This window comes from Aulonocara sp. 'chitande type north' Nkhata Bay, linkage group LG23 (genome assembly GCF_057382095.1).
Source record: "Aulonocara sp. 'chitande type north' Nkhata Bay isolate Kocher_YH1m ecotype deep benthic linkage group LG23, A_spYH_male_GT1.1, whole genome shotgun sequence".
Lineage (NCBI taxonomy): Eukaryota > Metazoa > Chordata > Actinopteri > Cichliformes > Cichlidae > Aulonocara > Aulonocara sp. 'chitande type north' Nkhata Bay.
The window spans coordinates 23,461,373-23,718,367 of NC_141365.1; the positions used below are offsets into that span (position 1 = coordinate 23,461,373).

Here is a 256,995-nt window from a genome sequence, read left to right on the forward strand (position 1 = left end):
TGGCCGCTAACTTTCTGCTTCTTAATTCAGATAAAACTGAGGTTATTGTACTCGGCCCTGAAAATCTTAGAAATATGGTATCTAACCAGATTCTTACTCTGGATGGCATTACCTTGGCCTCCAGTAACGCGGTGAGGAACCTTGGAGTCATTTTTGACCAGGACATGTCCTTCAACGCACATATTAAACAAATATGTAAGACTGCTTTCTTCCATTTGCGGAACATCTCTAAAATTAGAAATATCCTGTCTCAGAGTAACGCTGAAAAACTAGTTCATGCTTTTATTACTTCCAGGCTGGACTGCTGTAATTCTTTATTATCAGGATGTCCAAAAAACTCACTGAAAAGCCTTCAACTAATCCAAAATGCTGCAGCAAGAGTCCTGACAGGGACTAGAAAGAGAGAGCAGATTTCTCCTGTTTTGGCTTCCCTTCACTGGCTTCCTGTTAAATCCAGAATTGAATTCAAAACCCTGCTCCTCACATACAAGGTCTTAAATAATCAGGCCCCATCTTATCTTAATGACCTTGTAGTACCATATCACCCTATTAGAGCGCTTTGCTCTCGCTCTGCAGGCCTACTTGTTGTTCCTAGAGTATTTAAAAGTAGAATGGGAGGCAGAGCCTTCAGTTTTCAGGCCCCTCTTCTGTGGAACCAGCTTCCAGTTTGGATTCGGGAGACAGACACTATCTCTACTTTCAAGATTAGGCTTAAAACTTTCCTTTTTGCTAAAGCATATAGTTAGGGCTGGACCAGGTGACCCTGAATCCTCCCTTAGTTATGCTGCAATAGATGTAGGCTGCCGGGGGATTCCCATGATGCATTGAGTTTTTCCTTTCCAGTCACCTTTCTCACTCACTATGTATTAATAGACCTCTCTGCATTGAATCATATCTGTTATTAACCTCTGTCTCTCTTCCACAGCATGTCTTTATCCTGTCTTCCTTCTCTCACCCCAACCGGTCGCAGCAGATGGCCGCCCCTCCCTGAGCCTGGTTCTGCCGGAGGTTTCTTCCTGTTAAAAGGGAGTTTTTCCTTCCCACTGTCGCCAAAGTGCTTGCTCATAGGGGGTCATATGATTGTTGGGTTTTTCTCTGTATCTATGAAGCGCCTTGAGGCGACTTTTGTTGTGATTTGGCGCTATATAAATAAAATTGAATTGAATTGAATTAAGTCATCTCCAACACCCTGGAGAACAACTGGGAGAGTTTAGAGGCTCTCCAAGATTACATTGATCGGTGCTTCCAGAATCTTGTGATGAAGAAGGCCCAGAATGCAGCTTCCCCGGCCAAATCTGACACGCCGTCATCGAAAAGACTTCGCCCGGCAGATTCCCCCGGCACAACATCGCCAGCCGGCAAAGATATTGTTGACATACTGGAGTCAATCAACCAATGATTGTCCAGTTTTGATGCAAGGCTGTCCTTGGTGGAGATTCTTCACCGAGAATTTAAATCCTTGCGAGAATCCCTGGAGTTCAGCCAGCAGCAGGTGGAAACACTCGCTGCTGAAAATGCCACGCTAAGGGAGTCTGTGAAATGTCTCACAGACAATGTTACCCAGCTAAATAGAGAAAATAAAAAAATAAAAGAAACAGTTATTTATCTACAAGCTCGTGGCATGCGTGATAATCTTGTATTTTCTGGTATTCCAGAAGATGCGGAGACTACAGTGAAAAGCTTCATCAAAACCCACCTGAAGCTGCCAGAGGACACGGTGAAGAACATCGCCTTTGATAGAGTGCATCGCATCGGCCACATGCGGGCTGCAACCGGGAGACCATGTCCTATTGTGGCCAGATTCGGTCACTTCAAACAAAAGGAACAGGTGAAAAGCCGCGAACGACCAGTTCCCCAAAGAGATCCTGGAACAACGCAGGGTCCTCTTCCCAATCCGATGCGGCTTCATCCAGAAGGGCTCCCGCGCTGTCATCGCTGTGGACCGGCTGTACGTGGATGGACAGCTCCACCGCGACCCCGACATCACTCCGTGGCTGTATTAACTTCACACCAGATAAGAATCCGCTACACCCTTTTCATATCTACTCACACTAACTTGCATTAACATCTGTTTAACTTACCGGTATCAAATCGCATCTTAAGTGTGACATCATAGCAGAATTAACACCGTCACTCTCCGTCAACGGTTTGATTGGAATGTTTCCGGTTTTTTTCCTTCTCATTTTTTTCCCCCTCTTGTTTTTATGCTGCTCACCCTTGTCCTTGGTTTCTTTCTTTTTTGTTTTTCTTTCACTGCTTCGATCACCTGCTTCCACATTCATCCACAAACAACATCCTTTATTTCGACATACTGTGCACAATCATGCGCTCAATGGCACATTTACATCAGTCAGACAGCGCACACAGACGAATAGGATACACACACTTAAGCCAAGCGTACTCATATTAGTAAATATGCACACACATAGTCAAACTCAGGGAGCATCTCGCCACACATTTTTTTCTCTCTCTCCTTCTCTTTATTTACGAACAAGTGATGTATTCTCTCCACCTGTCTAAGCGACACACACAGCGCACACCCCTAGTTATACACAGACACTAAGGTTTGTTACATGGAATATAAATGGAGCTGGCTCCAGAGAAAAGAGGTTAAAAATATGTAACCAACTCAAAAAACTACAGGCAGATGTTGTCCTTTTACAAGAGACCCACAGACCTCTTAGAGGTTTGAATGAACTTGAAACACCTGAGTTTCCTAATGTGTTCTCAGTTTGTTATAATTCTAGACAAAGGCGAGTAGCAATTTTAATACATAAAAATATTAATTTCACAGCACTCCATACAGTTATAGATCCAGAGGGCAGATTCTTAATCATTAAACTATCTATACTTGATAAAAAGCTATGTATTGCAAGTGTATATGGTCCAAATGTTGATGATCCCTCATTCTTTCACGCTTGTTTCAGTGCACTCTCTGAGCACTTAGATGGCACACTTATTCTTGGAGGCGACCTCAACCTTGGACTAAATGAAGAAATGGATAGGCTCAATACAGCAGGAACTCAGCGTAATTGGCAATCCACAAATATAATCAAACAGTATATGAGCGACTTTGGTCTTTGCGATGCATGGCGCTCCCTACACCCCAACAGTAAGTCTTGTCTAGATTATTTTTTGGTCAGCAGCTCACTGCTGAGCGACATTTCAGACACTAAGATTCACCCTATAGCTGTCAGCAATCATGCTCCTGTACCTTTAACACTAATGCACAAGAATAAGACTACGCCAAGTAAAAACTGGAGATTTAATACATCACTTCTTAAAGATGAGGACTTTACCTCGCGACTTTACTTATTAAATATTTTAAAAAAGAGTAGACTTCATATTTAGACTTCAATGACACTGCCGGAACATCAGCTTCTGTTCTATGGGAAGCAGGGAAAGCTGTGATGAGAGGTAAAATCATTTCTTTCTCATCACATAAAAAGAAAGAAGAAAACAAAAATATTCAGGAATTAGAAAAAATCATCAAATCCCTAGAAGAAGCCTATGCATCCCACCAAGATCAGGAAACATTGAACAAAATACGCAAAACAAAACTAGAATTAAATGAGATAATTGATATTTTTAAAAAAAAAAGAAAGAAAGAAATTCTTAGTACAAAGACTACGCTTACAAAATTATGAACATGGTAATAAATCCGGTCAATTTCTAACAAACCAGCTAAAAATAAATAAAGAAAAAACAACTATATGTGCTGTTCAAGATTCATCTAGGACCACAGTATATGACCCAAAACAAATAAACAACATTTTCAGGGATTTCTATAAAAGGTTGTATTCACCACAAATAAACCCGTCTAAAAAGGAAATTGATCAGTTTTTAGACAACATAACTCTTCCAAAATTATTAGACACTCAAGTAATGGCACTGGATTCGCCACTGACATCAGGTGAACTCCAAGAAGCCCTGATAAGTATGCCCAATAATAAGTCTCCAGGTCCAGACGGCTTTCCTGCAGAAAGAATTCTGGTCGATTCTAGCACCAGTTTTCTACAGAACGTTGTTGGAAATCAAAGAAAAGGGCAGACTTCCATCAAATATGAATTCTGCAAACATTAATCTCCTGCTAAAACCAGGCAAAGACCCTGTATATCCCTCAAGCTATCGTCCAATATCCCTTATAAATGTAGACCTTAAAATAATCTGCAAAGCTCTCTCAAAGAGACTGGAGAAAATAACCCCCCTCTTAATTCATCCTGACCAAACTGGTTTCATAAAAGGTAGGCACTCATCAACAAATACACGTAGATTACTTAATTTGATAGACTACTCATACAGTAAAAACCTAGAAACTACAATATTCTCTTTAGATGCAGAAAAAGCATTTGACAGAGTTAACTGGAAATTTCTATTTGCAACTTTACACAAATTTGGTTTTGGATCCTCTTTCATAAACTGGTTAAAAATATTATATAATTCCCCAACAGCTTGTGTCAGAACAAATTACCAAACATCTTCCAGCTTCTGTCTCCTGAGGGGCACCAGGCAGGGATGCCCACTTTCCCCTTCACTGTTTGCAATTTTTATTGAACCACTAGCAGCAGCAATTAGACAGAATTCAGTAATTAAGGGCATAAAATGCAAGAACGTGGAACATAAAATCAGCCTTTATGCCATAGGTGTCAAACTCTGGCCCGCAGGCCAAATTTGGCCCGCAGCCTAATTACATTTGGCCCGCGAAGCCACACCAAATTACTATCAGAGCTGGCCTACTGGTATTATACAGCTAATATATATATTGTTTAGTATTAAGCTTTGCTTGTTCCATATTCAGTTTTTCAGCTAAACTTGTTTGAGTCCATAAGAAAAGATTCATATATCTGGAGGAAGATTTTTTTTTTCAATAAATATTAATGTTAGGATAAGAAGAGATGCACAAGAAAACAGCCAGATTGCACCTTCTGCGTTTCCCCACGGAAATTATTCATTTTTTAAAATATTATAATTATTATAATGCACCAGGGTGCAGGGTGTTCCATTTTGAATTTTGGCCCACTGTGTATTTGAGTTTGACACCCCTGCTTTATGCGGATGATGTGTTACTTTTTCTCCAAAACTCACAAACTAATATCTCTGGAGTGATTGAATTGATAAACTCTTTTGCAAGAATATCAGATTACTCAGTTAACTGGCCAAAATCTACAGTCCTTCCAATTAATTGCTCCTTCTATAATTCTACTTCTACACCACTGCAATCAGGAAATATAAAATATTTAGGTATTAATTTTTCTCCCAAGCTTGCAGCTCTTACTAAATTAAACCATATCCCACTTTTAAAGAAAGTAGAAGGTGATCTGGCTAGGTGGAAATGTTTACCCATATCACTCATGGGAAGGGTTGCCGCTATAAAAATGATGGTCTTACCAAAAATAAATTATTTATTCTCAATGATCCCAACTAAACCGCCACAAGATTGGTTCAAATCTCTAGATTCATATATGTCCAAATTCCTTTGGAAAAATAACCCCCCACGAATCAGCTTAAAAACACTACAAAAGACCAAGGATAAAGGAGGACTAGAACTGCCTAACTTTCAGCACTACTTCTTAGCCAACAGGCTTCAGTTTATCTCAGGATGGCTAAAACATACCCTCTTAAACGAACCTTGGCTAGCTGTAGAACAAGCACTTTGCAATAATCTAGAGATTTCAGACCTACCATTTATCAGCTCAAATATCCAATGACATGAATGCTTTAAAAGCGTGAACATCAGCTCTTCTCTGACAGCATGGTGGGAGTTTCTAAAATTGACGGAGTCTTCATTAATCCCATGCAAACGTACACCTATCTGGAACAACCCTGACATATTACAAAACAATAATATGATAAACTTTTCAGATTGGAGTGGTAAAGGAATCAAATACACTGAACAAAAATATAAACGCAACACTTTTGTTTTTGCTCCCATTCCCCATGGGATGGACGTAGAGACCTAAAATTCATTCCAGATACACAATATAACCATCCCTCCCAAACAGTGGTCACAAATCAGTCCAAATGTGTAGTAGTGGGCACATCTGCTATATTGAGATAATCCATCCCACCTCACAGGTGTGCCACATCAGGATGCTGATCTGACATCATGAGTAGTGCACAGGTGTACCTCAGACTGCCCACAACAAAAGGCCACCCTGGAATGTGCAGTTTTTTGCGCTATTGGGGGTCTGGGGACCCAGAACCGGTCAGTATCTGGTGTGACCACCATTTGCCTCATGCAGTGCAACACATCGTCGCATGGAGTCTATCAGATTGTCAATTGTGGCCTGTGGAATGTTGGTCCACTCCACTTCAATGGCTGTGCGAGGTTGTTGGATATTCGTGGGAACTGGTACACGCTGTCGTATACGCCGGTCAAGCACATCCCGAACATGCTCAATGGGTGACATGTCCGGTGAGTATGCTGGCCATGCAAGAACTGGGACATTCTCAGCTGCCATCTGCCCTGAACAATGTGAACCACGATTCATCCGTGAAGCGCACACCTCTCCAACGTGCCAGACGCCATCGAATGTGAGCATTTGCCCACACAAGTCTGTTACGGCGATGAGCTGGAGTCAGGTCAAGACCCCGATGAGGACGACGGGCATGCAGTTGAGTGTCCCTGAGACGGTTTCTGACAGTTTGTGCAGAAATTGTTTGGTTGTGCAAACCAATCGTTCCAGCAGCTGTCTGGGTGGCTGGTCTCAGACGATCTTGGAGGTGAACCTGCTGGATGTGGAGGTCCTGGGCTGGTGTGGTTACACGAGGTCTGCGGTGGTGAGGCCGGTTGGATGTGCTGCCATATTCTCTGAAACGCCTGTGGAGACGGCTTATGGTTGAGAAATGAACATTCAATGCACGGGCGACAGATCTGGTTGACATTCCTGCTGTCAGCATGCCAGTTGCACGCTCCCTCATTGCTTGTGGCATCTGTGGCATTTTGCTGTGAGACAAAACTGCACATTCCAGGGTGGCCTTTTGTTGTGGGCAGTCTGAGGTACACCTGTGCACTACTCATGATGTCAGATCAGCATCCTGATGTGGCACACCTGTGAGGTGGGATGGATTATCTCAATATAGCAGATGTGCCCACTACCACACATTTGGACTGATTTGTGACCACTGTTTGGGAGGGATGGTTATATTGTGTATCTGGAATGAATTTTAGGTCTCTACGTCCATCCCATGGGGAATGGGAGCAGTAACAAAGGTGTTGCGTTTATATTTTTGTTCAGTGTATTTAGAACATATACTAGAAGGAACAGAATTTATCTCATTTGACAGCCTAGTTACACAATATGGGATGAACATGAAAAGATTTTTAGAATATCAACAAATTAAATCCATAGTAAAAAAGAAAATTAAACCGGGTCAATTTGAACTACAAACACCACCAAGTGTGGTTCAATTTCTTACTCTTAAAACCCCCCAAATTACTTTCCAAAAAATACAGAATGCTTTCTAAAACAGATGAATCAATATCACTTCCTATTGCAAAATGGGAAGCGGATTTATCAGTTAACTTAGACCAAAACTTCTGGTCTCAGATTTGCTTAAAAACCTTTCATCTAATTAGAAATCCCAGTCTTCAATTAATTCAATACAAAATACTACATAGAGTGCACTATACAGGTCATCGGATGTTCAAGATGGGCTTTACGTCTACCAACAACTGCTCACACTGCCAAACCAATTCACCGGACAATTATATCCACGCTCTTTGGTTCTGTCCACCAGTTCAGAAGTTTGGGCGCGAGATATGTGAAGACTTATCGAAGTGTCTGAAATGTAACATTCCAACTTCCCCTTTAGTGTGTTTGTTGGCAGCTTAGATAATGTCACTTCAGAAAAGAATATCGCCCATATGGTTTTCACTGCCCTATGCATAGCATAAGGAAAAATAAAGATAATCTTAATTCTAACCAATATAAACTATCTATTAGATTACATTAGTCTTGATACAGCCTCTGCCACCACATCAGATCAATTGCTCTGGGCTCCTTTGATCAGCTCCATCACCTAATGGGGGTGAGAGGTCATAATTTGGTCCTGCCTTCGCTGTTGTGATTGGTGTGGGGGTAGGGACAGGCTTGGGGCGTCGGGGGGTTCCCAAGGAGCATCTTCCTTGGAGGGCTGAACCTGGGGTAGCGGTCACGGCCTATTAAGGGTTCTGTTGGCTCTTAAGTGACGGTTTCCTCGTGGCTGCGTGCAGCGGGGCTAAGGGAGGGTCTGTGCTGACGGACGTGGGTTACTGACCTGGTAGCCTGGCTGCCCCTGGGTGGGTCCGGGACGGGCGTGAAGTTCTGGGGGCGCTCTGTCTCTGGGCTGGGGCCCTGGCTGGGCCTCGGGGGGGTTGTGGGCGGGTGGGTGTTTGGGGGCCCAGCCCTGGCGCAGGGTGCCGCCAGTGCATCAAGCCACCTGGGGGGCTCTTCAACTGGTGGGGAAGGTTGTTACATCTTGCAGGAGGTCTCCTCTCTTCAGGAACTCTCTGCAGGAGGGGGAGATACAGGAGAGGTGGAGGAAGATCTCAGCCTGGGCGTCTATTGTCTTGTGTACTCTGGAAGATGAGTGGATGACGGGGTGGGTGGTTGGGTCGGGTGGGCTGTCCCGGGCTCTGCGGGGTCAGGCGGCGCTGCTGTACTGGCCCCCGGTCCGGATGGGCCAGGACCCCCTTTCCCTGGCGGGTTGCGGAGTATGGGGGTGCCTACTGGGGTCAGCGGGGGAACTGGATCCAGGGAGGGGTCACTTGCCCCTCCCTTCCTTCCCTCCCCATCTTCAGCTGCCTCCCTCTTCCCGCTCCACCACAATCACCCACACATGTAGGGCCTTGGGGTAAGGGTGTGTCACCAGGGTGCAGGGGAGGCATCCCCCCCCCCCCCCCCCTCTGTCCCCTTCTGGCTGCCTCTGCCTCAATTTTATCCCACAACTTAGACATTCACATTACTCACACTCTCATTACACATACATATAGGATCTTGGGGGTGAGCACACTACACGGAATCCAAAAGACCATGAGGGTGTACAACCTCACCCCTGGCGTCGTTGCCCACCTCTCAATTTTAAATACATGTAGACATTGAGGGCTATCAGGAGGGGCTATGCGCTTACCTGCTGCTCTCTGGCAGGTAGCTCCATGCCCTCCTGGGTTTATATGCACCTTAGAACACACATGCATCAACACTACAAATGAGCGGGCGGAGGGAGGTTTGGAGTCTTCACACACCCCCGTTCTCTGCGGCCTGCTGGAGCAGGAGGGCTAGGAGGAGCAGTTGGCCGTCCGACTGGGGTCTGGAATGTGGGGCCTCCCTGCTGCTGCGGAGTCAGGGCGGTCTGCTTCTCCCCACCCCAGGGAAAAGGGTAACACCACCCGGGTCTGGGTGCAGTTTCCCCCTCCAGGGGCAAGGGTACCTAGGCGCTTAGAATACGCTTGGGGAGTGTGATTGTGTGTACAGTGTCTCTCTATGTCTGTCTCCACGTTGGGTGAGTGTGGAGTAAGTGCATATGAGAGCATGAGGGTGGGAATGGATGTTTGTATCTGTGTGTGCCTGCTTGTTTGTGTCCATATGTCAGGTCGGGTATCAGATGTCACCTCTCTAGGGACATCTCAGGCCCTCCAAGGTATGGAGGCCTATCTCCCCCCACCACTTCCCCTTCCAGTGGCAGACGCCCTCAGACATCGGTGCATTGGTGGTTCTTTGTGTCCGGGGATGGGACAGGCACACACCAGCTCACTCCTTGGTGGCTGCTTATTCGGGCCTGGGGCTCGCTCGGGCCACTTCGGGGGTGGGGTGCCCCCAGCCTCAGTCACTCTGGCACAGCTGGCTGCCGGCGGAGCTCACGGGCACGTCACCGCAACCCCCCCCTGGCTTCTGCTCCACGGCTGCTGAGTGACCCCTCATCTGGGACTCTCCTCGGCTCTTTCTGGGATAGTGGCGCGGCTGCCCCTCTGTTGGTCTTCCTTGGTCTCTTGTGCTCTGAGGGCCTCTGGATGTCTGGAGTTTTAATCGCTTCCATACCTGCTTCATGCCCTGGAGGACGGGGCTGTGGCTGTGGCTTACGTGCTGCACAATAATGTTTAATATTTAGTATTTACTGTTATATTCCAATATATCATCATGATGTTGTTTATTCTATTGCTCTCTTTTTCTTCTGCTTGTTTTCTTTTTTCTTTCTCAACAGGTGATCCAGGTGATTGATATATGTATTTTTTGTCTGCTTATTTTGTTGGTTTTTGTTTTTTGCCCTTTATCCCCGTCCCTCTTCTCCGCTGTTTTTCCTTTCCCTCTTTCTTTCTCCCCTGTCTTTTCCTCAGTCTGTCCCGTATCTAGCAAGTGAAAATAAAAAATAAAATAAACAATAAAAGGTGAATCAAATAGACCATTACGGCAAGGCTGGGATGGTCCATTTAGTAAAGTAAATCCGTTGTGCATCTTTCTTCGCCTTTAGACAATAATTCTGATGGCAAAAGAACCGAACGGCACAGGCAAGAAAAAAAAAAGAAAAAGAGGGGGACAGACTGACTACTGATGCCTTAAAGCTCTATAGCTCTATAAGTCTGCCTATAGCCAGTTGTTTCGATTATTTGTTGGCTGTGTCAACAACATTATTTGTTTCCTTTTTAATGTCTGCTCCTGATGAAACAACTACTGACTTGTTGAACTGAGGCAACAAACACTTTGGCTGTTTGCAGTGTTCCTGTATAATACCCTTTTGTATAATCTTTACTTCCTGTACTTTTGTATAATCTTTAGTTCTTGGTAAAGCCACAAAAGCTATCCCCACATAATTGTGTGAAGGTTCCAGTACACATATGATGTCTTACAAAGATATGTCTTGGCTCCTACCTCAAAGCACACTGTGCGCTGTCGATCTTACGTGCTTCACAATAATGTTTAATATTTAGTATTTACTGTCATATTCCAATATATCATCATGATGTTGTTTATTCTATTGCTCTCTTTTTCTTCTGCTTGTTTTCTTTTTTCTTTCTCAACAGGTGATCCAGGTGATTGATATATGTATTTTTTGTCTGCTTATTTTGTTGGTTTTTGTTTTTTGCCCTTTATCCCTGTCCCTCTTCTCCGCTGTTTTTCCTTTCCCTCTTTCTTTCTCCCCTGTCTTTTCCTCAGTCTGTCCCGTATTTAGCAAGTGAAAATAAAAAATAAAATAAACAATAAAAGGTGAATCAAATAGACCATTACGGCAAGGCTGGGATGGTCCATTTAGTAAAGTAAATCCGTTGTGCATCTTTCTTCGCCTTTAGACAACAATTCTGATGGCAAAAGAACCGAACGGCACAGGCAAGAAAAAAAAAGAAAAAGAGGGGGACAGACTGACTACTGATGCCTTAAAGCTCTATAGCTCTATAAGTCTGCCTATAGCCAGTTGTTTCGATTATTTGTTGGCTGTGTCAACAACATTATTTGTTTCCTTTTTAATATCTGCTCCTGATGAAACAACTACTGACTTGTTGAACTGAGGCAACAAACACTTTGGCTGTTTGCAGTGCCCCTGTATAATACCCTTTTGTATAATCTTTACTTCCTGTACTTTTGTATAATCTTTAGTTCTTGGTAAAGCCACAAAAGCTATCCCCACATAATTGTGTGAAGGTTCCAGTACACATATGATGTCTTACAAAGATATGTCTCAAATGAAAGCAGCCGGAGGCATTTTGTAAAAAAAAAAAAAAAAACTCTGATCTGACTTTGTCGTCCTGGCAGAGTTCACCCGATGACTTGTTATTTAAAGACTGCACTCCCTTTCACCAGAACATGAGATGACACTTCTGGTAAGAGTTAATCTTTATTTTGTGGCCTTTTTTAATGTTTCAAGAAGAAACGTTTTCTCTATTAGAAGAAAAGATTTCGTCTATTTTCACTTGTTTTGAATCTTGTTTCTGTTTTCTTTCTTTCTGGTGAAGCTATTTATATATTCTACACATGCCAAGGAAGGTGGCCAGTCTATCCTCTGAACCTCATCAACCGTGCATCTATACAGATAATCATCTAGCACAGTAATTCATTGAAACTTCAGCAGCATGATCACCATTTTCTTCCTCATCGAAATGGTCAGCATCATCCCCATCACTGCCATCCTCCTCTTCATCTATTCCAAGCTTATTTCCATCTACCGCTCCAACCATGTGTTGGACAGCTGTGGCCATGCTGTGCTGATAACAGGCTGTGACAGTGGCTTCGGGCACCACCTGGCTCGCTGTTTGGACCAAAAGGGGTTTGTGGTCTTTGCTGGGTGTTTGTCTCCAGGAGGAGCTGGAGCCCAGAGCCTGGTCAGACAGAGTTCCAGTAATCTAAAAATCCTCAAGTTGGATGTCACAAGGGATGAAGACTTGCAGCAGGCAAAGAAAATGGTGCAGGAGAACCTGCCAGAGAAAGGTAGGAGTTTAGCTCAATGGAAAAAATGTATCAAAGATTAGCCATGGCAAAAAGGAGAAAATTGTATTTTATTGTTTGCTTATTTCCATAGATAAAGAAAAGACAAACTTTTGACTTTTCTTTATCTCTTTATCTTTATCTCTTGACTTGTTTGTATTTGTTAAATATGTAAGGATAAAATCTCAATGATAGTTACAGATTAAAAGGCAAAGGTGAATAATGAAAAGTCTTGAATCCACAGTAAATCCAGTCTTTTAATTTTTTTAGCTTGTGAGGTCAACTTTCCAAAGGCCAGTTCAGTTTCTGTTTTTGCAAGAAATAAAACTTTTACAAATTTGACAAATAGTGTGGGAAAAAAATAACTTTCTAGTCTATTTGGTCTATCCATGACATGTTGCATGTTTTTTATTTCACATTTAAAACTACATTTCCCTAAAGAAAAAAGTAGGGTCAGTGGGATTTTATTGTTTGTCAGGTCTGTGGGCAGTTGTGAACAATGCTGGGATCTCAGACTGGGCCGAGATCGAATGGAACACTATTGAAGATTTCCAAAACATGGTGGATGTTAACCTGTTTGGATCCATTAGGACATCTATCGCTTTCCTACCGCTGGTTCGTGCCAGCAAAGGTGAGTTCCATGTGTAGCTACATTACTGTCCTCACATTTATACTGTAGTGGCGTTATGGATAATAAAGGCTTGTGTAATGTTTTCAGGTCGGATGGTTTTTGTGTCAAGTATCTTTTCCTTCTTCTACTGCTTGAACATGGGAGCATACAGTGTGTCAAAGAGAGGACTGGAGGCATTTGCTGACTGCTTAAGAGTGGAAATGGCTAGTTTTGGCGTGAAGGTACCGAATGGGTGAAAAGATACACAAAAACATCCCATGACACTGTAAAGCATGAAGTAGAAAATTTAGTAATTCTGTGGTACATAAAATGTTATGCCTGTGAGGGGAATGGGAACGAAGTCTTTCTATGAATACGGTTCATTGAGTAAGTGAAGTTGAATTTTTTTTTATTTTAATTACACTGTACAGAGTTGTTTTTGCCAGTGCTGTGGGACACCACATTCTAATGAAAAACCATGGTATGTTTTCATTGGATTTTCCAAGACATTCCAATGCTTATTTATTTTGCTTTTAGGAACAGGATTCAGAGAAACATCTGGTTCTCACACTTGTATAACACACAGAACAATTTGGCTGCTTTGATTCTGTTCATAATTCTATTAATTTACACCAGTGGTTCAAATGCAGCCCCAAACCATGACAGAGCCCCCACCGTGTTTTACAGATGGCTGTAGACACTCACTGTTGTATCCAAAAAAAATGATTCTGTTCATCTAGACGTAACATTTTCAGTGTGAGAAACATTTTTTCACTTATCCAAGTGACTTCTTCAGTCCCAGCTGACTGCAGGTTTCAGAATCAATTATTTGGGATTTGCTTACCTGGATGATTGAGCATGCATCAAGAAAGTCACTGTTGTACCACTCTCCTGACCTTTTGTAAAAATGATGGCCATTTGAACCAAAAATGTCAAATATGGATTCATCACTCCATCAGAACAGTTGTCAAAGCTTTTTAGTCCAGTTCTTGTGTAATTTTCACACCTCAGCCTTTCAGCCTTTTCTCCCTCTTTCCATTCAATAAGAATGGCTTCTTGACAGCCAGCCTTCCACTGAGAACGTTTCTGATTAGGTGGGTTTTTTTGTTTTTGTTTTTTCCCTATTTCTTAAGATGCTTTTCATCTGCTGTAGGATTTTTAAAGGCCTCCCACTTCTCCTTTTGTCCTTAAATGTGTTTTTGCAATGGGCAGCTATTAACATAGTGCCTCTAAATGCAATTTAAACCTGGTTCTTTACTAAGTTACCTGTTACGTATAGACCACAGATGACTAAAATAGCAACCAATGCCCCCCCCCCAAAAAACTTTGAAAGACCTTTAGAAAGTCCAGCAAGCTATTGATCAAGACCACTTTGAAAAAAATACAGAAAATTTTGGCTTCTTGGAAACAAAATATAAACAAATGAGGGGTGGCTCAAGACTGTTTGTCTGTTAATGTGTATTTCATTAACAGACATGAAGCTCTAAGTGACCATGTGTTTACCAGTTACATTGTGACCATTTGAACGAGTCCAGGGCAGAAACCTTGAACATTGTGCAAGCTTTGCCATTTTTCAAAACCACATTGTTTCTCTTGAAACCTAAATCTTTACTTAAAAATGTAAAAATATTAGCTCTGTGTCCTTAATTTTGAGATTATTGTGATCAAACATGACATCATAGTATATATCATAGAAAATTAATTAGAGTATATCTAAAGTTTGCCTAATCCATTTCTTCTTTTTGGTCTAACCCAACAAAAATAGAAGTGAGAAAACAAGTTATGGGTTTACAGGAATCCATGAGTTGGAGTAATTGATACTGATGTGAACACCCATCAAGATTTAATAATACCTGATAGAAGACTCTTTCCTCCTAGTTGAGTCTTTATGCTAAGCTAGCTCAAGTTTCATCAGGAACGCAAATAACCTTTCATAAATGTCATGGATTTGTTGTTTAAGTTAAAACACACACAGAAACACAGATACACACAAAAACGCTGTAAATGGACTAACTGAACATAAACTCCCTTTCAGGTCAGCATCATTCAGCCAGGTAATTTTGGCCAAGCCACTAACATCCTGAAGAGGAAAACTGCTTTGGACATCTGGAACAAACTGGATGATGAGAAAAAACGAATCTTTGGCAGAGAGTACATTGATCTGGCCAATGACTACTTCACGTCAACATGTAGGGTGGGATTCAAGGACGCCGATCCGGTCATCGCAGCAATGCTGCACGCGGTCACATCTGCTCGGCCGAAACACAGATACCTGCTGGTCTCCACCATGGAGATGTTTTTCTTCAGCATCTTCCCATTTCTGCCAACCCTCCTGGCTGATGCTGTGTTTTCTCTCAGCTCAATGTACACATGCAGAAAAGAAATGCTTTATGCTAAGCGAGACCCACAAAATAGCTATCTGTAATACTAAGCTCTTCCTATTGTCTTTAAAAATGTTAAGGACTTAATACACAACATTTATGGCTTTATAATTAATAATACTACTAATAACAATAATAAAAGGTATGAAACAAATATAGCCTCATGAAACAGACTGATCTTGAGACATTTGAAACCCAGTATTCAGCTTAATGCCAGACTACAGATTTAGTGATCACAGGTAGATTTATTCCTAACTTTGAAAGTATTTCCAATTTACTTCCTGTCATTTCAAAATGTATTACTGCTTTTGTGTGTGTGTGTGGGGGGGGGGGCGTAAATGTTAATTAGCAGGATTATGAGTACGAGTTGTAGCTTGATTTCTGGAGTCTTGCCTGGCTGTTTACCTTCAGGATTTTCTTTTTTTACTTTTTTGGACAATAATTTTAGTATATTAAAGTAAACCATGCAAAACATAACCGTCATAATATGAATATTTTCCTAGTCCGCTTATTTACACAGAATGAACCTGCAATCGAACTGTAGGTTAAAAAAGAGGGACATTCCACATGCTATAACATATTTTGAACTTTGCCACATGGTTGGTATGAGCCTTTACTTAAGTTTACTGACTTTTGGGGGGGGTTGTTAGTGAATTATCAGAAAGAGGTCCTCCAAGGTAACGGTGCAAAATTATGTTCCTCTGGGTCATAGATATAAAAACTGATATTCATGCTGTTATAGCAAAAAAATGTGCCACAAAGTTTTTATTTTTTCTGCTTTGAAAATTTCATGTGGATTAAGTAATTACAAGAGCTTGAAAATGCTGGGGGTAAAAAATATATAGCCCCAATTCACATCAAGTTTCCTCAAGATGCGTTTATTTGTAAGGTAAAGACTCTACAATAATAAATATTCATATAACACACAAATGTTTATAATAGTGCAAGGTAAAGAGTTCAGTTTGAGCAACACTGCTGCACAACATGTTTTAATGAATCCAAGCCTAATTGGTGGTTTCTCTACATATGAATGTAGAGAAACTGAAAGAAGTAGAACAGATTTTTGATGCCAGAAGCTTTCTGTTTTCCAATGCCTGTAGTCTGTGTTCTTTAGACCAATATTGTTTTTGTTTTCATTGGTTCCTGTCTCTCATTACGGTTCCCTCTTTTCCTCATCTTTCTATCTGATCTTCAGTGTAGGTGTGGCAACTTTTTCCTGCTTAGATGAGTGGCAGTGATTATTTGGTAACTTAGCAGTATTATAACACCAGGGCTACATCAAAGGCCCAAATCTTGTCAATGCAGATATGCCAATACTTTGAAAGATCTTGTAGCCACACATTTTAAAAGCCTTCTCACACTTTTTGTATTTATTATTCCTCACATTTTAATGTCCCTTCTTGGATTAAAGGTGTAGAGAAGAGAAAATGTGGACAGCTATGAAGCGGATGAAGAGTGTACAGATGACATACCTGTGGAGAGAGGGTAGTGGAGTTTTTGGCCAGGTGGTTGAACACAATCTTGGAGAGGGAGAATGTCTGAGAAAAGGAGATGAAGTGTACTGGTACTGATTTGCAGCAAGTGTAATATGCAGAACTGTAGTAACTATAGAGGGATAAAGGATATTGAAGATGGCGCTGCCAGGCAGGAAGAAAAGACAAAGATCACAGAGTACATTCCTGGATACCGGACATGCAGAGAGTTGGTGTGACAGAAGAGGATGCTAGGTTTAGGACTTCTTTTATGCCTGAGAACGATAGTGCAACCTCTAATTAATTAATGGCTATTAAGTAAACATAATTATGCTTTTCATACATAATGTTTCAGTAGAAAAAGTCAAAAGGTTACAGTGGTTATATTAAGAAAAACTTAACATAAAATTCCCCCCATTCTTTACTTATCCCAGCTGACTCAGCAATACAACAATAGCTGTATAAGTATACCATTCTCAATTGTTTCATCCACATTACTCGTTGAATGAACTACACAGCTATCTTCTGATTAGTAGGCAAAATGGAGCATCCAAGATTTGGGTTTATCCATTTAATGGTTGTTTTCATTGGTACCAACTGAAATATTTCTGGATAAGCACACATTTTTCTCAAGTTGAAAAAAGTAATCCCAGTATGCCACTAAGCTCAGATTGTTATCATATGGTGTTAACAGGGCATGAGTTCAATGCCCATACTAGGGTTTGTTTTTTTTAATGAAGTAATGTGTTTCATACCACCACCTTTTGAAACACAGAATATGTTCATGTTGTATAACTGCATATCTTATTAATGCTAAATCATAGGTTCTGTCTCCATGTTGGCCGTCAATGCTTTCATTCACAGACAAATTCATTATCAGCTGAGAGTCAGCCACTACTCTTTCATTACTAACAGACACACAAAGAAACGTTTATTTGTTTTTTTTAACAAACACTTGCTGATGAGTCTTGACGTCACATGTTAACAAATCAGTGTGTAAGTGCCAAAGCAAATTGGAAAGAATAAGTGTTCAGAAACCAAGAGAAGCAAATGAAGTTTTTTGTTTTTTGTACTGTGAACACGAGATTCAAGATTACCAAAAAAAATCTGTCTCTCTCTCTCTCTCGCTCTCTCTCTCTCTATATATGTATATATATGTATGTGCATATATATACATATGTATGTATGTATCAAATATCTTTTTTCTTCTTCTTTCTTTTATCTTTTTGTTGTATTAAAAAATAATTAAATGAAGGAAACAGTAGATAATAAAAGTAATTGTTCATTTCAGCTCTATCTTTAATTTATAACTGTTAAAATTATGGAGCTCAAACTGCCAATGTAAACTAACACTACTGAATAAATGAATATTCTCTTAAATACATCCAAATATTTCCTACCATCTTCTGCTGCAAAAACTGAAAGTTAAGCTTTGATTAATCTCTCCTTACATACTCTTGAGCATGTGACAAATGTTTTTAACATCCAGTCTGGTTTTATATCATCCCAGAGAGTCTCAGAGGCAGGAACAATCTGAAGGTCCCACATATATCTAGTCCTTCACCTGAAAGAAGACAGAAAACCAAAGTTGAGCTTCTAAACCTGGAAAAATCTGCTAAATCAAGGCTGTCCTTTCCTTCTATGTTTTGTGACTACATCGTAATGTTGATGTCAAAGTGCCCATTTATGTTCACCTTTATGACCATCAGCAAGTGTGAGCTCCTCTATAAAAGCAGACATTTTGACAGCTCCCTGTTGTGGAACATTCAAGCGTGTGTTAAGACAATGCTACAATCTTCAACTCAAATCAGCAGATAGACAGTTGAAACTTGGAAATATTTGAGTGTGGACAATGATCCCAAAAACACATAGAAGCTGATTTTCAAACGGATAAAGCAGTGGGAAAAGTTTGATCCTTTTTATACCCACCTAGCAATGCACTATGTCAGATATCTGCCATTTCTGCAAGACTTTGTGGAAAACTCTTTTCTTGAATTTTCCCTTATTGCTTATTTTAAAAGTTTGTTGAAAAAACATCTCTCCTGCTTCAGGATTAAGTCCACGAGTTTGAGGTGCACTACTCTTAAAGCTCCTCGGTGGGCTAGGATGGGTTTTCATTCTATTCATCATTTCACGGATTTGGTTGTACTTTCACATCTTAACATTTGCTCAAAATAAAAGCTTTACTGATTGAAAATATGCCTATTTTATTTATTTAATTTTTATTTATTTATTTTATTTATTTAATTTTTATTTATTTATTTTATTTATCTATTTTTTCCGCCTGTCCTGTTTGGTTCTTTTGCCATCAGAATTATTGTCTAAAGGCAAAGAAAGATGCCTAATGGAATTACTTTACCAAATGGACCATCCCGGCCTTGCCGTATTGGTCTATTTGATTCACCTTCGCGTTTATTGTTTATTTTATTTTCACTTACTACACACGGGACAGACTTGACTGGGGGAAAGAAAAGGGAGAAAGAAAGAGGGAAAGAAAAACTGCGGGGAAGAGGGACGGTGACAAAGGGCAAAAAAAGAAAAACCAACAAAACAAACAGACAAAAAATGCATATATCAATCGCCTGGATCATATATGATCAAATATGCCTATTTTAAAAGAAAACTACTGTGAAAATGTGCTTTTAGGCCTGTTTAAAGGTTATACAGTGGGGCAAAAAAGTATTTAGTCAGCCACCGATTGTGCAAGTTCCCCCACTTAAAATGATGACAGAGGTCAGTAATTTGCACCAGAGGTACACTTCAACTGTGAGAGACAGAATGTGAAAAAAAACATCCATGAATTCACATGGTAGGATTTGTAAAGAATTTATTCATAAATCAGGGTGGAAAATAAGTATTTGGTCACCTCAAACATGGAAAATCTCTGGCTCTCACAGACCTGTAACGTCTTCTGTAAGAAACTTTTCTGTCCCCCACTCGTTACCTGTATGAATGGCACCTGTTTGAACTCATCATCTGTATAAAAGACACCTGTCCACAGCCTCAAACAGTCAGACTCCAAACTCCGCCATGGCCAAGACCAAAGAGCTTTCGAAGGACACCAGGAAAAGTATTGTAGACCTGCACCAGACTGGGAAGAGTGAATCTACAATAGGCAAGCAGCTTGGTGTGAAAAAAATCAACTGTGGGAGCAATCATCAGAAAATGGAAGACATACAAGACCACTGATAATCTCCCTCGATCTGGGGCTCCACGCAAGATCTCATCCCGTGGGGTCAAAATGATCATGAGAACGGTGAGCAAAGATCCCAGGACCACACGGGGGGACCTGGTGAATGACCTGCAGAGAGCTGGGACCACAGTAACAAAGGTCACCATCAGTAACACACTACAACGGCAGGGAATCAAATCCCGCAGTGCCAGACGTGTTCCGCTGCTGAAGCCAGTGCATGTCCAGGCCCGTCTGAAGTTTGCCAGAGAGCACATGGATGATACAGCAGAGGATTGGGAGAATGTCATGTGGTCAGATGAAACCAAAGTAGAACTTTTTGGTATAAACTCAACTCGTTGTGTTTGGAGGAAGAAGAATACTGAGTTGCATCCCAAGAACACCATACCTACTGTGAAGCATGGGGGTGGAAACATCATGCTATGGGGCTGTTTTTCTGCCAAGGGGACAGGACGACTGATCCGTGTTAAGGACAGAATGAATGGGGCCATGTATCGTGAGATTTTGAGCCAAAACCTCCTTCCATCAGTGAGAACTTTGAAGATGAAACGAGGCTGGGTCTTCCAACATGACAATGATCCAAAACACACCGCCCGGGCAACAAAGGAGTGGCTCCGTAAGAAGCATTTGAAAGTCCTGGAGTGGCCTAGCCAGTCTCCAGACCTCAACCCCATAGAAAATCTGTGGCGGGAGTTGAAAGTCCGTGTTGCTCGGCGACAGCCCCAAAACATCACTGCTCTCGAGAAGATCTGCATGGAGGAATGGGCCAAAATACCAGCTACTGTGTGTGCAAACCTGGTAAAGACCTATAGTAAACGTTTGACCTCTGTTATTGCCAACAAAGGTTATGTTACAAAGTATTGAGTTGTATTTTTGTTATTGACCAAATACTTATTTTCCACCCTGATTTACGAATAAATTCTTTACAAATCCTACCATGTGGATTCATGGATTTTTTTTTTTCACATTCTGTCTCTCACAGTTGAAGTGTACCTCTGGTGCAAATTACTGACCTCTGTCATCATTTTAGGTGGGGGAACTTGCACAATCGGTGGCTGACTAAATACTTTTTTGCCCCACTGTAAATTCTCCTCAAACCTAAACCACGGAAAACATTTTCCCAGACAGGGATTCAAGGTCAGTCAGATAAAGAGGCGCAGACAAAGGCATTTTGTTTTTGACAGCTGTGTGTGTTCAGCTTAATGCCAGACTACAGATTTAGTGATCACAGGTAGATTTATTCCTAATTTTGAAAGGATTTCCAATTTCCTTCCTATCATTTCAAAATGTATTACTGCTTTTGTGTGTGTGTGTGTGTGTGTGTGTGTGTGTGTGTGTGTGTAAGAGTGTGCAACATGGAAGCATACAGAAATCTGAGAGGAGGAATGTCTTGACAGATGCCTAAATTTAATTCACATCAAATAAAAAAGGAGAAGTTTATATATTTGTGGCATTTATATGTTTTTATCTGTATGCTGAAGATTAAAGTAAACCAATCTACCCAGAAACAACTGAGTAGGACAAAGAAGCAGACAGAGACACATTCCCCTGTTACTGTGTGTAACATCCAATCCGTCAAGGTCACTCTTTATCTTCCATTTGTTTCACCAGCAGAATGCCTTACTTCACAGACTTCCCTCAGAGGCAGATAGCACGCAGAGACAAAACAAATATGTTAGAAAACAGGGAAAGCAACAGGAGGGAATCCATTTTCTAGAGGTAACCAGACAAACAAGGCAGACTCTGAAGCTGTAAAAATTGTTGCGCCTACTTTAAGGATTTTTTTCCCCCCTCTCATCAAGAGTTTCAAGATATATAGTCATGGTGTCCTGTACTGTCCTCATCCTGGGTCCTCTTTGCATCCATGGTATAATTCAAGCTTGCATGGGTGAGGAGCTGTCCCGTGGGGCTGTGCTATCCTGGTTCAAAGTACGGGTTCTGGAAGGTCTCGGGCTCGAAGAACCCCCTCTGAGCACGCTGCAAGGTCCCGATGCAGACAGGGTACCTCCTGATACGAGGCACCTGCACCAGAGGGCCCACAGGACAAGCAGAACATCATGGGTTAATCCTCAAACCCGTCCGAACCAGGAATCATCGCAAATAATTCTGTTCCCGGGTTCAGGTGAGAAATTCTTTTGCACTTATCTGTTTGAGTGGAGTGAGTCTAAAACTCCACACGGGTCTTTAAATCGATCAACAGGTCAAATGTCCTCTTACTCTTACAAATAAAACAGTATACGGATACATTTTGACTTTAAGTTTTAATAGATCTTATTCTAAATGAAAACCATAAGGATGCCATTATTTGCAAAATTTTTCTGCAAAATTTCCTTGCAAAGTTTATTATTTGTATATTATAGATGGTTATACATATTTTTACTTCTTTTAACATCCATTAATATACATTTGTATTAGTAGTAAAAACAAAATGATGCGCAGCAGAATTGCATCTATCCAAATGCCAGGTAGTAAGATAATAAGATACACTGAATAATCAAAATTATGTAATAGTATTAAGGGTGGTGGGATCAAATAAGTGTAAACTTCATCCTACTCCTTTCCAAGCATCTAAATTGTGTAAAATATAGAGACATTCACAACAACTCAGCATATTAACTTTGTTTTATTTTCCTATTTACAATGTATTCTGCTCTCTAAGGAGCTTGGAAAGAAAAGCATCTGGACATCTTTAAGTTATTTGAAGACGTTTCACCTCTCATCCGAGAAGCTTCTTCAGTTCTGAGGAGAACTGAAGAAGCTTCTCAGACAATGTATTCTGCTATTTTAGGTATATTTACATGTTCCAAATAAAACAATTAATAGTTAGGTAGACAGATATGTGATTTAGTCTTTATGTCCTTAGACAGGGCGATGTCCAAAGTCTGTCCCGGGCCAATCATGGCACTAAATCAGATTTTATATGTCCCCTCGCTCCTTCCTTAAAACGTATTAGTTCTGGCCCGCTGCCACAAACAGAATCAATAATGTGTAATGTTCTCTTTTCACCCCATGGTGGCAGCACCATCTGTCTTTTATACACTCTCTGTTACAACCAACATAGAGTGTATAAAAGTTTCAAAAACTCACAAAATACACACAAAAGTAAGTTGTTTAAAATTAACCTGATCTACTGATAGTCATCACCTTCACTGAAGTTCCTCAAGCTTTATGTTATATCACTCTTTGTATGTGAATTAAAAGTCGATTTATTTTGGTAACCTTTGAACACACCTGATCACCTTTAATGATAATTCTTGTCTAATTGAAAATAAAATAGAACACCTCAAAAAAAGGGTGAAACGGATTGTTGGCTCTAAAGTTTCCATTAATAAATATGGGATTTTTGGGGGGGAAAAAAGTTTGCCAGTGCTGTTTATCCATCACTGTTATAGTGTGAGTTGCAACCTCAGAGACATTAGTTTTAAATATATTTGCCTTCTCTAAAATGTAATGGAACTAATGGCACTCGCCCTGAAGTGCTGTCTGCCGAGGTGGCTCACTCCCTGGACGGTATTTCTTACAGTACTTACCATAGTATCATATCAGTAAGTGTGGTCAGAGTGAAAACCTCTTGTCATTTTAAATGGTTCTTGTTAGCATTATTAACACTTTGACCTTCAGATCAATCAAACTTGACCTTAAAGGAGAGGTCTATGAGAGGTATGTGTTGACACACCACACTTGTAAGAATCATAGTTATCAAGTCATAAGGCTTTTTATCAATTTTCAACCAATAAATCATTAAGCTGACCTTGAAGACAATGGTGCATTTAAGCCAAATTTTAATGGATTGTTAATATGATCCCACTTTACACTTCTGCAAAGTTTTATCAGAATTCATTCAACTGTTTGAGCCATTGTTTTTACAAACATAATGGCATGCATGCACACAAACACTACTAAAAACACAACCTCCTAGGTGGTGACAATGCTTAAATTTCAGTGCTGCATATTGTAATGCAGCCTTACTTATACAGTGGGGCAAAAAAGTATTTAGTCAGCCACCGATTGTGCAAGTTCCCCCACCTAAAATGATGACAGAGGTCAGTAATTTGCACCAGAGGTACACTTCAACTGTGAGAGACAGAATGTGAAAAAAAAAAAATCCATGAATCCACATGGTAGGATTTGTAAAGAATTTATTCGTAAATCAGGGTGGAAAATAAGTATTTGGTCAATAACAAAAATACAACTCAATACTTTGTAACATAACCTTTGTTGGCAATAACAGAGGTCAAACGTTTACTATAGGTCTTTACCAGGTTTGCACACACAGTAGCTGGTATTTTGGCCCATTCCTCCATGCAGATCTTCTCGAGAGCAGTGATGTTTTGGGGCTGTCGCCGAGCAACACGGACTTTCAACTCCCGCCACAGATTTTCTATGGGGTTGAGGTCTGGAGACTGGCTAGGCCACTCCAGGACTTTCAAATGCTTCTTACGGAGCCACTCCTTTGTTGCCCGGGCGGTGTGTTTTGGATCATTGTCATGTTGGAAGACCCAGCCTCGTTTCATCTTCAAAGTTCTCACTGATGGAAGGAGGTTTTGGCTCAAAATCTCACGATACATGGCCCCATTCATTCTGTCCTTAACACGGATCAGTCGTCCTGTCCCCTTGGCAGAAAAACAGCCCCATAGCATGATGTTTCCACCCCCATGCTTCACAGTAGGTATGGTGTTCTTGGGATGCAACTCAGTATTCTTCTTCCTCCAAACACGACGAGTTGAGTTTATACCAAAAAGTTCTACTTTGGTTTCATCTGACCACATGACATTCTCCCAATCCTCTGCTGTATCATCCATGTGCTCTCTGGCAAACTTCAGACGGGCCTGGACGTGCACTGGCTTCAGCAGCGGAACACGTCTGGCACTGCGGGATTTGATTCCCTGCCGTTGTAGTGTGTTACTGATGGTGACCTTTGTTACTTTGGTCCCAGCTCTCTGCAGGTCATTCACCAGGTCCCCCCGTGTGGTCCTGGGATCTTTGCTCACCGTTCTCATGATCATTTTGACCCCACGGGATGAGATCTTGCGTGGAGCCCCAGATCGAGGGAGATTATCAGTGGTCTTGTATGTCTTCCATTTTCTGATGATTGCTCCCACAGTTGATTTTTTTCACACCAAGCTGCTTGCCTATTGTAGATTCACTCTTCCCAGTCTGGTGCAGGTCTACGATACTTTTCCTGGTGTCCTTCAAAAGCTCTTTGGTCTCGGCCATGGCGGAGTTTGGAGTCTGACTGTTTGAGGCTGTGGACAGGTGTCTTTTATACAGATGATGAGTTCAAACAGGTGCCATTCATACAGGTAACGAGTGGGGGACAGAAAAGCTTCTTACAGAAGACGTTACAGGTCTGTGAGAGCCAGAGATTTTCCTTGTTTGAGGTGACCAAATACTTATTTTCCACCCTAATTTACGAATAAATTCTTTACAAATCCTACCATGTGGATTCATGGATTTTTTTTTCACATTCTGTCTCTCACAGTTGAAGTGTACCTCTGGTGCAAATTACTGACCTCTGTCATCATTTTAAGTGGGGGAACTTGCACAATCGGTGGCTGACTAAATACTTTTTTGCCCCACTGTAGTTATGTTGCAGTAAACTGGCAGAGATGTGTACTTTATCTGCAACACTTAATTTTTATAAACTTAACTCATGTTTAGACACATTAACTACATGTAGGAAAGAAACAAAGCCAACACAATGCAGTTTTTTAAATAATAAAAGGCAAGTAGAAAACAATTTTTTAAATAAATGTGTGTAGATGGGGCATGTGTAATTTGGGGTTTAACTTAACTGTCAAAGAATAACCTTATACTGGGCTGAAATAAACTTGTTAGTGTCCTCTCAGGTTGAAAGAAGTTCATGCTGGATCCAAATTAGTAATCATACCTGTCAGTGTCCTGATGCATGCTCAGTCATCCAGGTAAGTAAATCACCAAAAGTTGGTTCTGTTCATCTGGACGTAGCGTTTTCAGTGGGAGAAACGTTTCGTCACTCAGCCAAGTGCCTTCTTAAGTGACTGTGCTGTGATGTACACATCTTCATCACCGCTGTTCACTGTGAAGAATTTCACTTTGTGCTTAGAGATGAAAGAAAGTGTTAAGTAGGCTAACAGATGTTTGTTTGTTTTTTTAATCTGATGTCTCCCTGTAGACTGCACCAAATCGGACTCAGCTCAGGGAGAAACTGCAAACAGACATATGACATATTACTTCCAGCCCTCCATCAACAGCCAGGACACTGTAGTCACATCAGCCCACTTCTGGTTCTTTGCAGGCGAAGCAGTCACAGCTAACTCCTCCGCCCAGCTTTTCATTGTAACCACAGCACTAGAACGACTCCAGGCAGCGGAGGCTCCATCAAATTCAAGCTCTGATGGATGGACCACCTACCATCTGGATCAGAACCTGCTGGCCCTTGTCGCCGAAGGCCCCTTTCTTCTTCAGGTCCACTGTCCAGCCTGTCAGTGCCACGCAGGAGAACCAGACAAGATGCCCTTTCTTCACCTCCATGTTCAACCTCGTGGACCTTCCCGGTCACCCCGCAATGCAGCAGTGACCATTCCTTGGTCTCCCTCTGCCATCTATCTTCTGCAGCGGCCCTCTCAGGAAAGGCCTCTACACAGCGACTGCCACCGAGCAGAGATCGACATCAGCTTTGAGGAGCTAGGGTGGGACAACTGGATCGTCCATCCGAAAGTGCTGACGTTTTACTACTGTCACGGAAACTGCTCGGGTGGGGATCTAACCACTGCAATGTTGGGGATCACTCAGTGTTGCGCTCCTGTCCCGGGGACCATGAGGTCCCTGAGGATCACCACGACATCTGATGGTGGATACTCATTCAAGTATGAGACCTTGCCTAACATTATACCTGAAGAGTGTACATGTATCTGAACATCAGACCTTAAAGGCCAGTTCACCCAAATAAAAGATTTCAGTTTACTTACAAGTCACAGTTGAAATTTGATTACTGCTCTTATTAAACTTGATTTTGTCTTATTCACTTACAATTCTGTCCTGATTGTTCTCTAGTTTGGGTGTGTGCTACATAAGCCTCAAAACAGATTGTACTTTATATGTTAACCTTGATTAAAGTGTTATTTAGCGGGTTTTGTTTGTTTAATGTGTTGTTTTCACCCTTTCACTGGTACTGCTTAGTGTACCTCACATCAATATTCAACACACAGTCATACAAGGAAGTTTAAGATATAGTTCTACATGTGCTAAAAATTAAAGTCAATAAAATTTAAGATACTTTTTCTAGGAACACTTTAACCATCAATTAAAGTCCTTACTGCCGTAAATTAAATAAATTGAACATTGTAAAAATGGCCAATGACACGATCAACTTAAAATTACAATTTCTGTTAAAATTTCCTTGTTTAATTTATCTATTGAGTTCTATACATCTGTTCCTTTCCACATAACTTAGTCGCATATTTGCTATACCAATTTTTTTGGATATGTATGCATAAATTTGGCATTTTAGATACATTGCTTAAAACTCAATTCATACCTGATGAGGACTTGGTCGATATGTTTGCTTTGCTTGCTGAATTAATCCAGAACCCCCAATTGACCAATTTAACGACTAAATCAAGGGGAAAATTGGGTTCTTCCCTTATTGGGCCACTGAAAGATTATTATTATTATTATTATTATTATAATAAACCAAAGTGACATAGTGAAATAGTTTGAGCTCATTTAAACCCCTTTTAACCATTACTTGATTATTCCTCTGGAGGGCATAGTAGGCCTACTTTAAAACCCATCATTTTACCTTAAACAGTATGACTGACCCTGTAGATGTCAGGGTAACTAACAGATGTCACTCGTTTTTACAATCCAATAAATTTTCATTTTAATTGATAAATTAACATGTTAATACATATTGAGCAGACTGCAATTCAACCACAGGTTTAAACAATTATTTAAAATAAATAAATCAAATCAAGGACAGGAGTAAACGATTTCAAATATATTTATTTACTCTGAAGACAAAATAATCTCTACAGTTACAATAACTACAAAACTTGCAATAGAAAAAAAAAAGTACTATACTCAAAAATTGAATGTCGTACCTCGAAATAAGTAGCAAAACTGGAAGTGAGATGATTATAAGAATACAGCAACAGTTCTTTGGCGATCCGCACTTTGTTCTCCAGGATATAAAACCAACTATGAAAACGTTTCAACTGTATGAATACTGAAAGCTACTGAACACAAGAAAAAAAAAAAAAAAAAAAAAAAAAGAAGGAAGGAATCTCACGGTGAGTTGAAGATTACATGTTTACATGGCACCAGGCTGTGCGTCAGCAAACTGTCATCCTTTCCTCAGCTTGGCTTTTCTTCCTCCTTCTTTCCCGGGATGCACAAAGGTATCCGTGTTTCAGCACAAAGGAGAAAGAGGTTGCATGTCAAGGACGGAAAATATGTCTCACTAAAGAAGAATGTAAATTTGTAAAGACAAGGGTGGAATTACATGTTTGACAGTGCCCCAGAAAACAGATGTTTCTAGCCAGTTAGCATGAAAAACCACAAAAAGTGAATTTATTTTCCAACTTTCTGCCCCAACGAACACTAAATATTTGTTTTAGAACATAATTTAGGAAAGGATTAACATTGAAATGCTGAGGTGGTATTTGCATGACAACACTTCCTTCTACACAAATGTCACTAGCCTACAACGTTTGGTCAAAAAAAACAAAAAAAAAAACTTAAATAAAGGCCGGTAAAATGATTGTACAAAGATGATTGTTGGAAATGTGTGGAACGGTTCCTGTTGATTAAAGAATTCAAGCATTTCCCAGGTAAATATTTTTGGCTGATTTGGGTAAATAGGCTTCGAAAAGAAATAGAAAAAAAAAAAAAAAATCTTTCTGTCAAACATTTCTGAAGTGGAATTATCTGGCTAATACACCAATAATTCCCAACATTTAAATTAAAGATGACTCATCCAGTTACAGGTTTAGCCCCACTTAACAAGCTTCTGCACATACTCAAAAACATTACATAACGCAAGGTCATGTTTAAGATTTGAGACCAATAAGCTTCAACCAAGTGAGACATCAACATTCAGAAACATTAATAAAAAATAAAAGCCTCTCTTGTGAACCAAACAAAAAAAAATAAAAAAAATACACTCAGCTGAAGCTTACAATAATCCTTGCGTGGTCTTATAATGGACAGGTTATTGCAATGCAACAAAACACAGAGATGACGAAAGAACATGGGGTAGACGAGGTCTAGCCAAAGGCACAGTCAAAGTTTGGATGTAGGTCGGCAAGCTTTCAAGTTTAGAGTCGTGGAAATTAACCATTTGTCACAACACCGCTCAGTCAGCATTTCTTTGTTTTCAACTGACCTCTAATACTGAAAGGCACATTTCTCTCATCCCCACACACAAACACACGCACACATATTACACACACTTTGGTCTCCCTCAGTGGTCTGACTGCATTCCCATATGTGCTTCCCCCATGTGTTTAAGGCCAGTAGGAATGAAAGGACAGACATTTGAGGCAGGAAGCACGCTCAGGCATGTATCCCTAGAAGATAAAGAGACCAGAGATTATTAAGCATGCATGTTCACTTAAAACTGAGATTTTTTCTGATGTTTTTAGGTCAAACCAAAGTAAGAAATAAACCACAAAAAATAAATAAAAATCTGACATAAAGTCCAAAGTTAAGCCTGTATTTACATAATCGGCTGGAAGTAGAAAGATTCAATATTCTTCTCTGGTTTCCATGTGCCAAATATTAAGGTTAGTGCCATCCTTGAATTTTAGAGTGCTGACTGGACAAAATTTCAAACAACTAAATGATGGAAAGCCAACAATGAAGGGTTGGATCTCTATAACTGCAGTTCCTCTAATGGCCACTTGAGGCCCATTTAAAAAAAAAAAAACCCCACACACTATTCCAAGTCATGATAGGACTACTTAATTGTTTTAATACCACTTTGGTGGAAGAAGACGGCTGTAGTCGGCAGCCATCATCATCATAATGATGCAATCACCTGGTAAATAATTACTTTGTACAGTTAACTGTACTCACAACCTGTTATAATCTGTGCTTCAGTCTGCCAAGTTAAAATCTAATATTGTATCTCTAGGTCACTTAGAAGCTAACCCGGACTGGGCAATGCACCACTGGATTCCATGTGCAGCTTTCCAACCAAACTCTCTAGCATTAGCTAATACCTTAGCACTCCACCATCTTGCCCAAATATGGTCACTTCAGTCTTAAGACAAGCAAGATGGCAGCAGCCATAAAGCTAAAGTTGAGGCTTCAAAATGCAAACCCACAAACCAGTGGGTGAGGTCACTGTGGCTACATGTTTCACAGAGTCTATGATTTTAGCTGATTAATCACATCTTCCAGCCCTAATTTATTTATAGAAAAAGTACTTTTATATGCTGGCAATACTCCTCTTCTAAATATTTTCTCCATGGTTTAGAGCTGCAAATAATTTTCTTCAATTTTTAACAGTCCAAAACCCAAATGATGTTAATTTACAGTTATACAAAACAGAAGAGTGGCAAACTCTTACTTTTGAGAAACCTGAACCACATTTAGCTGAATGTTTGGCTTTTTATATAAATAAATGATTTGGTTTTGATTATTGAAGGCTGAACTCTACCTCCTGGTTCATCTGTGTCAAATTCAGTGTGTCGAATGGAGGTCCGAGCGTCTTCTTTACCTTTCTCGCTCGCCTCTCCTTGCTTCTCCTGGGCAAAATTGAGACGGTTCTGCTCTGCAGCAGTCTGTGCAGCTGTGTTAACCTCTGGGCTGCTGCTGCGTGAAGGACTTCCTTCATCCACCTGGTAGGCGAGGTCCAGGTGCTGCTGGGCCAGCCTCAGGTGTCTTCTCAACCGCTCGAGCTCCCTGGACGAGGGACCCTCATCCCCAATACTCTCTCGCCCAGAATCACCCATTGGCAAGTCCCTCAGCTCTTTCATTTTCTCCTTTTTCATGGTGGCGTGGTATCCTGGTGGAGCTGTAGGCATGGAGCGTGAGGCCGGTGGACGGGAGGTGCGTGTGTTGAGGGTGGCCCGCCTGCGGAAAGTGTCACGGATGCTGCCGATACCCAAATGGATGATTTCCAGGATGGTGAGGAGAAGGCAGAGAAAGGACACAACGTACATCACCAGAAGGAAGATTGTCTTCTCCGTGGGACGGGAAACAAAGCAGTCCACCGTGTGCGGGCACGGAGAACGAGTGCAGACATAGGAGGGAATCACCTCGAAGCCGTAAAGAATATACTGCCCAAAAAGGAAGGCCACCTCAAAGGCAGAGCGCCACAGCAGTTGGCACACATAGACTTTCATCAGGCCGTCACGCAAGATCCGCCGGCGACCATCATGTTTTTTCTCTGAGCCTTGAAAACAGAAACATTAGAAGCCAACTTAGTATCAAGTAGGGGTTGTAATCTATTAGAACATTAAAGATGCTTTGTGAAAGACGTACTGCTGCCCTACTTTGTTCTGCTTTGTCTGTCTTTTCTGGTTCAATCTCTTCAGCAATCATTGGGTCTTCTTCTCCGTTGTCCTCTACCTCTTCATAGTCCCTCGCAGCCCCACGTTTGATGATTGGTATTCTCTTCTTCCGCTTTGGGCCCGGCCGAAAGTCCGTCTCTTCCATGCGGGCGATCTTGTGCATGGCAAATCCAAGGTACATTATGGTTGGGGTGGTGATCATGATCACCTGGAGGTAAATGTATGCATGTTGACATTAACAGTACTGTTTTGTGTGAGTAAAATAAACACCGACAGCCTTCTTTTGCTAGAGCTCACCTGGAAGATCCAGAATCTGACATGTGAGAGCGGCGCAAATGCATCATAGCACACGTTCTCACAACCAGGCTGCTGTGTGTTGCAGACAAATTTGCTCTGTTCATCATAGTAGATGGTTTCGCCGCCAACGGCCGTCAGCACAATGCGGAAGATGATGAGCACAGTCAGCCAGACCTTCCCCACGAAGGTGGAGTGGTTGGATATCTCATCCAGCAGACGGGTTAGAAAGCTCCAACTCATGGTGCCAAGGTGATCGGACCACTAAGTTAGCTCTGGGTTCAAAACAAAAGCATGAGACTGAGAAGTGATGGGAAAACTTCGTTTTGCATTCATAAAAATCAAAGTGAGCAAGAACAGCAGCCTGTGAATCTGTGAGGTTTATGCATGTCTTATTTTAGGATCACAGCAACTAAAAGAAGCCTTTGTGGACAGATGGTCATACAGCAGATGTTTATCATTAAGTATGAAACAATTAGCTGAATAATTATAGGCTGATCCACAGAAATGTAATCCCCACACACACACACACACACACACACACACACACACGCACGCACGCACGCCTTGTTGAGTGCCCACAGCAGATGTTTTGTATGCTGGGGGGGGACAAAAACAAAACATTCAATCAGTGTGATGACTTTGAACAACCTTGTTAAAGGACCTCTGTATGTACAGAAAATAAACATTTCGAGCTCTTATTCAATTAAGTTAAATATTGAAGCATTACTTCAACCGAAAGTCACTAGAAGAAACCAAATGATAAGCTTTCACACCCAAAAGAAGATTAAAACCATGCATTTGGAAATGCAGGTATTCCAAGAAAGTCTCCACAACAAATCTTAAAAAATAAATAGATAAACAAAAGCCACACATTTGGTATCAAGTAACACGAGGCCCATACAGGTGGTTTAAACCCAGGTCAGACATACAGGTCTTTAAATGCGAATCAGTCTTGTTGGTCAGAGTGCACTAGTCCCTAGCAGCATTTTCGAGAACCAACATTCCTACACCTCACTGCCACGCCAAGCTAGAGATGCCTAATCAGAATCAAAGAGGCAACTGGCAAGTTGCAGCTAGCTCTGAGGAGACCTGCTGTGGCTCCAGGCTGCAGGAATTATGATATTATAGCAGTGACTAGATCTAGGAATTTGCTCTCCAACTCTGCACCAGAAACTATTCTTTTAAATTCCTTCAAGTGTGGCAAATACTCAAAAAGTAATGTGCAAAAAGTCTTACAGCAGTGGCTGTAAGCTTTAGCAGCCAGCTGGAAATAACATTTAGAGTTGATGTAGCAGTTTAATAACTGATCAAGATAAGATTAGCTTTGTGCTTTTCCCCTCCAATTCTGGCTAAAGCCTGACTGAACTCAGTTTCAAAACACATCCTGGATCAGTCTAGTCTGTGATGAGGGTATTCTTTAACCAAACAGGGCACCAGACACACTGTAAAAGAGAAATGCCACCATAACTTTATTTCAAAACACATTTGATTGAAACCAACACAGAGGGGGAGGAGGATGAGAAAAAGGGACTCTATGAACTGCTCATCTTTACAATTACGCTTTTAGACCACAGGGTGTAGCAAAGAAAATAAGCAGCATTTCATGACTCATTGCAACAGCATCAGCCTTTAGCCATTACAGGCATCTGTAGGCTTGTCTCCTCAGATTAGCATTTGACACTCAGACGCATTGTTCATCATCCAGTCCTCTGAAATTCTTCTTTTCCAACCCTGGCACCTTCTGATGCTGAAAAATGGTTAGAGTGACTTGCCCGAGCCTGACCTGCGTAATGGAAAAATATCCCACAAAAAAAAAAAAAAAAAAAAAAAAAATTAACAAGGCCTTAGTCTCACGAGACTAAGCCACACCAAAGCTATGAAAACTTCCAGACAGTAGGTCCCTGAAATCATCCCCTCAGATTTCGAACTGCAACAGCGTCGCCCTGAATCTAGAATTACATTTTGAAAACAAAAAATTACAAGCTTCATCTACTAAAGAAGGGGCATCACACTCACATCCCTGGGAAATGTACACTTGGTTTTCTAAAGCTGACAAAAGAGACAAAAAACAAAACAAAACAAGAGACAAGTCCAGTTGCCTGGTGATATCCATTTTACCCTCAACGCAGTGTTACAAAATCCACCTTTAGATGGCACATTAGCCAAGAGGTCTCAGAGGACGAGAGAAAAGGCTGCTGCTAAAATTTAAAAGCCTCTTTCTGGCATTCATTCAGCAAGGCAGACTTATCCCTTTAAACCTCCGCCCCCAGGGCAGCACTGCCTTTGGTTTCCTCCACTGAAACTTGTTCTTGCATTGCAACAGTTTGGCCTAAGTGTGTATTGAGGACATGACCTGATATAAAGAATACCGCACACAGACCAAAAGCATCTCTCAAGCAATGAAAGGCACGAGCAGGCTGACCAATAATGGACATCTAATCTCAGTGTAATTAGGAAAAACCTTTAATTAGAAGAAGAAAAGACAAAACAAGAAGCCAGAAGCCGAGATTTCAGTTTGACCTCACTGAATTCCTGCTATCAGTTTCTAACCAAGCTTATCAGTCACCTGAACAAGCACCTGGAAAAAGCCAGTGACCTAGCCAGCAGAATTTACGAAGGCGAAGCAGACATGCCAAACAAGTGCGCACATTTAAAAACTTTTTTTTTTATAAATATGCTTTGCGTGCTCTTGCACCATCTCCTAACATCCCATACTCCCCCTCAAGAAAAATAAGCTGCAGAAAACAAATGTGTGAGTTTTGCTGAGTGTTTGGTGAATGACAAGAAAAATTTACTGTGTCATCACAGCTATGGTGACATTAAAAAAAAAAAAAAAAAAGACGAAAAGAAAAACAACAAAGAAGAGAAAAAAAAGGAGGAATGCAATTTTGTGCCACGGGCTCAGAATAGTTTTGAGTTTCCAGCTGTTGTTCACTTTGCACAGGACTGCTCCAGAAGGGAGTTCAGCTCGTGCTAATGCTCAGGGTCCATTAAGAGTTTCTAGAGGTGCTGAGCTAAAAGAAGCAGGGAGGGGGAAAAAAAAAATAAGTTGAGACAGCAGCAAACGCACAGAATTTACTCATCTCAGGGGGCTTTACAGCACCCCTTGTTAACACACTGTAAAACTGCCCTCCCCTCCAGATAAAGACACCAAGGAAACCAAACATTTGCCTTTCAGCTATACATTTGACTAAGACAAACATGCATCTGGCTCAAGTAAATTTGAGCATTTTGTGCAGACTCACAAATGCACTGAAGTCGGCTTTAAAACAAAAAAAAAAAAAAATACAAACAACAACAAAAACAGTAGCTTATTTGCTCATGTGGTTTAAACCCTTTTCTGCTTCAGGAGTCACTATGCTCTCCAGGAGTTATGAGTGGGGTGGGTTGTGGAGAGTTTTTTTGGGGAAGGGATCTGGACAAAGGGAAAGTTAACATTCCTGCCTAACCAAAAGCAGAAAGCTGGGATTCTTAGGGTTCAGGGAGCAGACAGAGGGCACATGGACTCCCGATACAATCAGAGCAGCAGGAGGAGAACCATCCAGCATCTGCAAATGCAAATCACATCTTTTTTTTTTTTTGCTGTCTACAATAGTTTGACTTTGAGGAGAGCAGGGACAAAAATTAAATCTAAAGTGGAAAATGGAGTCAATGCACATGATTGATGTCGGTTTGTGTAGCTGGAAGGAAGTTTAAAAGCTCCTTGGTGGAGCTGTTGAAGGCTTCGAATACGCTTTGCTGAGTCAGACTGAATTGTTTTGGAAATTGTGGCATTCCTGGAGGAAAACTAAGTCCTGCCAAGCTTCAGTGGGGAAACAAGAATCCTCTTCTTCTTAGAAGATGAAGCCATCAAGTTCAGAGTCTGACTTCTGAAAGTTCAAAACAGCCATTAGCACATGAACTGCTCCCTTAAAAAAACTTCTATTTACATATAAGAACTTTTTTCCTTGCACTGTGTGATCTCACAATGTTGCGAGCCGCACTAATGGTGACGTTATTCAAAGTCTCCATGTGTTAAATTTTTCCCCTTAGTTTAAAAACTGACGAATATAGGAAGACTCACCACTGACACTCCGGCACGCACAGCTTCAGAACTCGCCACGCGGACCTACTCAGTATATTTAGACTAAACCCTGCTCTTTAAAATAAATAATAAACAAACTTCTCGGGTACCAAAAACAAAAACAAACAAACCACAGTCGGCTTCAGCTAAACTCCAAAAGGAAAACCAAACGACACTAACTAACTTTTCTCGAGACCAAACACTCACCTTCTGCACTACAATCGGCGCGCTGCTTCTCTCCTCGCGCTTAATTGCTTCACCACGTTTTTCTAATTAGCGCGCGCGCGCTCGCTCTCTCACGCCGACCGTCTGCGTCCGAGGCAGCTTTCACTATGAAGCCATTCAGCCCGCGTTGACCCCATGTGTTGGGGTCCCGAACGAGAGCACAAAAGAAAGAGAGGTCTGCGACTCCTGCAGGCTCCTGCTTCCCTCCTCCTCCTCCTGCTGCTGCACCTCCTCCACGTAACTCGGCCCCATTCAAGAACAAGAGGAGGCCCCTGAAACCTGAGCTGCCCGACTACCGTTCTGCCCTCACGGTGAAGAACCAGGGGAATCCTATAGGTCTTTGCAATGTCCCGGATAAACTGCTGTCTGGACACGAAAGGTATGTCACAACAGGGCAGCCACTTAGTATGGAGGCCGAAAAATGCCAAAAATTCTGTTTATAAAAAAAGTAATTACAAGAAAAGAATTTCTCTGGAAAGGCTGTGCAAATATTTCGTGCATTAAAAATATTTTTTGGACTTGCCTATTCTTAATGCAAAATGTCAACAAGAGTTGCCTCAATGTAAAGGTAAAGGCCTTACAGTAATACAGCAATACTTTTTTTTTTTTTTTTTAAACCAAGCTAAATTGTTCTGATTTTCTGACCAATCAGATTGATGTATTTTGTAACAAGCGTGCTCATAGCTCAAAGTGTGCACAGGACTATGCGATGATGCAGAGATATAGAAATGGTAAAATAATACAGTTTTACCTCAGGCACAAAGCTAGATGCTGCTCCAGGTCAATCGGCTCTCTGAAATCATTTCTCTGCCTCTCAGGTGTGGTCCCAGCTCTGCGAACAAGATTTCAAACTGCCTCACTGACATCATGAAATATGTCCAAAAGCAGCCATGATACATCTTCAACTCCTGGATCAAACTATGAAATTCTCCCGGCTGCTGCTTTGGCTGAATTCATAATCTCAGGTTTTGTCTTTTCTTGTTTAGAGACATCACTTGATTTCAACTTTGTTTTTCTGTTTTACTTTGTTTTTTGGGGGGGGGGTTAGGACAAATTTTACAAGTCCAGCTGAGGAAGTGACAAGCTAACAGTACAGAGCAAATAGCAAACATGTATCTACAGTATTACATGGATCATGGGTTTAAAACACACTTTACCTTCATCTTTTTCTTTCTCACCACATCAATGAACGATTCATTTCTTTTAAGCGTGTCCTTCACATGTTTTGGTTTCTGTCTGGTCCTGGTCATGCAGTTGTGTCCCCAGAAACACTTAATTTTTTTCTATATTATTATTATTATTATCATTATTTTTATTGTTATTAAGCTTTTGCAAAAAAAAAAAAATCCTATTTCTTTTGTGTTTTATGTGCATTGGCAGCATTTTTCCTCTCTGAGCCACCATAGAATCACCGTAATTATTTATCTTTGTAATTAAGTTACATAGGTATTTGGCATAAGTTAAAATTATGACATAGTTTACTTTTTTTTTCTTTTTGTAAAGCAGCTGTCAAAAATAAAATGATTAATAAAGCAATCCTTTTAATCGGAACATTATAATCTTTATGGACCTTCATAAAGGCGTTTCTAATTACCTGGCACACATTTAAAGGACTCACGTGAGACAGATTAGCACAGGTCAGAACTGGGGCAGAGATATGTTGGATGCTGGATCCAACCCTTCCCATAACACAGTTTGATAGCATCTCTCATCAGACCCTCATTTCCTGATAAGTGCCCCACGTCTTTAAAGCTTCACGTCCAGTTCGAAGATCAGTATCTGCGGTTTCTAAACTCTCGTCTGAGATGACATCACTTCGAGAAGCCTTCAAAGCTCGCCGAGAGTCACGGAAGATTAGACAACTGTTACTGATTTTTGCTGTTTAAAATCATGGAAGGTCCCCTTTAAGTAAGGCCAAAGACACACCACTTGAGACATTTCTTCAGTTCGATTCTTGCTTATCTCTAAACGTTCTTGTTTGTTTTATGCAAAAACAAAAGCACACAGAGTGTAACACCACCATAATGTAATAGTTTGTCTTTCTGCTGAGGACCCCTGTATTATCCTCCTCCTGGACCACAGTTTGGCCTGACAGAGCACTGCGTGACTGCAGCTTTTACACGAGGAGGCCCACCATCCAAGAATTTAGTTGACTCGAGCATTCAGCAAAACAACAGATTTCTTGCTGTCATGCACAGTGCAGCTGTAGTGCTCCTGATTTACCAGAGGACCTGAAATGTTTGGAGGAGCCTGTGGGAAGTCGAGTCCAGCCAGATGTCTGCGCCGTGGCTCCATCCCAGCTCCCTTTCATACTAACTATCCTGTCCCTGCTTTCATCTGCTGATCAAATATGGTGTTAGGGAGGCATGAACTCATTCGCCTGCATGGGATATATGCAAGATATATGCAAGATCGCAGAAAATATGACAAGAGACGTGCAGAAAATGACACTGGAGTTAGCCAGTTTCCGAAAAACTCATCACAGGGGTTGGCAACGTCTTTGTCGGGACTCAAAATTCCTGCTGACACCCCTGCAGAGAATATATTAACAGCTTTATTAAGGGAGGGACTCAGTACTAATAAAGAGCACTTTTAATTTCAGCCCACCTGCGTAGTTGTGGCAGTGATTAAGTATCCGCCTCAGATGCTTTGTTGCCTCCCCAAAATATAAACCTTTCTGACATAAATTCATAGCATGCAATCATTATGACTCATGGGTTAGTCAAGGCTGACTTTCTGGGATCATTAATTTCACCACATTGTCAGCCAAAAACAGAAAACAGAAAGAAAAAAGAAGCAGAAGGGTCTTCAGTATTTCCTTGCAAAGAAGATGGAGGAGGCTCCGATCCTCAGGAAGAAAATGAACTGTAAAGGAGTTTACAGAGAAACAGAGACAGAAAACGGTTACCACATGGAGAAAGATAATAAAAATGTGAAATGCATGGCTTATTATGGGAATGTGAGTGTGGGCAAAATGCTCCCAGATGCCATATCAGAACCATAAAGTGGAATTAATGATGTACAGTATAACTTCACCATAAATGTTTTATGTGCCTCTCTTCTTTGCTTCCTTCTAGGCTATTTTTTCTTTAATAAGCCATTAAGAAGCTGCTTAAGAACTAGAAAACTCATTACTATAATCAAACTAACAACACCTCCTTAGTATAAGCTCACAAGTTGTTTCAGTACAGTTCAAATGCTAACATTGTTAGTGCTATTTGAAATCCGCAGATTCCATCTGTACCAAAGCTGCAGTCCTAATGAGCTTTAATTGCTTTGCTTCTTTTTAATTTGTGGACTGGGAAAGGAGGAGCTGTAACCTTTCTATATATCAGCTGGGAACACATTTTAACATCTTAAGCTGCAAGCATCTCTGCTGGTATGCAGCCTCTGCAATTGCACCTGAAATTACAAAAGTAAATAAAAGGAATCAACCACAAAATATGTTGGTGTTTATTGTTTGAATCAGATCAGACTTATAGGAGGAACGCTAAACCTGCTGCTCTTCACTGGTTTTGGATGGATTGGGGGGGAGAGAGAGAGAGAGATGGGTTCCTCGGCCACGTGGCTGCAACTGAAGCTTGTCCAGTGCTTCAACAAGCATGTGCACAGCACATGTAAAACACCAAAAAAAAAAATTGTACCTTGAAGGTGGTTAACTTTCACAGAGCTGAACCTGAACCAGTGGTGATTCCACAGTCTGCTGGGGCCCAGGGCACATACTAACAGGGGACCCCTCCAAACTCCGACTTTATCGTCTTTATGTTAGAAATGTTTAAATAAATAAATAATATCAATTTTTTTGACTGAACTGAAACGAAAAAAGAAACATGGATAACAACATAAGGAGGAGTCTTTGGAGTAGAGTGCACTTACGATATAATACATTAAATGTGGAACAATACTGTGGCATTATCAGCCTTTGGAGTAAGCACTTTATCTTTCTCTTTTGCTACTGGTGCCAGAAAAATAAGTCAGTGATATAGTAAGGGATATAGTATAAGGTACTCATAACAACATGTTAATAACATTAAAACGTTTTACAGAATTCCTCAAATTCAACTTCTGAACGGTCTTCTTGGGTGTTTACCATCTGCCCATTTATCCACTTCTTCTGCCACTTATTTAAGTCTAGCTTGTGAGTGTGGCAGTCTAAGCAAAAAGGTCCTCCTTCTCCCCAGCCACCTCCTTCAGCTTTTCCAAGGGGACATTGAAGAGTTCCCAAGCCAGCTAAGAGATTTAATCTCTCCATGTCCTGGGTCCTGTGGCCTCCTTCTCATGCGACATGGCCAGGACGACTTGCCTAGGAGGTGTTCAAGTTAAATTATATCTCAACTCCCTCGACTGACTCCTTTCAGTGTGGAAGGATAGCAGCTCTACGTTGAGCTCCTGCCTACAGACAGCATTCAATCTATAGTGTTTACTGTTTTCTTTTGATAGCTGCGATGTAATAGTTCCAATACAGATGATTAAACTAATGTGCACTGTGGCTGCACTGTCCATTTAGTTTTACATGATGAAAAAAAATACAGATTTTAGCACCATGAAACCACAAAGTCTGCATTAACAATACAGAAAATACAATAGGTGCACCAGACTGCACATCCAGCACAATAATGTACAGTTCAGTACAACTTAGCGTAACTTCTAGTGCCCCGTCCAAATTTCTTTGAATCTAAATTTCATAACTTTCCTCAGTTAATTATAAAAATGTGTTGTCTGCTGGGCCAAGGGCCCCCAGCAGTTGCCTACCTTGCCTGGTGGCCTCTGGTTTGGACTCACAGTAAGCTTCGCTTTGCAGGAACAAGCTCGACAGTTTGGCTTCAACTGACTAACGGGAAACATAACATAAACATCCTTAAACAATCAAGACTTGAAGACTTGACTTGAAGCAGAATATTATGTGCTGTCTTTTCTTCTCTAAATTAAAGTTTGTAGTTTCAAATAACGAGGTCACCATATGTGCAAGTTAATCCCTTCAAAGGCTTCAGTGAGTTGTAAACACTCAGTTTCAGATGGTTGTTTTCTACTCCCAGATCTATACGATGTCATCTCAGCCACACATCAACCATCCCTAGTTTAAGACTGTGTGGCGGCAGAAGTCACTGGGACGTTTGTATCATGAAGGACATGTGTAACTGCACTCTGCAGGAGGCAGCCAACCGTAAGTGGGAGGGTCCTTTCACACCATTGCACTGGCTCACATTAACTTCAGGACACATTTTCAGATTCTGGTTGTGACTTTTACATCCATACACCCCAGCACGTCCCTGAGGTCATGTGACCAGAGCCTGCTGATGCTCAGAACTAAAGACTCCCACACTCTGGAGCTCTCTCGCTCGGAACTTCAGCTCCGTGGACTCAGTGACCTATGAGCTCAGAACTAATCTTTTTAAACTTCTCGCTCATATGTTTTTGGCATTTTGGTTGTGAAGAATTTTGAGATATTTTTTTTGAAAGATGCTATATAAATTAAATCTTACTCCATTTACTTTAAAATTACTTGTTTCAGACAGTATACATTTATCAGGTCACAGTTCGAGAAAAATAAGCACTACTTACGAACTCTGATTAGTACATCGCTACACTATTTAACTGCCTGGATAACACTGGTCTGGTAATGCTAGTAAACAGAATAGATTCCCTTCAAACTTAAGTTAGCAAATGTTTTAAAGTAAGATTTTAGTAAAACACATTCAATACACTTCACATTTACAGTGCTGCTCCCTTATTTCAGTCTTTGAATATTGGTCACACTTGCATGTTTCAGATCATCAAAGACATTTAAAGGTTAGATAACCTGAGTGAATACTAAGTGCAGTTTTTAAATGATAAGTTCATTTGTTGAGGGGACACAGTTATCCAGACCTACCTGTGAAAAAGCAACTGTCCCCTAAACTCAATAACTAACTGTGCCACTCTTGGCAGCAAGAACGGCAGTCAAGTGTTTGTGATAACTGGTAATGAGTCTTTTGCATCACTGCTGTGGAACTTTGTCCCACTCTTCTTTGGAGAATTGATTTAGCCACATGCCAAAGCATCTCAATCAGACTTAAGTCTGGACTGATTAGGCCACTCCAAAGCCTTAATTTCATTTTTTGAGGCATGCAGAGGTGGATTTGCTGGTGTGTTTTGGTTGATTGTCCTGCTTCATAATCCAAGTGTCCCTGGAGCAGAATTCATGGTTCCATCAATTACAGCAGGTCGTCCTGAAGCAGCAAAGCAACCCCAGACCACCACACTACCACCACCACGTTTGACTGTTGGTATGATGATCTTTTTATGAAATTCTGTTAGTTTATGTCGGATGTGAGACGAGCCTTTGGGATCTTTTTGGTCAGCAGTGGTTTTCTACTTGAAATCTGAACTTAACTGAGACAAGTGAGGCCTGCAATTCTTTAGATGTTGTTCTGGGTTCCTACGTGGCCTACTAACGATGAGTCGTTGATGCGCTCTCGGAGTAATTTCTGTAGGATGCATGTCTCAAAGCCTTAGAAATTACTTTGCAACCCTTTCCAGACTCATAGCTGTCAATGTCTTTGCTGTTTCTTTAGATTGTGGCACAATGTGTTGCTTTTTGAGATCTTTTAGCCTGCTTCACTTATCAGACCGGTTCTATTAGGTGATTTCTTCATTCAGCAAGTTTGGCAGTAATCACACCTTGGTGTGGCTACAAAAAATGAACTTCACTTCCAAACACATCACTTTCTTTAGTCACGTATATGCATGATTGGCATCACATTGATATAAAAATAAAACACAGTCTTCTGCATAAACCTGTTATGAAAAAAAAAGCACAGAAATAAATAAATTACTAATGACCTAATTAGTAGACCTAAATTAACTGCTGACCTTTGCGGTAACTGATATGTACAGTTTCCCATTACAGTGGTTACATATGAACACAGCTGTAGACGTTCTGTCTTATAGCTTTAACCGATGTACAAACTAAATAAACAAGGATTCAGTTGAGATAATGTTTATCCATCACATTTACTGAATGATGACAGTGCCTGATGTCAAAACAGATTTTTCTCCCTGCCCTTGATAAATGCTCTGAAAACAAACCAATCAACCAAACCCGAATTACAAATTAAAATAAACATCTTTTTCAAAATGTTTAAACACGAGAAGTGCTACTGTTCACCGAACGTCTGAAACATCACAAGACCTTAATTAGGTGAAAACTGCGTGCAAATTCTTTGACGACAATGTCTTGAACCTTGGCCTTTCAGAGGCTCCCCCAGCCTCGTGTTGACCGCGTGATGCAAAGCACCCTAAGACGATGAGAGAGAGAGAAAAAAAAAAAAACTGACAAAGGCGGTTGACATATTCTAGGCTCAGCCTCTTGCATTACTTCCCTACAAATCCTAAGACAGAACATTTGTTTCACTCCCTTGACTTAATGCTTGTAACTCCAAACCTTCCCCCAAAATCTGCTCCATATTAGCTTGATGCTACAGACGATCAAAGAACAGCATGTGATGCATTAAGGTGCATTTCATTAGGACAACACAGCATCAACAAAAGAAACAAGGCACACTCCATTCCAGCTGTAGAAAAGTTCAGTGGGATGGTATCTGGAGGAAACATTATGCAACCAGTGCTTTTACAGGCTTGTGTGCCACATGAATGAGTGCAATCATTTCCAAGTTCTTGGCTTAAAGCAACAAGCGTAATGGGACCAGACTGAGTGCAGAGTGCGTAGAGAGAAAACAAAGACACACTCGGTCATGCTCACCAAACTTTACCCGGTACCATACAACTTTATAACTTTTTCTCTCTTTGCACCCCTCCACACACACACACACACACACACACACACACACACACACACTACGCCGCTTTGTCTTGCAGACTTGTGTGCAGTTTTACTCCAAACATGGCTTCCCACTGTGTTTTGACCCAGGCCAGCAGACCCTGGAGGAGCTCGCCACTCTCTGAGCGCACACACCACGTCCTCTCCTGTTTCACAGTCTGCAGGAAACACACACGGGAAAGTATGAAAATTAAAGCAGTTAATCACATGCGAGTTAAACTTGGCAGGGCCACAATCTATAACATGCTGCTGCACAAACAGAAGGAGAACGGCAGCAGAACTTTGTTATCAGATCTGATGTTGTCAAAGTAGCAAACATTAGAAAACAGCACTGCATTTTAGCCACTTACTGAACAGCAGTATGGTTAATTCACCGGTACGTACTCTGTTGGTAACAATAAACATCAAACACAATGAGATTGTGTTCATCTTCAGTGAAAGTCTTGTGCGTGATATGGTCGTCACAAAATACTGGGATGGATGATATCTGTGGCATTTAATAAGTCCTCCACATAGACTTAAATGTATAATGGTTCTTTTTTATGCTTTTCTACGATTAATATTTATTTATCTCCACATCCCTACACTTACACTGAGTGTAATTAGTTTATAAATAATAATAATAAAAAACAAATAAGGGCAAAGACTAAAGTAAGCACATGAACAATTAAACAGTGACTGATGTTTTTTACAGGTATTTTTACCACTATAGTAAAAAATAAATAAATAAAGATTTCAATTTTCACATGTAGTAATTAAACTTTGGTGGCCTTTTATGTAACACAGATACAACTCTGATTAAAGTCAGAAACTGCATAAAAAAAGTTGGTTAAGTGGTGGGTTGCAAAGTGGCTTGCAGTGGTAATAGGCTACATAATAGATCCTGATATTTCGGGATTTAAAAATCTGATATATTGCCCAATGGTTGTTTTTCTTAAACAAACAAACAAACAAACAAACAAAACACATCCATCACGCCGCTTTGCCTTACTGACTTGTGTGCAGTTCTACTCTGAACATGACCTTCAACGACCTTTCTCCCATCTCTTTTTTAATTTTTAAAATTCAATAATGTTGAAGTCCAGGCTCTGGGGAAGCCAATCCATGACAAAATCTCCAACACCACTGACTGCAATGCAGCTCAAACCATGACAGAGCCTCCAACATGTTACACAGATGCCTGCAGACACTCACTGTTTTACTTCTCTCCAGACCACTTCAGGAAATACTGATGATGATTTGAACAAAAAGCGTAAAATTTGCATCCATCACTTCATCAGACCCGTTGCCACTGATGTTCGGTCTAGTTCTTGTGTACTTTGGCGTACGTCGGACTTCTCTCCCCATTTCCCTTCCTTACAAACTGCTACTTCATAGACGTCTTTAACAAATTACAAGACAGTTTACAGCTCATTGGAAGCAAAATATAAGGAAACAAAGGTTGGCCCAGGATTTCTGCACAGTACTTTATGTCAAACCCCAATTTGACATAAAGTACCTGAGGGAACCTTCCAGATCCCTCAGGTCATCTGGATCCGGTCTTTTATCAGTTCCCAGAGTCAGAACCAGACACGGAGAAGCTGCATTCAGCTTTTATGCTCCTTATATCTGGAACAAACTCCCAGAAAGCCTCAGATCAGCTGAAACACTCAGTTTATTTAAATCCAGGTTGAAGACTCACCTGTTCTCAGCTGCATTTGAATAAAGCACCAAATCCACACTTTTAAGCTTAAATTTCAAAACTTACATTTAACTACTGATTTTATCTACTGTTCTGATTTTATCTGTTTTGATTTTATATACTGTTTTGTTTGTTTGTTAATTAGTTTGTTTGTTTTCTTGTTTTAATCAATTTTAAATCGTGCTTTTTATTTGTTTTTGTTTCTAATGTCTCTGTAAAGCACTTTGAATCACCTTGTTGTTGAATTGTGCTATACAAATAAACTTGCCTTGCCTTGCCTTTAATGTAAACTGAGTGATAACATCTACCTGTTTAAGTATATCTTTACTTTATCTCCATGTCCAATGAAAATTAATTTCCATTGCTTCTACATACTGCTGTAAGAGTTTCAACTTTGCCTCATAATCACTGACACAACCGCAGATTGCAGGTCTCATTTGTGCAGCATGAAAATATTTCTTAAGGTCTGGCAATGCCATATCTCATTTATGTTTTCCTAGCTGTTTTCAGATTTGATTCTCAGCCTTTGACCAGCCCGTATGAACTTGGAGAAAACTTTATCCCCGGTTCTAAATCCCACAACGTTTTCTGACTTTATATTTCACTGTTGGAACACAACAAAATTTTTCCACAGTCAGACAGGCCTGCCAAAGTACCCGAAACAGACAGACACACACACCCACACATGCGATCACAAGATTAAATCAATACTAACTTTGCAATTGTAGTTGATAATAAAGACGAAGGAATGACACAAACATCCCCAACCGCCACGGCCAATTTAAAACCTCGAAATACTTCATATGCAAATACGCGACTGTTTTTGTAAGTCATTTTTGTTACCTATTTGTTGCTTTATCAGCCTGTTATTATTATACAGTTTAGGATCTGCCAAAACACCAACGAGCCATTCATTTGTTTCCCTGAATCTGTATGCGAGTTTCATATGAGGAAAAACTAAATGTATGCCAGAACATGTTCCTGTGAACTACAATTTCTGCCAAGATACATAACTAATAGAGTGGTATTACATTCATTACTGCTTTCTACCAAAGAGTGTTTGCATTTTCTCATGCCTAATTATTCCTCATCTCCCCGGTGTTTTTAATCAGCTGCATGCAAAAGAAACAAAAAAGGAAGCTTGTCTGGAATCAAACCAAAGATATATTTAGTCTTCATTTCTGTGTAGTTTTGAGTGGCAGCTGTCTTCATGACAAGAAGCAGAAGCACATAAAGTTACTATAAGACTTTCTCATGACATTTCTGGGCTTTGTTTAAACTTCTGAGATCACACGCACCTCATCGTAAAGCTTTATATCCATCCTGCACTGGTCCACAGGCCACAGGAGAACTGAGCTCACACAGCTGATTGGCAGAGTTTCTAACACAGTGACGCTCCCGCTGCACGGTTCTTTGTTTTCATTCGCCGACGGGCTGTTTTTCCTCCACTGGTGATCCTCTCTGAGCAGATAGAGGGTTTCTCTAGTCGCCAGAACCGTCAACGGCATCCAGATATCCTCTGAAAGAAAGCCAGAAAAGTTTCACGTTTTTTAAATAACTCCAAAAGTGCCATTATAACATATTCACACAGAGCTAAATCATATCTTAAGTCATCTCAGGTCATTCTATAAAGAACTGCAGTATTTTCTCCCTCGAGCAAGAGCAACACATTTAAACTTTACTGTTTTGAGCTTTGAGATTTTAACCTCTGATCTTGTCATATAAGCTGCCTTTAGAGGTCACTGATGTTAAAAGCTTTACAAAGTACTTTTGAACTACAAAGAAAAGTTATGGTGTTACATTTCATGCCAGAAAGCTGCATCTTCTGTGGGACACATGGAGGAAGAAAAAAAAAAAAAACAGAGAGAAGTCAGATCCAGACATGTTAAAATTATAGTACTTGAAATTCCAGAGACCTACACAGCTCTGTGCAGCCTGCAGCTACCCCTGCTTTAAATGTGCCTGCTTTAGCAGAGCCAGTTAGGAGTCCTGCAGGGTCAGTATCTACCAAACTCACGCCAAAGCAGTCACCTGCCATCGCTGAGTAAAAACAAAAGATGTCTGCCTCATTTAAGGGCACAGGTTTGATTGTCGATAGGCATCTCACGTCAGCTACTCCCCACGGGTGTGGGGGTTGGGGGGGTTTGAGGTGGGGGGCTCTTCCTGCCATAATCTACTTTTATCTTCAAGGAAATAAAACCTTGTTGCCATTTCATTTGTAATTCTCCCCTTTAGCACATTATCCTGGCATTTATTCCTGCAGTAATTCTGGGGGTGCAGAAGTAGCGTCAGGGATTTAATTGGGCCAAGATTCCTTACTTCTGGCTAAAACCAACAGTTAGGATTTAGCTTTTTCTCCAGCTTGTAAACTAAATTACCTCAATACAAAAACCTCACGACAAACAACACTAACATAAAGAGATACACTCACCAGCCACTTTATTAGATAAACCTGTTCAACTCCTCATTAACACAAACATCTAATCAGCCAATCACATGGCAGCAACTGAGTGTATTTAACCATGAAGAAATGGTCAAGACGGCCGCCGCAGTTCAAACTGAGCAGAACTGTCAGATCACCTTTTTCAGCAGAATGGTCAAAAGGTGATTTAAGTGACTTTGAACGTGTCTTGGTTCTTGGTGCCAGACAGGCTGGTCTGAGTATTTCAGAAACTTCTGCTCTGCTGGGATTTTCCCATACAACCGTGTCTAAGGTTTACAGAGAATGGTCTGAAAAAGAGAAAATGCCTAGTGAGCAGCAGTTCTGTGGGTGAAAGCGCCTTGTTAATGCCAGAGGAGAATAGCCAAACTGTTTCAAGCTGCTAGGAAGGCAATAGTAACTCGAATAACTACTACTTGTTACAACCAACGTATGCAGAAGAGCATACCTTGAAGCAGATGGGCTAAAGCAGCAGAAGACCACACCCATTATGGTCTCCTGCTCCTGAAGACCATAATGGGTGTGGTCTCCTGCCATCAGCTAGAACAGGAAACTGAGGCAACAATTCGCAGACTCACCAAAATTGGTCAATTCAACACTGGAAAAATGTTGCCTGGTTTGATGAGTATCGATTTCTACAGCGATACTGAAATGGTAGGGTGAGAATTTGGAGTAAGCATGCACGGAATCGTCCTGCCTCGTATCGACTATTCAGGCTCGTGGTGGTGTGGAGGATATTTTCTTGGTACACTTTGACCACCTAGTACCAAATGAAGATTGTTAAAACACCTTACCCTGCCTGAGTATTGTTGCTGACCATGTCCATCCCTTTATGACCACAGTGTACCATCTTCTGATGGCTGCTTCCAGCAGGATAACACACCATGAAACCTCAAACTGGTTTCTTTAACATGACAATGAATTCGCTCTACTCAAATGGTCAGTCACCAGATCTCAATACGATCGAGCACCTTTTGGATGTGTTGGCAGTGAGAGAATGTTCCCTGGAACACTCTCTCACAGTCTGTTCTCTAAAACCTAAAAGAGGAATTATGGATTTGATCAACTGGTCTCTGAATGCAATTGACACCCCTTCTCAACGAGAAGTCTGGGCTCGGGTGAGCCTGACTGCTGAAGATATCTACCTATTCGGAACCATGATAACAGGGTTCCTGCTGATCGGAGCTGGCTTGGCCCTGGCTTATCGAAGAATTAAGGAAGCGGAACCGGCTGTTCAAACCCCCACAAGGCTGCCCGCTGGGATTGAAATGATGGGACGAGGCGTGAGTTTCTCAAAACGGGCTCATTGAGTGCAGCATGGAGAAGATCTTGGAGAACGCACGGCTGCTGTGAATACTCAGAACAAGACCTCTGAGTGAAAAACTGGATTACCGGTACATTTGGAGGGGCTCGCTCGAATAACACCTTTGAGCGCAAATTGGATCAAATCTTGGGGAAGCGCATTGCGGTCGTGAGTTCTCAGGACCTGCTCTTTGAGCAAAAAGAATGACAACATCATGGAACGTAAGTTTGGATAATATCATAGAAAGCTCACGGCTCTCCAACGGGAGATTGAGAGACCAGTGTTGGACTGTTAGAGCAGCTTAGAAATTCATATGACCTGTTCGCACTAAAGTAAAAAGCACCATCACTTCATGCGGATACCCTCTCGGTGCCAGCTGCGGTCGCAAGGCTGGAGCCGATCAAAAATACCCTGATAACGACTGTGTTTAGTCTGTTCCTTCCCATTCCATGCAAGACCACCTGGGTTGGCTGGAAGACTGTTTACTTAGCCTAGCAGGGCGAAGGACACTGTCTCAGCTGAACTGTGGACACGCACACACATACATATACACTGATATGCACACACTCATCCCCCCTCCCTTTCCAAACGCCTTCGACGCTTATTCCCTTTCAATGCTGACGGTGGATCAAGGAGACCAGCGCATGCAGGCCGGGATGTACTGTCTAAATCGGCTGTCTCTCACCCCTTTACCCACCCCTGTTGCTTGTAATGTGTTTCTTTGCTGTATTAAGATTTTTTCATGTGCTATGTGCAGAGGTGTTTTTTTTCTGTTCTCAAACTGATCTCCCTGTTGGAGCTCAGTCTGGGGGGAGTTATTTTTTTCTCCTCATCTTTCCTCGTGTGGTGCATTTTCCATTGTTATACCTCTCTGACCTGTCTTCCCCATGTGATGTTTTGTGTCATGTATGAATGGTCGGAGGGTAAGATGGCGCCGCCATTGCGTGCAATAGGTCGGCAGCCTTATGAAATTTCCCCTTGTGGGACTAATAAAGGTATATCAAAATCAAATCAAATCAAATCAAACTGTCTAAAGCTATCATGTCAATATGGGCCAAAATCTCTGAGGAATTTTCCAGCTTGTTGAATCTATGCCATGATGAGTTAAAGCAGCGCTGAAGATAAAGGAGGGTCTAACTAGGTACTAGCAAGGTACCGTTATCTAGTGATAACTGATAGAAATCTAACAAAAAAAAGAAACAAACAGAAAAATAGAGTAATAAAAACTCAAGTCAGCAAAAAAACAACAACTTATGAACAAGTGGATGTGTCACCTTGTAGGACAAAAGCCAGAACATAGAAGAACTGCAGCTGTCCGTCCTCCACATCTGCCTGGATGTCTTCGCACACTAAAGGCCTGACAGATCAGACAAAGTCCAGTGTTAACATGACATACAAACACAAACAAAAATCTCCTTCAGTTAAAGATACAATGGCATAAACACCGATTTGTATAAAATAACAGGGCGGTTTGGAGCCTTGTGGCTGATAGGTGTGAGATTGAAGGGCTTCAACATCCCAGCGTAAAGTTTACAGTGACTCTGAAGCAAAGGGGATAATTAACATAATGACAGCTGACAGGAGTAGTGTTGTGCAAACACTGGAAGTGAGACTGTGGTTTGCTGCCTCAGAACACATGAAGGTTTGTTTGTATTTTTTGATTTTGTGTTGTGAAGCCTGGAGGAAAAATGACAAATTGGGAGATTTAAGGCCTTATTGTGTTGGCACCTGAATGAATTTGCTAATCTACTTAACAGGCACTTAACAGGCTTGGTTTCTGTCACTGTCAATGTATTTTTTTAAGCTAAAGAGAAAAGAAAGTATTTATTTATGTTCTCTAACTTGGGAAAAAAAAAAATTCTTCCAGGATGTCTAAACTGCCTCATATACTTACACAGTTTGTGTGTATGATTGAAAAGTTGGATTATTCACAGCACGTGTTTTTTTTTTTGCAGGTTTATGGGAGGTTTTTTTTTGTTTTGCATGTTTCTTCCCTGAAATCATACTTTCATGAGCTAAACCACATTCCTTTTCAGTGAGCACCCAGGAAAAGCGTCTATCTTCTGAGTGAGAAAGGAAAACATACAAATAAAGGTGCAGAAACACTACTGGCACTGTTAACAAACTACACGGGGGACATGCATGCTCTAGGACTTGCAGAGCAAAACACATGTTACAAATTAAGATGTGGTTTACCAGCTAATTTAGTGGAGCCATTTTACAAAATGGAGTCTAAAAAAAGCTGATTGTAATCAACTAAAGATGTGTCAGAAATGTGCATTAGAACTTCTACTGCCGTAACTCCCTTTAACCTACACGGCCCAACCACATACAAATGTGCATAACACTATTCAGACCACATCTTTCAGCATCTACGCAAATAAAATCAAAGACGCCTGCTGTTTTCTCACTGCATCCAGCGGGTCCTCCCTCAGCAAAAGTAGGCGTGCAGATGCAGTGTGGGTGCGTACCAGAGATGGTGCTCAGGGGTGAGCCTTGTGGTGGAGATCGACTTCAGCTTGCTCTCTGATTTGTGAGCCATCTCACGCACAACTCCTGAAGAAACAGCAAGAAAACAGTTAGTAGTGGTCAAAGAATTACCCGTGAATATTCCCTCTCACCCAGGTTTTTACTAGAGTTGGCTTGCATGATTCACTGTTAATTATTTTATGCTGCATCTCGGTGAGCTCCCTCAGTTCATCCTACCTGAAACAAGCCATTTTAGCACTTCTCCCTTTAACTCTTTAGCCCCCGAAAGCCTCCTAAGAGTAACCCTTGAAGCTCTTTTATGAACAGTTGTTTCAGTTATTTCAGACCTCCTCATAGAACAGAATTACTGGGTGTGCCTGAGAAGATAGTGAGGGTGGTCTCTGCCTATGCAGCCATCCTTGGATAAGTCCACATGCTATTCCAACAGTCATCAAACCACATGTTTATTGTTATATACTGAGGTGTTAAAACTTGTCATTAAGGGTACAGGGGCAGGTTGCCAAATATCATCTTTATGTGGGAAAGTTAAAACCTTTCAATAGTTCTGCATTTGTTCAGGTATTTGAATATGCAGAGCTTAGGCAGAGGGGTATGCAACCTACGCAAATGTGGTTATATGCGGTGTTCCAAAAAAAACCCCAAAGCATGTAGCTTAGTATCGATGATGCGATGCATGGGTACATGCTTATTGGTTGGAAGGCAACAGGATGAAAAGAACGGATGAAAGGGAGTTCACCATGAATGGGAGAAGCATGAAAAAACACCAAAGATTACAAAAAAATTGCATGAGAAGCATCAAGAGTGGCCGCAGTCATTTCATTGTTTTTAGCATTCAGTTTCACTTCATTTCAAATGTATTTAAATAGAAACAAACAACAACAGTCACCTCAAGGTGCTTTATCTTGGGAAGTAAAGACCCTACAAAACAGAGAAAACCCCCAACAATCAGATGAACCTTGCGAGGAAGCACTTTGCGACAGTGTGAAGGAGAAACTCCTCTTTACCAGGAAGAAACCTACGGCAGAACCAGGGTCAGGGAGGGGCGGCCATTTGTGTGCTCCCTCTGTGACTGACCAACAAAAGTACAAACTGAGGTTTTTTCAGCATTCTGAATATGTAATCTGTTAAGATTTGGGTTTATATTTGTGGAAATTTTTAAGATGTCAATTTTCATTGTGGGATATGATGCATTAGGGTCATTTTAGGTGACATTTGCAAAATAATTCCAGAGGTGGAAGAGCTCTAGTATTCCAAAAGAAACCACAGAATTTCTGAGATGAAACTTCCACATATAAAGCGTGTCACTCAGTGTCCATCGATCTATCGCAGAGTTCATCATTAATGGACAATCCAGGCCCCAGTTGCCTAGATAATCCTCTAATTTATTGATAAGTCAATATTGACAGTATCCTTTGTTCGCACTGGTAGTTGCTTCATTTGGTTATCTTAAGTTTCAGGAGGTGTATTTGTCATTTGTCTGACATGTTCCATTTAGCACATTAAGGAATATCCAACCACCAAAAATTCAAAAATGGTTCCTATACTCAAAAAATGTAATGAAGGTTGAATGAAGATTAAGAGTCTGAAACCTCAACCTTCCCAATCAAAAATCTATTAGTTCACCGCTGAAATTTACTTAAAATTTCTTAGATTCCTTCTGAACATGACATGTGACCATTTCAGCAGTTTACAGCTGGCTGGTTTACAGCTTGTTGAATCAGCTGAGAGGGTAGCACTCCTCTGTTCTCACTTTCCTGAGGCATTTTAGATGAAGTTGACAGATTTGGGGGTTTAGGAACATTTAACAGGAGAAAGCAATCAGGTGAAAGGATACAAATATTACTTCTAAACTTGTAAACGTGTACTATCCTAGAAATGTCACACCCAAACTTTCATGGAAAGAAGTCTAAAGACAAAAGTGGAACCCAAGCCGAAACTTCTTCTGGTAACTGTCATAAGGTGCAGGTGTTAAATATCAGCACCATTGAATCAGTGGTTGAGAAAATGCTGGGAACACAATCTGCCGGGTCACGCCAACAGTTGTGAATTGTGGCGTATCATTGAGTGTGACTACAACAAAGGGAAGAAATGATAACTGGGGTCAAGTTTGAATAGATGAGATTTCAAAGATTTAAAGAGACACTGAGGAGGAGACAGAAAGAAAGGACAAGGCTCAGTTACAGCCGAAGGAACATAAAATGAGGGCAAAACATGCTTTCCTTTATTAAAAATGTGAAAATCAGAAAAAAAAAGTCTTATCTAATTTTCACCTATGTTACAAAATGACACCGTATCCCCAAAAGTTCATCGACAGTTTGGTTCCTTAATTTAATAAAATGATTCTAAAAATATACACCAGCTTCTAAAAGGTGTGTATCAATCTATAATGTTTGATGTAATGAAATGTTTATTCATACTGACATTTCAGTAACCATGAAGAAAGATTTAGGGTTCAGAAACCAGTCGTGACATTGGCCACACACACAGTTTTTACATTCCTGATAAATTTCAAAGTTAAACAATCATTTTGAACTAATCAGTGCTTATAAACACATAATTCACCTCTCAGGATTAAGTGCCACAAAATTAGATCAGCATTTTATTTTTTGTTCTCATATATTTGTAACCACTACCTTTTTTTTAAATCCAAAAGTTAGTGGTTACCACTTTGCACGAGAACCCATTTTCATTTCTTAAAAAAAATTAAAAAAAAAATAAGAAAAGAAAAATCATATTTTGTCATTAAATCTAATTGTCGAATTGTTTAAAATCTTGTGGTTTATCAAACTCCGTTGCCTTTGGATAAAAAAGGTAAGGTTCTTGCCCCGCTTTGTGTCACGTGTCTGATGTTTTTCAAGACTGTGCATAGTTTTATTCATATTCATTTATTTTAATAATTTCCTTAAAAAAAAGTTTCAAAATATTTTGGACAAAACTGACAGATTGCTCAGTTGCTTTCACGAAAATCTGCACTGGCCCCGGGTCAAAGTTTCCCCACACTCCTGGCAGTGTTTAGCATGTCTGAGGGGAAGCAGTGAGCGTTAAGACTAACAACGAGATTAAATAACGTGTTAACGTGGACAGTTTAGCAAGGTGCCATCCAAGACCGCAATCAGGAGTAAGTAAAGGTGACAAGCAGAGCGTGTTAAGAACCAAATCTGAAACAAACAGACTTTCACTAGAGCTCTGCTCTGTGTCAATATTGCTGTGTGGCTGCTTCCAACAACAACACCCCTGATCATTTTCACATGATATCAAATACCAAACCACTGTCTGATACGTTAGACACCCGGGACAGGAAATGGGTAAAGATTTGATTTTCTAATTCCAGTTTCCAAAGCAACATCTCTCTCTGTTGATACCGACAACTCGCACCAAATCTTCTACAACACGGTTTGATTGCAACAGTGAACATTAATAGAGTCCTTCAAGCATGAGAAAAGACCTGGCAGACCCCCCCACCCAAAAAAAACACCCCAAAAAACACTGGGCCGTAGATTCCAGAGGTCTTGTGTTATCTCTCCTGTTTCAATAAAGCTGTGTCAGACTAGGTTGGAGAAAGAAGCTCTAAGCTCCAGAAAACTGTCCCTGTTATAACCACATCCTTCCTCTGTCTTCCAGGCAGCGAGTCCATCGTCATTCCAGTTGTGGTTTCGAAAAAACTTTGTCCACATGAAAGGAGCCAGCTTGGACAACAGTCAGACTTTGTTATGGTTAAGCTTTTCCGTATTTCTCCTGACAAAATATTGCAACAGCTGTTTTCGGGGTTAATTTGGCAGTGGCATCAGAGAGTTTGTCATATTAGCCACTTTGTTTTCAGGACAGAAATAAGTACAGCCTTCGTATAATTCACATGTAGGTGTCTAAAGCAATGAGAAACATCGGGATTCATTTGTCTTCTGAGCACCTGGAAGGATACAAAAAGATCTTATTTGTGGGTTGTTGTTTTTTTTTTCTCTACTCCGTCTGCTTTGTTTTGGAGACATTCTGGTCTTGCTGAAAGCAATCTGGAATTATTTTCACCCACAAAGAATACAATGCAGTAAATGAGCGGTTTATGGACTTAAAAAGAAAATGCTGTTAGTGGAGAGACAAAACTTCAAGGAAGAGGGAGAAGAAAGAAGCAAGTGGGATGCCTAAAATGTTCCTTGATCCTGGTCAGTGAGAGGATCAAATAAGTTCATAAATACTCTCATATATGTGGGTGAGGCTCGAATTTAGCTTTGGAAACATTCGTCAGACAAACATATTTAGATAATGAACTGCCTTTTTGTTTCAGTACATTACATTGAAATGTTTCTTCTGTTTTTTTGTTGTTGTATTTTTTACTGAAAGATGAAACCAGAGTGAAAATTATATTAAAATAATTTATCTTCAATGACCAACCACTAAATGCAACTCTTACAAAAGCGCGTTGGTAAATGAAACCAAATTGTGGTAGCGACTCTCAGCAGAGATTCAGGACTATTTTGGCTAAAATATATACCCACTACTGTGGCAGGAAGCCTTCAGAGAATTACTTGCAAAAGGGAAAATCTGCCCACTTTTGATAATTGGCAGTTGTTTCAGACCCTTTCTATAAGCGATGCGTGCAAAATGTCAATTTTTTTTAAAGGTTTTTGCCTTTTTAAACATTCCTTTGAAAAGGAAAAATAGAGCATTTATAAAAACAGATTACCCCTTCCTCTTAAAACAATATGTAAAAAGATTTGATATGATCTGAAATAATTACACTTGTAGCCTCAAAATTATGTTGCAATGTTTGTAAATAAGTAAATAAGTCAGCAAAACTCACTTCTCTCTGATGATAGCGATACTGAGGTGACATCTTGAGGATATCATGGACTTTTCTGTCAGCAAATGCCAATGTTTTTGCCCCTGTGAGCTGCTGTAGGCCTATGTTAGCTGCTGTTAGTAAAACTTTGTTTTTGGATCTAACATTATTGGACTTGGACAGTTAGTGAATAAACTCGATACTCGACAGACACTCCAGCCTAACATTAGGCAGGCTAACAATGAGCATATTTATGCATGTTTATGTGTTAGAGCCCTGAATTCAGTTCAAGAAATGAGGCTTGAGGTGAGAATGAAACACGAGCCACATATTTGACCGGTCTCTAGCCACAGACATGCGGTAGATTACGTAGAACGGTGATGTCCATCTTGGCCACTATATTCAAGATGGTGGGACAGCTTTGCAGCTTCAACAAAGCAGCGCCTATAACCGTGTCAACCAGCTGGCAGCCAGTTGAGTTGTGCTCATTGACAAAGACTCATTCAGATTGATTGCAACATGTTGGCAATCTGTCTGTATTTATAAACTACACACCAATTATTTGAACTTGAACAATCTCTTTGAGAGTGATTGCAGTTAACAAAAGTGGTCGTCAGTGTTGAATACCCTCCAGCTCTGTGTAACCATTTAGTCACCACACGTGGTAATCGGTCACAGAATGTGAAAAAATTCAACACAATTAAAAGGCAGCCATCGGTTTTGTTTGTAGTTGTAAGGAGAATGCTGTCCTACTTTTACTTGTGACTGAGCCATTAGCTTGGTCTGAATTAGGAGGTAGCTTTGCTATGCTAACTGTATCCTGTCCCAGGTTGTTGTTCAGTTAAGACTTCTACGTGAACAGAAATCAAAACAAGTAAATAAACTGAGCAAGATCCTTAAAAAGTCCATATACAAAACACATCTCGTGCTTTTTTTTCCACATCCATCAGGCTTGATCTGTACAAACATCAGGGACCATCCCTCTCTGTGCTGTTTTAATTGTAATTTTTGTTCGCATGGGTTCAATATCAAAACGTTACATGTGCTAAAACTAAGCGTCGATCCTATTCCACACATGCCAAAATGTTTTTCTGTTTTTCTCCAAATGTTTAGGGGCTGGTAACTGTCAAATTGATTTTCCATATTTCTCCAGACATTCCAAAGCCCAGGAAGAAGTTCCTGTATAATAAAAGGTTTTCCTCTCAGCCTCTGGTCCTCTCAGTCAGACAAGTTGGTGTGGTGATGTGCTCAGTCTGTGGAAACCCAATACTGAGGGGGACGGGTAGAAATTTGCGTCACAAAGCACACATATGGTATAGTATTACTTTGTGGCGGCGAGTGGGTCTGTGACAGGGAACATGTTGTTCAAATGTCTGCCTCAGGGACGTAACACAGCCCTCCAACTTTTAAAATTAGGTTAACTGTGTTTAATCTTCCCTCACTGTGCCCTGAGGTTAATCCTGAACCCAGTGTAACCAGTAAACACAGCGAGAACGGGACAGTCACATTGTCTTTCTGACTATATTAACAAAATAAAAACTTCCATACAGTTTCCTTTTATTCTGTGGGGTTTCTTTTTTACCTGTTAAACGGCCAAAGAAGCGTTTGCACCGCACGCTGTCCCTCACGAGTAGCGTGTAGGCCACGCCCACATCTTCAAACTCCATGTGGATGCTCTGAGAGCCCAGCCCCACCTCCAGGTAGCTCAGCTCCATGATTGGGTAGCTGTCCCTTTTCTGCAGCCAATTGGTGAGCTGGCCTCTGCTGGGAGGAAACAACATGAGGCATCAGGAGGTAAAGAAAATGTCCTGCCTCGCTGACCTCGATTAAACAGTTTACGTGATGTCTGACACTTGTAATCCGTTTGTAAAAGTCAGAGTTTTGTTAGTACAAATCACATCAGTAACTTATGTAATGCCTCATTTTTCAGGGATTAGGACACCGGGTCAAATCCATATTAACAGTCTGGTTTCCGAGACAGTGCCAAGAACAAGAGAATTCAGCACCTGCAACATGCAGTACATAGCAACTTTTGACGCCACCTTGGAAGAGCATCAGAGGAAAAGCTGATGTGTGAGGGAAGTCGACCTATTATGGCCAACAAATTTCTCACAGAGGGGAGAAAAACAGAAAAGAGCCCAGGGACTGCAGACGCTTTGAGATCAATGTGTTTTCAAGATGTGACCTAGAAACAGGTTATTCTGCTCGGCAGGTTGTGCAATATTAACCAGATCCTAATCAGAGGGTGCTGAGTTTTTCACCACCATCACAAGACATAATTGTTATCTGCCACGTGGTTGCATGGAAAAGTCAGCTTTGAGGACGCTGCTTAAACTTGTCCTTAAGTGGCTTTGATTTAATCATCTTTTTATCTGTTTCGGGTTTATGGTCGGCATACCCCTGCTCTTGGGGAAAGTCTTCACACTTGATTCAACGTAAATCAATCACCGAGGCACTGGAGATACCACAAAGCTAGAAAAAGTGCTGAGATCGTTTTTGTCATTAAGGTCTACATAAAGTACTAAAATAAAACTGCAAAACTCATAGTATTGCCATCACAGTTCAAACAAGATACAATAAATGTAAGAAAGCAAACAAATATGCATCATACAGTGTCTTGAAAATGTACTTGCCCCGTCCTGATTTTTTGCTGCTTACCAAGCAAATTATAATATTAGACAACAATAATCCAAATAAGTACTAAATGCAGTTGGTAACTGACAGTTTCATTCATTAAAGGAAAAGAGTTATCCAAACCTACCTCGCTCTGTGTTACAAGCAATTGCCTTGCATTGTAAAATCATGAATAAAGTGGGATTCACCACATTTTTAGAAAGCTGAGTTCAGTTTCACTCCCCAATCTCAGGTCTGATTACTGACAGACCTGTTGAATCAATAAATCACTTAAATAGAGCCTGTCTGTCAAGCGAAGTAGGTGAAATGATTTCAGAACCAACACGTGATGCCACAATCTAAAGAAAGAGCTGAGAAACAAAGTTACTGACATCTTTCAGTTTTTACAAAGCCATTTACAAGGCTTTGAGACTCCAGTGAGAACCATTATACACAAAAGGAGAAAACTTGGAACAGGCGTGAACCGTACCAGGAGTCACCAACCCCCAACAGCACATCAACGACTCATCCAGGAGGTCACCAAAGAACCAGAACAACATCTAAAGAACTGCAGGCCTCACTTGTTAAGGTCAGAGTTCATGATTCAACAATAAGACAAATACTGGGTAAAAATGGCATCCATGGGAGAGTTCAAGGAGAAAACCACTGCTGACCAAAAAGATCACAAAGACAACGTCTCACATTTACCAAAAACATCTTGATGATTCCCAAGACTTTTGGAAAATATCCTGTGGACTCATGAGACAAAAGCTGCACTTTTTGGAAGGTCTGAGTCCCGTTACATCTGACATAAAACTAACAGCATTTCGTAAAATGGACATCATAGCAACAGTCCAGTCAAACATGGTGGTGGTAGTGTGACGGTCTGGGGCTGCTTTGCTCAAGTAAGGAAAATCCTGAAAGAGGATGACTATCAGTTCAGTTCCTGAAGCACCTCTGAATGACTCAAAAATTTTTTTTTAAAAATCCCAAAATGAGGATTTTAGGGTGGCCTAATCAAAGTTTGGATTCAAATCCTGAACTTAAGATGCTTTGGCATTGACCTTAAACAGCATGTCCAATGTGGCTGAATTGAAACAATTCTGCAAAGAAGAGAGGGCCAAAATTCCCCCACAGTGACGTGCCAGTTATTGCAAACTCTTGATTCCCCCCCAGGTCTAAATAGTTTTTTTCCCTTAAATGAAATCATCATTTACAAAGAGCATTTTGTATTTACTCAAGTTATATTTATATTATATAAATAAGACCATAAGACTTTGTGGACTGGTGCCAGCTGAACTACCTCCAGATCAACGCCAGTAAAACCAAGGAACTGGTGGTAGACTTCCGCAGGCACAAGCATTCTCCACTGCAACCACTGAACATCCAAGGTATGGACATTGAGGCTGTGGACAGCTACAGGTACCTTGGTGTTCATCTGAACAATAGACTGGACTGGACTCATAACTCAGACGCCCTCTACAGGAAAGGGCAGAGCAGGCTGTACCTGCTGCGGAGACTCAGGTCGTTTGGAGTGGAGGGCCCACTCCTGAAGAAATTCTATGACTCTGTTGTGGCTTCTGCTATCTTTTATGGCGTGGTCTGCTGGGGCGGCAGCATCTCTGCTGGGGACAGGAAGAGACTGAACAGGGTGATCCGAAGGGCCAGCTCTGTTCTAGGATGCCCTCTGGACCCAGTGGAGGTGGTGAGTGACAGGAGAACGACGGCTAAGCTGTCATCCCTGATGGACAACATCTCCCACCCCATGCAGCAGACTGTGACAGCACTGAGCAGCTCCTTCAGTGGGAGACTGCGGCACCCACGGTGTGGGACGGAGAGATTTCGCAGGTCTTTCCTCCCCACTGCTGTCAGACTCCATAATAAAGACTTTAACTGATCAAGCACACACATCCACACATGTGCAATAACACTAAGTGCAATAATCCTTTCTGTCATCGTTGTATTTTTACTCAGTTGTATATAGTATTTGTATTTGTATTCTATTTTTATCTTATTGTATATTTATTTTATTTTATTCTACTGTATATAGTATTTTATTTTATTCTATTCTGTACAGTTGTGTACTGTATTTATTCTTATTGTATTCTAATTTTTGCCTCATAACTTTTGCACTGTCCACTCCTGCTGTGACAAAACAAATTTCCCACGTGTGGGACTAATAAAGGTTATCTTATCTTATCTTATCTTATCTTATATTAAAATTGGTTTATGATCTGACTCTACTGACCAATCATACTGGAGCAAGCTTCGGTTGCAGAAGGAAAGGTAAGACTACAGTTACTGAAATACAATCTTGAAATGATTGCCAATCATCTGATGATGATTTAATGTTTTGTTAGCTTTTTAAGATGCTTTTTGCATCAGAAGCAGAGTAGTTGATGGGTTCCAAGACGGCACTGACGGTCATTCATGTTTGCCTTCTCTGTAGTGTTGTTTTTTGTTTGAACAAAAACTTTGTGATTTATCTGGAGCTTTAGAAACTCTTGTCCCCAATTCTGTCACTACAGTTCGTCCCCTCTTCACCGCTAACAAACTAATCACTACTGGCTGAAGTGAAACACATGTGGGTAAAGGATGCTACAAAACTCCATTATGCTGGGAAACACAGAGATTTACTTGGGAAAGACTGGCTTAATCAGCTTTGTGTGAACAAAATTGCTCTACTTACTGCAAATCTGATGTCATTTCCAGGAAATAAATACGTCGATTTGAGACAACCAGCAGCGAGGGAACCTCCCCAGGTTCTCCAAATTTGACAGCTGACATCTGAAAGTCCAGAGAAAAACAAGCAAACAGAAGGGGGTAAATGACAAAAAGCTGGAAAACACTGACTGTCTTAGCAGAAGAACAGAGAGGCTCTCCTGTGCTGATAAACTCTTTTACAACATTGTAATGAGCACCATAAAGTCAACAATAAACTATTAAACAACCACATTATCAGATGAAACCAAGCTCTGTAAGTTTTCTTGTATCATTTCCTCCAATATAACGCAAGAAGTAAGAGAACAAGTGAAAAATGGAGCAGCCCCTGTCACTGGGTAAATAAACATAACCAAGATGAATGGTGTGTGACTTCCTGTTTCCAGCTGCTTGGTCCTTTTTGCTCTTTGTACAAGTGTCTCATAGAGACAAGCAACAGCCTGGTGATTCGAAGAAGTCTCAAACAACATTTAATGACGACAGCAGTGCACAAGCTACACAAAGGAGCCAAAGAAGAGGAAGAAGAAAAAGAAGAAGAAGAAGAGTGGGGCTTCAATGGGATCCTGGGAGATTTACTGTCAGAGTTCGTCTTGGCTGACTGAGATGAAACCGCAGATGAAGGGTAATAGGTCTTAAAGTTGTCACCAGCTATTAAGTTGGAATTTTTTTCACCCCACTGGGGAGATAATCTAAAGTTTTTTGTTGTTTTTTTCCTTTAAAACCACAGTCACAAAAGAAACAATAACACCGACATATAAAAACGCTGCACTGCCAAAATTGAGCGATCAGTCATAGGCTGCCATTGCCGGCAAACTTGTGCTTTAACATAGAGTCTGGAAACAATAGTGTTTGATTTAAAGACCCTGAAAACATATTTTCTCAATCTTCTCTTTACTGTGAATTATGAAACCATACAATAATACATTTTTTTCTTTGGTTTTTAAGCTCTAAGCTCTGTGTGAGGCTCACAAACCTTAAGGAAAGAATGAAGTTCTTCTTCTTCCTCAAAGACTTCTACATCCAGGAAAAGCTTGAGCCGATGGTCCACCACCTCGTAATCCTCAGACAGAAGATCCAAATCATCTAAAAAATATATATGAGAAAAAAAAACTAAGTCATGATAAGTTACAAAGTAACTAAAATCAGCTTTGTATTTATGCTTTCAGATGATTCTACATTAATATCGTTATAGCGTAGCTTCCTGGAAACACTGGGAAGCCTTGCATACAGTATTTCTTGGTTTTTATGAAACCATATTCAGAGTTTACTGTAGCAGACTGCAGCGCTGGCCAACAGCCCTCATGCAGAAAGGCATTTAAGAGCAATAAATCCACCAAAGAACAGCAACAGAAGTTATTAGAACTGTGATGGATGGTTGTAGCTGATCAAAAACAACAGGGCACAGATCTGCAGAGACCAAAGCTGAGGCCTTTGATTTGAGAAGAGTGCAAACAGAGATCTGATTAAAACAGCCTTTGAACTTTCAGATAACTGCTTTTAAATGGGGAGAGGTGCATGCACACACAAGCATACGCACAGGTTGACGAGTCTTTAGAGACCGGTTGAAGAGGTGCTCTGGAACAATGGATGCACTGTGTCGCTAAAAAACCCCCCAAACAAACCCCATATTCAATGTGCGTCAGTGTTTTGGGATGAGTTCTCCAGAACAAAACTGCCATTTCAGAAGGACAGATTACATGGCTCTGCAACTGCAATCTCACAATTGGAAAAAACACAGAGGAAAAAAGATACAGAAAGCTATCATTACGACTCGGCCTTCCCTCTCTGAGGCTTTCATTCCTCTCCCATCACTTCCAGCAATGACTCCAATCTGTCTTGTTGCACATTTACCATGTGGTTCATCTAAAAATGGCAGCCAGATGTGGGGGGGGGAGTCAGATGCTGTCACAGAGATACAGAGCAGCTCAGAGGATTTCTGTGCCACACAATATTCATAAATATTTCTCAGTCTGCGCTCACTTTCAATTAGGACTTACATCTGTCTTTAGCAAAGGCAGTAAAGCCGATGTAAACAGTTTAAACCACATGCCACTGCTGATGTGTTTTACAATGACCACGCGAAGTGCAGAATTTGAGTTTGAAGCAATAAAACCACTTATATTTTACTGCTGTTTGGCTTGTTCTTCAATAAACAGTGCTGCCAACAACGTTATTTTAGATGTAAAAATGTATGTATGTGTATGTTGGGTATGCATGTCAGAATTTCACTTGGGTGCGGTTAAAAGGTGCATGTTTAGCTGTATTGTTTTTAAAACTATACTACCGGCTAACAGCCGAAAGGTTTAAAGCATGACTCGAAAGAGTTCAACCACTACTCTTTATGACAAGCGCTCGCTTATCCGTCCAAAGATGTGCACTGTGCCTGCAGTTAACTGATAAGAAGAGTTGACATTTGAGGTGAAGTGATGCTTTCATTACCAAGCTCTTCATTTCTCTTTTACGACAACAGAGTGTTGGAATAGTGACTATAAAATGCTCTACAAGCCTAAGATACAGTGCTGTGAAAAAGCCTTTGCCCCCTTTTTGATTTCTTAGTTTTTTGCATGTGACGCTTATATGTTTCAGATCAAATAAATTCTAAGTTTAAGGTTTTTTATTTACTTGGGTAATCTTTGTCAAGAATTAAAACTTGTTTAATGATTGGAAACATGACAAATATCCAAAAAATTGCTAAATAAGGAAGGGGACAAATACTTTTTCATAGCAGTGTATACAAAAGCCACAGTGTAACATCTGCTGTGCATTGTGCCCGCTGCCACAACAAAAGAAAAACGAAAAGAAAAAAAAGAATAAGGAAACAGTTCAGTCGAGGGTACAACAGTTATTCTGTCTTCCTGCCTTTTGTCACTGCAGAGTTGCTCCAAAAAGTAAACGGTAAACGTCCTGTATTTGTATAGCGCTTTCCCTATGGACCCCAAAGCGCTTTACACTACATTCAGTCATCCACCCATTCACACACACATTCACACACTGGTGATGGCAAGCTACATTGTAGCCACAGCTGGGGCGCACTGACAGAGGCGAGGCTGCCGGACACTGGCGCCACTGGGCCCTCTGACCACCACCAGTAGGTAACGGGTGAAGTGTCTTGCCCAAGGACACAACGACCGAGACTGTTGGAGCCGGGGCTCGAACCGGCAACCTACCGATTACAAGACGAACTCTAGAGCCACAATCGCCCTTTATCGTAATAAAGGTAACAAGCTAACAGCTAGACAAAAGAAACAACAGCATGCTCAATTCAAAATGATTAAACAGTCTAATGGGTGCTAAACCACTTAAATCCAAAGTATTAATAAGAACTTCGGCATTCACATTTACAAATATTATAAGAGGAAAGCTTGTAAGAGGAAACGGAGAAGCCTTTTAGCCTGTGGCCACCCTCAGCCTTTCCACATTTGGGTGTGACTCTCAATAAACCACCACCTGGTCGTAGTCCATGGCCAGGTGATAGCAAACATTTAAACATTAGTAAGTACAAAGTTAATGAAGTTGTTCATCCACAAACACAGACTGTCTAAAAGCCCCCCCCTCCCACGACATAAATAACAGACATTTATAAAATCCTAAATCACATGAGTTTGTGATACAATAAAGAAATAAAGAATACATCTCAAAGTCCATGAATATCTTTAAAAAAAACAACATATGTGAATTCATTATATATACATTTTATGACTATAGTTTTATCTATGCACCCAATGAACTAATCATAAAAACAACAACAACACCAATTGCTTATTTAATCTTCCAGGATACCCTGTTGACAGATAATTTATCCAATCAGCTTCGCTTTGGAGGTCTAGATGACTGTGAATGTCAGGCTATAGGGAACGTCTCGTTGTAGTATCTGATTATATCTAATTCTCAGCTCCTCTTACCTTCCCCACACAGCAAAATCCACAAGGCCACTTTAATTAGTGTGCCACATGTGTGGTCCTAAAGTGATTCTGTCACTCAATCTGTCTTTTTTTTTTTACCTGTATGTGGGTGTAATAAATGATTCCCTTTAATCATCCCATTACAGACCACACAATTCAAATGGCCATTGTGAAGTACAGTACACACCGAAACCAGTAGTTAGGGTACTGTAATAAACAATAACATGTGAGCATATACAAATGTCACAGTGTAACATGTATCCAAATATTGTGCCATGAGCCAAAGAAAACAAAAAACAAAGAGAAAACAAAGGCCTGAACATTTAATTTTATGCTTTAGTTATTTTTGTGTTTATATGATGTTTGAAAGTGAGGAGGAGGAAGGGAGGCTAAGACAGTTTGATCTGAAGAGAAAAACACATGAACTGGTTCCTAAATTTAAATCCATATGGTTAAAAAAGATTAGTGGTGATGCAATCTGCTGAACCCTATTCAAGTGAAAACCTACTACTTACATGCAACTTTCATTAGTAGTCTGAATTGTTGTATTGAATTTATTTTATTTGTTCTAAATGTTTTGTTAAAATTCCTATTTTAAGACCTTAGTGTATTTCCATTTTGTGTATGTAGTTAAATGTCAGGTTAGTATTGTCTTTCTGTCACAGTAAGTCCTGTCCTGGGTTGAAATCTACTGGCTGAACAGCTCAAACGACATAGACGCGGATTTAATGTATGAACCTGGACCCTCATTACTTGCATTGTCTTCAAAGGGCAGACTCACCATTAGGGGTGGACCTTTCTGCAGGCTGTGCTTGCACTTGAGGTGGTGTAGCACCAGTAGTGGTGTAGTGGTAGCTGCCTGCTAGGTCCTCTCTACTTTGGCACACTGAGTTGCAGGAAAGGTGACTGGTCTGACTTGGACTATCTCCAATGAAGAAAGAGCTTCCTTGGGCAGTGACAAACATGGACTCTTCTGCTGCGGTAACAGCTTCTGGGATGGGACTGCTGCTGCTACTAGCATCTGTGTAATCATCCTGATGTAGAACAAAGAAAACATTAACAATTCTGAAAATCAATTACCGCAGGAGACATGGCAAAAGACAGTGAATAATTTAACATATGGGAAATACCTTATTAGCACTTTGCATGCTCACAGTTATGTCCCGATGGTCATCGTCACTGTCGGTCCTGAATGAACGCTGGATGGGTGTACTGCTGTAGGGAGACGTTTGAACAGCCACTTGGACAACATGGTCACTGCCACATTCTGGACAAATCTGACTTTTTCCTGTAAATACACACAAAAAGTATATAGTAAAGGGGACCTGTAAGGTTTTTCCTTATTTTATGTCATAAAAACACTATTACAATGATGCAATCTCATATTAAACGTTGCTAAAAAAATATTCAAATAATGAGGTCAGTATATCTGGATCATGAGAAACTGGGACTGTTGCAGATAGCGGCACATCTTTATAAGATTAATGGTGTGGGCCTCCAAAACAGGCCACACCTATTCTTACATTTCTTGGTGTACCCCTCCACAATAGGCTGTACTTCTTTTAAAGATTACTGGTGAGGCCCTCCACAACAGGCTGTACCTCTATATAAGCTTATTGGTGAGGCTCTCCAAAACAGGCTAAAGAAGCCCCGGCAACCTGCTGTTCAAACCTTCTGTTTGCGAGGGGCAGCAAATTTGAGAAAAAGAGTAGGCTTAATGGGAGGGTGGCCTTGAAGAGAAAGGAACTAAAAGGCCTTTCTTCATTCAGTAGATGAATGGAGTAGCTACACCAAGACGCGGTAAAAGATACGACTTTTCTAACCTGTGACTCATGCAGAGCTTCTCTTGTAATATCCAAGAGATAGAAATAGGTCCAGTTTAACAAAGTTACTGTAACAACTGTATGGAAATCAAGATGTATTGTTTTTTAATCAAGATATGTTGTTACATATTTTTCATGTCAAGATACAAAAAGACAAGGGTTGTATAATAAACCTGTTTGAACTTAGGTTTTGTACTCAAGAATAACAGGATGTTTAAAAGAAATCTGAAAACAACAGAGGAGAGTGACAGAAAACATGCATGGATATGTTTCAGGTCAAAGGAGATTATATTTTATCTACAAGGAGTGTATTCTGTAACCCACAGGCAAACAACTGTCTACGTCCAGACACGTGCAACGTGAAAAAATCTTTTGTTGCCCAAAATGTCAGCAGAACCACAGACTAAGCACACTAACAAAAGGTGTATGGTTCCAAAAAAAACTCTCCAAACATTTGTTGAACACAGTCTGTACAAGCCCGTGCAGGTCTTAATGTCAGGTTTGGTTGGATTGCGGGTAGGAGGCTGCTGGAATGATGACTATTATCTGCATCCTGCTGAAGTGGGAACTCTTGGCTATGGAATCCACGAGATAACGTGTTTGACGCTTCGAGAGAGGCTGTCTAAAACTAACATTTTGTCTTGTGAAATCATGGGAAACTGATAGTTGGCAAGTACTCTGAAATCAAATGAATTTGGTACTCGCAATGTGTGACCTTGTGTCATTTCTGCTTTGGTTTTTATGGTAGCACAAAACCTGCAGACCCACATATATTAATCATTAAAAAAATCTGCCTCTTACTATTATAGCATTATTCATTATCTTACTGCATTATTCACCATTTTTATCTTGATAAACAAGATAAAAATGGTGGACATTTTTGGCTTAGTTTCCTCCTGACTCACAGACCTTCTGTTTGCAGGGTATAGAAATGTATATGAAAGTTGGCTTAAAGCAGTGATTCTGAGACATTTTGGCCATCCCCTAGATCAGAGTCCAAAAAGTAAAGCTTCACACCCACCACCGGATTATTGAATTATTATCATTTATTTATGTTTAAACTGCTCATTTTAGTTTAAACTGCCCTTTATTATATCTTTTTATTGGCCATTATGACCAAAATGGCATCTTTTTGTTCACAGTGCTTTGTGCCTGTTTGCCTGTGAAAATAAGTAAACCTATAATTTACTCACCACCCATTTTCATTAATAATAAAGAACCAGCCCAGCTGAACTTTAATAACCTGAGGTTAGCAAGACAGCAGCAGCAAACTCTTCACCGTTTATTTTTATCATTCAATTTATTGTGTATTTTGACCCTGGTCTTCCACCGACGACGTGCTGTAGCTATGTATCCCACCACTATTGCTTGACCCACAGTTTGAAAAGCACTGGCTAAAAAAAGAAAGCTTAGGGCTCAAAGAGAACTAAGGGTTATTTTGTTAATCATGCAAAGCTACTCTAGGAGAGTCTAAGAAAAAACATATGGAGCTGGAAATGAGCACAAGATTGTTTTACCTCTTTATAGACCTGTCTGTGCTTTTTTTGGAACGATTTATTTCTCTGTGCAAGACATTTAATCTCTCTTTGTATACAAAAGGTGCTTTATAAATAAAATCTCCTCATCTAGAAACATCTAGTACTTGGCTATTTAAGGATAGTTTAGTTCGTGAGAGTGACCATGATTCATCAGGGATGACTCAGTTTCATGGATGAATCAGAATGAGTGTTGTAGTGTGCATGTCTGTGCACATGTGTGTGTGGGCTCCTCTCACATGTGACGATGACAGATTCAGCTATAAACTAAAGCCAGATATCACCTTGGTTTGGCAGTTTTCTATTTTTTTTTGTTGTATTTTTTTAACAAAAGTGCATTTTGTTGCCTTAAGTGCATTTTTCCCCATTTCAAAACAGCTCCAAACATCTGGCTAGTGCAAACAGATCAAAAGGTTTTTCTTAAACTCTTTTTGCTGTTTGTACATTTTTTCCTCTGCACATTTTAACTTTATGGATGCCAATTTAAAGAGAAAACATGCAAAAATACTTAAAGAAAGAATAATATTGATTTTATCTGCCTGGAGTGTTATATACATATAACACTCACTTTACTGAGTGCCTCTTCCTGTGTCTGTTTATCAACTGTTGACGATGAACGCTGCAGGAACTCACTCTCACCTTTGCTGGCCCACTGTGCCTCTATCAGCTCCTCCCCGTCCTGTTCCTGCACACCTTCTGATAGCATCACAGCTCCTCTCCTCTTCGTTGTTCGTTCACCGGCTTCCTCTTCATCGTCCCCTCCCTGAAGAATGAATTCTGACCTGCAGCGAAGGCACTGCAGGCGAATGCAGCTGTGACAGAGCTCAGAAACCCGGCGTTGGTTTTCCTCCACCACATTAGACAGTATGTCAGTCAGAGCCTGGTCAGCAAAAAAAAAAAAATGTTTGTTAACAAGCAGGAAAACCAAGACATTTCTGCTCACTAAACAGTTCTGCAGGAGTCAAAGGTGGTAATAATACATTTTTTACAGCAGTTCAGAGATATACAAGCATTCTCCACACATTCCAGACAATATTAACTTTTTCCTGTAACTACACAAAAAAATTATATAGAAAATTAAAGGGTACCTATAATGCTTTGTGTTATTTTATGTCACAGATATACTGTTACAATAGAGGATTCTCATATCAAACATGGGCAGGCAATTTTCCCACGAGGCCGCATGAGAAACTGGGACTGTCATGGAGAGCTACATCTTAAGTTTGTGCGGTGCTCCACAACAGGCTGCACCTTATTATTAGACAATATGTCAGTCAGAACCTGATCAGCAAAATAAAAAATAAGAAATAATTCTGGAGGAGAGAAAGGTGGTAATAATACATTTCTGCCTGCAGCCCATGAGATATACAAGCATTCTCTTTGCTTTTCTCTCTGACAGGCGACTGCAAGCTAAAAACTGAAGTATTTATATAAAATGTCTTAACACATAGGCGTCAAACTCTGGCCCGCAGCCTAATTACATTTGGCCCGCGAAGCCATACCAAATTACTATCAGAGCTGGCCTACTGGTATTATACAGCTAATATATATATTGTTTAGTATTAAGCTTTGCTTGTTCCATATTCAGTTTTTCAGCAAAACGTTTTTGAGTCCATTAGAAAAGATTCATTCTTATATCTGGAGGAATAAATATATTTCAATAAATATTAACGTTAGCCCGCGACTTTGTTCCAGTTTTGAGTTTTGGCCCACTGTGTATTTGAGTTTGACACCCCTGTCTTAACAGGATAGGAGAACTCGAGAAAATATTAGAATGGGTTTCCATAAACTACTACGTTTGACAAATTTCTGAAACTAGCAGTCATTCTTAGTTCTTTCCTTAAGTAGAACCTCAAGGTGCTCGTTTGGTTTTACACGTAATTCAGTTATGTGTGTATTTAAACATACATTACATATTAACTGAACAGCTTTCTGCTTTTAACATTTCATCTGACACAGGTTTTAGATTGTACTGCTGTTGATTGTCGTCAGGTACACAAAGGTAACATGGACTGAGCAGAGGACAGCCTGTGAACATGCCCAGACAACTACAGCATGTCCAAGAAGTCAGTGGGTGGGTGTTCTTATTTACGTACACTGCTTCATTGTACGCACCTTGCACGTCATCTGCATTGATGTGTGGGAAAATTGACAGCACAAACAACCACTCCTGGCAACAGAAGTTTGTGTGCATGAATTTAAATGTGTGAGAGTTTTTCAGCTAACCTGCAGTGCTTGCTGAGGGTCATCATCTAACAGGACGTAGCGTCTCCTTCGTTTGTCCTTGCTGATGTAGTCAAAGTAAAGTTCTACAGCTGGAAACTGATTTTCTAAATCCTGAAAGATAGTCAAAGTCATTTATCAAGTTGATAAAAACATTATATTTTCCTTTATAGACGTAAAGATGTTAGAGATGAAGATGAAGAATCTCCTTTCATACCCCTCGGGTCCACGCAGCCTCAGTTGTTTCCACCTTAGCCAGGCTATCCAGCTCCAGACGGCATCTCTCCTGGCCACACTGCATGTCCATCTCAAGCACTAAGCCCTTTTTGATGCACAAGAACACCTCCCTTCTTCCCTTCCTCTGCCACTGACCTTCACCAAGCCCCTCCTCTTTGTCAGATAAGACACCAACAAGCAGAGGGTGACAAAGGTCCACTAAGAGAAAAGAAAAGTAGTAGTCAGAGAAAGCAGATCATAACTGGAGGAGATTTGTGCTGATTATCCTTCAGAATAACTGCATTTTGTTAAGTCGAGCACATATTGAGTTAGATACTGTTTAAAATGTTTCTCAATTTTCAACCTCCCTACCTCCTAAATCCTCTTCTTCTTCATGATTGGTCTCGCCACTCGCTGCTCTAGCAGACCTGTGGCTCTCTGGACTTGGCTGAGGTGAACTCACTACTCCCTGGCTCATCACCAGCCCATCTACCATGCTGTTATCCAAGGTGGACTCTGTCAGCTGAGGGGTCTGACCACCTTGCAAGGTGGACTCCATTTCCAGGTCTGCATCCACGTCAGAGGCCTCATTTCTGGGTTCAGAGGAAAGAATAGGTGGTGGGAGGACTTCCGGGACCTTGTGGGAAGACGGCGGCAATGGCTGCTGCTGTGGGATAGATGTAGTGGTAGTAGCGATGGTGGTGGTGAGGCCGTTGGAGAGGGTTTGAGAGCAGGAGGTTTGCTGGTTAACAGTGGTGGTGAGCGTTAAGGGTGAAGCTCCATCTAGATGGTGTTCATATCTTAGCCAGTCTTCTCCGAGTTGTTCCCTGAAGCTGGACATGCGTTCAATCTCCTGCTGGTGCTGAAGGACGATGCCTAGAAGAGGAAAAAGAACAGAAAAAACAAAACAAAAAAAAAAAACAAACATTCATGCTCGTATCCACCTCTATACTTTTAGTCTTGGACTTTGCATGACTTTTCTTAGTTGAGCATATGATAAGGTTATTTGATACTTTAGCAATATTTAACAAGAGCATACTCCATTACTACAGTACAAGGTAAATCATAATTTTTGCCTTTATGTTGAAACTTTAGACGGCAAACATGTTTTGACAACAAACCCTGTGTGGAGGACAAGGGTCTGGACTCATAATCAGTATCACTGGGTTCGGATATACTGGCCCTCCGCACTTTCACCTTACTCTGAAACAAAAATTGACAATTTTTCATTAAATATCAGAGAAAAGCACTAAAAAAAGCATATCAACACCCAAAAGAGCATCACTCCCACCCTATTTTTCCTTCTGCGAAGGTTTGAGACAACCGCTTCGCCGACGGACAGGCTGTCACTCAGCTCCCCCATCCCACTAGATGCTTCCTGGTAACTGCGTTCTGCAGGCATGGTGTAACCTGAAGGCAAAGTCTGCACCTGGACCATCAGCGGCCCTGGTTTTGGCAGAACCTGCAGAGAAGAGTACTCCAACTTTACTACCACAAATGATTTTAAGTATTAATTCCACATTTTCTTTTCCAAATACAGTGCAAATAAATGTAGATTATACCTTGCTACAAAGTAGGGCTGCTCGATTATGGCAAAAATGATAATCACGATTATTTTCACTGAAATTGAGATCTCGATTATTTGACGATATTTATTTAACAATAACAATGTATTGAATGATGGCTTTAAAGATTGTCAAAAAATAATATAAAATAGTGTGCAAATACTGATAACAGTGCAAATATTTGCAATATAAAAAATAAATGAAAAATGTAAACATCTATGTTTAGTGAACTTTGCAGTGTTGCTCTGTGGTGCAGCTACGACACTGTAGCAAAGTTTACGCACTATGTCTACTTGATCCACGTCTGACTCCGCGAACCCATAATGTTTCCACACCACTGAAGTTTTTTTTACCTCTCTTTTCAACCAATGGCAGTCACTCTCCTCTCCAAATAACTTCTGCTTAGAGTTGGGGGACCTCTTAATCAGCGGTCCCCAACCCCCGGGTCCCCAACCCCCGGGCCTCGGACCGGTAGCGGGCCGCGAGAGTAGAGGCTCAGGTGTGAAATGTATAGTTTTCAGGGTTTTTAATCGGCTTTCAACGTTATTTTGTTATCGTTTTTATTGTTTACTCTGTTTTCCTGGGTCTTTTCACGTGTGCTATGAATAAATTTTCTTTTTTTTGGTACCGGTACTAGTTTTATTTTGTTGTATTTATCCGCGACACCTTAAAGGCCGGTCCATGAAAATATTGTCGGGAATAAACCGGTCCGTGGCGCAAAAAAGGTTGGGGACCGCTGCTCTCAGTGTTGTGACGCGTGTTCGAAATGCAGAGAGGTGCGCTCGATTTGCCACACGGAGCAGCGCGAGAGTAAAGCACGAGGGAGGGGCTAATAATTGGCTCAGTCATTTTTAATGATCGTTGAAAGCCCAGATCGTAATCGTGATTACAATTCGATTAATTGGTATCAGCTCAGACGGCACTTTAAACAGACTGAACTCTCTCTTAATGCACCACCGCATAGACATTGCATGTTCTCCCCATCCTTAACGGACAAGGCATTTAACATATGGACAAAGCTTGGAATAACATCAATGACTGCTCTTTTCACGGACAATATCTTTTCCTCATTTGAACAGCTGGTGAACAAGTTCAAGATCCCTCAGTCACACTTTTTCAGGTATCTACAACTCAGGAATTTTGTTGCTTCTAATACTGACTGCTTTCCGTCCTGTCCATGTCCATCCCTTTTGGATGATATTTTTGATTTTAAACCAAATGCTAAGCGGGTTATAAGTGATGTTTATGAGCTGTTAAGTGATTTTAGGCTGTCCACATTGCAATCACTTAGGGAACGATGGGGAAGTGATCTTGGCCAACGGATTGCAGATGAGACTTGGCATAAGATAATCAATAGAATTTCTTCGTCATCTATTTGCCTTAAACATGTGGTGATTCAGTTCAAAGTTGTTCACCGTCTCCATTGGTCTAAAACTAGACTGAGCAAAATCAAGGATGGGTTTGACCCCACATGTAACCGGTGCAAACGAGAGCCTGCTTCCCTATTTCACATGTTCTGGGCATGTCCAAAACTGGGTAGCTTTTGGAAAAGCATATTTGAAACCATGTCCAACATATTTGATGTTCCAATTGCACCCTGCCCGTTTATAGCTATTTTTGGGGTGGCGCCTTGTGATGCTAGTCTTTCCAAATCACACTCTGATCTTCTGGCCTTCTGCACTCTTTTGGCCCGTAGAATGATATTATTGAAATGGAAAGAGCCACTTCCACCTGTATATGGGCAATGGGTTAAGGATGTCATGTACTATACTCAGCTGGAAAAGATCCGCTACACTGTAAAAGGTTCGGTTCAGAGGTTTTATGACACATGGCAACCTTTTCTTACTTACTTTGAAAGATTAAGTCTGGATACTATTGCTTAATGTGCGTGTGAGTGGGGTTTTTTTGGGTTTTTTTTGTTGTTTTGGTTTTTTTGTTGTTGTTTTTTTTTTCCCTTGCTGTTGTTCATTTATTTTATTATTTACTTTGTATCTGTAATTTTATTTTATTTTATCTCTTCTTTCCTCTCTGGCTGGGTTTTAGTTACACAGTTCTGGATTGGGGGGGGGGGGGGGGGGCAGGACTGTTTGTTAATATTGCCATAATTGTTGTTGGAAGCAATTCTTTGTTCAATAAAAAGACCTTGATCAAAAAAAAAAACAATTCGATTAATTGAGCAGCCCTAATACAAAGTAAATAAATGTAGCAAGTAGCAACAATTTACACCGCATGAATTTTTGAGTCACTCTGAAGAGAATCTGCTTTAGTATCAAGCTTTTAAACTGTGAGATGATGAAGTGATGTTAAGAGTGAGACTCACTGATATTTCAGATGAGGACAGTAGGGTGCCATCAAGTTTGAGCTATAAAGAAAGAAAAAAGGGAATGCCTGAAATTTTGGGTGAAAACAAGAAAGGCAAAGCTCAAACCTTTGTGTGAATAGCAAAGCTGCACTTTGTGACAAATTGGAGAACAGATGACCCAGAGGCTACTAGAACTTAAAAACAATACTTTCACATCACATTTCCATCCTTCTTTGGAAATGTAAGGTAAACTTTAAAAGTATATATATGCATAATACATTCAGTTACAATTCTTATCACTCACTCTGGTGTTGGCAGCTTTTGGCGAGAGGTGTCTGACTGTGGAGGTGCGGTGGGTCTTCTGGAAGTACAGTGGGTTTCCTTCCAGATTCAACTGAAAAAAGACAGTAGAGTTTGCATTCTTAGCTACTCACCTATGGAAAAAAAAAACCTCCCAGTTTGAGACAAGGAGGCAGAAAATCTTAGGCTAGATTACATGACTTTAAAGTTTTTTGTGTAAAACCTCACCATTAGATGTCAGTAGACTGCTGATTGAAGTTAACTGAATTCAACTCTTTTATTAGCATTAGCTAACTTCCTGGCTAATGTTAGCTAAGTGCTCAGATGCCACTGGTCAGCTGCGACGTTAATGCTGGACCACTATTGTTATGATGATGATGTAGGACCAACACAGGGATATCAAATCGTAAAGATTGTCAGTCTACACTTTACCTCAGCTGTCAATATATGTACATGCCTATTTACTGTGGGTGAGGCTATAAATCTTTGTGAAAAGAGTCTGATACAAGTCGATGAGTCAATGAAGTTTACTTCTATTTGATTAGCGCGATACTGAGGTGAGTTGTTCAAGATATCCTGAACGTTTCTGTCAGTGTTTTTGCTGCTGTTAGCTTCGGTTATCCTTTGTTAGCTGCTGTTAGTGAAACTTAGTGAATAAACTGCCATACAATGTGGGAATGTAATCAAACTGTGTCACAGGGCTAAAGCCTAACATTAGCTGGCATAACATTAGCTTATAACCAGCTGTCATTGTTCATCCAGCTTTCATCAGCTGTACAGAAATGGGGGGATTTTGCATCTAATCTGTTGCCAGGTTTTTTGTGTTAGGGCCCTGACTTCAGTTCTGCAGGGGCTTGAGGTGAGGAAGAAGAGGATGATATTCTATTAAGATACTGGTGGTGTTGCCTCCTTCCTTCCTGTTTTCAGTTTGTCAGTGGAGGGGACCCCTTCTTAGACGATAAAACACAAAGTATGAACCTTCATATCTAGAGTCTGAAGGTGCATATACAAATTCAAATTTGCCTGAACAGCATGGGAATGGCTACGAGTTCTCTCCTTCTTTGGGATGTATGTGGCCAGTCTCTAACCACGTAGATAAAATATGATTAGGCAGAACAGTGACGTCCACTGTATTCAAGATGTTTGTGGCACAAACCAGTGCCGGCGCCTGTGCATTTTTAATGGGTTAAATCTAAGTTTATAAGAACACATCAGTTTGTTGGAAGATGTAATTACACACTAATCTGTGTATATTGATGAGTACAACTTTATTTTTCTATAACATAAACTCAGAAAATGGCTATTGCACCTTTAAACCATTGTTTAGTTATGCCGCTATAAGCTCAGGCAGCTGGGGGACCTCAAAGTCAACCTCATTAGTATTTTCTAGAGATGTGAGGTAAAATGCTTCCTCTGTATCGCAATGTTACAGACTCTTTCAAAAAACAAAAAACAAATACTGGATCCTGGTGAATTCCAACAGTTTAGCCCAGCCCCACTTTTGTAACGTTTTCATGCAAATCCATCCAAAATGGTTGAAGAAACCTGCTAACAAGCAGATTTAAAAACAATGAGCCCTAATCGCTTGACCTCACTGGGAGCAGTAACAAAGTGTCATGTAAATTTGATCATCTAAGGATAAATGTGTGCATGTGTGCATCTTTACTGTGTTGAGGCAGTGCAGCAGGGAGAGAGGAGCCAGCTGGGAATGCTCCAGCAGGATGTTGTAGGCCAGGTCTAAATGCTGGAGAGAAGACAACTGTTCCACGCCTGTTTTGATGAGAGATGCCAATGATGCAAGTGAATTCAAACTCATGCACAAGTTCAAGAGCACTGGTTTTAAAGGAAAAAATGACCAAACATTAAGTTGTGTAATTAAATTCTCATGTTCTTTTCCCTTATTAAAAATGTCTCTGTGTGATGAAGAAAACTATCTTACAAAACAGTGGCAATAAAGTTTGTATATCTTCACGCTGCTTCCTCATCTACCAGCTTCATCACTATTTGGTCTCTTTGCTGAGAAGGTAAATTGGGCTTTAAGAAGAGTACGGGAAGCCTGCGACTGATAACAGTTGTTCCTACCGTTGATGGTTTCCAGTTCGTTGTTCCTGAGGATGAGTGTGACCAGCTTGGCCCTAGCACTCATACCGAGTGTTGGCGCCCTCTGCAGGCAGTTGTAGCCCAGGTTCAAGTGTTCCAGCTCAGTCAGAGCCTGGGCGAAAGCAAAAATAAAGTAAAACAAGATTACTGTAAATTGCAGAATAAACAAATAAAGCTTAGATTCTATGTAACCAAATGCTGATAGCAATCCAACCTTTAGGAATTCAGCACACTCCTGAATCTTGTTATGGCTTAGATCCAAAGATTTCAGGACATTCAGTAAACTCTGTAAGATTTGAAGAAGTTGAGGTTGGATAGAAACCTTATGCTTATGAATCAGTAATGACACATCTGTGTATTTGCTTTTCTCACCAGTGACTGGTCAAGGCAAACTATGGAGTTGTAGCTGAAGTTCAGGGTGTGAAGTTCAAGCCACGGTAGTGCTGAGCTCAGATCACCTCCACACAGAGAGAGCAGCTCCTAAAAATGCACATCATATAAATCACTGAGCTTTTTGGTCCTCTCATGAAACCTGCTCATGCTACCGGCTGGGAGTACCTCCAAGGAACTGAGGCTTTTTGAGCAGGTAAAAACCTCCAGCTGGGAGTAAATTCCTCTGAGGCCCTCGAGACAGTGAGGGGGGATTCTCTTCAGCTGGTGAGGAAGAACAAGCAGGGACGAGTTATAATGTAAAAGACCTGTGACCTTAAACAACAAGAAGTGAAAGTAGGAAGTATTCACACATTACCTCCAAACACTTCAGAGACTTGAAAGGGAAAATTTTTAACACAGACTTGAGCCTCACACCCAGCGGGTTGATGAGCTGCAAACACACAGCGAGTCAGAAATTAGTTGGCAGGGCCAACTTTTTGGGACTCAATGTGAAAGAACCAAGTTCTGGGTTAAAACCAACCTTGAGGGAAACTGTCTTCTGCAGGATGTCAAACAGGAACTGCAGCTGCAGCAGCGAAGCGGTGTCAGCTGGGTGGGAGGGCAGTGCGAGGAACCCGTGTTGCTGGCTCCGGGATAGCAAGTACTGCTCAAACAGCCTTGTGAGCTGCTGCAAGGTGGCAGCAGGCAGGGTCAGCGTGCTGCTGCCGTCCAGCACCATGTCACCTGAAGGGTGAAAGCGAGCTTTCATCCTTAAAGTAATCAGCCAGATTTGACTCACAAGTGACAAGTTAGTAGGGGTGGGGGAAAAAATCGATACTGTGTAGTATCGTGATATTTTGTTTGCTAATAATGTATCGATACAGGGACAGCAGAAATCGATATTTTGTTACAAAAAAGGTTTTTGTGGACTGGAACTCTGACTTCAGAGCATGTTGATCCTTTTTCTGAGCAAGAATCCTGTCACTGTCCAAATGTGTTTAACTGTTTTTTTGGCAGCAATAAACATGACAGTTTACTTATTTTAATTTAAGACATGTTTTATTTTAATTAAGTTTAAAACTTTTTTTTATTTAATGTAAAATTATATTTTGTTTTAATTTATTGTCAAATTCTTCAGTTGCTGAATGGGCTGCATAGTTTTTATAAATAGCTATAATTGTACCAGATGGTTGCATTCAGTTCAGTTGGACTAGACTATAATACAAGCCGTTCAGTTTTTCAACAATAAAACTGACTGAAATGAGAGAAAGACTGAGTGCGAGACTTTGATATTAGATAAAATGAATATTGATAAAGTTTACCTTTATGTACAGAATCTGAATATCGCAAAATATTTTTAAAAATTGCAATAATATCATATCGTGCGTTAAGTATCGTGATAATATCGTATCGTGGGATGTATGGTGATTCCCACCTCTGCAAGTTAGTCAGCTACAGAATGAATGAGTAGCTCCAATGCAGTGCTACAGATTTGGAAGCATCCACCTGAATATTATTGTTGTTGGATGTCAGTAGAGCTCAGTAATTTAGGTAGCTATGCCTCTTTTTCATCAACTTCTACTCAGCGCGACTCAGTTTTTAAGGTTTTCCATTAGGTGGTAGTAGCTGGTACCACATACTTTTTAGTATCACTTTGGCCCCGGTTCTAAGCGAGCCAATCTGAGCCAAAAATGTGACGTCAATGGACGGCATGCCGCTAATCGGCCAGGCAGCGACTACACTGAAAGAGACACGAGTGCGACTCCTTCCCAAGACTCAAACCTGCCATTTTTTAAACCTGGTAACAAGGGAAGTGTTTACACACGCCTCCCACCAAAACCTTCACTTGATGTGTTGTGTTTGTGGCGCATACTACTGAGGTCTTGAGATGTTTGGGCAGCCTTGCTGTAACGACCCCACCCACATTGAGATGGTACTTGTAACTGAAAAATGCAGAAACTGTGCAGAGTAGGTGCCAGTGGAAAAAAGGCTTTAGTGATCACAAACTTGGCAAATGGCTGAGTGTGTTAGACACACAAAAAATCATAATCAAACTACCGTATTATACTGTTGTTAGTGGTCTGATGTCGGCTAAATAATTTGCATTTCTGAAAATGAATCATTATCAGTGAACTATTAACACCACTCTCATTCATGTATTTAGTTCATATTGGAGAGTTCTGTGGACAGGAGGAACCTCAGAATAGCATCCCTGCTGTTTGGTGATGATGTGGTTCTGTTGGCTTCATCAGTGCATGACCATCAGCATGCACTGGAGCGGTTTGCAGCCGAGCATGAAAGCCAGCGACTCTGAGTCTGACGAAGTGGTTCACTGCTGGGAAAACAGTGCAATGCTCTATTTGGGTTGGGAAAGAGAGGCAGCCTCAAGGCGAGTGAGTTCAAATATCATGGGATCTCATTCACGAGTGTTGGGAAGCTCGACGGACGGTTTAGCGCGGCGTCAGCAGAAACCCGGCTGTTGAACCAGGCCGTTGTGGTGAAGACAGTTTCGATTTACTGATCCATCTACGTCCACAACCTTCACCTGTGGTCATGACTTCTGAGTAACAACCAAAAGAGTAAGGCAGTGAATACACCCTTTACCTGGACTGTGCCTTAGAGGTGAGGTAATTACTTAAGGCCCGGGCACAGAATCGTTACAACAGAGGCTCCACTGGACAGTTTCGAAAAATGTGAAGGAGGGCATAAATTTTGGACTTTTTATCAATTTTTTTAATAAGTTTATAAGTTTTTGTTCTAGTGATAAAAACCTCCCACATGGACATTCAGAAATTAAGTAATAGATAAACATTTAAATGACAGAAAAGGTTGTTTAAATTTAGCACTATCTGCTCCAGGAACTTCTTTTTACAGCGGGCCCATAGTAAAAATTACCTTGATGCCATTTTTACTGAAAATCACAGAAAATGATTTCCTATTTTCTATAAATTAACGAAAACTTAGTTTTATAATTACAGGACAGTCTCAGCGATGAGCAACTAAATCTTGTTCTGAAACTTTACACATGTATTTCTTACAATTTAAGCACACAATGCTTATTGACAGATTTCTTTCATTTAAAACAACAGCATTTCTTTATCGTGCATGGTTAAATCTAGGAACGCCTCTGGATCCCCCAGGAGGGACTCGAAAGTATGGCTGCTGTGAATGTGACCCAGCATCAGATAAGTGGAAGACAATAGATGGATGGTTGATTTCTCTCAATAATATAACACCCCCTTTCAAATAACTCCTCAGACAAATTAAAAGGAAAACATTATCTGTAAACAGACTGTAAAACCCCTACATTATTAATGAATAGGGGATTAGGCTGGCTCAGTTATTATCTCATACATCGTCTGTTGAAATAGCTTAAAGCGCAATCAGCTTTTGGGGTGGGGGGAAGGGTTGAAGGCTCTTAGATTATTATGTTTCCTCACAGAGCGAACCTGGATGGTCCTGAACCTGTCAACATGAGTTAGCCGCCTCATGATCCTGTGTCATGCTGCTGTTTTTGGACGGATCTTGTACGGAAAGGGAACAGTGTCACACTGGCACATACCGTTATTTCGGAGAAGCGTGGCCAAGCTATGTACGAGAGGAGAGTGGCCCGTCTGAAGTGCAGCCATCCTGTAAGAATTCAAGAAATAGTCCTGAGTACACAACTCACGGAAATTAAAAACAGAAAAGCTTGTCTTGCACGCGTTCAGTACGTTTCGTGCTGTTGTTTCAGCGGATTTGATAAAAACAAAAGACGACTACAGACAACTATACCACAGCCTCGGGCTAATAAGCACTTTTTCCGTGTTAATGTAGTTAGCGTTCAAAGCTTTAGAGACACGCTAACTGACATAGGCATCCAAAACTCTGCTATTGCTAGCAGTTAGCTCGGCTAAAGTATCCCGATAAGTAAGCAAAACGACATACCTGTGCAATGACAGCCGACAGCCGGATTGCTAACATCAAGGTGTTAGTTATAGTAGAGCATATTAATTTTGGCGCACAAAGAAACGCCACGTTATGGTGCTCATTTGTTATTGTGGCAATCAAGCGCAGAGTGATGTTGACATTTTTTACCTCCGTCACATGACGGAACTGAAAGCGTGTACGGTAGCCTCGTTATACCAAAAGGTATGACTCTTACGCGCCCATTGTTTCTTCTTTTTTAAAATCCTTCTTCTTCTTCTTCTTCTTCTTCTTCTTCTTCTTCTTCTTCTTCTTCTTAATATTATTATTATTCATAATAATAGTAAAAATCCTCACAGTTTGAATAAAGGCACACATTAAAGATAAATATAAATGTCACTGCATATAGTCAAAAGGTCAAACGTTCAGTTCAAGGTTATTATACTAAAATTAAACAAACATAAACTAAAACTAGATGTGCAAAAATTGTTGTTAACTGAAATAAGAATAAAAAGTGGCCCTTAAAAATAATAAAAATTAACTGAGATGATTTTTGTAAAATGTGGAAATTTACTAAAACGTTAAAAATCTATTTAGAGAAAATAAATATCATTAGTTTTCCTCTTTGTCAGTTTGGTAAAGTTTGTTATTACAGCTTGCCTGATGAGGCTTTGATGACCTGATACTTATGTCTGCAAGACTTAAAGTACTGGCTTCAAAAAGTGGTGCTTTTTTATTTTAATACCTATGCAGATTTTCCTGAATCTTGACTTCAGCATATGTCCTCTATATAGTATTACAATTTTTAAACAAAAAATTTTAAACAATAAAAACTAAACTAAAATGAGCAAACCCGATCAGGAAACTGACTGAATCTGAATTTTAAAAACAAGAAAACAGAAACAAAAATAAAACTGATTTAAGAAAATACAAAAGTATAATAGCTCTGTTATGATCTTACAATAATTCTAAACTACATATTTTTATACATATATAAGATGTAAACTATGGCCAAAAAATACTGAAAGAACGATTAAGACAGAGCAAGCCTATAAAAGCAGTTCTTTTCGTTCTACTTAAAAGGCACAAAAATAGAAACAGACGTGTAGAAATGCATAAGAACTTTTTTTAAAAAGAGATTTTCTACTTTTTCATCAATAAAAAGTTCTGTCATGTGCTAAAACATTTCTCGACATGATGTATAGTTGAAATTTAAACGTCTGTGGCCACTGGGTGGAGCACTTGCAGCAAAGAGGCTAGATTCCATATAATGGTCTGTATTAAATAGAAATAAATACAAAACTGCAAACAGCGAGGATATATACAACTTTCAGATGTCAAAACCATAGAAAATGAGCATCTGTGCATAAGTAGCAGTATATACTATATGTGTTTTAACTTTGTGCTTGAAAACCAAAAGCAAATAAAATAAAAAAATATATATATACATAAAGTTAAGATGAAGTCAGGCAGAAGTGTTGCAAATCTTACATGGACCCTTCAAAGGTCATGCACTAAAGACTTTTTCTGGCTTCTTCCCTTTAAAAGCCCATATAATAGGACACAGACCCTGTGGTAGCTGTGGTTTTACAGCTGCTGGCGGGTGTTGGTCCAATCAGATTCCAGCCATGGCAACCAATAAAAAACAGAGTTCGATGGGTGTCCAAGAGGCATCATTGGAGCTTGCACCGCATCTACTCATATCAAAACAGACCAGATTAAACTGAATTGAATTTGTGGTGAACCAACATGAGCTTGATTTTAGCAGGTAGGTCAACTATAATAGAAAGCAGAATATAAATCTGAATATAATCAAGAATACTGTGAAGGTTTACAAGACAATCACGTCCATGTACAGTGATTACATAGCATGTAACCAGGTGACAAGCTTTAACCTCTGTACACTTAACTGATCTAAACCAGGAAAGCAGTTTTCAGCAGCCCTTTTGTTTTATTGGGTAACACTTTTGGCTTCATAACAGATACTTTACAATGATTTGCATGAGCAAATAAAGCAGGAACTTTCCTAATTTGCACATGCATCACTTGTTGCTAGGCAGCAAACAAACATACTCTCTCGCACACACACACAAACACACAAGCATTTTTCCATTTGGGACTTGTGAAGCGAACATTTCCATGTAAGGATTTATGCTCTGTAATTTGGTAAACATTTCCATTCAGTAAGATGCTGTGCGTTTTACCCGCTTAAGAGACCTGAGTGCATATTCAGTTAACCCCTTAGTCCCAAAGTTTTATTTATTTAATTTTACATTTTTCTTTTCACCTAAAAAAAAATAGAATCCAAAGTGAGATTTGCACAAATGCTAATAATTTTACTTTGGCCAAATAAAAAAAAAACCTGTACCGCAGACAATAAATGAAAGCCTCATGGCCGTGATTCAGTGACACTGATGTTATCAAACATGTTTTCAAACCTCCAGGTGGTAACCCTTCTAAATTTCATACAGCAGAAATGAAGTACAATACATTCCACATGCAGTTTAGTCATAGTGCTACTAGAGGTCAGCATCAGCAAACCTTTGAACCTTTACATAATGTATGAAGTGGATCACCTTCATCTGGGAGGAAGAGGTTACCCATGCATGCATGTCTACTAGTTTTGACAGTTAATTACAATATGAAGTCATAATCCAGCTGCGTATCTGCTGTTCGTGTGACCTTGGTAACTCCCACTAACCCCACTAACAGGATGATATATTATTTTCCTAACTCCCTGCTCATTGCTTTTACTTATCCAATCAGTAATCCAAGTAAAGGGAAACTGTATTTAAGTCAGTAATCAAAGCCAGACTTTAAACAGTGCACTCATTCATTGTCAAAGTGTAAAAAATGGACTTGTTTTCACTGATAAGATGCCAGGAGAGTCCAATAACCTTAGTAAACTCGGTTTTATTCTTATTTGTTTTAAATGACAATGCATTTTGAAATTAGAGATGACTGTAAAGTAACAGGCTTGCAGTGAGGCCTAGCAGTGTAAAATTAACTAAATACATCATATTAATCGGTAAGATAGTGATTCATCTCTCCACTGGCTAGATAGGAGTTTGAATAATTCATCAACAATGAGAGATTCTTTTCAAGATAGATGGAACTCTATTGGCTTATTCAAATTAGGAATTTTTAGTTTTAATTAGGTATTTATGTGCTTTAAGTGCTATTGAAGCATATGCATTTCCTATCTAATATATCGGCAATGACCTCACCGATAGATTCACGAGCCTTGTCATCAGCAACACCTCTCATGTTGATCTGATCTCAATGTGATCTGAACTACTTCCAGATTACTGTTTTCTCAAACAAAAATTCTGCTAACAGTTTGAACTGTTCAGCTATGTTTACTGGCTTACTCTTTCAGTAATTCATGTACTATTTTTATCTGCAACTCTGTTCAGTTTATTCATGATTTGACTAAATCTAGTCATTAATTAATATTTTTTTCTTTTTGGCTTATGTGAGAGTTTAGTTAGACTTTTCTAACGTTTTGGCCATAATTCTAGCCAGCTGTTTATCAGGGCTAATCATTTAATTTCTTTATATTGTTTGCAAATTCTATTAGAAACATTTTTTAAACACATTTGCCTATTGCGTACTTACCTATTACTTACTTAGCTACTGCTGGCATATTATTTACCTACGTATTACTTACCTAGTACTTTCTTATCTAGTATTTACTTACCTATTATTGGCCTAGAACAGTCTTACCTATTATTTACCTGTTCCTTACTTACCTATTATTTTCCCATGTATTCGAATAATAATGTTTTGCTGTATAACTATTATTTATTTATTATTCAAGTGCCCCCTGGGGTGATTGTATCCATTTCCGGGATGGGCTCTTACATAAAGAACTCCCTCTGTATACAGACTGAAGCACATAGCACATCAGTGATCCCATATTTGTCTCTATAAATGTAGAATTTATCCAGAGTTTGTGTTTTTTTTTAATAAGTCCATGGGGAGGAATTTACGTAACTGACCTTGGTGGGGATCACTTTGCACACAGGGGCAGATACTGTGGCGTGTTAGGCCTATAAGCTGGTGACCATCCCAGACACATTACCGGCTTTCTCCCCACTGCTTTTCCATCCATGGTTTTTGTAAAATGACATATGAGGTTCTATGTGCAAACAGCCTTTTATGCATCCCCCTAACTCACACCCCCGAGATATAAAGCAGCTTCAAATGTGCCCTTTCTCCCTCCCCATACCTCCAAGGTGAGCCAGGGATGCCGATCTTGAATGGGGCTAAATAGCATGAAATCAGTGGGTACCCACAAAACAAAATAATCTGCATTTATATCTGCGGAGTAAGGTTACACATGGCGTTCCTATTTCTGGGCCCTTGGATAAACACCTATTAGTCTGGTGCACTGGACGGGGTTAATATGGCGCTTGTTTAGCGGGCGAGCGCGACACCTCAAGGCTTGGCCTCGCCAATCAATAGGAAACACTGCTGTGTAACACACACAGTAGCATCACTGTACACAGGTATATAGGCTGGTAGCAGCTGGCAAATTTTAATTGAGTGTCAATTGACATGTCAGCCACTGTGGGGATGTCTTTCCATGTAAGGAATACTCTGCACATAGTCCTTTTGTTTGTTTGTTTGTTTGTTTGTTTATACATTCTTGGGAGTTGAGGGGAGAAGGTGCTGATTGAAACAAACAGGCTAATGTAAAGTAGTCTTTGAATATGCAAGCTGTCTTTTTCTCTCTCTTTTTTGAGCTCAACTTCAAGCCTCACATCGCTTTTGGTAAAAAACAAACAAACCTGTTTTTCATTTGTGAATAGTTTGCCAGTAATCGCCTATAAGAGGTTAATTTTGCCTTGATACGGCCATAAAAAAGGTCTGATGTAACTGGTTCAGCTGGGGAGCAGCAGTGCAGGTCATTTAAAGATAATGATGATGATTTGATCTTTCCAATAAAACACGCCATCGAGAAATATAATGAGAAAGTGTCACAACTGCTCTTCCCCGTGAAGGAAATCCTATAATCTTCCTATTTCCCCCCTAATGAACACAAGTTTTCTTTGGCCCCGAGAGCAAACCTGGGAATGTGTAGGACCCAGCAGACCTCCCAGCCCCCCGGCTTCACCTGTTCGCGTGCACATTTCTGCTCCTTCTCTCCCCCCCACACACACCCCCACACTTGTGATTGCCTTCCACTGCCCCATGATAATTCCCCCAAACCTCATGTCTGTAACGATGCTGTTGTACGCGGGCTGCAGCTTGCTGATCCTCTCCGTGTCTCTGGCCGGTGCCTCTCTGACCGAGATGGTGTTCCGCTGCCCGGGCTGTACCGCGGAGCGCCAGGCGCTGTGCCCAAAGCTCACCGAGACATGCGCGGAGATAGTGCGCGAACCGGGCTGCGGGTGCTGCCCCGTGTGCGCCCGGCAAGAGGGCGAGCTGTGTGGCGTGTACGCCCCGAGGTGCTCCACCGGTCTGCGATGCTACCCGACGCCCGACTCGGAGCTTCCCCTGGAGCAACTGGTGCAGGGCCAGGGGCAATGTCGGCGCAAAGTGGACACCGAGGCAAGCGCCCACAGCCAGGAGCAGCGGGAGCAAACCAGCGGTCAGTCAGTTTACCGGAAACCTGCTTTTCTTCTATCAATTTTTAATGACACTGTCTAGACTGCAGGCTGAGAAACAGTGCAGAAATATTGCATTGTCATGAAGGCTAAGCCCTAATCTGGCTGAAAAGGGGACTCAGCAGGGAAGTTGTCCATATTCCTCTTCACTGCATATTTATGATACTAAACCATGTTTCCCCTCTTTTAAACACCTTTAAATAAACTGCGAGTTTGTATTTCACGCAGATTTCAGCATCTCATAGTTGCTAGATTGCTACATTCATACATGGCCTTTGCATTGCCACGCATTTGAGGGGTGTCATTTTATAATTTGTGCTACAGCAAATGACTAGTTTTTAAAGCATTTTGCAAGGCGGGGGATGTAATGTGCATTGGGTCATTCTAGTGTGCACGCAGAGAAATAAACACAAGAGATAAAGGAACAGCCACTCTGCACAGCTCATCTCAGCTGTGCACCACACAGCTGGCCCTCCTGAAAAAGCTGCCTTTAAAACACTGCAGCAGAGTTAGTCACCTGCAAAAGCCCCAGAAGTTGTACTCAGTGGGATGGACACAGAAAACAGTGTAGTATTGATGTTGACATTTCCCCCAGGGGAGTGGAGAGAAAGAAATATATAAGTAGAGAGGGAGAACGCTGAAGGAATGCCACGTTGATTGGAAAAGTGGACTTTAGGCTTTGACTAGACCTAACTATAGACTGGCTTTGACACTGACTCCATTAACTGTAGGCTGCCTACCTGGATGTATACGCTGGAGGATCACAATGAAGCCTGGAGCCAGCGAGGCTTATGTGGTTTGTGTTTGAACAAGGGCAGGTCACAGTGAGGAAGAAAAGCAAACAGCCTCATTAACTGGCTGAATTTGAGGCCGCAAAACACAGTCAATGAATGTAGAGTGGGGCCAACCGGGGTGTGATTTTTACTCATTTCCAAAATCCATGCTTTGTCAGAGTTTACCTTCAGACTGACACATGTTTACTTTGGGCACTGGAGTCCTGGAACATAGAGAAACTACCAAAAACAGGACCCATGTGTAACCCCCACTCCCTGAACACAAGAGGTCAAAAAAAGCTTTGTGATGCATTTTGTGATTTAATCATCAGCCTCAATAATTGCTTGGTTATGCTCACGTGAATAGTGCATGTAAAGGAATGAACTGAGAGTTACACAAGAGCAAAACCAGAGAGCAGACTACATGGGCACATCGTGTAAAGGCTTGTTAGACATCACTATTTCTTTGCGTTCTCTGAGGTTTTTGGCGCCTGGTTCCCCGGGTTGAAGGTTTCAAGATTTAGTTTGACGTGTCCAAAAAAACTGGTAAAAGCTTAGAAATAAGCCCTAAAAGCTGAACCTGGAGATGTTGTGGATAAAAGCTTTGGTGCTAATGCTGCTGCAGATGGAAGAGTGAAGTCTGAAACTCATGCAGCATTACAGTGAGTGGTCTAAGTGACATGCAGAGCTTTCTTGGGGCCAGAAGATGAAAGAAAGTTAGAATTTTTTTATTTTTATTTTTTTTACCGAAGTGAGGCTGGAAACACTTTCCTGAGGCTAATTTCAAGAGTCACAAAAGAATAAATTGCTGCTCATCCCATCATTTTTTCAAAGATACTACACTAATAGGTGCTAGGTTGATTTGTCGTGGAGTCTGAGCTTTTGCGATACGTAAGTCATCTGCAAAAAGCAAAAACACAAAGCAGCTCACAGAGGTCTCTGGATGATGAAGAGCAGCCTTTAAATGTTCTGGTTAATACCCATTGCATTCACTTTATTCCAGGAATTAATCTGGGGGGAAAAAGATTAATTTAATAATTAAGTAGTTTTATTTATTTGATCCCTGAGGAGGTGATTCTTGAGCTGATTTGGCATCTGGGCAAGGAATCAAATGACGAAATAGTACAGCTGCTTTATTTGGATGTTTATATAAATACACATCATCCTGACATCATCTTCTTCTTTGTCCATTTAGCATGTCAGCTTTTAAAAAGGAACAAAGACAAGGAACAGCAAGCTGTGTCTACTTAGAGGTGGCATTTTTACAGTTTTTTTTCTTCAAAAGAATTTATCTGATCATAGGTATACAAGAGTGCACCGAGAGCAGCTGCAGAGTCCCTATAATCTCTCTAATCAACACTACAAGTGACCCGCAGCAAAGAGGCCAAAGGTCAGAGCACCTATTTCTTTGATCCAAGAATAATCATGTAGGGAAAAAAGGAAAGAAAAGAAAAGAAGAAAAAAAGTAATGCACAGCTTTTTGTTAAAAGTTAGAATAGGAAGATATAGAAGATTGGGTGATATTAAATTATTGTTTGCAATCAAAACCAAAAGTCTGATTAGGCTTATGACAAGAGACGAATGAAAAATATCAGTGAAAATACTCAAAACAAGATAGCAAATAGGAAAGGAACACATTACTGTGAGATAAAGACTGCAGTGATGCTTTCGGCATATGTGTCTGTGGTTGAGGTTACAGTGCTTTGTTCTGACTAAAGCACCTAATTAATAGCATAACTTGGTAACAGATATTGCTTCATCACTGAAAATTCCTTTCAGTGTCATGTTAGATTCGTATTAAAACTCTTTGTACAAATAATGAAGGTTTTTGACTGGGAGTGAAAGAAAACTGACTCATTTATAATTAGGTGTGTAAAGAATACGTTTGTCTACAGCCTGATCGAGATAGGATTTCTAAGATTAAGCTCATGCATGTTGGTCAGATCTACTGCACAAACTACACAATTCAGCTCTGTTCGCGGGATCATTGAGTTCCTGGTTTAAATGATAGTTGTCTGCATCAGTGTATTATTATAACCATCTCATGATAAGTAAAGTATAATACACTGAAAGTGTATGTGCTAATTGTACATTCAAAGACATATAGCTTTTGCTTTAACCCCCCCCCCCCCCCCCAAAAAAAAAAAAAAAAAGAAATCGTCTAGCATATGCTAGTAAAAAGGCTGCCCTTTATGAGATGAAATACATAAAGGAAATACAAATTTTCAAGTTCTTGAGTTGCGTTAGTCAATTCACTTGAAGTCAAAATCTGATTTAAAATCTGCTATATGTATGCTATATATATATATATATATGACAGTGTGGATATGCTTTTAGACAATATTTAGATCTCAGACTTTATACTGAAACCATTCAGATCAACATGTTGGTGCATCTTTCCCACTCTGGTTTTCATATAAGAAATTTATATACTGTAATGACATTTCTTTGAAGCCTACTTTGATAAACCTAATATCCAACTGTTTTTGTGGAGTCTTGAATATCCTGGATTGGATTCAACAGGATCAAACTGTTAGGATAGAGATCCTGAGATGATTGCTGGCACTTGACACAGACCGTGAAGATTAACAGATCTGAAATGTCAAAGTGGTCACTGTAATGTGGTGAAAAAGGGAGAAAGAAATGGGATACTCCCTTGCAAAATAATGTTCCATAAATGAACCCGTGACCTGGTTAGAAAATTGGATTCTAAGAATATAATGATATAAAATATCAGAGCGTACGTTTTTTCAGACACAACAAAATGGCAACAAAGTTATCCTATTTACTTGATTTTGAGCTGAAATGTCTTCCTATTTAAAATTAACACCCACATTTTTCCCACTACCCTGTGTTTATGCACAGTATCACTTGATATTCCATTCCCACAGAAACCTGGATCCAAATAAAGGTTCCTTTAAACAGATTGGATGGGCGTTTAATTGTTTTGACTGGAATCATACAGATACAACCTCGAAAGAGAACATGTTGATAAAAAAAAGCTCCAAATAGAGCCAGTTCCTGCACACAAGATTTCAAAAGAGTGAAGCAAATGCTGTTGTCCCCTTAACAACACCTCACTAAACGTACTGTTAATCAACCAACCACTCAAAACAACCGTCTTCCAGTGTTACTTTTGCTGTTATGGAGATGGGAAATGAGGTGGAAAGAACGGGGGGGACTCCTGTGACATCTGGTTGCTGAAATAACACTGTTAGCTGACAGGGGGCATTCCTGTGTACCTGCAGGGGCATTCAGACGGAGCCTGCAGGACTGAAATAGCTCCGAGATAATCTTGCCCAAAATGGGTATTTATGCCATCTCCCCCTGAGGCGTCAACTTCACGCATATCCGTGCCAAGAATCTCCTCTTGCCTATTGAGAACCAGAATAACTTCCCAGCCTCCAGATTGGTCAAGGGTGATTTAAGACAATACAAACACTGTCTGAAATGCAACTGAAACTGGGAGTGTAAATGGGGGCAGTTTCTGAGCTTGTTTTAATAAAGGACAAATTCTTAAAAAGTATGAGAAAGACCTACAGTTGTCGTAAGAAGATCATCAGCTCAAAGGCACAAGTTTGGTCTTTTAATGCTTTCTTTGATCTGTTCTTTTTCCAGAGTGTAAGTTTTTATTTGACCACTCTTCCTGGTAGAATTGATTGAGTTCATTTAAATTGGCATCCAACCTTTAAGCATAGTCTACAAACTTTCAATAGGGTTGATGTTGGGGCTTTGTGAAGGCTATTCCAGAAACTTAATGTTAGCCTGCTTTCCATTCCAAAGCCAGTTTTGATGTGTGCTTGGGATTATTGTCCTGTTAGAGCACCCAGATGTGTCCAAGTTTCAACCATATGGCTCATGATTTGAGGTGAAGTTGAAGGATTTGAAGGTACTTCTTCTTCACTCAATTATATCCAATGTACCAGTACCAGTGGTAGCAAAACAGCTCCAAGAACATGATACTACCACAGCCATTCTTGACAGTTGGTATAGTCTTCTTTGGTTTGAAAGTCTTACTTTGACGGCTCCAAAAACACTTCTTACCACTGTGGCCAGATAGCTCAATCTTTGTCTCATCTGACCATAAAACTTTCCTAGAAGACATTTGACCTGTCAATATGGGGAACTGCAAATTTCAGCCAAGTTGGAAGGTGCCAATTTTTAAGCAGGGGCTTTTTTCTTGTTCAGCACCCTCTAACTGTCAACACTGATGTAGTTTCCAGGTCATGGTAGACCTGACCCTACACATCCAAACCAATTTCCTCTCACCTAAGGGTCTTCTTTCAGACCATTACAAAGCGGTGACACGTTCAAATAAGTTGTAGTTAGGTACAATTGTTTGAATGGGTGATCTTGGAATCTGTAACTGTTAATCTTCTATAATCTCTTCTGGAGCTCCAAAGCTTAGAACTCAATCCTATTGAAAATTTGTTGACTACATTTTAATATCAGGTCCATTCCAGGAAACCAACGAAATTAATGAACACCGATAGTTTTGCCAAGAAGAGTGGTCAAATATCCACCCAGAATTATGGCAGAAGCTTGTTGATGAGCACCAAAATATGTGCAACCTTTATTTTATTAAAAAAATGGTACAATGATAGATAATTAGAAGTTTGTGAACTGACACTTTTGATTAACATCTAACTCTGTAGTGTAGTGGTTAACACATGCATTATACATGGAAGGTTGATGGCTAGTGTACTCCCAAGCACAAATAAGTGGGAGGATTTTTAGAAAAAGGGGAAAAGGGAGCAGCTGAAAGTACCAACCCTAGTAACTTGTAGTTAGCAAACAGTGAAAACTAAATATTGTTTAAAAACAAATTAATGATTAACTCATGTTTCTAAATAATAGATAAACAATAGCTAATTCTGATAAAACTGTGTAGAGAATCGGGGAAGATTCTTTGATTTACAAGCCTAATCTATTATAGTCTAGTGGCAGTAGTTAATAGTACAAGTCTAATAATATTTTTGTTATAATCGAAGTCATGTCCTAGCCAAAGAAAAAACTGTTTTTGTTGTCATTGTTTAAAGAAATCTATTTAATGGTGCCTTATTTAGTTTTTTTCTAAACAGATAAAAGTCAAGTTTACAATCATTGTTACTGACCAAAACACACAGAGTGTATTTCAGGGCTTGCAAACATCATGACTCTATCTAAATGTTTGTCAAAAAGTACAAAATGTGCATTCTTTTAGATTTTTTTGTACCATCCCACAGCCTTTTTTTATTCCTTTGCTTGTTTCAGTCCATAAACATTATAGTTAAAAAATGCTAAAAAGTTATTATAATGTAATTGTTTATTGTGACTTTAGTTGAAAGATTAATAGGATAAGAATGACATCACCACGAAAACCATGATCAGTTCCTAAAAAGTAGACCTTTGAGGTACAAGGTTTGTAGCAGAGTATTATTGCCAGCGTGATGCACTCTAAGCGTTGTCGTGTTACAGCTTGCCTCTGTTTAGGCCGTGTAAAATCTGCCCAAAGTTCACCCAGGGCTGCCGGTAGTGATGCCTAGTCTTGGATACCACAGAGCATACATACATGCTGGAGCCTGTGCAACAGCCTGCTTTCAGATGGCTGTTGCAGGCCAAAAAGCCTGCAAGGTAAACATATCTAAACTCTGCTGAGTTTGTGTTTCCAGAAAACAGCTCCACTAGGTCTTGTAATGGATTATAGTCTGTAATAAATCTACTCATTGACATATGACCTATTTATTTCACACCTTAGAGCGATGTTTAAGAAGTTAACAGAGAAAAGCTGTGCCTTTTAAAGCCTCTAAAATTTAAAGAGATCATTTTTAGGTAACTGTTGTTTCCACTTACTGAGAGTCAGAGAGATGCTTCATTTGTTCTTAATTTTTTCCCCTTTTACCTTTGTGTGCAAACACACAAAATATGCAAACTTCTAATTGAGTAAGTGGTAGCCAAAAGTAACGCATATAGTATATCTGTGTATGAAGCTTGACCTAGTTAGCGGATGTCTCTGGAGTTACACTTCAGCAAAGATTTAAACAGACAGAAATAATTGTCAGAGAAGATTGTTTGAGTTAATTACAGTGATTTCCAGTCTTGGAACCTTTCAAAACTTACTTGATTTAAAGTTCAAGGTGGGCATTTCTAGTACAACTTTCAGAAAGGTTGCTTGTATTGAGTCAGTCCTTGGAAGTCTCAATTTTGACCACGGGCACTGTCCTGACATGACTTGATGGGGAGTCATTTGTTGGAAATTACATTAACCACTGCTCATGCCATTGTGATTGTTATTTTGCCACATGGTCACATTCTGTGCTTAATACCAACCCAAACCTACTTGCCAGATTTGGATCCCTCAGACTTTTCTGAAATTGAAATCAACAAGGCGTGCGATTTTGAAAATTGAAGGAGCCTTCAAGAACCTAGAGTTGCAAAAGCAGAAGTGCAAGATCTGCCAAATATAAATCAAATATTGTTTTTGACCGCTCGTATCTTCATACTGGGCTTAGGTTAGGCTAGCAGTTAATCAGTTAGAAGTTCAATATAGATGTCTGCAGCTCCCTAACATTATTATAAGTTTAGAGCCCCATTTTTAATGGACAGTAGCTGTACCTCCAGTAGTCCAAAAGTCTCGAGCCACCCCTCATTTCCTTATATTTTGTAAGGAGCCAGACTTTGTTGTTATTTTTTCTTGAGCAATATTTCTCCAGGCTTTCTGGAAGTCTTTCAAAGCCACTTAACACTAACATATGAATCATTCAAGCATGAGAAAAGACATCTAATTCAAAAAATGGTTAGTGTTGTGTCGATATGTAGCAGACAACTTAGCAAAGAACCTATTTTAAATTGTATCTTTAGACATTTTGTTACTGTTGGCCTGTTGGAAAAACCCTGAATTTGTTCCAGTTTCTTTAATCAACAAAATCTGCCAAACATAGAGCAGTTTGACTGACAAAAAAATAGCATTTTTGCACTAACATGGTGCTCCCTAAAAAGCTGTTAGCTGAACATTTGGTTTTTCTCAGCATGGTGTGCAATGTGTTATTACAAAAAATGAGGAAACTGGACAACTGGCGGACAAACGAAGAAGTGTCAGTCGTGACAAAATAGCTACAGCAGATGAACAATACCTAAAATCCATGTTTTAAGAAATAGAAAAAAATCCTGAAAGGCCCTGAAAGATACATCTGGCCAATATACTTTTCATTAAAGCTTATTAGAAATGTTCTGTCAAGAAGCCATTCATAAGGAAGGGAAACAGGGAGAAAAGGCTGACGTCTGAAAATTACACAAGAACTCAACTGAAAATCAGTGGCAACAGGTCAGATGGAGGTATGAGGCATTTGAATGTCCTTCAAGAAGCCTGGAGAACTATTCCTGAAGACTACTTAAAGAAAGGACAAGAAAGCTGCCTGAGAGAGTTTGGACTGTGTTTGAAGAGTAAAGGTGGTCTCACCAAATATTTACCTCCAAGCTGGAAAGAATGGCACAAACTCTGTTCGTGGTTTATATACTGCATTTCCATGTATGTTTGCATATTTTATTGAATTGTTGCGCCTATTTCCAAATTTTCCCAGCAAAACGTAAACAAATGAAGGGTGCCACAAGACTTTTGCACAGTACTCAGTTATAATATGTATACGATGGAGCAAGAATGCTTGGTGCTTGGAGATTTCCTTTCTGAACCTTTCCATTCTCTATGGCTTGGCCAAGTCTGTCATTTGCTCACTTGACCAAAATCTGGACAATCAGACATGACACTTCTGGCCTACGTGCCACCTGGGAATTCAACATGGATCAGATATAGAAAGGAAGCCTCTCAGGCTATTGTGTAGGGATTAATTCAAGCAGTAGACTGGACAGTAGGCCTGCTGCTCTGTTGATGCTGCTGATCTCCAGCCCACTGCTATGGAGTGGTTTATACTGCAGAGGCCTAGTGCCCCCTAAAAGTGGGGTCCTGACCCTTTGTATTTGTGTGTGCGTATGTGCGTTGAAGAGGAAGCGTACTGCTATAGATTGTGTATTCATGTGTGTGTCTGTGCCTGCCCAGACTTTTAGTGAACATCTCATCTGAACATCTGACTTTTGCCCCTTTTAGGAAAGAAATGCTTTCCTCAAAGAAAATCCAGAGAGAGCACAGTGCAGCATCGTAGGGGGAACTCAAGTCCAACAACACTAGATCTATCTGATGGCAACGGGCGCCAGCACCTTGTTATTGTTTCGTTTGAAATTTCCTTTCTCCTGCTCTTTCTTAGGCCTTTTGTAATCATATTCTATAACCGGATGTCAAATTTACCTCTTGCAGGGTACAGGGAATGCCTCCTCAGTCCACCATCGCCGCTTTCATTTAAATACATTTCCACAAGTCTGCATTGTAAAGCTTGGTCTGCATAGCTGCGAACTATCCACTTGATTGGCCAACTATTTGACCTTCTTTACTGTCTCTGCTTATTTCCCTTCTTTCGTTCAGGTGTCAAGTGAAACCCTGCATAAGCGAAATACACGATTTCCACCAAAAGTTCAGCAAAAAGACACAGTGTCCTGACTCATAAATTCACCTTGTGAAATATTACTTGTAGCAGCAAGAATGCGCATCATGTAACATCTTTTCATCGAAAATCTGCTGGTTTGGAAAGACGCTCCTCTTCCACTCCCTGCCAACCCTCAACTCCAAAGTATGTTCTGTTGTCAGAGACAACAAGTTGGGCTGGACCTGATGGCCTCTTTCTTTGTTTGCTCCATCTGTCTGGAGAGCTTTTTTGTGCTTTTAGGTTAATGTTTAACAAGACTCCAAGCCGAGGAGAGACGGGTGAAGTAAATGAAAGCTGCCTGGAGGAATTTCTACAGGGACTTGAAGAGGCAGTTGTCCCTAAATTTAAATTTAAGGTTCCTGTTTTAACGCCAGTGTCACTGAGGGCATTGTTTGCTCCTCTGGGAATGTGTATTTCTGCTTTAAAAGGATTAAAATCGACACACAGGATTAATCCTACCGAATTTGGTGATTTTTCTTTTGATCCTTTTTTTTTTCATATGATTCGTCCACACAGCTTTTCTCATGTTTATTTGTGTTCATTTGGGCACAATGGAAGAATTCTCACCTGCCACACAGGGGGCCTGGGTTTAATTCCTCGCCAATGTAGAGTTTTTATGGATTGGAACATAACTACTGGGCTCCTTTCTTAAGATGGCCTTCAAAGAAACTTTGGCCAAGTTGCCCCTGATTAGTGTGTACTTAAAATGTTAGACAAGGTGCTAACATGATAGGTAAAAGAGGACTTCTATGGAAGTGTGTGCAATACGCTGAGGCTTGTAGTAAGAAAGTGCTTTGAGTTCACAGTTAGAGTAGAAGAGTGTTATATAAGTACCAGTCCATATACATTTTAAATGGGATCTGATCTATTTTTAGCTTACCATTTATTAGCTAGTGTTAGTAATTTTACGTGCTACTCCATTTATTCTACTTTATTTAATGACCCACTTTCTCATTTACTTGGATATTTAAATGTTCATCAGTAAACACTATTAGCTAAGCACTTAACTACTAGTCATATATTTGGACTGGTACTTACATAGAACTTTTCAACTCTATTTGTGCACTGAAAGTGCTCTCTTACTACAAGCCCATTCATACGAGCACTTTTAGGTTAACTTTCACTTCAATGGGCAAAACTCAGGTTTTAGTACCTTGCCCACAGATACTTCAACATGCGGACTAGAGGAGCTGGGCATTAAACCACCAACTTTTCAGTTGGCAGCTGATTTGCTCTGCCTCCTGAGCAACAGTCACTCCAAATTAAAAACAAAAGAAAAAAACGTTGTTGAACTTTGGCTTGATTCTTCTCAGGAATTAAGCCACTCATTTTCTTTGGGAGGGAAAAGCCAACAGCAGTTCCTCCTGTAGATGATCACATTTTTATTCAAGTAGCATGCTTGGTGATTTCATTTAGGAAGAAAACTGAAAATCTGTATTTTGGAGTTCATTTTAAAGACACCACAATTAAATCAATGTAGTGGCATAAAATAGACTTCTATGTATTATATGTTTGGGCTGCCAACTCAAATCAAGGCTTTAAAAAACATATGTATTTACCGATTAGCTCCACTGTTAAACTCACCTGCTTAATATTGTGTAGGTCTCTTGTGCACAACCAAAAAAAAAAAAGCTTGATGTGTATGGACGCAGGGGTAAGTGGTTTTACTAGGATCTTCTAATTTCAGTCAAAATCACCATGATAAATCCTTGGCAAAGTAGAAGTAATACAAGTAGCACCAGTACAACTAGTAGCATTAGTAGTAGAATATCAAGGGTGTCAAATCCATTTAAATCACTGGCCATGTACAGCCCACTTGAATCCTAAGTGGGCTGGAGCAGTAAAGCTTAAAAAATGTTTCCCTTACTTTACGTAAGGGAAATCCCTGAGATGTCTAAACCTCTGAACGCTTCGTGAATCACATTTGATACATGCGTTTTTGTGAGTTTTCGAGACTTCTCAAACATCAATGTGATTTTTTTCATAGAAAAACCTAAAAAGAAAATTGCACAATAAAATGTTTTTAAGCAATAAAAGTTTTAAAAAAATGAATGTGGGAGATGTGACGCAAACAAAAACTCAGGTATTTGATTTAATATTTAATTAGTTATTTTTTAATTTGCTAGAACACCTGATTAAAAAACATTTTAAGAAAGAATTTTCTGTCAATTATTTCACCGTTCAGCCTTTAAATGGGTTAGAAACAAATATTGCAGTTCTGGCGATACATTTCAGTTTTTCCAAATTGAAAAAAGAAATGCTGCTGCAGTAAGTCAAAGACCCATCGGCAAGACTCTCTGGGCTTACACTGTCATGGAAATGAAAAAAAAATTTATTGTGTAAATTAAATGTACTTAATGCACAGAAAATATTCCATTTTCAATAAAAAAAAAAGAAAATGATATTGTAAAGATTAAAAAAAAAGAAACATTTCAGTCTTAAATTGAACACTAACAATAAAAAAAAAAGTTTTCACTCTGCTGTATGACAGGCTGTAGGTTAAATCTTTGTCAGCAAGAAAACAGTTAAACTCGTGAAAATACTGTTAGAGGTCCAATTTTTATGGTGTCCTTCTTTAAAATTTCCACATTTTTCCAAAGCCACCCACTGGGCCACTTTTGGCCAATGGGCCATATGTTTGACACCCCTTCACTACATGGACAAAAGCACTGGTTTTCGTACACATCACACCTACAGGAAGCTGCTCAGCCATGGAAACCCTGCCATGAAGCTGTCCGCTCACAGTTTTTGTGCTGATGTTAATGTCAGTGGAGGTTTGAAGCCATGCAGTTACTGACAGAAAAGAGTGTTGTTGATTTTTACGCACTCAGTGACCCCGCTCTGTAACTTTGCTTGGTCTGCTACTTCATGACTGAGTTGCTATGTGTCCCAAATGCTTCCTCTTTGCAGTAATACCACTAACAGCTGATCTTGGAATAACAAGGAGGGAAAAACTTTCATAGTATCACACTCGAATTCAGTGAGATCTTTAGAACGACCCATTCTGTCACAAATGTATACTGCATGGTTGATTTTATGCACCTGTGACAAGTGCGGCCCATCTCTTTTGTCCATACAGTGTAACTTTACATATTTGATTATATCCATTGTATTTTTTTATCAGCATCATTAACATTTGCTCGTGGGACTGATTCACACTGTAAAGCCACCATGGAAACTTCATCATGACGCAAGTTCAGTAGTAGCCAACATTTCTCAGCTCATAAGCTGGTCAAGAATGTGGGGTTTCTTCTCTCTTAAGAGAAAGGAAATATTTCCAGTGACTCACTGATTGTGCTGATACATTTCACAGTGGTTTGGACACATTTTGTGGAAAAGTCAAATGCGTTAAATAAACTATCACAAGCTCAGGAGACGTGCTTGTAAAAATGCAACAAAAAGTAAAACAAACAATAAAAAAACAGCCACAAACACAGATGTGTTACATACAGTATGTTCTGTGTTTATATCAAAATTAAGTGGAAAAAATGCATTTAAAACATTTTAATGCTTTTAAACACCAAACAGATTATGTTGAACCTTGTGCTTCATAGTTTCATGATTTATACAAGGGTAGATTTGCATGAGTCACACTTTACAGTTTTTTATCATATATCGTCTGAAACAAGCTGTTTTACATCTTCAACATTGCCAACCTACCTTTAAGAGCATTTCTTTCCCTGATTGGCTCAACTGAGCCGTGTGCTTGAGATGACCATATTATGCACTGAAGAAAACAGTGAAAGATTTGGAGGAGTCTGAAGCTTTAACTCCACAATGATACATTGTGTTTATTGTCTATCTAACTATGTCTTACATACACAATGAAAAATGTTTTTTGCGAATATATGTCTTTTATTTCCTATTTAGTCTATAAATTCTGAAATTAGTTACTTTACATGGATATTAGGCTGATTTATGTCACCAAGACACTGTTTGAGATGACATTGTATCTTACAACCGTTTTTAGCTTTGAAGTCTTGTTTCAACACGTCCTAGTAACAATTCACAATTTAGACTTTTGTTAATACATGGGTCCTGGGTGTAACTCCACCATCTGGCTAGGAATTATTGCTGTTACTCCAAAGGACATGCTGTTATTATTTATTCCTGATGGAGCTCAGTCTCGGAGGTCAATCTCACCTCTGCCCTGTAAAAAGGCTATCAGTGGTTTTCTAAGCACCTCTTTTGTTGCTCTGAAAAATGATCTGTGCAATCTGGAGTGTGTCTCCTGTCACTTCCAGCAGCTGAAAATTCCGTTTCATTACCAAGAGAATGACAGTTAATGGGAAACAGAGTGGTTGAAAGTGCAAAGACACTCTAGGTTGTCAGCAACGTGTCCCCGAACAATAGCCATAAGAACTTTCCTGGCTAAACCGCACAATGTTACTGAGCCGTTAAAAAACAAACAACCAAAAAAACAAAACAAAATTCTTTATAGCTTTTTGATCTTTTTAGCATTAGAATGAAATCTTAATCTGCTGCTTTTGTGTCATTACCCATCATCCACAGGAGAGGCTGTGGAGCTGCAGCCGGAGCATGGCGCGAGCGAGATTCCCGGTATCCGAAAGCCCAATAAAGAGGCCGCCTGGCTGGGGCCCAAGGAAAGCGCCGTACGCCAACACAGACAGGAGATGAAGACCAAGATGAAAACCAATAAGGTGGAAGAGGTGAAACCTACTCGGCCCAAACAGGCAAGGCGAAGTGGCGTGTCTGTTTAATTTCTGTAGAGGTTTAACAAAGTCACACTCATGTGATTTTAGCAGCTGTATTTACACTGATGTGTTACATTTTAATAACACATGGGATCATTACAATAATCGGTTATTTTAAAGTCTGGTAAGATTTTGCTTTGAGACACTGGGATCACATGAAGCTTGCGCCACATATCAGATGTAGACGCTGAGGTGAAATCGCCTGAATTATGCCCTGCAACAGAGCTTAGTGTTGATATAAGATTGTATAAACTGAGTACATCTACTGTAGTCCCTTTGAGTGTGGAGGAACAGCTGCACTCAGACTTCACAGACATGTGCTGCCCCCCTCTGGTGCTGCAGGTTCTTTTAGACGGCATTGAAGATATTTAAATGGACGAACCCTCAACCTTTAATACCCCTGACCTGCTCTGAGTGAGATTTTTGAGAAAACCTCATAATTTTTATCCATCATCTGTCCACTAAAACAATCAGGTAAAGGTTAAATTGCTTTGCTGGGAACTTTAGAACTTCTCAACAAGATTTCTGGGGGTTACCGATGAGTCATTATTCACAAGTGACTTTCATAAACAGAAAGACCTTTAGCTGTAGCTAAACCGAGTCAAAAATGTGCCAATAGCTTTGCAAACCTGCTGTTGATGTGCATTGGAGAAATTGGTTTTAATTGATTTTAAAATAAATTTTTAAAATGTGAAAATTAAGAAGACACATGAATGAACAGATGTTTGATTTTCAGAGGGAGCCTTGAAGCTCCAGCACACCTAAATGCCACTATGGATGCCCATGGGTTACACTTGCTACAGCTTTGCAGTTGAATTGAATTAAATTCCTTTCTTTCCAGTACAACAAGAGTCAAGGTCAACTTCTCCTTTCATACAGTAAAACTGAAAACAAAACTCCCTAACGGTAAAAAGCGATTGAATAATATTATAAAAGACAATACAAATATACGATGTAAGTATAAAAGTATGAATACAACTCAAGTCTCTTCAAGTCATTGTTTGTATTGTTTGTACATGTATTACTTGTACTGTCTCTCTAGTGTTTTCGAATCCTGGTTTTATTTATTAGTTTTATTTTATTTCTTCTTCTTATTATTATTATTATTTGTATTATTTAACTTTATTTATAATAATTTAGTATTTTTATTTATTTATTGTATTCAAATCTTTCTATGACTGCTATCTGAAACGAGTCTAAGAAAATAAGGATTGCACTCTACAGAATAAACACCCTGTCTATATTAATGTGTGCATATAACAATAAACTACTCTTACTTCTATATAAATGAAACAAGGTGCAGTATTCATATAGTGCAAATTGTTTAAAATATGTCTGTAGAGCCAATTTTGCAGTAGCGAGCTGTACATTTTTGTGATTTGGCTTCACAGTTTCAGTTTTGTTTGGTTATTTTATTTGAAAATTAAATTTTACTGATACACTGTCAAATCCTAACAACAGTCACCTCATCGCCATCTAAAGCACACGTACACACCGCAATAGTTTATTTTCACATCCTCGAGAGACAAAATAACAAAGTGCAGTATGACAAGAGGGACACCTCAATGTCAACCATATGTATTTAATTTGTGTAACATACTGGGATATTTATAATTTGAGCTATTTTGTTGTGTTTTGTAACTTTGCAATATATTGTATTATTTAATTTAGTTTATCTACTTACTGTTCTTACTGTCTCAGAGCAACTGTGACCACATAATTTCCTCAGATATTAATAAAGTATTCTGATTTTGATTCTCAAGGTGCTTTTTATTGCAGGGTATAAGGTAAAGACCTTACAATAACACAAAAATGTTAGTTTCAGTTTTTCTGAATATTATTCTGTGAATAGCCAAGATTTAGGAAAATCCAAATTGTTATTACGAGAAGAAAGAGAAAAAAACAGCCCTTTGTAAACGCAGGTGACTCACATGTAGTTATAGTTAATTATAACAGCCTTGCTGTGGACGTGACAGGCTTGTTGTTCTTATGTTTGCTTTTTTCCAAAGACTCAGTGTCAGCAGGAACTCGACCAGGTCCTCGAGCGGATATCCAAGATGCCCTTCAGAGATAACAGAGGTCCTCTGGAAGACCTGTATGCCCTGCATATCCCCAACTGCGACAAGAGGGGGCAGTATAACTTAAAACAGGTGACTCTGGGCTTTTTGGGAAAGAGGGCGGTAAGCCCAGAGGTTATACCCAACTGATAATATGCAGGTATGGAGAGGGGAGGTGGGCATCGCAACCACCATCTCTAACAAAATAATCCGTTGCACTGACATATCAAATCCTACAGTCATTTTCTCATCATAATACTGATAATAATAATAGTAATAATAATAACAGTATTAATAATTATTATAATGATAATAACAATTCAACTAATTGAACACGAATTACTAAAAAGGGGGGACTGCACATTGTGACCTGATAAGCTTCTTTTTGTGCATGCACTTTATAAAACATGTATAGTAAGACTGCTAGCTTAGCATGAAACGTGCAGGTAACAAAACTACAACATAAATTCTGTTTTTCAGTGCAAGATGTCTCTCCATGGTCAGAGGGGGGAGTGCTGGTGTGTCGACCCACACACTGGCCGACCCATCCCATCAGCTCCGACCGTGAGGGGTGACCTCAACTGCAGCCAGTACCTCACAGAGCTGGAGCTCCCTGACATGGCCCAGATCTAAAGTGGCATCAAACATCCCAAAACATAAAAGGAAAAAGAAAAACTGTAAAGAGGTTGGGAACAAAGAACATCAGAGTAAGCTATGTATTATCTGTCTGTGCGTATGTGTCTTTAGTTCGTACAATGACACTGACATTTGAAGTCTTAACCACCAAAAAGGATTAAATGATAGAATCCAGCTTGCTGCGTAAGATGTAGCTGCAGATTACTTTTAGAGGGGAGTGAGTGGAGATAAGACTCCCTTTTCCCACTTAGATATTCAGTAGGCGTCATCTGGAGCGTCGGTGACTATGCTTTAGTGATTTTGACTTTGCTCGGATTGCTTTGTTATCAGTGTTTTGTACTGTATGCATTGAAAAATGAAAAGCCTTCAACATATGTGATGTTTCGAGGTGTGTTTTAATGCTCTAGCTTATAGACTACTGTTGGTTTAATACTATACACTAGGCTTTGAGTACACCTGGCTATTAATACAAAGTATTAAAGATGAAATGTAGTACCTGTTGGAAGTAGCGTGCATTAAATGTTCAGCCGAAGGACATGACCGTAAGTGATAAACAGATAATGCCATTAAAACTACGATACAATCAATCTGTGCACGTCATCATTCATGTGATGTGAATGACTTGAAAGCTTTTCAGAATGAATGAGTGAACTTGACAATGTTCAAACCTTGGAGATTTAGACTGTCTTTGCAAAAGTCTCAAGCCATCCCTCATTTCTTTATGTTTTTCTTCATAGAAGCCAGATTTTTCTAGCTTCTAAAGTTTTAACCCACTTAACAATGACCTATGAAATGATGGGTCAAGACTTTTGCACATTACTGTATGAATAGACAGTTTTATAATATCATAGCCTGCATTTCCCCAAGTGAAAACATTAAATATAGTCATACCGTTTTGAATTGAAATAATCTATATTTTGGTGCATACTTTATTGACTTTGCAGTTGTAGCTTGTTCATACTGACCCCAGCAAGCAAAACTGCAGGTCTGAAAGTGTGAAGAAAACATGGTCTTTGGATTTTATCACATTCTGCAGAAAACCTGATTTACCCTGTCCTCTATTATCAAATCTCACAATAACAGTGATCTCCAAGCATTTTATTTTTTAAGGTCAAGACCCAGCAACAGGGAAAAATCACTTGTGGGCAAGCGCAAAGCAACAATGAGAAGGAGAAAAAGTCCTTCCTATAAAAAAATGAAATTGGGTGGTTGTTACATGTACAAGATTCAAACTTGTAATTTGAACTAAATAATTTCATGTTTCTATGGTGAACGTAATTAAAACATGTAGCATCTGCATGAAATTCAGCAACATAATTTGTTATTCTTGAGATGACATGATACAATCTAGTAAGAGTGGTTAGTTGCCTGGACTCGAGAAATTCACAAGATCACATTAGATGTCAAACTACAGGAAAATCGCTGGAGTTTTAAGAGGCAGACAGCTACACCCACACCACGTGTATGCTATTGCTATTTATTGTGGTTTAACCTGTCAAGGACAAAAACGTACAGAAAATTCTGCATCAAGCCTTGTAATCATAGCTTTCCTACTTTTGTTAAGCCTGGTTTGACAGCTTGGTGGTGTGATGGTTAGTGCTGTTGCCTCACAGCCAGAAGGGCCTGCGTTCAAATCCACAATCTGGCTGGTTTGCAGTGTGTATTTAGAGTTAGGTTAACTGGTGATTATAAATTACCCATGAATGTAAGTGCAAATGGTTGTTTGTCTCTATGAAATCAACAACCCCATATTGGTTCATTAAGCAAGACTAGCAGTAATTGCCTTGATTAACAAAGTAGTTGTTCAAACAACAAGTTTTCATTGTGTTTTCCTAAAGTTTTTCACTTGTGTAGAATGAATTAAAACAAATTTCACTTTACGTACTTCAATAAATCACTTCAAGTCAATGTAAGTATACTACGTTGATACGTAATCTGGTTACATTAAACCACCAAATGCCAAATGTGTTGGTTTGACATGGTCAAAAATGGGTTATTGTACTTGGTTAAATCACGTGGAAAAAGGTGCCATGATTAAATTGTGTTCATCCAACAACAGAGTGTAGGAAGAAGAAATGTTAGGACAGGCAGGCGTTCACTCTGAGTGGTTGGGGAATGAAGGTAATAAGATGAATGGGGAGTGAAAGACAGGGGAGTGAAGAAAGGGTCCTAATGGCATCATGTGAGGTCCTCTAGCTGCCAAAAAGAAAAAATAACGAAAGGTTGGCTTAGGGTTATGTGATCCAGCCCTAACTATATGATTGATCAAAAAGGAAAGTTTTAAGCTTAATCTTAAAAGTAGAGAGGGTGTCTGTCTCCTGACAGGAGAGGGGCCTAATAGCTGAAGTCTTAAACGCCCATCCTACTTTTGGAACCACGAGTAAGCCTGCAGTCTAAGAGTGAAGTACTTTATTGGGATAAAATGTTAGCGTGAGGTCTTTAAGACATGACAGAGAATAATTGTTCAGGGTCTCAGAATTCTAGATCTCGCAGAGAGCCGATGAAGACAAGCTAACTTCTCTTTGTCATCTCATAAGTGCTCTCGCTGCAACAGATAGCAGCCAAAACCACTCAGTGATGTCACAGAGAGCCGTTCTGCTTTGACAGCAGATGGAAGCCACCTGCGTGAAGACTCACGGGCTGTCTTTAACAGCATCAAGGTCACAGAGATAGCAAATCGCAAAACACACAACTACTGACTCAACATGTTAACCATGGAGGCCCCTCATTAAATACTCGTGACAAAAGTGCAGACGTACAGTTTTTGTGAGTACATGAACTTTATTTAAATAGTGATTAGCCTTTACAAAAAACAAAAAAACGAGTACATCAATTACACACCTGATAAATATTTCACCATAATGTTCACATTAAAGTGTTCAGAGTGTTACTGTGTTGTTGTGTTTACACGTGTGCCTGAATCAACAGCATGACAGAGGCTTGCACTGAGAAAAACAGGCTGATGTGCCGCTGTCAGTGTTCCCCAACCATCGTGATAAAGCGAGGAGACATTTCTATATTTCATTGACTGAATATTAGGATTACACAACAAAATAAACAGCAAATTAGGCAAATGCTTGACAATAGAATAAATCTTTTCCTCTGTCGTCATAGCAGCACTTTGACTGGAAGATCACGATAGTCTTTGTCAGCAACCGACTGAAGAGTGAAAACCACATCCACACCTAAAATTGTTTTCCTCTTTTGGGCTTGATCTGTCCCTCATCCAACAGCTCTGTGGAGCCACATGCAAATCAAAATTCAAACTGGCGTGGGGCAGAAGGCACTTGAATTTACATAAAAACTCAGCGACCTTGCTCTTCGCAAAATGAAGTACTCGATGAACCCTGAGAGCAAGTCACCATTGGCCAGCACATTTGCCTGTGTGGTGGCAGTGAAGACCCTTCACATGGAAAAAATAATCAATGCGGGGCCTTTGCATATGATTTGTGTGCGAGCTGTGAAGGGAAATGCACAGCACCGAGTCTGGCAGACAGTAGTTTGAGCAGACTGCTCATGTGAACTGAAATCAGAGCTTTTGAGAAGCTGAGAACTACAAGGGTATGGTACGCTTAGCACACACACACATACACACACACGTACAGTCACACTCAGGAACATGCACACATACTTTATACATACATTTACAAACAGTGGAAACAGCTGTCTGGAAAGTGAAAGTTCTATGGGTCTGTCTCAGCTTACACCAACATCAATAACAGAAAATTAAGAATGTGCATAAATCTGACAATAAGAAAACTCACGGGTTAAGATGGCAGGACCTAATGTCCTTCCTCATAAGGGCTTATTTATCAAAAATGCAACCTGCTTGGAACATCCTGTTTCACAAGCATACAAAGCTCGGCTGAGAATAGCACCAGCCACAAATAAGTTTAGTCCAAGTGCACTGGAGGACAAAAAAAAAGATAGACTTAGCTGACTAGGATGGAATTTTATAGGTTTCTTTTTCTTAGCTTGAGACAACCAGTTGAGATGAGGAAATTACTAGTCCCAGCGCAATAACAATCTGGCACATAACCTACCTCTGCTAAATTGCAAACTCTTGTTTTTGTACAAATTAAGCAATCAACAAACATAACTTGTTTAATTAGAAAGCGTTGGAGACACAGGTTTACTTCCTTTTTTTTTCTTTTTTCGATCCGCCAAGCTAACCAGCTGCTACCTCTAGCATCATATACAAAACAATGATCCGAGTCTATGCTACTAATCTTCTCATATAACTTTCATTGTCTCAGCCAAATAAATGTGCTGTGTTACTAAAATGCCAAACTTCATTAATGCTTGTCAGCTTCTCATAGCAAACCTTTTCATTTCTGAATCTATGTTGATCATAAAATTAGCTGCATGACTATAATGAAAAAAGTCGCTGTTAGCTTATTTTGAGCTACAAAAATGCCTAACAAGTACCAGTAGACTGAAGAAGTTACTTGGAAGTGATGAAACGTTTCTCCCACTGAAAACGCTACGTCCAGATGAACAGAATCAACCACTGTCACCTTTTAAGTGACAGTGGACACCTACAGCCAACTTAGTCACTGTGTCACAATGTGTATACATCCTTTAAGACACTTCCATGTTGTACATTATCTGCACTTACACTCTGCATTCATTTACACAGTGTAGAATTTGTGAAAATGTACAAGTTATCAGTCATTAGACCACAAAATAATACATTTTTCAACACTGAAGATATTCTTCTACATTAAATGCAGATAAATTAGTGCGTGGCGGATATAAGAGTCTTAAGACTGATCTCCATACCAATATTTGGCCAACGTATAGGGTGATATTTTCTTTACATTCAGATTCTCCCATCTCTGCTTCACCTATTTAAATTTAAATGTATTTTTATGCCATAAATTTTGATTTTATCCGGTCATTAAGTGATGACGTGACGAATCCTACTTCCGGGTCTAAAGTAGTCTGCGTTTAATATGGCTTTTGTGTTTTTAACATGTTTAATGTTATGTATTTTCTTCTATTTAATCTCAAAAAGCTCCTAAAACAGTCAGTGATCACTGTTGACCTCCCTCGGCTTTTATTACCGCTAATCATTTATTTACGCTCAGTTTTTAAAACCTTAGGATGTAACTACAGCCCAGCCAATGCAGCAATATATGAATGACTAACCTTGTATTGTGGATGGATTATCCCAGTTGTTCTCCTGGCTGAAGTTTGGTCCTTTTACAGCATCCTGCCATGCGATTACATTTGTTCCTGACCACCGAGAAGACTCACATTAACTTTTATCGAGTGGAAAAAAAGTTAGCCTGTTTATATTATGCTAACATAGCTATGTCGCTAGCGGTCACGTAGCACATCATTATATACCAGCTAGCCAAACTTCAGTAACCCTACAAACGTCACTGCTGTTTAGTTTTCTGTCTTCATTTATGTTGGAAGTGATAACAGAGCTGTACGTTTTAATTTGTTTCCAAAACCCCGCAGTCAGGACATGCTATATTGTATTTAGATCGAAGCTAGCAAGCTAACTTCCTGCTAACTTCTAACTCCGTTAAATGTCATAAATTCCGTTTTCATGGATGCCTGGATGTTAAACTGAATTGTTACACCTGGTAGAGCAGAACGCTGATCATTTTATTAAAGATGAAAGACTTTAGACAGTTTTTCAACTCTCAGTAATGCCATAGTGATCGTTTGATATATGGACCTGCAGCGGAGTTTAGGCCCAGACACGGCTAGTGACGTCAGACTTAACGACCGGATAGGCAAATAGCTCATATAAATTAGTACCTGAAAAAAAAGCAAAAAAATTACCTGTGTTAGCAACCTAACTAGCATTAGTTATTTGTATTTCCCCCTGTATGCTCAAATTTTTAAGCATGATCAGACATTAACCATTGGGTACTTATAGAACCCTTAATTTAGCACTCAAAATAACAATGGAAGTTATGGAAGTACTTGATTTGTGACACAGTGAGTACTAGACGATATTCCCACTTAGCCACCTAGCATATTTATCATCACCATTGCAAATATATAGATATAAAAAAATATTGATATTTAGCCACATTTAAAATATGTCTTGTCTTTTTTTGGAATAAATTCTATAATAGTCGTAGCACACAACATACTGTCTCTATATGATCTATGGTTATGAAGAGATGAGGTGTTAGCTAACCTCAAAAATAGTACACAGTCAGTGGGAAGCCAGAATAGAGCTTTACATGTGCAGATTCACTTAAGCAAGCTTTTTGATTTGGCTCCCTTTACAAAATTACAAAAAAAATAATAAAAAAAAAATAAAAAATTAAAGATGATAGAATCCATCACACCTGAACATATACAGTATAAAACCATTTGTGCCATATTTTCCTGATTGTCAGTCATAAAGTGTGCTAGCTTGATTGGCAGGCTTTACGAAAAAAAAATAGGGCTCAATGAGTACAACCGGTTTGCCCTCATTCATTGCTGTTGTTGTCGAGATCTTTGCACTGCAGTTCTCCTCCAGCGTAGTTGATGCCGGGGATCTTGACGCCAAACCGGTCTACGCACCAGCAGATCCCCCTTTTGCGACCGCGAGATGGCTTGCACTGTGGGTAAAGAAAGCAAGACTGGAATAAAGAACTTGTTTTCCAATCATTTGTTGTGGCATTTTGACTTTGTTAGACTGTCAGATATCAAAGTAGCAGTGCACTCTAACTTTTTGATACATTTGTACCTGTTTGCGCTTGAAGAAGCCCTTCTTGTCACAGTTGGGAACATACAGTGAGAGAGCAAAGACCTGAGACGTGTCCTTCATGGCCTGGATGAGATTATCTAGTTTTCTTCTGCAGGGGCCCTAGAGTCACACAGAACATAAATCTAAATGTCTGCTTGATTACAATGCATATACATGCAAAATATTTCAATTCTGGTTAAAAATTATCTGGAAAATTTAAGAAGCCACATGCAGTGGTATGCAATATCTGATTTTGTAGAGCCAAAGTTTGTTCATTCAGAGGGAAAAAAAACTAAAAATAAAAAATTGCTCAAAATCTTGCAAAAAACCAACAGTCAGTGTTTTTTTTTTCTTTTCTAATTTTATTTACCTTGGTATGCATCTTTGTAATCTCTACATCACTTACAAAATGAGGATCCAGTTTATCTATGCTGAGTGGAGCCAAGTTGCTGGCAGGCCCAAGCTTGGCCAGCTGCTTCTTACGGTCCTTGGCCTGCTTCATGGCCTGGGCCTTGCGACTGCTAATGTGATCTCCATATAAGGGCACCTTTGTTTGTGGTGGGACTGGGACACGTAGCATGTCATCATGAGGCTGTCCACCTATTTGGGAGGCAACAAGACACAAAAGAGGTAGATCGTTTTAGTCGGCCCATAGGTATTAGTTTTCTGGGGGGAAAAAGTGTTATTTACACCAAAATGCATTGCGGCTATGGCCCCATGTGTTCCTTTGGTATAAAACATTTGCTATTTTTGGAAAATTTCGAAAGCCTTAAAAACCTGTTGTTGCTGGATTTCAGAGTCTGTTGGAGCATTATTACTGCCAACAACATAACACTGAAGAATGTAATTTAGCACAATAAAACTAACAGTTTTTGCACTGAACCAAAAAGTGTATTGCACCATGCTTGGGCATGTACAGATGCGTGTTTCTCCAAGGGCTAATAAAGCAGAAATACTCAATCTTTTTCTGGCATGTCCTGCTTTAGGAGCTGAAAAAAGTTCTGAGTTTCCCAACTCACTTTTAGTATAGTAACTGGTAGAGTCCCACCAGTATACAGGATTTTAAGACAGGTAACAATATCAATATTTGGTGATGTAAATATCCTATATGTCGGCCAATATTTTTTTTCTTTCAGGTACAGAAAGCATGCACAATTTCCCTATAGAAATGCTAAGTGAGTCATTAATAAGATAATGACACAATGTAGTTTAAAAATAATCTTATCATGGCAAGTTGAGGATGACTGTTTTTAGACTTTGTTCTACTCAGATCAGCTGGTTGTGTGTTTCAAAAACACGTTATGCCAATCGGGAAGTTGCATAGTGCCCTCTGGTGGACACACTGCACAACATCAACACTCATAACATAGTTGAAGGGTATTTCTTCCATCTTTTCTTTACTTTCATCAATCTACTTTTATAAATACAGATATAGTTAGATTGGCAAAGAGTGAATATATATCACAAACATCAAACAATGTTCTTACACATGTAACATATCTGCCTGTGTCAGAAACCTAGCAAGCATTAATCATTTGTGTTTGCTCTTGATGTTCAAATTTTTCACCATGAGCAGACATTAATCATTTGGTTACTCATTGAACCCTTGAGTATGAACACATTTATGCACTCAAAATAAAAAGTCTTTTTATGATTTATTGGTATGAATAGATGAGGTGTTAGCTAACCTGAAAAACAGTACACAGTCAGTGGAAAGTGACTTATGAAGTGGTTGAATGGCAATTCTCGTGTTTCTTCTTTACATTTTAATTTTTAATTTTATCAGCTGTTATAAATGTCAGTAAGTGTCAAATAAATGCCAGCATGATGCTTTCAATAACAAAAAGTTTAGCTAAATCTTTTTAATGCTGATCCTTTACACTAGGGCTGCACGATTTTGCATAAAATGAGAATCACGATTTTTTTGCTTAGAATTGAGATCACGATTCTCTCACTTCGTAACAGTTGAGACTGAACATAAAAACAATAAATAAACATAAAAACAACAAATGTCTCACATTTTGTTGTTGCCGCAAAATGTTGTACTGCTTGAAATTCCGTCTCCACCGTTGCTCGACACTGCGTGTATAGAGCAGGTAGTGCAACAATAGAAAAATAGTTGCGGGACGGCACTGTGTAGCGTTTGTCTAGGGTGTTGATCATTTTCCTAAATCCCTCGTTTTGCACAGTGTTGATGGGAGCCATATCTTTGGTCAGGTGATAAGTAATAGCCTCCGTAATGTCTCTGCCAATTTTAGCAGCCAGCTTCTGTATCACGTGGTATAAGGCTCCGCCCTTGTCATTTGTTGAGCAGGAAGAGTGAGCGCTTGTTTTCATGCAGATTACGTCCCGGATCAAAATGCGGTACAATCGTCGTCATCTTTTTTTTTTTTTTTTTTAAATCATTGTCATTTGGAAATGAGATCGCACATAAATATGAATTGAGATCGCGATTTTCTAACGATTAATCGTGCAGCCCTACTCTACACCCCACAGTTTGGGAACCAAACAAACAGATTTGCAGCCCAACAACTGTAAAGCATGTCTCTGTTAAACATGGCTTCCTTTACTGCAAAAATTTGAGTCACACAGGACTACTGTTCAACATTTCATCTGCAGTCAGTAATGGTGGGCCATTTCCACTGGATGCTTACACGTTAAAGATGAAAAACAAAACAAAAACAGCAGTAGTAATCATTCCAACAAGTCAACAGCTGTAATATTAGTCCTGTGTGAACATGGCTCGACATGATGGGTCAAAATTAAGAGCACCATGACTTCCAACCTGGATTTGCAACTTCTTGAACTGCCAAATTAAAAAGCTCAAGAGGGCACAAGGCAGCAGTTTCCAATTTGGAAATGTCACAACACAATGTGATGATTTCACTTGCCCCAGCTAAATGCTTATTTAGCACAGTTAGTGGCTACAAGCCAGATTCAGATTGGATGTGTTGACATACGGGACAACATAAGCTACATTTATGGCAAGTCAGGCTGCCAGTTTGGGGTATATGTAGACCAGGGGTTTTAAAACTTTTATAGCAAGTGACCTAAATGAGATATTTAGTCTCACCCTGGCACCCATGGCCATGAAAACATGCTATTACCCTTGTCATGTGGCAAGCCACCAAAAAACAGCCGCAACCCATTTTGGGTACCAACCCCCACAGAAAGCTTCATGTACAAGTATCTTTCATCTGTGCAAAAACACTGCTCTGTGCTAAATTTTGGGGAGTCGCACAAACCTCAGCACTCGCCCCTCTCCCTTGTCCCCACCCTCAGCCGCAGTGACTGCACTGAGGCCAGAGTGAGTGACTGTGGCTATTTTCCCCCCCAAACAGCACTATAAACTGATATTTCATCGGGTTTCTATCCTGAAACATGCATTAACTTTGCATGTGTCCTAAGCCCTCGTTGGCCCATTTCCACTGCTGTGTCACGCACTTGTTTCCGCTTTCGTTTTGGCAGATTGAAAACTCCACATATAAACCTCTGTAGTTCTGCCAGTGACATGGTCGCTAAGCTACTAAGCTAACTGCGTGGTGAACTGAGGTCACTGTGTAGTTGCAAATGATGCTTAAAACCTCGATGACTGACGATGATGAAGCTCATGATGATGATGTCATCCATCCATTCCCCTTAATGACAGGTTCTTGGAAAAAAGAGATTCCCCCTAGTTTCCTGCTGACAATGTTTTTTTTCTCTCTCTTTCCCCAGGGAAATCTGAGGCAGCTCAGCGCCAGTATGTCCAATCAAGTCTTCACTTGCTAATCCCCAAGCTTGTCTAATCTGACGTGTGCTGACTGATCACATCTTTCACTTTTTTCCCCTTTCTTCCTGCCTCTTTTCCTCTTCGTGATCCTGGAGAGCTATGCAGCTCCCTGCAGGAATTAATGACTTAAAAAAATATTTTCTTCATCTTCATCTATCTAATCTTTCCATGTATTCTCCCTTGCCACATCTGTCCAGATGTTACTGTTAGACATCCTTTCAAATGTAAAAACTAGATTCTACCTATTTTTAGCTGTTGTTACAACTTAAATGCCAGCTTATGTCACAGGTTTTCTGCTCTCTGACAAACAGCAAATATGGAAAATATGGTCAGACTGCACACACGAACACTTGTGCATTAATATAGCTGTACATGCCTATTATGAATGCATATATGTACGCATATCCACAGCCCAGGGTTGTCAGGTGTCTGCAAAGCGTTTTTACTCTATGGGGCATGTGCTCATGGGTGTGCATGTGGGTTTTTTTGTTTAATTTATGTGTCAACAGAACGCCCAGCAGGAGATGGGGAGTTCATGATGAAGCTGACTGCCGGACAGACAGACGGGGGATCAGAAACCCACGCTCAGCCTGCATTCTGCTGAATCACTGCACAGCCGGGGCCTGCCTGCAGCGCCGAGCCGGAGAGAGGGGGAGGGAGTGGAGGGAGAAGACTGTGTATAGACGTGAAGAAGAGGAGATCAGGACGGGACTAACAAAGACTGACGAGAGGGAGCAAATAAGTAAAGGTGAACGGATCAATCCAGATATCCATAGTATCGATACCAACGCTGGTATTGGTATTGGATTGATACTAGTGATAGGATCGATGCTTTGCTTCTATCCTCTATCTTCAGTATGTCTTTCACTGAATTGTATTAAATTAATTATTGACAAATGTCACATGTATTTTATTTATAGCTTATGACACATTTAAAATAACAGGCAGATTTAGATTAAAAAAAAAAAACAGTATCAAGATACATAAAAAGCTGAAAGGTGTGTTTTATTGTGGGAAGTAAAAATCACAGCTCTCTCTCTCAATGCACTCTTCTACATAAGCTGCTATTACAAATTAAATGTATCGGTATTAGTATCAGCAATATTGGCCCAGTCTTTGCTTGGTATCGATCGTATATCATACTGCACAACAGCACTGTAAGCAAATAATACATTTCTGGCTGAGGATCAAAGCTGACCTTCTGTTCAAAAGTAAGATTTTGATTCACGCTCTTTTCCCATTTTCCACCTCTTGTTACTGGACTTTATGCCAATATCACAGAGCAAGAAAATAGTTCAAGTTCTTTTTTTTTTCCTTGCTCAGCCCGCTGGCGTTTAAAACAGAGTAGGAATATTTATGTTTCCATTGAAACTCTGCAGGAAAAACGGAGCAAGAGATAGAATGGAAACGGTGAATCGTGGAGATGGTGGGATAGTGAATGAGGTGGCGGAGAGAAGGAGAAGAAGAAGAATAGGTTGGAAAAGATGTAGAGGGACAGCAGCCAGGCAGGGAAAGAGGAGAAGAAGGCTGTGTGTTGGGACAAAAACAAAGGTGGGTCAGGTGTGTGAGAAAAGGCACAGGTGGTAGACGAACTGACAAAAGAAAGGAAGAAAGGTCTAAAGACAAAAAAAAAAAAAAAGAGACAGGTAACCATAGAGGAAGGTATGTGGGCAAAACATGATTTCACACCTTGAAGACAATGAGTGCAAGCTAAGGCAGCTCTGCTGGAGCCACAGAGGAGCCCCGCTGAGAACCACCTGTAATCTTCTCCCTTTTTATTTCGTCTGACTGGAAGAGGGAGGGGAGGAGAAACGGGACGCCGCTGATTTAAGACTTGCAGACCCACAAGGGCCCTATAGTTGATCACCACGGGACACACCAACTGCTCAAAGAGTTCACGGGGGTCAGCTCAAGTGCTGAGGAGACTCCCATCAACCCCTCAGAAGCAAACTGAGTAGAAACAAAGTTGCAGGAGAGCGGAAAGCGCAGTGAGATTATTCATCCTTCTCGCTCTCTGAAAGGGAGTTTGTGCATCTCTTGTGGGCTTCATCAAAATTCCTGCACTGACAAGGGAGGAGTAACATCTCTCTCCAGCTGTTTACTATTTCTTTGCACCGTCAGATCTTTGGGTGAAGCAGGAATTCGCGCGATGACACTATCAGAGCTGTCACGGAGAACATGGAAGTGTTACTGCTGCGTAACCCACATTTCCCATTTGTCCCTTTATCTTTAAACTAACACACACAGCTCTAAGAGTAACCGCCTCTCCATGTTCCCTTCACAGGTAACCCTTCACAAGCCTACCTTTTGACGGATGCAGCAGTTTGTACAACTTCTCGTTCCTGCACACCCCGCGGCCGTGCAGGAGCGCGTGCAGCGGCTTCTCCTCTCCGTTCTTGGGCAGGCAGCGGAGCCCGCGCGTGCATGGCCCTGTGTACACACCGCACGGCTGGCCCTCTTCGAGCGCGCAAGTCATGCAGCACCCGCAGCCGGGCTCCTTCACCGGCTGACAGCCCACAGGCACCGGCGGGCACATGGACAGCACCTTCTGATCGCATGGCTCGCACGGCACGTAGGACGAGTCGCAGCCGGCGATGGTCAGCAGCGGAACCAGCAGGAGGGAGAGGCGCATAGGCATGGTGGGTGCGGGTCTGGAGTGAAACTGCGTGGATTGGAATGGAGTGGAGTGGTGACGAGTCGGTGGAGAGGAGTATCAGCTAAGCGTTGCGGAGAATCCTTTCTATGTCTCTGGTCTCAGTCCGAACATCAGGCGGGTGCGAGTCGCATCCACAGGTGCCTCTGCGCGCTCACTTGTGAGTGGCAGCGTATCCGATACTCGCGTGCTCTCTCACTCTGCCGTCCTCCTTAAAACCCCGCAGAGTTACCAAGAGTTGAAAAAAGAGCCAAACAAACAAATGAAATTATCCAGACACCACGTAAATCTCCCTTAAGTGATGCCCGGTTCCGTTTACGCGCAGGCTGCTCCTCTTCAAATAAAAAAAGGAAAAAAAGAAAGCCCGCTGATTCTCTCTCTCTCTCTCTCTCTCTCTCTCTCTCTCTGTGTGTGTCTCTCTCTCACTGTAGGTTACTTCGCCCGCGCAGATTGCGAGCAGAATGTATAATCTGCGGCTTTGAGCTTGCCTTTTAAAAAAGAAACTGCCAGAGGCGAAGCCTGTAACGACGGGCATGTCAAACAACGCGTGGAGGGGAGGAGGAAGGGGGGGGGGGGGAATCAGAGGGAGGCGCACTTGTCAAGTCCGTGCGCTGAGATGCTGATTTCACAGGGCGGGTGCTGGCATGTCTCCAGATCTGCCAGACACTAGACGATGCTCCCGTAGGCGATTGAATGAGACCTTATCTTTCTCACTGCACAGTTGCCATTTAGGTATGGTCAGTTTGAAAAAATGAATAAGTCCGTTTAAAATCTAAAGCAGAGGTGTTAAACATAAGGCCTGGGGGCCTGAAGCAGCCTGGCAAAGACTTGACAGGTTTAGTGGACCCATTTTGAACTTTTAACTCTATTTTCAGTCACGGTCAAGTGTGTGGAAAACAGAGAGATAGGATCCAAAAGCAGGACTCAGCAGGCCATCTTGGAATATGCACAGTTTTGTTGCTCGAGCTCCTTGGCATGAAGGCAAATGACTGAATAGACAGGGTGCGTGTACACACAGGAGGAGATGATGACGATGACATGACAGAGACAAACTGAGGGCTTAAATAGACAGGATAGTGGAAGGAGAGGAAACAGGCAGGAATAACTCTAACTAATAAAATGGAGGAAGTAAACTACACATAATGGATATGTGACAGAAGACTATCACAATAAAACAGGAAACATACACGGGAAAACTAAACACTGACAAAAAGTCCATACTCAAAACGTTGGGTCAACAACAGCTCTGACCCGACTGCCACCCACACTACATCAAAGCAAGACATTTTCTCTAATGAAAGCTTTCTGTTCTAAAATTTTAAAATTAGAGGACAGTCTGTGCAACGATCTACCAGAACCTTATGTGTAACCTTTTCTATAGGTTTATCGTGTAGTTTCACCAGTCTGGCCCGGTCCACATCAAAGTGGGCTGTGTGTGTCATGAATTTGACATCCCTGATCTAAAGGAATTTCTCTGTTTTAGCATTTTACACCTGCTTTGCTTTCATAAACTGGTGAATTTGGCCTTTGAAGGATCCCAAACACTCTTCTATTCTCAGAGAAAACTCAGACTCGTCCAAAAGTTGCATGTGAAACGGGAACACATTTATAATTCCCCTCAGATATCGAGTCGGCCTCTGTTTTTGTGGCCAAGGCACTGTAGCTTTAAATATTTGCGAGATGCCTGTCTTAACAATAACAGACGAATTCTCCAGCAATGTGTGCTGCAAAGTGTCCAGATCAAGGCGAGCTGCACTCACGGTGACCTTATTTTATGTCTCAGCGAGGTCAGTGTCCACAGTGAGATAAGTAGTCAGCTCTCGCGGAGTGCAGAACGGTCGTAATTCACTGGATGTTTTGGCAGATAGCAATATATGCCTGAGGATTTCAGATGATGAGCATGTTTGTGTTGTAAGTAAACAGATTATCTGCACACACCAAGATGAATTCATTTAATGCTTCTGACCCCGGTCATGTTCTTCCTCTTGTTCCTCTTCTTATTACTGCATGTACTTTCTGGATTATTTAGCTTTATTTTTCCTCTTTGTTAACATCCTGTTAGATCTTAGTGTTTAAACTGAGGTTATGTGTCCCATAGCTGTATTAATCCAGATGTTTTTAGCTGAAACTGCCCTTTGAAACACCTTTATTCTTCCTCTTTCCCCCTCCTCCCGTTACCCCTCTTTGTGAAACTTTGTCTGCAAATTCTGCTCAGGTCTCCAGACCCCCTGTTTGTCTTTTCCCTTGACCTTTATGCTGTATCGGGTGACGAATGGCGTCACCTGTGGCGAAAAGTCATCTTGGTGTTGCCCACACCGTCTACCTGTGCAGACATGGAAAGAAAGAGCACCATTCAGATTGTGAAGCTTTAAAGGCACGTCTGTGGTTCGCAGGTTCCAACTGCAAAGATCTTCCTCACAAAGCTCACTCTCAGACTCAGCTGCACATCTATGATTCATAAATTGATGATTTATGACCCAGAGACACATTGGCAGAGCTAATATGTCTGCACTACTTTTTCTTTTGTTTCCAGATGTGAGATGGAGAGGATTTGTGGTCCAAGTGCATCTAGGGTTTGTGAACCAGAGTGCAGTGTCTGTTAAGGTTAGTCTTTCTATATAAATTAGCTCTGAGTCAGCTGATGTATATTGGCCATGTGATGCACAGATGGTGACTTTAGCTGCTCTGCATAGAAGGGCAAGGTTTAGATTTCCAGTGCTGTTAATGTTTAGGCCAAATTGCTGTATGTGCTGAGGATTCAGTCCCAAATCTTTAGGAGCCTAAGTTCCGTTAGCTACATGCTTTGCTTGTGGGGGTTAATTGGCACAGATAAGCCATGCTTTAGTACTTACAACTTTAGTCTTAATTCAGTTTGGTATGCTCGGTTCTGACTTAGTGAAATTTTTATCCACACCGGCACTCTTAGGGCAGGCACACACAGGAAGAGACTGGCAGGATTGTGGAAATCAGAAAACAGTGAAATTTAACAACTTGTGGCTGTAACAGGCAAAATAACTTCTGGTCAGTAAGTTGGTGGGTGCAGAGTTACAGTAAACAGCTCTCAACTTTGAGGTAGGGTGATTTAGGAGCAAAGAATTCAAAAACATAAACAAAAAAGACACCATTTATCCACGTGGACTCAATGCTTGACCCACTAAACATACTGCACTGTTTAGTTGTGTATTGTGCAGTCCAATAGATTGTGGACAGCTATCCAAACAACAGAAAAGTCATGCTAGGGAAAAGCATGGCTGCAGACCACAGTGTGACCAAAATTAATTTTACTGTGTGCAATAATCTACCAATCTCTTTCCCTTTGAAATGGTCTCTTTGAATTCGAGGATCAGATCTGCAATCAATCAAGGTCAGCTGTCATTTTCAAAGCAACTTTGGTGCATCAAGACATCAATGAAAAAAGGAGGTAAAATAGAGTCAGCTTACTATCGGTCAATCATTTTACAATTGTATGGTATCAAGCTGGCAATTGCATTCAATCTGTTTGTGATATAACGGCATTTAACTGTGATAAATTTGAAAAAAATCACAAATCTATTCCTAATCTGTTGCCATTTACACAGAAATGCACATCACAAGCTTACATTCAGGGTCCAACTTAGACTCAGAGATAGTTAAGACATTAAAACAAGAGTAACCAAGTGTAAGACCATGAAAATAATGAGAGTATAACCAGTTTACTGGAGAGAGACATGTTGCAGAGTTGAGCTCAGCTGAACATGCTTCTGTATTGGCAGTATTTTGGTAGACCTTGTGGAGTTATGGAGCTTTGTCCGTTGACAGATGGAGGTAGTGCCCAAAGTAAATGGTACACCTGGTCTGCATATTCCCTTCTCTGTTCTGGCTCACTTGTCAGCCCATCAGTATTTGACATATGCTTAGTTGAGCTTTGAAAACCCCTATCTGTAGACTCTCTGTAGGCAAATAACTATGCAAAAAGAAACACTCATGACAGCGCAAAAAAAGCAAGACCCAGACTGACTGCAGTGTGTTTGTAATTGTGCAACTAGTTGCAAATCTTCCCAATCTGTCTGAGAAGAACTGCACTCCTTCCAAGATGGTTGACTGGTTGCCTCTCAGACCTTTGCTGTAAACTTGTCACGGCTCAGCAGCCCAAGATGAGAGATTCAACCAGAGACTCAGGAAGTGATGAAAAAATAACTTTATTTATGACGAGGTTCACAAGGTAAACAGAGCTAAGGCTATGAAGTGAGCAGGGACTATAAACATGAACTATGAGAGGCTACATGTGGTTTAGCCCAGGAAACAAACAGCTGATCCGTCCTCCTGAAAGCCTTTGTTCTCTCTATATAGGTACATAAAGTCCTAACTGGACAGAGAGTATGTAGCCACTCCTTTTCAGAGGAGGAGAAAGGAGGAGGGGAAAAAAGCTTCTAGTTCAAATGGGGTGCATTGGAGATAAGGATTTTTGGGCACAAAGGCCAGATTTGGCCAGAGTGTGACTCTAGAGTTATCCCGCGTGAATTGGGTGCACTGTTTGTATATTGACAGTGCATAAATATCGCTGACACACTTCGCAGATCTAGTGGCAACCGATTTATATGCCTTGTTAGCCAGGGAGGACTGCAGATGACCAGATGACAGGGAAAGTTTCTGGTTTGGGTGGAGATGAGAAGCCACCAGATTCTTCATTGTGGGAATTTGGTAGAGGCCCTTCTTCTATATTCCAGCGCAGTCAAACGCCGCCGCTTCCTGCACAGGGTTGGGTGACGAAAATGGCTTTGCCCAGCAGCATGTGACCTCGTCCACGCATTCGGAGAAAAGCGGCAGTACCTGCTTAGTAACAAGCACTTTGCTTTGGGGAGCCTTTTACCCTGGTATCGTGAGGTGGAGGTCTCCGTTGTCACCATGGTCCATGGGATTGCCAGCTTTTCAGCTGCTCGTTTTGCAATGTCAAATAGCTCCATGCTGCGGGACTGTGTCCCAGGGTTATCACAATCGGCCCCTTGTGTCGCAGAATTCCAAGCAGAGGGGGCAAAGAAAACGTCACCATCCTTGTCCGAAACGTGATGTTCCGACGCTCCCTCAGAGGATTCGCTGAGTAGCTCGTCATTAACCTCGAGGGAATCAGGCAGCTTCGCCTCAAGGCTTCGCAGCTGACCTCGGCATTGTCCACCAACAGGAGGACGATATCCATCTCGCCCCAGCTGGTGCCTGGTGTGGCTGACAGGCTAGCCTTCGACGAAGGCTTTTCAGGGTAAAGCCTTCGCACACCGGGTTCACATGAATCCGGTGTGGAAATAGCCGCATGGGTGTGTTTCAGCCCGAGGCCCATCACACAAGCATCATGTGTATCTGAAGCTGAAATTTTGTAACTGCATGGGCAAATTCTGGGCAGTGGTTTGCAGTCTGCCATATTAAGGAAGCTTGGTGTAGGTAGCTTGGAATGGCTGGACAGCTAATGCTGATTTTATTTTATTTTATTTTTTTAAATCGGTCAGTTAGCTATGGTGAGCTAGTATGACCTAGCTAGTGTGGTGACTAGCGCTTGTGCTACTTGGCTTGGTGACCGTGTGAAGCAAAGACAGTTAGCTTGGTCAGCTAGCTGTTGTGCTAGGTGTGTGGTGCCAGCTAACACACTCTCCACTCTGTGGTGAAGAGCAGGCGACTGGAAACCGATAGCCGTGCTAGCGACCAAGGTGTTAGCTTGCTCACGTGGACAGTTAAGCTAGCACTCACGTTGACAGTCAGGAGAGATGAGGTTTCTGAGAAGTGAGAAGAGGAAATTGAATGACCGGTGACGCTGCGTCACAACCATTTATAGGGAGGAGGGTGGTCCCTCTCTGACGCAAGCATTACGACTGCCAGCCAATGCTGGCTGGAGTAATGACATAGAGGCTTCTGAGGACAACGCTGAGAGAGTGTTCCCCATAGTGAAAAACCGAAACAAATGTTTGAAAGACAAATATGAGACTCAGAGCTAAGAGGGAAGTGACAAATAACATGTGATGGGACACTATGATGGCTCGTTGCAGGAACTTGATGGGGGAAACTATGGCAGGTCAAGGGCATCGTTCGCAGGTGGAGAAGCAGGAGGGGAAGGCGAGAGACTGAGGTCTGGGTGAGTCCAAGGTTCCTAGCAGTTGGACAGGTAGGCAGGCAGGTGAGAGTGGTAGTAACTGAGAGGATTTTACCGGCAGCAGCAGGATGAAGGAGACCAGCGTCTAGGTGAGCAAGGCTATGGCGAGGTTGCAAGATGGCTTCCGTGAAGCGACTAGGAGACAGGAGAATGAGGTAAGTACAAACAGCATGAATAGCAAGGTTAACAAGAAGCCACACACTAACATGGGAACACAAGGAACACAAACTGAAGAAGATGTACAGGAGTGACAGCAGACACAAAATTTTTGTTATTTTTTTACTATAATATTGTACTGCCAAATTGCCTTACATTTTGATGATCCTTTAAATCAGGGGTCTCAAACTTGCGGCCCGCGGATTGATGTGAAGAAATATTTTTAAAAAATTATTATACAAAAAATTATTTAATACTACGGCAGAATGTTACAGGCATGGCCCTTTAAGACTGTAGCCTCATGGGCGGTGTAGTTCTTGCTGCAGGGAGAACGCGTGGGACCTCCCCTCCCGCTGTGTGTGTGTGAGCGTGAGGGAGGGAGAAAAAGGAAAGTGAAAAGTACAAGGTGGTACCGAGCAGAAACGGGAGATGGAAGCATGTAAATATAAAAATAACCACTGCAGCCAAAAAGAGTGCCTGACGAGCCCAGTAAGCTATTAAGACTCGATTTTACACTGTGTTCGTGTTTTCCTACAAAACAATAAAGTTCTGCTGGAGCAGCCTTTCAATGCCTCTTTCTGTCTCTCGCTAGCAAAGTTGACCCAGACAGTAAAGCTAGTTCCCGGCTACGAGCCCGATACGGAACCCAAAGTATTAGCCAGAGGTCTCCTTACCACGGTTCGGAGCCGAGAGTGCAAACATGTTGAGGGATTGGCTGTGTTAGTTCAGTGAGAGATTTATTTGGAAAGAAAAAAATTTCACTTGGAGTCAAAAACTAATGTGTACGCTTATGCCTGCATTTTTATTTTGTTAAATACAAACAAAATTGTAGCAAAGGTGCTGCCACGTGTCTGGCCAGAAAGAGCTGTTTATTTGGTAGTTCAATGAAACTACTGTACTATACTGCTGAGTGACTGTCTTCTGCTCATCAAAGACATTTCATTGCAATGTTGACCCTGCACTAACTTGCGGATGACAAATGAAACTGAAAGGCTTCAGATAGTTAAGAGTGAGAAATAAATTGCCTTCATGTTTGCAATTTTGTCTTGTTACACAATATTTCGAATTAAATAAAAAAAGAAAAACACCACATTTTAGGAAATATTAGTGGGTGTTTTCGTGTTTGTTTTTTTGTACTATTTGGACACTAAAGTGGCCCTACAATGAGATGACGGTGCCAGAAGTGGCCCACGGCTCATTTGAGTTTGAGACCCCTGCTTTAAATGAAAGCAGGGGTGTATAGGGGTGTGGAGGTGTCATGATTTGGGCTTGTTTTACTGCCATAGGACCTGGACACCTTGCAGCCATTGAGTCGACCATGAGCTCCTCTATATATCAATGTATCATGAAGTCAAATATGAGGCCATCTGTCTGACAGCTAAAGTCTGGATTAAACCGGGTCATGTAAGAGGACAATGGTCCCAAGCACAGCAGCAAATCTACAGCATACTGAATCTGATTGAAATATTCTGGCAGGGCCTAAAGAAACCTGTGCATAAATGAATGCCTGCTTACTTCATTGAACCAAAGTTGTTTAAAATTATTGCTGCTCAAGGTTGTTCTACAAGCTACTGAATTGTTTTTATATGAGAACATAGAGTCCTGTGGAAACTTTCTTTTTCTCATGAGTGTTTATGGACGGCCAAATTGCTGTCAAAAACCAGCTGGGTAAACTACATGATTGTCTGATGTAATGATGTAACACACTGAATTGTCATTTTTGAGGTCAAGAGTTGACTTTGACCCTCTTTTGATAGAGTTTGGTATTGCCATGCACGTTTCCAGAGGCTACTAGACAAAAAAAATGAAACTTATTTCCCTATAAGCTGATGCAAATTATTCCAGGTTGCCATTATTTTATCTAGACTCGAAGTTTAGCCTTATTTCTACTTTGTCTTTGATTTTAGGCCAACCTATAGCAATAAATATGTTTGACCTCAAATGCATTTAGTTTAGTTCAAGTCTCTGTGAGTCCAGATCATGTCATTTTGTGTGGAAGTAACGATTCATTTCCTGCTGCTCTGTTGTCTGAACTGGCTGCTATAACTGCACCAGTACTTTGACTTCCCTGAGAAAAAAATTTCCAACATTGGAAACTAATTTTAATAATTTGTTTGATTTAAACTTGTAGTCTCAGTTTCTGTGAATCAAGGGAATGTGTCATAACCTGAGGAGATGCTCGCTTGAATCACAGTCAGGAACAGAAAGGTAGTGTGCATTAAAAACACAACCTCCAGCCAAATGATGTCACCCTCCACATGCTTGGACACTCCCAACTCTGCAGTGCTGGTTTGCATCCAACTCCTATAGCAGCAGTAAGAGAGAAAAATAGGTCATGTGTGCAGTAGAGAAAGAGATGTATGTACATGTCATACTCTTAAGAAACTCATGGCAGAACAACCGCCCACTACAGCCTGGGCCTCAGAACCTCCACCACTCACTTTTGCTTTTTTATGTCTTCATTTCTCAGACTTTTATTTCCCAATGGAAGAAGATTTTAGAGCATCAAAACATCCTTGCACTGAGCTTAGCATATTTATTTTGCATTCAATAATGTTTTTGTTATAAATGTGTCACTTCCCTGTGACATCATCAGGTTTGGTTGTCTTGTGAAAAAGATTAGAGCAGTTACTAAAACTAACTTCCAGGTCTGTCACATCGATGCTAAATCACTGTGACAAATTATGTCATAGCTGAACAGCCATTGCTAATGATGATGATGTTTACAGTGACAGGCTCTGTCACTGATTGTTGAGCAAAACGGACAAATCTGAACTACAATGTGTAAAATTTGCCACTGCAGACCTGGGGGGGTGAGAGGGTGTGGGGGTAGTCTATGACAGGGATCTCTGTGGATTCCCGAAAACTTTGAAAGGTTTCTTTACCATTGTTCGTCTTCTGTCTGCAGTTTGGCTTTCATAGTCTGACCTAGTTTATTATCTGTTAAAAGACACTGCATGCACTTGTTCTGCACTAGACAATGGATCTTGAGCCAGCTTGAGCGACGTCTGAAGAGAGGAAATGATCAAAAGCAGAGAAAAGAAGCAACCTCAGCACAAAATAGTTTGGAGAGGCGATACAATCTATGGCTAAGTGTCTGATTTCTTTCTATCCCCAGGGAGAAACAAATATGCCAAAGAATCTTTGTGAAAGTGATACTTTCAGAGTCTGCACTGTAAGATATTTTGTGGTGCCAAAGCACAGACTGACATCAAGTCAATCATTTTTACATAAATGTATTAACCACAGACTGTACAAAGAAGATGTGCCATTCTGTGTTGTTATACAAGCATCAATGAAGTTTATTTGCAAAGCCTAAAGCTTAGCAGTTTTGAAACACAACATTACAAACATGTGAAACTAAAGGTCACTGCATGCTCGCCCCCTGGTTTGTCCTGTTTTGAGACTCAAATGAGAACATCAATTCAAAGAATGAACTTCTTGTTGGATTCAGAATGATATGGAATTATTAGCTGAGCTCATAAAGTCCTAAGGAAAGTGTTTAATGAAGTCTCACAGATTAGAACTTTTTGCAATCAGAGTTACACCCTGCTGGCCATTAGAAAAAATGCCAATTTAAGGCAATTCCAGATTTTTTTTTTTTTTTTTTTTTTCTAGCTCTGGAAGCAACTTTCATCTGTTATATACAGTCATATTAACATTAAAAAATTATTGGACCTGGATGATTTTTTCTCTCGAATCCATAGACAGTAAATAAGGCAGATGTATTTACTGTCATCTAATGCTTTTGGACTTTTGGTGGTGTTTTGGCTGCTTCCATGTTTGTTTTTAGCTTACATGGCGTATATGGATGAAAGGGTTGCATGCTGAGTTAGAAGGTAATACTAGCAAACTTGGTTAGCTAGATGAGATGCAGGGATCCAACCTACAGACTCATATTGACTAATTAGTGCCAAATGATAAACTTATAAAACAGCAAAAACTGAAGCAAAAACTCATGAGACACAGCAAGCCCAAATTAGTTTTTGCACCAATCTCTAAATATGCTTTCTAATCCTGTAAAGTTGGCCATTTTAACAAGAGGATCTGTTATTGTCTCATGTCCTTAGCTACTCATGTTAAAATATCTAATGTGACAGCACAATTGTTTTTTGTCACTATAGCTAGTGTCCATCTAGCTCAAAAACAACTTCAGGAGAATTTTTATTCATATTATTTACTTGATTAAATTTATTTAAGTCTACACTTTGCAGTATTATCATTAGGAGGCTGGCTGCTTTAACACATGATTGTTTGACAGCTATCTACTAGGCATGTACAATTCTAGCATTCGTGTGTTAATATTTGTTTGGATTTAGCAGGTATATGTGTCTGTCCTGTGTGCATATATAGTCAGTGGATAAAGCCAGGGCAGCTAGCATTAGCAAAAAACTTAGCACTCAGCTTCTTGACTAAATATTGTCACTTTTGGCTTCAGAAAAACCCAAGATGCCAAACTTGAACCAAAACATACAATTTATAAATATTTTGAACTTTCACAGTCAAATTGTGAAACTGAACAAGGAGCACACGATAATCCGTGAAACTGACAGCAGGAATTGGTAGGGTTAATTATTTAATTACTAATTGTTGTTGTTCAAACATCTTTACCAATGAAAAGATGAAAACTATGCAGTGTAAAACAAATATACATACCGGTACAAACTTTTTGGATGCATTTAAGTGAAACTCCCCTATGTATGAAACCCATCTATAATCAATGCAAGACTAAAAAGCTTCTGCTGGTGTTAATCTGTATGGAGCTGACTGTGGCTTGAAAGATGACTAATATCCATGACTTATGCATGCCACACCACACAGTCAGAGCTTACTGTAAGCGACAAAACCGAGTAAACAGCTGCAAATGTGCTGAGGCAGCTTGTAATCCAGAATCATTTCCCAGAAGAATTAAAAGAGTCAGAGTTAGATACACAAGGGCTAAATTTCCAAGAAATGCAAGTGCGTTTGAGTGGATTGAAGATGAAGTACAGGTTGAGCTGATGGATGCCACAGTAATCCAGATATACTTTATACCTTCAATATCCCTCATGGCTCTTTGATGACAAACAGATGAAACATTATTTAGTCTCTACTCATCTCTTCCTGTTGACCAGGAAGTGTTTAGCAGCGGCTGTTTTTAATTAATGGGCAAGTACCTTGAGCGGTGATTAAGCTCAGTGTTACCTACAGAAGTTCAAGCATCACTGAATGAAATTCCCAGCAAAACCTGAGCCACACCACATCAATGGCTATGCAGCACTGGTGACAGTATCTGGACTGAAGAAAAAACAGCATAAAGTGCTGTTTACAGCCTACAGTAACGATAAAAGGAAAACAATTCTTCTGCCAATCCATATTTTTTTCTGCCTTTTACCGTAATGAGTCTGGCTGCGGTTTCTCTGATTCACAAACTTGTTAAGATGACAGTGCACTTCTTTGCCCCCATGACACGGCAATTACAGTTGCCAATGCCAAATTACATGGCGCATATAGAGTGTGTTTGGGAAATGTAAGCCGCATAATCGGCAGGGTGCTGTGATCTGCATGGAGAACTATAGAGCAAGGCAAAAGGTGGAAAAACAAGCACAAGTGAGACGTTTAAAGAGCTCCGTAGGCTGCAGGGTTTGGTGAGGGAGGATTATAGAAAGCAGTACGTGAGATGGAAGATTGGGTAAAACCCTGTCAGCACATCTGTGTGGCCCTGGCAACTGTGGATGGGACAAAGGAAGCTCATTGGATCCAGATGTTGGAAAAGCTTTGGTTCTCCTGTGCCCTGGCGACTCTGCTTAAAGAACAAGTGCCTTTTTTTTTTTTGTGAATTCATGGAACCCGAATATTCAGATCTGGCGGAAGATTGTTTCTTTTGTAACACGAGCTGCATCTAAACGGCTTGCAGCGAAGACAAATTGTGTCAGGTTGTCTTTCACTCAGAGGGAGGTAACTTGGATTTGGCTCACAACAACCAATGCTGACATGCCATAAGAGAATTTATACCAAACTCTCTTTAGGAATTTCTGCGTTTCCAGTATCCCGCGATGAAAAACTCCTAAATCTAATGTGTTTTCTCTGAAAGTGCACATTCTTATCAGTGTAATTTACAGCTAAATTCAGGGCTGGGTCACAATGCTCTGCAATTCTGCCCTAGCACCTGTTAAATCAGAAAATATAAAAACATTTCTTGGAATAAAACGATTTTTGGACCCCTTGTTAGAATTATTATTGAAATGAAAATGCTTTCTCAGAATTTGCGGCTTCTATTTGTCTGCAGTTTGGTATGCAGAAGTTGTCCCAGAAAAATATCGATGAGTTTGGCTGGAAGATGCTCTCCGAGGAACTGTTTTGATTTACAGCGCTGAGGTTTTAGCCCTTGTTGTGGGCCTGCACAGTTTGAAGCTGCGGTCACGCTGGCCTTTCCCACAGGCGTCCATGTACAACGCAATGAGTGATGGTTACGTTTTAGCAAAGGGTCTTTCCCAGAATAAGTCCCGCTGTGGTTTTCATGGTCAGTGTGATTTGGCGAGCCCAGGCTAACTCCTTCTGGTGTTGCTCACGTTTTGTACTTCATTTGAGTCAGTGTGTGCACATAATGAAGTGCTTCCTCCAGATGACCTCTTCATTTTAAGATGGCTTGTTTGCAGAAACAAATAAGTCTGTAGAGTGGCACACTGATAAAGCAGTCATCCATAGCTGTGGGGCCAATACTAAATTGCAATGAGCAACATGCAACTGCAACATCGATTTGCTGTATTGGAGGAATGTAAATTAAAACATAGTCCAAGTTTCAGTAATTATTGAAATCAATCAATTAAAGTCTCTGTCTGTCTGTCTAAAAAAAAATCAAAATATCACATCCCAAGTCCCACATGGCCTTTACATACTGAATTCAGGACAGACACTGGATAATGAAAAACTACCATTTAACAGAAGGAAACCTTAAGCATAATGAGTGAGACTCGTGTAGCCTTCCCGACACAACGATCTCTAGGGTTTTCAGAGGATGGTTCTCTGAGTAAAAATGTCCTCTGAGTGAAAATGTTATGTTGATGAAAGAGGGCAATGGCTAGCCTGCTTGACATAATAGAAAGGAAATAGTAACTCAAACTCATTATGGAGAACTCGATTTCCGCTGAAATATTTGGTTGAATCTGATTTAAACAACATGAACGCATGGATCCATTCTGTGTTGGATCAAGAGTTCAGGTGTAAGCTTTACATGTAATGTGCTAATTCATTTATAATCAGATACTGGGGAAAGGCTGGTCATGGTCAATGCTAGGTTACATCTAGTGTACCAGTAACTGGTTGCATTTTACTTGGACTTTGCTATGCTGCCCAGCGTCTGTTTTGTACATGTTCCCATGTATAAAATTGTAAAATACCATATTGGTGAATTTAGATTACACTCACATAATCTTACTTGGACTTATAATAACTGCCTGTTTGTCTCTTCAACTAAAAACAACTAAAGCGCCTTGGACAATCTCCTTGTGTGCTTCATATCCTGTGTTCTACCTCCTCAGAGTCTCAGTTTTTGCACCAATAAAAACATAAATAACCCGAGGCTGTGTCTTCACAATGCAGGACTTTGTGTCTTCAAACTGGGGCAATAAAGCAACTGTGTAATCAGGTTAATCAGGTTGATTCCTGTCTCAATTAGGCCTGGGTAATTGCGAAAAAGTCAAAATAGTTGAATCACCCTTTGAAACTTGCTGACGCGGGAATGGCAACACACCTAACTGCAACCTTCAATCAAGCAGTAAATATGTCAGATTAGAACGCTCATAAAGCAACACCCTTCATTTAATCTACTTTGACTATAGTATAATATTATATAGGCGGCGTAGTCTTAAGTTTGAGTCAAAGGAAAAAATGCGCCGCATGCTTTGGGGCAGATGTGAAATGAAGCCCTGATTTTGCTTTGACGCACAATTTACCTTTTACATAAACTTTTTTTGCTGTTTTTTTTAATCCTGCGTACACACAAAACTGCAGAACACTGCAAAACGATTTCTTAGAAAACCATTATTTTTCTATGTAGTTTCACGCTTTTTAAGGCTTGATATAAGATAATTTTTTCAGTCTTTCAAACTCAGCAATGTTCTATCAGCTCTCCTGTGAGTGCGGGCTTTCATAAACACTGGTACACTTGTTTTACACCCTCCGAGGTAAATTATCTCCAGCAATGTTGACTTGTGTATAATTATGTGTGGAGCACAATCTAGTGGTTTATTTTACAACCCTGGCACAGTTTGCGTCAGGTAAGTCATGTCAGCAATACAAGAAATCCTGCTTTTGCCAGTGTCCTTAGGAATCATGCACATAATGTCAAGGTGAGCGGCCAAGGAGACCAGCATGGCAATTGGCAAGAGGGAAAAAAACGTTTTCCGTGAGCGTTGCAGATTTCTATCAGAGGTGCTGAGCTTGTCAGCTCAACATTTTGGGCTCCAAGGTATTGAGATAGTACACTGATGAGAATCATGGAAATGTGCATGATGAACACTGTCGCCCTGCACCGTCAAGTATCAGATATGTGCACTGCACCCGCTTCCAAAAATCATCAGGACTGAAACTCTTCTTCTCATGTCTTCTCTATGAGCTGCTGCCAAAGCCATATCTATTCCAGGATACATGATACTGTAACAGACTTTGTTAGACTTGAATGAGGGAGTTGTATTATCTAGACAGAAAGAGATGAATAACAAGGGAATGAATTTCTTTAAATGAACATCTTAAAGAGCACGCTTTCAAGAAAGGTGACTGCAGAATCTTGCCAAATCTATCTTGAACATGGAGTTGAAAAATTATCTCTCGAAGCGTTGTGTGCAAAATAGAGAGAGTTCTCAAAGTTCTTTGCTACAAGTTTTAGTCACAGTCATCGTACAGGTACAATGAATGGAGTGAAAGAGCGGGGCCCTGATGATTCTGTGTTAAGGTTTGGTTGAATTTTTGCATCAATTTTAGAATGATGCAAAGATTTGTACAGATGTGAAAGTGCAATAAAACCATATTATCTCTAAAATCAATGAACAATTGTTACTGAACAAATAACGGCGATTTCAATATTGATTAAAAATAACTGTGATAATTATTTTGGCCATAAACATACAGTCCTGATAGACAGATTTTAACAGATGTATGTTGGCTCTGAGAGATCACAATGCTGTGCAACCTAAGAAAACACCAGAAAATAAGAAATTGCTGAAAAAGCTCACAAAACAGAAGGGAAGTGATTTAGGGGAGACAATAACGTAGCGAAACAGCTGTGGACTGCACCGGGACATGCTGAAAAGAAGGGCAGGATTCATCAAAGTTGCGAAGGAGAAAAACTTTATGTAATACTGTAGATAGATGCTTGCTATTAGTCACTTCTGCAGCTTGTTAATTCACATTTTTGTCTGTCCTAAATCACTTTGTTTTGTTTTGTGAGCCGTTTTCTTTTTAGTTCTGTTGAGTTTTATTAAACCTATGTTGAGATTTTTCTACTTCTGTTGTGTTTTGTGTGCCATATAGATGAGTATATGGCATTGTTTGTAAATGGTGTTTACAATCTACTAGTGCTAGTGTTACATGACATTGTTAGGCATAAGCTGATGAGAACTCAATTTTTAGTGGTGTTAATGTCTTAACCAAACTGATAAAATGATTTCTGATCTTTTTTGTGGATTTAACAACAGGGACACACGGTTTCACACTTTCTTCTTGTGCACTTTTAAGTCGTAAATTTCTCTGGTCAACCTCTTTTTGTTTTTCTTCCTCAGTCAAGTGCTGACCTACAGCATGCTTCACTCGTCTGAAAAGAAAAACAATGCTAAACAAACCTTTCACTAAGCTGTCACTGACACGTCTTAATACCCTCTACAGCCGTGATTTAATGACATGTCATGAGAGCAGCCCGAGTCACTCTTCTTGGCCGAGACGAGCTTCTTACAATCACACTCTGGAGTTGATAGAAATGTGTCAGAGGGATGTGCCTTTTTCCTCGCTGCACACACAGAGCTGCTCTTGTTTTTTGCTGAAGCCGGATGTGTGTTGTCTGCAGGTTGATAGCTTTGTGTTGCGTAAAGGAGTTACATGGGTGCCATCTCCAACAACGATGAGGCGGCCTCCATGGATGAAGTGAAGAATCTGGCATCATGGTGCCAGGACAACCACCTCCAGCTGAACGTCGGCAAGACCAAGGAGCTGGTGGTGGACTTCAGAAGGGGTCAGCACAGAGACTACAAGCCCATTATCATCAATGGAGCTCCAGTGGAGAGGGTGCAGTCCTTCAAGTATCTTGGTGTCCACATCTCCTCAGACCTGACATGGGCTGCCCACATTCAGGTCCAGACCAAAAAGGCTAGGCAGCGCCTGTATCACCTACGACAACTGAGGAAGTTCAGGGTCTCTCCAAAGATCCTCAGGATTTTCTATACAGGCGCTGTGGAGAGCATCCTCACACAGAACATCACATCGTGGTTTGGGAACAGCTGTGTGAAGGACCAAAAAGCTCTCCAGAGAGTGATCCGTACAGCAGAACGCTGCTGCAGGATTGCTCTCCCCCCGCTTCAGGACACCTACACCAGGAGATGCCGGACTAGAGCAGCGCAGATACTGAAGGACCCGTCCCATCCTGGCAACAAACTGTTCCAACTTCTGCAATCTGGTAGAAGGTTCCGCATCTTCCGGGCAAGGACAGAGAGACTCAAGAGGAGCTTCTATCCCCAAGCCATCCGTGCCCTAAACACACACACCCGCCCTCTCACATCATCTATAATTGACTGAGACAGGACTCTTCCAGACACTAAACCAAGGCACAATGTACATTCCAAATTCCTTTCATTTTAAATATGTCTATATTGTCTATCCTGTAAAATAGTCAGATGTCTATTCTTATTAATGTACAGAACTCACCTGCTTGCTGCTACTACTGCACATTCACCCAATGTATATACTACATATATCTATATATCTATATCTATATATATATAGATAGATAGATAGATAGATAGATAGATATATATATATATATATATATATATATATATATATATATATATATATAAAAAAACACCCAGCACGCCCCTGCGGGCGGTTTATCCTTCAAGCTCGGGTCCTCTACCAGAGGCCTGGGAGCTTGAGGGTCCTGCGCAGTATCTTAGCTGTTCCCAGGACTGCGCTCTTCTGGACAGAGATCTCCGATGTTGTTCCCGGGATCTGCTGGAGCCACTCGCCTAGCTTGGGAGTCACCGCACCTAGTGCTCCGATTACCACGGGGACCACCGTTACCTTCACCCTCCACATCCTCTCGAGCTCTTCTCTGAGCCCTTGGTATTTCTCCAGCTTCTCGTGTTCCTTCTTCCTGATATTGCTGTCATTCGGAACCGCTACATCGATCACTACGGCCGTCTTCTTCTGTTTGTCTACCACCACTATGTCCGGTTGGTTAGCCACCACCATTTTGTCCGTCTGTATCTGGAAGTCCCACAGGATCTTAGCTCGGTCATTCTCCACCACCCTTGGGGGCATCTCCCATTTTGACCTCGGGACTTCTAGGTTATACTCGGCACAGATGTTCCTGTACACTATGCCGGCCACTTGGTTATGGCGTTCCATGTATGCCTTGCCTGCTAGCATCTTGCACCCTGCTGTTATGTGCTGGATTGTCTCTGGGGCATCTTTACACAGCCTGCACCTGGGGTCTTGCCTGGTGTGATAGACCCCAGCCTCTATGGATCTTGTACTCAGAGCTTGTTCTTGTGCTGCCATGATTAGTGCCTCTGTGCTGTCTTTCAGTCCAGCTTTGTCCAGCCACTGGTAGGATTTCTGGATATCAGCCACCTCCTCTATCTGCCGGTGGTACATACCATTTTTGCACATGTCGAGGAGCGTGTCAGGCTACATTTCACTGTGTGTTATACTTGTATAACTATGCATGTGACAAATAAAGAACCTTGAACCTTGAACATGTAAGCTTTAAATAGGTTTAAATCTGTATTCTGCACTAGTAAAGCCATACATCGATAAAATGTATGAAACAGCTTCAAATGAGCCTGCAAATGCTTGTGAGATGTAGGCATTTAGGGCTAAACTTGAATCTTTTTGTTTTAGTGTATTTGCAAGTCGAGAGCCTTAAAGCCTTCCAGGATTATGGCATTTCACAGAGATTAGGCTGCATCTACAGCTTCTTGATGCCAATTTATGTTGCACTCAAGCCAAGTCTGTGAACCCGATGACATTAGATAAGACTGCAGACATGAATGCAAGAGTCATTTCCCATTCTTAACACTCTTTAAGCCTAAATCAGAATTCTTTTTTCACAGAGACTTTCTTCAATTAACCACATGAACCAAATTGGGCTTTACTTTTAAGGCCTTTTAGCTGCCAGGATCTGGACACTCTGTATAACAGTTTAGTAAAATTGAGAGCTGGTTTCCAAAGGATTACTGGAATTCATTATGTTTCCCTACAGGTAAGTGAGATTGCAGATCAGTCTTTTGCACAAGGGTATTCCAGCAGAACAAATCTTCACAACCAGTTCTTGCAGTCGAGAGAAGCTCTTCCATCCAGCTGATCCAAATCAACCACGACCGGCAAAGAAGCAAAGTTTCCGTCTCTCTCTGTTTGCAAACCAGCTTCCTTCCTCTGCCAAAAGACAGAACAGGCTGCTATTAATTACAAAGAAATATTATCCTCTTGCGGGAGGTTTGCAACAACACCAGTATCCAAAGCAAACAGATACGGTGTGCTTGGAAGCTTGGTGCCTTGTACAGTTGCCATGCCATATCCAGGCCCGCAGATCCTCTTACAGCAGATCAGAGGGATGGGGGGTGGGGGTGTTGTTATCATGCCTGCTGCAGCATCATAATGCCCATTTGAGCGTCAGTCCTTGAATTCTGAACCGATACGAAAGCAGGATGTAAAAGGGATTTTGCTGTTTTCCCTGTTGTAGCTTACAACTTTCACAGTCTGCTAAAATAAAAGTTATCAGAACAAACTTCTGCCGGATCAGAGGAATCTGATTGCAAAAGTGCGTGATAAATACTTTCCAACACACAGCGTGATAGCAGATGGTTGTGTGGGAGGGCTGCGAGTTTCTTAACATGCATAACACCATCTCAACCCTGCAAAACAGCGCGGGAGGACGAGGGAAATTGCATTCATTACACTCAAGATGTTACATTTTGTTGTAGGAAGCCCTTCCAAGGTCAAGAACCACAGAGATGTGATGATAAAATCTCAGGGGCTCCTTTGCTAATACTTGCTGAGAATATGATGCATGATTCGTGGTAGCAGAAGCATATTTTTGTGCTGAACAATAAAAGCTTTCAGACAGGTATTTAGTTCCTGAAGCCCTTCAAAACTGTCAGTTTACAACTGAACCTTGAAAGCTGGGGCCCCTGACAACATCCCATCGTATTGTACATAAATGCATCATAAATAGCCATTATTCCCTTGACACTACCCCCAAACTGTGAGGAAAGGACATTCTGTGCAGTCAAAAGGAGAACACTCAGTGTCACAGTGATGGATGAGGCTAGACCGTGTTGTTTTGGTGGAAAGCTGTGGAGGCAGGTCTGCCTGCAGAGGTGTGTGAGAGAGATGTTACTCAGGGGTCTGCTTCAATGACAGCTACACACTGCTGCTGGTTTTGTCTGAATGTGTACTTCACAAAAGAGGTCAGGAGAAGCTGGTGGCTTGCTATTCAGTGAACTGAAATTCAGTAGTTTGATATTTTAGGTGACATTATAGTATATTTAATGTACAGTACTCCGAAAAAGTCTGAGTTGGATCTATTTTCTTGATATTTTCTGGGAAGATGCAAAATAAGCACAGCAGTATATTGGAACATGCAAGCACACTGGAAATACAGTACCTAAGGTAAAATCAGAGTCTGTACAATTCTAACAAGTCTGAAAGTCAACACTTGGTATGTCCACCCTTTTTCTTCAGCTTAGCCTGAATGCTCAGCTTTCTTGTTTTTTCTTTAAGTAGTCTTTTGAAATAAGAGTTTGAAAAAAGAAAGAAAAACACAAGTTTGTGAAGATGTCTCACCCAAGAGGTTTTTTTCAAAGTTTTGGTGGCCTGAAGTCTGGTTGCCTTCTTTATTCAAGCTCTTAAGGGTACCATGACATGGTTGACTGAGAACCTACACAGACAGACATTAGGAATAGTTCTCCAGGCTTCTTGAAGGAAATTTAAAGTTTCTCTTTGGATGTTTCTGCACTTTGTTCTGTTCTCTGTCAAGATAATCCCACACTGCTTCAATAATCTTGAGGTTTACTCTGGGGAGGCCAATCCATGACTGATAGTGCCCACTGTGTCTTTTTCTATCCAGGTGTGCTTTTATTGGCAGTGTGTTTGAAATCGTTGTCATGCTGAAAAATGCGTGGTGGATCATGTTGTTTATAATTCACCAATTTTGACAAGATCTCCAATGCCACTGACTGAAATGCAGCCCAATCCATGACAGAGCCTCCACAGTACTTTACAGATGGCTGTAGCCACTCACAGCTGTACCTCTCTTATGACGTCCTCTGTACATACTGACAATGATTTGAACCAGAAATGTCTAATGTAGATTCATCACCCCATCAGGCCTGTTGTCACAGGTTTCCTGTCCAGTTCTTGGGTAATTTAGCATACCTCTGCCTTTTTCACTCACTATGTGTTAATAGACCTCTTTGCATTGAATCATACTTTTTATTTTTCTCTGTCTCTCTTCCACAGCATATCTTTATCCTGTTTTCCTTCTCTCACCCCAACCGGTCGCAGCAGATGGCCAACCCTCCCTGAGCCTAGTTCTGCCGGTTTGTTCCTGTTAAAAGGGAGTTTTTCCTCCCTACTGTCACCAAAGTGCTTGCTCATAGGGGGTCATATGATTGTTGGGTTTTTCTCTGTATCTATTACTGTAGGTCTACCTTACAATATGAAGCGCCTTGAGGCGACTGTTGTGATTTGTGATTTTCTTTCAAGAAAAAAAACCACACTTGTGGCTGTTGAAAACCACTAACCTTCTCTTAACAGCATGGCTTTCTCTCATTGCCTGGACAACATCTACCCCTCATCATCATCAAATCATAAAATCTGAGGAGATTCAGTGTTCGAATAGAATACCTTTATTGTCACTATACAGTTGTACAATGAGATACAGACACAGATTCATGCATTCACACAAAAGCCTAAACTTAAATAACTTACTAAAATCACTAAAAGGCTCCCTCCAAAGTGTGTGTGTGTATGTGTGCGCACTGCCGCTGTCATCAAAAACTCATTCAACAGCTTCTTCATGCTAAAAGCTCAAGTGAAAACAAAACAGTAAAAACGTGCTTATATCGTCAGGGAGTTAAGTCGAAGCCTGTGTGTTTCTGCCTTCGTTCACCTCACATGATGCTCAATAAGGAGACTGGTGACATTCCTCTTCAGTTCTTCACATTGGTTAAAAAATTGTAGTATCGGTACTGATAACAACAACAGATGACTTCCAAAACTGGAACTCTGAGATGCTCATGGTTTATGACCACCAGGTTTTTTACTATGAGGCATATCTAATTCCTCTATTTACACCGGAACCCTTTTTTTTACACTGCAAATAGCCTGCATACAGAACTGACTTCACAGATGTGGTCATAAACAGATATATAACTAACAGGGAGAAAGATCTGCGGGCCTCACAGCTAAACCAACAGTTACAATAAACAAGGAAGAAATAATCAGTCAAGCGTGTGATTTGCGGATACAGAAACCTGAAAGAATTATACAAAATCAGCATGCCGTTTTGTTTTAAGGTGAAATCGAAGAGGAGAGGTCTGACTGTGGTCTTTGCTTGTGTTCAGATTGTTTAGTGACATGCAGAGCCAGATACTCTGTACCTCAGCATCCAGGTTCTAGTATTTCTTTATTAACTTGACCAGAAATTGATCAGAAAACCAGTCCCAAAACCCCAAAATGTATCATGAATAACATACAGAATACAAAAATAAACACACACAAAAAGAAAAAAAAAGAGAAGGTGCAGCCTGAGGTCATACGTGGAGGAATTAAGAATAAATACCAAAAGGAGGCTGGAATGGAACAACAGGTGGTACTCACCAGCAACTATATTAGGTACACGTGTTTAACTGTTAATGCAAATATCCAATCAGCCAGACTAACCAAGTCATGGCAGCAAGTCATCACATGTAGTCATGTTCAGTGATGGGAATAACGGCGTTACAAGTAACGGCGATACTAACGGTGTTACTTTTTTCAGTAACGAGTAATCTAACTAATTACTATTTCTATCGTTACAACGCCGTTACCGTTACTAACAAGAAAATGCGGTGTGGTCGCGTTACTATTTTTCAACAAACAGACGGCTGAAGCTGTGTTCAGTTGCTTATATCAGTTGCACGGAAGTAGCTGTAAGTAATCTGCAGAGGTGCACATAAGTGGTCCACAGGTGCGCATCCCACTTGGAAAAGTGGGAAAAGTGAGCTGGCATTTGTATGAAGCCAGCTCACCTCCTGCAACCACTTTTCCAAGAATACGCGCTTCTTTTGCGGTTCGGACTCCTTCTGACATTTGTTTGGAGGTGGAGGAACACCAAAGTAATTGCTTAAAGGAGCTTGCTTCTTCTACATCTTTAAGAGTTCTAAACAAATGTCTGTCCTCCTAAGGAAACGTGCGTTGCAACTTCTTATCTGGTGCGCATCTTTTATTTTGACAGCGCCTGTGTACCTGCTGACCACTTACGTGCACCCCTGGTAATCTGGGCGCTAGCTTTAAGCACCTGCGCACGCTCCCACGGGCGGCAATGACTTTCTAGCAGACAATCAGTTTTTGGCACAACACCTGCAGCTAGGGGGGCAAAACAATCGCATGAGTGCTGCTGTTTGACTGAGGAGGAAGAATAAAGTAGTCGTGGTAAGCCAATCACATGACTCCTTCAAGATGACAAACCAACAAGGTGATATTTACCAGTTTTTAAATTGTGTTGATAGGCCGTGTAAAACCAGAGCCATGATAAACAATATATACGTGGTGTTTTTTCCTGAATAGTTTTGTCACGTTTACTGTCTAAGGACAGCACTAGCAAGCACTCTCTGCTTATGACCAAAAAAAAGAAAAAACTAAACAAAAAAACACCTCTTTCGTGTTGGTGGAAAAATGCACCATGTCGACCAATCAAAAATGATATGACAACATGACATTTGGATGTTTAGGAAAAGGGGGGAGTTTTAGAGAGAGAGAGAGAGAGAGAGAGAGAGAGAGAGAGCAGAAAAAGAGAGAGAGCAGAAAAAGAGAGAGAGCGAGAGAGAGAGCAGAAAAAGAGAGAGAGAGAGAGAGCAGAAAAAGAGAGAGAGAGAGAGCAGAAAAAGAGAGAGAGCAGAAAAAGAGAGAGAGCGAGAGAGAGAGCAGAAAAAGAGAGAGAGCGAGAGAGAGAGAGGGAGCAGAAAAAGAGAGAGAGCGAGAGAGAGAGAGAGGGAGCAGAAAAAGAGAGAGAGAGAGAGAGAGAGCAGAAAAGGAGAGAGAGCGAGTTTTGAGATGTGAGAGATTTGTGACGTTTAGCGTGTTTGGAGTGTGTAGTTAGTGTGTAGTGTTGTGGATAGTTTTATGTTGTGTGTAAGAACAATGAGGTGACTGCTGTCTCCGGGTAGAGAACAGGAGTCAGAGCTGCAGGTATCAGGCTGTGATGTTCTCCTTTATAGTGGACAGAAATATTTGGAGTGGCCCAAATAATTTGTGTGGCATCTTATTGAATGCAGAACAGCTGATTGTTATGTAAACAGTTTGAAATGGTTATTAAAAAAGGGGTAAAAAGGAAATGGCTGAAAACAACTTTGTTTGCAAAACCTGTGCATATGATTTTAAAATTGGCAATTTATATTTGTATTTAAAGTTATGAAATATGGTTAATTAATGTTTGTGGTTGTTACAGTAAAATATATAACTTTTTCTACTCGGATTTTAAGTTTTTTGTCTAATTTTAGATCAATTGTGTAAATACAGTATGTCAAAATGAAAACATAACTGTAAATTCAGACATGTGAGGTTGTGCTGAAAAGAATGATACCAAACAAAGCAAACAAACAGTTTTTAAAGGTGAAATGTAGAGGAAACATCAAAAGTAGTTAAAAATGGCCAATAATACCCTGGACCCCAGAGGGTTAAACTTTTTTTTTTTTAAAGTAACGCAATAGTCACTTTTCAAGTAACTAATTACTTTTAGAATCTTGTAACTCAGTTACTAACTCAGTTACTTTTTTGAAGTAGTAACTAGTAACTATAATTAGTTACTTTTTCAAAATAACTTGCCCAACACTGGTCATAATCAAGACGACCTGCTGAAGTTCAAACTGAGCATCAGAATCGTGAAAAAAGGCAATTTAAGTCACTTTGAATGTGGTAATATTATTGGCCCCAGACAGGCTGGTCTGAGTATTTCAAAAGCTGCTGATGTATTGCGCTACACATAACCATCTCTAGGCTTTACAGGTGATGATCTGAAAAGGACAGAATGCCTTGTTGATGCCCGAGGTCAGAGGAGAACAGCTTTGAGCTGAAAGAAAGGCAATAGTAACTTAAACAGCTGCTCAATGCAATTAAGTTATGCAGAATGTATCTCTGAACAAGCAAATGGGCTACAGCAGCAGAAGATGACAATATGTGCCAGTCCTGCTGGCCAAAAACAATAAACTGAGGCTACAATTCACACTGGCTCACCAAAATTGGACAAAAGAAAACTGAAAAAAATCTCAATTTTTGCTAGAATCTTTGGATAGTAGAGTCAGAATTTGGGGTAAACAAAATGAAAGCATGGAATTATCTCGCCTCATATCAAAAGTTCAGACTAGTGATGCTGGTTTTCTCACTTCGGACCCTTAGCACCAGGGAACCACCGTTTGAACACTACCACCTACCTCAGTATTGTTCTTGACCATGTCCAACCCTTTATGGCAGCATCGCATCATAAATGAGCAGCCAAGAAACCTGCAGCAACTGTGTGATGCTGTCATGTGAATAATGACAAAAATCTGGAATCGTTCTAGCAATCTTTTCAGCACTTTGCTGAATCTGTGCCATGAAGAGTTAACGCAGTTGCAGAAGCTAAAGGGGGTCCAACTTAGTACTCGAAATGTGTAACTAATGAAATGGACAATGGGCATACATACTGGTGCGTGACTGGCCAATTTAACATAGTGGGTGAATAAAAAAGGGCAAAAAACCCCAAAAAAACCCCAAACGAAGACAGAGGGAAGTAAAATTAATTAAGGGAAAAATAAAGTTTCTGTTGGTAGTTACTTTTTACTCTCCCTTTAATTGTCAGTTGTCTGCTTTGCCCTCGTTAGTGCAGACTGTGTTGTGATCTGACAGTTGCTCTCCTGTGTGTAACCTGAGTAACACTCACCCCATTACATATACTCTTCCAGGTTAGATATGTGATGTCGGGAACATGAATTTTTACTCACATGTTTTACAATAACAACTTCAAAACAGCTACCACTATTATTGATTTTTTTCACCTGACTGCAAGTGGCTAAAACATGCATTAGTTTGGCAGGTTCCTTCATTGTCATATGAGCCTGAATGCGGTGTGCACGCACTGATTCAAACAAAGCACACGAGAAGCATAAATATCCAAATTCAGGTCTTACGAAGCTATGGTCAAACACATGATGATGAGCAAGGGGCAAGCACAAAGGGGAAAAAAATCTCAAGGCCATTCAAGAGGGCAGCTGACAAAAATTCACGAAGAAAACAGAAACTAGAAACAAAAGAACACAAGTGAAACACTCACAGCTGGAATGCTTGACTAGACAGAGTAAACAGATAATTGGGCAGAGAACAAAAGGACGCAGAGGAGTACATAAACAAAAGAGACTGAACTGCTGAACAAAGAAGATTCTAGTTGGAGTACGGCAAATAATTATAAAAAAAGAGGGAAAGCAAACAAACAGTGGAAGCAAAACTGAGAAAAAGTTGAGCATTTTCAAAAAAAACCCAAAACAGGACGAATTCAAGAGGTGGCAGGCATGAATGGATTCAAGCTCCTGACTTAAATCACAGATCTTGACCACTTGACCTTGATTGCTTGATTCAAAGTAACTTTACACAAAAACATCATCACATCTGGGAGCAGTGGCTAACATACTTGTCCAGTGATGGCCTCTTAACTGTTTTACTCAAAGGTAGAGAGAGAAAGAGAGAAAGACAATTATACTTTTTCACTTCCACTGCGCAGTTTTTCAGGAAGACTTGGGATCTGAAGTTGCTGAACCTAGCTGATGCAAGCCATGTGTGTTGTTTTTCCGTGCTCCAGTAGGAGTTTGTATCATACATCTTGAAAGAGACAGTCAGTGCCAGTGGTTTATCACTCACTCTGCCAGATGCTGAAATCATTGCCTTGCATAACCTGTGCAAGTGCTCTTTTCTGGAAACAAGCTAATTGCTCGAATCCAATTTGAATTTGCATGAAGAAATATTATCTCTTCATATTGCATCTCCATAATAAATTCAATATTCAAGATTGTTATTTCTATAAAAAGGATAGACAGAGAATAGAAGTGAGTCATGTTGTGTTTTCCAAAACAAGCAAATCAATGAATAAAACAAGATTCTATTGAAAAGGTTTATTACAACAGATAGCAAACCCTCTGTAACTATGAAAGCCAAAAACAAGAGAACGGAGGCAGCAAATCTTAAATGGTGGTGAAATTGAAATAAAAACAGCTGAACTAGAGCATCACCCAACGAAAACACTTCTCACTTGCAGTAGAAGGCAGCTACTTCCTGGTAACTCACTATACTTCTGAAGTTGGCCTAGCAGGGCTGGCCAGCACCTCTTCCCAACTTTTATAGCTATTGCTGATTGCTGAATGGAGTTAACTGCACATTGGCTCCATAGGAGAAAGTGGGTGGCACCTTAGCCAGCGAGAGAACAGCAGGAAACCACCCACGCAGCACCACAAAGTAGGCCTGTTGGGTCACACACTATAAAAATCCATAATTTAGCAGTGTTTTTCTGATTAATTTGATAGAATTTTCCTTTTATTTAAAATACATGAATATAATTAATTTACAAACAGACTGAATTAACATGTCTAATGTAAAATATGATGAAAACCTTGTATCTGTGAGTAGCCACAATTTTCCTTTTGTTGTGAAAATGTCTTTTTTTTTCACATAAAAGACTAAAAAATACTATTGCAGATTTAACATAACTTTTGCAATGTTTATTTAACAGTTAAAAACTATTGAGTTCTATCAATGAAAATTAGTATCGGTTAGAGGTTAGTAAAATAGAGCTCTTATCATTAAAAGCAGGTGTTCAGCATGTTTACATCCACCTATTTTCTTCCACTTAGTCAATTCAGAGTCGCTGTTGAGCTGGAGTATATGCCCAAGGAGGCACAAAGAGAACATGCAAACTTCAGGTAAAGAGACAGGCCCCAGTCTGTGGATTCTTGCTGTGACATCACTGTGGCAGTTAGCACACCCTTTTTCTAATTTTTTGTTTTCCAATTTTGGTGAACCAGTGAGCCAGGTGAGCCTCCTGTTCTTAGCTGACAGGAGTGGCACCTGCTGCTGAAGATCATCTGCTTCAAGGGTCCTTGTGCTGCGTTTTTAGTGATGCTCTTATGCATACCTTGGCTGTAATGAGTGGTTGAGTTTTACCTTCATGTCAGTTCAAAGTAGTTGGGCGATAGTGGTGGAAGTCAGTGGAATCTGCCAGTTTCTACAATGTACTTCACTGACACTACACGCCACAGTTGTTGACATTCCTGATCCCAGAAGTCTGCCTCGGGCTCCTTGCGCTTAATCACCTTTCCGCCTCATGTGCATCATGACGTCAAGACAGAAATCTAATATTGTTCTGCGTTCAGCGTGTACTGTAATCTGTCTTTTCAGGTTATGGCAGGAATTAATTTGCAACTGACATATCAAAACAATGTTCACAAGAGATAAAGGCAACAGTAGTAACAGGATCCAACTTCTATACATACTCCCTCAACTACTCAGATGATATTCACTGACCACTGATATTTGTAATATCAGACAGTAGTTCGAGGTACATATGAGGATGTGCACATATGCAGATCTGCATATGTGCAGTACTGACTCAGTACACAGCAAAAAATGAGACACATACATCTTGCCATGTACAGTTTAAAAGTGAGGAAATTCACAAACTGTGAAAGGAAACATATAATCCAAAAATGTAACCCCCCCAAAAAACATGCATGCCGCACTAAATATATCCATAATAATCTGCTCGATAGCCTATTAAAAGCAGAACTTCTACTGCACAGAAAGAATTCTTGCCATGTTGAACTAAAAGAGATTTACAAGGTGGTTGATATTTGTGGTTTACAGATTAAGGACTTTACAACACATGCATGCATACTTGTCTCTCCAAACAAATCAATTTGAGATGGGAGGAAAAAATGTTAAATATGCTCAAAGAGGAGAGTGTGTGCTCATAGAGACACTTTTTGCAGTTTTGCCGTTTTCTGGCAGCCTCATCTCTGAATGAATGTGTTGAGGGGTGTAAGTTCCATCGTGGAGGAGATCGTCTCGATTTTTATTGCCATTGGCAAAATTCATAGACTAAATAATGGTTGTGTAATGGAATCGGTGCTCCGTCAAACACAGGAAATAAATGGTGGTGGTCATGTTCATTCACGGTGGTAATTATCATTGCCATTTTGAGAAAAAAAAAGGTAAAACGCCCTCAAAGGAAAGAAATTATTAACTTTGGAAAGACACTGACTGCTTCACATTGATCCAGAATTTAAAACCGCCCATGTTTTCTGTCTGGTGCACTCAACATTTTGATACTGGGCAACGTTTGAGGAGAAATCAGTCCTGCTCTGCGAGGATGTGTTTGCCTCAAAAGACGTTTTCCAGCCAGCTGAATCTTCAAGCAAAAGGTTTCCTTTTCTTCTCTGTGCATTGGAAAGATTTAAGAAACATGATCTAAAAAAAAGAAGGAAAAAAAAGATCTGAACGCCTTATATACATTTCATATTAATAACATCACTTCTGATTCTTTTTTTATAAGAAAAATAATCTTTTTAATAAGTTCATCTGAAACTAATTATGCTGGCACAACTCCATACATAGTAAACTGGAAGAGCTTGGGTCCCAGGCGTTTTCCAAAGCCTCGAGGCTTCTCAGGGGCCACATCATAAAAAGAAACACTTACGCCCGAACATGACTCAAGTTTGGGAGTATTCACATATATGACACTGTGTGTTGTTTCTCTCTGTAATCATTTGGAGATGGTGCCCACCCCCACGCTGTCCTGTTTCTAGACTATCGGGCATTGTTCCTGCAATGGTTCCAATACTTTATCTTCTCAGTGTAAACATGGACAGGTTTTTAAAATTATTTTTCCATCCATCTTTTCTGAGTAGCACCAGTAGTCAGTAGTTCCAGTGGTAGCATGCTATCTAGTGTAATCTAGACATACTACAGCAACAACAACATTGACCAGTTTTTTTCTAATAAATCCTCAGATGATCCATAAGCCAGGTGAGAAATATTAACCCTTTAGCAAATTTAGGGTATAATTTCAGCGAGGTATGCCTAAAAAAAAGTTTTTAAACCCCCCCAACAATCTGAAGACATCCTGATTTGAAGCCAGAACCACCTCAAATGCCTTCTTCATTACAAATGGCTTTACCCAGATATCAGAGCTGCTCATGCTGTCTCAAAGACTACATTCAGCCATCTGAAGGCAGAAGCTCATTCTTGCTGTAATTTCATCTTTTGGTCACTAGACTCAAACTCCACCTTTGTGCCCTAAATTATTGGTAATAGATCTGCAAAATAGGTTGATAGACAATTAGAAAACCAATACTGTAAGCTTAGTCTGATATTTGTACCCTAAAAGCCATGTTAGACTGAACTGCTGCTGCGACTGTGAAAGGCTCAAAAAAGACTGATTTTAAAATAAAGGTTAAGACGTTGTATTTTCAGCAGAATACTTCATGATGTTATATGAGAATTGCAGGCTACATGGAACATTCTACAGAATTTCTTCAATGTTAAAAGATCATTATGCAAGCCAGGAGGTGAACAATCTAGTCTGGTTCTAACCCACTAGCATCCAAATCCTAGAAGATGCTAAGACAGCATCTTCAATTTATGTATTAACTGAAACATTATTTCAATTTCTGATCAATTTCTGACAAGTATGGTTAACACTTTGGAGGTAGACAAGATAGCTGATACCATCTTCGTAGCTATACAATTGACACGATGCTGGAGTCAGAAGGCTTTTTGCTATAAAACAGTATTGTTGTTATCTTCACAAAATGTCTATCAGTCTTACAAAGTTACAAGTCTCCATGCCTTGTTGAAACTCAAAGATTTAAAGCACAAAGTACTGCAAATAGTGCATGGACCTTTTCCTGATTCCTTATTTTCTTTCAAATCTAAATCTGTGCATGACTGAGGTCAGTAGTCTCATAAAACGACCCTTTATCAGCTGAACTGGCTATGAACACTGATGTTCCCCCTGATACATAGTCATTGTTCCAGAGAGCTTCACACAAACGTGAAGCTAAAAGGGAGTGAGCTGTTGCGAGGGCATGACAAGAGCCCAGGCCTGTTCTGCTGCTTTGGCTCGAGAACAGCTGGCCTGTTTCAGAGCTGAGTGCTTGACGGCCTCTTCCTGACCAACATGTGGATGTAAGATGAAGCCCAGTGTAGGAGAAGCCCAGTTTCCACCCTTAATAAGCCTGAACCCAGTGCTGTTATCTTAAGGAAACCCTCAGGAGCTGTGAATCGGTCAAACTGCGGATATGACATGAGTTAGGAGTGTTTTTCTTTGCAAATGAGCTAAATCGAGGCTTCTCCAGAGAAGACTATCACTGGCATGAGCAGCTCACAAGCATCACTGATGAGCTTTTAATAATCTCTTGTAAGGCTGTGCATTAAGGATGACTAGCAGTTACCACCTGCCTCTCAAGTACGTGAACACCTCCTATCACTGTCATTTTCATTTAATCTCTTTTTGATTCAATAAACAATCAGACTCAATTCTCTATGCCAGGTTAAAACATGAAGGAGGTGGAGTGCAAACCAAAACAAGCAGGTTGATTTTTCCATATGATAAGACTGGAGAGGGAATTTTCCTTTGTTTGAATATTTACAGTTCAGTGATATCTGCATGTTCAGGGGTCAGATTTTTCCAAAACGACAGAGTTTCTTTGTGGGAAGGTCATACATGGTTGAGATGCCTCTCACAGGCTGTGCAGACTTCCATGCATATGCATGCATATTTTAGGCTCAGATTACCAGGGAGCGGAGTTGGTGTCATTACTCAAAAAAAGTGTTACGCTTTACTTGCTACATTTTTTTTTTTAAGTAATGAAGTAGGTTAATCTCCCCGGGCACCTGCTTAGTGGGCTGCCCACTGCTTCACTGAGTGAATGGGTCAAATGCAGAGAAAAACAAGTAATTTCCCCATGGGGATCAATAAAGTATCCATTATTATTATTATTATTATTATTATTTAATTACTTGCCACAGAAGGTAATTTGTTACACTACTTAAAAAATAAATTTTGTGTTACTCTGTAAAATGATCTAAAAACAGATTACCAGATATCAGTATAAGCCTGATGCTCCAGTTCTACAAAGCAACACAAATCACATTTTTTTCTATGTATGAAAACAAAATGAGCAACACAGAGCAAAGCTAAAAATCAGCCCATAAGGTGTTACAAGTGTTTCCTGCAGTGATTCTATGGTAGAAACAGGCAGAAATGGAGGCTACAATGGTGCCAGACTGACTGAAACTGACTACTTATCACTACCTTTGTTACCTTTTGAAGCTTAGGCTCTGGCTGCTGGACTGAGGTTAGCATGCACTCAACTTCAAAATCACTCTGGGTTCTTGGCTAGCTTTGCATTAGCATGCTATCTGTGCAGATGTTTGCAAAGAGCTGAAGTTGCAAAAGAAACATGCATCCAGGACAGCATGTTTCTGTAGTGTGCATTTCACATGTTACTTTAACACGTTACTTTGGAATGCATTACAACCAACACTGCTGGTGAGAGGCTGAGAAGTTCATGTTCATATTTTAGTTAGGCATGAAATTGTGTGCTTTGCATTTTCTTACCTGAGAATACTTTGCCATACAGAGTGGAAGAGCCAGGGATTGAACCACCAACTTTTTTGATTAGTAGAAAAAGAGCTACAGCTGGGCCCCAACATAGTTTCCAGATAAGATTCAATCACTAGTTCAGTCATGACCCTTTAAAACAGGACATCAGGGTGGCTACACGTCTTCTATTCATTCTGTAGAAAAATATCTTGGCCTGATGAATTGGTACAAAATTGTATGTATTGTGTTTCAGAGATGATGTAATGGGTGCATCAACCTGCTGCTTAGGGGATCCAGTGCTGCCATCTGGTTAAAAATGGCTTTGTCCGCATTACTGCACAATATAAATGTTAAGCCCTGAACTGGATTACACTTACCTTCAAAATTCAGCCTTGGTTTCAAGATAATTGTTTAATTCAATCAATCTTTAAAGGTAAATTTAATAAACCACCACTCTAGTATATGCCAAGACCTAATCTATATTCAATTTCTTAAAACTGGAGGTTTTATCACTCAAACCCCAAGGAGATGGAGAAATGCTTACACTAAATGCTTTAATAATGCTTTGTCAGATGTGTTTGATGTGAAACATGGTGAGTCCCAGGCCAAAAACCTTTAACAGATCTTTGTCTTAATCTTTGATCTTTGGCATAGAAAACCTTCATTGTAATAACCTTGAAATATCTTTCCTCAACAGCGGTTTACCTCCCAGCTTTCAAAGTCGCTTCTAAAGACCTAACAGAAAAGCATTTGGTTTTGATTTTAAGTCAATGACTTGGTCATTGATCAAACCCAGATCAATAGTATCAAAGTGGAAGCTGAACACGGAGCAATTGATCTGCTGTCTGAACTCAAATAGAGTTTTATTGCCTTGATTTCAGTTGTGTTTGTTTTGTGTCTGTTACAATTGACTGAAACGCAAAACTCTTCTGTTGCTCAGGGGAGCTCTTTAAAAAGGAGACATTGCTGTCAGTGGAAGTTTCCCTGTTCAAATAAATGTGTCAAATCAAATCAATTATGTGAACAGGACTAAGAACAGGATTACTATCTGCAGCCTGTTACCTTAACCTCTGTCCGCATTAAGACTGAATGGAAAGTGTATATGAACTCAGCCAGAACCCAGCCAAGAGTCCCACGATTTACTCAGTGGGAGTGTGTGCTTTACTTCCAGCTCATAATGCGCTGTGGTGAAGCATGGAGTGACACTGCCTATGTAATTTGTCAGGGGGGAATGTGTCATGCATATTTTTGAGTTTGAACACCGTCTGAAGCCATGAGAACCTCACAGGGTTCTGATCACGTTACTTCATTGCTCGCCTTCGTTTCTCATGCCTCTAACTCTAGTTAGTGAGGTGGGGCCTTAGACTTGTGGCAAACAAACAGACTGGGCTACTGCTCAGAGCTGCATCACTGACTCTTTAGAATTACCCTGGTAATACAGCTGCTGGTGCCCAGTCCATGTGCTCACTCGAGATAATGTTTGTGATTCCACCAGATGTGCCAAGGTGTGCTTGAGAGGCACCCCAGAAATGTAGAAGCAGCTCCACAATAAAAACTAGAGTAAGGTGTATTTTCTTATGGCACAGGGAGGCGGTAAGTCAGATGCTAGAATGGCCAAATTTCAAAGACCCTGTTGGTTTCAGAACGAGAAAATGACTATATTTGCACATTATTTGTTAGATAATTGCAGTAAAGGTCCTTCAAAAATAAAACTAACAGCACTAATAGCACTAACACCACAAAGTGAATTAAAAAGGCCAATTCAGTGACTTCTAGAAGCAATAGTAACCAGTAATGATGTATAACTTTAAGCCTTTTTAAAATTTAACAAAGCCCTAAAATTCACCTGTCACTGTTATTGTGACTTATATATTATAGTCTTCTAAACAGAGCAAAACTTTTATTTTGTGAACATTAATATTTCTGCTGTAAAGCTGCTGAATAACTCACTTTTAGACCTTTTTCAACTATCTGTTGGAAAAACTGCAGATTTTAACATTCACAATTTAATTTTTGACAGCAAACATGTTGCAGTATGAAACACACATGTGTAACAAACCAACTATGACTCTAGCACAAATAGGACAGCACAGCCATTGCCAGCAAGTTTGAGGTTTATAATGTTGCTCTTTTAACTCAACTTGTTGCACTCGATCACCTCTGTTCTTACCTTGTCACCAGCCTCTCTGCTCAATAAGTAATATGCGGTAAAATGCAAATAATTATCAAGAATGGAGAGAGATAGATGACTGTCCCTGTCACAAAAGGAATAAAGTGAGGCAACAGTAAAATTACGTAGCAGGAACTAAAGGTGACGAGGGCCTTCAAATCTTAAACACTTATTAAAAGAGGTTACATGTGAGTGTACATGTTTTGACAGGTTATCAAATTTAACTATGACCTAAAGTTTTCTTTGTTATCTTGATCCAACAGCCTCAAAGAATAACGCCCACAAGTTATCTGTACCCAGTCTGCACCCATTTATCAGATAACAATCACAAAATAAACACCCACGCAGCTTTTTTCCTCTTTAGGTGCAATGGAGCCACCACAGTACAATATTAATGATGAGTACAAACAAAACTGATAATCGTTTGACAACACACAGCACATTCATTCACCATACAAGCCTGTTGGTCAGAGAATATTGTTTTTTCATGGAAACAGAGCTAACAGGTAAATAAACACTCACTGGCTGTTGAATTCGGCACACCAGTTCAGTTTCTCATTAGCATAATTCTCTAACCAGGCAGCCTTTGCCACCAAATCAGTGTATTTAGGTGTTCAAAGTTCAAACTGAGCATCAGAAAGGTCACTGATGGTGGTGTGGTATGGTTGTTGGTGCTGGATGGGCTGGTTCAGAAACAGATTTACTGGGATATTCTCTCACAACTATCTCTAGAGTTTACAGAGAATGGTCTAAAAAAGACGAGATATCCAGTAAGCATTCGTTTTCTGAACACCTCTGAAAACACATCAACCCTTCGAGCAGATGGGGTGTAGAAGCAGAAGACCACAACTGTCAAATAAGAACAGGAAGTTTACGCTCGCAATAGAAGATTGGAAAAATGTTGCCTGCTCTGATCTTGATTGGTGCTGCCACATTCAGATGATAGGGTCAGAATTTGGAATAAAAAACATGAAAGCATAGAATCATCCTACCTGATTTCAACAGTTTAGGCTGCTGGTGGTGTGATGGTGTCTTGGATATTTTCTTGGTACACTCTGGGCTACTTAGTACCAAATGCGCAGTCTTTGAATGCTTACCCAAGTATTGTTGCTCACCATGTTCATCCCTTCATTAGTCTACCTATTAGTCTACCAGTCTACCTATCTTCCGATGGCTGCCTCCAGCAAGATAATGCATCATGTCACAAAGCTAAAAAAAAACTCGAACAGTTTTTTGAACATAACAAGGAGCTCTTTGTACTCAAATGGCCTCCACTGTCACCAGATCTCAAGGCAATAAAGCACCTTTGGGAGATTCACGTCATGGATGTGATGCTATCCCGCCAATATAAATCAAAATCCCTGAGGAATGATTTCAGCACCTTGTGGAATGTGTGCCAGGAGGAATTAAGGCAGTTCTGAAGGTAAAAGGAGGTCCAACCCAATTCTAGCAAGGCTTACTGCGTGGGCAGTGAGTGCAAAATTTTATTTCAGAAACAGAGTACTTTAATAATCCCTAAGGAAATTATGTATTTAGACAATCTTTCATTTTCTTTTTGTAGCACTTTAGAATAGAGCCACATATTGTTTATGTATAAAGTAGTAACTATAAATACTTGTTATACTTCATGGTTCCCATTATGGTAGTATGAAGTGGTCCCTATTTTCCTCTCCAAATAACATCAACATACTGTAAGTGCACTGTACCTATTTGCTTTAAATAAAGCTTCAATGCACAGTCTGTATAAATTGCAATAATGTGACAATGAAATATGGAAATTTGTAAAGAAATGACAGAATAAATAAGAACAAATAAATCACTGACTCTCAAGGAGGAGCTGAGGAGTCTTGGCAGTCTGACAAACCTGCAGCTGTAGAGCATTAGCATCACATGTCTGCTTTTATTTACCTCCAGGGTTGACACACATACAGGGAGTGCAGAATTATTAGGCAAGTTGTATTTTTGAGGAATAATTTTATTATTGAACAACAACCATGTTCTCAATGAACCCAAAAAACTCATTAATATCAAAGCTGAATGTTTTTGGAAGTAGTTTTTAGTTTGTTTTTAGTTTTAGCTATTTTAGGGGGATATCTGTGTGTGCAGGTGACTATTACTGTGCATAATTATTAGGCAACTTAACAAAAAACAAATATATACCCATTTCAATTATTTATTTTTACCAGTGACACCAATATAACATCTCCACATTCACAAATGTACATTTCTGACATTCAAAAGCAAAACAAAAACAAATCAGCGACCAATATAGCCACCTTTCTTTGCAAGGACACTCAAAAGCCTGCCATCCATGGATTCTGTCAGTGTTTTGATCTGTTCACCATCAACATTGCGTGCAGCAGCAACCACAGCCTCCCAGACACTGTTCAGAGAGGTGTACTGTTTTCCCTCCTTGTAAATCTCACATTTGATGATGGACCACAGGTTCTCAATGGGGTTCAGATCAGGTGAACAAGGTGGCCATGTCATTAGTTTTTCTTCTTTTATACCCTTTCTTGCCAGCCACGCTGTGGAGTACTTGGACGCGTGTGATGGAGCATTGTCCTGCATGAAAATCATGTTTTTCTTGAAGGATGCAGACTTCTTCCTGTACCACTGCTTGAAGAAGGTGTCTTCCAGAAATTGGCAGTAGGACTGGGAGTTGAGCTTGACTCCATCCTCAACCCGAAAAGGCCCCACAAGCTCATCTTTGATGATACCAGCCCAAACCAGTACTCCACCTCCACCTTGCTGGCGTCTGAGTCGGACTGGAGCTCTCTGCCCTTTACCAATCCAGCCGCGGGCCCATCCATCTGGCCCATCAAGACTCACTCTCATTTCATCAGTCCATAAAACCTTAGAAAAACCAGTCTTGAGATATTTCTTGGCCCAGTCTTGACGTTTCAGCTCGTGCGTCTTGTTCAGTGGTGGTCGTCTTTCAGCCTTTCTTACCTTGGCCATGTCTCTGAGTATTGCACACCTTGTGCTTTTGGGCACTCCAGTGATGTTGCAGCTCTGAAATATGGCCAAACTGGTGGCAAGTGGCATCTTGGCAGCTGCATGCTTGACTTTTCTCAGTTCATGGGCAGTTATTTTGCGCCTTGGTTTTTCCACACGCTTCTTGCGACCCTGTTGACTATTTTGAATGAAACGCTTGATTGTTCGATGATCACGCTTCAGAAGCTTTGCAATTTTGAGACTGCTGCATCCCTCTGCAAGATATCTCACTATTTTTGACTTTTCTGAGCCTGTCAAGTCCTTCTTTTGACCCATTTTGCCAAAGGAAAGGACGTTGCCTAATAATTATGCACACCTGATATAGGGTGTTGATGTCATTAGACCACACCCCTTCTCATTACAGAGATGCACATCACCTAATATGCTTAATTGGTAGTAGGCTTTCGAGCCTATACAGCTTGGAGTAAGACAACATGCATGAAGAGGATGATGTGGACAAAATACTCATTTGCCTAATAATTCTGCACTCCCTGTATGAAATATATGTCAATCATATTTCTGCAATGTGAATATACCTCCTTTGTTTACTTGGTTTTCTTGGTACCGTGGATCTGCTCACTCTTGAACAGACCCTGGGGTTGGACACATTTGTGGACAACTGAGACAGCAGTAAAAGCAAAGAAACATGTCTGTCTTCTGAAGCTCAGTGTCTCACTGTGCAAATTCAAGTGCTGCTTGGTTATGCATACGTGTATCCTGCAATAAGCCCTAAGGTAAAAAAAATAGCTGCTAAAGCTGGACTAGACTGTTTAACACACAAAAATGGGAGCTGAAAAGCAACATTTGGCACAAATGTTTTGAATCTTTGACAAAATTGGATTCATAACCTTCATAAACAGTTTCCTTGCGAATGCATGAGCCCAGCTACTCATTTTGGGTTGTATTGAACAAATCATTGAGCTGCATTCTTAGCATCAGAAAGGAAGAGTATCCAGGATGTGCTTGCTGACTAATGACTTGACAATGAGCTTGAGGTTTTACAGTCGGGTGCACCCCTCACTTTTCACAGCTGCTTGGGTCTTCACAACAGGACTTCACATAAAAGCAAGCAAACCCAGTAAATGGCAGGCAGGAGGCAGAGTCCATACATGAGAAAGTTGAACAGGAAAAAGACTGGCCAGTGGGCAGTCACCAACTGGAGGTACATGCACACAGAGGAGACTCACTGACAGGAAAAAAGAAAATCGGCTGAAAGCACAACTAACTGGCGTGTAAGAAGTAAGGCAGGTGGTGACTAGACAGAAACCAAACATTGTAATGCTATGGTCCAAAATAAAATACATAACAAAGGAAAAAGAGAAACATAAATAAATAGAAACACCAGACAAACCAACAAAAACAAAACTTCACAAATCCAATGGGTTGGTCAGCAATAGGACTCAGCATGAAATTAGAGGAAGTAGGTGCATTTTGGGACATCGTGCATGCAACAGTGCATAGGTCCAGGTCACTGGGAAAGTGCTTGCTCATTTCCAGTGTGTTATCAACAGATACATTACTGAGAACAGATGCTGATAAGGAAATCCATGTGACTCCTTGAAGAAAGAGTCCCAGCATGAATCAGTGTCTCCATCTTGTGGGCAAAGTCTCTCTCTCTCTCTCTCTCTCTCTCTCTCTCTCTCTCTCTCTCTCTAGCTTTCAAAATAAATAAATTAATAATAATAATAAAATAAAATAAAAGATTATCTGCCCAAAATACTGACTTTAATTTCTAATTTAATTTCAAATTTCCATGACATTTTCTTACACAAGTACAATGTAAAGTGTTACATTTAGTGGAATCTGGTCAAATGAAATTTGAAGAGAATGGAAGAAGAGAGTGGAGGCAGGGTGGAGTGGGTGGAGACAAGTGCCAGGAATAATTTGTGACAGAAGAACAGTGGCAAGAGTGAAGGCAAAGGTCCACAAGATAATAGTGAAACCTGCATTTTAGCAGGTTTCACTAAAGGTTCAGTAAAGGTTCAATAGCTGCTATTTAACTAGGATATGTTTAGGCATGGTGGTTAGCGCTGTTACCTCATAGCAAGAAGGTCCTGAGTTCAATTCCACTATCAGGCTGGGGACTTTCTGTGTGGAGTTTGCATGTTCTCCCTGTGTTTGCGTGGGTTCACTTCAGGTACTCTAGCTTTCTCCCACAGTCCAAAGACATGCAGTTAGTGGGGATAGGTTAATTGGAAACTCTGCCCATAGGTATCAATGTGTGCGAATGGTTGTCTGTGTCTATGTGCTAGCCCTGCGACAAACTGGCGAACCGTCCAGGGTGTACCCTGCCTCTCATCCTAAAACACCTGGGATAGGCTCCAGCCTCCCCGTGAACCTGAAAAGGATAAGTGGCAGAGAATGAATGAACATTTAAAGCTTTTTAAAATAATCTACTTATGAATGATTTGAAATCTTTAATCCTGAAATGTCTTTTCACTTCTTTAAACCGATATGGAATAAATTAAGCTGAGGATATCTGATGCTGGTAAACTTACCCAATCCTCCTGATGAGGTTTCAGTTCCAACACTGACAAAGGAGTCTTGCCCAGTCCTGGAGGAGAGCGAGATTCAGAAATACAAGCATGCACCTTAGAACACACATGCATCAACACTACAATGAGCGGGTTGAGGGAGGTTTGGAGTCTTCTCTCACCCCCATTCTCTGCGACCTGCTGGAGCAGGGGGGCTAGGAGGAGGAGTTGGCCGTCCGACTGCAGTCTGGAGTGTGGGGCCTCCCTGCTGCTGCGGTGTCGGGGCGGTCTGCCTCCCCCCACCGCAGGGAAAAGGGTAACACCACCTGGGTCTGGGTGCAGTTCCCCCCTCCAGGGGCAAGGGTACCTAGACCCGGTTTGTAGAGTAAGCTTGGGGAGTGTGATCGTGTGTACAGCGTCTCTTTATGTCTGTCTCCACGTTGGTTGAGTGTGGAGTAAGTGCATATGAGAGCATGAGGGTGGGAATGGATGTTTGTATATGTGTGTGCCTGTATGTCTGTGTCTATATGTCAGGTTGGGTGTCAGGCGCCATCTCTCTAGGGACATCTCAGGCCCTCCAAGGTTTGGAGGCCTATTTCTCCCTACCACCACTTCCCCTGCCAGTGGTGGACCCCCTCAGGTGTCGGTGCGCTGGTGGTTCTTTGTGTCTGGGGATGGGCGTCCAGGTACACACCGGCTCACTCCTTGGCGGCCGCTTATCGGGCCCTGGAGCCTGGGGCTCGCTCGGGCCACTTCGGAGGTGGGGTGCCCTCGGCCTCTCGGCCTGGGGCTCGGTCACTCAGGTGCGGCTGGCTGCCGGCGGAGCTCACGGGCGCATCACTGCAACCCCCCCTGGCTTCTGCTCCGCGGCTGCTGAGTGAGCCCTCATCTGGGACTCTCCTCAGCTCTTTCTGGGACAGTGGCGCGGCTGCCCCTCTGTTGGTCTTCCTTGGTCTGTTGTGTTCTGGGGGCCTCTGGATGTCTGGAGTTTTGATCTCCTCCATACCTGCTTCATGCCCTGGAGGACGGGGCTGTGGCCCCCCCACACCCTCTAGCAGATTATTACATGAAGGAACCTTTTAAAAAACAAAAAACAAGCGCGTCCATGCTCACAGGTGTACACACGGGTGATCACACCCACAAACTACACCCTTTTTGGCTCCTACCTCAAAGCACACTGTGTTCTGTTGATCTTATGTGCTGCATAATAATGTTTAATATTTAGTATTTACTGTCATATTCCCATATATCATTGTGATGTTGTTTATTCTATTACTCTTGTTCTCTTCTGCTTGTTTTCTTTTTTCTTTCTCAGCAGGTGATCCAGGTGATTGATATATGCATTTTTTTTTCTCTGCCCGTTCTGTTGGTTCTTGTTTTTTGCCCTTCTCCCCCGTCCCTCTTCTCAGCTGTTTCTCTTTCCCTCTTTCTTTCTCCCCTTCTTTCCCCCAGTCAAGTCTGTCCCGTATTCAGTAAGTGAAAATAAAATAAACAATAAAAGGTGAATCAAATGGACCATTACGGCAAGGCTGGGATGGTCAGTTTGGTAAAGTAAATCCGTTGGGCATCTTTCTTTGCCTTTAGACAACAATTCTGATGGCAAAAGAGCCAAACGGGACAGGCAAAAAAAAAAAAAAGAAAAAAAAAAAGAAATACAAGCATAAAGAGAGATTTACCTAATATGTACCTAACAAGTAAAGTCTTCAACTTCCTCTTCCGCTGTCATTAGAAGAACACCAAAGATAAGCTGACGGACATAAAATAATATTTTTGCGTGTTTTCTTAGTGGAAGGGTGGCTATCAAGAGGGCATTGGTGAAGATGAGGAACATGAAGGAAAGACTGGGGTATCACAAATTACACAAGAGGTCAACTGAAAATCAGTAATTAAAACATTTCCTATCAAGGGGAATATGTTTTCCAAGCAAGAGACTGACCTGAGTGGACAGGAGGAGCCAGGCGGGGTTCGGTCATGTTATTATTAAATCACAAGTTTCAGTGCATAACCAGAAATCACATAAATCTCTGCACTACACAATTATACAATTGTACAATTTTGTGCTATTAACCCTCAAAGTACAATAAAAAATACATTTAAAAAATAAAATTAACTCAATATTTCAATGTGTGAAAATCTAATTACAAGCAAGTATTATGAAGTGCTCTAAATTTTGTTTCCTCTAGTTTATTCAATACATCCCAAAATCTAATTTGTTTGTTCCATGTAGAGCCAAACAAAACCTGTTTTGCCTCAAAATCTATTTAGAGTGGTGTAACAACTTCCCCAAATAAGTGTCTCAACAGTACCTTTAATGAAATTAATGAAGAGACAATATCCACTTGAAATACTTCATGGTGACAGATGTGAGGGCTACAGGTGTGTAGTCATTGAGGCTGTCTCCACTAGTCTTTTTGGAGATACGAATGATGGTGGAGGCCTTCAGACAGGTGGGAACTGTGGCATGAGTCAGGGAGAAGTTGAACAGCCTTGTGAGGATCCCTGCCTGTGGTGCACACAAGCTTTGACCATAGCCCTGGGATCCACTGCTGATGCACATGAATCCTTACTTAAAGTTGAGATTTTGTATCCTTTGGCAACAACTGATCGCATTCCTGTTTATATGGAACTAAATTCTGAGAATGTAGAAATAAAGGCAAGTTTGCTTCGACAGTTTCTGACATCTATCCGTCAGTAAGTTGTACTGCCTGAAATCTAAGTTTGAGCAATATTAATGTTTTTTTGTGTGATAATGCTAATTTTGATCATATAGAGCACAGTAATGAAGTATTTATGATGTACCAGAAGATCGTGAGCTGCTTGAATAATGACTAATAATAATAATAAAAAAGGTCAGTGAGTCATGTGTCACTGCCAGGTTGGTCAGAATATGCCTCTGAATTACGTACTGAGTGCAGGGAAGATGGGTTGCTGCTGGAAATCCAAGATTTGGTATGAAATTTGAGCATAAGAAACTTCGAGTCCTGTGTTTTGGTCCTTCATCCTGGCTGCCACAGCACACCTTGACAGCTCTGTTCTGTCATTCATCCAAACACACCCAGGCAGTGACTTTACATTTTGATCTGCAAACATTTTCCTACAAATGCCAAGTAATGGACCTTCTAATTCTATCTTTTATATTATTATTTTAAGAAATCATGTTAATCATTCATAGTCAAATTTATAGAGTGTCTGTAATACAGTGAAGACAATGGGAACCCCAGGATAGTACTGTAAATGTATTATTAGAATTATGTAATTCTAAAGTGCTGATTTATGCTGATTTGGTTAACAAAAACACAAATGAGCAGAAATTGCAGGTTTTCACATAGTTCCTGTAAGCTCATCACACCAGATGACGAAAGGGAAATCCCATGCAAATGATTTTTTTTTTTTTTTTCTTTTTTTGCGGTAAATTGACTATATCTAGCTCGTCTCTACATTTACATGGATAAAGTGAGGGAAAATTTTTTTTTATTTCCTTCTAAATTTGTAAGTCTGCCCCTCTATTGCACAAACATTATAAATAAAGTTCTAAATTGATTTGCATTGGATGAATGCACTGGGGGCAAGGAGTAGCTCAGTGTATTTCTCAAATGAGAATGTGTTGAAGTTTTTTCAAGTATGTTTATACTGAGGACAAAAAGACTTGGGGTGAAGTTTTGAGTTGCCGTGTTAGATAGACCTCACCTAATGACGGTATCTGGTCAGGACTGGAAAGGAATTACTTAGACTAAGACCAGTGTATATGGTTGTGTGGGTGTGATTCAGAGAATGAAAGAGCCGCTCTATGCAAATATTTTCTCATGAGCGAGCATAAAAAGTCAATTCACGCACATACATTTTCAAAACCCGTTTGAAATCAAGAGAGCGATGCATCCAATCTGCACCTGCATCCTGCTCCTGCTAAGCTCATCTGGAACTTTGAGCAAGTATGTTCACGTTGACAAGATGTGGTATCGGGATGCATCTTTATCTTACTGCCGGCAGTACTACACAGACCTGGCCCCTGTCAATAACGAACGTGATATTGCACAACTTAGGAACATTGGCTACATCCTAATTGGACTGGAAAGGAGCTCCACATACACAAACAAGTGGATGTGGTCAGGAGGAGGGGAGGTGACCAGGTTTTCCTGGGCATCAGGTGAACCACGAAATGAAACAGGCAGAAATTATGGCAGTATTGACAATAATGGATGGCACAGTGTATATAGCTATCCAAGAACCTTCTTCTGCTACAGAGCAATAGTGGTCGGGGAGGAAAAGACTTGGGAGGAAGCTCTGGAGTACTGCAGGGAGCACCACAATGACCTGGCCAGTGTGGCATCAGAGACTGAGACGATGCTGATCCAAAGAGAGCTGAGGAAACATAACACAACTAATAACGTCTGGATTGGCTTGCGCTTCTTGTCCAGAGACTGGCTGTGGGTGGACGGACAGGAGATCGTATGAGGCCTGGAGTGAAGAGGGGAAACCACTGTGCCCGCACCCCAAGATGAAGTGTGGAGCCCTACAGGTGAGAGGAGGGAGTCTGAGTGTCCGGGAGGCACATGATTGCGCGGAGAGACACAATTTTATTTGCTACTAAAGTAGTGTGTTTATTGTGCTTACCGGAGTTTGGTTGTTTCCTACTTATTTTGTGTCTTGTAAAAACGTAAAATTAATCCCTAAATGATAAGAAACTACAATATTGATAAAACTGATAAAGATGCAAAATAAAAACACACCTTACTAATTATACTCATCTCTTTTCAGCAACACTAACAAAGTTCATTTCGACTCAGTTGTTGTTTTTTGTTTTGTTTTGACATGATGATATTTGTGTGCACATGTATCTGTTTAAATGTTGGCTAGGCAGAAGAAGTGTAGGACGTTCAGTTAGGTCCATAAGTATTTGGGCCACTTTAGTTTGCTTGAATTTTACTCTCTGGTGTGTATTTGTATTTTTATTTCTTTCGTATGTGGCTGGTGAAACAATGTAAACAACAACAACAACAATAATAATGAAAGTGTTAAAAATGAGTTTGAATCAAATTCTTTTTTCTCTTTTGCCTCAGAAATTAAATAGAAAAAAGTATTTAAGTAATGAGTCTTCAAGGACACAGGGAAGCCTTGGTTTGAGAAGGGTGGGACTGCTGGCAAATCTTGTGCCTTGTAAGCATGTTTTATTACCTTTATGCACCCAGGAACTTATTCAAAACAGCAGTTACTGTAGTAGTGTCCTTGAAAGTGTCCTGAAGGTCTTACTCCTTGCAAGCAAAAGAAATGATTGGTGGTTTAAGACTTTTGCAAAGTGCTGTACTTATCATCTAATAAAATGCAAATTTAGACGAGAACCCAGATGAGCTGTAGAATTTAAATATTAACCAATTCAGCATTGAGAACCAATATTAAATTGGTTCTCAATGCTGAAAAGACAAAGCTAATGTTGTTTTCAAACATGAAGAGATTTCCTCAAACTGTCCCCTTGGTGTCCACTCTTGAGGGAAACCTCATAGAAGTGGTGCATACGTATAAATATCTTGGCTTTTTAATTGATGATTCTCTGACCTTTAAACCTCATATAGACAATCTTGTGAAAAAACTCAAACTAAAATTGGGATTTTTCTTTCGAAACAAATTTTGCTTTTCTTTTGAGACAAAAAAGCGTCTTGTAAATGCTACATTTTTATCTGTTTTAGATTATGGTGATCTGCTGTACATGAATGCTTCCGCCCAGTGTCTTCATAAGATTGACTCAGTATATCATGCCTCTTTACGGTTTATTACAAACTGTAGGGCCTTGACCCATTGTTGTGATCTGTACGCTCGAGTGGGATGGCCTTCGTTGTCCTCCAGGAGGTTTGTTCACTGGTGCATCTTTATTTATAAGGCCCTACTTGGACAAATGCCCACCTACATTTGCGATCTGCTCACACGGAGGAGTACTGTTTCTTACAGCCTGCGTTCAAGCGATCTTTTTTTGCTCAATGTTCCATTTGCCAGAACTGAACTGGGAAAGAGGGCTTTTACTTATGCTGCCCCTTTCACATGGAACATGATACAAAAAGACTGGAAGATAGCAGATCTTATTTCATTAAATGCTTTTAAGTCCAGATTGAGAGAGCCAGAGAAAAATGTTTTTAAATGTAATTGTTACTTATAATATGTATGTAACTTTGTAATTTTAACATGTTGTCGCCTCTTGGCCAGGACTCCCTTGAAAAAGAGGTTTTTAATCTCAATGGGACTTTTCCTGGTTAAATAAAGGTTAATAATGACAAAACAAATTTCCCACGTGTGGGACTAATAAAGGTTATCTTATCTTATCTTATCTTATCTTATCTTATCTTATAATAATAAAACCAAAGGTGCCTTGATGGTCAAGGGACTTAATTTTGTGACCAGGTTCTTTAGAAGATATGACTTAAAATTCAGTTTTGTCTGATATGAACAAATGAGTGCAGATATTTTATTTACATTTTAATATGGTTCCAGTGATGATGACAGTACATGAACATGATGTGGAGATGACTGAGGCACGGTCAAAGCCCTTAATGCAAGTAGATGAAATTCACCAAAGTGCCCGTGTTTTAGGTTTGTCCGTGTTATTTTCACAGATCCATGCACACATAGAAAAACAATTGTACAGTAATTGAGTGGTTTATTTACAGACTCACTCAGTTTTTGTTGCATAAAACAGTGAAGCCTAGAATCAAACTCTGTGAAGTCGGACACAGACACACGTACAGACCAAGGCAAATGATGTGGTGACACACCTGTGAGCATGAGCGCGCTTGTATTTAAAAGGTTCCTTCATGTAATGATCTGCTAGAGGGTGTGGGGGGCCACAGCCCCGTCCTCCAGGGCATGAAGCAGGTATGGAGGAGATCCAGGCTGCAGACATCCAGAGGCCCTCAGAGCACAAGAGACCAAGGAAGACTAACAGAGGGGCAGCCGCGCCACTGTCCCAGAAAGAGCTGAGGAGAGCCCCAGATGAGGGGTCACTCAGCAGCCGCGGAGCAGAAGCCAGGGGGGGGGGGGGGGGGGGGGGGGGGGGGGGTTGCAGTGACGTGCCCGTGAGCCAGCTGTGCCAGAGTGACCGAGCCCCAGGTCGAGAGGCCGAGGGCACCCCACCCCCGAAGTGGCCCGAGCGAGCCCCAGGCCCCGACAAGCAGCCACCAGGAGTGAGCTGGTGTGTACCTGGATGCCCATCCCCGGACACAAAGAACCACCAATGCACCGATGTCTGAGGGCGTCTGCCACAGGCAGGGGGAGTGGTCGGGGAGATAGGCCTCCATACCTTGGAGGGCCTGAGATGTCCCCAGAGAGGTGGTGTCTGATACCCGACCTGACATATAGACACAAACAAACAGGCACACACAGATACAAACATCCATCCCCACCCTCATGCTCTCATATGCAAGTCCAAAGTAGCTAAGTTTGCTAATACTGAGCCTCTGATAAATCTTTCATGTCTAATGTCCAAAATCACTTGTTTTGTTTGAATTTGTATTTAAGGCACTTCCAAGCTAACCATTAAAGCAAAATTCTACTCTAATTTGTTTGTCCAATGTGACATTGAGCAAGACCTATGCTTTGCTTTATGCAAATTCTCTTCTTACACTTCTCCTACTACAGCACAGTAGTGGTGGAGGAGAAAAAGCATACTGCAGGGAGCAGCAATCTTACCAGAAGCATTTGTTGCTGCCCATCAATCTGAGATGGGATGTAAGGAAATTTTGAAACAATTTGAAGTCCATCATCCTGATGTGAGAAAGATTATTCAGAAGTGGAAGTACATGACATTACTTGTTTGGAAACCACTCATCCAGTCCAAGCCTGAACCTGTGGCTCCATCTTGTGGACAAATTGTTCCATACTATCAGGACCTGCTGATTTCAGGTGCTCCATCTAAGAAGCAGGTTTTTGAGAGGGAAATGATGAGACAATGGGTACATTCCAAAAGTCCCTCCTAGTCCCTATTCCTAACCTCTTTTCCTAGATGAAAACTTCATTGAGATCAAGGCAAAGTGGGTGGGGGATTACCAGGTAAATGCGCTACACCTAGTCCTAATCCTCAGAACCCTTTGCACCGTGCTCAGCAAGTTATTTATTATATCAAAAGCACACTCATTCTCTTCTCAACTATCTGAGAGGAAAACTTGCGTGAAACCTGAGCTCACACTGCATTATTTTGGTTAGTAGGCCTGCAGTGCTCTACCTCACACTCCCTCCTCGCGATTATTGAGCCACTAATTTGCATTCTCTCTGCACAATGCTGTTTTATACTGAAGTGAACTGGCTGTATCTCATTATATAAATTACAGACCACTATTAGTAGACCATGTCTGCGATTGTGTCATTACAGGATTTTGCCTCACTTAGTAAACCGGTCACATAGCATTAAAAAAACATGTCATCTTTTTTTATTTTACTGTTGTGGTAAAGTGGAACTAGTTTGCTCCTCCTTGATGACAGAGTAAAATCCCCTCCATTATCACTCGTCTCAGCTGAACTGATTACACAAAACCTTAATCACACATTTATCAGGTAACATAGATCGCCTTGTAATCGGAAGGTTGCCGGTTCGAGCCCCGGCTTGGACAGTCTCGGTCGTTGTGTCCTTGGGCAAGACACTTCACCCGTTGCCTACTGGTGGTGGTCAGAGGGCCCGGTGGCGCCAGTGTCCGGCAGCCTCGCCTCTGTCAGTGCGCCCCAGGGTGGCTGTGGCTACAATGTAGCTTGCCATCACCTGTGTGTGAATGTGTGTGTGAATGGGTGGATGACTGGATATGTAAAGCGCTTTGGGGTCCTTAGGGACTAGTAAAGCGCTATATAAATACAGGCCATTTACCATTTACCATCATAATCTTGAGCTTGTACAGCATTCTGCTTTCTTCATGAACAACAAGGGCGACCGTGGCTCAGGGGGTTGGGAAGCGTATCTGTAACCGGAACGTCGCCGGTTCGATCCCCGGGCTCTGTGTCCTGGTCGTTGTGTCCTTGGGCAAAGCACTTTACCCTACTGGTGTTGGCCAGAGGGGCCGATGGCGCGATATGGCAGCCTCGCTTCTGTCAATCTGCCCCAGGGCAGCTGTGGCTACAACTGTAGCTTGCCTCCACCAGTGTGTGAATGAAGAGTGGCATTGTAAAGCGCGTTAGGTGCCTTGAAAAGCACTATATAAATCCAATCCATTATTATTATAATAAGTACTTTTTAATCCTCAGTCTCCAAAAGTTGATTTTGTTTATCTGGACGTAGTGTTTTCAGTGGGAGGACTGTTTCGTCACTCATCCAAGTGACTTCTTCAGTCTCAGCTCAGTGCAGGCTTCCAACCTTATAAACCATAGGTGTCAAACTCTGGCCCGCGGGCCAAATTTGGCCCGCAGCCTAATTACATTTGGCCCGCGAAGCCATACCAAATTACTATTAGAGCTGGCCTACTGGTATTATACAGCTAATATATATATTGTTTAGTATTAAGCTTTGCTTGTTCCATATTCAGTTTTCCAGCTAAACTTATTTGAGTCCATAAGAAAAGATTCATTCTTATATCTGGAGGAAGGTTTTTTTTTCAATAAATATTAATGTTAGCCCGCGACTTTGTTCCAGTTTTGAATTTTGGCCCACTGTGTATTTGAGTTTGACACCCCTGTTATAAACAGTACATTTGCATAATGACTGAAACCAGCCCACTGAGGGAACAATGGGCTGGGAGGTCAGTTCCTTCATCATAATTATGCAAATTCTCATGACCATTAATCAAAGCCCACTGATCAATGGCCATGAGTACCGTTCACAGAGAGAGTTGGGCAATGGCTGCAATCACAGCATTGTAAGATGTTGAAAAATGTACCCTTAGGCCCACTCCTTTAATCCATTGATCTTGCTGTTAACTGGCTAGGCTATGATTTGAGCATATTTTACCATCAAATCATGGAAGATTTTTGTGCCTTTTAAAGAGGACTGGAATCTTCTCTTGTTTTAGCCTTGTTTGCATGTTTCTTCTGTTTGATTTCTGTTTAGTTTATGCCTCACGGCACTTTGCATCTCATTGTGTTCACACCCAGCTGTGTGCACTCTCGCTCTGGTTTAGAGCCACACCAATACCTTCAAAGAGAACTTCAACAGACTACTACTGTTCAGTCACCTTTAACAGGCTTTGCTATGCGTAGTTTATATTCTGTGGACATTGCATGACTGCATACGCAACTGCACTTAAGTAACACTATGAATGCACTCACACTTTTCAAAAAATCTTAGTTATTATTTTATTTTATTCATAGCAAAATGACTTGAGCTAAATGACACAAAGTGCAATTACCTTGTCATGGTATTACTCTTTTATATACTTTTGCTTTTTTGTTTTTAATCAGAGCTTCTACTCAGAGTTTGAAACAATCACAATGTCAGTCCAGAGTTCTTTACAATGTAAAATGCTGTGAAAGAGTATCGTCAAACCAATGTTAATATCAGGCAACAACCAAATTAAGTACAAAATGCTGGTCAAGTCATCGTGTTTAGCAGTAGACTTACCCATACCTGTCAATGCTTTGCATAGCTTGAGTAGAGAGAGAAGCATTCAAGGGTTATAACATAGAATCTACAAAACTATGTTTGAGGAACTTAAAAATTCAGAGGGAAACTGCATGCCAAATTAAAAAGGTTGCAGTGAAGTACAGAAAGGTTAAACAATGTTGAGGTCGGGTGTTTCGTCTCCACCACTGGAATTAGAATCTAATTCCAAGGATAAAGATGGCAAAGAAGAAATAAAAGATGTTGAAACCATCTTTGACATTGAGGGCAAAGAAAAAAAACTGGAGGTGCAACCTTAACTGTTTGCATTTAGTGGAAGCACTTGCAGGAACCTATCAGGGCGTCACAGTGTGGAAGGAAGGAAGAGAGGACCCAAACGCTGGACTCGTGGCTTGGTGAAGGCTGGTGTTTATTATGTGGGCAGGATGAACAGAACATGAGATGGACAACTAACTTACTGGGTGAACTGAAAGACTGACTGAACTGTATTGGAACACAGATGCAAAACTGTCGACAACAATGACAAGACAATGAACTGAGGGAACTGAGGGTTTAAATACGATGATGATTAGAGACCAGTGAGTAGACAGCTGAACTAATCTAACTAATGATCCACGGGAAGTGGAAGAGAACATAACGCACACAGACAGATGGCTAACATAATAAAACAGAAACTGTGAACATGTGGAAAATAAACAGAGAACATGAACAAACTGAAAACACTGGGTCAAGCACCCAGGAACCCTGACAGAACCATTCTGAACACTTACTGTAGAGGGCAGCAGAGACACTTTCTGCTGTCATTTACAGTTTGCTATCATACAATGATCACGTGCACTGAAAGTCAACTGTTAAACTCTCTCAAAGTTTGCTCATACAATCTAATTATTATCTGAGGCTGTGAAATATTTTTAACAGGCACATAATAAATGAAGCTGCTCATGAGGTTTCAGTTGCAAAAGCTGACAGAGGACTTTTGCTCCAACATGCTACAGGGATACAAATGGAGAGATGGCCAGTGCTCGCTATTCTTAAAGTGCTTTGTAAACAAAGTTGGCTTGGCAGTAGGTGGGCTGCAAAAATTTCCCAACAAAGATTATGATGAGTGATGATCACCAGATGTGTAACAATGTGCAAAAATTGCAAGGGATTCAAAGACTCTACAATAAGGAACAATGTGTTACCTTATCAAAGAATGTGGAAGGTAGATCTAAGTGTTTGTAGAATACTTGGTTAATGTATGGTCAAAGTGTTTTTGTAAATAGTGAAAAAGTCTTGTTACTGATAAACACAACAAAAACAATATATACAGCTCAATCAATGCTCCAGTTCAAATTGTGTCATTAGAATAGTTATGCACTGACCAGATTTACAGAACATCTTTATAATAATGATTTCAGTGTTGCTTAAATGACACTACATTGAAATGCCATTGATAAAGTACAGATGTGTTACACCATGCCCACTCAATATCCCCAGAGAGGTATACAACTCCACCCTAATGGTCAACAAATCATGTTCCCCTCCAACCCATAGGAAGAATCATAATTTCCTTTGAGATTAATAAAGTGTTCTGATTCTGATAAGGTAAAAGAATAGCGTCTCTAACTACTATTTTATATGTTTAACATTTCACGATATTAATGCTTCCTGGTTGTTTTGAATGTTGGTTATTTGCGATAGATCAGTCTTACAGGCATAGAAAAAAACAGATTCCATCTTCAAAAGTTCAAAACAGGTAGAATGTCTCTTTTCAAGTGTTTTCTTTTAAAGCCACATTTATCCTAGCGTCATGGTCTATCATTGAGGAATAATAATGATAATAATAATAATGGATTGGATTTATATAGCGCTTTTCAAGGCGCCCAAAGCGCTTTACAATTCCACTATTCATTCACTCTCACATTCACACACTGGTGGAGGCAAGCTGCAGTTGTAGCCACAGCTGCCCTGGGGCAGATTGACAGAAGCGAGGCTGCCATATCGCACCATTGGCCCCTCTGGCCAACACCAATAGAATAGAAAAAGAAAAACAGTGTCGGCAAAAAGTACTGCTTCTTGATTTTTGACATATTTCCCCACTCAAACCACTCCGAACTCCCTGGCTTTCCTGAATGCTGTGAATAAATGATGGCACCAAATAAAATTTCTCAATATAACCCAGATCCTGATATGTAGATCTAAATCCCATGACTGAACTCACTCATTCTGGAGGAACTTTGAGCACTTGCAGAGTTATACAGTCACAGATCACTCTTGTTTAACTGTCTTGTATTTTTCTTTTTTTCGGTTGTAGGTCCTACTAGTGCAGAAATCTAGAAAAATCTGAAGGATAAACAAATTATTGATACCTTAAGCAAATCAAAGGAACGCCCTATGCAAATAAATCCTGATAAATAGCTCAGAGCTCCAGCAAATATTTTTCAAACATCTCACCGCTCCCCAGAACTCTTTCCAACAAGACAGCAACGAATCAGATCGTTACCTGCATCCTGCTCCTGCTGAGCTTATTTGGAACTTTTAGCAAGTATGTTTACATTAAGAAACACAAGTCCTGGAATGAAGCTCAGAGTTTCTGTCGGGAGCATCACACAGGCTTGGCCTCTGTCAGTAATGAACAGGATAATCTCAAACTTGGGAAACCTGGCAATTCCAATGACCATATCTGGATAGGATTGAAGAATTCCTCAGAAAGTCAAAAATGGATGTGGTCCGGAGGCACGGAGGTATCTAGCTTTTTCTGGGCAAGTGATCAACCAGACAATCAGCCGGAACAAATCTACGGTGTTATTTATAACAACAAGTGGCGTGATTATCCTGATGATCACTTGCACTTCTTCTGCTACAGCGCTGAAGTAGTGAGGGAAGAATAGACTTGGGAGGAAGCTCTGGAGTACTGCAGGAAGTGTTACCGGCACCAGAGGGGAATCTGGACCGGCAGCAAGCGGCACACAGGCTAGAGAGCACTGCGTAGCCAAATATGAGCAGACTGTGGATTAATAGAGAGGACACCCAAGTTAGCGTCTTGCTCAGGCTGGAGCTCATTTATTTCTGAGCTGCGCATGCGCAGAGCCTATAGCTAGAGTCTCTCTGGTAGTTCCACAGCAGTGCAAGAGCACCATCTACTGGCATAATGAAATATAACCATGGTCTGGCAACACATAACAATGTCAAAATAAGTCACAATAATAAACAAAAAATAAGGGGGTAATTGGTTTTCTTACAAAAATAAACATGTAGCTTTTTCAACCTGCTACACTCTCCCCTGCTTTAAGAGATGGCTCCGGACATCTGGAACCAAACTAACACACTTCATGGCGTTTGCCCAAAGTCTTTAAAGTCTAATAGTCAAAACTGTTACAGTTCCAGGAGTAATGCCAAAAGGTCTTTTGGTCACCAGTCTAACATGTCCATACTGGTGTGGGGTAATAACAGTCAGGAACAGCTGGGTAAAGTGGCATGTGGCAGGGAACATACGCAAGCATCACGTTTGCTCCAGGTCTCCTGTCCCATTTGGCTATATGTAAAAACCTCTCTTGGTTTCACAGCTCTGGTCGACCTCCGTATTGGTGGCACATCCCATTCTGGTGTCTCTGGGGCAGGGTCCCTGTTATCCACACAGCTCTCCGACCCTGTGTCCTCCATAAGATCCTCAGTTGCAGGTTCCTCCTGGGTTTCCACAGTTGGTGATGAAACAACAGGCATTGGGAAATCTGCTGGTTCTGTATTTACAGCTGGTGGGACTGCACTTCGCTGCTGCACTTCCACTGATTCCATTTCGTGTCTTATTGGCTGGAACTCAGGAGCTACAGCTCTCAGTTCACTGTGTGGTCTCGGCTGAGGCCTTTTGGGGTTAACTCTCCTCCACTGATACACAGGTATCGTTCTCAGGCTGTATGAGTACCCTTCCTCTTCGTCCGAATGATCAGACTCATGTTCCACTGTTTCATTGGGGTTTGTCTCTCCCCGTCTTTGTGTTTGTCTTTTCTGACGTCCCGGCTGATCTTGCTCTACCGGCAAATCAGTCACAAGCAGCAGGAGGTTTCGATGCAGGACACGAAAGGTTTTGTCTCCTGTTTCTGATTGTACCCTATATACAGGTCCATCTCCAATCTTCTCAACAACTCTGTGAATTTTCTTTTCCCAGTGGGCACTGAGTTTGCCTGGACCACCCTGCTCGGAGAGGTTTCTGACAAGCACTCGATCTCCTGGTTGCAGTGCAATGCCTTTGATGTGCTGATCATAATGCTTTTTCCCCTTTGCAGAGGACTTTGCACTGTTTTCTGAAGCAATTTTATAGGCTTCCTGCATGCGTGCAGCCCACTTTTGTGCATACTCCTGTCTGGACTGTGACTCTTTTTCAGGTTTTAAATAAAAAAGCAGATCAACAGGCAAGCGTGGGGCTCTTCCATAAAGGAGGAAGAAAGGTGAATAGCCCGTTGCTTCATGTCTTGTGCAGTTATATGCATGGACTATATGGGGCAAATGATCCTTCCATTCTGCCTTTTTCTCCTCATGAAGAGTCCGTAGCATTTGTAGAAGTGTTCTATTTAGACGCTCAACAGGATTTCCCTGTGGGTGGTAGGGGGTTGTTCGAGAGTGGCCTATTCCTGCCAGCTGTTTGAGTCTTTGGAAAAGGTTGTTCTCAAACTCCCGGCCTTGGTCATGATGCAGCTTTTCAGGGTACCTGAAGCACGGGATAAAGTCAAGAAAGATTTTCTCAGCTGCTGTTTTGCCAGATTTATTCTTAGTCGGGTAAGCTTGGGCAAAACGGGTAAAGTGATCTACCAAGACTAAAATGTACTCAAAGCCACCTTTACTTGGTTCTAGATGTAAATAGTCAACCGAAATGAGTTCAAAGGGGGCACTGGTTGTTATCGAGCCCATTGGTGCTCTCTCTGGGACATTTGGCCGTTTCTGTTTGATACAAGGGCACTGGCGAATGACATAGTCCTCAATTTCACGCTGCATAAAAGGCCAGTAAAACCTCTCCCTTGCTAACTGAATGACTCTGTCAGCACCAACATGTCCAATATCATCATGTAGGTGTTTCAGTACAGTTTGCTTCAGCTTACTGGGTAGGATCAGCTGTTTTCTTTGTCCAGTCTGTCTGTACAGTATTCCTTCCTCAAGTACAAGTCTGTTCCATTCATGTACTAGCCTACGTGTCTCTTGTCCTAGCTGTCTCTTATCTTTACTATTAGGACTCCATCTACTCTTTTTCAAGTTTATCACCTCACAGATAGGGGGGTCCTCCCTCTGCGCAGCCCTGATGTTTTCTGGGGTGATGACAGGGGCACCTTCAGGGGGTGTGTCATCAACACAGTGCAGTGGAGCCACCCATGGTACATCACCGTCTCTCATGGCTTTGTCTCCTTGCCAGATTGCAGAAACCACTTCTGGGGACAGTGTCTCAGTATACTCCATGAGGTGTTCCTGGAGTGGCAATGGATAGCGGGAGAGCGTATCAGCGTCTGTGTTGGACTTGCCTGGTCTATACTTTACAGTGAAATGGAAGTCAGCTAATTCGCCCACCCACCGATGTCCCACAGCGTTTAACTTTGCTGTGCTCAAGATGTACAGTATGTGAGGGGATTATTATCTGTGTACACTGTGAAAGTGGGTGCATAGTAGAGGTAATCCCTAAATTTATCACAAATTGCCCACTTCAGGGCAAGGAATTCAAGCTTGCCAGAATGGAGATGGTAATTTTTCTCAGCAGGCGTGAGTGTCCTGGAACCATAAGCAATGACACAGAGCTTTTCCCCCTGTTGCTGATAAAGCACAGCCCCCAGGCCTTCATTTGATGCATCTGTGTGTAGCACAAAGGGCAAACTAAAATCTGGGTAAGCCAGGACAGGTGGACTGGTTAACATATCCACCAGACGTGACACCACAGTACGATGTTCTGCTGTCCATTGCACTGGTGTTTTGGAAGGAAGCTGACCACCATTTGTGCGCTTTAACTTGATTTTGGCTCTAGTTGAGCTACATTGCAGGCTAGGATCACTGAGACTCTCAATAAGCTTAAACAGTGGTCTCGCTATTCTAGAAAAGTCCTGAATGAACGTCCTGTAATAACCTAGTAACACTAGGAGTGCTCTGACCTCTCCCACGTTCTTTGGCTCTCTGTCTCTCAAATGTTCCACTGCTTCGAGATCTTTTGGGTCTATCTGGACACCTTCACTGGTCACCAAGCGCCCAACATACCTGACCTGACGCTTAAACAGTTCACATTTTTTGGGACATAGATTCACACCATGCTCTCGCAGGCGGCAAAGCACATGCCTCAGATCATCAACATGGTCATGAAATGTCTTGGAAAAGCAAAGCACATCATCTAAATATGGTGAGCAGCACTCATCCCTCAGACCATCAAGGACCCCCTCCATGCATCTCTGAAATGCTGCTGGGGCGTTGGTAAGGCCAAATGGGAGGCGGATCCACTCGTACAACCCCCAAGGCTTGCTGAATGCTGTCAGGTGTCTTGAGCTTTCATCAACAAAGCCCTGGTGGTACGCACTACCCTGGTCGAGTATTGAAAACCATGAATAGCCCCCCAAATTATCCAGCAGGTCTTGGATGCGTGGTAGTGGGTGGCGGTCAGCAATGGTTTTACGGTTAAGGCCCCGAAAATCAATACACAAGCGTAAGCTTTTGTCTTTCTTTCGGACACACACCACCGGAGATGAGTAGGGTGATGTGGACTTTCTGATCCAGCCATTGTCCAGCAAATTCTGAACATATTCTTTTACCTCTTTATACAAAGGTTTGGGGACCGAATTGTAGGATGTCTGGACAGGCGTACCGTCTTTCAGATTAATTTTCAACTGCAAGCTTGAGATGCAACCAATGTCAGAGTCACTTTGGGCAAAAACATCTGACTGTTCATACAACATGTCTCTAACTACCATTTGTTCATCCTCTGTCAGGTAGGACAAATCAACAGGTGGATGCCATCTCTGACCTTCATTGACTTCTGTCTGGTGCTTTCCGTTACCTAGCTGAACTGAACACACTTTTACATTTGTATGGGCTGATGACCCTGCGTCAGCAGAGAGATACTTGACAGGTTTTACTTCAGTCACCTCTTCCAATGTACCTGTACAAAAGGCCCCGTAGTTATGGTTTTATTCTGTTCAGTTGTTAGTTCACCTGTAGTTTTTAGAGTGGCCAGTAGAGGTCACCCCACCGCTTTGTATGAGAGACTATGTCCAGGGAGAAACGTGGGCAAAGCACCTGAGCTTTTCTGCTCCAGATTACCGGCAGAGAATTGGTTATTCCGTGAGAAGTGTGCGTTAATGAGCAACGTAAGTTGGTGATGTGTGAGGATGTGATAATAAGATGTGTTTGGGACTGTAACCAAGGTTAGGGGGGAAATGACTATGTTTCTGTCTGTGCCGCTAGCGGGTGCTAAGCTAAGCTAACTTTCCTGCCGTGTGGTTGGGTATAGCTGTGTACCTGGTTAGCTCTCTCAGGGGGTCTATGTGTGAGTTGTGGGTAATATATGGCCTATGGTATTAAAGGGGATGTTAGTTTATTTCCCACCTGTGTTTATGTTGATGTACTCTGGAGATATTGTTGTGAACACTTTAGTAATGTAGCATTTTCTTTCTGTTCCGTTCAGAGACCACACACACACACACACCCATGCCCACGCACCTAAACCTGTATGCAATACCTGCTCCTCTGACAATCCCTGTTACCTTCAACTGTGTGAAGTCAATACAAGAGTCTGCACTATCCTCGGTGTCTTCATTGTCTCCCTTCTGAACATTCATCCGGGCCTTGAGCAGTGTTCTGGCCGACACTCCGGGGAGTGGTAGCTGCAAACCTGAACAAGCACCTTACAGTCCTTCCAGTACAAGCTATCTACCCAACAGTACCTAAGACTGTTCTTTTGGAGAGAATGTCATGTTTTGGTAGGATTCTGAATGGGAATCTTAACAATTTTTGTCAACCCACTGGGGACATCTACCAAAGCTGGGAACAACTCCAAACCCTCAGGGCAGCTTTTCTCTAGATTTGGTTGGAAGAGTTTTGGGCCACCTCTTGGCCATTCTCTGACTCTACACTTTACTTCACAAATCTGTCCTGCAGGAATCATTACACCTTTTTTTCCTGTTCTCACACTACTCTCAGGATCTATTTCATCAGGGGTGGGCATCTGAAGTGCTGAAACTAGAGCATCTACTGCACTGCTGCTGACACTTAAAGCTTCTTTGAGGAGCGCAGAAAGGTCAGCCCCACCTCTCTGTTCTTTATTGGTTTTTAGGATTTCAGCTATTACGTTGCTGCCTAAAATAGGACAGTTAAGGTTGTGCTGACTGATAAGCACTGGCACTTGTATGGCGACATGCCCATAGTTCACACTCTGAATTTGAAGTTCCGTGTCTGCCCAACCATCAAATGGAACGTCTGTACCATTAGCTGCCGCTATTTCCAGAGGCTGGTCTGAAAGGAGGGACTCAAGTGGCTTGATCTTAATGTGGGGGATGTTTTTCTCTATCCACGCTCTTGATACCATAATCACTTGGGCCCCTGAATCAAGCAGCATCTTAAGTGGTACTCCATTGATGGCACATGAGACCATACATCTGTTCCCAATAAGCTGTGCAGTGGGTTTCACTGGTGGTACAGGACTGGGTGCATTTGATCTCACCACACTTGAAGTCTTAGCAAAACTGGTGTGTGCTGGGGACTCCTCGGCTTGTTCGGTCACTGGCAGCCCCTCTCCAGTGACCTCACCCCGTTTCCCGACACCTTACGCCGCAGGCAGCCAATAGCCCGGTGTCCTGGCTGGCCACACGTAAAACAGTGGGGGCAGCTCACTTTGCCTTGCTGTACACAATCACCACATCTGCCCCGGTTCTCAGCTGGAGGTGTTGGAGGGCGGTTCAGGGGCGAGCAGGAGTCTCCAGATGTCACACTATCAGTCTAGCTCACCACTTTAGTTAGCTGTCTGGTCAATGAAGACACTTGGGCAGTCAGTTCTCTAATAGCTGCACGGTTAGTCTGTAGCTCAGTGTCAACCTTCGCTTGCTCAGTCAAGTCAGTGTTAGCAAGCTGAGCGGCACTTATAGTCACAAGTCTAATTTTAGATGTGGTACCCAGTCGCCTCAGTCTCTCAGCTTCCTCACTGGTGGACTTTGTAATCTGTTCAAGCAAAAAGTCGTCACTAACCTGCAAGTCATTAAGAAAAGGTTTGAGGTCTTGTCTCACATAGTTGTTTTTTTCATTGAACCCTTGATAAAGTGTGTGAAGAAATGTGCCCTGCACAAGCTTTTTGTCATAGCTAAAGTCTGCACCAGGCTGTCGTGACTCAAATAGTACACGCTGTTTTAACCCTATAATTCTGTACAAAAACTGCTGTGCACTCTCTTTGTCTTGCTGCTTAGCATTACTTAGCTCTTAAAAGAGTTCAGCGCTATTCTTGTCTCGAATATGAGAGCGGAGAATCTTCAAACCATCAACTGTCAAATCATCTTTGTTGGTTAAGATTTCCTTGAGAGTACCAGGCTTCATTATCTTTAGCACAGTTCTGATTATTTCACACTCAGTAAACCCTTCTTGTAACCCCTCATCAATTTGTTTGCACAGACTACTGTGGGACATATCCGAGCCAAGATCTGAAATTTGTCCACCATGCAACTTGAATTCTCTGCGTGAAAACAAAGCTGCCACATCACTGAGATTCAAAACTTGGTCATATCCTCTGGACGGACGACTCACCCTGCCAGGGGAAACCCCAGCGACACTAGGCGCCGGTGACACTGAAGCTGGGATGTTGAAGTTCTTGGTGGGCGTATCAGTGTCTCTTAGCATGGATGAGGGAAAGGTGGAGATGTCTCTGTCCTGTGGTAGAATGGGCTGTGTGTGAGAGTCTTTGTTAGGGTGTGATGGTAGAGTGGGGATGTGGTCAGCTGGCATAGCCAGGTGTCTGTCAGGATGTGTGGGGTCAGTGTGGGGTGAAGTGGGGCACTCCTGCTGCTGGTTAGGAATGTCTTCCATCTCAAGCGGCACGGCGAGATGATCTCCAGCCCCTCCGACGTCCGTTGACAGCAGGTCACTCACGATGTCGTCGAGGAGCAAGAGCTGGGCCATACCTTCATCCTCCAACGCTCTCAACTTTTCACCTCTGATGTACCCAACGATCAGGTCATACAGTTCTGGTTCACTTAAGCCATCAACATTGCGAGTCATACTGCCATCCTCCACTGAAGAAACAACTGTGCGCAGCTGGCTCACACTCAAATCACAAAGTCTTTTCTGGATCTTTACTATCAACAACCGCCGTGGGGTAACAGTGGCCATCTTGACGTTTTGACTGTGACCTGGGCTCCCTGGATGACGCACTCAATGCAGCCTTCCCTGAGACTTTGGACACCAGTTCTGGTCGTTTGGCACACACGTCACCACTAGACGATCCCGGACGAGCCCCCAGTTGTTACCGGCACCAGACCTAGGGGAATCTGGACCGGCAGCAAGCGGCACACAGGCTAGAGAGCACTGCGTAGCCAAATATGAGCAGACTGTGGATTAATAGAGAGGACACCCAAGTTAGCGTCTTGCTCAGGCTGGAGCTCATTTATTTCTGAGCTGCGCATGCGCAAAGCCTATAGCTAGAGTCTCTCTGGTAGTTCCACAGCAGTGCAAGAGCACCATCTACTGGCATAATGAAATATAACCATGGTCTGGCAACACATAACAATGTCAAAATAAGTCACAATAATAAACAAAAAATAAGGGGGTAATTGGTTTTCTTACAAAAATAAACATGTAGCTTTTTCAACCTGCTACAGAAGCACCATAACAACCTGGCCAGCGTGGCATCACAGACTGACATGATGCTGATCCAGAAAGAGCTAAAGAAACACATTACCACTGAGCACATCTGGATCGGATTGCATTTCCTGGCTGGGAACTGGCTGTGGGTAGACGGACAGGAGATGGGCTACAAGGCCTGGAGTGAAGGCAGAAAACCATCATGTCCACATGTGTGCAGCCGTACAGGTGACAAGAAGTAATAATGTTTGGGAGGCTCGTGACTGTGAAGAGAGACTCAGTTTTATTTGCTACTGAGCTTAGTAGTGAGTTTTGATTTCCAGGCTAATACCTGATTGATATCTTTGATGTGCATTTGTTTTATTTCTGTCTTGTTAGAAGATTGACCTTTTGAAAGTGAAAAATAGCAAACATATTTAAATACAACTGCAGTTTTTTTCCCAGGCTATTCTTGCACATCTTATCTAAGTTTTCATTCTTGAAAAGTAACTTGGATAGGATTTTACCTCAGAGTGATGTAGGTTTCATATGTTAATAAAACCCTCTCTGCAGGCCGCGTGAAAATGTACCTGTAGTGTCTGCTGTGTTATTCTCACCAGTGCTTTGAAAGGTGAGGCTGTTTGCAAAACTATTTGCCTTGCTGTTCTCACATTGCTTGTAGCTCTGCATGGGACTGTAAGGTACTATATTACCATTTCATATTTAGCTAATTCACTGTGTGACATACACCGCTGCATTTATGCCATAAGCAGAAATGATAAAGCTTTGCTTCTTCATTTGTAAATTGCTGATAACACTGTACTGCAATTTCATTAAAAACTTCAAGATGTCTTATGTTGTATTCTAATATAAATTTTGAACCAATGTGTGACCAATAGTCTTAAATGCTTTTTCACATCTTGTGTTACTGTATTCATTAACATATTGCTATCATTCTTTTATTTGAATTCAAGCTAAACAATTATTTATAAGTTGTTTTTTCATTACACCCTGCTCCGGGGCCCAGCCCTGGAGCAGGGTGCCGCCGGTGCATCGAGCCACCTGGGGGGCTCTTCAACTGGTGGGGAAGATTGTCACATCTTGCAGGAGCTTTCCTCTCCTCAGGGGCTCTCTCTGCAGGAGGGGGAGATACAGGAGAGGTGGAGGAAGATCTCAGCCTGGGTGTTTATTGTCTTATGTAGTCTGGAAGATGAGTGGATGGTGGGGTGGGTGCAGTTTTCTCTGACTGGAGGAAAGAAGGGGAGAAAGAAAGAGGGAAAGAGAAACGGCTGAGAAGAGGGACGGGGGAGAAGGGCAAAAGACAAAAACCAACAGAATGAGCAGAAAAAAAAAGCAAAAAAAAAAGCAAATATCAATCACCTGGATCACCTGCTGAGAAAGAAAAAAGAAAACAAGCAGAAGAGAACAAGAGTAATAGAATAAACAACATCACAATGATATATGGGAATATGACAGTAAATACTAAATATTAAACATTATTGTGCAGCACATAAGATCAACAGAACACAGTGTGCTTTGAGGTAGGAGCCAAAAAGGGTGTAGTTTGTGGGTGTGATCACCCGTGTGTACACCTGTGAGCATGGACGCGCTTGTATTTTTGGTTTTTTTAAAAGGTTCCTTCATGTAATGATCTGCTAGAGGGGGTGTGTGTGTGTGGGGGGGGGCACAGCCTCGGACTGGAGCAAATCTTAACGTTCAGCTTGAAATAGTCCAGAACCAGATACCCTGAAGTGACCAAACTCATCCATTAAGTCTAAGACTGCCTAATTGGGTTCTTCATTGGTTTCTTATAACTCATTTTACAAACTCAGATGATGTTTTTAGCTATATCAATGCAGAAATTGTCAAGGCAGGTGAGTTAGGGAACCCAGATGCGGACCTCTTGCTTAAGTTGAACAGTGCTTTTATTTACAGTGAAGAAAAACCAGTCAACAGTTATCCACAGTTCAAATCCTTTTAGTGATCCTCTCCCCTTTTTCCTCTGTGATGCGTGGCAGTGCGTCAGTGTCCACAAACTCCCGAAACTCCGTAAAGTCTCTCCTTCCTCCTCCTGGGAGCAGGCAAAAACAAACACGATTAGCTTCCCTCCGCTAGCTACCGAGCTTGGTGCAATACTCCAGCGATGTCTGTCGCTCAGCCACACCATTAAATAGTCCTGCCAACGATGGTGGATGATGGCAGCAGCTGGCGAGGAATCGGGCTGTATCCCAATTCAGGGTCTGCAACCTTAAAGTACGCATTTCAAGGCCGATTACGTCACAGCGGCGCGCCGAAGGCTGTCCCAATTCAAAGGCTGCTCGAAATGCGGCCCTGAAATGCATCCTTCATTTCCCTGAATTTTAAGGCTGTGGCAGTGTAGACTTCGTGGTCCCATATATCCCACAATTCATAGCGCGGAAGTCGGTGTGGATAATTCTGCCGCAGACGGCAGAAGCGGAGCAGTCGAAGAGTAAACTGTGAAAAGTAAGTACTGAATATTATGTCACTTATTTATGTGCAAATGTTTAATAACGAAGAACATTAAAACATTACTGTTGGCCACATGTCGGCAAAGTTATGTAACATTAGTGACGTTTGTACTAACTTGGTTTTAAAGCCTTTACTTCAAAATATACGCCGTTTAATAGCTGAGCTTAATCTTACAGAGAATGATCAAAGCTCATGTAGAAACAAACAAACAAATGAACATAAGATTTTCTCTTTCATTTCTGTCAAACAAAGCTGTATGAAACGTTTCCAGCTGTTAGTATCATGGTTGCTAGGCAACCTGGGCAGCGCAACAGAGGCTAGACCGTCCCATTTCGCAAGCCTCGCACTTCCGGCCTTAGTGGTCTTTGAGTACGCGGCCCTTGAGGATCGTTGAGGCTGCGTACTTTAAGGCTGCCTGAATTGGGATACAGCCTCGGTCTCAGGTGAGGCAGCTCAGAGCGGCAGCGCTTCTGGGTTGGAGGTCTCTCGTTGCCACGCGACCTCGTAACAATCGCAGCAGAGTCAAGAAAAACAGAGCGAGAGAGAGGAGAACACACACACACACAGGCAGGTTGACCGGTCGGGGCACCGTCCGACCCTGACAGAAATGCAGATTTGAAAAATGTTTACAAATAGAAGCAGGATATGTAATATGAATTAAAATGAGCCTGTTGAATTTCTGATAATTATGTATTGATAATTGTATTTATGAACTCCAGTCAAGAGGACAATATAAACATGAATTGACCTAAATCAAAATACATATGAGCAGCACCTGCGATTTCTTCCATGGGTCATGAATACCACAGGTTCAGTGAATTAAGAGCCGCCCCAATGCAAATGTTTTCTGAGAAATTCAAAAGGCTCACAGCTTTAACAAGCATCATCAGACCTCTTTTTTTTTCAGTAAAATTCTGTAAAACAAGTTAAGGATGGATCTGCTCTTCATGTGCATCCTGTTTCTGCTGAGTTTATCTGTAATGTTTACCAAGTAATTTTACATTGAACGGCCAAAAAATTGGCAGCTTGCTCTGACACACTGTTGGCAGCAATACACAGACCTGGCTCCTGTCAGTAATGAACATAATAATCTCAAACTTGAGCAGCTCTCTGGTAGTATCAATAGATGTATCTGGATAGGACTGAAGAGAAATTCCTCAGATAGAGAAAAATGGCTTTGGTCAGGAGGTGGAGCGGCTACCATGTTTTTCTGGGCACCAGGTAAACCTAACAACTGTCACAGTGTTGAAGACAGTGGCTGTGTGTGGATAAACAGGTGGAATGATGCAAACCCACAGAATATCAACACATTCTTCTGCTACCGTGCAATAGTGGTGGAGGAGGAACTGACTTGGGAGGAAGCTCTGGATTACTGCAGGGAGCACCATGATGACCTGGCAAGTGTGGCGTCTGAGACTGAAATGCTGCTGATCCAGAGAGAACTGAAGAAACATAACACCACTGAACTCAGCTGGATTAGCTTGTGTTTCTTGCCTGGGGACTGGCTATTGGTAGATGGGCAGGAGATGGGCTATGAGGCCTGGTGTGAGGTGAGGGGAACCAACATGTCCACACTCAAAGATGAAGTGTGCAGCCATACAAGTCACAGAAGGGACTGCATGTTTGGGAGGCTCGTGATTGTGAAGAGAGATTACAGTTTGAATTTACTTTATAAAATTCATTTGAATTATTTATTAAGGTTGGTATAGATGGTGTTTGTTCATTGTCACCTTTGATATTATTGATATTTTGCTCTTTGATGTGCAATTTTTTTGGTTTCTTTATTGACAAATTTCCTTGAATCTTGGAAGCACTGGGTTTCACCACTTCATATGTGTGTTTAACTGTGTAACCTGAAGTTAGTAAATTAAACTCCAGATTTTTTGTTGTTCACAGTGATGTTTCTCACATTTTGAGACTACTCTCATATTTGCATGCAGAGTGAATCCACACATATTGCAGTGTGCAGAGTGTAGGAATGTTTAGCTTATTTTAGAGTTTAGGAATGTGTTAGATAGGATATAGAATTGTGAGACACTGACACTGCCCTGGATATAAATAAAGACCTGACTGTGTCATGAACTTAGGAGTAGATTTTAGGAGACCCTCCCCCAGTTGAACTGTGTAAGACAAAGAGGAGTTAATGCTGAGTGGAAATTCCTCAGGGCATGCCTGGGTGGGAGTCTCAAAGTTTGTAACTAAATAACTTTGGTTTGGAAGGGAGATGGACTTTTATGACCCTCAGGAAGGCACGTACATAGAGATATACGCACATAGTGTTTTAACTGTTACGCACACACATCCACACGCACACTCACTCATGTGCACTTACATAGACATACGGGTACGTGCACACACAGGCATTTACGTGCTTGTGCACATAGCCACAGACACAGAGTTTGCAGCTCACCATGGGAGGTTTTATGATGAGGTCGCTCCTACAAAACTGTGTTTCACAGACAAAGGAGTGAAGATTTTGCAGAGGGGCACTGGCCTGGCAAGTCTTCCCTTCTAGAAGAATGCATGCTTAAATGAGGATAAATAAAGATGAGTAAAGATGAATAAAGCTTTTGTGAAAATGACTACTGAGTCCAGTGCCGTCTCTGGATGCTCGAGGAATAAAAAAGAACCGGGGCAAAACTGATTTCTCAACATGAGCTGTCTGGCATTCTACTGACTTTTTGCATGGATTGTTGATGAGGTTTGACGACAGAGATATATACTATATCTATGAGGAACATCCTTGTTTGTGTTGACAAAAAGATGTACAAATACAGCCAGGAACTCCAGATATTAAAATATCATTGTTAGGGTTTGTATTGTTGATTGTCATTTATGTTTAGAAATATTTAACCATATATGCTTAGAGGTGTATAATCAATTGTGTAGTGATAGGATGTGTGATCTTTAGCAGGCTGCAAAGGCTTGGTGTGCATCCTGGGAGCATGGGAAGAGGTCGTACCTTGTCTTATTGTTTTATGGTAGGATAAACGTGGCTATATCTGTTTTAGGCTAAGTGCCTTTTGTTTAGATGAACTGTTGGACTTCCAGACCAGCAGGTTTAGGGAAGTCATTTATGGGGTCACACACAGGCAAGGTACTTTTTGTTTGTATGTAGACGTCATATGTTAATGAACCTTTGCTTATTCATGTAACCTCAATAAAAGATCAGTGTTACGGGGAGCGGACGAGAGCAACTGGGGTAAAGGGAAGGAACGGCGTTTGTCCGGTTCTCTCCCGTGCACGAGAAACATGAAGAACTTTGCCTACTCGTGTCTTGCTTGCTGTGTAATTATATTGTCTTCAACGTTCCAGCGAATAGGTTCAAGCTACAAACCTAACAATCATCACCACCTTTAGATTTTGATAAAATGTGACATGTTATCAAATGTGACAATTTGACAAGAATTGGCTTAGCAGAAGTGGCAAAAGTCCTGTTTTATTTTTTTTTAATTTCTTTTATGTATTTTTTTTTAAGACGTACAGGAACATATGGTTTTTACTCCAGTAAAAGTGAAAAAAATACAGGCTTTGAAATGTACAAAGGTAACTGAACCTTGTGCTATATTAATATAATAATAAAATTATATTAGTAGAATAGAATATAAAAATTATTCTAATTAATATTCTAATTCTAACAAATTAACTTAGTTTGAATCGTTTATGTGGGACACAAGCAGTGAAAGAGAATTAAAAAACAAAATTGTGTTGCTTACATTGTAGTGGGTGACTTTGTGTCATGGTCCGTGGCCCTGTGTCTTTGGAGTGTGTGGGATGCCCTGGTGGCCACACCCCTGGGCTGGGTCATCACCATCACACCTGCATCCCATGGATACCTGGAGCACTATTTAACCCTGCGCTGACGGATGCTCCAAGCCAGTCCGTTAGTCACCCCTCCGTGGTAACTAGGCTCCTCGCAAAAAGCTTTGTATATATGCGTTACGTGAACTACGTTAATTCTGCCTTCGTGTGCCTAGGTTACGATCCGGCATCTGTATCTGCCACCTGCCTGTCCTCCAGCCTGCTCGGATCACTAAGTGTGTCATCTGACCTCATCCCTGCCTCCTCGGATTCGCTAGCCACAGACACACTTTCCCCCTTCCGAGTCCCACGGTCCCACTCTGATCGTAAGCCACTTACTAAAGCCCTGTTCTGTTGTGTCTCTCTAGTAATTTTCTCCCCTTTGTGTTGCAGCCTCCCACGGTCCCGATTACGGCTTCCCTGTGTCGTTTGTCTTCTTGGTTTTCTTCAGTTCCACATTTTCGCTTCCTTGGTTTTTCCGGGTCACCCTTTGTTAAAACAATAAAGACTGTTCTTGCTCGCATTAGGTGCATTGAGTCTGCTCTTGGATCCCGCTTGTGTGCATGCACTGCGGTTCATGACACTTTGCCTCCACACCTAAACAGTAGAATGAGAATAGAGAGGTTACAGTGGAATTCAGCTCGTCATAAAACACTAAGATCTGTATCGTGTCTCAGCACAAGAAAAATAATCACAACTGACAAAAATTTATAATGTGAGCTTCAGTAGGTTTTCTTAGTGAACATGATGTGATCAGCTGACCTGTTTCTCCTTGTGGATTTACATCCCCTACACTGAAACTATGCTGTGTATACTGCCTTTATATAGAAAGTATATAGTTGGCATAAAATTGTAATTCAGTAAATTAATCTAAGCATCATCAGCTTAAATGCAAACTCATCTCTGCTACACTTCTGATGTAACCTTACTCTGACCATGAGCACCAGAGCTTCTTTTCTGTTCTTTTGAAATGCAGCAGCTGGACCTTTAGCTAGCAACACACTGTGCAACAAACTGCACACAAACAGTTTGTGTGTTTGCTGATGTCTGTTGAGCTGATAGAAAAGTTGCATTGGAAATTACCTGCCACAACATGTTCCTCCTTTTATGCTTGCTCTTATTCAGTAGGGCTAGCTAGATGCTGAAGTTCTGCAGCCACAACTCAGGGACACCTGCAGTTGTTTTGGTGTTGTAGCAAAACAATAAAAAAAAAAACCACTGTCCCACTTTAACCCTTGTGTGGTGTTCATATTTTTGTTACTCAGCCAGTGTTCATGGGTCTGGTGGACCCGCTAGAGTTTTGGCTTTCCAAATTAACTCTATCAAACAATTTTATGTTAAATTACTCAACAGATGTTTACTTCATCCCAATTACAAGCCATATGAACAGCAAACATGGTTAATTTTTTCCCTTTACCTTTGTTAGATCACATTTATGAATTAATGTGCTTCTCGTTTTTTTTTTTTTTTTTATAAAATGTTATAAAAAATAAATCAGTTATAATCAAGTGAAGTGAGTGGAAAGACACAACACATTTACACGTGAAGCAACATGTTTCACAACTAAATGACATCAGCTGCTCATCAATGGTGACATTAGGCCCAGGGTTGTAAAACAGGGGGAGGTGGTGCACCCACTTATCCCACACTGTCCTGATGGCAGCTAGCTTGTCTCTCTGCCGTTGAGCTGGTCTGTCATCTCGGTTATCAAAACGGATAATCCTGGAAATTTTGTTGAAGTTTTCCAGAGACATTGATGCACGGAAAGGTTCGTGCCGGTTTCTGCATCCCACAAGATTCTGTGGATTCCCCTTTGGACCTGAAAACTCCTGCAAGGATAAGAACCCCAAAGTAGGCCTGTAGATCAATTTGGTCCATCTCCTTCCACCTCTCTCCAAAAACACGCCTTCATTCTAGATTACTGCAAACTAGAGATGGACCGATCCGATATTACGTATCGGTATCGGTCTGCAAACCAGACCAGAATAATTTTCTGGATGGAATCTGGGATGAAAAGCTCAAATGAAGACTTGATGTCCTGCACATGAGTAACTGTCAGCCGTGTTGGCCTTGGCTTATCACAGTAACAGCTCTGTAGGGTGGCTCATTTCTTGGGCAAGAAGACCATTCAATTTCACCAGTTATTGACATCCATATTTCTTCACTTGCTGTCTGGTGGGCTTGTTCTGGTCCTGGAGCTGGCTGCTGATGGGGTACTCGTCTTCGTTTTGTTACTAAATGGTGCTCAACCTCATCCTCTTCTTCAAAGTCACTGTCAGACTCTGAATTTTCAGAAATGTGAAATATTCTGAAACCTCTTTGTCAACATCATCATCCAAAGCTCCTCTCTCTTCCAAAATCAATTGCATGGCCCTCGCAGCAGATAATCTTTTGCCATCTTGATCAGTTGTGATAAAGAACCACACTGGCAAAGTCTTATTTATAGTATTATGCCCCTAATTTGCAGGAGGGACAGGGTATGAGAAAATAAAATTTGGATCCCTCAAGAAAGAGGGTAAAATGTGCGGGAATGTCAGAGCAGACGATGTTGATAGTTGAATTTTCAACAATGTTGCAACTTTGTGCGAGAGCAGGAGGGGAAGAAAACACTATCAGCAGCACCAGAAAGGAGGAGGACAGAGTGTGGGAACACAGGACCTACACTTTCAACACTTTTATTTGACCTGGGTCCAGTGGACCCGAACACCTTGTATGTAATGTAAATGCGTGGGGGGAGGTACAGTATGTGGTCATCGAAAATTTGTTCAGATTTATGTTCTTCACAGAAAATAAGCCAAAGCCAATGAATTTCAGGTTGAAAAAATAATTAATTGTTAAATTTTTCTTTTGAGAAAAACTGAAAACGGGTCTCACAGACCCGAACACCATACAAGGGTTAAACACCTGACTTTGGCACATGTCATCTATTTTTATGCAACATCTTCTAGTGATTAATAGAAGATATCTGCCTTTCATGTTTTACTCTTTTGGCTCAAATTGATTTGAAGTTTGAAGGATTGTGGAGGCCCCCACGCACCCCTCACACATACTCTTCACCCTGCTGCCTTCTGGCAGGAAGTACCGGAGTATTCGGGCCCTCACTGCCAGACTGCAAAACAATTTCTTCCCCCAAACCATCAGACTCCTGAACACTCAGTGACTGGACTGACACACACAAACACACACGCACACCTTCATAAACCAAGTTACTTTTTGCACAATTCTCAGTCTTTTCCACATTTCTATTGCACTGTTGTGTCTGCACCATCTTGTATCTGTATCATTCTGTTCTGTCTGGTGTTGCACTGTCTTTGTTTTGGTTTTTTGCACTTTTTGCACATTGGACTTAATATAGTCCTGTGTTTATTGTCTATGTTGTATGTAGCATTATGGTCTTGGTGGAACATTGTCTCGTTTCACTGTTTACTGTACCACTGCACATGGTTGGAATGACAATAAAGCCTCTTGACTTAACTTGTTATAGTTCATGGTTCCCGGATTCTATTCAATTTGATTCGATTTTGATTCAGACAGTCAGAAAGATTACACATCTGATTTGTTTTTCCAGTGTGAAGTGAAAGAAGAACTATAATTTCCCAAAGCAAGTTAAAAAAAATCGATAAGGGTGTCGTAATCCATCTTTCTAAAGGGACTTTCACAGCAGCCCTAAGGGAAGACCTTGTAACAAAATTACAATTTTACGTGCTAACAATAAAATTGTAATAATAATTTACAATTTTATTGTTAGCACGTAAAATTGTATAGGATTTTTAGACAACCAACCTGCAATAAGCTGACCTGATTAAATTACCACAACTTTTACTTCCTCAAAGAAAAGCATTACTTGACTCTTTTACATAAAAAAGGGGGAAAAAACTAACATGGGTTTACATTTTGAATTGAATCGGTTCTTATGAGGAGTTGCATGCGAATGGATACTGTGTACAAATGTAGTATATAAATAAATCACTACAATTTTTTATGAAAATATGCAAATACTTTCTGACAGACAAAAAGACTCACAGATCCATCATACACCAACACACCTCTTTAGATCTTTATTGCTTTACATGCAAAACCACAATGGTTCGAATCTTCAGGTGCATCCTGCTTCTGCTAAGCTATTCTAAAACTTTTTGCAAGTATGTTCACATTGATGAGAAGATGCTTTGGCTTGAAGCTCAGAGTTACTGTCAGAAGAACTAGACCTGGCCCCTGCCAAACATGAACATGACATCAGCAAACTTCGGGAGCTCAGCAATGTCAGTGTCAAAATCTGGATAGGACTGGCAAGGAGCTCCACTGACAAATGATTTTGGTCAGGAGGAGGGGAGGTTTCCAAGTTTTTCTGGCCATTAGATAAACCTGAAAATAGAACAAATTAAAATTACAGCTGTACTCATAAAGAGAAATGGCATGACGTTAAAAGAACACCCATTTCTACCTTCTTCTGCAATGGTGGTAAGTGTGGAAGTGTTAAGTGAGAGCAGGACTTGGGAGGAAGCTCTAGAGTACTGCAGGGTGCACCACGATGATCTGGCCAGCGTGGCATCTGAGACCGAGATGCTGCTGAATCAGAGAGAGCTACCGAAACATAACACAACTGAACACATCTGGATTGGTTTGCGCTTCTTGTCCAGAGACTGGTTGTGGATGGACAGACAGGTGATGGACTACGAGGCCTGGGGTGAAGGGGAAAACCCTGGTGTCCGGACGCCAAGATGAAGTGTGCAGGAGGAAGTGTTTTGGGCAACTCATGATTGTGAAAAGAGACCCAGTTTTATTTGCTACTGAACTAGTTTACTTTGCAAAATTTATTTGAATAGCCTTCATTTATTGCAGTTAGTGGAGTTTTTTTTTTTTTTTATCTCACTTGTTTCATGTCTATCTGGTCAAATGATTATGTAAGGCCTCTTTTTTATTTTGAAATCATTTCATATTTTTGTTTTAATGCTTTAATGGTATAAAACTAAAATGTTGATGAAATGAAAAAACAAACAAAACAAAACTTGTTCTTTCTCCCGCAGCAGTAACAAAGTTAATTCATAGTTATTTGCGCAAGTGTGCCTGTTGAAATGTTGGCTGTGCTCTGCAAGTATTGGGACCATGTTCAGCACATTTCTTTATTTGAATTTTACTCACTGGTGTTTTTTGTTCTTCTGTCTTATCAGGTTAAGAAAATGTAAAGCTAAAGTAATAAACTAGTTAAAAATGAACTTCTAAAAATGAAATTCTCTTTTTTCTTTTGCTATAGAGGGAAACATTGTGTCAAGGTAACAGGGATGAGACCGCTTGCAAACCTTTTGCCTTGTCATCCTCAAATATGTTTTGCTACCTGTTTATGAGACCCAAGAAGATGCAAACATAAGGAAATGCCAAAGAACGATACAGTTTTAAGCCACCTCTCCATTTATATTTTACAAGGAAATGGTAAATAGGTGCAGTCATTTCTTGTATCAAGGAAACACACAGTTTATACAATTTTAATGAGCTTGGAAGTCAATATTTATTCTTTATTCTTCAGCACAGTCTAAACTCACTTAGGCAGCTTTCTCATCATTTCTTTAAGTAGTCTACAGGAATAGTTCTCCAGGCTTCTTTGGATGTTTCTGCCTTTTGTTCAGTTCTCTGTCAACATGATCCCACACTGCTTCAATAATGTTGAGGTCCGGGCTCTGGGGAGGCCGATCCATGATTGATAGTGATAGACTGACTCTGTCTTAACTGGCTGTGTCTGTTGTTTTTGTCCTGAGGAGGAAGGCAGCTTTGGACACTTTTACACTGCCTTCACTTTATAGGCCTTGAGGCTATGTCGATCTTTTACAGTCAATGTGTGGTGTTCTTGAAGAAACAGCAATATAAGGAAACCATACCTAGCACGAGCTCAACAAACCACGAACATATTAATAGCATTTTAATATGTTAGTGGTTTGTTGAGCAGAATTTAACTATATTATGTGACTTACTTTTCATATTCTGCTGTTGTGATCTTTTGCATGTAATCCGCAAAATATCACAATAGTAGAGTGCAGATGCAAATTAGCTTTAAGCTCTGGTACAATGCATCAAATGGCAACATTTATGTTAATACTGTACATGAAACGGTTTCTTACCAATTAATAATTTCTTATTATACCAGATAAAGGCTCTAGAGGTGAGAAAGGGGCTAGTGTTGATAAATTGGTGAGCTCTAAACCAGGTCTCTTGTATAAAAGCCAACACTGGATCTTTAAACGGTACTGGTCTTCCTCTCTGAGTGAGGAAGGCCTCTAAAGAGGTAGGAGCCACAAGACTTTCCTCAATCGCAACCCATGACAGCTTCTCCGTAGGGGAGTTATTTATCTTAACTAACTGAGAAAGAGAGAATACTTAATGATGCCAGACCATCTTGGATAATGCCAACACGCCGCTATCTTTTTGCAGCATATAATGTGGACCGATTAAAGGATGGGTTTTTGCCTGCCCACACAAAACCCTCCACACATGTATTATAAAGCGTTATGCAGGACTGCTATAGGTAACATATGGAGAAAGTACTGGAGTTTAGGAGCAATGATCATCTTTACCAGGTTAATTCTGCCCAAAAGGGACAGATTCATTTTGTCCTAATTCTCCAAAAGCGGGCGAATATTTTGAATCACTGGGGAGATATTTACTTGCATTATGTTATCTACACCAGGAGTCAATTTAATCCCTAAGTAGGTCAAACCCTCGAGCATCCACTTGAACTGCCATGAGCTCCTAATGGCTGGAGGACACAGTTTAGAAATGGGCATAGCTTCGGACTTCGACCAATTTATGGTGTAGCCAGAGATTGCAGACAAAGAATCAATAATCAAGGAGATTGCAGGAACCGCTCATTCTGGGTTACTTGCAATCAATAAAATGTCATCTGCGTACAAACAAGTTCTATGTTCTTCTTGACCCAAATCCACCCCTCTGATCTGCTTACATTCACGTAGAGCAATAGCCAGAGGCTCCAAAAACAGGGCGAAAATGAGAGGTGATAAGGGTGAACCTTGTCTAGTGCCCCGACTTAACGAAAAGGAGGATGACATTATCCCATTGGTAGTGACTGTAGCCATTGCATCTATGTACATCATCAGAATCCACCGCCTGAAAATGGGACCAAAACCAAATCTCTTCAACGTATAAAACAGAAAGGGATATTCAACTTTATCGAAGGCCTTCTCTGAGTCTAAGGAGAAAGATCTAAATGAGTCCTTCCAGAATATATGCAATATCCTACTTAAGTTATCTGCAGAACATCTGTTTTTCACGAAACTGACCTGATCCCTATGCACCAAGCAAGGAAGTACGTTCTCAAGCCTCAAAGCTAGTATCTTGGAGATAATCTTTTCGTCCACGTTGGTTAATGAAATTGGGCGGTAATTCCCACAATACTGTGGGTCTTTCCCTTTTTTGTGTAATAACGTGATCACTGCCGATTGCATACTAAGTGGTAATCTCCCCTTTTGAAGCGCATCTTGATACACTGGCAGTAGTCTTGGAGCTAATTCGTCCATAAACACCTCATAAAAATCTGAAGGAAATCCGTCATTGCCTGGAGATTTGCCCAATCTAAGACTACCAATTGCCTGCTTAACTTCAGCTAGTGTGACCTTTCCTTCTAATACAGTTCTTTGGTCTTCGGACAGGTTGGGAATTTTAATAGAAGAAAAGAAATCTGACAACCTCTGTTCCTCCATTGGAGGTGCACAGCTCCTGACAGAATTTAGTAAAAGCATCATTAATTTCTTTTTTACAGGTGGTCAACTTATTATTATTATTATTAGTATTATTATCAAAAATAGATGGTATAAGGTTGCTAGATTTTATCTGCTTAACCCTGTGCACCAGCATTTTACCTGTTCTCTCCCCTTGTTCAAAATACTTTTGATTCAGGCAAAACATTGCATATTCTGCTTTTTTCTGCAGTATGCTGTTCATCTCAAATTTAAGTTTAATTAATTTGTTCCACATTTCCCTCTCTGGGTGCAGCATGTGCTGTTTTTCGAGCTCCTTGATATTCTGTTCCAGCTTCATCCTGTTCATCAGATTGTCCCTCTGAGCTTTTTTAATCGGGGAGCTATACTGGATAAGGCGCCCTCTCAGGTAAGCCTTAAAAGCATCCCAGGTCATTCCAACATCGTCAATAGAGCCCTCGTTACACTCACATTTCCCTTATACATTCGCAATGACCCTTATCCTTCAATAGTGAGTTGTTCAGACGCCACCTGGGTGAAGGTTTAACATTATCATTACTAGAAAGAACAAGGTCAATGGGAGCATGATCCATTACTGCAATGTTACCACTGGAGGACCCAACGGTTTGAATCACCAGAGGGCGAGACACCAGAAAGTAGGTTGAGTGAGGATGCGAAAAGAAAGTATAGTCTCTTTCTTGAGGACGAAGAAGTCTCCATATATCCACCAGGCTCAGTTTCTCTGACACAACGTCTACAGCAGCACTTAACAGGGTCCTTACTTGGTCTAGGACGGGAGGATTTATCCAAAAACACATCTCTGACCTGGTTAAAATCCCCTCCACTTACAATATTTGTATTACCAATATTCCACACAGTGTTACAGACTTCGTGAAAAAATTGTGGTTGAGGAGAATTTGGGGCATATATGTTGACCAGTAGAGCTGGGCGATAGAACGATAACGATATGTATCGCGATATAACTTTTACTCGATAGAGAAATTAAGCTATCGCGATAGACCTCGCCGCTCTTGTCCTCTTAAAAAAAAAAAAAAAAAAAAAAGATCAGCCAATCCAAATTAAGTAGCGCAGAGCCGAACCAATGACAGCCGCAGCGTCACGTCGCGTGACTTGTAACGTACAGCACAAGTGCCAAGCCGCACGTGTGTTTGTTTGGGAAGCAGCCAGCGGGTAATGGAGGAAATGAGTGTGCCGACTAGAAAAATCAACCGAGCGTGACCGAAGAGAAAACAGATAATGGTTCCAACGCCGGAGAGATTGTCGAACGGAAGAGCCATAGAAGTTCCGTAGTGTGAAGGTATTTCGGCTATTTCAAGTCTGACAAAAAACAGAGTAGCGTGCACTGTAAATTGTGCCGAAAGCAAGTCTGGAAATACAATAAACTGGTGCATGCGTCACACTGTGCGCCACGTTATTGTTTCGGTGAAATGAATTTCTACAATACTGTTACTGTTAATTCTACTCTCTGCAGTGTTTAAATGCTTACATATACACACAGTTACTGTCCGTCCACACATACGACTCGGTTCTGCTTCTATGCCCCAGCTTTGTTTACTTTTTCCAACCGAGGCTTCTAGACTTCTGATTGGCCAACATTTCTGCACGGTTAGGAATCTAGCGCCACCTGCTGCTTTGGCATGTTCATAGCAGCGTTTTCCTTCATTTCTGCCTTTATGTGTGGACGGGATTCTTTTTTAAAACGAAAACGGAAAATCTCCGTTTTCAAAAATACCCGTGTACGTGTGGACGTAGCCTCAGTCTCTGATTGGAAGCGCTAATTCATCATTCGGCTTTTGTCAGACTAAAGTAACTGTTAAAACTGTTTGAAAAGCTAAGCTATACAACAAGGAGAGATTGAGAATTTCCTTTTAGTTCTCAGTTTATTTGATATTGACAAAAGTTAGTCAGTTTTGTCTGTTCTTCTGTAAAACAAACTAAGATTTATTTTTAGAATTAATATTTTGTTTCTAAGTGGAATTGACAATTTAGTCTGTTTCGTTTGTTCTATTTTGAAACTTAAACGCTTTAGCGGCTGCCTTTTGTGTAGTTTGCAATATTTGCCTTTATTTATCTGAAAAAGTCTCATGTTCCTTAAGTACATCTACCCTGTTGAACTTATTATGGGAAATAAATATTTAAATAAAAAAAGCTGCTGATTATTTCACATTTTACTTGTGAGCAACGGCACATTTAGATATCGTTATCGCCTGAAATGAAAAAAACATATCGTGATATGAAAAAATCTCATATCGCCCAGCTCTATTGACCAGTATCACTTTCTGCCCCTGTAGACATGCATCCAAGACCACCCATCCACCCTCCTGATCCGTATAATGCTTGAGTACCTGAGAATCCAGATTTCTTCTGATTATAAGTCTGTATTATAATGTCTGGTGTTTTCGTGTTTGTTGGTTTGTTTTTATTTTGTTTTACTTTGCGAGTTGGTTATTAGATGCTGCTCCAGCCGGTCAGAAAATCCCCCGCCGCCCCGCCCTCTCCTGTCTGCGCCGCAAGCAGCAGGCGCACCTCGCAAACGAAGGGCGTCCTTACTCCCAGCAAATGGGCGATAGAAAACCGATCGGTGCCTGTACCATTCCCAATATGTGCTGGTTGAAGTCGGGGGAGCATGAGTACGAGCATTTTTTTTTTGCCGATGCCCGTGATGCCGCCCCGGGCAACCGCCCGTATCGCCCGTATCTAAAACCGCTAATGTATATATATATGTGTGTTAGGGGTGCAACGATACACAAAATTCACGGTTCGGTTTGGTTCGATACTTTGGTGTCACGGTTCGATATTTTTTCAGTACAAAAAATGTTCATGCCTTTTTAATTTGTCATTTATTAAAATTATAAAAATATATTTTAACTCAAAAGTACAGTTTTTAAATTTAATGTTGCTGAAACAACAAAGTAAAAAAATAAATATATCTGATTGAGGAATCACTCATCTTTGGAAAAGAGAGTTTATTACAGAGAAATGTCTCTTTCCAAAATAAAAGCTATACTATACGCTTCTTCTGGGCTATATTCTCAGCAGCATATTAAACATATCAGGTCCCCATAAGGAGAATCATGTGCTAACGGCTGTCTAAATGACTCGGGTAAAGTTTGTAGCATGCCTGCTTGTTGTTTTTGTCTGCTTCCACTTGTCTTTGCACTAGGATGATGTCGTCGTAAATGTGCAGTCATATTCGTTGTGTTCCCAGTAGTGCTGTCAGCAAGAAGGAACACGAGAAGCTGGAGAAATACCAAGGGCTCAGAGAAAAACTCGAGAGGATGTGGAGGGTGAAGGTAATGGTGGTCCCCGTGGTAATCGGAGCACTAGGTGCGGTGACTCCCAAGCTAGGCGAGTGGCTCCAGCAGATCCCTGGAATAACATCGGAGATCTCTGTCCAGAGGAGCGCAGTCCTGGGAACAGCTAAGATACTGCTCAGGACCCTCAAGCTCCCAGGCCTCTGGTAGAGGACCCGAGCTTGAAGGATAAACCGCCCGCAGGGGCGTTTTATTTTATTTTTTTATATATATGTATATATACAAATGTATATACATATACATATGTATATATACATTATAATGAGACTAGGTCACAGTCATGTCTGTCTCAAAGTGTGCTCCCTCCACCTTTAAACATGTACTTTGTATTTTTGTTTTCTTGAAATTTTCATTCCAGGCATGATGACGTAACAATATGAAAAACTGCTTCCACTTGGCATACAAAAATATGATTTGTTTGTCTTACATTTTGCCTTAAGCAAATTAAAAATTTGTTTAGTGTCTTCTGTGCAACAAAGCCTGGGCTTTATTGTGTGAGGAAAACTGTGAAACTAATCTTATGTTTGTGATTAGTTTTATGTTATCATACAAAAATATGACTTGTTTGTCTGACGTAAGGCCAAGCAACACTTGCATTTTGCCTTAAAGCAAATGAAAACTTTGTTCGGTATTTTCAGTCCAGGAAATCCCAGTGAACCTCCGACAATGTGAACCTCTGCAAATAATCTTATGTTTATGATTGTTTTTGTTTTTTTTGCTTTGTTTGTTAGCAGAAAATATGGATGGCTCTGCATGAACTCTTTACAGGATGAGAGGCCACTCATCTCCCAGACTACACAAGACAATAGACACCCAGGTTAAGTTCATTATGCTCCTCTCCTATATCTCTCCCCCGCCTGCAGAGTGAACTCCTGGAGACCAGAGGACTTCTTCAAGGATGTAACAGCTTCCCCTCGAGTTGAAGAGCCCCCCAGTTGGCTCCTCACGCCAGGGCTGAGCCCCCATGCACCCACCCGCCCACAACCTCGGCGACACAGCAGAATGCTCGCCACAGGCCCACCCAGGGGCAGCTAGATCAGTAACCTTTCGTCTGTCAGCACAGACCCTCCCCCAGCCCCGCTGCATGCAGCCATGAGGAAACCATCATCTAAGAGCCACCAGAGCCCGTAACCAGGTCGTGACCACAACCCCAGGTTGAGCCCGCCAAGGAAGATGTTTCTAGGGCATCCTCCGACGCCCCAAGCCTGTCCCTGCTGTTTCCGTTTTTTTTTTAGTTTTTTTTTTACCTCAAACAACTATCAACCTCAGATGAGAAAAATGAAACTAATCTTGATTTTCATCTTTAATGATCCAGAACCAGATATCCTGTAAGGACCAAGTTCATCCATTATTTAAATAAAAGACCCCTGCAGACTACTTAATTGGGTTCGGTTCGGTTTGGTTCGATACTTTGGTGTCACGGTTCGATATTTTTTCAGTACAAAAAATGTTCATGCCTTTTTAATTTGTCATTTATTAAAATTATAAAAATATATTTTAACTCAAAAGTACAGTTTTTAAATTTAATGTTGCTGAAACAACAAAGTAAAAAAATAAATATATCTGATCGAGGAATCACTCATCTTTGGAAAAGAGAGTTTATTACAGAGAAATGTCTCTTTCCAAAATAAAAGCTATACTATACGCTTCTTCTGGGCTATATTCTCAGCAGCATATTAAACATATCAGGTCCCCATAAGGAGAATCATGTGCTAACGGCTGTCTAAATGACTCGGGTAAAGTTTGTAGCATGCCTGCTTGTTGTTTTTGTCTGCTTCCACTTGTCTTTGCACTAGGATGATGTCGGAGTAAATGTGCAGTCATATTCGTTGTGTTCCCAGTAGTGCTGTCAGCAAGAAGGAACACGAGAAGCTGGAGAAATACCAAGGGCTCAGAGAAAAACTCGAGAGGATGTGGAGGGTGAAGGTAACAGTGGTCCCCGTGGTAATCGGAGCACTAGGTGCGGTGACTCCCAAGCTAGGCGAGTGGCTCGCGCAGATCCCTGGAATAACATCGGAGATCTCTGTCCAGAGGAGCGCAGTCCTGGGAACAGCTAAGATACTGCTCAGGACCCTCAAGCTCCCAGGCCTCTGGTAGAGGACCCGAGCTTGAAGGATAAACCGCCCGCAGGGGCGTTTTATTTTATTTTTTTATATATATGTATATATACAAATGTATATACATATACATATGTATATATACATTATAATGAGACTAGGTCACAGTCATGTCTGTCTCAAAGTGTGCTCCCTCCACCTTTAAACATGTACTTTGTATTTTTGTTTTCTTGAAATTTTCATTCCAGGCACGATGACGTAACAATATGAAAAACTGCTTCCACTTGGCATACAAAAATATGATTTGTTTGTCTTACATTTTGCCTTAAGCAAATTAAAAATTTGTTTAGTGTCTTCTGTGCAACAAAGCCTGGGCTTTATTGTGTGAGGAAAACTGTGAAACTAATCTTATGTTTGTGATTAGTTTTATGTTATCATACAAAAATATGACTTGTTTGTCTGACGTAAGGCCAAGCAACACTTGCATTTTGCCTTAAAGCAAATGAAAACTTTGTTCGGTATTTTCAGTCCAGGAAATCCCAGTGAACCTCCGACAATGTGAACCTCTGCAAATAATCTTATGTTTATGATTGTTTTTGTTTTTTTTGCTTTGTTTGTTAGCAGAAAATATGGATGGCTCTGCATGAACTCTTTACAGGATGAGAGGCCACTCATCTCCCAGACTACACAAGACAATAGACACCCAGGTTAAGTTCATTATGCTCCTCTCCTATATCTCTCCCCCGCCTGCAGAGTGAACTCCTGGAGACCAGAGGACTTCTTCAAGGATGTAACAGCCTCCCCTCGAGTTGAAGAGCCCCCCAGTTGGCTCCTCACGCCAGGGCTGAGCCCCCATGCACCCACCCGCCCATAACCTCGGCGACACAGCAGAATGCTCGCCACAGGCCCACCCAGGGGCAGCTAGATCAGTAACCTTTCGTCTGTCAGCACAGACCCTCCCCCAGCCCCGCTGCATGCAGCCATGAGGAAACCATCATCTAAGAGCCACCAGAGCCCGTAACCAGGTCGTGACCACAACCCCAGGTTGAGCCCGCCAAGGAAGATGTTTCTAGGGCATCCTCCGACGCCCCAAGCCTGTCCCTGCTGTTTCCGTTTTTTTTTTAGTTTTTTTTTTTACCTCAAACAACTATCAACCTCAGATGAGAAAAATGAAACTAATCTTGATTTTCATCTTTAATGATCCAGAACCAGATATCCTGTAAGGACCAAGTTCATCCATTATTTAAATAAAAGACCCCTGCAGACTACTTAATTGGGTTCTTAATTTGTTTCTTTTTTCTAATTTTAGAAGATCAGATGAGGTGTCAATGCATACTAATACAGAAATACAGAACGTGAAAATGTTCACAAACAAGAACCAGACATAAGATAAGATAAGATAAGATAAGATAAGATAAGATAAGATAAGATAAGATAAGATAACCTTTATTAGTCCCACACGTGGGAAATTTGTTTTGTCACAGCAGGAAGTGGACAGTGCAAAAGTTATGAGGCAAAAATTAGAATACAATAAGAATAAATACAGTACACAACTGTACAGAATAGAATAAAATACTATATACAGTAGAATAAAATAAAATAAATATACAATAAGATAAAAATAGAATACAAATACAAATACTATATACAACTGAGTAAAAATACAACGATGACAGAAAGGATTATTGCACTTAGTATTATTGCATATGTATGGATGTGTGTGCTTGATCAGTTAAAGTCTTTATTATGGAGTCTGACAGCAGTGGGGAGGAAAGACCTGCGAAATCTCTCCGTCCCACACCGTGGGTGCCGCAGTCTCCCACTGAAGGAGCTGCTCAGTGCTGTCACAGTCTGCTGCATGGGGTGGGAGATGTTGTCCATCAGGGATGACAGCTTAGCCGCCGTTCTCCTGTCACTCACCACCTCCACTGGGTCCAGAGGGCATCCTAGAACAGAGCTGGCCCTTCGGATCACCCTGTTCAGTCTCTTCCTGTCCCCAGCAGAGATGCTGCCGCCCCAGCAGACCAAAATGGTCATTCAAGTTTAGATCCACTTCAGAATTCAAAAAATCTTGCTTGTTTACTTTCTTATGACGAATTAATCACACTGTATTTGTTAGATTCTTGTTGCAATTCTACTCACAAGAGGACAATATAAACATGAATTGACCAAAGCTAAAATACAAATGAACAGCACGTGTGATTTGTCACATGGCTGCTAAATACTATAGGTTCAGTGAAGGGAAGGGCCGCCTCAATGCAAATATTTTGTGACAAATACGAAAGGCTCACAGCTTTGACAAGTACCATCCCTCCTCTTTTAACCTTTATCATTAGAGCAAAATACTTTAAAACAAGTAAACAATGGATCTATTCTTCATGTGCATCCTGCTGAGCTTCTCTGGAATTTTTACCAAGTATGTTTATATTGAAGATGAAAAGAATTGGCAGGATGCTCTGACACACTGTCGGCAGCAATACACAGACCTGGCTCCTGTCAGTAATGAACAGGATAATCTCAAACTTCAGCAGCTCTCTGGTATTCTCAATAGTACATCCTGGCCATGTATCTGGATAGGAGCGGAAAGAAATTGCTCCAACAGGGAGCAATGGCTGTGGTCAGGGGGTGGAGTGACTACCACATGTTTCTGGTCACCAGGTGAGCCTAACGACTGTTTCGGTGTTGAAGACAGTGGCTGTCTGCAGAAAAACGGGTGGAATGATGCAAACTCACAGGAACACAAAGCATTCTTCTGCTACCGCGCAGTAGTAGTGGAGGAGCAAAAGACTTGGGAGGAAGCTCTAGAGTACTGCAGGGAGCACCACGATGACCTGGCCAGTGTGGCATCTGAGACCGAGATGCTGCTTATCCAGAGAGAACTGAAAAAACATAATCCCACTGAACATGTCTGGATTGGTTTGCATTTCTTCTCTCTGGTTGGACAGGCAGGCTGGCTGTGGGTGGATAGGCAGGAGATGGACTACGAGGCCTGGGATGAAGGGGGGAAACCAGCATGTCCTGATCCCAGGATGGAGTGTGCAGCCATACAGGTGACAGAAGGGACTGAGGGTGTTTGGGGGGCTCATGACTGTGAAGAGAAACTTAATTTTGTTTGCTACTGAGGAAATATGCTTTGCAAAATCAATTTTAAATATTCATTTTTGTTACTATAGTTGCTTGGTAGTGTCCTTTGTTCATTGTTCATTTTGCTCCTTGATGTGAATTTCTTGACAGAAGTCTGGTAGCATTGGAGTTCAACTCTGTAAAATGAAATAATAACAATATTTTTTTTAATGTGATGCCGTTTGAGATTATCCTTTTGTTTGCATGCAGAGTGAACCCACACAATTTGCAGTGACCATAGTTGTGTGAAACTCTGCTTCTCAAAGAGATTGAATTCCTCCGGCTCTACTTTATCCAAAAGTAAAATAAAAAAAACTGGATGTTAAATAATACAGAGGTTTAAAACAACGCGTTAACGAGCTAACCGTGCTAACACGTTGACGCTGTGCAGCCCCACGCACGTGGCGATCCACGATAACTTGCTAACGGAGATTGTCCTCATTAATGCGGTTATGGCGCTAATGTCATGCTGACAGCACTAATAATTATATGTATAGCTAGGTATGTAGTCTATTCAATCTGACTTATCAATATAATGAATGAGCAATGTACTCTAATCAATTAAATTCTTTTAATGCCTATATTTTTTTGGCATGATTCACCTTTGACCCTGGCAAACTTCCATTTTTTATCTACTGCAGAATATTTTTAAGGGGTTATCTGCTTTAAAAAGCCAGGCCTGGAAAATCTCAGTCATGTTTTTCTGTGTTTTATCCTCAGCTACTTTGACATAAAAGGATCTGCTGTGATGCTTGCACATCTGGCAAAGTGTCAGCTTTGTTTATAAAATATGTAATGATAAATGATCAGAATTATTATATTTCTGACTGTCTGAGTCAAAATTGAATCGAAATTGAATTGAGAATCGAATCGAATCTGGACCATCGGAATCAAATCAGTTATAGAAATAAGTGACAATATCTAGCCCTATTTATAATGTCTGTTTAAATGCTTGTCTGTGATTATTTTCATGTTGCCTCGAAATACAATATCTCCCTCTGCTGTTACATAAAACTTCTGGATGTGTGTACATGGAGAAGTAAAGTGTAAAATGGACACTCACTTGTCTATTACATATTTTGCAGTGATTCTCGGGTTAACTAAGTGAGACATACAGAAAAATATATTAACATGTGGTGGATTTAATGGATGATCATGTTAAAGTACAACATAGAAAAGAAGATAATGTAATCATTGTAATGAATGACTGAAGTTTGCTTCAAACCATTTGAATAAAGGTTACACAGAGAGAGAGCGCAGAAGGGTGAGGCTTAGTATAGAAATACACAGTCAAATCATACAGTGTGGACATCAAGGAGGGGAGGAGAGAGAAGAAAAAGAACGATACAAACACCATGCCAACAAAATGAGTTGTTCTTCCTCTAGTTTTCTGTGATGGGCAGAGAACTTCAGAAGATCTAGTCTTGGGAGTTCATTGTGGGAAATTACAGCAAAAATGCCAGAGGATAAACCACCGCTGAAAAATTATAATTATAATGGAATACTGATAATAACATCCGTGCATATGCATGTACACACCTGTGCATTCATACATGTGTATGCCAAAATAAAAATAAATAAATGGGTATGCATCTGTGTATAGTTAAAAAATTAATTAAATCAGATAATCAAATGCCAATATTAGTAAACAAAACTGGAAGAAATTTGCTGAAGGAAGGATAGAAAAAAATAAATACATCACAAAAGGATGAAAGAAAAGAAAAGAAAAGGGAAGGTGCAGCTCATAGAACACAAAAGAGCTGCTAGAGGTAGCACTGTCAGAAATGATAGTCCTATGTGTTTGCTGACTTCTAACATTTGGCACCATCTTTATTTTCTTTAGACTGTGATCAGCTAGCTATGAGTTGCCCCCAGGCTTTATCACAACCACCAGATTCTGGGAAGAGAGTCTATTTACCGTATTAGTGATGGGATTTCCGGCTCTTTTTAGAGAACCGTCTCTTTCGGCTCCCAACCGGCTCTTCAGGTCGTTTTGTTGCTTTAATTAATTTATTATTAACAACAATATAAAATTATGCACAAAAGGAATTACTAATGTAAAAAACAAACAAACATTGGTTTTATTTATAAATGTTTATATATAAATATATATGGTGGCCCCTAGAGAGAAAGCACGTACAAACTCCAAAACACCTTTCTAGAGTTAACTGAACTTCCAAAACAGAGCTACCTAGATCACTTAAATTACACAATTAAAAGCATATGTGTATTGTTCGTGTATTTATACACAAACACTCGTATATATTCAAATAATTAAAAAAAATGTTCATTTACCTGGTACCACCACACATCAAATCTGGTACTTCCTGGCTTGTGTAGCCACTAAGTAACAAAAGCTCAACACTGCCCCTAGCATCTTGGAGCACTTCTGTTGCGTTTTGTATGTGTTTTGGAGTTTGTACATGCTTCTGAGTTTTTACTTGCTTTGTCTCTAGGGGCCACCGTAAATATACTGTTATTTATTCACTCCACATAAAAAGTAATAAATCAATCATATAATACAAAAAACAACTATTTACATTTCATCTTTTAGCTAATTACATTTTCAGCTTTTTCCTTCTAAACAAATTTAAAGTGAAACAACACAAAACACTACAAATATAATCCAGTGTGCTTTATGGTCTGAAAAAACCGGTAAATGGCAGCCAGATTACTCTCTTCTTAGTACAGAAAACACTGGACCGTGGAGTTACATAGTTGGTAGTTTTCTGCTCTCTCTCATTGTCAGAGGAGTCTTGCTGGAGATGGGAACATTCTGAAGAAGTCCTCAATCCTGTTGACATGCCTTCTTCAATGGAAGCTGAGTCTAGGGAAAGTGGCAGCAGAGAGAGAGATATCTGTTCTCTAGTCAAAGTCAACTTTATTTGTCAATTCTGCCACATGTACAGGACATACAGAGAATAGAAATTTCATTACTCTCAAACCCTAGATGAAATAGCAATGAACATTTAAATATAAGAGAGTGATTAAAAAATGCAAATAAAACAATTAAAAAGTAAAAATTTAAATAAATACAATACAAATTAACAAGAAAGCTATACAATATACAATATACAGTATTCAGGTAAGGGTAAATGACAATGAGTGTAAACCAGGCAGAGTAGTGCAAATAGGCAAATAGTGCAAATGGAGATTTAGTAATGTACAGTAAGAGATAGTATAACAACAAAGTCTTATGAGGTAGTGGCAGTCCAATGCTCCACAAAGTGACTGGTAACTGGTGCAGGCCAGTGAGTGAGTCAGAGTGTGTGTGTGTGTGTGTGTGTGTGTGTGTGTGTGTGTGTGTGTGTGTGTGTGTGTGTGTGTGTGTGTGACAGAGTTCAGTGAGACCATGGAGGAGCGCTGACCCTATGACCTGAACCTGTTAAGGAGCAGACAATGGATATGAGAAGAGGGTTTGTTAGTTTCTCTCTCTGACCACTGCAGGGTGCTGATCACTCACTTATATTTTCATGTTTTTGTTTTCACTTCCTTTTAACATCAGCAGAGTGGGTGATTTGCATTTTGCATTGCCTCGAGACACCAGTTGCATCTCTTCCTTATATCTAAACTCCAGCCAGTAAACATTTAATTGAGTGGAAGGTGAAGGCATATCTACACAAATTTTTTAACAAGTATACATGGATTTTATATTGCTGTCATATTCCTATTGACGAACACAGGAACTACCCAAAATTACAAAAATACAGAATAAAATTTCTTTTAAGTCCAGTTCTGTGGTTGTAAATGGCCCTGCCTGCCTTTCTTTTAGTTAACATGGAACTTTTATAAGTTAGGAATGATAATAAGATAGGAAACAATTAAAATAACAAATTAAAATTTTCGCAAGTGCAAAATTTGTTTTTCTGTGCTGAAATATTAAAACAGTCTCTAAGGAGTGCAGCACAGGAACAAAATGTTAATTTGGGGGGAAACTTCTAACAAAACTGTTCTGGTCTTTGACGTGTGTGTTCACATTGGAATCAACTGTGTGAAGTGCAGACCACTAACCATAATAGAGACCCATGGTGCTTCTTGTCATGACATGTTTCTGTAGGAAATTTGTTTGCATTCCACTTGACCCACTCTAGATTCATGCTACCAGACACTTACTACTGTCAAATGTTTTCTAAGCCAGTGTATCATTTAAGGTTTCGCAGAAGCCATTTCTCTCTCCTGTGGTGGTGGTTCTGCCTCACAGGAAATACAAGAATGTTGTCCCCACTGACTGAAATCACGGGCTGTTCTGTCTGCTGCAGGCATGCTAGTTTACTTGACATTTTCTATGGTGCTTCATTGTAGTATCTTGTTTTTCTTTTCAACGCTCCACATCTGCTTTGATGGCATATCTTTAATGAATGCACTATGAGGCCAGCTTCTATAATATTAGGGGATCAATCTGGGGCTTTAAAGCACGTTTGTAGCACTTGCATTTGCGAGCCCAACTGGATCATTGACCATAGGGTAAATCCTTGGGCAGTTTGCCATCAAGCATCATGACCACAACACAGCTGAGCAGTCAGGGCCATTGGGTACACTGTTGGCTTTCCTACACAGGACAAAACTTCAGTGTTAGAGAGCTTGTCTTTCCAAGTGACTGAAAACAAATGATGCTGCTGCATTTGGTCAAACTGCCCAAGCTTCTGGTATGAGCACTGTCCGAATTCGAAAATGTTGAGCAATGGAACAAACAAACAGAGGCCCAGAAGAGTGCAGTCAAACAATGATTTATTGAGTACATGCGTGGGAAGATGTATACTGCAACACCAGCATCGATCTTCACCGAACAGCTCAATTGAGAATGGTTTTATTCATGTCAGGGTTCAACCCCTTCTGCGTCACAAATGAACATAATATGCATCAGTTACAGTAACTAATCAATTAATCGACTCTTTTAATGAGCAGAACATGCAAATGTGTATACAATGATTATAGCTGCACCTGTAATAAAAAGGTTAATATGATACCAGTAGCTTTAATAAACTGTTTAATGCAATGTTAATGATAAAGAATATATGGTAGCAGTAAAATAATTTCTGTATCTCCACAGCACCATGTCACAAAACCCTATATGAGAAATAATATGAACACAGCTCTGTAAACCTTGCACTTCAATAGACACTTGGTAGTTGAATATTTTATGATCGGACAGGATCTGAAGCAAACCAGAAGCAAAGCAATATTTCCTGACATGAAACTTGGTTTCCGGATCAATGGAGGTGATAGATGTATTTGTGCTTTCTAACTAGCAAAACAGCATTAAGTTGAGTGTTAGAAATACAGATGACTGGATCTCCGTACAGGAAGTGAGATGATGGCTGGTATAACCAAAGTGTTTTTGCTGCCCTAGTAAAACAGCTGGTGACCTTCTGCAGTTCATAGAAAGAACAGCAAGAGCACAATAATCTTCAAACTGTACTTCATGGGTTACTATTTCCCTGATTGTGGTACTTGAGCTGATTCTTACAAGACTGAGAATATTTGATTGTTTTCACAAATGATTTGCATTATTATTATATTCTTTTCTTCTGTTAAAACAAAACATCATGTGTTTATTTATTATTTTTAATTAATTTAGTTTTTAGCTATTTTAGTGTCTTGAGAAAAAAAGAAAAGAAAAAAACTAACGACAAACAAACAATAAAACCCGCCAATATCAAATCTATTGTTATTGTTAAGCCACAGTGTTATTGCTTTTCTGCATTCGTTTATGGCATACAAGTGCTTAGCAATAACACTGTGCCTTTATAATATTTACATTTATGCTAATCACTGATGATGTTTTAAAATGTATTAGTTTGTGTTTACCTGGAAACAAAATAAATAGGTTTCACATTTGTATTTACGCCATCTGTATGCAAGTGTGCAGGTAAATAAATTCAGGAACATATTTTCCTTGCTTTCAGTCTTGTGTTTCTGTGTCCATAACACTTTGTTTTCGTGTATTTCATTGTTATAAATATTCTATTTCAGAGCTGTGTTCTTCATTGTTTTTAATGAATTAGCACAATCATAACACCAAGTTGACATATCTATCTTTCCATCCATCAGTCTAATGAGATCCGAAATTTATGTCTTGCCCTGGAGATCAGGTTTTTTGATGGGAACTTGACTCATTATTCTATTGTGTTTAAGTTATTTGCACATTATTCTGATTGCAGAAACAAAGCCATGTTTGTCCTTTGACTTTGTTAAAGCCGGTTATTCTTGTGCCGTGTCTGTAGCTGCTGAGCTGTATACAGAGACTCTTGAGTACCTGAAGTTCTTCCTTTTTTATGTGTTCAAGTGACCTTAGTATCTTAGTAACCAACCTTTTTCATATATGAGCTTGGTTCAGACAATATACTGTAAATTTATTTATATTATTTTGAATATCTATATGATTGTTACATTTTGTTTTTCCTTCTTTTATCAGGTTTCTGTGAAAATATGGCTCATTGAAAAAAGTCCTCATCTAGTAATGCAAAAAATTGAGCCACTCGGTCTGCTGAGACCTGGTTTGGACGAAATGGTTGTTGTACTTTAAACAAATCAATAATTTGTTTAGCATGCTCTGTTCCAGTAGATTACATCTGTTTACATCTGCTCTGGGTTTCCACTCATCATACCTTGTTTTTAAATCTAGGAGTCCGCCAAAGGTCACCATCAACAAAATCACCGAAGCATGTCAACCTTGTTAAGAGACATTTTTGTGAGTGTTTTTTTTTTTGTAATTATAAATGAAGGTAATTTACTTTGCTTAGAGTCTTTTGTAACTGCAGGCGATGCCATAGGTCATTTGGCATTCACTTCCATATTAACCAGAAAAGCAAGAAAAATGACCTGAATCTAAAAATCTACTTAAAGTAAAATTTCTTGAAGAAACAATTAGGCTAAACATTTAAATAAAATTGTACACTACATTGGAGTAGAATGAGTAGAATGAAGCATGCACACGAAGTAATTTTGATTCGTTTATTATGTTTGTTCATGTGGGTCCCACTTTTCTTACTTTCTTTGTTCAGTTGCTTTATTATGAGTCACAGAAAGTGGAGTGTTGCCAAGGCACGTTAAGGCATGTCTGTTTAAATGCAAATACTTAAGAGGAATTGAGGTAGATAAATGATCTTTTTTGCCACCAAAGGATTACAGGGTAAACAAAGCCATGAAACAATTTGACATTCAAATAACACTGGAGGAAGAAAGGTGGGGACAGCTGGTGAATCTAAGGTCACACAAGCCTATCACGTTTCAACATTTACACAAAGTAGGCACATGGGAGTTTTGATTTTGAGTTGTTAAGAAAGAGGGCTTTGTTTTTCTACCCTGTAACACCACCAAGTCATTGTCTGTGAAGCTTCTCAGTCATCCAGGGCATTGTTTCTTCAGTTCAAGGGTCAAGTGGTGGAGAGTCCCAGATTTAAGCCCTGTGGATGTGTAACCTCAAGAGGAACAATGGACCCGCTAATGATCCTCTACCTATTCACACAAGCCAAGGTGTGAAGACGGGTGAAGGTGACCTTGAACTGAAGAAGCTTCTTGGATGAGAGGTGAAACGTCTTCAAGCAACTTAAAGAAGTGCAGACACTTTTCTTTCCAAGCTCCTTAGACCACAAGTCATTGGTTCTGATATGTGGATGACACCTGGGTGGAAGTCAAATTTCAGGATGGACCACAATTCACTGATCACATTAACTAGTTAGACAAATACATCATGTCCACCAGGGAGGATAAGGAAAGTGGCAGGTTAGCCTTCTAAGACTGTGAGATTTCCATCAGTAATGGGGGACATTGAAAAATTGATGTGTACCATAAACCTACACATACGGAACAGTATTTAACCTCCTAGGACCTGGCGTCCAAATATGTGGACATCACATTTTGGGTTGTCTAGACCAAAATACGAGATTTTGCTCTACAAGGGCCTGATATCCACTTACGAGGACATTATACTGCCACTGTTCTATTGAAATTTAAAACAATTGTCCTATTTGAATCTCATTTTTCTCATAATCAAAAATCAGGTAAAAAAAAAAATTTGGTAATTCTTTGTTTTTAAATTCATCAGGTCCCAAACAGCCACAAAAGCCAAGAGAAATTAAAAATGCATGCCATGAAAGAGTTCGGGTATTAGGAGGTTAAGGTTTGATCATCTGCTAGAGCACAAACTGGGTGTGATCAGGATGGTACAAAATAGAGCGAACAGGGAAGCAGAAGAACATCACATCAAGAAGGCTCTGAGTAAATGTGGTTATGCCAGCTGGACATTTGTCAAAGCTGGGAAGGCGGCTAAAAAAAGTTCCAGCCGATCCAGGAGAGAAGAACAACTGCTCCCTTAGCGACAAACGTTAGTGATCCCTTATGTGTCAGGTAGAGATGGACCGATCCGATATTACGTATCGGTATCGGTCCGATACTGACCTAAATTACTGGATCGGATATCGGAGAGAAATAAAAAATGTAATCCGATCCGAAGTATCACAGAATCACTTCACAAAACATGCTACTTGGCGTAACCCAGCTCGGCGCATCGGAGCAGTATGTGTCACGTGATAGAGCAACTGTTGTCTGCGAGACCTGTCGGTGGTCTGGTGGAGCATTTGGAGCCTCGCTACATGCTTCCTAACCGCGGCATTTCATCTCAGCGAAAACTATCCCAGAGAAGTAAAACAAGTGTGTAAGTTCATCCCCGAATGTTTGCATAGTATTTCCACGTTAAGTTAACAACTGATATATTGAGCCACAGATGGACTGGCCATCGCAGTTCCATATTGAAGTGAAAAGGAAGCGATTTGTCTCGTACTTCAGTTAGAATTAAAAAGTAGACACAAAGCTGGAGTTATTCTGTCTTTGCTGCGCAGTTGCATCTTCTTCTCTCATTCACTCCCCCTCCCTCTCCTGTTATTACTTCAAACATGAAACTGATCAGCTGATCGGCTTTTCTTTCGCAAGTCCCGTCTTTCTTGTTTGTTTATCGCCCACTTTGCGCTAGAAAGAGGAGACCAGCGGATAAACAACAGCAGCACGTTTAAGCTTGATGAGCTGTTACAGACCCAGGTGGGTAACACCACCTGGGTCTGGGTGCAGTTCCCCCCTCCAGGGGCAAGGGTACCTAGACCCGGTTCGTAGAGTATGCTTGGGGAGTGTGATCGTGTGTACAGCGTCTCTTTATGTCTGTCTCCACGTTGGTTGAGTGTGGAGTAAGTGCATATGAGAGCATGAGGGTGGGAATGGATGTTTGTGTCTGTGTGTGCCTGTATTTCTGTGTCTATATGTCAGGTTGGGTGTCAGACGCCACCTCTCTGGGGACATCTCAGGCCCTCCAAGGTTTGGAGGCCTATCTCCCCCCACCACCACTTCCCCTGCCAGTGGCGGACTCCCTCAGGTGTCGGTGTGTTGGTGGTTCTTTGGGTCTGGGGGTGGGCGTCCGGGTACACACCGGCTCACTCCTTGGCGGCCGCTTATCGGGGCCTGGAGCCTGGGGCTCGCTCGGGCCACTTCGGAGGTGGGGTGCCCCCGGCCTCTCGGCCTGGGGCTCGGTCACTCAGGCACAGCTGGCTGCCGGCGGAGCTCACGGGCGCGTCACTGCAACTCCCCCTGGCTTCTGCTCCGCGGCTGCTGAGTGAGCCCTCATCTGGGACTCTCCTCAGCTCTTACTGGGACAGTGGCGCGGCTGCCCCTCTGTTGGTCTTCCTTGGTCTGTTGTGTTCTGGGGGCCTCTGGATGTCTGGAGTTTTGATCTCCTCCATACCTGCTTCATACCCTGGAGGACGGGGCTGTGGCCCCCCCACACTCCCTAGCAGATCGTTACATGGAGAAACCTTTGGAATGCAAGCATGCTGATCCATACAGGTATGCACACAGGTGTACACACGGGTATTCACAGACGCGGACTTCAGCTTTCTTGGCTGCTGCCTCAAAGCACATTGTGCGCTGTCTATCTTGCGTGCTGCACAATATCGTTTATTATTTAGTATCTACTAGGGATGGCACGATACCACTTTTTTATGTCCGATACCGATACCGATATCATAAATTTGGATATCTGCCGATACCGATATAAATCCGATATATCTATTTTTTAAACTGTTTTTGTATAAGTTCAAAGTCAAATTTAAAAAGACAAAACACTAAAGCTATTCTCTTATACTTGCATGCAAGAAAAAGACTGCACCCAAAATATTGCTTACTTCAACAATGCATATCTCTTTATTTAAACTTTAGCACTGTTTAGCTGTCACCACTATCAAAATATCCATCCTGAAAGTGCGCAACATAATGCAGAACTTTAAATGTCGAAGTATTTAAAGTAACATTCATCAAAATAAAAGTGCAACATTATGCAGAACTTTAAATCTCGAAGTATTTAAAGTAACATTCATCAAAATAAAAGTGCAACATTATGCAGAACTTTAAATCTCTAAGTATTTAAAGTAACATTCATCAAAATAAAAGTGCAACATTATGCAGAACTTTAAATCTCGAAGTATTTAAAGTAACATTCATCAAAATAAAAGTGCAACATTATGCAGAACTTTAAATCTTGAAGTATTTAAAGTAAAATTCAAGTAAATAAAAGTGCAACTTTATACAAATTTCAAAACCCCTTTGGTACTGAAAAAAGGTGCAATTTTAGCAGAGCAAACAACATTCTTGTAATAATGCAGTTGTAACTTTTTTTTTTCACTTTAACATGAGAGGTAGGTTCTTCTTCAGAAAGATCAACATTTCAACCTTCTCAGCTGTCAGCCTGCTTCTCCTTTCATTAATGATAATGGAGGCTGTACTGAAGAGTCTCTCACTCTCAATACTTGTGGTAGGTGCACAGAGAAATTTAGCTGCTGTAGAAACCAGAGTGGGAAATCTAAGTTTGTTGGCTTGCCAGTACAGCAGTGGATTATCTGAGCGTTGAATGGTTGGCTCACTAAGGTAAGTTTGCACTTCAATACGTGCACTTGTCGTGGCTAACTGAGGAACAGGATCTTGAGTGTTTTCCTTCAGGATTTCATCAAAAACACTTTCAAGTCTGCTTTGGCTGGAAGATTCCACCCATGGAGTCTTCTTTGCTGGCTCCAAGACTGCTGATGTCCCCTCTGCTGGCTCTGAGGAGTTTAATGTAGTTCTCAAAAACTCCATCTTCCTCACCTCTGCCATCAAAGCATCCTTAGCTTGTTTTGAGGTTTCTACACTCGTGAAGTACCTGAAATGAAAAAAGTCCAAACTTGAATATTAAACAATCATTAAATTTATCATTAGTATCATTCAGCAGTGTGATTAAACTATCATTCCTCATTCTTGCTTTTTATTCCATGCCCATTATAAAGACCTCAACATACTTTGCTGTACTACTCTGAATCAGACAATACGTTATAATGCGCAATGGTGGTGTCCTGACTGAATGACAAGTCTATCACAACTAATCTAGAATGTCCTCACCATTTTCTGACACACTCTCTCTAATGCACTATCACTTATACACACACACACACACACACACACACACACACACACACACACACACACACACACACACACACACACACACACACACAACAAGTTGATCTGTTAAAATAACATGAGTGAAGCCTTACATACCTGTCTTTATATCTTGGATCCAGCAGTGTTGCAACTGTGTATAGTGGCTCGGATTCCACGTCTCTGAAGCGTCTGTTAACTGCTTCGAGAAGAGTGCCTTTCATTTTCTTTATTCCATCGTCGGCCTCGTTTTCTCAGGAGAGCACGCGCTTAAGGACGCAGACAATAGGGATGACATCAGATGCAGATGAGGATGATGCGCTTACCTACTTTGTTAACTCCTCAAAGGGAGCTAGAGCTGTCAGGACCTTTTCCAGTAACCCCCACTGCTGTGCACTAAGTGTGGCAGGCAGATCATACTCTGCAGAATACAGTGGGGCAAAAAAGTATTTAGTCAGCCACCGATTGTGCAAGTTCCCCCACCTAAAATGATGACAGAGGTCAGTAATTTGCACCAGAGGTACACTTCAACTGTGAGAGACAGAATGTGAAAAAAAAAATCCATGAATCCACATGGTAGGATTTGTAAAGAATTTATTCGTAAATCAGGGTGGAAAATAAGTATTTGGTCAATAACAAAAATACAACTCAATACTTTGTAACATAACCTTTGTTGGCAATAACAGAGGTCAAACGTTTACTATAGGTCTTTACCAGGTTTGCACACACAGTAGCTGGTATTTTGGCCCATTCCTCCATGCAGATCTTCTCGAGAGCAGTGATGTTTTGGGGCTGTCGCCGAGCAACACGGACTTTCAACTCCCGCCACAGATTTTCTATGGGGTTGAGGTCTGGAGACTGGCTAGGCCACTCCAGGACTTTCAAATGCTTCTTACGGAGCCACTCCTTTGTTGCCCGGGCGGTGTGTTTTGGATCATTGTCATGTTGGAAGACCCAGCCTCGTTTCATCTTCAAAGTTCTCACTGATGGAAGGAGGTTTTGGCTTAAAATCTCACGATACATGGCCCCATTCATTCTGTCCTTAACACGGATCAGTCGTCCTGTCCCCTTGGCAGAAAAACAGCCCCATAGCATGATGTTTCCACCCCCATGCTTCACAGTAGGTATGGTGTTCTTGGGATGCAACTCAGTATTCTTCTTCCTCCAAACACGACGAGTTGAGTTTATACCAAAAAGTTCTACTTTGGTTTCATCTGACCACATGACATTCTCCCAATCCTCTGCTGTATCATCCATGTGCTCTCTGGCAAACTTCAGACGGGCCTGGACATGCACTGGCTTCAGCAGCGGAACACGTCTGGCACTGCGGGATTTGATTCCCTGCCGTTGTAGTGTGTTACTGATGGTGACCTTTGTTACTTTGGTCCCAGCTCTCTGCAGGTCATTCACCAGGTCCCCCGTGTGGTTCTGGGATCTTTGCTCACCGTTCTCATGATCATTTTGACCCCACGGGATGAGATCTTGCGTGGAGCCCCAGATCGAGGGAGATTATCAGTGGTCTTGTATGTCTTCCATTTTCTGATGATTGCTCCCACAGTTGATTTTTTCACACCAAGCTGCTTGCCTATTGTAGATTCACTCTTCCCAGTCTGGTGCAGGTCTACAATACTTTTCCTGGTGTCCTTCGAAAGCTCTTTGGTCTTGGCCATGGCGGAGTTTGGAGTCTGACTGTTTGAGGCTGTGGACAGGTGTCTTTTATACAGATGATGAGTTCAAACAGGTGCCATTCATACAGGTAACGAGTGGGGGACAGAAAAGCTTCTTACAGAAGACGTTACAGGTCTGTGAGAGCCAGAGATTTTCCTTGTTTGAGGTGACCAAATACTTATTTTCCACCCTGATTTACGAATAAATTCTTTACAAATCCTACCATGTGGACTCATGGATTTTTTTTTCACATTCTGTCTCTCACAGTTGAAGTGTACCTCTGGTGCAAATTACTGACCTCTGTCATCATTTTAAGTGGGGGAACTTGCACAATCGGTGGCTGACTAAATACTTTTTTGCCCCACTGTAATGCTGTCCTACAGTTCAGGAAACACAGATTCTCTTCCAACCTAAAGAGACTGTCCATATGATTTCAAGACTGGACTCTCCAACCCCACGCATTGTTTCTTTTCTTCAATAAAATGCATTTTATGTGCTTTAAATAAATCTTCAGCCGTGGAGTGTTTATGTCCTGGTGACCAGCTTAGCAGCACCTGGGAATTGGAGTTAATGACAGGCTGCAAGATTTCCCCTCTGGCATTTATCATGGCAATGGAGTTGGTCATGCGGGCATCTCGGTGGGTAGTGGTAGGTGAGAGACTCAAGAGCACTGTTCCCTCTAAGCTGAGCACGTGAGAAATTGCGCACTGCTAACACAGTCTCCACGCACAGAAAATCAGCAAAATAAAATAAATACATGTATTTACTTTAATTCCAATTCAGACTGGATTTTTTTGTGTGCGCAGCGCAGATTTTCTGTGAGACCATGTGAGCAGTGCGCTCACATGGTCAGCTTAGAGTGGCCTTCGTCTTCCTCCCATTAGAGCCTACATGGATGACATGACCATCATTGCAACAACAAAACCATGTACTAGGCGATTGCTACAGAAGCTCCAGGAAAACATTGAATGGGCAAGAATGGAGTTTAAGCCAAGTAAATCTCGCAGCATCTCCATCATAAAAGGAAAACTGACAGCCAATCAATTCTATATCAGTGGAGAACAAATTCCAACAGTATTACAGAAGCCCATAAAGAGCCTGGGACGGTGGTATAATGCAGACCTCAATGATACTTGGCAACTAGAACAACTAAGGCAGAACTTGGCTAATGATCTCCAGCGGATTAACAACACTGCACTCCCAGGAAAACTGAAGCTCTGGTGCTTTCAATTTAGGTTATTACGCAGACTACTGTGGCCATTGACAATGTATGAGGTCTCACTTAATCATGCAATCGACTAAAGAGGCTAGTGAGCTCCTACGTTAAGAAGTGGCTCGGACTTCTCAAATGCCTCAGCAGCATTGCACTCTATAGCGACGGGATACTGTCATTGCCAGGTAGAGGGGTTTAAATGTGCAAAAGCGAGGCTTAAGAGGCACTGCTCCCACCCTAGCAAGGGAGGAAGTGGACTCCAGCCACATCTAAGCTACAGGCCAAATCTGCTCTTCGGCAACATGACGTGGTTGGTCACATCCAACAGGGCACAGGAGGATTTGGTCTTGGAGCAGTAACACCTCTGTGGCAACAGGCATCTGTAACTTCAAAAAAGGGTAGTGGAGAAGGTGCGTCGACAGGAGGAAACAGCCAGACATGCTAGAGGTTCGGAAAAGACCCAGCCTGCCCCCTGTTTACAGTCCCAGCCACACTCAAGAACATCTTAGTTGGTTGTAGGACTAGCCTTACTCAGGGCAGATACACATGGAGACACAGACTCCTGTGTGTGAACCACGAAACTCTTTGGCCTGCAACACTGCTTTTTGCATTGTAAAACTCGAGTCTATCCAGTGTACAGTCAAGCTTAGCAGGGACAACGGACAAACGTCCGAGCTCCAGATATCAGTCGTCATGCTTAACGTGGGAATTATTTCCAAACTTTCGGAGATGAACTTGCGCACCTGTTTGTACTTGCCTGGGATAGCTTCCTCCGAGATGAAATGCCGGTTTGGCAGCATGTAGCGAGGCTCTAAATGCTCAATTAAGCGTCGAAAACCATCATTTTCCACAACGGAAAGGGGCTGGTCATCAAGCACAACAAATTCAACTATTTTCTCTGTTATCAGCTTCGCTCTATTGCTTTCCGGAGGGAATTTCTCACGTCTCTGAATATTTTCCAAAAGCGTTTGTTGATATGGTACACTTTTCTGCTTAGCTTTGGAGGCCAGGCTAAATTCCGCGTACTCCTTTGCGTGGTGTTTCTGTAAGTGTTTAATCATGTTTGTGGTGTTAAAATTCCCCACACTGCTACCACCCCGCGAAACACTTGCATCGCATAAGTTGCATTCGGCAGTCTTGATTTTTTCGTCTTTTAGTTTGAAATAAATCCACACTGCTGACATGATGGCTCTGAGCTCTCCCACACGATAACCGCTCGATCACGTGACGCATACTGCTCTGACGTGCTAAGGTCATGACCTGGGTTATACCATGTTAGCGAGTTTTTGAGGTGCTTTTGTGATATTCACTGGATCGGATAAAAAATTTTAAATTTCTCTCCGATATCCGATCCAGTAACTTACGTCAATATCGGACCGATACCGATACTGAATATCGGATCGGTCCATCTCTAGTATCTACTGATATCTACTGCTAGCTAGTTTATTGTGATGGTGCCGTTTTTTAAATTATGTTGCTCTTTGTTGTTTGCTTTCTCTTCTGTTTTTTTTCTCCATACAGGTGACCCAGGTGTTTTGTTTTGTTTTGTTTTTGTTTTTTTCTTTCTTCCCCCCCTTCTCACCGTCTCTTCTCCCCTTTGGTTTTCTTTCTCTCCCTCTCTTTCTTTCATTCTTTCTCCCTGTCCTATCCCCCAGTCATGTCTGTCCCGTTTGTAGCAACTGAAAATAAAATAAATTCATAATTATAATAAAGGTCAATCAAATGGACCAATATGGCAAGGCCATGATGATCCACTTGGTAAAATAAATCCGCTTGGCATCTTTCTTGGCCTTAAGACAACAATTCTGATGGCTAAAGATCCAAACGGGACACAAAAAAAAAAAAAAAAAAAGCTTGATGAGCTGTTGTTAGAATTTATTTAATATTACTTTCTAGTATCAGCTGAGGTTTGCTGGAGCCACAGCTTTAAAAGCTGCTGGTCATGATATGTGTTTGAATATGTGATGAGAGGGAAACATGAAGATGAAACCAGGAGATGTCCTTACTGAATCATCAGAGCTGAACAGGTGATGGAGAAACAGGTTTACCTTTTAGGTGACATGAATGAGTTGAAGGGAAGTTATGAACTGTTTCTGAGAGACAAATAACACCAGGATCCTTTTTCTACGTAGCTGACGGCTGGTAACTGTGCAGGGGCGGGTCTAGCAAAGTTTTGTCGGGGGCATTAACAGGGAAAGGGGGGCACAAATAAATTTTTTTTCTTTGTTATGTCATTTAAAAACTTTGAATAAATAATTATCTGAATCTTACAACAAAAGTGGTCATCTGATTAAATGTATAGAAATCCATTATTGCATATAGTAACTAATAAGTCTAATATACACCCTAGTAAGCTATAGTACTTTTTCCTTTGGGAAGGTACCATCTGTGCAGTCTGTAATTCTGTTGAAGAAAGATGTTGAATCTATTTAATTATTGTAGAAAAATAATTGATTTCTGTGCATTTGTTTTACACTTGCATTAAATTAAAGGTGATTACATCGATTAAGGGCGGACGGTGGTTCCCTAATATTTTTGCTGGGAGTTGGCAACCCTATTAGTTAGGTAGGTAAGTACTCTATAAAAAGCCAGAATAGGGAGGTTGGTGTAGGTTTAAATTTATTAGATTGATCAGTGTTGCTGAACTATAAAATGTTTTGGGTGCAGTGTATTTTTTGCATACAGGTATAACAGAATAGCTTCAGTCTCTTGTTTTTTAAAACTTGAGTATAAACTTATACAAAATGCAGCAAGATATTTATAAAAAAAAACTGTTTTATTGATTACAAAATACGCTATATCGGATTCATATCGGTATCGGCAGATATCCAAATTTATGATATCGGAACCGATATCAGACATTTAAAAAGTGGTATCGTGCCATCTCTAGTGTCAGGAGTATAGGAGCAGTTGAGACGCATTTTTTTCTAAACACCGCACCTCTGTGGCTTTTAAACCCCAAAACACGCTGCGCCAAATTTGTTCCACCCAAAGGATCGAGTCCCCCAACACAGAGTAACATAGTGTACGCTGTTAAGTGCCAGGAGGATTGCGATGATTTATACATTGGGAAAACCAAAGCGGATGGCACAACACAGAAGAGCTAACTTGTCAGACCTGGACTTCACAGTCTAATCACACCTACAGGCCAGTGGACACTCTTTCAGTGATGAGGATGTGCACATCCTGGGCAGGAGGAACGCTAGTTTGAGTGCAGAGTCAAGGAGGCCATTTACGTGAAACGGGAAAGACCATCTCTGAATCAAGGAGGGGGCCTAAGGGTACAACTTTCACCATCTTACAATGCTGTGATTGCAATCATTCCCTCATGGCCATTGATCAGTGGTTGTTGATCAATGGTCATGACAATTTGCATATAAATGATCAAGGAACTGACCTCAGAGCCCATTTTTCATTCAGCCGGCTAGTTTCAGTCATTGTGAAAAGGTACTGTTTATAAGATTGGGGAAACCTGCAGTCAGCTGAGACTGAAGAAGTCACTTGGATGAGTGACAAAACATTTCTCTCACTGACAACGCTACGTCCAGATGAACAGAAACAACTTTTGGGGCTTCGTCATTTAACGTTTTCTTTTATCTTATCTCAAACAAACAGCTAAATCTCATAATATGTTACAAAAAAGATTTCAGCCTTTAAACCCAGTTATAAAATTAAAAAAACATTAAATACAATGCACCAGCACCAAAAGTTTTTATTTACATTTTACACAGTGTCTGAAACCTTTTTGGAACTGCAGTTGCACATGTGTGCAGGAATGTGAAATTCACAGAGAAACTCCCAGATCCTTCCACTTACATGACCGCTGCGGCACACCTGCACCAGGGTAAACTCCGCCAGCCCCACTCCTGCTAAACAGGTTAAAATAGATTTAAGAGCAACAGCACCACTGAGTCTTTGATTTTATTTATTTTCTGCTGTATATGACTTGCATCGATTTGAAAGCTGAATGCAAGGTTGATTTCAGCAAGGGACTCGTGGCTGCTTGTTAATCCTCCCTGTTAATCATGGCGTGATGATCTAATGCAGTGAACTGTGAACAGAGGAGAGTTGAATTAGTGGGGAACTGGCACTTACGCAGATGTGAATGAAGTTTTAGAGGTGTGAATGGCTTACGTTACAGGAGGAGCTTGTGATGATTTGAGGAGAGGGTCAGTGAAGGTCTGGAAGGTGAGCTGAGTTAAAATGGAAAGTCTGCATTTTATTCGCATCTTGACCAACAACCCAAAACTGTCACTCATAAAAACAAAAACAAAAAAAACACACGAAACAAAATATACAATCAATGAGGCCTTGAACAGTTGAGTAGCTTAAATCTTGTATTAACAAGAATTTCCAATGCTAACTAGATTTTGTTAAATAAGCAGATGATGCCACAGAGTGAAGCATGCTGTAAACTTTATTTGGGATATGTTGTTGACATAGAACCAAAAATATTATTATATTTTTCAAAAACAAACAAAAAGCAATCTTTTAGCTTCAGCATTAGATGTCTTTGCTTTTTGAAGACAATTTACTGTCAATTATTTGCAAAGGATTCGATTTAGTTGTTATTGTGTTCTCCATATCATAATGACAGTAGGTAGGTTACCAAGATTATGGGATACAGTCACCTAAAGAAAATCCAGCGCTAAAAGAACAAAAAAAAAGCACTTCATTAGTGACAGTTTCCATAAACATTGTGTTGGCATCACTTTTGATTCTACCACCAGGGAGAGAAAGTGATACAGACAAGGGGTCCCTCTTGAATGACCAAGCTGATTGTGGAGCTGGTTTTGGTCTTGGTTGAATGGACTTGGTGAGATGTTTTCTCCCTGGAGAATATCACAGGACAGACCCAGGGAATGCTGGACAAATTATATCTCTGGGCTGGCTGCTTGTGCATTTATTTAACAAACCACTACATTCCTAATAAACAGTCTGCTTGAATGACACACTTATTTTTTGGCTTGCCTCACAGAGCATCATCTGCAGTGGCTCACTTTGATTTATTGATTGTTTGATTTTTTTTTATGATTTATCTGTAAATCTACATACGGGAATGATGAATCTTATTCAAACACTGTCAACAGCTGACTTTTTGGAGTTTGAAAGCTAATAAATCTGTGAGTTTGTCGATGAGTTTGTTCCCAATGATGTCATTTTTTGTTTTTCTATTTCTGCTTTGACTTGCCCATCCATTTTCTTTTATTTATTAAATTCTGGTTTAGGGAGGCTGAAGCCTATCCTTGCACAAGTTGCCGGGCTAACAAAAAGAGTGGGTGGTGACTAAAAGAATAAGAATGCAAATAGAGGAGGCAGAAATGAGAATCCTTGTGTGGTTGGGCTCACCCTCAGAGGCTGGAGGCTAAAGAGCTCTACTACTAAAGAGTATGTTGGATTAAATGTAACCCTGCAAAAATAATAATGGTATTTGTTTTCTTCAGATGACATTAATCACAAAACTAACAATGCTTTGAGAAAAAAAAACTTTTTTTCTGTTATTATTATTTTCATATTTGCTTCTTGGACTTATTAAACTTATTTGTGGGATGCCCAGAGACTAGTTCAGTCAGTGCATGATAAACATTTTGACAGGATGAAACTTAAATTTATTCTCTTGTCATCTTCATTTGTTCTCCAAGTACGATGATGTAACATGAAAACAACTTTGTCCTGTCAACCAACAATATAATTTGTTTGTGTCCTGTGAACCTAATCAACCCTCGTGCTTTTCCTTAAGCAAATTTTAAAAATTTGGTTGTTGTGCTTGTTGTCATTGACCTTGGGCTTCATCAGTTCTTCTGTATTTCCAGATTGCACTGAAAAGGGCATCATTTAAGTGTAAGATGTTTAGAAGAAAATGTAGCTCAATGGTTCAGTGTCATGGTCCATGCACCGCTGGCACAGGTTGTTGAGTATGGTTTTGGACTTATTTGTTTCTATGAAAGAATAAGTTAATTATGTTGTAGTTCCTGAGTATACGTATATGCATTATTCTTTCATGTACGTGTGTCTGTTTTCTCCCTTCAGGTCTCCATGTCTGTTTATCCCCAGTCCCAGTGTCAAGTCTACATAGCCATCTGAGTGTCAGTGTGTGTTTCTTCCTGTTTTATTCTGATAGTCTCCTGGCTCATCTATATTTGTTCAGTTTTGCTTCTTCTGTCTCGTCAGTTCCCTCTGTTCTCTGCCATGCCCTCTTCTAATCTCCCCTAATGGTATGTGAGCCTCTGTCCTTCTGTTATTTTTGTGTCAGTAAATAGGTCAATCTAAATTGTTGCTAGGTGTGAATGTGAGTACGGATGGTTGTCCTACTCATTGTGTTAGCCCGGGGGCAGACTGGAGACTTGTTCAGAGTGTCCCTATGGCTGCTAGGATAGGCTTGGCTGCTTGACTTTCAGAATACTGAAATGGTCCTACCTACATTCCAGTATTCTGTAAACCTCGGGTGGGTTACGTTTACAAGGGATCCATGTACCAGTGTTTCAGGGTTTATGACTAGGATTTTATTTGCTACTAAGCAAGATCAGGACCCACCACTGCATCCAAAGGTGGAAGTGTTTGTAAACCAGTCTACCTCCTAATCCCCAGTCTTCAAATAAGTAGTTGTTCATGGGACTTGGACAAAGGTGAAGTAGACACACAAGGAGCAAGGAGCATCACCTTGATGTAAAATGTAAATGAGTCTGTACACTATAAGGAGAACGAGTAGTCCTGTCAGCACAAATGTATAGTCATGGAAATAACTGAGAAGTTGCTGTTCATGACCTTGAGAATCTTGGTCATTTGTCGACTTCCAGTCAATTGGAGTTTTGAAAACATACCTAATTGTTAGTTAGGACCCAAATTTGTGATCATCAGAACTTGCTGTGGAAGGGTTATTGAGAATGTTAATTTACAACAGTTATAGGACTGGACCAGTATTCCTGGTTTGTTTGTTGCAAGAACTGAGATGGAAAAAGGTGGACTTTGAGTTAAGTAGCATGGTCTTGCTTGCTTGTACAAACAAAAAGAGTGGCTGGGATGGTGTCATGGGCTGGGTCTCTGACCAAGCATTTTGAGTTCATGTATTGTTGAGTTCTTATAGAAGTATTGAAGATATGTTAACTTTTTGTTGTTGCTATTATTAGCTAAGATTTGTTAGTCCTTGTATTTTGTTTTCATTATTTAGGTTAGGTTCATCTAGTGATCCAAAAGCTCATTCTAAGTTGCCATGTTAGTTCTTCTGTTTATTAGGTTCCTCTTGTTATTATTATTTTCATATTTGCTTCTTGGACTTATTAAACTTATTTGTCGGATGCCCAGAGACTAGTTCAGTCAGTGCATGATAAACATTTTGACAGGATGAAACTTAAATTTATTCTCTTGTCATCTTCATTTGTTCTCCAAGTACGATGATGTAACATGAAAACAACTTTGTCCTGTCAACCAACAATATAATTTGTTTGTGTCCTGTGAACCTAATCAACCCTCGTGCTTTTCCTTAAGCAAATTTTAAAAATTTGGTTGTTGTGCTTGTTGTCATTGACCTTGGGCTTCATCAGTTCTTCTGTATTTCCAGATTGCACTGAAAAGGGCATCATTTAAGCTGTTACACCCCAGCCCAGGGAAAACTGGCGTGCAACATAAGGAAAATAAAAATAAGGAAAAATGCCCCCACACTCCCTGCTCTCAAGGAGGATGAACCAACAAAAAACAGCTACCACGGATTTCACAACAGCCAGTCAGTTTATTGAGTCCCAAAAGGTAGCAGGCATCAGGGTGAGCATGGCCAAAACAACAAACATAAACTCTAGAAATGAAATGCAGCTGGCTTACCTTCACAGAAAACCCCAAACGAAAATTAAAGGTGTCTTACCTGCCTCCCTAACCAAAAACAGGAGAAAAGGTTCCCAAAGAAAAATGGCTTCTCACCCCTACAGCTACCAAGTAAAAAAAAAAAAGTATCGACAACTATTTACTAGGGGTGCAACGATACTCGTATCGATATTGAACCGTTCGATACAGTGCTTTCGGTTCGGTATGCATATGTATCGAACAATACAAAATTTGTAATTTATTTTATCAACTTTCCTTCTGACGATGCTGTCTGTGTTGAGCGCTCAGTGAATCTGCGTTCGACTACTCCGCCTAGGCTGCACTGTCGAGCGCAGATCCACTGAGCTTTCAACACAGACAGCATTGTCAGAAGGAAGAGCGCAGGGCAAGCTAGCGAGACAGAAGTTAAGCTCTCCTTGCAACATGGCAAATTGAACCTCCCCACCCTCATTCAGATCTGGCGTTTGGAATTATTTTGGTTTTCATGTAACGTATGACCCTGAAGGTAAGCGCGTCATGGACTAAAGTAAAACAGTATGTTGGATGTGCCACGCAATGCTCAATTACATGGGTGGGAACTAGTGTGTTAGCGCAGTTAGCTCGTTAACGTGTTGGCCGTCTAGCCCCACGCATCAGGGGTAGCTCGTTAACGGAGATTTGCCGTGTTGTGGCGTTAACGTCATTTCAACGAGATTAACGCTGACAGCACTAGTGGGAACACAACGAATATGACTGCACATTTACGCCGACATCATCCTAGTGCAAAGACAAGTGGAAGCAGACAAAAACAACAAGCATGCATGCTACAAACTTTACCCGAGTCATTTAGACAGCCGTTAGCACATGATTCTCCTTATGGGGACCTGATATGTTTAATATTGTGGCGAGCTCAGACAAGGAGGAGACGGAGGTGTCGTTTGGTCTTGCTTCCCGTGAGCTAGCCAGGGAGCACAGCCGTTTATTGACATCTGCAGAAGAACACTGCCGCTAGCTAACTGCTCAGCGCGGCAACCGCACAGCAACAACAACAACAACACACAGGGCGCCCTCTGACCCCGGAAGGACACACCGTCGCAGCGAGAGGGCGTCACCCGTCACTATGGCAACATAAACAAAACATAACTGTACAAACAGAACCCCGAACAGCCCTGACCCGCTACATAGCCCCCACCTAAGGGGTCAGTCGTCCCCGACGACCCCATTACCCCACACAAAGTCCTGCAAATGTCCAGGTGCCTTCTTTTGGCGCACCGGCCGGTCACGACCGGCGGGGGAAAAGTCACTCGGGTCAGAACATGGGGTGCCACCATCATCCCACTTCTGACACCAATGTGGCAAGCTCAGACAAGGAGGAGACAGAGGTGTCGTTTGGTCTTGCTTCCCGTGAGCTAGCCAGGGAGCACAGCCGTTTATTGACATCTGCAGAAGAACGCTGCCCCGAACAGCCCTGACCCGCTACAATATGCTGCTGAGAATATAGCCCAGAAGAAGCGTATAGTATTGCTTTTATTTTGGAAAGAGCCATTTCTCTGTAATAAACTCTCTTTTCCAAAGATGAGTGATTCCTCAATCAGATACAGGGCTTGCAATATCGCTAGCCCGACGTCCCGGGGCTAGCGATTTTTCCAGTCGGGCTACCAAAATCTATCTCTGCCCTGCCCGTCAGGCTATTGGCATCGGTGAGCCACTGTCAATATGTGACATATTGAAATCGCTTTTGAATTTGCGCTTGTTTTTTGCTTTCACTTTGCAATCGCGCGAACTGTGTATAGAGAGCGACAGCACTGATTGGTGAGTGATGATAATTTGCGCACCAATTCCTCTGACATCGTCTTATCAATCGTTAGCTTACTATGCAAACATGACAAGTGAAATCTCCCGCAGCAAGCTTAAACATGTGAGAGGTTGATCGCGCAGAGAATCGCTGAGCTTATGTGAGTGCGCGTGTAAAAGCAGCAGGATATATATTTTAGTTCTGCTGAGTCAAATAAGACAGGTCAGGGTGAAGAAGTGACAGCCAAAGAAAAGCTTACCACAAAACGGAAAAGTTATGACAAATCAGACTATAAGGCAAAAAGAAAGTGCAGCTTTATGGTTTCATGGACAAAAGAATTTCTGTGGCTGCAATATGACGAGCTATATAACCGGGGCTGCACATAAGTGGTCCGCAGGTGCGCATTCGTTGTCAAAATAAAATAAAAAAAACGCGCACAAGATATGAAGTTGCAACGCGTGTTTGCGTACATACGATTTTCTGGAGGAGGACAGACATTTGCTTAGAACTCTTAAAGATGTCAAAGAAGCAAGCTCCTTTAAGCAATTACTTTGGAGTTCCTCCACCTCCAAACAAATGTCAGAAGGAGTCCGAACCACAAAAGAAGCACGTATTCTCAGAAAAGTGGTTGCAGGAGGTGAGCTGGCTTCAAACAAATGATGAACGCACAGAGATGTGGTGCGGAATGTGCCCACTCTAGCGGACAAAAACAGTGCTTTTTACATGGACGCAAACGCGCGTTGCAACTTCTTATCTGGTGCGCGTCTTTTATTTTGACAGCGAATGCGCACATGCGGACCACTTATGTGCACCCGTGTAAATAACATAATGTTCTGCCGGGTGTGTTGTTGGTTTTCTCTCTCTCGATCTCTGAGTTGACAAGTGCCTTTGTTACTGGGACCAGTCATTTTAAGAAAGGCCCCCATTAGAACCCATGAGAAATGCAAGAAATGCATTATTGCTGAGTCTGCAATATCTTTACCGGAACAAACACCAATTGCAAATAACATACTAAAAATAAACCTGAAAAATCTGTTTAGAACAGCGTACTATGTTGCAAAGAGTGAACTACCACTGGCACAATTTAGCAGTCTTTGCAAACTTCAAAAAGCAAATGGCCTAGATCTTGGTTCCACTTGTCTCTTACCCGTGACTTCAGTGGAAATTTCATATTCAGGATCTGACACAGACTGATTCAATTGTAATTTGTTTTTCAACAATTTTTTGATTAATGTTTTGTTTCCTTTACAATATTATACTTTAATGTATAATATTGTAAAGGAAACACAACATCAATCAAAAAATTGCTCTCTTTTTTATTCGGGCTACTTACATTTATTTTGGGCTACCAAAAACTGAAGAGTCCCTGCCCGATGGGCTACCAGGGATTTTGAAATTTTGAGAGCACTGAGATATATTTATTTTTTTAATTACTTTTGTTTCAGCAACATTAAATTTAAAAACTGTACTTTTGAGTTAAAATATATATTTATAATTTTAATAAATGACAAATTAAAAAGGCATGAATATTTTTTTTGTATCGAAAAATTATCGAACCGTGACACCAAAGTATCGAACCGAACCGTGAATTTTGTGTATCGTTGCACCCCTAGTATTTACATCTATATACGACAAACTATTTACAACACGGGAGGAGATCACAACCATGACAAACTGAAACACAGGGCTTAAATACATAGAGGGAGCAATCAGGGAATGGACAACAGGAGGGAAACACAGCTGGGGCAAATCAGAACTGACTAGACAAGGAAGCGTAAACTGAACACACTGAGATAAGACAGACCTTCAAAGTAAAACAGGAAACACATAACAGTCACGCCTAACACAAAACACTGACAACATTGGATCGTAACAAAGTGTAAGATGTTTAGAAGAAAAGGTAGCTCAATGGTTCGGTGTCATGGTCCATGCACTGCTGGCACAGGTTGTTGAGTATGGTTTTGGACTTATTTGTTTCTATGAAAGAATAAGTTAATTATGTTGTAGTTCCTGAGTATGGGTGTATTTCATGATTCTGTTCCGGGCATGTTCATGTATCTAGCTCATGTTTATATTTCATACGTCACTGGCTGACGTCACAACATGGCATGAGTGATAGCTCACTCAGCTAGTGAGGATAGGTTATTAATGATAGGTTAATAATGGTTGATAGGTTAATAATAATATCCTCATAGCTGCATGTCTTTGGACTAAAGACCCCGATGGTGGAATTCAACTCAAGACTTTCTTGATGTGAGACAATAGTGCTAACCACATGGCCACCCCTATTATTATAATTGTTACTATTTCAACTATTATTAGTAGTACCATCTCTATCATTAAGTTCCCTATGCAAGGCACACTTACTATTATTGTTATTATTATGGAGGTACTGAAAAACAAAAAAATGAGGCATAAGTGCATCTAATTTGTTCTTCCGTCTAATAAAAAATATTTGAAACATAGTGCGAGGAGTGACATTAACTCCTCGCATTAATTGGAATGCCAGTGTGACAACTAATATGAAAACATTAATGCTGAATTACAAGTTTTATACTTTAGTTGACATTACTACACGACTATGTGCACTGCTGTGTCTGGCATGCTGTTCGACACATACAAGAAGTTATATACAGTGGGGCAAAAAAGTATTTAGTCAGCCACCGATTGTGCAAGTTCCCCCACCTAAAATGATGACAGAGGTCAGTAATTTGCACCAGAGGTACACTTCAACTGTGAGAGACAGAATGTGAAAAAAAAAAATCCATGAATCCACATGGTAGGATTTGTAAAGAATTTATTCGTAAATCAGGGTGGAAAATAAGTATTTGGTCAATAACAAAAATACAACTCAATACTTTGTAACATAACCTTTGTTGGCAATAACAGAGGTCAAACGTTTACTATAGGTCTTTACCAGGTTTGCACACACAGTAGCTGGTATTTTGGCCCATTCCTCCATGCAGATCTTCTCAAGAGCAGTGATGTTTTGGGGCTGTCGCCGAGCAACACGGACTTTCAACTCCCGCCACAGATTTTCTATGGGGTTGAGGTCTGGAGACTGGCTAGGCCACTCCAGGACTTTCAAATGCTTCTTACGGAGCCACTCCTTTGTTGCCCGGGCGGTGTGTTTTGGATCATTGTCATGTTGGAAGACCCAGCCTCGTTTCATCTTCAAAGTTCTCACTGATGGAAGGAGGTTTTGGCTCAAAATCTCACGATACATGGCCCCATTCATTCTGTCCTTAACACGGATCAGTCGTCCTGTCCCCTTGGCAGAAAAACAGCCCCATAGCATGATGTTTCCACCCCCATGCTTCACAGTAGGTATGGTGTTCTTGGGATGCAACTCAGTATTCTTCTTCCTCCAAACACGACGAGTTGAGTTTATACCAAAAAGTTCTACTTTGGTTTCATCTGACCACATGACATTCTCCCAATCCTCTGCTGTATCATCCATGTGCTCTCTGGCAAACTTCAGACGGGCCTGGACATGCACTGGCTTCAGCAGCGGAACACGTCTGGCACTGCGGGATTTGATTCCCTGCCGTTGTAGTGTGTTACTGATGGTGACCTTTGTTACTTTGGTCCCAGCTCTCTGCAGGTCATTCACCAGGTCCCCCGTGTGGTTCTGGGATCTTTGCTCACCGTTCTCATGATCATTTTGACCCCACGGGATGAGATCTTGCGTGGAGCCCCAGATCGAGGGAGATTATCAGTGGTCTTGTATGTCTTCCATTTTCTGATGATTGCTCCCACAGTTGATTTTTTCACACCAAGCTGCTTGCCTATTGTAGATTCACTCTTCCCAGTCTGGTGCAGGTCTACAATACTTTTCCTGGTGTCCTTCGAAAGCTCTTTGGTCTTGGCCATGGCGGAGTTTGGAGTCTGACTGTTTGAGGCTGTGGACAGGTGTCTTTTATACAGATGATGAGTTCAAACAGGTGCCATTCATACAGGTAACGAGTGGGGGACAGAAAAGCTTCTTACAGAAGACGTTACAGGTCTGTGAGAGCCAGAGATTTTCCTTGTTTGAGGTGACCAAATACTTATTTTCCACCCTGATTTACGAATAAATTCTTTACAAATCCTACCATGTGGACTCATGGATTTTTTTTTCACATTCTGTCTCTCACAGTTGAAGTGTACCTCTGGTGCAAATTACTGACCTCTGTCATCATTTTAAGTGGGGGAACTTGCACAATCGGTGGCTGACTAAATACTTTTTTGCCCCACTGTAATGCTGTCCTACAGTTCAGGAAACACAGATTCTCTTCCAACCTAAAGAGACTGTCCATATGATTTCAAGACTGGACTCTCCAACCCCACGCATTGTTTCTTTTCTTCAATAAAATGCATTTTATGTGCTTTAAATAAATCTTCAGCCGTGGAGTGTTTATGTCCTGGTGACCAGCTTAGCAGCACCTGGGAATTGGAGTTAATGACAGGCTGCAAGATTTCCCCTCTGGCATTTATCATGGCAATGGAGTTGGTCATGCGGGCATCTCGGTGGGTAGTGGTAGGTGAGAGACTCAAGAGCACTGTTCCCTCTAAGCTGAGCACGTGAGAAATTGCGCACTGCTAACACAGTCTCCACGCACAGAAAATCAGCAAAATAAAATAAATACATGTATTTACTTTAATTCCAATTCAGACTGGATTTTTTTGTGTGCGCAGCGCAGATTTTCTGTGAGACCATGTGAGCAGTGCGCGACTGCTCACGCGCTCAGCTTAGAGTGGCCTTCGTCTTCCTCCCATTAGAGCCTACATGGATGACATGACCATCATTGCAACAACAAAACCATGTACTAGGCGATTGCTACAGAAGCTCCAGGAAAACATTGAATGGGCAAGAATGGAGTTTAAGCCAAGTAAATCTCGCAGCATCTCCATCATAAAAGGAAAACTGACAGCCAATCAATTCTATATCAGTGGAGAACAAATTCCAACAGTATTACAGAAGCCCATAAAGAGCCTGGGACGGTGGTATAATGCAGACCTCAATGATACTTGGCAACTAGAACAACTAAGGCAGAACTTGGCTAATGATCTCCAGCGGATTAACAACACTGCACTCCCAGGAAAACTGAAGCTCTGGTGCTTTCAATTTAGGTTATTACGCAGACTACTGTGGCCATTGACAATGTATGAGGTCTCACTTAATCATGCAATCGACTAAAGAGGCTAGTGAGCTCCTACGTTAAGAAGTGGCTCGGACTTCTCAAATGCCTCAGCAGCATTGCACTCTATAGCGACGGGATACTGTCATTGCCAGGTAGAGGGGTTTAAATGTGCAAAAGCGAGGCTTAAGAGGCACTGCTCCCACCCTAGCAAGGGAGGAAGTGGACTCCAGCCACATCTAAGCTACAGGCCAAATCTGCTCTTCGGCAACATGACGTGGTTGGTCACATCCAACAGGGCACAGGAGGATTTGGTCTTGGAGCAGTAACACCTCTGTGGCAACAGGCATCTGTAACTTCAAAAAAGGGTAGTGGAGAAGGTGCGTCGACAAGAGGAAACAGCCAGACATGCTAGAGGTTCGGAAAAGACCCAGCCTGCCCCCTGTTTACAGTCCCAGCCACACTCAAGAACATCTTAGTTGGTTGTAGGACTAGCCTTACTCAGGGCAGATACACATGGAGACACAACCTGGTCCTCAGGTGTCTAGCTCCCAAAAACTTGCGTATGTCATTGTCAGGGATTGTAACATCTAGTCCTTTTACTGAATAAAATGAAAGTTAATTTAGACAGTAATGTAAAAGTGAAAAGACAATCATGAAAATAGGAAATAGGGAAAAAAGAAAAAACTCATGAAAGTGTAGTAATAACAGAACTTAAAAAAAGCAACCACAAGAAAAAAGGTAAGGCAACTTAAATTAAATGCTGCTACTACACACAAATGTATTTAAACACTGTATTTTGTTCAAAATCTTATCAGTGTGAAAAATGTAAAGCTGTATTTCCTATTCTCCTTTCTAAATTTATTCTCATGATCTTTGATTGTTTCCCAAGAAAGACACTGAAATACTCATTTGACTTGCTATACAAACATGCGTTTTGCATATCTACTGTGAAGTAAGGCAGCACTTATGCTTTACCCTAAGAAAATTCTAAATTTGTTTATTTTTCTTGTCCTAACAACTTTGGGAAATATACCTCACCATTAGTGCTGATATGTTAATAGATAAAAAATAAAAAGGGAGGCTAAGTCGCTGAGTCTTACCTGTGCTGTTTCACCATCATCCTGTCTGTAATCTGGGAATTTTCTGTATTGTTATATTTCTATATTTCTGCACCTTTAGGCAACTGTTGATTTGTTTGCTATCAGACTCTTGAACAGCTGACCTGTTTTAACAGTAATAATAATTTTTGCAGATCAGGTCATTTTACATATCGAACCAGCATATTAAGCTCAGAGCTCTTTTGCACACAAATGTATTTATTTTTTTTGTCTCAATTTATTTGTTCATACTATTTGTATTTATCTGTTCTAGTTCTATCTGTACATATTAACAGGCATCTGTGTGTGGACAGCAGAGAAAGAATTTCATTGTACAGAGAAATGCTTTTCTTTGTAAATATGACAATGAACACTTTGAATCTTTAATCTATATAACTGAAATTAAATTGATCTGAAATTAATATAGTATCAAAATAAAATCAAAAACACATATTTGTGCATCTAAATTGGCCACAGGTGTAGTTGTTTTGTCACAATGGTGTTCTGTCTGTCTGTCTTTGCCCTGCAACAGACTGGTGGTGACCTGTCCAGTATGTACAAAATATATTCTTTTATAGATAAATAAATAACTAAATAACTATATATATATATATATATATATATATATATATATGTAAAGTTAACTTGAACTGAAGTGATATGGCTTCAATTTCTCCTTAAATAATTTCTCTTTATCTCTTTATTTATTTTCCAGTGAAATGCTATGACAATATAAAAAACGACTTGCTCTCACTGCAGAATAATATGGTTTGTTTGTTTGCCACCCATCCCTTGTGCTTTGCCTTAAGCAAATTCTTAAATTTGTTTAGGGCGTCCTCTTCCAAGAACCTTTAGATTTATGTCAGGAAATATTTGTGTGGTTAAAAATAATTTCTGTGAATTTACTTAAAATGCTTTAAGTCTTTTTTTATACAGCCTTAGCTACCTATTTTACTTGTTTATTTAATGCTGGGACAGGTTCGGGGCCCTGTAAGCAGTTTTATGGGCTGTCAAAAAAAGAAGAACGTTAAAGCAGCTGTGTTTTCTCACTCAGCTTGTGATTATTGTGTGGTTAAGAGAATGAAAGGGCCGACCTATATGCAAATGCATGTCTGAAGGACAAGCATAAAAGGTGACAGCTCCACAACAGATTTCCCAAATCTTTTTAAATCCAAGAGCACAATGGACAGACTCTTCACTTACATCCTGTTCCTGTTGAATTTGTCTGGGACTTTTAGTAAGAGTAAGTACATTTACATCGAAGATCAGAAGACTTGGAAAGACGCTCAGAATTACTGCCGGGAAAAGCACACAGACCTGGCCCCTGTTAGTAATGAACAGGACTTGAACAAACTTCAGAAGATGAGACCCTCAGACCGTGTCTGGGTAGGACTGCAAAGAATTTCAGACGCAAATAATTGGACCTGGTCAGGAGGTGGACCAATGGAGGTTCCTTGGGCAATTACGCAACCCGACAATGGCCAGACAGATACCAATGGCTATATCGATAAAAATGGACTGAGTGATGGAAAAAAAGCTGACAGTATAGCCTTCTTCTGCTACAGTCCAAAAGTGGTGAATGAGAAAAAGACTTGGGAGGAAGCTCTGGAGTACTGCAGAAAGACCTACAGTGACCTCGCCAGTGTGGCATCAGTGACCGAGATGTTGCTGATACAGAGAGAACTGAAAAAGCAAAACACCACAGGTCCCTTCTGGATTGGATTGCATTTCTTCTTTAAAGACTGGCTGTGGGTGGACGGCCAGGAGCTGCGCTACGAATCTTGGGGTCCAGGGGTAAAACCAACATGTCCAGAAGTCCAGAGTGCAGAGTGTGCCGCCTTACAGGCAATGGAATGGTCGGCCAGTGACACAACCTCGGCTTCTTCTGGCACGTCTGGCATTGGAAGTGTTTATCATTTTTTAGAAAATACTTTGTGGAGAGATGAGGCAACTCTTGCTGCAACTGTATATAATAGTGGAGGTGTCTGGGGGGCTCATAACTGTGAGAAAAAACTTAATTTTATTTGCTATTGAGCAAGTTTGCAAAATTAATTTGAATTACCCTTTAATAATTGTGGTTGCTATACTTTGGTTGTTCATTTCCATTTGCAATTTCTGTTTTGCTCCTTGATTCTTTTCTTTCTTTCTATGGTAAAGGGACACTTGATCAAATTAAAGAGTGCTGAATAGACTTGAAAACATCAAAACAATAAACACAGAACGCAAACTCCGGTATATAAAATGTCATAAGTAAATACAAACGAGATTAGAGTAATGTCTATATTTCAAAATTAATAAAAAGTCAGGCTGAAGATGGAGGAATTAAGTTTAGTACTATTATTTGCACTCAGGTCAGCTTTTTGTCCTTTCTTTCTTTTGATATAATGCTAATCTTTTGGTTTTGGTAGATTATCTTTTAAAATAATAAACTCTCATTTCACTCAGTTCCCAAAATGTTTTAATTGTTGTGCTTCATGATGAGTAAACAGATATTGAACTATGTTGTGACAGAATTTGGTTCTTTTACTGTAAATAGAAATAATCATGGTAAACAGATGGATGAGTAGGCTGCTTTTTCAGTTTTTCTTTTACTCTCACTACAATATCTGAAAGGCAAACCAGTGTAACTCTAGAAGAAGTAGGTGTCTTATAGTAAGTGCTCGGTTAGTGAATCAGTTAGGCCTATTAAATACACAGTGTGTGATTTTCTCAGGCAAAGGAAAGAATCACACTACAAATTATGGCAGATTTAAAAATAAAAACCCAGTTAAAATAAAATCCAAGTCAAATATCATCATTAAATTTCTTGCTTAGTTGGGGGAGGTCCCAGGAAACCAATTTCTCTTTCTGACATTTAGAACACATGACACAATTTCCTGTTTTGTTTTTTGTAGCATGCACTAAAAGAACATCTATTTTTATTAGATTTGAGTGATATGTTAAAATTTTCCATCCTTACACATGCTAGTATCGATTAATTCCTTATGTCTGTGATACCTGTAGGATTATAGTTCAAACTATACATCAAACTGTACATGAAACTGGTGTACATTCAAGCAGCATTTTTAATGTAGCACAGAACAAACACCATTGAGCAAACAGGTTGTTAATTTATTGCTAAACTGCATAAAAAATGATTTAGCAGTGACAGGTCACACAAGCTCGTATGTTTGACACTGGACACATTTTGAAGTTGGCCAACTGTGGAATGTGTTACTTGCAGTGGCTGTTCAATCACAGAATCTCTGTGAAGTTTGCAAAGCAACACACGTCATCTCTGGTGACAGCGTTTAATTATGCTAGACTTTTAAAAAGCAACAAAAAGCAACAGTGGTGCAGAGAGTCCAAATACCTATGTGTACAAAAGCTGCTTATCTCTGCACAAAAGCCACTAGATTTTTACAAGAGACCGCAGTTTGCTCAGAGTTTTGAGATCTTCGCTATTTCATTAAAAATGCTTTTTTGATATGTCCGTTTTGATGTCAATAGTTAGCAATGGATAGATAAAGGCTAAAGATATAATGGTACAATATATGGGCTACAAAAGGTCCAGCAAGGTTTGACGCTCTACCTTGTTGGACGCTGGCTGTGTCTGGGTCTGAGTCTGACACCTGCTGGACACTTTATATAACTACCTTTGTGTGCAACTGTGTGCCGTTGACCTGTTTCAACTTACTGAGGAATGGATCAGTATATTTTATTTACTTTCATTTTGCATAAAGATAAACCATAAAAATGAAAATGAAATTTACAAACAAAGGCAGTGAAGAAAAAAACTGTGTATACACAGGCTGGTCGATTTTACAAGACCACTGTTTGTGTAACATGCAATATAAATGCACCTCAAAGAACGTGCAGTTATATGCAGGGAAATGTGGACAATCATGTCTTTACCAATTATTAAGAAATGACTGTTGCTAATTTTGGTAATGACAGTAAAATACATAGGGTCAAAGATAACTGCTTTTTGGGAAAAAATTATTGGAAGAAATTAGAAGATATCAGTTTGTTGCAATGTAAGCTTTACCACAGTGAAAATCTGTTCAAGCAAGATTCTCACTACAAAGCTGTCAATATAAGAAGTCACTTTCTGGATGTAACCTATGGATATGTAACCACCTAACTATCTAAATAAATAAATAAATAACCACATATCACGTGTTTTGTGAGTTTTTTGTTCTTACATGATTTTATTTATCTAGTTGTTTTCAAGATAAATATCACAAAGTGCTCCACAAAAAATGCTGAAAAACCAACAAAGACACATCTATGCATTTTTCTTCCACTTATTCTGTTCAGCACCACAGGAGGTGGCACGCGAAGGGTTAACCGATGGCACGAGCATAGCTGGACTGGCCCGGTGATTTTTCGTTTTTATGGGCTGACGGACGCTGGAACTTCAGGTAAGAAGTTATGACCTGCAGTCTGTCTGGGTCAGATATAAACCAAGTTTAGGTGGAGTTTATCGTTTATCGTTGTGCTGACTTTTTACAGTCAGTTACAATAACTCGTACTGCGTACTAGCTAGTATGACGGAGTTTCTATACAGCTGGGTGGGTGCTATGATGTTACTGATAGTGAACTTTATTTTATTCATAAGGTTAGTTAGTAGAGTTGCCAACCGTCCTGCAAAATACGGAATCGTCCCGTATTCGGAGAAAATATTACGCGTTTCGTATTGAGCTGAAAAGTTTGTCCCGGACTTCAGTTAGAATGAAAAAGACACAAAGCTGGATTTATTCTGTGTCTTTACGCTGCAGCTGCCTCCTCTTCTCTCATCCTCTCCCCCCTCCCTCTCCTGTTGCTACTTCAATCATGAAACTGATCAATGATCAGCTGATCGGCTTTTCTCTCTGGTTTATTTATCGCCCACTTTGCGACAGAAAGAGGAAACCAGCGGATGTCGCGCTAAAAAACAGCAGCACGTTTAAGCTTGATCAGCTTTTGTTAGAATTGATTTCATATTAATTTCTCGTATCAGCTGATGTTTGCTGGAGCCACAGCTGTAAACCTGCTGGTCATGATGTCGGTTTGGATATGTGGTGAGAGGGAAACAAACCAGGAGATGTCCTTACTGAATCATCAGAGCTGAACAGGTGATGGAGAAACAGGTTTACCTTTTAGGTGACATGAATGAGTTGAAGGGAAGTTATGAACTGTCTCTGAGAGAAAAATTACACCAGGATCCTTTTTTAGGTAGCTGACAGCTGGTAACTGTGCAGGGGCGGGTCTAGCAAAGTGTTGCCAGGAGGCAGGTGTCACACAGTGGAAATCTGTATTTATCTTGTACATTGGTTTTATTCTAATTTTTAGTGTCTATTTATGAGTGCATTTTTTATTTGCATGATTTTATTGTTTCTTTTGCATGTTTGTATGTTGATATTTATATTGCATGGTTTTAATCACTGTGGACTGGCTGCACATGGGACAAATTAGCTGATAGGGATCACCTGCTGAGGCATGGGTGTGTCCAGAGGTGGCCTATCAGCTGTGCAAAGACCTTTCAAAAGCAGGCTAGCTGAGCACTGGGAGGAGAGAGGCCCCAGATATGAGGAGGAATGTGTGGAGGCCATGTGAAAAGAGGGACCCGCTGCCTAATTGTGGGGGTGCGACGCCTAACCTGGAGACAGATCGGCCGATGTGACGTGGCGACCCAGCTCTGTGCCTAATTTTCCCCACACAACATTATTACTTCTTTCATTCATTGTTATTAACCCTTGTGTGGTGTTCGTATTTTTGTTACTCAGCCAGTGTTCATGGGTCTGGTGGACCCGCTAGAGTTTTGGCTTTCCAAATTAACACTATCAAACAATTTTATGTTAAATTACTCAACAGATGTTTACTTCATCCCAATTACAAGACATATGAACAGCAAACATGGTTCATTTTTTCCCTTTACCTTTGTTAGATCACATTTATGAATTAATGTGCTTCTCGTTTTTCTTTTATATAAAATGTTATAAATAAATCAGTTATAATCAAGTGGAGTGAGTGGAAAGACACAACACATTTACACGTGAAAAAATAATTAATTGTTTAATTTTTCTTTTGAAAAAAACTGAACACGGGTCTCACAGACCCGAACACCATAAAAGGGTTAAAATATTTAAAACTTGTTTTTTTTATTATTATTGAGATTTCTACAGTTTAAATTTTCTCCTTTAATACGAACGTCTGGTTTTCATGTACAATGGAACCCCGACTTGTGAAATTAATTCGTTCCCGAGGGTCTTTTATAAGTCGAAAATTTTCGTAAGTCAAAGCACCCATTGTGCCTTTTGAGTGAACGATAGGCCATAGGCTAATTGTTAACTGCAACAACAATACATCGGTTCAAGTGGAACAGCGAAGTGCAAGTACGAAAGCCAAGGGGGTTGTCACATGATTCGGAAGGCATTGTGGGCATTGTAGGCATTCTGGGCTTTCGTTACGCGGGCATTTTGCAGTAACACAGGCAGAAATATTGGCGTTAACTCCCTTCGTAAGTTGAATTTTTCGTTAAATGGGGTATTCGTAAGTCGGGGTTCCACTGTATTAAAGAAATCTTTTTTTAAAAGAGTTGAAAAAGTTAAAAAAGTTGATTTTTAAGTTACAACAGGACCTTTCTTTAGGTTCCACATAACTGGCAATAAAGAATTTCAAATTATTGTAATTTAGCTGTAACTAGCTGTGTATGACCCTCAATTCACTTACAAAGACAGTAGGAGACAACACGTGTGAGTGGCAGCATTTGTGAGTAGGGTCTCCACTGTCGTTTACTGGGTGCAGCCGGGTTGGGAGAGGGTCGCCATGGCTATAAGCCAGGGCCCTCTTGGGACCATTGTTCTGGCCCCTATTTGTTATTTTACAGGGTGCCGACGCAAGGGGAGCTGTGGTGGCATCGCAGGACGGACTCGGGTGCAGAATGCAAGCTGGGCAGGGATGTGATGGGCCCAGTGGAAAGACAAGAGGATAGGAGGCTCCTCCTCATCTGCCGAAGACAAGGCTGGTGTGGACTCCACTCTAAAGAAGGAATTCCTGGACTGCTGGTGGACCCATAATGAACATGTGGCATACGAACATTAGAGGGAATTTAGTGAACGTAGAAGATTGTATTTAATATATAACCGTGATCCTTCCCAGGCCCTTGCAGTTGGTAGACAATAAAATCTATCCTGGTGTTCCTGGTGTCCAAGTCGTACTTATGTCTGTAAAGCAACTGGGGTCTCAATATCCTGTTTAAATGTCTCTCCGTAATGATGGTTCCTTGCATTGCCAGGCTTTTCGAAATGCATTTGTAGCTCATTCCCAGCGTAAAATAAAACTCAATCATACTGTCTGTCCATGGTGTATAGGTTTAGCCTACTCTTATGCTTATGTCTCTATGCAGCTGTCCAGGAATTGTGTCAATATGATGTGCGCACGTTATCTATTTCGTTGCCACAAATGCGTAATTCGTTGCCACGTTATACCCAATTCGTGGTCACAAATAAGTATTTCGTGGGCACGTTATACCCATTTCAAGGGCACGAAGTAGTATTTTGTGGCCACAATTTATTAATTTTTTGGACCATGTCATCAGAGGGGCTCCGTACATCTCTGTGCCTTGGTATCTGACTCGCTTACTCCCCCTTGTATTTAAAAGAATCGTCCTTTTTTTTCTTTTGCAGCATGACATTATGGCGCAACCGCTTTAGTGTCTGCGTGTTACACAGGAGGGCACTAACAGGGAAAGGGGGGCACAAAGAAATACTTTTCCTTCTTATTCTTATTTAAAATGTCTCGCTTTTAATAAATAATTATCTGAATCTTACAACCAAAGTTTTATTTGATGTAAAATGTATAGAAATCATACATATACCAACAAGACGGTGTACATCACTATCACAACAGCGTTTGTTTTCATTCAAAGGCTTTATGGCTTTTCCTATAATACCTGGTGGGCTGGTCTCTAGTTAAAATGCCCCGGCTGATTTTTTTGTCACAGTCCAGCCCTGAGCACGACACGCAGTGAATTAATCTGAGAAGGTGCATTAAAAAATAAATGGCCGGGCCAGCGGTGCACATTGCAATTTAGCTCACATAGACACATTAGTTGTGCCACTTCTTAATGACTGTATCTTAGCTAACAACCCCAACTACCAGATTCAACTTGTAATTGGCTAAAAATAACTTCACCTACCGGGGAGGGGGACACTGCTAGCTGGCAGGTTTTTCAAGCGATGCGAAAAAAGTATTACTTTAAACTATTATTACTCAAGTAAAAGTGAAAAGTAGTCTTAAAAAAAGTTACTCAAGTAAGAGTAAAAAAGTACTTGGTGAAAAGACTACTCAAGTAGTGAGTAACTGTTTGAAATGTCCGATTTACTTTTTAAATAAATGCTATCAGACAAACAAAAATAAATAAATATACAAATTTTAGTATTTTCAAAAGGAATATATGTAAAATCATCAACAAAATAAGGCACAACAATTCTAATTTCCAGATTTCATTTTTCCTCAACATAAAGCTTTTTTTACCAATGCCTACAGTAAATAATATAAATATATAAACAGTGCAAACAATTTCCAGTGACAAGATATGCTGTAAACTTTATATTCATTTTTGTTCCAAATGGCAGCAGTCTCAGAGAAAACATTAGAACAAGGCATCTTCAACGTATGTTCATACAAGGCAGCTCAGTTTACCATAAAATTGTATGGGTGTGCATTTATTTCTGCATATTTAGCAAAAATGTGCCATTTCTTTACTCAGTGAAGTGATGGTTAAGCTTCAGCAGCAGTTTGCTCTCAAGGTTCTTTCTGTGAAGCTCTAACTGTTCAGCAGTGAACAGGAGTCCTGCATGACTGAGAAGTCCTTCACAAGCTCCAGATGCAGGAAGAGCTGTATTGATTTTGATGGACAGCTTCTTGATGTGAGGAAAGCCATGCAATAGATCCATACCTCCAGTGAATGGTCATGAAAGGTACCTCTCCAGCCCTGCTTCTGGCTTTCCTGACCCCATGGATCCATCATCTTCGTCGGTTAGGCCGCTGTCTGTGCTGGCCTCATCCAGCTCTGAGTCTAGGTGATGTCTGATGAAGTTGAGACCTGTGGAAAGATGTATGGTTTTCAAAAGAATTAGGTCTGGTCATTATAGTGCTGTATACACTGCCAAGCTGTGGATGTTTGGCAAGAAGATTTGATCATATTGTTGATGTTTTTTACTAACTCTTGTAGAAAAACAAAATCTTGTCATTCATATCCCGCACAAACAGTTTGCAATGAATTCCAGATTAAGTTTAAAATAAGAACGCGTGCAAGGCTAAGCAGTGCTAGCCAATGTTTGGCTGTTACTCTGGGAAAAGACGAGAAAGACAGTGATGGAAGCCGTGACTGGAGCTGCGATGTAGCCTATATAATATTTATATTGTACGAACGTGATAATTATGTATATTGTAATAACGTGATATTATATTATTCAAACGTGAAAGGTGTATTGTTAGAACAATATATTTGTCATGCTATATCACGTTATAACGTGATATAGCTCAGGTTACACGAGCTGAGTTTTTTTCACGCTGAAAAGTAGGTTTGTTTTGGCTCTCGCTGAAGACACCGACACTGAAGACATGGCTGTTCTTTTGTACTGCTTTTAAGCTAAGCATTCTTTGTATATGAGGCCAAGGGTGTTCATCCTCTTCAATTTTTCATGTTTCTTCTTTCCGTGTGTCCGCCACTTTGAAACGCTTGGGCCGCTCTGCCCGCCACAGTTTCAGACTGGTCATGTGACTGCATGGCCACATCTGATTGGTAAAAAAGTTACCGGAAACTCTACTGGCGGCATGTTATCTAATGTGTTAAACTAATTATTTTTTAAAAGTAAAGCGTCGAATTTTGCAAATGTAAAAGTACCATTTCTTCTTCACAAATGTACTCAAGTAAAAGTAAAAAGTATCGTGCAAAAAAGCTACTTTAAAAGTACATTTTTTTCAAAAACTTACTCAAGTAAATATAACGGATTAAATGTAACTAGTTACTACCCACCTCTGCATACAAGTTTAACTGTCTTCAGAACATTGCAGAGGCCTTATTGACAGTATTTGGCTCTACATATCTGTGTGAGCAGATTTTCTCTCACACGGAGAGTGTCCTCAGGTCTGAATGCTGGACACTCGGAGACCTGTGTCTCTGAGTGGGAGACCAGAGTTCACATTAACATACATATCTCTGTATTAACAAACATGCCATATTGGCCCAGTTTATTTTTCTTATCATTGTTGTGTGGAGACCATAAATAGCATTTGCATTTTTTTTATTTTTTTTATTTTTGCTATTATGGAGTTCTTGATATGGATAAAAAGTGTCCTTTTTTGTTTCAAAATAGCTGATAAATATTCGCTGATAGCTGGCTACATCTGCGAACAAATATAATCCTATAAAGTTGTTCTATATAGTGTGTAACTGTTGATATAGAGCGGTATTACGTTTATTGCTAATGCAATCATATGGCACATTGACTTCTGACAAAATTTTGGATGGCACTCATCATCAGAAAGGTTGGCGACCCCTGCTGTACATTGTGGAAGGACAGATGCAGTGCCATGGCACACGCTGTCATCTGTCCTTTGGTGAGATGATGTAGCCAGTAAGGCATCAGAGTTTCACAATGCTGGTGCTAAAATCCCCAGGAAAATTAGAGATTATTAAGATTTCCAGCAAATTGGTAACAATGATGGGTGATTCATACTAGCAATAATAGGTCAATAAAATCAAAAGAAAAAGTAAATCAAATAAATTCAGTAAAACAAAAATAACTCACACGGACCACCCGGGGTTCTTGAAGATGCTATTTGTCAATAGTCTAGCTTATGTCGTGTTCAAATTTTTTCACAAGGAAGTAGGGAGAAATGTCTGTTGTTTAAAAGATTTTATTTACTTTAATTTCAAGTGTGGTGTGTAAGCATGCTGAAAAACCCTGTGCGCTCTACGTCTACCCTTCAGTTTTTAAAATCCAGACATAGCACCGGACAAAGCTTTTTACCCTCAAACACGGAGGACCAACACGTTTATGAGCACATTTGCATTGTGCATAAAAAAATAATAAAAGAGCTTTATTTAATAATTTTGTAATCTGTTTAATAATTTTCAACCCTAACACCTAACATGGCCTGACCTGTATTGTGTGGAGGCAGATTGATTTTACTGATATAGACAGGGAGATTGTAATTAGCGGCTGAAAACTGAAGGCTAAACCCATACCCCCTGACCCTTGAAGAACATGGGTCTTGTTTTGTTTTGTTTTTTTTAATTCATTGGGCAAATTTGATGGTAGTTTGCAAACATCAGATATCCTCAGCTTCCTTTAGTTTGTCTGTTCTCGGATTATATTTAGATTGTTTTAAAAATCTTGCAGGCTATCATTAAGTATATGAGCCTTGACCTATTTTCTTAAATACTTTCAGTGCACAGCATCACTACATGATGGCATACTGTAGCTGACTGAGCAGAAAGTGTCTTTGATGTTGGTCTCTGCTACACTCTAGTGCTCACCATTGTACATTTTGTTTTTGAGTTTTGTCTGTTGCTTTAGTGGAAAAGTGATTCAGTGAACCAGAGATGATGTGTTTATGCCAAATCAAAAAACAAATTCCTACTATTGATGGAAAATACCCCTCTGTGAATCACCACCTTGTCACTGTGGAGGTGGTTGTGCGTTCCTTTGATCCTAGTAACAAAGGTCATGTTGTTGAGGGAAGCTTGCCCTTGGTAGGGTCTCCCAAGCTAAATATACTACATAAATAAATAAATAAAAGACATCAAGGATTCCTTTACGTAGCCTGGGCCAGGTTTGAGGGTGTTTGGTATTTGGGCCTTAGCCCAATTAATTAATTAATTATATTAATCTAAAACTAATTGCATTAATGTATTCATTAGTTTTGCATTAATGTCACTAAAAAGACGGTGTAAGGATTAGCCTAAACACAAGCATAATCAAAATTTTATTAATAATTTAATATTGTCTTCACAGATCATTTGTACTTATTCTAGCAAAAAGACGGTTTTAGTATACCCTTAAATGGGAGTTGCACTCTGAGTGAAATTCATATTGAATTTGAGTTATTACTGAGGCCCACTTGCAATACCATTATGGCCCACCAGGGGGCCCTGGCCCACAGTTTGGGAATTTTTTTTATTGTTTGTTTGTTACCCGTCAACAGTTTACTAATATGCTAGCAATGCCTCCAGAGTGTTTGTGATCATTTGTAATTCTTTCAGGTAACACAGAGTTATATAACATATATATTATATATTATGTATTATATATTTCTCAATAAGAGTTTTTTAAGAGTTTGCAGTTATTGGGTTTTATGTGGGCCTGCCAGGTACATTCAAAGACTTTTTCAGGCCATTTTCTGTGTGTAGACTTGTTCATTCCGTAACTGCATTTCAACGTCAGGTGTTTGCGTTGTGGCCTTTCCTGTTTGTCAGGAAAACATCGCTTCAGAATGACTCCCATGTTGTCAGGTACTAATTCACATGTCATGGGCACAGGCAATGTCCCTCATGCTTGGAGACTGCTCACTTCAGGGATGATGTAGGTAATCTTGTGATTTGCTCCCCTGACAGGGAACATTAGAAGTACTCACAACAATCATCATTATCAAATATAAAGGAGGTATGTGACACTGATAAATGCTCTAACCGTTTGAGGCAGTGGAGGGTAACAGTTCGAACATGAAGCTTTTAGATTCTGACTGACATTCAGAATTTGTCTTGGAAGGGATAGATTTAAGGCTTGTTAGCCCAGAATGTGTACGTCTATTTGGGGTTATGTTGGAGATTTGTTTTCTTTGATTTGCTTTCTGAGGCCAAAGCTCTCAATTCCAGGAGCTGTCATTTGGCCTGTCACTTGCAGTGAGAGTCTGTCTTTACTCATGTATCTGGCATAAAGCATAAATACGTTAATATTTAACATGTTTGTGTGGTGGTCCAATGTCCAAAAAACCCTCCAAAATCAAAAATACTGCTGAATCACAGTCTCGTATGTCTACCCCTGGATATCTTCCAAACCTTTCTTTATATTTAATCATGAACATGCCTAAAGAGATAAAAGGTAGAGATAATCTAAAGAAGATGGTGTGTGTGTGTGTGTGTGTGTGTGTGTGTGTGTGTGTGTGTGTGTGTGTGTGTGTGTGTGTTAGAGTGGATAATTAGAGGTGCTCTAAAATTGATTGGTTGACAGTTTTTAACAGTTTTAATATGTTTTGTCATCTCTGATAATTTTGTGAGACTATTGTCTTTACTTTTGAAGTAATGAGGGATCACAAATACAAGAACAAATAATGCAAAAGTGCAAGAAACCCACCCTTCAGTAAATTTTCATAGTAGAGCGATAAAATTTTATACGCCTTCATTACATATACTAACATTAGTAGGTCACTACTTCCACACTGATAGCTGGTATCATAGATATGATAGCTTGTGTGATCAATGGCAACTAAAATACATAGATTAAAAGGTAATCACCTACTGCATGTTAAGCCTGAATGCTGACTCAGCAGCAATTAGGGTTGCTGCAGTTTAAATATCTTTATCACCAGTTGTATGTCTAGACTTGAGACCAATGTCCAAAGCAAAGGCAGAATTTATCTGTTTTAGGCAAACTACTGATTAGGATCCATACATTTTGGGAACATCTTATAGACACACATACTTAGTGACAAGTAACAGACTAATAAAACATAATATTTTTCACATAATTCCATTAAAATTCTCCAAAAGGCTCTAACAGCACATATACAGTCAAGGGGACCAGAACAGCTGTGGTTGAAAGCAGTAAGCTTACAGTGGCTTGCAAAAGTATTCGGCCCCCTTGAACTTGATCAATTTTATTGGAATTCCACGTGAAAGACCAAAACAAAGTGGTGTGCACGTGAGAAGTGGAACGAAAATCATACATGATTCCAAACATTTTTTGCAAAATAACTTCAAAGTGGGGTGTGCGTAATTATTCAGCCCCCTTTGGTCTGAGTGCAGTCAGTTGCCCATTGACATTGCCTGATGAGTGCTGATGACTAAATAGAGTGCACCTGTGTGTAATCTAATGTCAGTACAAATACAGCTGCTCTGTGACAGCCTCAGAGGTTGTCTAAGAGAATATTGGGAGCAACAACACCATGAAGTCCAAAGGACACACCACACAGGTCAGGGATAAAGTTAATGAGAAATTTAAAGCAGGCTTAGGCTACAAAAAGATTTCCCAAGCCTTGAACATCCCACGGAGCACTGTTCAAGCGATCATTCAGAAATGGAAGGAGTATGGCACAACTGTAAACCTACCAAGACAAGGCCGTCCACCTAAACTCACAGGCCGAACAAGGAGAGCGCTGATCAGAAATGCAGCCAAGAGGCCCATGGTGACTCTGGACGAGCTGTAGAGATCTACAGCTCAGGTGGGGGAATCTGTCCATAGGACAACTATTAGTCATGCACTGCACAAAGTTGGCCTTTGTGGAAGAGTGGCAAGAAGAAAGCCATTGTTAACAGAAAACCATAGGAAGTCCTGTTTGCAGTTTGCCACAAGCCATGTGGGGGACACAGCAAATGTGGAAGAAGGTGCTCTGGTCAGATGAGACCAAAATGGAACTTTTTGGCCAAAATGCAAAACGCTATGTGTGGCGGAAAACTAACACTGCACATCACTCTGAACACACCATCCCCACTGTCAAATATGGTGGTGGCAGCATCATGCTCTGGGGGTGCTTCTCTTCAGCAGGGACAGGGAAGCTGGTCAGAGTTGATGGGAAGATGGATGGAGCCAAATACAGGGCAGTCTTGGAAGAAAACCTCTTGGAGTCTGCAAAAGACTTGAGACTGGGGCGGAGGTTCACCTTCCAGCAGAACAACGACCCTAAACATAAAGCCAGGGCAACAATGGAGTGGTTTAAAACAAAACATATCCATGTGTTAGAACGGCCCAGTCAAAGTCCAGATCTAAATCCAATCGAGAATCTGTGGCAAGATCTGAAAACTGCTGTTCACAAACGCTGTCCATCTAATCTGACTGAGCTGGAGCTGTTTTACAAAGAAGAATGGGAAAAGATTTCAGTCTCTAGATATGCAAAGCTGGTAGAGACAGACCCTAAAAGACGGGCAGCTGTAACTGCAGCAAAAGGTGGTTCTACAAAGTATTGACTCAGGGGGCTGAATAGTTACGCACACCCCACTTTGAAGTTATTTATTTGTAAAAAAATGTTTGGAATCATGTATGATTTTCATTCCACTTCTCACGTGTACACCACTTTGTGTTTGTCTTTCATGTGGAATTCCAATAAAATTGATTCATGTTTGTGGCTGTTATGTGACAAAATGTGGAAAAGTTCAAGGGGGCCGAATACTTTTGCAAGCCACTGTATGTACACCATCAGTCAGTCATAATTCCCTAGTTTTTATGTATAAGTTATTATTAAAACTCTTCCCATGCCGTTAGATAGGTGTCACTACATAGTGTTCATTCGTTGAGACCAAATCCAAACTGGGTACCGGTATTTATGCAGCACTATTACATACATAGCCTAAACTCTGATTTGAAAAACTGAAAAAACAGAGTCATTACTTTATAAGATAAGAATCTCCCATAGACTATGGATTTGACTGACACAACTCGAAAATGGAGTGCAAGCCAGAGACTTAAAATTATTATTATTATTTTTTTAAAGGCAACTTCTGGTTAAAAAAGAAAAAAAAGGGAAAAAAAGTGAAAGCATTGGACGGCCTGGTAAGCTCTGAAAATGTGTTCCTGTAACTTGTAATTTGGTTGTACTCTTCCTCCTGTCACAAGCTGTCATTACCAAATATTTGCGTTTTTGCAAAAACACTTTAGTGACTTTATTTGCAAGATTACCTTGAAATGAAATGGTGCTTTGCATTTGGCCTGAGCAGAGCTTGTCACTTTCCCGGGGAATTTCTGCAAATGAAAACTCTATCCATAGACAAAATCGATGTTGCACAGTTCTGGAATAGTTACAGTGATAAATCAATTCAGTAAAGAGGTAATGCAACAAAACCCACCACAGCACCCCTGTGTCTGTCAGGTCTGACTCGCAAAATCAAGTTATACATTTGATTCCGTAATACAAATTCCCATGTTACCACAATACAAGCATCAACCACTTCTTAGTGTGTGTGTGTGTGTGTGTGTGTGTGTGTGTGTGTGTGTGTGTGTGTGTGTATGTATGTATACATTTTTTTTCAGGTGATTTCCATTGTAAGACGATAAGACAGTAGGAACAATGAATATGATTTGGCTGTCTGACGTAAAGCTCTTATGTTTTGCCTTAGGCAAATTAAAAAAATTTGCTTGCTGCTCTCTTCCAACCCTGGGCTTTACATCTGTCTATGTTTGTGTATGTTTTCAAAGTGTTTGTGAATCTTGGACCCCCTATAGGGCACCAGTTATCAAAATTTCTGCCTTCTGATGAGAGGGGGTAAATGTGGTATTAAGTCTAATTCTGATTTAAAGTAAAAAAACTTGGCTTGGTTAAAGAAAGTATAACATATGTTATGGATACAAGCCAGACATCCGCAGATATTTGTAAAAGCTACACACACACTATGAGTGTGGCTGAATGGTTGCAAAGAGAAGGTGATCTGGTCTAAAGACGCAGAACTACCAGACAGCAGAATAACAGATATACCAGACAGAAGTAACCACGATAAAGATGGAAGGTCAGCCACAGCCAGATACCTCCAGAGGGGTGCTGAGAAGCCAGTTCTATGGTACGAATAAGATACAATGCCCTACCAGTCATCAGATACCGAGCTGGAACAATAGGCTCCACTCAAAGTCCAGCACCCTGAGGATTTGTAAGCAATGAAAAGAGAGAGGCAGAGGATTAGTACATTTCAATGGAGGATGAAAGAGAGAGCATCTGTAAATGCATCAGGAAGATGGCAGTCTGAGATGAGCTGCTCGAAGGATACATCAGGGAGTTGAAGATGGTGGTATGGAACAGTACCATTTGTTGGTAGCTTTTGAGCACTTCATTCTGTCTGTAAAGAAGTTTTGAATGAATTCTGATAAAACTATGTAACTTAAAAAATTACAAAATGTGTTCTGGTGATACAAGCAGTATCACCAGAACACAGAGCAAGTATACAACAATGAAACACTGGAGGATTTCCAACATGCGTCTCCCAAAATAATAATAAGAAATAAGAAATATGAAGACTTATAGAATGAATGCTGTAAGGAGAAAAAACTGGGAAAGAAAATCCCTTTCACACTAAATGTAAAAATAAAATTTTCTTCAGTTTTCCTTTCAATTTGTTGACCTCTTGTGTTTTTCAAAATACAATGATTTAGTAATATCTTGAAGCAGGTGCTACTATAAAAGATGACTTCCTGATATCTGCAATTTGCTTGTCTAATGTGAAGCCAGTGTCATGTCAAGTTTTCCCTTATACAAACTGAAAATTTGATTTACTTGTCCCAACAACCTTGGGTTGTTTTTGTTTTTATTAGCTTGTGGTTTTAAAGAGTTTTTCAAACTTCTTATTAAAAAGACCTCATTGTAAACCTCATATGTATGAGTATGAATTATTATTGAATAAATAAATGGAATGCCTAATGGCAACTAATCCAAACTCTAACTTAAGTTAACTAAGATTTCATCTTGATGTATTTACCAGGAAAGTACTAATTTGTTTTTTTCTTGGGTATCAAGTACAAATTTCACTGACATGCAAAAAAAATTCAAACTTTTATTTAAATGTGTTGTTTTTCTAGAATTTGGTTGATATTCTGTCTTTCCCCTATTACAAGGAAACAGACCATAAAGATAAAATAATTCAACAGGAAGATAAAAACCAAACAAAATTGTGTAGGTTTACATTTTTTTAAGGCAATGAAAACGTCAGAAATATAAACAAAACAAAACAAAAAAGGTTTTTAGTCTTTTTAAATGTATGTGCATATGTAATTGATCTTAAGTCAACAGCCAGCTGTGGGAAGACTAAACTTGATACTGTCTAAGTGGGCTCTGATTGACCCTAGTGGTTAATTGTAGAGGCTGATGTTGTTGACTGATCCTGAGCTGTTGTAGCCATGGATAAAACAAATTAGTGGGTCAAAAATGAGCAGCCATTCCCTTCCTAAATTTCTATATTTATTTTTAAACTTACCTATTTTTTTGAATAAGCAATTTTTTAAAGTGATCGACTCAGTAGTATTACCATTTGTTTGGGGCTTTAAAACTCACAGGATATCAAAAGTTCATCTATGTAAGTCTAAACCTAAGGGTGAATTTGCTTTGCTATTGTTTCAGTTTTATTATTGGGCTGTCTGGAAGTCGGATATTGTACCTCAATTCAAAATGTGGCTAACAGAACTGACTGCTCTACTGCATATGGAGAGAATTAGGTACACATTAGCGGACAAACTTAGTAATTTCTTTGATGTGTGGCAGCCATTTTTAGACCATGTATTAAAACAAAGTCCTGTTTGATCGACTACCCCCTTAGCGTTTTATTTCTGTTTATTGCCAGTGTTGAAGTAGTATTTTTGTCTTTGCAGTGTAATCTTTTGTCTTATTTGTGTGTTTTAGCCCTTGCTGTTGTGTTGTCTGTTGTTTTTTTGTCTTTTTTTGTGTCTCTTTTTTTCCTTATATCAAAAAATCTCAATAAACATACTTAAAAAAAAAAAAAAGAGCAGCCCTGATAAGGCGAGTTTATCATTTGCAAACCAAAATAACCCACTATACCTACAGGTTTTACGTATGTGTTTCTCCATGGAAACAGCATGCCAGTGAGAGGCAGACGAGTGATACTCCATTTATTTTTGCTGTAAGAGCAAACTTTCTATTAGACATCACTGGGGACTGCAGGTGGATAAATGCCTGTTATTGCTGGAATCATGACTACATGGCAAACTGTCATCAGGCCAGGTTTGCTGATCTGACAGTTCAAGTGGAGAAAAGGGCTGTATCCCAATTCAGGGTCTGAAGTACGCAGCCTTAACGGTCCACAAGGGCCGCGTACTCAAAGGCCGCTAAGGCCGGAAGAGCGAGGCTTGCGAAATGGGACGGTCTAGCCTCCATCGTGCTGCCCAGGTTGCCTAGCAATCATGATACTAACAGCTGGAAAGGTTTCATACAGCTTTGTTTGACAGAAATGAAGGAGAAAATCTTTTGTTCATTTGTTTGTTTGTTTCTACATGAGCTTTGATCATTCTCTGTAGGATTAAGCTCAGCTATTGAACGGCGTATATTTTAAAGTAAAGGCTTTAAAACCAAGTTAGTACAAACGTCACTAATGTCACGTAACTTTGCCGACATGTGGCCAACAGTAATGTTTTAATGTTCTTCGTTATTAAACATTTGCAAGTGACATAATATTCAGTACTTAAAGTTTGCTCTTCAGGCGGCCCTCATCCGCCGTTTTTTTTTTCCGGCAAAATTATCCACACCCACCGCCGCGCTATGAATTCTGGGATATGTGGGGTCGTTGTCCTGCTGCAGAATACATTTGGGGCCAATAAAAAATCATTTATATTTCTGAAAGCATTATTTGTTTACACCATTTTTTCATACCTGCCTAAAACTTTTGCACAGTACTGTACTTCCTAAACTTTATCATTTTAAAGTTTATGATGTTTCATGGAACACAGTTTGTTCCCTTAGTGTCTGTTTTGTTTGTTTTTAGCATAAAGTTCTTCTTTTTAACTAAATAACCAGATCATGTGCAAATCCTAAATCATTTGTTTCTTTTTAATTTGCATTTATGGTGATTTAAGGAAAAGTTTGAAGTCAAATGCCAATCTGCTAAGAAGATTAATTTACAAAATGCAACCATCTTTTTTAAAAAAAAAAACCATATTACTCAAAGGAGGCCACAATATCTGTGAGAAATAAATGTTACACTTTAGAATTCTAAATTGGTACCAGTTAAGTTTTTAGTTATTAATAATTTGATTCATCTGCTGCTTGGAAAAGTACAAGATGTAAAGTAGTTTTGTGTTCCTGCTACTGAATAGGTAGCAGGAACTACAGGCGCCGAGAATCAAAGGGCTGTCCTGGCTTTTTGACAGGCAAAGCTCACATCTTCAGCATATATCTTCCAAAACCTCTGTGGATCCTCATTGCTCTGCAGAACCCTTCAAAATGAGACAACAATGGATCAGATCTTCACCTGCATCCTATTCCTGATGGGATTGTTTGGAACTTTTACAAAGTACATTCACGTTAATGACAAAATGAATTGGCCTCAAGCTCAGACTTACTGTCGGCAGCACTACACAGACCTGGCCCCTGTCAGTAACGACAAGGATGCCAACAAACTTCAGCAGCTCTCCAGCAATGTCAATCACTATATCTGGATAGGACTCGTGAGAAATTGCTCAAACACAATGCAATGGCTGTGGTCAGGAGGTGGAGCAGTATCCAGATTTTCCTGGAAACCAGGTGAACCTAACGACTTTAACGATAATGAAGACTATGGCTATGGCTGTATGTGGAAAAGCAAGTGGTACGATGGAGGCCTATGGTATAAAATAACCTTCTTCTGCTACAGTGCAGCAGTGGTGACTGAGAAAAAGACTTGGGAGGAAGCTCTGGAGTACTGCAGGGAGCACCATGATGACCTGGCCAGTGTGGCATCTGAGACTGAGATGCTGCTGATCCAGAAAGAGTTGAGCAAACATAACACCACTGATCACGTCTGGATTGGCTTGCGTTTCCTGGCTCGGGACTGGCTGTGGGTCGATGGGCAGGAGATGGACTATGAGGCCTGGGATGAAGAAGGAAAACCATCATGTCCACATGCTAAGATTAAGTGTGGAGCCTTGAAGGTGACAGAAGGGAGTAAGGCTGTTTGGGACGCTCATGACTGTGAGGACAGACTACATTTTATTTGCTACTGAGCTAGTTTACTGTGCAAAGTTCATTTGAAATACACTCTGACTACTGTGGTTAGTGCTGTTTGATTATCTCTCTCGTTTGTTTATTTGTATTTTACATCTTGAATCTTGTAATTGTCTCATTTATCTCTTGTGTATCTTGTGTATTTCAGTTGCAATTACTTTAAGCAAACTATGTTGTAATATTTTGTTGTGTAAACAAAATACATTTAGAAACAATGTGGATGTTAATTCAAAATAAATAAAAACTAATAATAAAAGTAGTTCAAAATAATTTCTTGATTTTGTTCATAATTTTATTTATTTATTCTAGTTTTTCTTGCACACATTTAAAAGAAAAATACAAACATTTATATTCAAACCAAAAGTCTTGTTTCCCTTTTTATAGTGATTGAAGATATATGCAGTATGACAATTCACCCATCAAGAAAAACAGGATCAGAGATGGCATAGGCAGAAACTAATGAAACTTAGCTGAAACCTGAATCCATAGGGAGACAGAGAAAGAGAGACACAGACAAGCCAGCACAAAGCAGGAGAAAACACAAGACTTATATACTCACAGGAGCAAAGGAGACAAGGAAGCAAAATACATTAACATGAGACACAGACCTTCAAAGTAAAACAGCAAGTACACAGACACAGAGTGGAGGGAGAAAGAGGAGATGGAGGAGCACATGACGGGATGAGGAAAACACAGAACACAAGGAGTGGGAACATGGCACCAGAACTAACATCACAACATGAACACAGACACACAGAGGGAGACACAGAGGGCAAATATATGAGGGAAACCTATTAAATATTCAGCGAACTAAACAGAGAATACAGGAAACCTAAACTAGAACACTAAACACTGTAGGACGAACTATAACTAACAAAGTGAACTTTGAACATAAATCCACAACACAAAATCACAAAGACACAAGAAAACTCAAAACACTGGGTCGAGAGAGCCAGGATCCCGAGAAGAACACTGTTTTCACATGGAAAACATCAAAGGACAAAACAAGAGGAGACGAATGTAATAGGAAAGGATCTAAAAACTTTAAGTCATCTGTAACTAAACTGGAGTCACAAAGAATAAAATATTGACCAAAACAGGGATCAGAAATTCTCACAAAACATTAAAAGAAACTAAACATAAACCACTTCTCAAAACACACACAAAAAAACACAAACCCACAAAACTCAAAACAAAGAGTTAAAGACCAAGGGACCAGGACCAGCTTCTACATATACCGCACACAGATATTACAGCATAAGTACATGTTTTAAACATAAACATTGCCCGAATAGTAGGGAAATTTGTGTTTGGTTGATTATTTCTTTATGGTAACATTGTTTCTTGCAGTAAATCTTATACTATCGGAAAGCCTGCTTAGTTCCCCTTAAACCACTTTTGAAAGGAAAATGCATTTGTGGGTTGCACTCATGAACAAACCTGCCAATTCTTCTCTGCCAGTGCCAAACAGCTTATTCTGCTGTTGACTCTTGTTTTGAGCTTCTGGTACTCCAGGCGCTAACAATCAGATACTTGACTGGTGCCTACTTTGCAGCAACTGTGAGCATTGATCCTGCTGCAGTGATCAGTTGGTTTCTTCTCTAATTATGCCATGTTTGACTGATTAGGATAGGACCTATGCCATAGGGTGACTTCAAGCATATGTTCCATAAAAACAAATGCAACATTATTTGTAGTGAGCCCTGGTGCCATCTCCAAATTTGCATCATCCAAAGAGAGATTGTTTATCAGAGATTACCTCTGGAATTGGTGAGCTAGCAGGTGGATTTCCCTGCCTTCATTCCTAAACTCAACTTCACTGAACACTTGTTCAGTCCAGTCTTGCTTCTTTCATTTTCATGTGTATATAACAGATCTACTGTTATCTTATTACAGCAGCTGGCTTCCTTGATCGCCTGCACATGATTATTTTTTTAACTGTTTCATGCTCTTAATTTATATCCAGAGACAGGAGTTATCGTTACTGTACTGAGATACCATTTAGTATTTAGTTATTCATTGTAACCTAATCACTTTGTATGCCCCTACTGACAAGAGCCCCACATAATTTTGTATTATGACCAACATTTGGCAAATCAAATGAAGACTAATGATTTTCCAGAATTTTAATCCTGCAACCCGGATAAAGATAGGAGGACGGCAGTTGTTGTAAATCCATTCAATTTTTTACTTTAACCAGACTCTAGACTTTGTTGAACATTATGTAATATGAAGACAACTTGTAGTATTTAAGAGTAGTAGTGGGGTAAAGGTTATTGAATAGGATTGGAATAAAATGACAAAATTGTGAAGGATTAAAACATTCCAAGAGCTCAACTTACTTAATCTAAACATTTTTAAATCACGTTTCATGAACACAGCCTCGATGTCAGGAGGGATCCTTAGTTTATTGCTTATGAAACACCATACAATCCTGGTTGGTATGGACTGTAGCTAATCCACCAGACCACCAATGTCTTCACCGTCATCACAAAGTAATTCCCACATGGCCGCTTCTGGTGAGGTACATAACATACTGGGTAAATGATGGTAACATTGGGTCCAGAGAGGCATGATTAAAGTCACCAGAAACAAGGAAGAGGGGGATGGGGATGCTGTGTCTGGATTTTACTAGTCACAGAGTGGAGAACATAACAGACTGTGTCAGGTAGCAGTTCAGTGTCTATGCTTCAGACTTGCTTTGTAAATGTGACGAGCCCACTGTTACAACATCTCTTAGCTATCATGCACAATTTATATTTTAGGATTTATAGTTTGAGCTTTGAGGCAAGCATGAATACGAACGGACACAAATACTATCTGAAAATGTATTGAACACGTTTCTAGATTTGCAATGTAATTCTACCCAAATAAGCAGAAGATAAGATGAAGAAAACAGACTTGTGAAGAATGAAAGTAAGAATGGTGAAGGGAAAATAAAACTGCAATTGAGAAAAAATTTAAAAAAATATCAATTGTATCCCTCTCACACACCATATAAAGACATATTTTTCATATTTTCATATTTCATACCCTTCAATTTCTTCTCTTGACCTCTGCACTTTGTTTGTTTTGTTTGATTTGTACCCAGCTACACCAATTAAAAATGGTGTTTACCTTGTCATGATAAACTTTGGATTTTTGTCAGCTCGTGCATATTTTTTTCAAATTCTTTTTATATCTTGTGGGATTAGGTTCAACCTCATCACAACCTTAGCTGAAGACCTTACACATTTAACTTAGACTTTACCTTAATGTAAATAAATCTGTAATAATTTCACAAGTGCAAAACATCAACTACAAACACAACTATATGCAACTCTGTGAAATAAAGGGCACCAGAAACAAAAACTAAAAGCCATGTGCTGCTCAGTCATGAAATAACAAACTAATGTGCTGCACTGGACTTTAAAAGCATCAAAACTACTTTACTTGAATAACAGTTTTGATGCTTTTAACTACAACTGCAATTAAGTTCCTTCAAGGATGTCAAAATAATGCAAATTGTGTTTAAAGAGTTTCAAATATCATTAAGAAATCCTGCATGAAATGCATCTAAGAATATTTGATGTTTACAAGCTGCAAAGATCACTCTACTGACAAAGATTCAACTTCCAATGCAAAGGACTTCAGATGCAAACAAGGAGTCTTGGAAATGTCTGGAGGAAGAACTATGAAGTTTTTTATGATATGAGGTTTACACAAAACTACACAATAAGGGCAGTACAAGCCATGCCAAAATACAAAAATGAACAAATGCCATGTGGCAGTAAGGTGTGGTATGATCATGGGTAAGCTGCAGAGAGAGGAGGGCTTGAGGGTACAGTGGAAAGTACCAGGAGAGGCTGGCTGATGTGAATGTTATAATTCTGCTTCTCCTATTTATGTAATAGTGTGCTGGGATCAGGGAGAAGCAGTACGGTGAGCAGCTGTTACAATGGGAACAGCTACAAAGTCACAGCATACAGTGAAAAATATTGAAAGATAGTCTGTCTGTGCTGGGACGCTCCAGCAGCCTGTCGTGCTATATGCTAATTCAAGGTATTAACAGGCAGAGTAGCAGTAGGAGAATTAAAGAAAGAATTAGGAATAAAAAGACAAAAAAACCCAACAAAACAAAGTAAAACACATTCTTATCCCTCTCATACAATTTAAGATTTTTTTTTCAGTCATCGTACAATTTCTCTTCTAAACCTTTTCATTTATTTTTCAAGTAGGATGACGTGATAATATGAGAAATGACTTCGACTTCTTCCTGAAAACTAATTTGTTTGTGCGAAGCCAATTTTGCCTTTTGCAAATTAAAAATTTGTTTACCTTGTTCAAACAACCTTGGTCTTTCTTTCAGCTTATGTAAAGGTTCAAAGTGTTTTAAATCTGGCATCCATCAAGAAAACAAATAAATAACCCCCTGTGAACCTCATATTTGTGATTAAGCCCAATTAATGTTAAATAAACTAAATAAATTGACCTACAATCTTTTTCTTCAACCTTAACATTTAGCTGCCTCACATTCAACTGCCTTATATCTTTC

At 40.6% G+C, this 256,995-nt stretch overlaps 10 protein-coding genes, 1 long non-coding RNA gene and 4 pseudogenes across 21 annotated transcripts; 11 read left to right on the forward strand and 4 right to left on the reverse strand.

The window, feature by feature from the left end:
• The first annotated feature begins 11,862 nt into the window (after nt 1-11,862).
• Nucleotides 11,863-15,666, forward strand: LOC147301830 (D-beta-hydroxybutyrate dehydrogenase, mitochondrial-like). The gene is made up of 4 exons (XM_086283802.1): nt 11,863-12,398; nt 12,874-13,026; nt 13,114-13,247; nt 15,041-15,666. The coding sequence occupies exons 1-4, from the start codon at nt 12,044-12,046 to the stop codon at nt 15,428-15,430; spliced, it is 1,032 nt and encodes a 343-aa protein (XP_086139928.1). The 5' UTR covers nt 11,863-12,043; the 3' UTR covers nt 15,431-15,666.
• Nucleotides 15,667-21,682: 6,016 nt separating this feature from the next.
• inha (inhibin subunit alpha) lies at nt 21,683-27,161 on the forward strand. Of its 2 annotated transcripts, none has more exons than XM_086283845.1 (2): nt 21,683-22,170; nt 26,203-27,161. In XM_086283845.1, exons 1-2 carry the CDS (start codon nt 21,870-21,872, stop codon nt 26,943-26,945), a joined length of 1,044 nt encoding a protein of 347 aa, XP_086139971.1. In that variant the 5' UTR covers nt 21,683-21,869; the 3' UTR covers nt 26,946-27,161. The 2 variants fall into 2 exon arrangements, with proteins under 2 accessions (XP_086139971.1, XP_086139972.1); XM_086283846.1 differs by having other exon boundaries at nt 26,326-27,161.
• An 855-nt stretch (nt 27,162-28,016) lies between these two features.
• Nucleotides 28,017-42,676, reverse strand: LOC147301832 (gap junction gamma-1 protein-like). Of its 7 annotated transcripts, none has more exons than XM_086283868.1 (6): nt 36,886-42,676; nt 32,410-32,442; nt 31,847-32,118; nt 31,532-31,757; nt 30,694-31,431; nt 28,017-29,599 (listed from the first exon to the last, which is right to left on the reverse strand). In XM_086283868.1, exons 3-6 carry the CDS (start codon nt 32,084-32,086, stop codon nt 29,586-29,588), a joined length of 1,218 nt encoding a protein of 405 aa, XP_086139994.1. In that variant the 5' UTR covers nt 32,087-32,118; nt 32,410-32,442; nt 36,886-42,676; the 3' UTR covers nt 28,017-29,585. The 7 variants fall into 7 exon arrangements, with proteins under 7 accessions (XP_086139994.1, XP_086139998.1, XP_086139996.1 ...); XM_086283872.1 differs by lacking the exon at nt 36,886-42,676 and adding an exon at nt 36,117-36,782; XM_086283870.1 differs by lacking the exon at nt 36,886-42,676 and adding an exon at nt 35,910-36,110.
• Nucleotides 42,677-42,824: 148 nt separating this feature from the next.
• On the reverse strand, nt 42,825-82,420 carry stk11ip (serine/threonine kinase 11 interacting protein). 2 transcript variants are annotated; one of them, XM_086283866.1, is made up of 26 exons: nt 82,241-82,420; nt 81,876-81,943; nt 78,855-79,057; nt 78,690-78,764; nt 78,500-78,595; nt 78,314-78,421; nt 78,156-78,227; nt 77,924-78,053; nt 77,508-77,611; nt 75,846-75,935; nt 75,560-75,601; nt 72,966-73,136; nt 72,796-72,877; nt 72,047-72,550; nt 71,676-71,893; nt 71,462-71,572; nt 69,875-70,115; nt 67,008-67,165; nt 66,659-66,911; nt 62,949-63,058; nt 61,944-62,041; nt 58,224-58,402; nt 51,849-51,933; nt 50,652-50,734; nt 46,933-47,153; nt 42,825-44,111 (listed from the first exon to the last, which is right to left on the reverse strand). In XM_086283866.1, the coding sequence occupies exons 2-26, from the start codon at nt 81,940-81,942 to the stop codon at nt 43,971-43,973; spliced, it is 3,642 nt and encodes a 1,213-aa protein (XP_086139992.1). In that variant the 5' UTR covers nt 81,943; nt 82,241-82,420; the 3' UTR covers nt 42,825-43,970. The 2 variants fall into 2 exon arrangements, with proteins under 2 accessions (XP_086139992.1, XP_086139991.1); XM_086283865.1 differs by having other exon boundaries at nt 58,224-58,405.
• A 4,836-nt stretch (nt 82,421-87,256) lies between these two features.
• Nucleotides 87,257-105,103, forward strand: igfbp2a (insulin-like growth factor binding protein 2a). Its single transcript, XM_086283365.1, has 4 exons — nt 87,257-87,815; nt 101,630-101,811; nt 103,842-103,982; nt 104,370-105,103. Exons 1-4 carry the CDS (start codon nt 87,257-87,259, stop codon nt 104,520-104,522), a joined length of 1,035 nt encoding a protein of 344 aa, XP_086139491.1. The 3' UTR covers nt 104,523-105,103.
• Nucleotides 105,104-107,287: 2,184 nt separating this feature from the next.
• igfbp5a (insulin-like growth factor binding protein 5a) lies at nt 107,288-118,185 on the reverse strand. 2 transcript variants are annotated; one of them, XM_086282847.1, is made up of 4 exons: nt 117,305-118,185; nt 111,635-111,828; nt 111,229-111,348; nt 107,288-111,100 (listed from the first exon to the last, which is right to left on the reverse strand). In XM_086282847.1, exons 1-4 carry the CDS (start codon nt 117,636-117,638, stop codon nt 110,969-110,971), a joined length of 780 nt encoding a protein of 259 aa, XP_086138973.1. In that variant the 5' UTR covers nt 117,639-118,185; the 3' UTR covers nt 107,288-110,968. The 2 variants fall into 2 exon arrangements, with proteins under 2 accessions (XP_086138973.1, XP_086138972.1); XM_086282846.1 differs by having other exon boundaries at nt 111,599-111,828.
• A 4,838-nt stretch (nt 118,186-123,023) lies between these two features.
• LOC147301836 (uncharacterized) lies at nt 123,024-185,729 on the forward strand. Its single transcript, XR_015127377.1, has 4 exons — nt 123,024-123,750; nt 123,830-123,923; nt 185,139-185,316; nt 185,393-185,729. It is a non-coding gene; the product is annotated as an uncharacterized LOC147301836 (long non-coding RNA).
• LOC147301837 (C-type lectin lectoxin-Phi1-like) lies at nt 161,513-162,230 on the forward strand (annotated as a pseudogene).
• Nucleotides 169,337-171,121, forward strand: LOC147301838 (C-type lectin mannose-binding isoform-like; annotated as a pseudogene).
• On the reverse strand, nt 176,880-178,668 carry LOC147301839 (uncharacterized). The gene is made up of 2 exons (XM_086282090.1): nt 177,894-178,668; nt 176,880-176,960 (listed from the first exon to the last, which is right to left on the reverse strand). The coding sequence occupies exons 1-2, from the start codon at nt 178,473-178,475 to the stop codon at nt 176,880-176,882; spliced, it is 663 nt and encodes a 220-aa protein (XP_086138216.1). The 5' UTR covers nt 178,476-178,668.
• Nucleotides 182,348-183,090, forward strand: LOC147301840 (macrophage mannose receptor 1-like; annotated as a pseudogene).
• A 3,570-nt stretch (nt 185,730-189,299) lies between the features above and the next one.
• On the forward strand, nt 189,300-190,230 carry LOC147301841 (macrophage mannose receptor 1-like; annotated as a pseudogene).
• Nucleotides 190,231-200,677: 10,447 nt separating this feature from the next.
• Nucleotides 200,678-201,572, forward strand: LOC147301842 (C-type lectin mannose-binding isoform-like). The gene has a single exon (XM_086283281.1). It carries the CDS (start codon nt 200,678-200,680, stop codon nt 201,434-201,436), a length of 759 nt encoding a protein of 252 aa, XP_086139407.1. The 3' UTR covers nt 201,437-201,572.
• Nucleotides 201,573-232,757: 31,185 nt separating this feature from the next.
• On the forward strand, nt 232,758-235,724 carry LOC147301843 (C-type mannose receptor 2-like). The gene has a single exon (XM_086282540.1). It carries the CDS (start codon nt 232,764-232,766, stop codon nt 233,613-233,615), a length of 852 nt encoding a protein of 283 aa, XP_086138666.1. The 5' UTR covers nt 232,758-232,763; the 3' UTR covers nt 233,616-235,724.
• A 15,971-nt stretch (nt 235,725-251,695) lies between these two features.
• Nucleotides 251,696-252,460, forward strand: LOC147301844 (secretory phospholipase A2 receptor-like). Of its 2 annotated transcripts, XM_086283406.1 has the most exons (2): nt 251,714-252,249; nt 252,355-252,460. In XM_086283406.1, the coding sequence occupies exons 1-2, from the start codon at nt 251,714-251,716 to the stop codon at nt 252,458-252,460; spliced, it is 642 nt and encodes a 213-aa protein (XP_086139532.1). The 2 variants fall into 2 exon arrangements, with proteins under 2 accessions (XP_086139533.1, XP_086139532.1); XM_086283407.1 differs by having other exon boundaries at nt 251,696-252,460.
• Nucleotides 252,461-256,995: the final 4,535 nt, after the last annotated feature.

Coding starts and splice junctions, on each gene's coding strand:
- stk11ip (XM_086283865.1), bottom strand. CDS start 81,942: ATGGCTGCACTTCAGACGGGCCACTCTCCTCTCGTACATAGCTTGGCC. Junction 73,137..75,559: donor TGTCCTCATCTGAAATATCA/GTGAGTCTCACT, acceptor TCTTCTCTGCAG/GTTCTGCCAAAACCAGGGCC. Junction 51,934..58,223: donor CTTCTTTGGCCGTTTAACAG/GTAAAAAAGAAA, acceptor CTGTTTCTTCAG/GAGTTGTGCGTGAGATGGCT.
- igfbp2a (XM_086283365.1), top strand. CDS start 87,257: ATGAACACAAGTTTTCTTTGGCCCCGAGAGCAAACCTGGGAATGTGTA. Junction 87,816..101,629: donor GCAGCGGGAGCAAACCAGCG/GTCAGTCAGTTT, acceptor CATCATCCACAG/GAGAGGCTGTGGAGCTGCAG. Junction 101,812..103,841: donor AACCTACTCGGCCCAAACAG/GCAAGGCGAAGT, acceptor TTTTTTCCAAAG/ACTCAGTGTCAGCAGGAACT.
- inha (XM_086283845.1), top strand. CDS start 21,870: ATGGTGTCCTGTACTGTCCTCATCCTGGGTCCTCTTTGCATCCATGGT. Junction 22,171..26,202: donor AATTCTGTTCCCGGGTTCAG/GTGAGAAATTCT, acceptor GTCTCCCTGTAG/ACTGCACCAAATCGGACTCA.
- LOC147301830 (XM_086283802.1), top strand. CDS start 12,044: ATGATCACCATTTTCTTCCTCATCGAAATGGTCAGCATCATCCCCATC. Junction 12,399..12,873: donor GGAGAACCTGCCAGAGAAAG/GTAGGAGTTTAG, acceptor ATTGTTTGTCAG/GTCTGTGGGCAGTTGTGAAC. Junction 13,027..13,113: donor GCTGGTTCGTGCCAGCAAAG/GTGAGTTCCATG, acceptor TAATGTTTTCAG/GTCGGATGGTTTTTGTGTCA.
- LOC147301842 (XM_086283281.1), top strand. CDS start 200,678: ATGGATCTATTCTTCATGTGCATCCTGCTGAGCTTCTCTGGAATTTTT.
- LOC147301843 (XM_086282540.1), top strand. CDS start 232,764: ATGGACAGACTCTTCACTTACATCCTGTTCCTGTTGAATTTGTCTGGG.
- LOC147301844 (XM_086283407.1), top strand. CDS start 251,714: ATGGATCAGATCTTCACCTGCATCCTATTCCTGATGGGATTGTTTGGA.
- LOC147301839 (XM_086282090.1), bottom strand. CDS start 178,475: ATGGCCACTGTTACCCCACGGCGGTTGTTGATAGTAAAGATCCAGAAA. Junction 176,961..177,893: donor CTGGGGTTTCCCCTGGCAGG/GTGAGTCGTCCG, acceptor ACGTGTGGCCAG/CCAGGACACCGGGCTATTGG.
- LOC147301832 (XM_086283869.1), bottom strand. CDS start 32,086: ATGAGTTGGAGCTTTCTAACCCGTCTGCTGGATGAGATATCCAACCAC. Junction 31,758..31,846: donor TCAGATTCTGGATCTTCCAG/GTGAGCTCTAGC, acceptor ATTTACCTCCAG/GTGATCATGATCACCACCCC. Junction 31,432..31,531: donor GACAGACAAAGCAGAACAAA/GTAGGGCAGCAG, acceptor TCTGTTTTCAAG/GCTCAGAGAAAAAACATGAT.
- igfbp5a (XM_086282846.1), bottom strand. CDS start 117,638: ATGCCTATGCGCCTCTCCCTCCTGCTGGTTCCGCTGCTGACCATCGCC. Junction 111,829..117,304: donor ACTGCTGCATCCGTCAAAAG/GTAGGCTTGTGA, acceptor CCTCCCAAATAG/GTGGACAGCCTCATGATGAC. Junction 111,101..111,228: donor GCTTCTTCAAGCGCAAACAG/GTACAAATGTAT, acceptor CTTTACCCACAG/TGCAAGCCATCTCGCGGTCG.